The sequence below is a fragment of the Ranitomeya variabilis genome, chromosome 2, assembly GCF_051348905.1.
Source record: "Ranitomeya variabilis isolate aRanVar5 chromosome 2, aRanVar5.hap1, whole genome shotgun sequence".
Lineage (NCBI taxonomy): Eukaryota > Metazoa > Chordata > Amphibia > Anura > Dendrobatidae > Ranitomeya > Ranitomeya variabilis.
This window is the reverse complement of record NC_135233.1, coordinates 839230353-839510557: the sequence shown is the minus strand read 5'-3', so window position 1 is coordinate 839510557 and position 280205 is coordinate 839230353. Positions and strand designations below refer to the sequence as shown.

Below are 280205 nucleotides of genomic sequence, written 5' to 3'. Positions count from 1 at the left end.
CTATCATGAATGCAGCAGCCAGGATCAAATGTTTGTCCAGCTGCTACACTGATTCCTCTATCCTGTGCCAGTCATTGCACTGGTTGCCAATCCACTACAGCAGTATTTACCAACTTCGATCCTCGAGAGCCACCAACAGGTCATGTTTTCAGGATTTCCTTAGTATTGCACAGTTGATAATAGCATCTCCTGGACAGGGAATAATTACATCACCTGTGCAATAGTAGTGAAATCCTGAAAACATGACGTTTTACTGATAGAACATGTACTCATTATGATCTGTGGTGCAACTCACATGTCTGTGTTTTTTCACGGCCCGTGTGTCTGCAAAATTGATGGGGCCGTATTTTTTTTCTGGCAGTATAAGGCCGGCGTCACACTGGCGAGTTTTACGGACGTATGAGTGCATAAACTACGTCCGTAAAATACGCATAACACACGGCCCAATGATTCCCTATGTCCCAGCTCCTATCAGCCGTATTTTATTGATCCGTATTATACGGTCTTGTACGGCCGTACAAAATCGCAGCATGCTGCGTTTGTCAGCATATTGCGCAAAAAAATCGCCAATGAAAGTCTATGGGGGCGAGAAAAATACGGATTACACACGGACCAGCAGTGTGACCTGTGAGAAATACGCACCGGTGTTAGAGAGAAAAGCCGGTAATTCAATTGCCGGCTTTTCATTTCTCCTTCCCAAACCCGGCAGGATATGAGACATGGTTTACATACAGTAAACCATCTCATATCCCTTTTTTTTTTTTTGCATATTCCACACTACTAATGTTAGTAGTGTGTGTGTGCAAAATTTGGGCTCTGTAGCTGCTAAAATAAAGGGTTAAATTGCGGGGAAAAATTGGCGTGGGCTCCCGCACAATTTTCTCCGCCAGAGTGGTAAAGCCAGTGACTGAGGGCAGATATTAATAGCCTAGAGAGGGTCCATAGTTATTGCTCCCCCCCTGGCTAAAAACATCTGCCCCCAGCCACCCCAGAAAAGGCAAATCTGGAAGATGCGCCTATTCTGGCACTTGGCCACTCTCTTCCCACTCCCGTGTAGCGGTGGGATATGGGGTAATGAAGGGTTAATGTCACCTTGCTATTGTAAGGTGACATTAAGCCTGGCTAATAATGGAGAGGCGTCAATTATGACACCTATCCATTATTAATCCAATAGTACTAAATGGTTAATAAAACACACACATTATTACAAAGTATTTTAATGAAATAAAGACACATGTTGTAATATTTTATTAGACTCTTAATCCACCTGAAGACCATCGTCCTGAAGCAAAGTAAAAAAAACAAACAACAATATTCCATACCTTCCGTCGTTATGTCCCACGATGTAAATCCATCTGGAGGGGTTAAATCATTTTACAGCCAGGAGCTCTGCTAATGCACTCGCTCGTGCCTGTAAACCCCGGGTACTGAAAGGAAAGCAGGGTGATCTGTAGTTACCTTGAGTCGCGGTGATGCGCCCTCTGCTGGATGTCCTCATATAAACTCAAGCTTGGGAACTTTTACCTGCGTTTTTTGTGCGGATTCCACCTGCGGTTTTACACCTGCGGATTCCTATTGAGGAGCAGGTGCTTAATCCGCACAAAGAATTGTCATGCTGTGGAAAATACAATGCAGCGTTTCCGCCGCATGTGCACTGCGGATTTGGTTTTCAAAAGGTTTACACTGTGTTCCAAATGATTATGCACAAAGAGTTTAGGAGTGATAAGGTTAGAATTTTTTTGTTTGTCATTTAAACTCATTGATGGTGATGTGTGTCAGGGCTCTTTATATCACTGAAAGCAATTGCAGATACCTGTGCAAATTAGTTTGGCAGGTGTGTCCAAATAAAGGCAAGACTACTTAAGAAGGCTGTTCCACATTATTAAGCAGCCTACATTTTTTGCCAAAATGGGAAAGAAAAAGGATGTGTCGGCTGCTGAGAAGAAAAAAATTGTGGAGTATTTAGGTCAAGGCATGACTACAATCAACATTGCCAAGACACTTCATCGTGATCATCGCACAATCAAGAAGTATGTAGCGGATTCCCAGCACACACGTGTGCGTGCTGATAAGGAAAAATTGAGGACTCTTTCCAACAGGCAATTGCGTAAGGTTAAAAGAGCTGCTGCAAAAATGCCTTGTCATAGCAGCTGCTGGTGCCTCTAACGTCCCCAGAACAACAAGATGCAGGGTCCTTCAGAGGTTTGCAGCTGTGCGTAAGCCATCCTGTCGACCACCTCTATCCACTGCAACAAGCAGAAACGGCTCCAGTGGGCCAAACGATACATGAAGACTGACTTCCAAACTGTTTTGTTCACCGATGAGTGCCGTGCAACGCTCGATTGTGCAGCTGGATGGAGTGGAGGATGGCTGGTTGATGGACACCCCATGAAAACACGGCTAAGGCGCCAACAAGGAGGAGGTGGAGTAATGTTTTGGGCTGGAATCATGGGGAGAGAGATTGTCGGCCCCTTTATGATCCCTGAAGGGGTAAAGATGAACTCCATAATTTATGTGGAGTTTCTAAAACAACACTTCCTGCCATGGTTCAAGAGGAAGAACCGTGCTTTCCGCAGCAAGATCATTTTCATGCATGATAATGCACCGTCTCATGCTGCAAAAAACACATCTGCATCTCTGGCTGCTATGGGCATAAAATGGGACAAACTTATGGTGGGGCCACCATCTTCCCCTGACCTCAACCCCATTGAGAACCTCTGGAGCATCATCAAAAGGAGTGTCTATGATGGCGGGAGGCAGTTCACATCTAAGCAACAGCTCTGGGAGGGTATTCTGTCCACATGCAAAACAATTGAAGCAGAAACCATCCAAAAACTGACAAATTCAATGGACGAGAGAGTTCAGAAGCTTCTTTCAAACAAGGGGTCCTATGTGCAAATGTAACCTAGAATAAAGTTTTCACTTGAAAACTGTTTGATTTAATTTTGTAATAAGCTGATAATGCTTATAACTTCTCAACTGACCATTTTTTTGTTCAAAATAAAAAAAAAAGGTTGAAAACTCTGCTGTGCATAATAATTTGGAACATGCATTTTGAGTGTTTATTTTTTTTTTTTAAAGATACTGTTTTCATAGGCAGTTTTTTCCAAAACATTGCAATTATACTAGAATAGTAGATGACTGGAAAATAACAATGACTGCAATTCAGATAGGTAATTTAGAGAAAATATGAGGAAATATTATTTGCATAATAATTTGGAACACAGTGTACATGGTACTGTTCACCGCATGGAAAACTGCTGCGGATCCGCAGCCAAATCCGCAACGTGTGCACATAGCCTAATTATTTATCAGTCAGTGAAAAATACTGATAACACATTGATGGTAGTAATGTTAAAACACAGACACCAAAAGTCACTGCCAATAAAATATATATGATATAAAATATAAATACAACAATCACGGTGCTCTGTGAAGAGGAGTGGATGCCACCAAACACGTAGAACAACCCAAACAACCAATCTATGGACACCAGAGAAACACCACGCAAGTAATAGATTATAAAATGCCTTTATTTAATATTAGTGGCAAAGTTAAAAAAGAAACTTCTGTGCGCGTAACAGGACTAAAAACAACACTTATGATTGCTTCAAAGGACAGATGGTAATAGCGGACCCAATTTATATATAACCAAATCCCTCAATAGAGAAAGGGAACTACTGTGCATATATATAAGCCATAATAAGAAATTGTGCACACAAATAATTATGTGAGTAATGTGAATAAATGTATAAAAATCAAATATATAAAAATGAAATACAATATATTGTGTATCCTACAAAGTGCATTGTGCAAAGGAAGAAATTGCCATAACAATAATTGGTCACACTTCCAAATGTAAATAGCAAAGGTGCAACGTGCAAGGAGGGATTTGAACAATTATGGATATATACTTTTAAGGGTCGCCACGTCCTGTAATCGCGGCAACCAAAAATTATGTTTTTTTGGTCGCCGCGACATTGCATTAAAATGCAATAACGGGCAATCAAAAGAACGTATCTGCACCGAAATGGTATCACTAAAAACGTCAGCTCGGCACACAAAAACTAAGCCCTCACCCGACCCCAGATCACGAAAAATGGAGACGATACAAGTATCGGAAAATGGCACAATTTTTTTATTTTTTTCACCACTTAGATTAAAAAAAATAGCCTAGACATGTTTGGTGTCTATGAACTCGTACTGACCTGGAGAATCATAATGGCAGGTCAGTTTTAGCATTTAGTGAACCTAGCAAAAAAGCCAAACAAAAAACTCGCATGGGATTGCACTTTTTTGCAATTTCACAGCACTTGGAATTTTTTTCCCATTTTCTATTACACGACATGGTAAAAACAATTATGTCTTTCAAAAGTACAACTCGTCCCGCAAAAAATAAGCCCTCACATGTCCATATTGACGGAAAAATAAAAAAGTTATGTCTCTGGGAAGGAGGGCAGCGAAAAACGAACACGGAAAAATGGAAAATCCCAAAATCATGAAGGGGTTAAAAAAAGGTCGTTTTCCGAGACGTATAGCGTCTACATTTTTCATGATTTGGGGCTGTGTGAAGGCTTATTTTTTGAATGCCGAGATGACCTTCTTCATAACATTTTGATGTGGATACGATCTATTGATCGCCCGTTATTACATTTTATTGCAATGTAGCGGCGACCAAAAAAAAGTTATTCTGACGTTTTAAATTTTTTTTCTTGTTACACTGTTTAGCGATCGGATTACATTTTTTTCTATATTGATCGAGCAATTCTGAACTCGGCGATACCAAATATGTGTATATTTGACTTTTTTTTTTTTTTGAATGGGGCGATAGGGGAGTGATTTGAACTTTTATATTTTTTTTAATATTTTTAAAAACTTTTTTTTTTTTTTTTTTTTACTTTTTGCATGCTTCAATAGTCTCCATCGGAGACTAAAAGCAGCACTATTTTTATCACCTCTGCTACACAAAGGCGATGATCAGATCGTCTGTGTGTAGCGGAAATGCTCACTTGCTATGAGCGCTGACCACCGGGTGGTGCTCATAGCAATCTGGCTATGACAACCATAGAGGTCTGCTGGAGACCTCTGGTTGTCATGCCAACCCATCGGTGACCCGCAATCATGTGATAGGGTCACCGATGGGTGAGATTAGTGACACGCGTCCGGTAAGTGCGAGTTAAATGCTGCTGTCAGAGACTGACAGCGGCATCTAACTAATTAACAGCCGCGGGTGAATCGCGATTCCACCAGTGGCTGTTGCAGGCACAAGTCAGCTGTATAGATTGGGTAGTCAGACAAAGGTGTTCTATTATGCTTGATGTTGGAAAGGGGTTAACCGCTTCCCGACCACCCGCTGTAGATAAACGTTGGCGCTTGCTGGGCTCTGTGCAGTGCTGATGTTTGTCTACCGTCGTTGGTCTTGCAGTGCTCACAACCCCCAGAGTCTTGCAAGTGCTGTGATATCGGTGCAGTGCGATGGCTCTGAAGGGTGACATCATCGGGACCTGAATGGCTGAGATCTCAGTGGTTTTGTTCACTTCTAAAAAGGACACCGCTGAACAGAGGCCAGACTGAGTCTGGAATAATTCTGCCTTATTCTTGTGAATGGATTCCTCGGGGGTTTCATCTGCATCCTGTCACTCAGAAATTTAGATGGAAACCCCAAAGTAAGAGCTCAGTATAGAGTGCAGGATAAATGTGATCCCAAACGTTATGTAAAATTGTTCCCAATAAAAGCTTCAACTCCCACAAAAAATAACAAGTCCACACTGGGGTCCATCACCTATTAATGGAAATATAGAGGGCTTCCATGTTACTAGTAGCACAAAGACTCTGGAAAAGCGCTTTGGCTCCTCCAATGCCACTAATTCTGTGCTCCCAAATCCAAATGCCCCCCTCATTTCTGAGCCCGAAAAAAAAAGTCAAAAAAATTACTTGGCACTCAATATTTGAAAAAAAATGATTCCTTCTTTATTGTACATCCAGATCAAATAAATGAAATTAAACATTTTCAGTCTGTCATAGGACCTTCATCAGGATATCTTATTGGAGAAAACTGGATGTCATATGAAATTATGGAAATAAAGGCGGCTGTATGCGGTCTAGTGACGGTAATGCCAACTGGACCTGGTGGGGCTATTCACATAACAGGAGAGGAACAGCGCTACTTGGATATGCAAAGGACTTGCGACAGGAATGGCGCTGAGTGCCTCAGTGAGTCATATGGCAAGCCCGCCCTTCAGTAGGGACGCCCAGGAGAGGGAAAGCTAATGTGATCCTGTGGGGCAGCAGCCTTCCTCCAGGGCCCTCTCACTCACCGGTGGTATCGCCACATGAGGGACCTGGGTAATAAGCATCATCCCCCTTGAAAGTTTCCTGCCAAGTACTGGATTGCTGTTTATCTCTTATCACGTCACAGCCCCACAGGATCACATTAGCTTTCCCCCTCCTGGGCATCCCTACTGAAGGGCGGGCTTGCCATATTATTATTATTATTATTATTATTATTATTATTTATTGTTATAGCACCATTTATTCTATGGCGCTTTACAATGTATGCCATATGACTTACCGTGGCACTCAGCGCCATTCCTGTCGCAAGTCCTTTGCATATTCAAGTAGCGCTGTTCCTCTCCTGTTATGTGAATAGCCCCACCAGGACCAGTTGGCATTACCATCACCAGATCGCATACAGCCACCTTTATTCCCATAATTTCATATGACATCCAGTTTTCTCCAATAAGGAAATTCTGATGAAGGTCCTATGATGGATCGAAAAGGTTAAATTTAATTTATTTGATCTGGATGTACAATAAAGAAGGAATCAATTTTTTTCAAATATTGAGTGCCAAGTAATTTTTTTTGCCTAATTGTATGGGTTGGACACCCGACTTGAGCACCTCCAGCAGTATTATTCCAGAGTGCCGTGTTATTTATTTCCATTGACTAATCCACATTTAGTGTCCACATGCTTGGCATTTCTATAGCAATGAGAGATGGGTGCGTGTCTCCAGAAGCATGAGCTGGACACTGCTATGTACGGGTACTATAGTCTACTGGACACTACAAAGTACGGGCACTACAATGGAAGGTTTGCAATTTTCACTTGGCAACATCCTTTGATGTTTTTTTCTGGAAAAGACCCATGGAGTCCAAATTGTGAATACAACTGTAAATAAATTCCCAGAGGGGTGCAATTTCCAAAATGGAGTCACTTGAGGGGGGATTCTGCTCTTCTGGCATTTAGGAGCTATGTATGTGGAGTCCGCAAACTATGCTACAATAATTTTTTTTCTAAGATTCAAATAGAGGTCCTTCCCTCTCGAGTCTCGCCATGTGGCTAAGCAGATCTGGACATACACATGTGGTCTATTGCCATGTGCAGCAGAAATTGTTGGACATATTTTGGTGCCATTTTTACCCATTTCCCCTTTTGAAAATGTAAAATATGGGGCTTGAACATTTTTTTGTGGTAAAAATGTAATTATTCTTCCACTGCTCACTGGTATAAAATTCTGTGATACACCTGTGGTGTCAATAAAATCACTGCACCCTTAGATTAATTCACTGAGAGCTGTGGTTTGTAAAATTGGGCCACTTATGGAGGGTTCTACTGTTCTAGGACCTCAGTGGCTGATCCAATGTGATATGGCACTCTCAAACCAGTGCAGCAAAATCTGCACTGTAATGTGGCGCTGCTTCCCTTCTGAGCTTTGCTCTGTGCCTCAAAAGTAGTTTTCAACCACTTATGGGTTATTGGTGTACTCGAGAAATTGTATAGCAAATTTTACTGTTTGTTTTCCGCCATAACACTTTTTGAACATTATAAACTTGGAGTCAAAGCGACATTTTAGTATAAAAAATTGTAATATTTCATTTACACATCCCAATGTTGTACAAGTCTGTGAATCGCCTGAGAGTTAACAATACTCCTTACTATCCTGGATGAATTGCTTGAGAGGTTTTCAAAAAGGGGTCCTTTGCTGGAGTTTCTGCTGTTTTGGCATGTCAGTGGCTCTTCAAATGTGACATGGTGTCCGCAAACTATTCCAGCAAAAATGGCTTCTCTTCTGAGCTGTGTTGTGCACCCAAAACAGTAGTTTTGTACCACATATGGGTTATCGGCGTACTCAGGAGAAATTGCACAACAAAATTTGGTTCCATTTTATCCAGTTACCCTTGTGAAAATTCAAAACTAATAGTTAAAACAACATTTTTGTAGGAGAAATGTGATTTATTTATTTACAGTATTTTTCAGACTATAAGACGCACTTTTTTCCTCCCAAAATGGGGGGTGTGTCTTATAGTCCGGATGTATGGGCTCTGGCTGTGGTGGGAGGTGGGGGAGCGATTTTAGTGGAGCATCGGGTCACAGTAGGCTGGAGTCGGTGGCTCCGGCTAACTCCTGTGCCCGCTGCTAAAGAGAAATGAATATGCACTGCATTCCACGCCCATGGACGTGGAGGGCAATGAATATTTCTTTCTTTCTTGCATCCTGGTATGATTGACCCCATCCCGGTCCTGGTATGCATGTCCCCATCAGGAAAGATTAAAAAAAAACAAACACATTACACTTACCTTCCTCGCAGTCGCAGCATCCTGCTCATGCCAGCAGCTGCTTAATGCTTGTAAGCAGCGCATGGCAAGGACTTCATGCACTACTGACTGTCCAGGTTGAAAACTGTTTATCACCCAGACATGGATTTCGATGTGGGACAGAACAACAGAGAGGTGAGGGATGCTGTTGTTTTTTTGTTTTCTTACAGGAGATGAGGGATTCAGTGGAATTATGTATTAGGTGACTATAACTGTGTTTGTTATTTTTAAATACTATAATATATAAAGCAAAAGTGTGTTTTGTTTTATTTCAAATAAAAGACTTTATTCTGGTTGTTTTTTTAATTTACCTTACAACTATAAGATTAATAATGGATAAGTGTCTTATAAATTCCTCTCCATTAGTAATCCGTGGGCTTAATGTCACCGGACAATACAAAGATGAAATGAGCCCCACAAATATGAACCCCACTTGCCACCGCTACAGGGCAAGTGAGAAGAGCCGGGCAAAGCGTCAGAATTGACGCATCTAATAAATATTTCTTTTTTTGGGCGGCTGCTGGCTGCTATTTTTAGGCTATGGCCTCTTACCAGCCTGAGAATACCAGCCCCCAGCTGTTTGCTTTAGCAAGGCTGGCTGTCAAAAATGGGGCAGACCCCTTGCCATTTTATTTTCAATTTATTTAAATAATTAAAAAAATACGGCGTGGGAACTCCTCTATTCTTGATAACCAGCCTTGCTGAAGCTGACAGCTGAGGGTTGCAGCCCCCAGCTGTGAGTTTTGCCTGGCTGGTTATCAAAAATAACATTTTAATTATTTACAGCACAGGAGCCGGCTGATGAATCCTGCTCCTGCTCTCACTGTTATTAGTGGCAGCAGGTGTCAGCTGATGGATGCAGTACTCCCATCAGCTGACACCAGTGCCCAGAGGTGAACTTTATACCTCCGATTACAGCTGCACGCTCACGCTGTCATTTGACAGCGTGGGAACTGCGGCTCTCTGACCGGCGAGGATGATTTCACCGCCCATAAGAAGCCGTGTTTGTCGTGCACCTGGTTTTGGACAGCTGAACCCGAACAGTAACGGACTTCTTGGTGAAGTCTGTGTTCGGTGTCTGTGCCCGAACAGTAGGTGTTCGGTACAGGCTCCGAACATTACTGTTCGTGCTCGCACATCTCTACTTCTGTGTGCCGAAACAATGGTTTCTCAGAATACTCAGGAGAAATTGTCTAACAAATTTTATGGTCCATTTTCTCCTGCTACCTTTGTGAGAATGCAAACTTTGGGGCTAAAACAACATTTTTTGTGGGAAAAAATATTTTTTTTTATTTCCACTGCTCAACGTTATAAAATTCTGTGAAGCACCTTGGGGCACTCCACCTCTAGTTATGTTTCTTGGGGGTTCTAGTTTCCAAAATGGGGTCACTTGTGGGTGTTTCCACTGTTTAGGCACATCAGAGACTCTGCAAATGCGACATTTCTGTTATATATAACTAATAAAGTTGCACTCTAACGCTATAGCATCCAAACATGAAATATATTAAATTGCAATTGCATTACTGCTCTGGAAATTCAGAAAAAAAAAGAAGATACTTAGCTCGTAAATTGGCCAATTCAAGTGTGCCCAGCAGCCAATGACAAGGCGATCCTCTTTGCTGAGAAGCTAACCTAATGTGATTCCTCACCTGGGCTAATAGCCTACACAGAGGCGTAGCTAAGGGTTCAGCTCAGGGGGGGCGAACCTTCTGAGTGGGCCCCTAACCCTTGATTACGACTATGGTGGCACACTTTAATCATGGGTATAGGGGGAACCTCAGTAGATGATCCTGCTGTAATCGAAAATGTATAATGGCCCCCGCTTTAGCCCACACGTTGTATCTTTCTTGGATCCTGGACTCTGTCCCTTTCTGTGGGCTGCAAATTGCAGAAAATAAAAACAACCAGTAAATGCGTATAGAGTCCATCTTATAGGAATAGGTCCCTGAATGAAACCAGGTAACCCTAAGGGTATGTCTCCACGATCAGGATGGCCGGCGGTATCGCCGCAGCGGCGAAGCCGCTCGGCGCTAAGCCCCGCCCCCTTTCTGGGACGCGATGGTGCCGGATGTGTACAGTACACATCCGGGATCATCGCACCCCTCGCCATAGGGCCCTGTGATATGCCTTGCGGGGACGCTGCGTCCCCGCAAGGTGTACGGACATGCTGCGATCTGAAAAGACGCGCAGCATGTCCGGAGTCGCAGGGCCGCCGCGTGCGGGTTTCCACGCATAGTGGAGACGGGATTTCATAAAATCCCCTCCACTATGCTGGAACATCTGGACGCTGCTTGTTTGACGCTGCAGCGTCAAACAAGCAGCGTTTACTGACCGTGGAAACATACCCTTAGGGTATGTGTCCACGTTCAGGATTGCATCAGGATTTGGTCAGGATTTTTCATCAGTATTTGTAAGCCAAAACCAGGAGTGGGTGATAAATGCAGAAGTGGTGCATATGTTTCTATTATACTTTTCCTCTAATTGTTCCACTCCTGGTTTTGGCTTACAAATACTGATGTAAAATCCTGACCAAATCCTGATGCAATCCTGAACGTGGACACATACCCTAAAGAGGTGAATGGAAAGCAAGAGGAAAGCAGAAGAAAGGGGGGGGGGGGGGGAGGTAAAATATCACACAATGAAAGAAGAAAGTGCGCCCCCTGTATGTCATCTCTTCTTTTTTTCCCTTCTCCCCATTTGCGGGCCATGTTATTCAGACTGAGTATACATATGCATCTATATGTGATTGTAATTATCTATACTCACCTACTGGCTGTTCTCACTTTTATTCTATTTGGTTTTTCATCATATATATTTATACTCAACTTTATGGGGATTTTTATGATGTTTGTTACCTTGTATTTACTGATATGAGATGACACACACTGGACTGATAGGACCCTGACCCCAGCTGCAGGACCACATTACAAGAGATAGAGAGAGATTGAGAGACAGACAGAGAGAGATAGACAGAGAGACTGAGACAGAGAGAGCGAGACCTAGACTGAGACAGAGAGACTGAGAGAGACAGACAAAGAGACACTGAAGAGAGACTGACAGAGACGGAGAGAGACTGACAGAGAGACAGACAGAGATTGAGAGACAGAATGAGAGACAGAGAGACTGACAGAGACTGAGAGCGAGACAGAGAGCGAGATAGAGACAAACAGAGTGAGACAAAGACTGAGCCAGAGAGAGACTGCCAGAGAGTGACAGAGAAAGACTGACAGAGACCGAGACTGACAGAGAGACACAGAGAGAGCGCTAGACAAAGACTGAGACAGAGAGACAGTGAGAGACAGAGACTGACAGAGACTGAGAGAGTGACAGAGTGACTGACCCTGAGAGACAGAGACTCAGAGAGACAGAGAGAGCGAGACAGAGCGAAACTGAGAGAGCGAGACAGAGACAGAGCGAGACAGAGAGAACGAGACAGACAGAGAGCGAGACAGACAGAGAGCGAGACAGACAGAGAGCGAGACAGAGAGAGCGAGACAGAGAGAGCGAGACAGAGACAGAGTGAGACAGAGACAGAGTGCGAGCGAGACAGAGAGCGAGCGAGACAGAGAGCGAGCGAGACAGAGAGCGAGCGAGACAGAGAGCGAGCGAGACAGAGCGAGCGAGACAGAGAGTGAGAGCGAGACAGAGCGTGCGTGAGACAGAGAGAGCGAGACAGAGTGAGAGGGAGACAGAGAGCAAGACAGAGAGCGAGACTGACAGAGAGCGAGAGAGACAGAGGGAGACAGAGAGCAAGACAGAGAGCGAGAGAGACAGAGCGAGACTGACAGAGAGCGAGAGAGACAGAGAGCGAGACTGACAGAGAACGAGAGAGACAGAGAGCGAGACTGACAGAGCGAGAGAGACAGAGAGCGAGAGAGACAGAGAGAGCGAGACAGAGAGAGACTGACAGAGAGACAGAGAGCGAGAGAGACTGACAGAGACTGACAGAGACAGAGCAAAACGGATGCAAGAAATCTCAGGGACTTGTCAGGAGGGGAACAGTGTCCAGCCTCTTCCTCACTGCACAGTGCAGTCACCTCCAGCCCCCTGCAGCTTGAGCTCCTACGTCGTCCTGTCTCCTGTCCTGCTCCTCTGTGCAGGGCTCAGAGAGGGAAGAAGCAGCGTCCTGAAGTCTCTTCAGCTGCAGACACCACACAGCCGGCAATGTGTGCTGTCTGCAGTATGCTGGAGGCAGCAGGTACAGTGCCGGCACCCAGCGTCCCCAGGTACATGCTCCTCTACAGGACAGACCGCGGCAGTGCAGGGAGATTCTGTCCCTGCTCTACTGCAGAGCTCAACTATATTGGCGTGCAAGTAGGCTAATATAGTTAAGGGTAGCGTAGCTCCAGGTGGGCCCCCTCTGAGCTCGGGGCCCGGGGCGACCGCACCCTCTGCCCCCCTGGTAGCTACGCTACTGAGCCTACATTTATGAAGCGATGGCCGGGGGACCACCATGGTGCAGGAAGACTACTGTACACAAGATGAGGTGCAAACAACAAAGGGTAGATTTATTGGAAGGCAAGGGATGAAGTGGATGAGGAAGATGAAAACGGGTATGCAATGGCAAAACATAATTTACAAGAGTTATATTCTTTAGCTTGTCCGTAAAATAGCACGGTGCTCCAACTGTTACAGACTCAACATATGTTACACAAGTAAATGCAAACAATAAACAAAGAATTATGCTACTCTATGTATAACCTCCCTGGCCTTTACTAAGCAGGCCACACGGCTGCCGTGTTCTGACTATTGAAGCCTACACTAGGCCCTGACATGTGCACAAAACAGGAACAAACTCACGGTGATGTTGAGGACTCAGATCTAGTCCCGGGGGGGCCCCCTGCAGTCTAGTACGGTGGTGCGCACGGCTCTCTGCCAACTCCGTTAATCGTGGTCTTCTCCTTGCTTCTGGATCCTGGAGGTGCTTCTGGAAACTGTAAATCCCTTTCTCGGTATCTTCGTGGCTCCTCGAACTAACACAAGACAGCCACCCTCGCTGCACCCGGAAAAGTCTGTCAAATCTCACTAGTCCACTCCGTTACAGGCTGTGGGTCCTCTCTTGCAGCTATATCAGGACACAGTTCTCCTCTCTTGCAGCTATTAGCACAAAGTTCTCTCTGCAGCAGCCTCAGCTCACACACACAGTTCAGGCTCCACCCCTGCCATCTGCACAGTCCAGTCCATTATACAGTCTGTTGCAGGGAAGGAGAAGAACATTCCATCACGCCAGACAAGGGGGTGCAGTCTCTTAAAGTAACAGCGTGTTCCTTACTGTTCATAACAGCACCTCCCTCCTACATTTATATGGGTGGTACATATGGCAATGCACATATACAGGTGCTTCTCACAAAATTAGAATATTATGAAAAAGTTAATTTATTTCAGTTCTTCAATACAAAAAGTGAAACTCATATATATAGTCATTACAGAGTGATCCATTTCAGGTGTTTATTTCTTTTAATGTTCATGATTCACCCATTGAAAACCCCAAAAGTCATTATCTCAGAAAATTAGAATACTTTATAACACCAGCTTGAAAAATTATTTTAAAATCTGAAATGTTGGCCTACTTAAATGTTGGTCCAGGAGATGCCTCAATACTTGGTTGGGAGTCCTTTTGCATCAATTACTGCATCAATGTGGTGTGGCATGGAGGTGATCAGCTTGTGGCACTGCTGACGTGTTATGGAAATCCAGGCTGCATTGATAGCAGCCTTCAGCTCGTCTGCATTGTTGGATCTGGTGTCTCTCATCTTCCTCTTAACAATACCCCATAGATGGGGTTATGGTCAGGCGAGTTTGCTGGTCAATCAAGCACAGTGACACTGTTTATAAACCAGTTATTGGTACTTTTAGCAGTGTGGACATATGCCAAGTCCTGATGGAGAATTAAATTTCCATCTCCAAAAAGCTTGTCGGCAGAGGGATGCATGAAGTGCTCTACAATTTCCTGGTAGACTGCTCCGCTGACTTTGGCCTTGATAAAACACAGTGGACCTACACCAGCAGATGACATGGCTCCCCAAACCATCACTGGAGGAGACTTCATACTAGACCTCAAGCAGCTTGGATTGTGTGCCTCTCCACTCTTTCTCCAAACTCTGGGACCTTGATTTCCAAGTGAAATGCAAAATTTACTTTTATCTGACTACAACACGTTGGACCACTGAGCAACAGTCCAGTTCTTTTCCCCTTGGCCCAGGTAAGATGCTTCTGGCATTGTCTATTGGCCATGAGTGGCTTGAAAAAAGGAATGCAACACTTGCAGCCCATGTCCTGGATCCGTCTGTGTGTGGTTGCTCTTGAAGCAATGACTTAATCAGCAGTCCACTCCTTGTGAATCTCCCCCAAATTTTTGAATGGCCTTTTCTTAAAAATCCTTTCAAGGCTGCGGTTATCCCGATTGCTTGTGTACCTTTTTCTTCCACACTTTTTACTTCCACTCAACTTTCCATTAATATGCTTGGATGCAGCACTCTGTGAACAGCCAGTGGGAGAAGAGCCTTGGTGAGAAAGGTAAAGAAGAACCCCAAGATCACTATGGCTGAGCTCCAGAGATGCAGTAGGGAGATGGGAGAAAGTTCCACAAAGTCAACTATCACCAGGGCCAGACTGACCATTGGGCACTGGCAAGTGCCAGAAGGGCTGGTGCCAGGAGTGGGCCGCTGCTGCTATTAGTGGCGCCAGGGCCGACTCACCCCCCGGATCGCCCGCCACTCATTCAACTATACAGGCGTCTATGATGCTGGTAGAGTTGAATGCAATGATGGACGAGAGAGCGTTCCCTCTCCCATCATTCCCCGCTCTGCCTCGCGCTGACACTGCGGGTGCGCGATCACATATCATATCATCACGCACCTGCTGTGTGGCCGGGCAGACTGCAGCTGCTGACACCGGAGCCGGGAGCAGCGCGAGGCACGAGGAGAGGTGAGGAGAGTGTTAACTGGATTGTGGGGCAATTGGGGGGGCTGTATTACATTCTATGGGGGCTGTGCTGTATTACATTCTATGGGGGGCTTTATTACATTCTATGGGGGCTGGCTGCATTTCATTCTATGGGGGCTGGCTGCATTACATTCTATGGGGCTGGCTGCATTACATTCTATGGGGCTGGATACATTACATTCTATGGGGCCTGGCTGCATTACATTGCTGTATTACATTTTATTGGGGGGCTGTATTACATTTTATGGGGGCTGGCTGTATTACATTCTATGAGGGTTGTGCTGTATTACATTCTATGGGGGCTGTGCTGTATTACATTCTATGGGGGCTGGTTGCATTACATTCTATGAGGTCTGGCTGCATTACATTCTATGGGGCTGTGCTGTATTACATTCTATTGGGGGGCTTTATTACATTCTATGGGGCTGGCTGCATTACATTTTATTGGGGGGCTGTATTACATTCTATGGGGGCTGTGCTGTATTACATTCTATGGGGGCTGGCTGCATTACATTCTATGGGGGCTGTGCTGTATTACATTTTATGGGGGCTGTGCTGCATTACATTCTATGAGGTCTGGCTGCATTACATTCTATGGGGCTGTGCTGTATTACATTCTATTGGGGGGGCTTTATTATATTCTATAGGGCTGGCTGCATTACATTTTATTGGGGGTCATTATTACATTCTATGGGGCTGGCTGAATTTCATTTTATGGGGGCTGTGCTGTATTACGTTCTATGGGGGGGCTGTATTACATTCTATGGGAGCTACATTATATTCCATGGGGGGTTGTATCATATTCTGTGGGGAGGTGGGCTGTATTACATTCTATGGGGTGCTGTATTATATTCTATGAGGGGCTGTATTACATTCTATGGGGGGCTATATTACATTCTCTGGGGGCTACATTATATTCTATGGGGGGCTGTATTATATTATATCAGGGGTGATTGCATCATACTCTATGAGGGGGCTACATTACATTATATGGGGATCTGCATTATACTATATGAGGAGGGCTGCATTGTATTCTATGGAGGGGCTACATTATATTCTATGGGGGGCTGCATTATGCTCTATGAGGGGGATACCATATATATGCAGGGGCTGCATTATACTATATGAGGGGGTAGCATTATATTCTCTGGGGGGTTACATTATACTCAGGGGGCTACAATATATTCTGTGTGGTGGCTGCATTATACTCTGGAGTGGCATCATTATACTATATGTGGGCTGCATTATGCTGTATCGAGGACTATGGGGAATACATTATACTATATGAAGAACTATGTGGTGCATTACGCTATGGGAAGTGAATTGTACTACATTTATGACAATGGCGGTGCATTATACTATATGGAGCACTATGAGGAGTGTATTATACTATTTGGAGGACTGTTCAATTCATTATACTATATGGAGGACTGACGAGTGTATTATACTATTTGGAGGACTGTGGCAGTACATTATACTATATGGAGAACTGAGGAGTGTATTATACTATATGGAGGACTGAGCAGTGTATTTTAATATATGGAGGACTATGAGGAGTGTATTATACTATATGGAGGACTGAGGAGTGTATTATACTATGTGGAGAACTGAAGAGTGTATTATTCTATATGGAGGACTGAGGTGCACATTATAATATATGGAGGACTATGGGGTGTATTATACTAAACAAGCAAAATGCTGCCTATTTATCGAGAGATTGGATTGTTTATGTGGGAACAGAAATCCTTGTTCTCAGCAGCACATCGCAGGTGTAAACTGTAGATGTGCTGCTGATAACATGATACTGTATGGGGACAGATTGATCTAATTGTGATTGTTCTGTTCCCTTCATTCTTTCTCAGTTGGTGTAAAGAGGCCGGGAAACAAGCGAACGACTTCAGTATTGTCGATCACACTCATTTAGCGGCCTGAGATCAGTGCATGTAAATACAGCAGAAATGCTTCGCAGGGAGATGAGGCAAGGATGATGACAGTTGTAGTTAGCACCCGACGCCTGGGAATAGCGCTAACTCTACTGCTTTTCCTAGCCGCCAAAGCATTTAATTCTGGTATGTGTAATGATTTTTAGGGTTGATGTCAGCTGCGTAATATCAGCTGCTATCAATCCCTGGTGTAAGTAATGGAGAGGTGTCCATCAGACACCTCCACTACTAGCCCAGACCTGGCGAGTCCCAGCGACTCTGAAGAGCGGTGACGGTAGTAACAGTACCGCTCTTCACAGTCGTCAAGCTCAGCGCCAGACCCGGAATATCTGAAGAGCGGTGACGTTACTGATGTCACCGCTTTTCAGAGTCACCGGGTCTCATGCTGCACAGCGGAATCAAAAGTGGCTGTAGGCAAAGTTTATGGAGCATCAGAATGAGGTTCCATAGCCTTTGGTCGTCTCATCCCTTCATTATCTACGAGATCCAGTTATGTAGGTAAAGTAGCGGCTTTTCTTGGTACTGCAACTAAAAGCAATAAATAGGACTGAGCTGTAATGCTTGATACAGCTGTAATTTAATGTTATATAGTCGTGTTACACGCCCCTCACTTCTTGTAACCTACAAATGTACAAAGATATTATACAGTCACCATGTGTCAAGTGGGCCTGTGTACCTTCAAATGCCAGGGCTGAATTTTAGTCCCAGTCCAGCCCTGACTATCACTGCAGCTCTCCACCAGTCGTGCCTTTATGGCAGAGTGGCCCGACGGAAGCCTCTCCTCAGTGCAAGACATAGGAAAGCCCGCATAGAGTTTGATAAATACACATGAAGGACTCCCAGACTATGTGAAATAAGATTCTTTGGTCTGATGAGATGAAGATAGACCTTTTTGGTGATAAGTCTAAGCGGTATGTGTGGAGAAAACCAGGCACTGCTCATCACATGCCCAATACAATCCCAACAGTGAAACGTGGTGGCAGCATCATGCTATGGGGGTGTTTTTCAGCTGCAGGGACAGGACAACTGGTTGTCATTGAAGGATACATGAATGCAGCCAAGTACAGAGATACCCTGGATGAAAACATCTTCCAGAGTGCTCTGGACCTCAGACTTGGCCGAAGGTTTACATTCCAACAAGACAATGACCCTAAGCACACAGCTAAAATAACAAAGGAGTGGCTTCAGAACAACTCTGTGACAATTCTTGACTGGCCCAGCCAGGGCCCTTACCTAAACCCAATTGAGCATCTCTGGAGAGACCTGAAAATGGCTGCCACCAACTTTCACCGTCCAACCTGACAGAACTGGAGAGGATCTGCAAGAAAGAATGGTAGAGGATCCCCAAATCCAGGTGTGAAAAACTTGTTGCATCATTCCCAAGAAGACTCATGGCTGTACTAGCTCAGAAGGGTGCTTGTACTCAATATTGAGCAAAGGGTCTGAATACTTATGACCATGTGATATTTGTTTTTCTTTTTTTAATACATTTGCAAAAATTTCTACATTTCTGATTTTCAGTCAAGGTGGGGTGCAGAGTGTACATTAATGAGAAAAAAATTAACTTTTTTCAATTTACCAAATGGCTGCAATGAAACAAAGAGTGAAAAATTTAAATAGGTCTGAATACTTTCCGTACCCTCTGTATATGTGCACACAACGGACTGGCAGACCATTCGGATAGATACAGTAGCACCAATAGAGGAAAGATCGAATATAGGTCAAGGATGAGTCATATAAAGGATGAAAATAAAATAGATTGGAAATAAAACACCTTCATTTATGACAATTGATGAAGAAGTGGCACAACTAACAGGAGTGCCTGTGGAGCGCCCCCAGACGCAGGGCCGCGGGGTACTCGGTACCGGGCCTCTCTGTCTCTGTCTTGGGGTCGTCACGGTGGCTAGACCCGGTCCGTGACCCTGCTAAGGGGCGTCCAATGAAAGGTGATGGTGCGTAGTGCAAGACGCGATGAATAACGAGGACACAGTGTTGCAGTCTCTTTACCTCTTTACTGAAGGCTTCAGGATCCACAATCCAGAGCACTGCTAACAGGGCTGGCTGAGACCGGCCGTTCCGAAGGCACATCCAGAGTTCCCTTTGCAGGTGGAAATCAGTGCCTACCTACTAGCGCCTGTGTGTTGTAGTTCTTCCCTGCTGAGCACCACGGGATAGTCCTCACAACTGTCGTTTCTATTCTGATGTTCTCTCTCTCTCCGTCCCCCAGATGATATGGCTAGGACGCACCCGTATGACGGGGTAGGCCTGGAGTTATTCTGGGACCCTAGAGATGCCCCTCTCCCACAATTGCCTCCTTTGTCTTCGTTAGGTGATTTAGGTGAGACAGCCAACCTATAGTTAACTGTCCTGCTGCTGTTTGAAGTAGTACATAGAGTCTCTTACTTCCTCAGTGCTCCGGCCACCGGCTACACGCCTCAGAAGGATGTTGCCACGGTCTTAAGGGCACGACTCCTTCTGGTTCTATCTCCTCTGCGCTGTGATCTCGCTTCTCACTTCTCCGCAATATACTCCGCTTTCGTGTCCTTTCTAAGGAGCCTGCCGCTATACCTCACAGGCACAGCTCCGTAACAATCTGTCCTTTTCGCTAGGCCGCTGTCAGGATCCCACCCCTGACAGATCCTCTCCCGAACTCTCCCGGGCTGCTTTCTCCCTAACTTCCTGTCCAACCCCCAGTTTTACCAGAGTGTGAGGAGTGGCCTAATAGATAGAACCACCCCCCCTGGTGGCCGGAGTGTGGAATGGAGTGTGTGTCTGTGATACCTGGTCAGGTGAACTCCTTTAGTGCAATCAGACGTAACATCACTCCCCTTAGTGGCAGAGCGACATTACTGCAACGACCAGGACTCTGGGGCGCTGCACCTGCACGTACAAACAGCAGAAAAACATAAAAGACATATACGAGATTGCATGAAAAATGATACACCAAGATAGAGGCTGGTAATATAGAAATGGCAATAGTATAAAATAAGTGTAGTAGTGTCTGAGTGGACAAGTCTTGCCAAATGTAGGGGCTCTGTAAAAACAAAACCATGGTCAGGTAGACCAACAAAAATGTTGTTTACAACTGCCAGGAAAATTGCTTGGGATGCAAAGAAAAACCCACAAATAATCAGCTGAAATACAGGACTCACGGTGTGGCTTTTTTCAAGATGCACAATAAGGAGGCACTTGAAGAAAAATGGGCTGCATGGTCGAGTCGCCAGAAGAAAGCCATTACTGTGCAAATGCCACAAAGTATCTGTCTTACAATACACAAAACAGCACAGAGACAAGCCTCAAAACTTCTGGAACAAGGTAATTTGGAGTGATGAGACAAAATTGGAATGTTTTATCTACAGCCATAAACGTTACATTTAAAGAGAGGTCAACAAGGCCTATGATGAAAGGAACACCATTCTTACTGTAAAGCACGGAGGTGGATCACTGATGTTTTGGGGATGTGTGAGCTACAAAGGCTCAGGAAACTTTGTCAAAGTTGAAGGAAAGATGAAGGCAGCACGTTATCAGCAAATACTGGAAGCAAATTTGCACTCATCAGCCCAGAAGTTGCGCATGGGAAGTAGTTAGATGTTTCAACATGACAACGATCCAAAACACAAGGCCAAGTCAACTTGTCATTGGCTACAGCAGAACTAAGTGAAGGTTCTGGAGTGGCCATCTCAGTCTCCTGACCTCAATATCACCGAGCCACTCTGGGGAGATCTCAAGCGCGCAGTTCATGCTAGACAGCCCAGGAATTTACAGGAACTGGAGGCATTTTGCCAAGAAGAGTGGGCAGCTTTACCATCTGAGAAAATAAAGAACGTCATTCACAACTACCACAAAAGACTTCAAGCTGTCATTGATGTTAGAGGGGGCAATATACAGTATTAAGAAATGGGGTATGTGAACTTTTGATCAGGGTCATTTGGATGTTTTGGGTTGTCATTATGATTTAAAAAGAGAAAACAATAGTTTGACAATAAATGGCTTCACCCAACCACTAACCATGAGTAGAGAAAAAGCTTTGGTGTTATCATTCATATTCTCTGAAAAAAGACCAAGAAAGCAAAAATTCTGCCGGGGTATGTAAACTTTTGAGCACAACTATATTAAGGGTGTACACATTTGTACCTGGATTATCAATGCATCCAATGTGTGGTAGTTATCATATATACCATATTGCCTATAAAGTTTTTTTGTTACTGTGCCTCCTCTTAGCATGAGGCACCTTATCCTATTTTATCATGTGCTATGACTATTAATAACTATATTTTATGTATATAATATTTATACTCGTACACATCTTGATACAAAAAACAACAACATTTTTCCTTGAGATAATTGCGTTCAAATTTATTGTGAAGTGTTGTCCTCTCAGGTGTTAGGGCTTTTTTGGACAGTTATGTTCACCAAATTTATCATGTTGAACTAGATGTTATAGTAGCTGCAGAGCAAAATATTTTTTTTTTCTCTAAAGTTAGCCTTTCTGTTGCAGAGATATTAACAATCAAAGTTTTGGGGATCTAATGAGTTATATTTAGGTCCAAGTGGATGTCATCAGAGAGTTTTCACTTAGGGAGTGTACTTCAACTTGTATGATACTGACCAATCATAAGCAGGCAGCAAAACAGAAGAGAAAAAGAACACACCCTCACCACAGCTTTGAGCAGGTTTCTCAGTGTGTTAGATGTAAGGATCAGTGGCGGATTATAATGAGGTCAATCTGGGCGGTAGCCCAGGGCCCAGTGGTGTGAGGGGGCCCTGGGCTATCGCTGAGATTGACCTCAGCCACCATCAGGGAATTACTGTCCTGACTGGCGTATGGGGCACGGTGGGCAGAGGGGGCCCGCATCGGGCCCCGTTTTATCTGCTCGCCTGGCGCTGCGGCAGTTTAACGCTATTGACGTGCGGGCCCATGCCTGCACAACAATAGTTAACAGCCGCCAGCCAATCAGAGGCTGGCAGCTGACGTCAGCCGGCGTCTGATGTGATTGTCAGTCGCCGGCGAGTGCACGCTTCAGCTGCATGGAGGGAGCTTCGCCGCAGGAGCGCGGCCAGGTGAGAAGAACTTCTTTTTTTTTTTAATTGAGAGCAGCGATCCGGGGGGCCCAGGGCAGAATGCTGGAGACACTGGGGACAGAGATGCTGGAAACAGATGGGGCAGAGATTCTGGACACAGATGAGGGCAGAGATGCTGGACACAGATGGGGCAGAGATTCTGGACACAGATGAGGGCAGAGATGCTGGACACAGATGGGGCAGAGATTCTGGACACAGATGAGGGCAGAGATGCTTGACACAGATGGGGGCAGAGATGCTGGACACAGATGGGGCAGAGATGCTGGACACAGATGGGGCAGAGATGCTGGACACACTGGGGGCAGAATTCTGGACACACTGGGGGCAGAATGCTGGACACACTGGGGGCTGAATGCTGGAAACACTGGGGGCTGAATTCTGGACACACTGGGGGCAGAATGCTGGACACACTGGGGGCTGAATGCTGGACACACTGGGGGCTGAATGCTGGACACACTGGGGGCTGAATGCTGGAGACACTGAGAGCAGAAATGCTGGACACTGGGGGCTGAATGCTGGAGACACTGGGGGCAGAAATGCTGGAGACACTGGGGGCAGAAATGCTGGAGACACTGGGGGCAGAAATGATGCAGACACTGGGGGCAGAAATGCTGGAGACACGGGGCAGAATGCTGGAGACAGAGGGCAGAATGGAGATACGGGGCAGAATGGAGATACGGGGCAGGATTGGAGACACTGGGGGCAGGATTGGAGACAGATCGTGCAGGATCATGAGGCAGGATTGGATCATTGGGCAGGATGGATACGATGGAGACAGATGGGGCAGGATGAGGAGATCATATGGGGCAGAATGGATACTCATGAGGGCAGGATGGGAGAACATATGGCTGAAGCCAGGAGTGAGACACACAGGGGCCAGGATGGGGAATATTATTACCATAGGGATTAATTTAGGGATATTATTACTGCTGTGATGTATTTATTTTATTTTTTGAGTATACTGTTTTAAATGAGGGGGCAGGCCTGTTACTGTGTAGAGTGACACTGTGTTGCCTCTTTTTCTTCATGTGTTGTGGAGCGCCCCCACTCAAGGGCAATGGGGTACTCGGCACCGGGTCCTTCGATTCGGGGAATGTCACGGTGGCCCGACCCGACTCTTTGCGTGGAACAAGACAACTACAGGACACAGTTTTATAAGTGAAAAAGTCTATATTATCACACGGTGATTCAAACAGGTGCAGAGAGAAACTCAAGTCCACAACACTTTGTGTAAATATTAAATGCAGCTTAGCAGTCTATAGGAAACTTCAGAGGAAAATGCAATCAAGCAGAAAGTCTATGAAGCACAGTTATTCTTGAGGATACTTGACACGAATAAATCCTTGTCTTAGTCCAAACACAGATACATAAGCTTATAAGGCAGTTCAAATCATATCTTAGCTCAACCAGGGAGGCCTGGTTAATAGTCTCAGGTTTTTGCAGAGCAGAAACAGCTTACATGTCCAGCAAATGAGATGGAAGTAAACACGAGCAGCAGATGAAGGAGGATTACTGGAAACTGGTGTATGCAGCAGGAACTCAGAGCAGAGTAGCAGGATCACCACACAGGTTCACAGGAGCAGGTATATAGCCAGGGAGTAATCAGAGGTCAGGAGCTGGATGCAAGGCAGAATACTCTAGCACAGACTGAAGGCTGGGGTGGAGTTTTATAGCAGGAAGACACAATGCACATGAGACCAAAGACGCCTTCTTGGAAAAGGGCAGTAATGCACAAAAGGTAAAAAATGTTCAGAGTCCTGACAGGCCCTTTGAGGGACGTCCAATGAAGAAAGGAGTTTTTATGGTTTTGGGAAAGGTCTTTAAAGGGGAAGTTCGTGACGCCACCTGTGGTACTCGGTCAGGGTGACTGACGCTGCTTAGGGGCCCGCTGGGGTGATGTTATGGCAGCAAGATGGTATACCTTCCCACAGGTGAAGTGTATCCCCAGGGCTTCCCAGAGTGAAGATGGTGATGGTGGAAGTTGCAGGGTGCAGGAAATAACGAGGACACAAGGTTGCAGTCTCTTTACCTTTTACTGAAGGCTTCAGTGTCCACAGTCCAGGGCACAGGATCACAGGGTAGGCAGAGTCCGGCCGGTCTGAAGGCAAATCCAGAGTCTCCTTGTCCAGGTGGAATTCAATAGCCTTCCTATGCGCACAGTAACACAGTAGGTTCTCACTTGCATAAGCTCTAATGAGGTCCTCACTGTTATTACTCCTCTCACTGTTCCCCGTGGTCGGATAGAACAAAACCCATATGACTGATGGCCTGAGGCTTGTTTATAGGGACCCTAGAGACGCCCCGACCCCCACAAGTTGCCACCGTGTCTTCCTAGGTATTAAGGTCGGGCAGCCAACTTGGAATTGACTGTCCTGCAGGTCTTTGGAGAAAGGCTTGGAGACAGTTGCACCCTCGGTATTCTGGCCACCGGATCGCACACCAGAAGGATGCCACTTCTCTTCGGCCACTATCCTCTCTGGTATCCACTTGTTGCTATGCCTTCGTTTCTCACTCACTGCAATACACTTCCTTTCAATGTCTCTTTCTTTGGATGCTAGTATAGAAGAATAGGAGACAAAAAAGCGCATATAGGGTCTTATCCTCAGGACTGCTCTTAGAGAATTATGAGAGAACTGCTCACCTGATGGTGCAAAGTAAAGGCGTGTAATTTGTCAGCTGCTGCAGATCCACAGGTCGGCGCTGCGACCTCTTAGAGACGTTATAATAGATGAATGTGGATAAAATCTGCGCTGCTGTGACAAATACTGAATCCAGATATAGTTGTAAGGTGTTCAGGTGGTTTATTCAACGCGTTTCGAAGCTCATGGCTTCTTCTTCAGGAAGTTTCCACACAAAGATATCTTTGCAAAGCCTAAGTCTACCTCAATACATCTGTATTCCTAGCAATTGATAGCAAAGGATAATCCACTATGGGTGTGAACAGTTTAATTTAATTCCATTCTGCTGGCCAATCAAGACCACTTTTGACAGACTTCCATAGGGCAATCTGAGAGCCTGGGACCTACATACGATAGAAGTACCATAAGATTGTCTTCCTGACGAAGGCTCGTGCCTGAGCCGAAACGTTGGAAACCATTCTCACCATTTTGCACAAGATAAATAAAAAAAAACTTGAAAGCAACAGTTCTGTCTTCATGATTTTGGAGTGTGCTGGGGTTAGATCTTTTGTATTGTCTTACCGTTTTACCCCTGAGCAATTAACAGTGGTTGAGCCTGATCCTATCTGCTTTCAAAAGGCAGTCATTGCTGCATCCACAAGGAGGGTAAGCCACAAAAGGTCATTGCTAATGAAGCTGGCTGTTCACGGAGTGCTGTATCCAAGTATATTAATGGAAAGTTGAGTGGAAGGAAAAAGTGTGGTAGAAAAAGGTGCACAAGCAACCAGGATAACTGCAGCCCCAAAATGATTGTTAAGAAAAGGCCATTCAATAATTTGGGGGAGATTCACAAGGAGTGGACTGCTGCTGGAGTCATTGTTTCAAGAGCCACCACATAGAGACATATCCAGGACATGGGCTACAAGTGTAGCATTCCTTGTGTAATGCCACTCATGACCAATAGACAATGCCAGAAGCGTCTTACCTTGGTCAAGGAGAAGATGAACTGGACTTGTTGCTCAGTGTTCCAAGGTGTTGTTTTCAGTAGTGTTGAGCATTCCGATACCGCAAGTATCGGGTATCGGCCGATACTTGCGGGTATCGGAATTCCAATACGGAGATCCGATACTTTTGTGGTATCGGGTATCGGTATCGAAACAACATTAATGTGTAAAAGAAAGAATTAAAATAAAAAATATTGCTATACTCACCTCTCCGACGCAGCCTGGACCTCACCGAGGGAACCGGCAGCGTTCTTTGCTTAAAATGCGTGCGTTTACTTCCTTCCGTGACGTCACGGCTTGTGATTGGTCGCGTGCCGCCCATGTGGCCGCGACGCGACCAATCACAGCAAGCCGTGACGTAATTTTCAGGTCCTGAATGCCTAATTCTAGGCATTCAGGATTTTAAAATTACGTTCCGGCTTGTGATTGGTCGCGTCGCGGTCACATGGGCGACGCGACCAATCACAAGCCGTGACGTCACGGGAGGCAGAAAACGCGCGCATTTTAAAATTATGTCACGGCTTGTGATTGGTTGCGTGCCGCCCATGTGACCGCGACGCGACCAATCACAGCAAGCCGTGACGTAATTTCAGGTCCTGAATGCCTAATTCTGCATTCAGGACCTGAAATTACGTCACGGCTTGCTGTGATTGGTCGCGTCGCGGTCACATGGGCGGCACGCAACCAATCACAAGCCGTCACGTAATTTTAAAATGCGCGCGTTTTCTGCCTCCCGTGACGTCACGGCTTGTGATTGGTCGCGTCGCCCATGTGACCGCGACGCGACCAATCACAAGCCGGAACGTAATTTTAAAATCCTGAATGCCTTGAATTAGGCATTCAGGACCTGAAAATTACGTCACGGCTTGCTGTGATTGGTCGCGTCGCGGCCACATGGGCGGCACGCGACCAATCACAAGCCGTGACGTCACGGAAGGAAGTAAACGCGCGCATTTTAAGCAAAGAACGCTGCCGGTTCCCTCGGTGAGGTCCAGGCTGCGTCGGAGAGGTGAGTATAGCAATATTTTTTATTTTAATTCTTTCTTTTACACATTAATATGGTCCCAGGGCCTGAAGGAGAGTTTCCTCTCCTTCAGACCCTGGGAACCATCAGGGATACCGTCCGATACTTGAGTCCCATTGACTTGTATTGGTATCGGGTATCGGTATCGGATTAGATCCGATACTTTGCCGGTATTGGACGATACTTTCCGATACCGATACTTTCAAGTATCGGACGGTATCGCTCAACACTAGTTTTCAGATGAAAGTAAGTTTTGCATTTCATTTGGAAATCAAGGTCCCAGTCTGGAGAAAGAGTGGAGAGGCACACAATCCAAGCTGCTTGAGGTCTAGTATGAAGTCTCCTCCATCAGTGATGGTTTGGGGAGCCATGTCATCTGCTGGTGTAGGTCCACTGTGTTTTATCAAGGCCAAAGTCATTCTACCCTCTGCCGACAAGCTTTTTGGAGATGGAAATTGCATTCTTCAGCAGGACTTGGCACCTGTCCACACTGTCAAAAGTACCAATATCTGGTTTAAAAACAACAGTATCACTGTGCTTGATTGACCAGCAAACTCGCCTGACCTTAACCCCATAGACAATCTATGGGGTATTATGAAGAGGAAGATGAGATACACCAGACCCAACAATGCAGACTAACTGAAGGCTGCTATCAAAGCTTCCATAACAAGTCAGCAGTGCCACAGGCTGATCGCGTCCATGCCATGCCGCATTGATGCAGTAACTGATGCAAAAGGAGCCCCGACCAAGTAATGAGTGCATTTACTGAACATACATTTCAGTAGGCCAACAGTTCGGATTTTAAAATCATTTTTCAAGCTGGTGTTATAAAGTATTCTAATTTACTGAGATAATGACATTTGGGTTTTCATTGGCTGTAAGCCATAATCATCAACATTAACAGAAATAAACAATTGAAATAGATCACTCTGTTTGTAATGACTCTATATAATATGAGTGTCATTTTTTGTATTGAAGAACTGAAATAAACTTTTTGATGATATTCTAATTTTGTTAACAGTCCTCTTTAACCTGTTAACAACCGCCGATATGCCTTTTAACGGCAGCAGTTAAGGGTACTTATGCCTCAGCACCGCTTTTTAACGGCACAGAGAAATAAGTGTATAATGCCCCCCAAGGTTAGAATTTCTCCGTAGTCTTGGCTACCGGGGGGTAGTTGAGACCACAGAGAACATGATTCGGATTGGTTTTTACCGACCCCAGTGTTGCGATCGCCGTTATTAATGGTATAATGGCGACCACAAAAAAAGTGTGATTTCCCATTTAATTTCTCTCTTTCTGATGTGATTGTACATCAGAGGAGAGAGAAATGGGGTCCCTGATCCCCCCCGGTACTACTGGAGTCCCTGCAATCCCCCCGTGAAGTTCCCCGGGCCGCCGGCGTTTTCTTCCGGGAGAAAATGGGCAGTACGCCTGTCGAGATCTGCCAGCTGGCATCTAACAACAATAGGAAAAGTTTGCTTTTGGTTAATTTTGATCACTGTGATAGACCCTATCACAGTGATCAAAATAAAAAAAATAGTAAATAAAAAAAATATTAAATAAAAAAATAATACATAAAACTTTATCACCCTCTTAGTTAGGGAAAAATAATAGAATTTTAAAAAATTTATTTATTTTCATTTTTCCATTAGGGTTAGAGTTGGGCTAAAGTTAGTGTTGTGCTAAACTTAGGGTTAGGGTTGGGCCAAAGTTAGGGTTGGGCTAAAGTTAGTGTTAGGATTGGGCAAAAGTTAGCGTTAGGGTTGGGTTGGGGCTAGGGTTAGGGTTGAGCTAAAGTTAGGGTTGTGGTTATGGTTGGGATTAGGGTGTGTTAAGGTTAGGTTTGTGGTTAGGGTTATGGTAACCTCTCCGTGGGGGGCATCATAATAACAACCCGGCAGCATGCACGCTGTCTGGGTGTTATGTTTTACACCAATCTCTCGGTCACCTCCCATATACAATCTCTTGCCCGCTCTTGCCACTTACACCTAAAGAACATCTCTAGAAACCGCCCTTTTCTCGCCATGGAGACAACAAAACACCTCACTGTCGCCCTGATCTACTCCCGCCTGGATTACTTATTAATTGGCCTCCCCCTTACTCGGCATTCCCCTCTCCAGTTCATCCTTAATGCAGCAGCCAGGGTCATCCACCTGGCTAATCATTACTCGGACGCGTCCGCTCTTCGCCCGTCATTGCACTGGCTACCCATTCATTATAGGATCCTATTCAAAGTAACCCACAAAGCTCTCCACAGTGCAGCACCCCCTTACATCTCCTCCCTCATTTCTGTCTATCGGCCTAGCCGATCGCTGTGCTCTGTAAATGACTTTCGACTAACCTCTGCACTAATCCGTACCTCCCACTCCCGACTCCATGACTTCTCCCGCGTTGCACCTGTCCTCTGGAATGTTCTACCCCAAGAAATTAGGACCAGCCACAACTTGCATAGTTTTAGGCGCTCCCTCAAAACACATTTGTTCAGAGCGGCCTATCACGTTCCCTAATCAAAGTAATTTTATGTGTAAGTGTGCTTGTGTAGCCCATTCACTATCTCCACCTATTCCACACCTCCTGAAGATGGCTGGATCTTCATTGTAAATACTTAATTGTAAATACACGTACCTGTACTTTGTATCTCATCCACCTCATTGTAGATTGTAAGCTCTTATGAACAGGGTTGTTTTATTTTGCTTTAATCATTATATTATTGTTAACGCTGTTACTTATGACTGTTGTGTTTGAACTGTTTAACTGTAAAGTGCTGCGGAATATGTTGGCGCTATATAAAGATTATTATTAGGGTTGGGATTAGGGTTAGGGGTGTGTTGGGGTTAGGGAAGGAGTTAGAATTGGGGGGTTCCACTGTTCATAGTTACATAGTTACATAGTTACATAGTTATTAAGGTTGAAGGAAGACTGTAAGTCCATCTAGTTCAACCCATAGCCTAACCTAACATGCCCTAACATGTTGATCCAGGGAAAGGCAAAAAAACCTCATGTGGCAAAGAGTAACTCCACCATGGGGAAAAAAATTCCTTCCCGACTCCACATACGGCAATCAGACTAGTTCCCTGGATCAACGCCTTATCAAGGAATCTAGTGTATATACCCTGTAACATTATACTTTTCCAGAAAGGTATCCAGTCCCCTCTTAAATTTAATTAATGAATCACTCATTACAACATCATACGGCAGAGAGTTCCATAGTCTCACTGCTCTTACAGTAAAGAATCCGCGTCTGTTATTATGCTTAAACCTTCTTTCCTCCAGACGTAGAGGATGCCCCCTTGTCCCTGTCTCAGGTCTATGATTAAAAAGATCATCAGAAAGGTCTTTGTACTGTCCCCTCATATATTTATACATTAACATAAGATCACCCCTTAGTCTTCGTTTTTCCAAACTAAACAGCCCCAAGTGTAATAACCTATCTTGGTATTGCAGACCCCCCAGTCCTCTAATAACCTTGGTCGCTCTTCTCTGCACCCGCTCCAGTTCAGCTATGTCTTTCTTATACACCGGAGACCAGAACTGTGCACAGTATTCTAAGTGTGGTCGAACTAGTGACTTGTATAGAGGTAAAATTATGTTCTCCTCATGAGCATCTATGCCTCTTTTAATACATCCCATTATTTTATTTGCCTTTGTAGCAGCTGCCTGACACTGGCCACTGAATATGAGTTTGTCATCCACCCATACACCCAGGTCTTTTTCATTGACGGTTTTGCCCAGAGTTTTAGAATTAAGCACATAGTTATACATCTTATTACTTCTACCCAAGTGCATGACCTTACATTTATCCCCATTAAAGCTCATTTGCCATTTATCAGCCCAAGCTTCTAGTTTACATAAATCATCCTGTAATATAAAATTGTCCTCCCCTGTATTGATTACCCTGCAGAGTTTAGTGTCATCTGCAAATATTGAAATTCTACTCTGAATGCCCCCTACAAGGTCATTAATAAATATGTTAAAAAGAAGAGGGCCCAATACTGACCCTGTCATGATCTCAATGGCAAGAGATCATAGCATCAGCATATATAGGAACTAGCTCTTGGAAGATGGAAACTGAGCTGACCATGAACTAAACCTAACGCACAACTAGCAGTGGCCGGGTAGCATGCCTACGTTGATTCTAGATGCCCAGCACCAGCCGGAGGACTAAATAAAGCTAGCAGAGGAAAATATTAGTCCTAGCTCACCTCTAGAGAAATACCCCGAAAGGAGACAGAGGCCCCCCACATGTATTGGCGGTGAATCAAGATGAAATAACAAACGTAGTATGAAAATAGGTTTAGCAAATTTGAGGTCCACTTACTACATAGCAGAAGACAGAAAGGACACTTTCATGGTCAGCTGAAAACCCTATCAAAACACCATCCAGAAATTACTTTAAAACTCTGGCGTTAACTCATAACACCAGAGTGGCAATTCCTGTTCACAAGAGCTTTCCAGACACAGTAACGAAACTACAGCTGTGAACTGGAACAAAAATGCAAAAACAAACATGGACAAGAGTCCAACTTATCTAGTAGTTGTCTAGGAGCAGGAACAAGCACAGAGAGGCTTCTGATAACATTGTTGACCGGCAAGCAACTAACAGAGCAGCAAGGTTATATAGCGACTCCCACATCTTGATGGGAACAGGTGAACAGAGAAGATGAAGACACCAGTTCAATTCCACCAGTAGCCACCGGGGGAGCCCAGAATCCAAATTCACAACAGTACCCCCCCCTCAAGGAGGGGGCACCGAACCCTCACCAGAACCACCAGGGCGATCAGGATGGGCCCTATGAAAGGCACGAACCAGATCAGAGGCATGAACATCAGATGCATTCACCCAAGAATTATCCTCCTGGCCGTATCCCTTCCACTTGACCAGATACTGGAGTCTCCGTCTGGAAACACGAGAGTCTAAGATTTTCTCCACAACGTACTCCAACTCACCCTCAACCAACACCGGAGCAGGAGGCTCAACGGAAGGCACAACCGGTACCTCATACCTGCGCAATAATGACCGATGAAAAACGTTATGAATAGAAAAGGATGCAGGGAGGTCCAAACGGAAGGAAACAGGGTTAAGAATCTCCAATATCTTATACGGGCCGATGAACCGAGGCTTAAACTTAGGAGAAGAGACCCTCATAGGGACAAAACGAGAAGACAACCACACCAAGTCCCCAACACGAAGACGAGGACCAACACGACGACGGCGGTTAGCAAAAAGCTGAGTCTTCTCCTGGGACAACCTCAAATTGTCCACCACCTGCCCCCAGATCTGATGCAATCTCTCCACCACAGCATCCACTCCAGGACAATCCGAAGATTCCACCTGACCAGAGGAAAATCGAGGATGAAACCCCGAATTACAGAAAAACGGGGACACCAAAGTGGCAGAGCTGGCCCGATTATTGAGAGCGAACTCCGCCAATGGCAAAAAAGCAACCCAATCATCCTGGTCAGCAGACACAAAACACCTCAGATATGTCTCCAGGGTCTGATTAATCCGCTCGGTCTGGCCATTCGTCTGAGGATGGAAAGCGGACGAAAAAGACAAATCTATGCCCATCCTAGCACAGAATGCCCGCCAAAATCTAGACACGAATTGGGTCCCTCTGTCAGAAACGATATTCTCAGGAATACCATGCAAACGAACAACATTTTGAAAAAACAGAGGAACCAACTCGGAAGAAGAAGGCAACTTGGGCAGAGGAACCAAATGGACCATCTTAGAGAAACGGTCACACACCACCCAGATGACAGACATCTTCTGAGAAACAGGCAGATCTGAAATAAAATCCATCGAGATGTGCGTCCAAGGCCTCTTAGGAATAGGCAAGGGCAACAACAATCCACTAGCCCGAGAACAACAAGGCTTGGCCCGAGCACAAACGTCACAAGACTGCACAAAGCCTCGCACATCTCGTGACAGGGAAGGCCACCAGAAGGACCTTGCCACCAAATCCCTGGTACCAAAAATGCCAGGATGACCTGCCAACGCAGAAGAATGAACCTCAGAGATGACTCTACTGGTCCAATCATCAGGAACAAATAGTTTATCAGGTGGGCAACGATCAGGTCTATCCGCCTGAAACTCCTGCAAGGCCCGCCGCAGGTCTGGAGAAACGGCTGACAATACCACTCCATCCTTAAGGATACCTGTGGGCTCAGAGTTACCAGGCGAGTCAGGCTCAAAACTCCTAGAAAGGGCATCCGCCTTAACATTCTTAGAACCCGGTAGGTATGACACCACAAAATTAAACCGAGAGAAAAATAATGACCAGCACGCCTGTCTAGGATTCAGGCGCCTGGCGGTCTCAAGATAAATCAAATTTTTGTGGTCAGTCAATACCACCACCTGATGTCTGGCCCCCTCAAGCCAATGTCGCCACTCCTCAAAAGCCCACTTCATGGCCAAAAGCTCCCGATTCCCAACATCATAATTCCGCTCAGCGGGCGAAAATTTACGGGAAAAGAAGGCACAAGGCCTCATCACGGAGCAGTCAGAACTTTTCTGCGACAACACTGCCCCAGCTCCGATCTCAGAAGCGTCGACCTCAACCTGAAAAGGTAGAGCAACATCAGGCTGACGCAACACAGGGGCAGAGGAAAAACGGCGCTTAAGCTCCCGAAAGGCCTCCACAGCATCAGGGGACCAATCAGCAACATCAGCACCCTTCTTAGTCAAATCGGTCAATGGCTTAGCAATATCCGAAAAACCAGCAATAAATCGACGATAAAAGTTAGCAAAGCCCAAAAATTTCTGAAGACTCTTAAGAGAAGAGGGCTGCGTCCAATCACAAATAGCTTGAACCTTGACAGGATCCATTTCAATGGAAGAGGGGGAAAAAATATATCCCAAAAAGGAAATCCTCTGGTCCCCAAAAACACACTTAGAACCCTTCACACACAAAGAATTAGACCGCAAAACCTGAAAAACCCTCCTGACTTGCTGGACATGAGAGTCCCAGTCATCCGAAAAAATCAGAATATCATCCAGATACACAATCATAAATTTATCCAAATAATCGCGAAAAATATCATGCATAAAGGACTGGAAAACTGACGGAGCATTTGAAAGACCAAAAGGCATCACTAAATACTCAAAGTGGCCCTCGGGCGTATTAAATGCGGTTTTCCACTCATCCCCCTGCCTGATTCGCACCAAATTATACGCCCCACGAAGGTCAATCTTAGAGAACCACTTGGCCCCCTTTATGCGAGCAAACAAATCAGTCAGCAACGGCAATGGGTATTGATATTTAACAGTGATTTTATTCAAAAGCCGATAATCAATACATGGTCTCAAAGAGCCGTCTTTTTTTGACACAAAGAAAAAACCGGCTCCTAAGGGAGATGACGATGGACGAATATGTCCCTTTTCCAAGGACTCCTTTATATATTCACGCATAGCAGCATGTTCAGGCACAGACAGATTAAATAAACGACCCTTTGGGTATTTACTACCCGGGATTAAATCTATGGCACAATCGCACTCTCGGTGCGGAGGTAACGAACCAAGCTTGGATTCTTCAAAGACGTCACGATAGTCAGACAGGAACTCAGGAATTTCAGAGGGAATAGATGATGAAATGGAAACCACAGGTACATCCCCATGAGCCCCCTTACATCCCCAGCTCAACACAGACATAGCTTTCCAGTCGAGGACTGGGTTGTGAGATTGCAGCCAAGGCAATCCTAGCACCAAATCATCATGTAGATTATACAGCACCAGAAAGCGAATAATCTCCTGGTGATTCGGATTAATACGCATAGTTACTTGTGTCCAGTATTGTGGTTTATTATTAGCCAATGGGGTGGAGTCAATCCCCTTCAGAGGAATAGGAGTCTCCAAAGGCTCTAAATCATACCCACAGCGTTTGGCAAAGGACCAATCCATAAGACTCAAAGCGGCGCCAGAGTCGACATAGGCGTCCGTGGTAATAGATGACAAAGAGCAAATCAGGGTCACAGATAGAATAAACTTAGACGGTAAGGTGCAAATGGAAACAGATTTACCAAGCTTTTTAGTGCGCTTAGAGCATGCTGATATAACATGAGTAGAATCACCACAATAGAAACACAACCCATTTTTCCGTCTAAAATTCTGCCGCTCGCTTCGGGACAGAATTCTATCACACTGCATACTCTCTGGCGATTTCTCAGTGGACACCGCCAGATGGTGCACTGGTTTGCGCTCCCGCAAACGCCTATCGATCTGAATAGCCATTGTCATGGACTCATTCAGACCCGCAGGCACAGGGAACCCCACCATAATATCCTTAATGGCATCAGAGAGACCCTCTCTGAAAGTCGCCGCCAGGGCGCACTCATTCCACTGAGTAAGCACAGACCATTTACGGAATCTTTGGCAGTAAATTTCCGCTTCATCTTGCCCCTGAGATAGGGACATCAAAGTTTTTTCTGCCTGAAGCTCCAAATGAGGTTCGTCATAAAGCAACCCCAAGGCCAGAAAAAACGCATCCACATTGAGCAACGCAGGATCCCCTGGTGTCAATGAAAAAGCCCAGTCTTGAGGGTCGCCCCGGAGCAAGGAAATCACAATCCTGACCTGCTGTGCAGGATCTCCGGCAGAGCGAGATTTCAGGGACAAAAATAATTTGCAATTATTTCGAAAATTCTGAAACCCAGATCTATTCCCCGAGAAAAATTCCGGCAAAGGAATTCTCGGCTCAGATACAGGTGCATGACAAACAAAATCTTGCAAATTTTGTACCTTCGTGGCGAGATTATTCAAACCTGCAGTTACACTCTGAAGATCCATTACAAACAGGTGGACACAGAGCCATTCAAAGAGAAAAAAAAAAAAAAAAAATTTCAGCAGACTACTTATTTCTCTCCTTTCTCAGCCAAGGATTTTAACCCTTTAGTGGGCCGGTCAAACTGTCATGATCTCAATGGCAAGAGATCATAGCATCAGCATATATAGGAACTAGCTCTTGGAAGATGGAAACTGAGCTGACCATGAACTAAACCTAACGCACAACTAGCAGTGGCCGGGTAGCATGCCTACGTTGATTCTAGATGCCCAGCACCAGCCGGAGGACTAAATAAAGCTAGCAGAGGAAAATATTAGTCCTAGCTCACCTCTAGAGAAATACCCCGAAAGGAGACAGAGGCCCCCCACATGTATTGGCGGTGAATCAAGATGAAATAACAAACGTAGTATGAAAATAGGTTTAGTAAATTTGAGGTCCACTTACTACATAGCAGAAGACAGAAAGGACACTTTCATGGTCAGCTGAAAACCCTATCAAAACACCATCCAGAAATTACTTTAAAACTCTGGCGTTAACTCATAACACCAGAGTGGCAATTCCTGTTCACAAGAGCTTTCCAGACACAGTAACGAAACTACAGCTGTGAACTGGAACAAAAATGCAAAAACAAACATGGACAAGAGTCCAACTTATCTAGTAGTTGTCTAGGAGCAGGAACAAGCACAGAGAGGCTTCTGATAACATTGTTGACCGGCAAGCAACTAACAGAGCAGCAAGGTTATATAGCGACTCCCACATCTTGATGGGAACAGGTGAACAGAGAAGATGAAGACACCAGTTCAATTCCACCAGTAGCCACCGGGGGAGCCCAGAATCCAAATTCACAACATGACCCCTGTGGTACCCCACTGCTAACCGTGACCCAGTCCGAGTGTGCTCCATTAATAACCACCCTTTGTTTCCTATCCCTGAGCCAGCTCTCAACCCACTTACACATATTTTCCCCTATCCCCATTACTCTCATTTTATGTAACAACCTTTTGTGTGGCACCGTATCAAAAGCTTTGGAAAAGTCCATATATACTACGTCCACTGGGTTCCCTTGGTCCAGTCCGGAACTTACCTCTTCATAGAAGCTGATCAAATTAGTCTGACATGAACGGTCCGTAGTAAACCCGTGCTGATACTGGGTCATGAGGTTATTCCTCTTCAGATACTCCAGCATAGCATCCCTTAGAATGCCCTCCAGGATTTTACCCACAGTAGAGGTTAAGCTTACTGGCCTATAATTACCGAGTTCAGTTTTTGCCCCTTTTTTGAATATTGGCACCACATTTGCTATACGCCAGTCCTGTGGTACAGACCCTGTTATTATGGAGTCTTTAAAGATTAAAAATAATGGTCTATCAATGACTGTACTTAGTTCCTGCAGTATTCGGGGGTGTATCCCATCCGGGCCCGGAGATTTGTCAATTTTAGTGATTTTTAGACGCCGCTGTACTTCCTGCTGGGTTAAGCAGGTGACATTTAATGGGGAATTTTTATCACTAGTCATTTTGTCTGCCATGGGATTTTCTTTTGTAAATACTGATGAAAAAAAGTCATTTAGCATATTGGCTTTTTCCTCATCCTCATCCACCATTTCACCCAGACTATTTTTAAGGGGGCCAACACTGTCATTTTTTAGTTTCTTACTATTTATATAGTTAAAGAATATTTTGGGATTATTTTTACTCTCTCTGGCAATGAGTCTCTCTGTCTCAATCTTTGCTGCCTTGATTTGCTTTTTACAGAATTTATTTAATTTTCTGTATTTATTTAATGCCTCCTCACTACCTACTTCCTTTAATTCTCTAAATGCTTTCTTTTTGTCCCTTATTGCGCCCCTTACAGCTCTATTTAGCCATATTGGTTTCCTCCTATTTCTAGTATGTTTATTCCCATACGGTATATACTGTGCACAGGTCCTATCCAGGATGCTAATAAATGTCTCCCATTTTCTTTGTGTATTTTTGTGTCTCAGGATATCGTCCCAGTTAATTGCACCAAGATCCTCTCTCATCCGTTGGAAATTTGCCCTCCTGAAGTTTAGTGTCCTTGTCACCCCCCTACTACCCATCTTATTAAAGGTTACATGAAAACTTATTATTTTGTGATCACTATTCCCCAAGTGACCCCCAACCCTTATATTTGATATGCGGTCTGGCCTGTTGGTTAATATTAGGTCTAGCAGTGCCCCCCTCCTTGTTGGGTCCTGAACCAGTTGTGAAAGGTAATTGTCTCTCATAGTTGTCAAAAACCGATTACCTTTGCTGGAACTGCAGGTTTCTGTTCCCCAATCTATTTCAGGGTAGTTGAAGTCCCCCATAATAATGACTTCTCCTTGAGTCGCAGCTTCATCTATTTGCTTTACGAGGATATTCTCCATTGCTTCCATTAGTTTTGGAGATTTATAACAAACCCCTATCAGTAATTTATTATTTTTTCCCCCTCCCCTTATCTCCACCCACAGGGACTCTACATTTTCATTAAATTCACCTATATTATCACGCAGGATGGGTTTTAAGGAAGATTTTACATATAGACACACCCCTCCCCCTCGCTTATCTGTACGGTCATTTCTGAACAGGCTATAGCCCTGCAAGTTAACAGCCCAGTCATGGCTCTCATCCAGCCACGTCTCAGATATCCCCACCATGTCATAATTATGCTCCAACAACATTAGTTCTAATTCGTCCATTTTGTTGGCGAGGCTTCTGGCATTAGTATACATGCACTTTATGTTACTCTCTGTACCTCTATTCTTTCTTAAATTACTAACTGTTCTAACCCCACCCCCCATGCCACCGCCACCCCCAACTTCCTTATTTGTGCCCAGGTCTCTATCTGCACTATCTTCCCCTCCTATAAAATGAATACCCTCCCCCCCAATCCCTAGTTTAAACACTCCTCCAACCTTCTAACCATTTTCTCCCCCAGCACAGCTGCACCTTCCCCATTGAGGTGCAGCCTGTCCCTAGCGTAGAGCCTGTAGCCAACTGAGAAGTCGGCCCAGTTCTGCAGGAACCCAAACCCCTCCTTCCTACACCAATTCTTGAGCCACTTATTAACCTCCCTAATCTCCCGTTGCCTCTCTGGCGTGGCACGTGGTACAGGCAGTATTTCGGAAAATACCACGTTGGAGGTCCTTGCTTTCAGCTTGCAGCCTAATTCCCTGAAATCATCTTTAAGGACCTTCCACCTACCTCTAACTTTGTCATTTGTGCCAATGTGCACCATGACCGCTGGGTCCTCACCAGCCCCTCCCAGTAATCTGTCCACCCGATCAGCGATGTGTCGGACTCGAGCGCCAGGTAGGCAGCACACCGTCCGACGATCCCTGTCTTTGTGACAGATTGCCCTATCTCTTCCCCTAATAATTGAGTCCCCCACTACCAGCACCTGTCTGGCCTGCCCTGCTCTCCTTTTTCCCTCCTTACTGGAGCAGTCACTCCTCCGGCTTTCAGAGGACATGCCTGGCTGCAGCAGTGCTACCCCTGTACTGGCACCCCCCTCATCTGCCAACTTAGCAAACTTATTGGGGTGTGCCAGATCAGGACTAGCCTCCCTGGCACTCTTCCCTCTACCCCGCCTTCTATCTGTCACCCAGCTAACTGCCACACTGTCCTGCAGCTCCATCCTACCATCCCCCTCCTCATCTATCCCATTGAGTGTCTGCTCTGTGAGCAGAAGACTCCTCTCCATATTGTCTATGGATCTCAGTGTTGCCAGCTGCACATTTAGATCCAGTATCTGGGTTTCCAAATGCACAATGTGCTCACATCTCGCACAGCAGCATGCACCCTCGACCGGCTGGTCAAGGACTGCATACATGTGGCAAGATGTACACTGGATGGCATTAACAATTGTGGAGCACATTTCCTAATGGGGATTGCAGCACACAGAAACGTTAATTAAAAATAAATACAAAGTATTATTTAAACAAAAAAAAAAAAAAAAAACAGAAGCAATTCCTCCCTTGGAAACTCCCTGATTCCAAAGTCACTGAATCACAAGTCACACACTTACCGCCGTTCACACTTACGCTCAGGTCACACTCAGCTCGTTCACACTCGCTGTGCTGAAGATTTATAGATTTTTTTTTTTCTCTCTATCTCCCCTGAACAGCAATCCACCTTGCTGTTCAGATGCACTTCCAAAAAGGACTTGAGCCCCAAACAGCTGCCCCTTATATCCCCTTAATTATGAGCCCCCACCCTAAGTTAACTCCTTATGAATATAGCTACTCCCAGTTCAGCAACTCACACAAATTCACACAGGTATTTGTTAAAGGCCTTCCAAATACCTCTTCACTGAATCACAAGTCACACACTTACCGCCGTTCACACTTACACTCAGGTCACACTCGGCTCGCTCACACTCGCTGTGCTGAAGATTTATAGATTTTTTTTTTCTCTCTATCTCCCCTCAACAGCAATCCACCTTGCTGTTCAGATGCACTTCCAAAAAGGTACAGGTTCAGGTACATCAGTGGGTCTCCAAGCGGGTCATGGCACCACCATTGATTTCAGCCAATTTTGCGTTTAAAGGGAACCTGTCACCCCCAAAATCGATGGTGAGGTAAGCTCACCGTCATCAGGGGCTTATCTACAGCATTCTGTAATGCTGTAGATAAGCCCCCGATGTTACCTGAAAGAGGAGAAAAAGAGGTTATAATATACTCACCTGGGCGGTCCCGCTGCTGGTCCGCGGTCAAATGGGCGTCTCAGGTCCGCTCCGGCGCCTCCTATCTTCATTCCATGACGTCCTCTTCTGGTCTCAACGCCGTGGCTTCGGCGCAGGCGTACTTTGTCTGCCCTGTTGAGGGCAGAGCAAAGTACTGCAGTACGCAGGCGCCGAGCCTCTCTGACCTTACCGGCACCTGCGCACTGCAGTACTTTGCTCTGCCCTCAACAGGGCAGACAAAGTACGCCTGCACCGGAGTAGCGGCGCGAAGACCAGAAGAGGACGTCATGGAAAGAAGATGGGAGGCCCCGGACCGGACCTGAGACGCCCATCGCAGCGGGACCGCCCCTGGGTGAGTATAATCTAACGTCTTTTTCTTCTCTTTCAGGTAACATCGGCAGCTTATCTACAGAATTACAGAATGCTGTAGATAAGCCCTGGATGACGGTGAGCTTACCTCACAATCGATTTTGGGGGTGACAGGTTCGCTTTAAAAAGTAAAATGGTGCTCCCTCCCTTCTGAGCCCTGCCATGCACACAAACAGTGGCTTCTTCCACATACGGGGTATCAGCGTACTCAAGAGAAATTGCACAACAAATTTTGTCATCCATTTTCTCCTGATACCCTTGTGAAAATAAAAAAAATTGGTTCCAAATTAATTTTTTTGTAAAAAAGTAAAATGTTCATTTTTTCCTTTCACATTGCTTTAGTTCTCGTGAAGCACCTGAAGGGTTAATAAACTGCTTTAATGTGGTTTTGAGCACCTCGAAAGGTGCAGTTTTTACAATGGTGTCACTTTTTGGTATTTTCTGTTATATTGACCCCCCAAACTCACTTCAAATGTAAGGTGGTCCCTAAAAAAATGGTTTTGTAAGTTTTGTTGGGAAAATGAGAAATCACTGGTCAACTTTTAACCCTTATAACGTCCTAACTGAAAAAATTATGTTTCCAAAATTGTGCTGATGTAAAGTTGTAGGAAACGTTATTTATTAACTATTTTGTGCGATATGACTCTCTGATTTAAGGGTACAAAAATTAAAAGTTTGAAAATTGCAAAATTTTAAAAACTTTTTGCCAAATTTCCATGTTTTTCATAAATAAACGCAAGATATATCAAAGAAATTTTACCACTAACATGAAGTACAATATGTCACAAAACAAAATCTCAGAATCAGTGGGAACCGTTGAAGCGTTCTAGAGCTCTAACCTCATAAAGTGACAGTGATCAGAATTGTAAAAATTGGCTTGGTCATTAAGTACCAAATTGGCTCTGTCACTAAGGGGTTAATCAATGCACAACATTTTTTGCAGCAAATCTGCATGCGCTTAACTAATTGTCGTTCTGTTTGTGATGCAGTGATTGGTTATGTGTATTTTTTTAAAGATATATATTTTATTTTTAAGCCTTTCATGTCTATTGATAACCGCATTGCAAAACTGCAGTACAGTGTGCAGATTGATGGTGTAGCACACTTCTGCATTCTATGAACTCCACCTCATGGTTGGTTGACTAAAAATAATCCATGCCCTAGACAGAATATAAACTATATATGTCACTTAATAACAACCTAACTACATGACACATTGTTTGCAATTGCATTGTCTAAATTTAATTTCTTCAACACAAAGTACCAAATAAAAAGGTCTTTCAGATTTAAAGAGGTGCTACAGAGTCATAACATTTTAAATAATATAGATAAAAATCACTTGCACTCACTGTACTTCTATATAGTAATTATACATAAAGGGGGTGTGGAAACCACAAATACGACCAAAGCAGTCAAAAATTACAAAAAACGTTTATTTATTGTTACATAGAAAAAAACAAAATAAAATAAAACAGAACAGATGGGATTTCATGGGAGGCATGTGCAAATGACAAGCAGAAAGTGCAAGCGTGCAGACCAGGACAAACCACTTTAAAGTCCTTAATGGCTTAAACCATATAGCATGGATTTAACATCACATAATAGTAGATTGTCATTAGAATACATGGTGATCTGTCGGTAGGCGATACATTATATGTCATAATGATGCTAATATAAGCTTGGTGAGAAAAATTGTCTATATGTTATAATGTCCCGTGCCGAAAATTCAGCAACCTGGGAGGGGTATTACCCAGACCTTAACCACTAGTATCACCAGCCTATTTGTATATCCTTAATATCCATAGCATCTATATATCAAGACAATCCCCCAAACACAGGATTCCCACAGGGGCTTGTGTCGGCTAAGGCTACTTTCACATTTCCATCTTCTGCTAACCGTCACAATACGTCGTTCTGTGGAAAAAACACATAGACTTGTATTACCGACGCATCGTGACGTATGGACACACGTTCCATACGTTGTGCACTGGATGCGTCGGTATTTGGCGGGCCGTCGTATTGAAAAACATTCAAGGGAACGTTTTTTCGTACATTGTGTCCTGCATTTTAAACTGTGCACGCCCGGCTTTAACTGCATCCCCTCCTCCCTGGGAGTTTACTGTGGGCAGCGGACGCGTTGAAACACTGCTCACGTCACTCAAAATTTCACACATTTCTGTCGGTACGTCGCGCCGACGCTTTGTGACGGCCCCGTACCAACGGAAGTGTGAATGAAGCCTTAAGGTACCGTTACACTAAACGATTTACCAACGATCACGACCAGCGATACGACCTGGCCGTGATCGTTGGTAAGTCGTTGTGTTGTCGCTGGGGAGCTGTCACACAGACAGCTCTCTCCAGCGACCAACGATCAGGGGAACGACTTCGGCATCGTTGAAACTGTCTTCAACGATGCCGAAGTCCCCGGGTAACCAGGGTAAACATCGGGTTACTAAGTGCAGGGCCGCGCTTAGTAACCCGATATTTACCCTGGTTACCATTGTAAAAGTAAAAAAAAAAAAACACTACATACTCACATTCCGATGTCTGTCACATCCCCCGCCGTCAGCTTCCCGCACTGACTGTGTCAGCGCCGGCCGTAAAGCAGAGCACAGCGGTGACATCACCGCTGTGCTCTGCTTTACGGCCGGCGCTGACAGTCAGTGCAGTGAAGCTGACGGCGGGGGACGTGACAGACATCAGAATGTGAGTATGTACTGTTTTTTTTTTTTTTTTACTTTTACAATGGTAACCAGGGTAAATATCGGGTTACTAAGCGCGGCCCTGCGCTTAGTAACCCGATATTTACCCTGGTTACAAGTGAACACATCGCTGGATCGGCGTCACACACGCCGATCCAGCGATGACAGCGGGTGATCAGCGACCAAAAAAAGGTCCTGATCATTCCCTACGACCAACGATCTCCCAGCAGGGGCCTGATCGTTGGTCGCTGTCACACATAACGAGATCGTTAAGCGGGATCGTTGCTACGTCACCAAAAGCGTGATGTTGCAACGATATTGTTAACTAAATCGTTATGTGTGAAGGTACCTTTAGAGGTAATATGCACAACCAGGGCCGGACTGGGACTAAAATTCAGCCCTGGCATTTGAAGTTACACAGGCCCACTTGTCACATGGTGACTTTATAATATCTCTGTACACTTGTAGGCAGGGCCGGTTTTAGGCAAAGTGGGGCCCTACGCCTAGGCAAAGTTTAAAATGGGGCCCAAAATGCTAACATATTGCACATAACACAAAAGCATTTCGGTTGTATTTACAAGTGCTGAGTTCAGGCCGCTAAATGAGTTTGATCGACAATACTGAAGTTGTTCAACACTTGTTTCCCGGCCTCTTTCCACCAGCTGAGGAATAATGATGGGACAGAACGATCACTAATAGATCACTAACAGATCACTAACCGATCCCCATACAGTATCATGTTATCAGCAGCACATCTACAGTTTACAGCGGCGATGTGCTGCTGAGAACAATGATTTTTGTTCCGGCAAAAACAATCTGAATATGCAACATTTTGCTTGTTTAGTAAAATACACCCCATTGTCCTCCATATATTATAATGTGCTCCACAGTCCTCCATATAGTATAATACACTTCCTATAGTCCTCCATATATTAAAATACACTGCTCAGTCCTCCACATAGTATAATACACTCCTCATAGTCCTCCATATAGCAAAATACACTCCTCATAGTGCTCCATATAGTATAATGCACCGCCATAGTCATCCATGTAGTACAATTCACTTCCCATAGTATAATGCACCCCATAGTTCTTCATATAGTATAACGTATTCCCCATAGTCCTCAATACAGTATAAAGCAGCCCACATATAGTATAATGTAGCCACCACCCTACAGAATATAATGCGGCAACCACAGAGTATAATGCAGCCAACCCACAGTATAATGCAGCCACCCCACAGAGTATAATGCAGCTACCCCACAGAGTATAATGTAACCCCATAGAATATAATACAGCCCACCTCCCCATAATATATAATGTAGCCCCCCATAGAATATAATGCAGACCCCCATAGTATATAACACAACCTCCCCCATAGTATATAACCCAACTTCCCCCATAGAATATAATATACCCCCACAATAGTATATACCACAGCCACATAGTACATAACATGGCCTCCCCATAGAAGATAATATACTCCCCATAGTATATAGCAAAGCCCGCATAGTATATAGCACAGCCCGCATAGTAGATAACACAGCCCACACAGCAGTATACAGCACAGCCCACACAGTAGTATATACAGCACAGGCCACACAGTAGTATATACAGCACAGCCCGCACAGTGGTATATCCAGCACAGCCCGCACAGTGGTATATCCAGCACAGCCCGCACAGTGGTATATACAGCACAGCCCGCACAGTGGTATATCCAGCACAGCCCGCACAGTGGTATATCCAGCACAGCCCGCACAGTGGTATATCCAGCACAGCCCGCACAGTGGTATATCCAGCACAGCCCGCACAGTGGTATATCCAGCACAGCCCACACAGTGGTATATCCAGCACAGCCCACACAGTGGTATATCCAGCCCAGTCCACACAGTGGTATATCCAGCACAGCCCACACAGTGGTACATCCAGCACAGCCCGCATCTCTCCTCCTCCTCCCCCCCCGAGAATGTTCCCACAGTCCAGTAAAAAAAAACAAAAAAACACTCTCCTCACCTTTCCTCTTGCCCGCGTTGCTTCCTGCTCCTGTCTCAGCAGCTGCAGTCTGCCCGGGACACAGCAGGTGCGCGATGATATGACATCATCGCGCACCCGCAGTGTCAGAGGCAGAGCGGGGAATGATGGGAGAGGGATCTGTAGACGCTCTCTCCTCCATCATTGCATTCAACTGTACCGGTACAGTTGAATGTGATGGCAGGGGGGTGAGTCTGCGGCGGCGGGGGGAGGCGGATCGAGTGGCCCACGACTGGCACCGGCCCTTCTGGCATTTGCCAGAAGTGCCCGATGGCCAGTCCGGCCCTGTGCACAACCTCATTGATAATCCTCTGCCTAGGTTATCTGAGGGATGCTTGAGATATTTACTATAGGTGATTGTCTTGATATATAGATGCTTATTGGTCTTAAAAGGCGACTGGTCTATATAATGTCTATGATTGACAGCAAATTGAATTAGACAATATATCTTAGAAATAAGGTGATTTAAATAATGCTGCTGTATACCATTATCTTTCTATATTATATAGTAACTAGATGGTGGCTCGATTCTAACGCATCGGGTATTCTAGAATATGTGTGTCCACGTAGTATATTGCCCAGCCACGTAGTATATTGCCCAGTGACATAGTATATTGCCCAGCCACGTAGTATATTGCCCAGCGACGTAGTATATTGCCCAGCGACGTAGTATATTGCCCAGCGACATAGTATATTGCCCAGCGACGTAGTATATTGCCCAGTGACGTAGTATATTGCCCAGCGACGTAGTATATTGCCCAGCGATGTAGTATATTGCCCAGTGACGTAGTATACAGCACAGAGCCACGTAGTATATTGCCCAATGATGTAGTATATTGCCCAGTGACGTAGTATATTGCTAAGTGACGTAGTATATTGCCCAGCGACGTAGTATATTGCCCAGTTACGTAGTATATTGCCCAGTAACGTAGTATACAGCACAGAGCCACGTAGTATATTGCCCAATGACGTAGTATATTGCCCAGTGACGTAGTATATTGCCAAGTGACGTAGTATATTACCCAGTGACGTAGTATATTGCCCATTGACGTAGTATATTGCCCAGTGACGTAGTATACAGCACAGAGCCACGTAGTATATTGCCCAATGACGTAGCATATTGGCCAGTTACGTAGTATATTGCCCAGCGACGTAGTATATTGCCCAGCGACGTAGTATATTGCCCAGTGACGTAGTATACAGCACAGAGCCACGTAGTATGTTGCCCAGTGACGTAGTATACAGCAAAGAGCCACGTAGTATATTGCCCAGCCACGTAGTATATTGGGCAGTCACGCAGTATATTGCCCAGCTACGTAGTATATTGCCCAGCCACGTATGTCACATGTTAAAAAAATAAACATATACTCACCTTTCGCAGGCGCGTTGTAGTTCTGTCGCCTGTGTGGGGTGCAGGCGGCAGCTTCCGGTCCCAGGATGTGATGACGTCGCGGTCACATGACCGTGTCGCGGTCGCATGACCGTGAAGTCATGGCAGGTCCTTCTCCCAGACCATCCTTGCCAACGGAACGTGCTGCTTGCATGGACCAGCCGGAGCATCGCGAGGAGCGGGAAAGGCGGCGGAAGGTGAGTATCTAATGATTTTTAATTTTTTTTATTATTTTTAACATTAGACATTATTGACGCTGCATAGGCTGCGTCAATAGTAAAAACTTGGTCACACAGGGTTAATAGCGGCGGTAACGGAGTGCATTACCCGCGGCATAACGCGGTCCGTTACCGCCGGCATTAACCCTGTGTGAGTGGTGACCGGAGGGGTGTATGCGGGCGCCGGGCACTGAGTGCGGGGAGTAAGGAGCGGCCATTTTCTTCCGGATTGTGCGCGTCGCTGATTGGTCGTGGCAATGGTCGTGGGCGTTTTGCCACGACCAATCAGCGACTTGGATTCCATGACAGACAGAGGCCGCGACCAATGAATATCCATGACAGACAGACAGACAGAAGGACGGAAGTGACCCTTAGACAATTATATAGTAGATTATGTAGCAAATATTTTTTACTAAAGATTTTTTTTTTACATAGCACTAACTCTGTCTGAACTCTATCAGCAGGTTTGAGATCTAAAACAAAATTGATCAATTGTAAATTTCTACATCTATACATTACAACATGATACCCACATGCAAAATATTGCCATAATTTCTGCTACATGATTACATGATGAACATGTCAATTACTAGACTTCCGGCTAGAGCAACACTGAGGCTATGTGCACACGCTCAGGATTTTTCTCTTTTTTTTTTTTCGCTATAAAAGCCGCAAAAAAACCGCATACATTAAGCATCCTATTATTGGAATGCATTCCTCAATTTTTGTGCCCATGTTGCGTTTTTTTCCGCGGGGGAATCGCATTCCGGAAAAAAACGCAGCATGTTCATTCTTTGTGTGGAATTGCGGGGATTCCGCACACATAGGAATGCATTGATCCGCTTACTTTCCGCATGGGGCTATGCCCACCATGCGGGAAGTAAGCGGATCATGTGCGGTTGGTACCCAGGGTGGAGGAGAGGAGACTCTCCTCCAGGCCCTGGGAACCATATAATTGTTAAAAAAAAAGAATTAAAATAAAAAATTGTGATATTCTCACCTTCCGGCGTCCCTCGCAGCCTTCCCGCTCCTCGCGATGCTCCCGCTCCCAATAATGCCTCACGGCAATGACCTGTGATGACGTAGCAGTCTCACTAACATTAGATCTTTTTACTATTGATGCTGCATAGGCAGCTAAATAAGCTAATTTTGTAAAATGCTAGTGTTTAGCGGGAAAATGCATGTCAATTCCGCATGCGTTTTTCCCGCGGCAGGGAGTTCCGGAATTGCCGTGGAAATTTCTGCTGCAATTCCGGACGTGTGCACATAGCCTGACAAGCGTTTCCAAATGTGTTTGATTTTTATGTCGTAGGTCGTAAGTGACTTATTTGCTATAGACTTCAGTGCAAGTCACATGCAACTGTAACTCAAAAGCGACTTACCTGTGATTTGGCTGTTTTTTTTGTTAAAAAAAAAACACAAAAGAACCCAGCAAAGTTTCTGCATTAAAAGATTTGCAGCTCAGGAAGTCACAGACAAGTTCACAAATGTTTTCGTCACGTGATACATCACTATGTACCCCTACCTAGTCTTAACCTCTTCACCCCGAAGCCTGTTGTCACCTTCCTGACCAGGCAAATTTTTTTTAATTCTGACTAGTATCAGAGTCATAACTCAGGAACGCTTCAATGGATCCCACTGATTTTTAGATTACTTTTTCGTGACATATTGTACTTCATGTTAGTGGTAAAATTTCTTTGATATGATTTACGTTTATTTGTGAAAAAATCAGATATTTGGCAAATTTTGCAATTTTCTTTTAATTTTGATGCCTTTAAATCAGAGAATCATATTGCACAAAATTCTTAATAAATAACTTTTCCCACATGTCTACTTTATATCAGCCCAATTTTGGAAACAAAATTATTTTCTGTTAGTAAGTTAGAAGGGTTAAAAGCTGACCAGTGATTTCTCATTTTTACAAAGTTTACAAACCCATTTTTTTTAGGGACCACCTCACATTTGAAGTAACTTTGAGGGGTCTATATGACAGAAAGTACCCAAAAGTGACACCATTCTAAAACCTGCACCCCTCAAGGTGCTCAAAACCACATTCAAGAAGATTATTAACCCTTCTGGTGCTTCACAGGATTTAATGAAATGGGGAAGGAAAAAATAACTTATTATTATTAACTTTTTTTCACAAAAATTTTCCTTCAGAACCAATTTTTTTTGCAAGGGTAACAGGAGAAAATGGACCATATAATTTGTTGTGCAATTTCTCCTGAATACACCGATACCACATATGTGGGGGAAAACCACTGTTTGGGCGCACAGCAGGGCTCAGTAGGGAAGGAGCGCCATTTGAGTTTTTGAATGTAAAATTTGCTGGCAGTGGACGCCATGTTGCTTTTGGAGAGCTCCTGATGTGCCTAAACAGTGGAAACCCCCCACAAGTGACACCATTATGGAAACCAGTCCCCTTAGGGAACTTATCTAGATGTGTATTGAGCACCTTGAAACCCCAGGTGCTTCACAGAAATGTATAACATTGAGCCATGAAAATAAAAAAAACACATACCGTATTTCCCTATGTTCTTTTTGAATGTAAAATTTGCCGGAATAATTAGCGGATGCCATATCGCGTTTGGAGAGTCCATGATGTGCCTAAACAGTGGAAACCCCCCCACCTGTGACCCAAGTTAGACCCCTCAGGGAACTTATCTAGATATGTGGTGAGCAACAGTCTGTAAAATCGGATTGCACTCATGTCATTCGAGTGTGGTCTGATTTTTCAACGAACTCAATTACTTATCAGAGTCCAATCTGAAAATCAGATGCAGATAGAGAATTGCTGTAATTTTTTTTACATCGCGACTCCATGGAGTAACATTGGTCCGAGTGCAATCCGGTGTTTTTTCACATCACACTCAGACCAAAAATTCGGTCATTTGCACAAGCCCTAAAAGTCAGTGTACTCAGTCTTTGGATGTCTCCGATCATCGAATGCCTTGTTCACTCTGTGTCTCCATATTATATCCGATGACCATAAAAACTGACATTATGGAATTGGAAGTGGTGAGTGCCGCTTTCTTTTCCTCTTTGCTGCCACATTTCAAGTTTGCACACAAGCTGAGCATCCTGGGACATGAGTAAACACGTTGATTTACTCGTTGACTCCTTATGGAATTCACGGTACATAACGCAGTGTTAGCGTTCATCTCTTTGCTACTGTTATATACTGATTTTTTATATACCGATTAACTTATTAGGGCTCCTTCAGCCATAAGTAATGTTTCGTGTACGCAAAAAACAATCTAAGTTTCATCATTGTTCTTGATCACAGAATCATCAGAGTTTAGTCAGCATAAGTTTTTACCATCATAGTTTCATCAGTTCTTCTTGGATTGAAAATTTAATTATGGCAACCTATCAAATTTATTCTATTAAACAGTACTTGAAAAACAGACAGCATATGGATGGCTTCTGAATGCCATCCATTTTTTTTTAATTGACCCATAGGCTTACATTTCTGAGTTTGATCCGACATGTCTTCCTGATTTTATGATATAGTTTCATAGACTATAGGCCAGCTTCACATGTCCTGATATTTCCAGTACCGGAAAAAACGGTACCAGAGATATCCGTGTCCGTGTGTGTACTACATGTGGCAAATGTGTGGTAACCGTGTGCCGTAGCAGTACCACATGGACGTCCACTGGGGAAGAAGCGCTACAGTAATGCTGAAGCGGCTCTCACAATTCTCCCCTGCTCTGCCGGCGATCGGTGTGAGCAGAGGAGAATGATCTCCAAACTATAATAGCAGGTGGGGGCTTTTGGGACTCTTATCCCCATCATCCGACACCTGGTGCCGCTAATAATAGTGACAGCAGGAGCCGATGATCGGGGTATTCCACAGCCGCAGCCTGAGATCTAGCTAAATAAATGAATGAAAAACCCGACATGGGTCCCCCATTTTCTTGAACCAACCTGACAAAACTCACAGCTGGGGGCTTTAACCCTCAGCTGTCCGCTTCTGCAAGGTTGGTTATCAAGAATAAAGGGGTCCCCATGCTGTTTTTTTAATTTAAATAATTTAAAAAAAAAAGGCATGGGGTCCCCTCAATTTTGACAACCAGCCTTATTAAAGCTCACAGCTGGGAGCTGGTATTCTCAGGCTGATAAGGGGTCATTAATATAGCCCCCCAGCCTAAAAACAGCAGCTCGCATCTGCTCAGAAAAGGCACATCTATTTGATGCGCCAATTTTGGTGCTTTGCTTGGCTCTTCCCACTTGCCCTGTAGCAGTGGCAAGTGGGGTAATATTTGTGACATCAAGCCCACGGCTTAGTAACGGAGAGGCGTCTATAAAACACCCATCCATTACTAACTCTATAGTTGTATTGTTTGTAAATAAAGACACAGCCAAAATAAAGTCCTTTATTTGAGAAAAATGACACAGACTCCTTTATAAATCTCAATTACACCATACTTACAGCCACGCCTAATCCAAGCGAAGCCCTCTATCTGCTGTAATAAAAATAAAATAAAAAGCAACAATATTCCATACCTGTCCGTCTTTGTGTCCCATGTCGTAATCCATGTCTGGGGAATATACCGTTTTCAACCTGGACGATGCCAAGATGCAACCGTCCCAGCTGATAACCACTGGTCAATGAGATGCTGAGTGCAGCATCATTCACCAACGGTAACATCATCACCAGCATTTTCCCACGGTCCTGAGGTCACCGCAGTTCAGCCCGGATCTCAATGATGTCACTGCTGGTGAATGATGCTGTCATCATGTGTCTATTTTTAATATCAGTGTGTCATCATGTGTCAATTTTTAATATCAGTGTGTCAACTGTGTTTTGATGGTATGGATAAAGAAAGCAATAAAGTACAAAGTTTCTCCTATACTTCGCAATGTTAACCCCTTCATGACCTTGGGATTTTTCATTTTTCCGTGTTCGTTTTTCACTCCCCTCCTTCCCAGAGCCATAACTTTTTTATTTTTCCGTCAATTTGGCCATGTGAGGGCTTATTTTTTGCAGGACGAGTTGTACTTTTGAACGATATCATTGATTTTAGCATGTCGTGTACTAGAAAAAAGGAAAAAAATTCCAAGTGCGGTGAAATTGCAAAAAAAGTGCAGTCCCACATTTGTTTTTTGTTTGGCTTTTTTGCTAGGTTCACTAAATGCTAAAACTGACCTGCCATTATGATTCTCCAGGTCAGTACGAGTTCATAGACACCTAACATGAGTAGGTTATTTTTTACCTAAGTGGTGAAAAAAAATTCCAAACTTTGCTAAAAAAAAAAAAATTGCGCCATTTTCCGATACTCGTAGCGTCTCCATTTTTCATGATCTGGGGTCGGTTGAGGGCTTATTTTTTGCATGCCGAGATGACGTTTTTAATGATAGCATCTTGGTGCAGATACGTTCTTTTGATCGCCCGTTATTGCATTTTAATGCAATGTCGCAGCGACCAAAAAAACATAATTCTGGTGTTTCGAATTTTTTTCTCGCTACGCTGTTTAGCGATCAGGTCAATGCTTTTTTTTATTGATAGATCAGGTGATTCTGAACTCGGCGATACCAAATATGTGTAGATTTGATTTTTTTTTATTGATTTATTTTGATGGGGGTGATTTAAACTTTTATATTTTTTTTATTTTTTTCACATTTTTTTTAACTTTTTTTTACTTTTGCCATGCTTCAATAGCCTCCATGGGAGGCTAGAAGCAGGCACAGCACGATCGGCTCTGCTACATAGCAGCGATCTGCTGTTTGCTGCTATGTAGCAGAAAATCAAGTGTGCTGTGAGCGCCGACCACAGGGTGGCGCTCACAGCTGCCGGGGATCAGTAACCATAGAGATCTCAAGGACCTCTATGGTTACAATAGTGAAGCATCGCCGACCTCCGATCATGTGACGGGGGTCGGCGATGCCGTCATATCCGGCCACCCGGCCGGATGCGGTAGTTAAATGCCCGTCCGAGGTCAGAAAGGGTTAAACACGGATAGCACACAACCTGTGCGGCGAGTGCGGCCACCCACCTTGGTAATCCCAGCCCCGCAGTGTGTTATGCATTATGCAGAGTGCGGGGCTGGGATTCACAAGCAGGGCGGCCGCACAGGCGCAGTCTGCAAGCCTGGCTGTGACGTCAGTCGGCCAGAGCTCTCTGCGCCTGCACCAAACAGCGATACACAGTGCAGGCACCGGATTTCATGGGTAAACAGCGCTGAGGGGGCGTGCCCGGCACCCCTGAAGATTTGAGTGACGGCAATGTGGCGTTACAAGCAGGGGGGTGAGGACCTGCCTCCCTGGCTAAAGAAAGGTATTTTGGCGAAAATATAAAATGCTTTATTTTGGTAATACATGCACCTAAAACTAAAAGAGCCACCTTGTTAGAATGCAGCATTACTGCTGCACAAGGTGGCTCTTTTAGTTTATAACGGCTGGAGGGGGGTGACAGTGGCCCTTTAAGATGGGTTTGGAAAGGGTGCACTATGAAACCTGCCAGAAAAAGCACCCAGAGTACGCTTAGTAGACTGAACATAAGGACTTCTAAGTAAAACCTACTTGGTGTTTTTATGCTTGGTTATCTGAGTGTTTTTTAAAACTGCTTTGAGTTTCTAAAGACGGCAGTTAAAATTTTTTTTACCAGACCATTCTTCAGGAGGCTTCTGCACTGAAGATTTCTATGCTTTACAATACAAGGCAATGGAAAGCCTTGGAGGTTTCTCAGTGTCTTTGTGAGCATTTTGTCAGTGTTTTTGCTTAAAAAAATCCCTTGTTTTTTAAATTGCTGAATGGTGTTAAATAAAAAGTCCGGAAAATGTATGTAGGAAGGGGGAGGTAGCCATGGACGACAACAATCCCTGTATCACTCTCTGGACCCCCTCCTGCATAAGATCACATCTCTCTGCTGTGTTACCTCTGTGCTGATTCTCTGCGCCATCTGGACTTACCTGGTACGGGGATGCATTCCTCACAGACGGCTCCGAAATAAGTGAGACCCACTCTGCTCAACTTCAGTGTTAATTCTTTCACTCAGCACAGCTTGTTCAAATACAGGCACTTCAAGTATCAGTAGATTTGTTCCATTCTGTCCCTTTTCTGTCCTTTTCTTCACTATGCTCAGCCCCGGGTCGGACCGAATCTTCCGATCCTGCAGAATCTATTCCGGAATTCTTGCATCACATGGGGGAGTCCTACACCGCTTCGCACCGATTCTAAGAACTCCCAACCAGGCAAAGACCTGCCACATCTTGCTTGTGCTGCCCGGCTGAACAAACTTCTCTCTCTATGGGGACAGATTCCTTCAGCTGCGTCCGCAGCGTTCCTTTCCTCCTAGGGTAATTCTTTAGTGTGGTGTTCTATGCTGGGCCCCTTCTCTCGTAACATTGCGGGGCACAGCGACTCCTGGCTAGGCAGCCCACTGAGCGGCATGGGTGCCCAGGCCTTGACTAAAACCAGGAAGCCTAACTATTCTTATGCCACTGTGCCCCTCCTACTCTAACTATATGCTACGGTGCCCCCTTCTGTTGTGAATTCTGCTCTTAGGCTCCCTCCGGTGGTTGTTGGTGGTAGTGCAGTTGTCTTGGGGTTGTAATCCGGGCAGGTGTTTCTGCTGATTGCAGCTCTATTAGGTATTTAGGTGTGCAGGATCCATGAGTCTGTGCCAGTTGTCCATTGTACTTGGAGGGATTGCATCTCTCTCTGGCTCCTCATGCCCTGCTGCAAATTCAGCTAAGATAAGTGTCTGGTTTTTTGTCTCTGTGCACACATGCAGTGTGCTTTGCAATTCAGTGCAATTTAATGTGTTTTTGTCCAGCTTAGACTTTGTTTGGATTTTTCAGTCATGCTGGATTCTCAGGAGATGCAGATATACTTTCTATGTCTTTAGTTAGATGTGGAATATTTGTATTATCTGCTGTGGATGTTTTTAGGATTTTAATACTGACCGCTTAGAATTCTGTCCTATCCTTTTCTATTTAGCTAGAAGTGCCTCTTTTGCTAAATCCTGTTTTTCTGCCTGCGTGTGTCTTTCCTCTTATACTCACAGTCAATATTTGTGGGGGGCTGCCTATCCTTTGGGGTTCTGCTCTGAGGCAAGATAGAATTCCCATTTCCATCTATAGGGGTATTTAGTCCTCCGGCTGTGTCGAGATGTCTAGGATGTGTTAGGTACATCCCACGGCTACTTCTAGTTGCGGTGTTAGATTAGGGTTTGCGGTCAGTACAGGTACCACCTACTCCTGAGAAAGTCTCTCATGCGGCTCCAAGGACACCAGATCATAACAGTACAACTGGCCAACAATGAGTTAAATGCATCTCAGAAGAAGGGAAGAAAGAGACATTTTTTTTTCTGTAGCCTGTTTTGTCTTTTCTTCCCTCTTTTCCTCTGGGTGACTGAGGAGTCTTGTGCTAGCATGGATGTTCAGGGATTAGTTTCTCGTGTAGACCAGCTTGCTGCTAGGGTACAGGGTATTTCTGATTATATTGCTCAGACTCCGCTTTTAGAGCCTAGGATTCCTACTCCTGATTTGTTTTTTGGGGACAGGTCCAAATTTTTGACTTTTAAAAACAACTGTAAACTGTTTTTTGCTCTGAAGCCTCGTTCCTCTGGCGATCCCATTCAGCAGATTAAAATTGTCATCTCCCAGCTGCGTGGCGACCCTCAGGATTGGGCATTTTCCCTTGAATCTGGGAATCCGGCCTTGCTTAATGTAGATGCCTTTTTTCAGGCTCTAGGATTATTATATGATGAACCAAATTCTGTGGATCAAGCGGAGAAGACCTTGTTGGCCCTGTCTCAGGGTCAAGAAGCGGCAGAATTGTATTGTCAGAAATTTAGAAAATGGTCTGTGCTGACTAAATGGAATGAGGATTGTTGTGAATTCTGTTTGTGGGCTCCCCCGGTGGTGTTTTATGGTATTGCCACTTATTTGCCTTCTTCTATCCTTGATCACCTGTTGACACCCATTAGGGGAGTTTCCTATTTAAGGCTGCTTGGCTGCTGGTCCGATGCCGGCCAACAATGTATCAGTAGCATTCTGTTGCATTCTCCTGCCTCAAGATCCTGTTCAGCTAAGTTGAATTTTGGTTCTAGTTAATGCTATTTTTGTCCAGCTATTTGCAATGTGACTCTCTGTAGCTGGAAGATCTCGTGGACTGAAATTGCCACTCCAGTGGCATGAGTTGTCACTGGAGTTTTAAAGTAATTTCAGGATGGTGTTTTTGAGTAGTGTTTTGAAGTTGACCGTGAAGTGACTCTTTCCTGTACTTCTGCTATCTAGTAAGTGGACCTCACTGTGCTAAATCTGCTGTTCATCCTACGTATGTCTTTTCCTCTTGACTCACCGTCAATATCTGTGGGGGGCTGCTATCTCCTTTTGGGGTTCATCTCTGGAGGTAAGGCAGGCCTGTATATTCCTCTGATAGGGGTAGTTAGATCTCCGGCTGGCGCGTGGTGTCTAGGGCATCGTAGGAAACACTCCCCGGCTACTTCCAGTGTCGTGTCAGGTTCAGGTCACGGTCACTTTAGTTCCCATCACCCGAGAGCTAGTCCGTTGTTATTTTTGATTTCCCTGCCATTGGGAAAATCATAACAGTTTGGCCGGCCCACATGTGTTAAAACTATGCACTAAAGCAGGAAAGGATATAAAAGGTTTTTTTTTCCTTCTGTGTTTGGAAAGTGCACCTTAGTGCTTATTTGTACTCCTTGCTTAAACTGCAGTCTTCAGCATTTTTTTTTTTTTTCTCCTCTCCTCTTAATCTCTGAATGGCTTTGGTTACACCTGTTTGAATCATGGATCCACAGAGTTTGGTTGCAGGTCTGAATAACCTGGCTTCAAAGGTCCAGAACTTACAAGATTTTGTTATACGTGCTCCAATGTCTGAACCTAAGATCCCTATGCCTGAATTTTTTACCGGAGACAGATCCCGTTTTTTTAATTTCAGAGAGAATTGTAAATTGTTTTTGTCTCTGAAATCTCACTCTGCTGGTGATCCTGCGCAACAGATTAAAATTGTTATTTCTCTATTGCGGGGTGACCCACAAAGTTGGGCATTTGCATTGTCGCCAGGGGATCCTGCGTTATTAAATGTAGATGCGTTTTTTCTGGCTTTGGGGTTGCTTTATGAAGAACCTAATTTAGAGATTTTGGCTGAGAAAGCCTTGATAGCTCTTTCCCAAGGGCAAAATGAAGCTGAGATATACTGCCAGAAATTTCGTAAATGGTCGGTGCTTACTAAATGGAATGAGTGCGCTCTAGCAGCTAATTTCAGAGAAGGTCTCTCTGATGCCGTGAAGGATGTCATGGTGGGGTTCCCTGTGCCTACAGGTCTGAATGATGCCATGAAATTGGCTATCCAGATTGATCGGCGTTTACGGGAGCGCAAATCTGTGCACCATATGGCGGTATCTTCTGAGCAAAAATCTGTGCACCATATGGCGGTATCTTTTGAGCAAAAATCTGTGCACCATATGGCGGTATCTTCTGAGCAAAAACCTGTGCACCATATGGCGGTATCTTCTGAGCAAAAACCTGTGCATCATTTGGCGGTGACCTCTGAAAAGGCACCAGAGCATATGCAATGCGATAGTGTATTGTCTAGAGGCGAACGACAGAATTACAGGCGCAAAAATGGGTTGTGCTTCTATTGTGGAGATCCAGCTCATGTTATATCAGCATGCTCTAAACGCATAAAGAAGGTTGATAAAAAGGTTGATAAATCTTTTTCTATGGGTACCTTGCAGTCTAAATTTCTTTTGTCCGTGACATTGATTTGTACTTTATCATCTGTTACTGTGGATGCTTATGTGGATTCTGGCGCCGCTCTGAGTCTCATGGATTGGTCCTTTGCCAAGCGTTGTGGGTTTGATTTAGAGCCTCTGGAGGTTTCTATTCCCTTAAAGGGTATTGATTCTACACCTTTGGCTAGCAATAAGCCACAATATTGGACACAAGTGACTATGCATCTTTCCCCAGACCATCAGGAGATTATTCGTTTCCTTGTGTTATATAATCTACATGACGTATTAGTACTTGGATTACCATGGTTACAGATTCATAATCCAGTCTTGGACTGGAGATCAATGTCTGTGCTGAGCTGGGGATGTCGGGGGATTCATGGGGATGCACCTTTGGTTCCCATTTCTTCATCTACTCCCTCTGAGATCCCAGCATTTCTGTCAGATTTTTATGATGTCTTTCAGGAGCCTAAAACTGATTCTCTCCCCCCTCACAGAGAGTGTGACTGCGCTATTGAGTTGATTCCCGGTAGTAAATTTCCTAAGGGTCGCTTGTTTAATTTGTCTGTACCTGAACATACTGCTATGCGGGAGTATATCAGAGAATCTTTGGAAAAGGGTCATATTCGCCCCTCTTTGTCTCCATTGGGGGCAGGGTTTTTCTTTGTGGGTAAAAAGGATGGTTCATTGAGACCTTGTATCGACTATCGACTTCTGAATAAGATTACAGTTAAATACCAGTACCCGTTACCTTTACTGACTGATCTTTTTGCTCGCATAAAGGGGGCAAAGTGGTTCACTAAGATCGATCTACGTGGTGCGTATAATTTGGTGCGGATTAAGCAGGGGGATGAGTGGAAGACCGCATTTAATACGCCTGAAGGCCATTTTGAGTATTTGGTAATGCCTTTCGGTCTCGCGAATGCCCCTTCCGTTTTTCAGTCCTTTATGCACGATATTTTCCATGAATATCTGGATACATTTATGATTGTGTATTTGGATGATATTTTGATTTTTTCGGAGGACTGGGAATCTCATGTTCAACAGGTCAGGAGAGTTTTTCAGGTTTTACGAGCTAATTCTCTATTTGTGAAGGGCTCAAAGTGTATTTTTGGGGTTCAGAGAATTTCCTTTCTGGGATATATTTTTTCCCCTTCATCTATGGAGATGGACCCTGTTAAGGTTCAGGCTATTTGTGATTGGATACAACCTACTTCTCTAAAGAGTCTTCAGAAATTCTTGGGATTTGCTAATTTCTATCGCCGATTCATAGCGGGTTTTTCTGCCATTGCTAAACCTTTGACTGATTTGACCAAGAAGGGTGCTGATGTTGCTAATTGGTCCTCTGCGGCTGTGGAGGCCTTTCGGGAGCTTAAGCACCGCTTTTCTTCCGCTCCTGTGTTGCGCCAGCCTGATGTTTCGCTCCCGTTCCAGGTTGAAGTAGATGCTTCCGAGATCGGAGCAGGTGCAGTTTTGTCGCAGAAAGGTCCTGACTGCTCAGTGATGAGACCATGTGCGTTTTTCTCTCGAAAGTTTTCGCCCGCTGAGCGGAATTATGATGTTGGAAATCGGGAGCTCTTGGCCATGAAGTGGGCATTTGAGGAGTGGCGTCATTGGCTTGAGGGTGCTAGACACCAGGTGGTGGTCTTGACTGACCACAAAAATCTAATTTATCTTGAGTCAGCCAGGCGTCTGAATCCTAGACAGGCGCGCTGGTCGTTGTTTTTCTCTCGATTTAACTTTGTGGTCTCATATCTGCCTGGGTCTAAGAATGTGAGGGCGGATGCCCTCTCTAGGAGTTTTGAGCCTGATTCGCCTGGTGATTCCGAACCTACTGGCATCCTGAAGGATGGGGTGATATTGTCAGCTGTCTCCCCAGACCTGCGGCGCTCTTTGCAGGAGTTTCAGGTGGATAGGCCTGATCGCTGTCCGCCTGGTAGACTGTTTGTCCCTGATGACTGGACCAGTAGAGTTATTTCGGAGGTTCACTCTTCCGCGTTGGCAGGTCATCCTGGAATTTTTGGCACCAGGGATCTGGTGTCTAGGTCCTTCTGGTGGCCTTCCTTGTCTCGAGATGTACGTATTTTTGTGCAGTCTTGTGATGTTTGTGCTCGGGCTAAGCCCTGCTGTTCCCGGGCCAGCGGGTTGTTGTTGCCCTTGCCTATTCCTAAGAGGCCTTGGACGCACATCTCTATGGACTTTATTTCTGACCTTCCTGTTTCTCGTAGGATGTCCGTCATCTGGGTGGTGTGTGACCGTTTTTCCAAGATGGTTCACTTGGTACCTTTGCCCAAATTGCCATCCTCCTCTGAGCTGGTCCCTCTATTTTTTCAGAATGTTGTGCGTTTGCATGGTATTCCTGAGAATATAGTGTCTGACAGGGGTACTCAGTTTGTGTCTAGATTTTGGCGGGCGTTCTGTGCCAGGATGGGCATCGACTTGTCTTTTTCGTCTGCATTCCATCCTCAGACTAATGGCCAGACTGAGCGTACTAATCAGACCTTGGAGACTTACTTGAGGTGTTTTGTGTCCGCTGATCAGGACGATTGGCTTGATTTTTTGCCATTGGCAGAGTTTGCCCTTAACAATCGGGCCAGTTCTGCCACTTTGGTTTCTCCATTTTTTTGTAATTCAGGGTTTCACCCTCGCTTTTCGTCCGGTCAATTGGAGTCTTCGGATTGTCCTGGAGTAGATGCTGTGGTTGATAGAATGCATCAGATTTGGGGACAGGTTGTGGACAATCTGAAGTTGTCCCAGGAGAAGACTCAACAGTTCACTAATCGTCATCGGCGTGTCGGTCCTCGTCTTTGTGTTGGGGACCTGGTTTGGTTGTCTTCTCGATTTGTTCCTATGAAGGTCTCGTCTCCTAAGTTTAAGCCTCGGTTTATCGGCCCTTATAGGATTCTGGAGGTTCTCAATCCTGTGTCCTTTCGTTTGGACCTCCCAGCATCTTTTACTATTCATAATGTTTTTCATCGGTCATTATTGCGGAGGTATGAGGTGCCGGTTGTTCCGTCTGCTGATCCTCCTGCTCCTGTGCTGGTTGAGGGTGAGTTGGAGTATGTGGTGGAAAAGATCTTGGACTCCCGTGTTTCCAGACGGAAACTTCAGTATCTGGTTAAGTGGAAAGGCTATGGTCAGGAGGATAATTCTTGGGTGACAGCATCTGATGTTCATGCTCCTGATTTGGTTCGTGCATTCCATAGTGCTCATCCAGATCGCCCTGGTGGTTCTGGTGAGGGTTCGGTGCCCCCTCCTTAAGGGGGGGTACTGTTGTGAATTCTGTTTGTGGGCTCCCCCGGTGGTGTTTTATGGTATTGCCACTTATTTGCCTTCTTCTATCCTTGATCACCTGTTGACACCCATTAGGGGAGTTTCCTATTTAAGGCTGCTTGGCTGCTGGTCCGATGCCGGCCAACAATGTATCAGTAGCATTCTGTTGCATTCTCCTGCCTCAAGATCCTGTTCAGCTAAGTTGAATTTTGGTTCTAGTTAATGCTATTTTTGTCCAGCTATTTGCAATGTGACTCTCTGTAGCTGGAAGCTCTCGTGGACTGAAATTGCCACTCCAGTGGCATGAGTTGTCACTGGAGTTTTAAAGTAATTTCAGGATGGTGTTTTTGAGTAGTGTTTTGAAGTTGACCGTGAAGTGACTCTTTCCTGTACTTCTGCTATCTAGTAAGTGGACCTCACTGTGCTAAATCTGCTGTTCATCCTACGTATGTCTTTTCCTCTTGACTCACCGTCAATATCTGTGGGGGACTGCTATCTCCTTTTGGGGTTCATCTCTGGAGGTAAGGCAGGCCTGTATATTCCTCTGATAGGGGTAGTTAGATCTCCGGCTGGCGCGTGGTGTCTAGGGCATCGTAGGAAACACTCCCCGGCTACTTCCAGTGTCGTGTCAGGTTCAGGTCACGGTCACTTTAGTTCCCATCACCCGAGAGCTAGTCCGTTGTTATTTTTGATTTCCCTGCCATTGGGAAAATCATAACAGAGGATGCTTTGGCGGCAATTTTCAGAAAGGGTCTTTCTGAATCTGTTAAAGATGTTATGGTGGGGTTTCCCACGCCTGTTGGTCTGAGTGATTCTATGTCTCTGGCCATTCAGATCGATCGGCGCTTGCGGGAGCGCAGAACTGTGCGCGCTGTGGCGTTGTCCTCAGAGCAGATGCCTGAGCCTATGCAGTGTGATAGGATTCTGTCTACAACGGAACAACAAGGATTGATTCAGACATCAGAATAGGTTGTGTTTTTATTGTGGCGATGCTTCTCATGTCATTTCAGTCTGCCCAAAGCATACAAAGAGAATCGCTAGTTCAGTTACCATCGGAACTGTACAACCAAAATTTCTGTTATCTGTGACCTTGATCTGCTCATTGTCGTCATTTTCTGTCATGGCGTTTGTGGATTCAGGCGCCGCTTTGAACTTAATGGACTTTGAATTTGCCAGGTGTTGTGGTTTCCCCTTGCAGTCTTTGCAGAACCCTATTCCTTTAAGGGGCATTGATGCTACACCTTTGGCTAAAAATAAACCCCAGTTTTGGACACAGGTGACCATGTGCATGGCGCCAGCCCATCAGGAAGATTGTCGTTTTCTGGTGTTGCATAATTTGCATGATGCTATTGTGCTGGGGTTTCCATGGTTGCAGATACATAATCCTGTGTTGGATTGGAAGTCTATGTCTGTGACTAGTTGGGGTTGTCAGGGGGTTCATAATGACGTTCCTGTGATGTCAATCTCCTCTTCCTCCTCTTCTGAAGTTCCAGAGTTTTTGTCTGATTTTCAGGATGTATTCGATGAGCCCAAGTCCAGTTCCCTTCCACCACATAGGGACTGTGATTGTGCTATTGACTTGATTCCAGGCTGTAAGTTTCCTAAGGGCCGACTTTTCAACCTATCTGTGCCGGAACATACCACCATGCGGAGTTATGTTAAGGAGTCTTTGGAGAAAGGGCATATTCCGCCATCTTCTTCACCGTTTGGAGCGGGATTTTTTTTTGTTGCTAAGAAGGATGGCTCCTTGAGACCCTGTATTGATTATCGCCTCTTGAATAAGATCACGGTCAAGTTTCAATACCCTTTACCTTTGCTTTCCGATTTGTTTGCCAGGATTAAGGGGGCTAGTTGGTTTACTAAAATTGACCTTCGGGGGGCATATAATCTTGTTTGTATTAAGCAGGGTGACAAATGGAAAACTGCGTTTAATACGCCCGAAGGCCATTTTGAATACCTTGTGATGCCATTCGGGCTCTCTAATGCTCCATCTGTTTTTCAGTCCTTCATGCATGATATCTTCCGGAATTATCTTGATAAATTCACGATTGTATATTTGGATGACATCTTATTTTTTTCCGATGATTGGGAGTCTCATGTGAAACAGGTCAGGATGGTATTTCAGATCCTTTTTGACAATGCCTTGTTTGTGAAGGGGTCTAAATGTCTCTTTGGAGTGCAGAAGGTTTCTTTTTTGGGCTTCAATTTTTCTCCCTCATCTATAGAGATGGATCCGGTTAAGGTTCAGGCCATTCATGATTGGATTCAGCCCACATCCGTGAAGAGCCTTCAGAAATTTTTGGGCTTTGCGAATTTTTATCGCCGTTTCATTGCTAACTTCTCCAGTGTGGTTAAACCCCTGACCGATTTGACGAAGAAAGGCGCTGATGTAACGAATTGGTCCTCTGTGGCTGTCTCTGCCTTTCAAGAGCTTAAACGCCGATTTACTTCTGCCCCGGTGTTGCGTCAGCCAGATCTTTCTCTTCCGTTTCAGGTTGAGGTTGATGCTTCTGAGATTGGGGCAGGGGCCGTTTTGTCTCAGAGGAATTCTGATGGTTCCTTGATGAAACCGTGTGCCTTCTTTTCCCGTAAGTTTTCGCCTGCTGAACGTAATTATGATGTCGGCAATCGGGAGTTGTTGGCTATGAAGTGGGCGTTTGAGGAATGGCGACATTGGCTTGAGGGAGCCAAGCACCGTATTGTGGTCTTGACCGATCATAAAAATCTGATTTACCTCGAATCTGCCAAACGGCTGAATCCTAGACAGGCTCGATGGTCCCTGTTTTTCTCCCGTTTTGATTTCGTGGTTTCGTATCTTCCGGGTTCTAAGAATATTAAGGCTGATGCCCTCTCTAGGAGTTTTTTGCCTGAATCTCCTGAGGTACTTGAGCCGGTCGGCATTCTGAAGGAAGGGGTGGTCCTTTCTGCCATTTCCCCTGATTTGCGACGGGTTCTGCAGGAATTTCAGGCTGACAAACCTGACCGCTGTCCAGTGGGGAAACTGTTTGTTCCTGATAGATGGACTAGTAGAGTGATTTCTGAGGTTCACTGTTCTGTGTTGGCTGGCCATCCTGGTATTTTTGGTACCAGAGATTTGGTTTGTAGGTCCTTTTGGTGGCCTTCTTTGTCGCGTGATGTGCGTTCTTTTGTGCAGTCCTGTGGGACTTGTGCGCGGGCCAAGCCTTGTTGTTCCCGTGCTAGTGGGTTGCTTTTGCCTTTGCCGGTCCCTGAGAGGCCCTGGACGTATATTTCTATGGATTTTATTTCAGATCTTCCGGTTTCCCAGAGGATGTCGGTTATCTGGGTGGTTTGTGACCGGTTTACTAAGATGGTTCATTTGGTGCCTTTGCCTAAATTGCCTTCCTCTTCTGATTTGGTTCCGTTGTTTTTTCAGCATGTGGTTCGTTTGCATGGTATTCCGGAGAATATTGTGTCTGACAGAGGTTCCCAGTTTGTTTCTAGGTTTTGGCGGGCCTTTTGTGCTAGGCTGGGCATTGATTTGTCTTTTTCTTTCGCATTTCATCCTCAGACAAATGGCCAGACCGAGCGAACTAATCAGACTTTGGAAACTTATTTGAGATGCTTTGTGTCTGCTGATCAGGATGATTGGGTGGCTTTCTTGCCATTGGCCGAGTTTGCCCTTAATAATCGGGCTAGTTCGGCTACCTTGGTTTCGCCCTTCTTTTGAAATTTTGGTTTTCATCCTCATTTTTCTTCGGGGCAGGTTGAGCCTTCTGATTGTCCTGGTGTGGATTCTGTGGTTGACAGGTTGCAGCAGATTTGGGCTCATGTGGTGGACAATTTGGTGTTGTCTCAGGAGGAGGCTCAGCGTTTTGCTAACCGTCGTCGGTGTGTTGGTTCCCGGCTTCAGGTTGGGGATTTGGTCTGGTTGTCTTCCCGTCATGTTCCTATGAAGGTTTCTTCCCCTAAGTTTAAGCCTCGGTTTATTGGCACTTATAGGATTTCTGAGATTATCAATCTGGTGTCTTTTTGTTTGGCCCTTCCAGCCTCTTTTGCCATCCATAATGTTTTCCATAGATCTTTATTGCGGAAATATGTGGTGCCCGTTGTTCCCTCTGTTGATCCTCCTGCTCCTGTGTTGGTTGATGGGGAGTTGGAGTATGTGGTTGAGAAGATTTTGGATTCTCGCTTTTCGAGGCGGAGGCTTCAGTACCTTGCAAATGGAAGGGTTATGGCCAGGAGGATAATTCTTGGGTTTTTGCCTCTGATGTCCATGCTGCTGATTTGGTCTGTGCCTTTGATCTGGCTCGTCCTGATCGGCCTGGGGGCTCTGGTGAGGGTTCGGTGACCCCTCTTCAAGGGGGGGTACTGTTGTGAATTCTGCTCTTGGGCTCCCTCCGGTGGTTGTTGGTGGTAGTGCAGTTGTCTTGGGGTTGTAATCTGGGCAGGTGTTTCTGCTGATTGCAGCTCTATTAGGTATTTAGGTGTGCAGGATCCATGAGTCTGTGCCAGTTGTCCATTGTACTTGGAGGGATTGCATCTCTCTGGCTCCTCATGCCCTGCTGCAAATTCAGCTAAGATAAGTGTCTGTTTTTTTGTCTCTGTGCACACATGCAGTGTGCTTTGCAATTCAGTGCAATTTAATGTGTTTTTGTCCAGCTTAGACTTTGTTTGGATTTTTCAGTCATGCTGGATTCTCAGGAGATGCAGATATACTTTCTATGTCTTTAGTTAGATGTGGAATATTTGTATTATCTGCTGTGGATGTTTTTAGGATTTTAATACTGACCGCTTAGAATTCTGTCCTATCCTTTTCTATTTAGCTAGAAGTGCCTCTTTTGCTAAATCCTGTTTTTCTGCCTGCGTGTGTCTTTCCTCTTATACTCACAGTCAATATTTGTGGGGGGCTGCCTATCCTTTGGGGTTCTGCTCTGAGGCAAGATAGAATTCCCATTTCCATCTATAGGGGTATTTAGTCCTCCGGCTGTGTCGAGATGTCTAGGGCGTGTTAGGTACATCCCACGGCTACTTCTAGTTGCGGTGTTAGATTAGGGTTTGCGGTCAGTACAGGTACCACCTACTCCTGAGAAAGTCTCTCATGCGGCTCCAAGGTCACCAGATCATAACACCCCTCTAATGGCCGACTATCGACACTATGCCCCTATCACTACACTGGGCCTGGGGACAAACTTTCCCTATAAAAAGTGTGCAAACAACTGTGCATGTAAAGACATACAGAAATTTACAGAGCAATATACGGAAGGTATAGCAATGCTCTTGTACACGGTGGTAATAAACTTTATGTGTAGCAGTAGGACCGTGTACAAACAGATGAAAAATAAACACTGTACACACTTAAAGGGGTTGGGGACAAGAGGGAACAACAATACTTTCACATCCCCCTACAAAAACACCAGTAAAACAAAAAGACCCAACAAAAAATGCTAAATCACCATTGCTGGTCAAAAACGTCGAAAAAGCACCCAGGAAACTACCAGAAAACACCAAAAATATTCTTCAGGTTTAGAAAACGTCAGAGAAAAGGAGTTTCCTGAAGCCTCTTCCACTTGGAAAAAGATATGCTTTTGGCTAGCTGAAAAAGACGCGTGAACATACCCCTATGGTTGATTCGAAATGTAAGATTCCATAAATGTATTATAAGTTAGGGGAGGCATCAAATCCCAATATAGACCCAGGCAAGATGCATTTAAAGGTTGTAATGGCAGCGGGAAAAATTTTATTACTGGGAATAAAAGAAACACAAGATAAAATAGTCAGTACATAGCCACCCCTGTGCTCCTCCACTTCCGCAACTGAGGAATGTCGGATCCAGTAGTATCCCTAGGAAATCAGGACGGTAAACCAACTGATCATGTCAGTTACAAATATGCCTGGATTACTATGACCCGCATGGGTTATAAGGCTATGTGCACACATTCCGGATTGGGGTGCAGAATTTTCTGCACAAAATTCGCATCTCCTGGCAGAAAACGCAGGTGCGGATTTTGTGCATTTTTGTTGCGGATTTGATGTGGATTTTGTGCTGATTTTCTGTGTTTTTTACCCCTGCGGATTTCTATAATGGAAGGGGTCAGAAACGCTGCAGTTCCGCACAAAAGAAGTGACATGCTACTTCTTTTGATCCGCAGCGATTTTTATGCAGATTTTTCCGCACCATTAGCACAGCTTTTTTTTTCTATTGATTTACATGGTACTGTAAATCACTTTGCGGAACTGCAGCGTTTCTGTGCAGAAAAAAACGCTGTGGATCCGCACTAAATCCACATCATGTACACACAGCCTAAGGACGAGGTGACAGAGTCCTGGTTACCCTTGAGATACTATCCAGAATACTGTACCAATATGGTTAAAATCAAAAGGGTATAAAGTGAACCTTACAGCATAGGGTGCAACCCAATATTCTCCACAGTATCTCCAACTAGAGAATATGTTGGATCTGTATCCTGAATACTGCAGGCCGCGTTCATCTATAATATGCCCCATTGCAATCCAGAAGCCCAATTTATCTCATGGATTTGCAACTTGGAAAACATTTAGAGGAGTACTTGTCTGCCAATAAGGAATATAAGATAATTATTCAGACTACGCCATGATCTACGCACTGATCCACAGGCACATGACACTAAGGCTATGTGCACACGATGCGGATTTTGCTGGGGATCCCCAGCAGTTTCCCATGAGTTTACAGTACAATGTAAACCTATGGGAAACAGAAAACGCTGTGCCCATGCTGCGGAAAAAAACGCGCGGAAACACAGCGGTTTACATTCCGCAGCATGTCACTTCTTTCTGCGGATTCCACAGCGGTTTTACACCTGCTCCAATAGAAAACCGCAGTGAAATCCGCACAAAATACGCGCTAAATCTGCAGCAAAAACGCAGTGTTTTTGCCCTGCAGATTTATCAAATCCGCTGTGAAAAATCCACAGAGGACCATTCTACGTGTGCACATACCCTAACTGGTGTCAGGTCGTTCTATGCACTTACATTCTGATGTGGTTAGCTCGACGGTGCAGATTACTGGGCCTTTTGTGTAATAAAACCCAATAATAGTTATGGGAAGTGAAATCTCTTTGGCTCCTCAATTATTGTCTCTACATCATGGCGGCTACTATGTATCTTCATGTACTGTATATACCTTAGCCATTATGAGGAATGCCATGGGTCCACTCTGTTCGGCATTAACTGCTATTGCTAATAAGCACTTATACAGTGCTTATGAGACTTGGGGTACATTTACACTGCTCGTTCCATGATAAACTCGCAGTCTAAATAAACTGCCTATAAATGAGGAAAGCACTCATTCATCAGGAGAAATGGTCTTTTGTTCTGCAGAAAAGATCACTGTTCACAAAAGATCATTGCTCTCGGCAGCATATTGTCCTCTGTAATCTATCACAGATGTTTCAGTGAGCATCTGAAGCCGGGTAGGCTTGTGTTTCAGCAGCTGATCGGCGGTACTATAGTGCCTCAGTTCGCCCCGTGTAAGCAGCTCATTGGCAGTGTAAACAGGTGATCGGCAGTCCTGTAGTTGCCCACTGTAGAGGCTGCCAATGGGGCTGCGTTACACTATAGAGGCTGCCAATGGGGCTGCGTTACACTATATAGGCTGCCTATGGGGGTGCATTACACTATAACAGCTGCCTATGGGGGTGCATTATGCTAGAGGCTGCCTATGGGGCTGCATTACACTATAGAGGCTACCTATGGGGAGTGCATTATACTATATGTAAACCTATGGGGAGTGCATTATACTACAGTGAAGACTATCTGGTGCATTATGCTATATGGAGGCTATCTAGGGGGCCATCATACAATGTTGGAGGGGCGCAAAGAGGGTAATATTACTTTTTAGGGGACAAAATATGGGCACTGATTTCTAGGGCACTTGCACCCAGCATTACTATATTCTAGAGGGGTGCTTTAGAATTTAGAAGGCACAGAGAACCACACAGCAGATGAAGTAATAGGGACACATACAGCAGCAGCGGCTCAGTATTGGGGTATCAGGGGCAGTAATAGGGTCACATATGGCAGCAGCAGCTCAGTATTGGGATATCAGGTGCAGTAATAGGGACACATACGGCTGCAGCAGCTCAGTATTGGGGTATCAGGTGCAGTAATAGGGACACATATGGCAGCAGCAGCTCAGTATTGGGGTATCAGGGGCAGTAATAGGGACACATACGGCAGCAGCGGCTCAGTATTGGAGTATCAGGGGCAGTAATAGGGACATATACGGCAGCAGCGGCTCAGTATTGGGGTATCAGGGGCAGTAATAGGGACACATACGGCAGCAGTGGCTCAGTATTGGGGTATCAGGGGCAGTAATAGGGACACATACGGCAGCAGCAGCTCAGTATTGGAGTATCAGGGGCAGTAATAGGGACACATATGGCAGCAGTGGCTCAGTATTGGGGTATCAGGTGCAGTAATAGGGACACATACGGCAGCAGCGGCTCAGTATTGGGGCATCAGGTGCAGTAATAGGGACACATACGGCTGCAGCAGCTCAGTATTGGGGTATCAGGGGCAGTAATAGGGTCACATATGGCAGCAGCAGCTCAGTATTGGGATATCAGGTGCAGTAATAGGGACACATACGGCTGCAGCAGCTCAGTATTGGGGTATCAGGTGCAGTAATAGGGACACATACGGCAGCAGCAGCTCAGTATTGGGGTATCAGGGGCAGTAATAGGGACACATACGGCAGCAGCGGCTCAGTATTGGAGTATCAGGGGCAGTAATAGGGACATATACGGCAGCAGCGGCTCAGTATTGGGGTATCAGGGGCAGTAATAGGGACACATACGGCAGCAGCGGCTCAGTATTGGGGTATCAGGGGCAGTAATAGGGACACATACGGCAGCAGCAGCTCAGTATTGGAGTATCAGGGGCAGTAATAGGGACACATATGGCAGCAGTGGCTCAGTATTGGGGTATCAGGTGCAGTAATAGGGACACATACGGCAGCAGCGGCTCAGTATTGGGGTATCAGGTGCAGTAATAGGGACACATACGGCTGCAGCGGCTCAGTATTGGGGTATCAGGTGCAGTAATAGGGACACATATGGCAGCAGTGGCTCAGTATTGGGGTATCAGGTGCAGTAATAGGGACACATACGGCAGCAGCGGCTCAGTATTGGGGTATCAGGTGCAGTAATAGGGACACATACGGCTGCAGCGGCTCAGTATTGGGGTATCAGGTGCAGTAATAGGGACACATATGGCAGCAGCGGCTCAGTATTGGGGTATCAGGTGCAGTAATAGGGACACATATGGCAGCAGCGGCTCAGTATTGGGGTATCAGGGGCAGTAATAGGGACACATACGGCAGCAGCGGCTCAGTATTGGGGTATCAGGAGCAGTAATAGGGACACATACGGCAGCAGCGGCTCAGTATTGGGGTATCAGGGGCAGTAATAGGGACACATACGGCTGCAGCGGCTCAGTATTGGGGTATCAGGAGCAGTAATAGGGACACATACGGCAGCAGCGGCTCAGTATTGGGGTATCAGGGGCAGTAATAGGGACACATATGGCAGCAGCGGCTCAGTATTGGGGTATCAGGGGAAGTAATAGGGACACATACGGCAGCAGCGGCTCAGTATTGGGGTATCAGGTGCAGTAATAGGGACACATATGGCAGCAGCGGCTCAGTATTGGGGTATCAGGGGCAGTAATAGGGACACATACGGCAGCAGCGGCTCAGTATTGGGGTATCAGGTGCAGTAGTAGGGACACATACGGCAGCAGCGGCTCAGTATTGGGGTATCAGGGGCAGTAATAGGGACACATATGGCAGCAGCGGCTCAGTATTGGGGTATCAGGGGCAGTAATAGGGACACATACGGCAGCAGCGGCTCAGTATTGGGGTATCAGGTGCAGTAGTAGGGACACATACGGCAGCAGCGGCTCAGTATTGGGGTATCAGGTGCAGTAATAGGGACACATACGGCAGCAGCGGCTCAGTATTGGGGTATCAGGTGCAGTAATAGGGACACATACGGCAGCAGCGGCTCAGTATTGGGGTATCAGGGGCAGTAATAGGGACACATACGGCAGCAGCGGCTCAGTATTGGGGTATCAGGGGCAGTTATAGGGACACATATGGCAGCAGCGGCTCAGTATTGGGGTATCAGGTGCAGTAATAGGGACACATACGGCAGCAGCGGCTCAGTATTGGGGTATCAGGTGCAGTAATAGGGACACATACGGCAGCAGCGGCTCAGTATTGGGGTATCAGGTGCAGTAATAGGGACACATACGGCAGCAGCGGCTCAGTATTGGGGTATCAGGGGCAATAATAGGGACACATACGGCAGCAGTGGCTCAGTATTGGGGTATCAGGTGCAGTAATAGGGACACATACGGCAGCAGCGGCTCAGTATTGGGGTATCAGGGGCAGTTATAGGGACACATATGGCAGCAGCGGCTCAGTATTGGGGTATCAGGTGCAGTAATAGGGACACATATGGCAGCAGCGGCTCAGTATTGGGGTATCAGGTGCAGTAGTAGGGACACATACGGCAGCAGCGGCTCAGTATTGGGGTATCAGGGGCAGTAATAGGGACACATACGGCAGCAGCGGCTCAGTATTGGGGTATCAGGGGCAGTTATAGGGACACATATGGCAGCAGCGGCTCAGTATTGGGGTATCAGGTGCAGTAATAGGGACACATATGGCAGCAGCGGCTCAGTATTGGGGTATCAGGTGCAGTAGTAGGGACACATACGGCAGCAGCGGCTCAGTATTGGGGTATCAGGGGCAGTTATAGGGACACATACGGCAGCAGCGGCTCAGTATTGGGGTATCAGGGGCAGTTATAGGGACACATATGGCAGCAGCGGCTCAGTATTGGGGTATCAGGTGCAGTAATAGGGACACATATGGCAGCAGCGGCTCAGTATTGGGGTATCAGGTGCAGTAGTAGGGACACATACGGCAGCAGCGGCTCAGTATTGGGGTATCAGGGGCAGTAATAGGGACACATACGGCAGCAGCGGCTCAGTATTGGGGTATCAGGGGCAGTTATAGGGACACATATGGCAGCAGCGGCTCAGTATTGGGGTATCAGGTGCAGTAATAGGGACACATATGGCAGCAGCGGCTCAGTATTGGGGTATCAGGTGCAGTAGTAGGGACACATACGGCAGCAGCGGCTCAGTATTGGGGTATCAGGGGCAGTTATAGGGACACATATGGCAGCAGCGGCTCAGTATTGGGGTATCAGGTGCAGTAATAGGGACACATATGGCAGCAGCGGCTCAGTATTGGGGTATCAGGTGCAGTAGTAGGGACACATACGGCAGCAGCGGCTCAGTATTGGGGTATCAGGGGCAGTTATAGGGACACATATGGCAGCAGCGGCTCAATATTGGGGTATCAGCAGGATGAGGAGTTTGTACAGGTTGGGAATAGATGGTGATGGGGCTGGACTATGAGATGTGAAATGTGTCTTTGTTGTTTTCTCTGCAGGTGAGTCGTTGCTGGAAGAAGTTGTCATGTCGGTCTGGGCCAGATGGAAAAGACAGGAAAAGTGAACGATTCCATCAGAAAGGACGTCAGCGGTAAGTCATTATCTGTAACTGTGCAGTGATCTCTTATATGTTCTGTAGGACTGGTATCTACCACTGACTATATGGCGGTAATATCAACATTGGTCTTTATATAGAGATTATCGTCAGTAACAGCGCGGTCATCTGCTGAGGTTCTCCTCCAGTATTAGGGCGCGTCACCGAGTTGTAATCAAGGTTACCTGGTTAGGGGCCCACTCAGAAGCTTCGCCCCCAAAACCCTAGCTACGCCTCTGCTTAGGGGTATATACACCAGATCATTTGGGGGACAGGATGCTAATTAGCCGATGACTAAGCAGAGCGCCGTAACAATCATAGCTACGGGCCGCACATCATCCATCACAAACGTGCTGCCGAGACCGATGGAGCCTCCTAGTGGCGGGGCAGCACATCATCCACTGTTAGTCGCACGGCTGTTTTTCGATGCTTAAAAGGAAATAAAATAACTCATCAAAACCTCTAAAAACTGTAATAGCCAATCACAGGTCAACTTTCATTAACCTGCACTGGAAAAATGAGAGCTGAACTGTGATTGGCTGACAGGAGCATCAGAGGGAGCTTTTCTTTTCGATGTCTTTCCAATTCCGCCCCAGGCTTCTCCTCAGTGCAGGCAGTGGCTGGGTGATGCCTCCTACACACTGGCCGCCCCGCGGAGCCCTGCACACCGTGTACCCATCTCTACCAGCTCACACATTGCGTATTTCACACTGACTGAACGCTTCCGTCGGTTGCTAGTCATGTGACATCGATCACGCCCTCCACACTGCTCTGTCGCACGCTCATCACGTGTCCGGCATGGAAGGCGACGCAGCGTTTCTAATGCCCCGCCCCTTCCGCTCATTTCTGTCACGTGAACGTAGTGTGCGCCTGCGTACTGCTGCGCCGGGATCCGGAAATGGGCCATCTGGCTGGTGCGGCTGCGCCCGGCTGCGCGGACTGAGGAGAGCAGGTGAGACCTGGTGGGGCCCGGCTCGCAATCCATCACCATCCGTGGTCTCATACGTCCCCACAGGGCCGCGGCCGTTGTCCGCCCGGTACTGCTCGGCTTGTGTTCCCGGTCTAGCATGATGTGTGTGTGTCTGCGGTTGGTTACGTCCTACGTGTCTGGTCGGGGCCCTCAGCCCTGGCAGCCGGCATCTGTGTCCGCACGCGTTCAGTGAGTGCGGCCGTGGCCGATGTGTGCGCGCGTGTACGGAGTCTCCGGCGTGACCTCTGGCCCGGGGGCCTCACCGTATGGCAGTGCCCGGCCATGGCTGCCGCCAATCAATGACATCACGTCACCGCCGGCTGTCAGGCAGCGCCGCTCACTGCGGGCAATAGTCGGCGCCCATCCGTGCTGCTGACGGGGAACAATGCCGGCATCGCACCATGCGCCGGTGCCGGCAGCTCCGCCATGCTCCTTACGTCACGGGTGAGGCCTGCACCGGCTGGTGTTTGCGACCACTCACAGATGGAGCCACAGTTCTGTGCCAGGGCCAGCTCTGCCAGTGGGGGTGGTACTGCCTCCAGGGCCCGCGAGGGTTAATGCCAGGAGCTGCACATTGGCACCGGGTCCTCCACTGTGCCCAGTCTGGATCTGCCATTTATTTGTGCGCTATCCCAGCCCCCGCTTATTGCTGGGGACCCTGGTGTACGGCATCCAGTGTGTATATACTAGCCGTATACTGGGCTTGTTCCTGCTTGCACAATAGCCGTGTGCCAATAGTGAGTGATCAGCGTGGCTGAGGGGGCTGTCCGTGAGCCAATAGTGAGCGATCAGCTGGGTTGTCCGTGTGCCAATAGTGAGTGATCAGCGGGGCTGTCCGTGTGCCAATAGTGAGCGATCAGTGTGGCTGAGGGGGCTGTCCGTGTGCCAATAGTGAGCGATCAGCGTGGCTGAGGGGGCTGTCCGTGTGCCAATAGTGAGTGATCAGCGTGGCTGAGGGGGCTGTCCGTGTGCCAATAGTGAGTGATCAGCGTGGCTGAGGGGGCTGTCCGTGTGCCAATAGTGAGTGATCAGCGTGGCTGAGGGGGCTGTCCGTGTGCCAATAGTGAGTGATCAGCGGGGCTGTCCGTGTGCCAATAGTGAGTGATCAGTGGGGCTGTCCGTGTGCCAATAGTGAACGATCAGCTTGGCTGGGGGTGCTGTCCGTGTGCCAAGAGTGAGTGATCAGCGGGGCTGTCCGTGTGCCAAGAGTGAGTGATCAGCGGGGCTGTCCGTGTGCCAATAGTGAGCGATCAGCGTGGCTGAGGGGGCTGTCCGTGTGCCAATAGTGAGCGATCAGCGTGGCTGGGGGGCTGTCCGTGTGCCAATAGTGAGTGATCAGCGGGGTTGTCTGTGTGCCAATAGTGAGTGATCAGCGGGGCTGAGGGGGCTGTCCTTGTGCCAATAGTGAGCGATCGGGGGGGGCTGTCCGTGTGCCAATAGTGAGCGATCATCGGTGCTGAAGGGGCTGTCCATGTGCCAATAGTGAGCGATCAGCAGTGCTGAGGGGGCTGTCCGTGTGCCAATAGTGAGTGATCAGCGGGGCTGAGGGGGCTGTCCGTGTGCCAATAGTGAGTGATCAGCGTGGCTGAGGGGGCTGTCCGTGTGCCAATAGTGAGTGATCAGCGGGGCTGAGGGGGCTGTCCGTGTGCCAATAGTGAGTGATCAGTGGGGCTGTCCGTGTGCCAATAGTGAGCGATCAGTGTGGCTGAGGGGGCTGTCCGTGTGCCAATAGTGAGCGATCAGCATGGCTGAGGGGGCTGTCCGTGTGCCAATAGTGAGTGATCAGCGTGGCTGAGGGGGCTGTCCGTGTGCCAATAGTGAGTGATCAGCGGGGCTGTCCGTGTGCCAATAGTGAGTGATCAGTGGGGCTGTCCGTGTGCCAATAGTGAGCGATCAGTGTGGCTGAGGGGGCTGTCCGTGTGCCAATAGTGAACGATCAGCTTGGCTGGGGGGGCTGTCCGTGTGCCAATAGTGAGCGATCAGCGTGGCTGAGGGGGCTGTCCGTGTGCCAATAGTGAGTGATCAGCGGGGTTGTCTGTGTGCCAATAGTGAGTGATCAGCGGGGCTGAGGGGGTTGTCTGTGTGCCAATAGTGAGCGATCAGCAGTGCTGAGGGGGCTGTCCGTGTGCCAATAGTGAGTGATCAGCGGGGCTGAGGGGGCTGTCCGTGTGCCAATAGTGAGTGATCAGCGTGGCTGAGGGGGCTGTCCGTGTGCCAATAGTGAGTGATCAGTGTGGCTGAGGGGCTGTCCGTGTGCCAATAGTGAGCGATCAGCGTGGCTGGGGGGGCTGTCCGTGTGCCAATAGTGAGCGATCAGCGTGGCTGGGGGGGGGGGGGGGCGCCTGTCCGTGTGCCAATAGTGAGCGACCAGCGGTGCTGAAGGGGCTGTCCGAGTGCCAATAGTGAGCGATCAGCGAGGCTGAGGGGGCTGTCCATGTGCCAATAGTGAGCGATCAGCGTGGCTGGGGGGGGGCTGTCCGTGTGCCAATAGTGAGCGATCAGCGTGGCTGGGGGGCTGTCCATGTGCCAATAGTGAGCGATCAGCGTGGCTGAGGGGGCTGTCCATGTGCCAATAGTGAGCGGTCAGCGTGGCTGAGGGGGCTGTCCATGTGCCAATAGTGAGCTGTCAGCGTGGCTGGGGGGGCTGTCCGTGTGGAAATAGTGAGCAGTGACATGATATAACTGTGCGGTGCCGGATAGTCCAGACTCCTGTGTTCAGCGCTACTTGTGGTGCCATCTGTACAGCTGATGGGCACAGTCCTGTGCAGTGGCATATTGGTGGTTGTATTTGTTAGATGTAATACTGGCAGGAGTAAAGATCCTTCTCCAGTCTAATACGATCATCTCACTGTTGTCATTCTTTGGGAACTTCCAGTGTGTGTTACTGTATATGTGGATATGCCTTGTGTGGTACATTTCCCCCCGGGTGGTCCCCAAAACACACAAGTGTGAAATAAATATAAATGTTTCAGTGCCCCTCTGTATAGGAAGGTGCAGATTGCTGCTCTATTCTGTACTGCAGGAAAAGCCAGGAGACATCCCATCATACAGTGCACACAGCGGTACTATTGCTGGTCTGCAGAGGGTCTACTTACTCTCAGTGACAGAACTCTTTATTGTTTCCCAGGTTTTCTTGTAATATGCACATTCCTCTATTGTAAAGTCTCCCATTAGCAGCCATGAGGGAGAACTGTGCAGCAATGCAGGCAGCCATTGTATGCTCATAGTGATTGCCGGCTACTTCACCGAAAACTCTACCAACCTGACAGAAGCCGTAAGGACACTGGTTGACTCATGTATGCCAAGTGTACCCTGCATGTGCTCTTTAGGTGTAGATCGTTCAGTTTGCCCTATTACAGTTCAGATGGCTGCCATTGGGGAAGAGAAGTATTTATCATTTTGTTCATATAGCGTCATCAATACTACAGCGCTTTACAGGTGTCATCCTCACTGTCCCCATTGGGGCTCACAATCTAGATTCCCTATCAGTATGTCTTTGTAGTGTGGGAATTAACAGTACCCAAAGGAAACCCACCCAAACATGGAGAGATTATCTAAACTCCTTACAGAGTTGTCCTTGGTGGGATTTGAACCCCGGACCCCAGCCCTGTGAGGCTGCAGTGCTAACCACTGAGCCACCGTGTTGCCTGTTGTCAACCTTTATTGGCTTTCATAGGAGCGAGCGGAATGGCTGCCAGCAGAAGATGCTTCAGGCTGACCGCTATTAATTGTTGCCTGTAATGGGGTTGTTCTGTCAATTAACTCTTAAAACCTGCCTTGAAGGTTAAGAATGTAAGTCCTGTTTGCCTTTGTGATCCCCTGCGGTCCTGTGTAATTCCTGCTCCAGCAATGATGTCCCAACATGACACGTAACTGGCATGCCGTCATTAACCCCCGGGCTGACCCGCTGGAGCAGGAAGTGCCCAGCCTGACACTCATCAGAGCTGGAGCAGCTGCGGATACATAAGATTTCCATTTTTTTTTTTTATTTATTTTTTTTACTTTCTCCCCCAGCCTTTTAAGTTGTTTTCTGTCGGGTTATTCCCAGAATTGACCTTTATGTTAGCACTTCTCTCATGATCTTTGCTTTATGCACACGTTGGCCATTTAAGGGTGTGTTCACATGGGACATAAAGTCCGCTGCCTATTTCAGTTGCAGCTTTGTGGGTGAGGATTGTGCTGAGTATATTGAGCAGCATTGCAGATCTGATATCTGCATCGTGTCCATTTATGCTGCTTATCTTCCCCGCAGATTTCACCCTTTGCAATACTTCTTGATGTAGATTTTCCACTGCTGAAATTGTGTGGCTGTACCTTTTAAGGGTATGTTCACCCGGTGAAGATTTTTTTTCTGTAGTAAAATTGCGAGAAGTACGCAACGTGTTAACATACCCTAAATCTGCTACTTGTGAACATACCCCTAATATTAGAAAAGCAGTAACACAAATATATGGCCTTGATGGCTGCAAGGTGATGATCAGTTCTGGTAAAGCTCTTTATGTCCATTGACAGGGCAGATAACAGTTGCTACTTTCTGTTCTCTGGGACCTTGACATTAAATTGTGGCCCCAGTGCTAAAGTCCCATCACAGGATCTCCTTTCCTGGATTTTGTAACCTCTCGACTAGAGATTGGTCATTACACCCCTACCCCTGTAATTCTGTCAGGGTCGAGTCCGTGCTTCGGCCTGATGTGCTTTCCTTCTAGTGTGGACTTTTTCTGCATGTAGCTTGCTATTTTTCATTATTCTATAGAGGTCATGCTTATATTCTATTTCATTGCCCAACAATGATGAATAAGAATAGACTGGTAACTAACCCCTTAGTGACCAGACGCAATTTTTCAATTCTAACCAGTGTGGTCCCAGTGGTTATTTGTAAATTGGTACATTTAGTGATAAACTGGCAACTTTCAAGCTTTGATTGTTTATCCCCTTAAATCAGATGGGTTTATGTTTTTATTTTTTTCTTAGTTTGACTGTCTAAATGTTTTCAAATGTCCTTTTTTGTTAGAATGTTTAAAATAGTTAGGTGCAAATTTATTTATTTTTTTAGCGGTCTATTCAATTGTCAAGTAATTTTTAGGGACATATATATTGGGTATTCCTCAAATGTAATAACTTTAAAAACCGCACTCTGTAACATATTCAGAACCGTTGTCAGAATGTTTATCAATTCATGCGTTTCACTGGAATTAATACTATGTGGAATTAAACTTGTATTTTCTCCCTTTTTAAAATGTTGCCAACATCACAGACCAGCATAGCTGACTGCTTCTGCGACCATCACTTGGGCTCGGGTTGCCATGGCAACCATCAGGACCACACCATTGCAATCGATCTTAGTGTGCCGATGGAGATAGAGGGAGAGTTAACCATTTAGATGTCACTGTTGACCGCTCCATTTAGTGGGTCAAATGCACACTAGATCGGTTCCAACACTCATTGTGTCTGTTGCAGCAGGATGCCACCTGTAGTATACAGCTGGCCGCTGCTGCATTTTTGCCCGTCGAGGGGGGGGGGTGGTGGTGGTGGAGGTTTAGCTTGTTCCTCAAGTCAGTAAAGCGTATAGGTGATGACCTAAGGAGATAATCATACTTGGTATTAAAGTGGTTGTCCAAAGGCCAAAGTAATTTTCCTCCTAAATCTCTACCTATTTAGTACCATAATCTAAACTATTTTCTAATGTTCTTGCATTAAAAATTCCCTATCCGTCCCTGACTACACCATCTAACGGCCTTTCTATTTTTTTGTTAGAGATTTCCCAGTGCATGCTGGGATATGCAAACAAAGTGCCATCAGGGAGCAGAGGCTGCGGTCACTGCCGCAGCTTTTGCCCCGTCCCTGAAACGAAGCGACATCGGTGGCGCTGATGTTGGTCTCTGGTCTAGTTCCCGTGGTCTTTGTGATGTGCACAATGACAGTGCGCTCTTATGTCAGCAGTTATGAGCTGCCAACAAAGTGCATTGTTAGAGTACCCGGCATGCGGAGAACAGTAACCACACTCGTGAGGGCGACACTGATCTCTGCACACCGGACATTCTGACAACACGTTCTGTTGCCAACTCATTACTGCTGATCTGAGCCAACAACAGAGCTGTCATTGAGCGCAGGAACTTGCCCAGCCCCTGAAATGGCGTCTCTGATGACCATTCCCCGCCCCCTAATGGTGCTTCGTTTGAGTATCCAGCATGCACTGGGATTCTTCAAACAAAGCCGAAGCAGGGAGAAAATAAAAAGCAGTTGGATAGTGTTACAGAAGAATAGGTAATTTTTAATGCAACTATATTAGGAAATAGTTTAGGTTATGAACCTAAATAGAAGGGGATTTAGAATGAAAATTACTTTGCCTCCCGACCACCCCTTTAAAGGGGTTTTTCATTACTTATTGATCTTCATTACTTCTTGATGGTTGGCCCTGATAAAATAAAAAAAAGGTTATACTCGGCTCCCGTCGCAGCGCTGTTCCAGCGGTGTCTACACTCGCTTTCCCCTGGGGTCCCGTGCGATTGTTGTGACACATGACCCCAGCACCCAATCAGCGCTGGCGTCACTGGCTCCGCCTTCGTCCGAATTGAACCTGAAGGGGAAGTCCTGGCTGCAACTGATCTTTGACTTCCTCTTCATGTTCAGTGCGTACAGAGGTGGGGACAGTGACGCCAGCGCTGATTGGGTGCCAGGGTCACGTGTCAAAAGTGCACTAGAGCCCTGTTTTTAAAATGGTCTCACTTTTGGAGGTTTTTCAATGAATGGGACCCCTAAAGCCACTTCAAACCTGAATAGGTCCTTCCAAAAAATAAATTTTGTAAATTTCCTTGAAAAAATGAAAACTGACTGCTACAGTTTTAAATCTCTTAAAATGCTAACAAAATAAAATAACATTTTACAAATTGTGCTGATATAAAGCAGACGTGAGGGAAATGTTATTTATTAATGTTTTTCTGTGGTAAGATTATCTGGATTAATGGGGTAATCATTCAAAGTTTTAAAATTGCTAATTTCTATTTTTACATTTGATACATTTCTGATGTTTTGTGTTTTGATGTTAAATAATATCGACCTAAATTCACCATGGTTATAATTTACAATATGTCACTTAAAAAGTCTCAAAATCATTGGGATTTGTTGACGCTTTCCAGAGTTACCACATAAAGTGACACTGGTCACTACCCATTTGGTGAAATGACCTGAGGATGGCTGGCCATTGACGTGTCCCAGGACCTATCCACATTAGGCCCCGGGTCATTCCATGTCAAGTGAACCAATGATTTTTACCACTATATTTTTAATTCTTTTGAGATTTTGTTATTTGGTAATAGTGTGTCAGAGAATGCAAAATGTGAAGAAGAAAAAAATTCTAGATTTTTTTTTTATTTTTTATTGATTTTCAAAGTTCGGAAAAAGTGCGAATTTCGGTGTTGCCTGCCTTTACATTTCTCCCCATAACTCAGGCTAGAAAAGAGATAGAGAAACAAAATAAACACCATTCTACTCAGAATTGTACAGGCTTTCACCAGATATGTCACAAGAGTATCTTTGATAATATTTTACCTATGCGAACGCAAGCGCAAAACTTGAAAACGCATTTCCGAAAAAAACGTTTAATTTAAAAATTTCAAAAACTGCACGTGCCTGCTATGCTCCTATTCACATCTGTACCAAAATACAAGATGGGATCATGATGGGATCATATTTTAAAAAATAAAACTATTACAGTGTCAGTTCAAAAATCTTGATTTCAGATCTGCTCAGCTTGTGTTCTAACAGTGTGAGGTCTATATTTACCAAATAATCCATGATTGCTAGATATTACGGTATTATTTATTATGTTACAGAGTATTAGAAGCAGGAGAGGACAGAGGAGAAGCTTTGTTAGGGCTGAGAATGACCAGGGGTAGACGGTGACTGCAGAGCAGATGACAGGCCGGCAGCTCGGGCCGTATTCACACCAAATCTGAACACCCAGGCAACTCCTCAAATGGAGGGAGAAAAATATTCTTACCATCCAGTCCATGTATTGTACAAACCAGGACTATGAAGAGGAGGAGAGTTTGTTATAACATCGGTTACAGGAAGCAGAACCCATCACAGGGACTCAGCAATACCGGACTGTCATCCCATGTAGTGGAAATAAAGACCGTGACGTCCATGACGTGGTAGAAGGCGGCACAAGATCGGCAATGGATGACACAACTGGTGATGTGACCTGTGAATATGATTAGCGCTGACGGCTACTGGACTCTCCAAAGATTGTGAAAATGAAGACGTAGAAGTGACTTTTCTGCACCTTCTGGTCCAGCGCCGTCCTTTGTGTATCCAAGAAAATCAGACATTGTAAAAGTGAACAAAAATCAGATATAACTCAGGTGGAGCCGAGCACCATGACCGGCCGCATATACTGTGACACAGAAGGAAACGGCCATTGCTAGTTAGCGCTTATGGGCAAGATGACATTTCACCCTCTAGAAGGGACACATTGATGATAACAGGCCAGTGTAAAAAACTACTATTAATTGTTTGATTAGTTCATATTTTATAGAACGAGGATTTAACTACTGTACTATTCTTAAACACTTCAGAAATGACATGTTTAGTGATATAGTAGAAAAAAAATTGTTCCATGTATAAATAGGTGGTAGAAATATCGGCTCTTTTAATCTTGTTTTTAACATATAATTAGGATCAGACTGTATTTAGAAAACCACACTTGAGGATGTGATCACCTTTTATCTTTTGGCTTGTTCAATGAATTCAGGTTGAAAATGCTGAGCAAGTAGTTATGATGATTAAGGGTACTTTCACACTGGCGTTTTTTGTCCTCCGTCGCAATGCGTCGTTTTGGTCAAAAAAACGCATCCTGCAAAAGTGCTTGCAGGATGCGTTTTTTCTCCATAGACTAACATTGGCGACGCATTGACACACGTCGCAACCGTCGTGCGACGGTTGCGTCGTGTTGTGGCGGACCGTCGGCAGCAAAAAACGTTGCTTGCAACGTTTTTTGGTACGTCGGGAACGTCTTTTCCGACCACGCATGCGCGGCCGGAACTCCGCCCCCTCCTCCCCGCACCTCACAATGGGGCAGCGGATGCGCTGAAAATCTGCATCCGCTGCACCCGTTGTGCAGCGCAAACAACGCTAGCGACGGCGCGACGCACTGCGACGGGCCGAGTACGATGCTAGTGTTAAAGTAGCCTAAGATGCATTTATTCTGGCACTTTGTTTTTTGTGTTTCTTTATTGTTACATATAAATGTTGAATGCAGTAAGTTGTAATTTGAAAAGAAAAAAGGAAGAAACTCACACAAACATAAAATCAGATGATTCAAGGCTTAAAAAAAAAATACAAATGTGATAGATCCCAAGTTGAATCCCTGTACAAATGTAAACAAGGACACAAGTGACACACATGCATGTTTTCACAATTTTAAAACATACGTTTTTTTCAGAATTGCGCATCAAAATTTTTAATTTGATTTCTCCAAAACAAAATATAAAGAAACATAGTCTTGTGACATATCAAATGAAAGCCGGTACCGTTCTGAGAAAAATGATGCCTCTCCCACCTCTATATCTTAATTCTAGCCCGAGATATGATACAAAATGTAAAGCCATACCAGGCCAAAATCCATGCTTTTTCAAAACTTTAAAAATCTGTAAAAAATTAACTGATGAAGAAAAAAATTCTAAACTTTTAATTTGTAATTAACTAAAGTTGTACTTCATAAAAACAAAAAATAAAAAAAATCTAAAGACGTAAGGTAAAAAAAATATTCATATTTGGATCACTTGATATGGAATGACCCGCCCCTGGTATAATTGTGCATTCAGTACAGCCGCCTGGCTTTATCTCATGTGCAGTGTAGTTGCTTATGTCTGCTAATCTGTCCAAGGAGGATGGTGCGGACACTACCGGAGTGCACGGTCAGCATCCTTCTCCTTGCTGTGCGAGCGCTGCCAAAGTCATTTAGTTGCATTTACTAATGTAATGGGTACAGCACCATATCTAGTAGGGATAGGGACAATATTGGGATTGTAGCCAACGATTTTGTATGGGTTTAATGGGACGGTGAGTTCTAAAGTCACTTGCTTCCAGGCATGACATGAGTGGTGTGACTTGTTTTCATTGTGCTCGGGTTTATAGCATGGATCACATGACTGTTGATCCTTTTTTTAGTGGTAGTAATCCCACTGTGTGTACAAATAAGAAAACAGGTACAATATATCCTAAAGTTCTGATCTGTTGTAGAATTTTCTGAACCTGAAAGTCCCTTGCATACATGTGAATGGGGTTGCCTCTGCCATGACCGCATGTAGTGCACACAGTCACAGTTCCCCAGTATTCCTGGGAAGGTGGGTGGGGGTTACATGACTCCATATGTACAATTTGCAGATTTTTGACTGACTAGCTTCTTTCATTTCAGAGAAGCCAAATGGATGTAGGCCGCTCATGACCACAAGTATGCAGACTGCATATACGTAGCCACGTGACCGCCTACTCATGCTGGGGAATCATGACCGTATGCACATCGCACAGTTGCCATTCAGCATTCTTCAGTCACACACAGTGACTGTGGACTCAGGGTCCCAAGTCTGGACCCCCTTTTAAGGCATTGAGGTATTTATCTGATATGTGCCTGTCCTTTAGATTGGAGGGGGTCCTGAAACCTCTAGCTATTGCTCAGAACAGAGTGCACGTCTGAGTACGGGTTGGACCTATCATATGACAGATGAGAACGTAAACTATCATTTTGATGGCAAATTCAGTGCTGCAAGCAATGTTATTCTTAGCATTGAAAGTGACAGACCTCCCCACAGTGTGTCAGCGTGTGTGTGAACGGAGGCTAATAGACATGGAGTTTCCTCGCCTGTGTGGATGGATGAGTAGAATGTAGTAAAAAAAAAAAAGCCTCGTAGGAAAACCTACAGATTAAAGAAGATCTATAATTGTGCAGTTCAATTTTTTGCGTCCTTTCCAGCAGCTCTTTTGAGGGTATCTCTACCCAGAAACTCTGCAGAATGTTTTGCCTGCAAATACTGTTGGACATGTATTAATTACATTTTAATTCTCGTAGTTGAGTAGTCCAGCTATTCTCTGGGCGCAGCTTATGGTGTGTGTGGAGATATTTTCTCCTGCAAGCAATGAATTTTGGAGTATGTATGAAGTTTAGTTTCCTGACCGTTGTACCTTGTACATGGCATTCATTGGTGGGTTTGGGGTGCACTGAGGTTCCAGCACAATATTTTTTATTTTGTTTTATTGACATGCTGTTTGATTGTAGAGAATTCAGCAGCAAAAGCCTTCACAATTTGGTGCCGGTTTCTTTGCAGACGCTGGTGGAGCCTGTCGGAGCGTACCCTGAGGGTATGTGCACACGTTGTGGATTTGTCTGCGGATCCACAGTGGATTGGCCGTTGCAGATCCGCAGCAGTTTTCCATGCTGTGTACAGTACCATGTAAACCTATGGAAAACCAAATCCACATTGCACATGGTGCGGAAAATACCGCACTGAAACGCTGCAGTTTATTTTCCACAGCATGTCAATTCTTTGTGCGGATTCCATAACGTTTTACACCTGCTCCTCAATAGGAATCCGCGGTAAATCCACAGGTAATCCGCAGGTAAAATGCAGTGCGTTTTACCTGCGGATTTTTAAAAAACTGAGCGTAAAAATCCGCACAGAAATCCGCAACGTGGGCACGTAGCCTAAATGCAGTGTGTCTTCAGTATATTCTCTTTGGCTAGTTTTTGATATTTGTGCCGGTTTTCTTGTCTCATTAAAGGTGTAGACTGATGGAGTACAGTCTACCTAAGGCACGGGCACATTCTGGTCAATTTTAGGAGCGGGCTGCAATAGTTAGGGGTCAATAGTGATGCGGTGTAAAGCACAGGCCGCCGCCGCAGGTATGTGTGAACACGGCCTTACAAGTCATTTAGGGTGGTTTGTAGCTCTCTTTCTCAATAGTGGAATCTTGCAGCAGATGCGTCTTTTTTTGAGGCAGCCAAGACTAATGCTAGAGGCATATGTCCTTTTTGACTTTGTTAAAATGAATGCTTCTTTGCCCACTAACAAGATGTCGTCGGCTCCACTACTTGGCGATCTTATTGCGCTCCAGTCTGATGTGGCACTGTTCGTGCATTTTCCCAGATGGTCTGAAACCAGTGACATTTCAGCCACCCACATATAAATGTTGTGATCGCTTTTGGAAAATGTTGTCTTTATTCACAAAATATTGTATGTCCTTGGAATATAACGTACTACATAATAAAGCGGCTGCTCTCTAAATGGGATTTTGCTTTCTCTAGCCACAGTATTCACATGAAGTGCTCGAGAACGTGCCATGGTCCACGCACCTTTGTGCACTTTCAGGGTTATTTAGTACACAAACTTTTGTTCATTTATGGTTTTGATAATATGGATGAGCAGATCTTTGGACAGGCTTTATCTCGTAAATCAAATGTAAACATTTAAGTTCCACTCTTTGTATCACACAATTTAATACTTATCACTAGAGTTGAGCAAATTTTTCATTATTCGGTTCCAATTATGATCGGTGATGAATATTATTTTTGCAATATTCACCAAACACAGCCGAATGTCGTTGGAGTCAATGGGAGTAGAAATTAATGAATGTTCTGTACCAATCATCAAGCATAAATTCGGCACAATTAGGGTATGTGCACACGTTGCGGATTTTGCTGCGGGTCCGCAGCAGTTTCCCATGAGTTTACAGTTCAATGTAAACCTATGGGAAACCAAAAACGCTGTGCACATGCTGCGGAAAAAACCACGCGGAAACGCAGCGGTTTACATTCCGCAACATGTCACTTCTTTCTGCGGATTCCACAGCGGTTTTACAGCTGCTCCTATGGAAAACCGCAGAAAAACCGCAATAAATCTGCAGCAAAAACGCTGCGTTTTTGCCCTGCAGATTTATCAAATCTGCTGCAGAAAAATCCGCAGTGGCCAAGAATACGTGTGCACATACCCTTAGGGTACCAATATGGCACTTATATATTCATTCATCTCTACTTATGACTTGTGTATATTTGGTTACTACTTTTTATTAAATTAGCATTATTGTGATGCCAGGTTTCCTTTCTTCTTTTGTCTTGGTGAGCAGCTCAAGCTGCAATTGTAATTCCAAAGTAAAAAGTGCTGTTTGTTCATTGGGCCCCCTAAGTGGCTCCAGAGGGGGCTTAAGGCATGACAATGTTTCTCATGGCACAGTGCTGAGCCCCATTGACCATCATTGATTGCCTTTTATAATAGAAAGCTCTTTTTAATACATAGGTAATTTAGAGTTAAGAAAATTACAGATAATACATAGACAGGTAGAAAATAATTGCATCATGTGAATACTCGTATCCAAATGTATCAATAAAGCAGTAAAAGAAGCTCCTAATAACATGAAACTGAAAAATGGACTGCTGACTTCATAAATCTAAACAAATATATTTTTTTTATTTCATCAAACTCATTTGAAAATATATATTGGGTGTACATAAAGAAGGAAACACCAAGTGTCACCTGGGGAGCACTCATACTTATCCTAAGAGAGGTAATGTGTAGTGGTAGCTCACATGTATGTCTAAAGTGCATATTCCTCTAAAGACATGGCTTACCCATATTCAAGGTGCCAGTGCAGACCAGAGATCCTCAGGCACCACCCCGACGCACGTTTCTAATTGTGTTCAATACTGATTCATTGGCAGTTAGAATGCCAATGGATCATTAATTTGGAAATGGTGGCCCCCAAAGTCATAAATGAAAAATGAAGCTTTCTCCTGTTTCTTTGAATAATACATCAACTTTATGCACTTTAGAGATATCCATGTGAGCTACCACTACACATTACCTCTTAGGATAAGTACCGTATTTTCCGGCGTATAAGACGACTGGGCGTATAAGACGACCCCCCAACTTTACCAGTTAAAATATAAAATCTTCTTAAAAGTCGGGGGTCTTCTTATACACCCTATGTCGTCTTATAGGGCCGGTGAATATGTGCCTTTTGGGGGGGGGGGAGTGATCCTGATGACGAGGGGCGTCTCACAGGAAAGTGAGTATCCCCCATTACCTTATCGTAGCGGTGCAGCGTGGGGGTCTCAGTGCTGGGAGCGGCGGCGGCTGCTGTGCTCTGGTGCGGCGGCTGCTGTGCTCTGGTGCGGCGGCTCCTCTTCTGTGTGGGGCCTCTGTGCTGTGAGGTGGCGGTGGCGGCGGCTTATCTTTATCCAGTTGGGGCTCCTCCGGCATCTCCTTAGCCCTGGAGGCCCCGCCGCAACTCCATCGGTGCAATGCAGCGGCCATTTTCCCGGAGGCAGCTCAATAGGTGCGATGCGGTGGCCTCCGGGAAAATGGCCGCTGCTCAGATTCAGATCTCGTCCCGAAATCTCGGGACACGAGATCTGAATCTGAGCAGCGGCCATTTTCCCGGAGGCCACCGCATCGCACCGATGGAGTTGCGGCGGGGCCTCCAGGGCTAAGGAGATGCCGGAGGAGCCCCAACTGGATAAAGATACGCCGCTGCCGCCGCCACCTCACAGCACAGAGGCCCCACACAGAAGAGGAGCCGCCGCACCAGAACACAGCAGCTGCCGCCGCTCCCAGCACTGACACCCCCACGCTGCACCGCTAGGATAAGGTAATGGGGATTACTCACTTTCCTGTGAGACGCCCCCTCGTCATCAGGATCACTCCCCCTCCCCACCCACCATATACACCGGCGTACAAGTCGATTCCCGGCGTATAAGACGACCCCCGACTTTTAAGAAGATTTTCGGGGGTTAAAAAGTCGTCTTATACGCCGGAAAATACGGTATATACAGAGAAGCTATGGATGTACTAGAGTTAGGCCATGTGCACACGTTCAGTATTTTTCGCGTTTTTTTCGCTATAAAAACGTGATAAAAACGCGAAAAAAACGCTTACATATGCCTCCTATTATTTTAAGTGTATTCCGCATTTTTTGTGCAAATGTAGCCTTTTTTTCCACGAAAAAATCGCATCGCGGAAAAAAAAGCAACATGTTCATTAAAATGCGGAATTGCAGGGGATTCCGCACACCTAGGGGTCCATTGATCTGCTTACTTCCCGCACGGGGCTGTGCACACCATGCGGGAAGTAAGCAGATTATGTGCGGTTGGTACCCAGGGTGGAGGAGAGGAGACTCTCCTCCACGCACTGGGCACCATATAAGTGGTCAAAAAATAAGAATTAAAATAAAAAATAGCGATATACTCACCCTCGATGTCTTCCCGCCTCCACTGCATGCTGCCGTTCGGTTCCTGTAGCTGATGTGCGGCGAAGGACCTCGCCGATGACGTCACTGTCCTGTGATTGGTCGTGAGCGGTCATGTGACCGCTCACGTGACCGTGACGTCACGGAAGGTCCTGCGCGCACACACCAGCTATAGGAAGACGAACGGACGCCGCTGATGAGATGTCTGGGTGAGTATAAGCATTTTTTTATTTTTTTTATTATTTTTAAACATTCTATCTTTTACTATAGATGCTGCATAAGCTGCATCTATAGTAAAAAGTTGGTCACACTTGTCAAACAGTATGTTTGACAAGTGTGACCAACTTGTCAGTCAGTTTTCCAAGCGATGCTACAGATCGCTTGGAAAACTTTAGCATTCTGCAAGCTAATTACGCTTGCAGAATGCTAAAAAAACGCGAAAAAAACGGAAAAAAAACGCCCCAAAAAAAATGCGGATTTCTTGCAGAAAATTTCCGGTTTTCTTCAGGAAATTTCTGCAAGAAATCCGCAACATGTGCACATACCCTTATACTGATTATTTTGTCTGCTGTGATTATTTTCCCCTCTTTTGAGGTGATGTATGTTTATCTGCTGGATTTATATTATCCTTTATATACTTTCAATTATTCCTCTGCACTATGACAGCCCAAGCACAGTGAGTGCTCTCCAGGTGACACTTGTTGTTTCCGTCTTGATGTACACACTATATATATACCGTATATACTCGAGTATAAGCCGACCCGAGTATAAGCCGACCCCCCTAATTTTGCCACAAAAAACTGGGAAAACTTATTGACTCGAGTATAAGCCTAGGGTGGAAAATGCAGCAGCTACCGGTGAATTTCAAAAATAAAAATAGATGCTCCATACTGTTCATTATGGCCCCATAGCTGTGCCATATAGTGCTCTGCACCATTATTGCCCCATAGCTGTGCCATATAGTGCTCTGCACCGTTCATTATTGCCCCATAGCTGTGCCATACAGTGCTCTGCACCATTATTGCCCCATAGCTGTGCCATATAGTGCTCTGCACCATTATTGCCCCATAGCTGTGCCATACAGTGCTCTGCACCATTACTGCCCCATAGCTGTGCCATATAGTGCTCTGCACCATTATTGCCCCATAGCTGTGCCATATAGCGCTCTGCACCATTATTGCCCCATAGCTGTGCCATACAGTGCTCTGCACCATTACTGCCCCATAGCTGTGCCATACAGTACTCTGCACCGTCCATTATTGCCCCATAGCTGTGCCATATAGTGCTCTGCACCATTACTGCCCCATAGCTGTGCCATACAGTGCTCTGCACCGTCCATTATTGCCCCATAGCTGTGCCATACAGTGCTCTGCACCATTATTGCCCCATAGCTGTGCCATATAGTGCTCTGCACCATTATTGCCCCATAGCTGTGCCATACAGTGCTCTGCACCGTCCATTATTGCCCCATAGCTGTGCCATACAGTGCTCTGCACCATTATTGCCCCATAGCTGTGCCATATAGTGCTCTGCACCGTTGCCCCATAGCTGTGCCATATAGTGCTCTGCACCATTGCCCCATAGCTCTGCCATATAGTGCTCTGCACCGTTGCCCCATAGCTGTGCCATATAGTGCTCTGCACCATTGCCCCATAGCTCTGCCATATAGTGCTCTGCACCGTCCATTATTGCCCCATAGCTGTGCCATACAGTGCTCTGCACCGTCCATTATTGCCCCATAGCTGTGCTGCTGCTGCTGCAATAAAAATAATAAAACACATACTCACCTCTCTTGCAGCTCCTCGGCGCCATCTTCCCGGCGTCTCTCCGCACTGACTGATCAGGCAGAGGGCGGCGCGCACACTATATGCGTCATCGCGCCCTCTGACCTGCACAGTCAGTGCAGAGAGACGCCGGGAAGATGGAGACAGCGCCCGGCGTGTGGAACGCGGACAGGTGAATATGACATACTTACCTGCTCCCGGCGTCCCGCTCCTTCCCCCGGACAGCTGGTCTTCGGTGCCGCAGCCTCTTCCTCTGTCAGCGGTCACCGGCACCGCTGAGTAGAGAAATGAATTATGCGGCTCCGCCCCTATGGGAGGTGGAGCCGCCTATTCATTTCTCTAATGAGCGGTCCCACGTGACCGCTCAGGGGAAGAGGCTGCTGCACCCGGAGACCGTGGGACGGGCAGGGGGAGCGACAGGATCGCCGGGACTAGGTGAGTATGCCTCAGCGCCCTCTCCCCCTCACCCGCCGACCCCACCGCCGACCGTGACTCGAGTATAAGCCGAGGGGGCACTTTCAGCCCAAAAATCTCGGCTTATACTCGAGTATATACGGTATGTATATATATATATATATATATATATATATATATATATATATATATATATATATATATATATATATATATATATATATATATATATATATATATATATATATATATATACCTCTATCTCTTAATATATCTTTATTTCTTTATTCTGCAGGCAGGTGCCAGTGGTGACGCCTGCGCTGCAGATGTATTGTGTTTATAATTCCTTTCTTTGCTGTTCTCATGATAATTAAAAAAAAAAAAATCCATTTGAACATGGCGCCCGCTAGCGCAGTAACAGCTATCTGTGTGTATAGAGGTAATCCAGTAGCTACTACTGTACAGGTGAATGAAAAAAGTTCTCAAAGATGGCGCCTGCGCAGTAGCAGCTATCAGCGATTACCAATAGTTGCTATTGCGTAGGCGCAGTCAGCGCAATCCTGCTAGAGGAAAAAAATTCTCCTTCAAGATGGCGCCATCAGCGCAGTAGCAGCAGTGGTAGTGTTTGCCAATAGCTGATATTGCATCGGCAGCGCCATCTTGGAGGAGGAATTTTTTTCCCTCTCTAGCAAGATGGCGCTGCCAGTGCAGTAGCAGCTGTCGGATCACAGATAGCTGCTACTGCGCAAGAGCTGCCATGCCATTTTCAAGTGGATATATATATATTTTTTTTAAAGGAATATCAGGAGAAGATCAAAGAAAATAATTATAAACACAGTATATATGCCATCAGGCAGCAGTGCCTGCAGAAGGCTTTTTTTTCCAAATATAACCTGCTGACAGGTTCCCTTTAAAAGTGACATTTGCAAGTTATTCCAAAATTGGCAAACTGAAGCACACTGCTTGTTTGGATGAGTGCGCGCTAGCTGATCGCAGCTGTTACAGGGGTTGTGCTGTACTTAACTGTCCAGTTAATATAGTCTGAAATTGATGACTTTTCCTATCGCCACGACAGCACCCCTACGAGAGAGGGGATCCACCCACCATCCAGACAGGAACCTACAGGATTTAAAGGGGCGGTCCACCTCACCACTGCAGTTTGGGTTCCTGTCCGGACGGCGGGAGCCTGCAGGATGAACCTTACCCGGGTCCGCCATGCCTCTGTGCGGTATCCGTTTGGGAACGGCAGAATCGGGGGCCCGGAAGCAGCGTCGGGGGTGTCCTGCGTGCAGACCCCCCCCCCCTCGTCTGGCCATGTGGAGTGCGTCCCAGGATTCGGGCAGTGCCGTCCTGGTCCGCAGATCGAGCTCGCGGTTCAGCGTTCTCACCGGCGCTGGTGAACCCGGAAGTAGTTGTAACACTTCCAGGGTAAGCCGGGGGGAGGAGTGCGGCTGCGGATATGAAAGAGCGGCGGCTATGGAATGCAGTGTGCAGCAAGATGTCCTCAGTAGGGGACGCGGAGCACCCTCAGGGAGAGGGATCCAAGCAGCGCAGCAAGAGCGGTAGTGGCTGCTCAGGAAGTAGCAGCACAGTGGTACGGGGGCAGCAGCATGCGGGCGCCCCAGCATCACAGAGGGATTCTTCTCCTCCAAAGCCGGTATTCACGGGATCAGCCTTATGGTGAGTGTTAACAGTACACCTGATGCTGATATGGTCCGTTATTTTGTGCTTTGTTTTAGGGGAAAAAAGACGTCAAAATCTAAACATAAGCAATGTGCTCTATGCACGACTCCAATGCCTGACAGTTATACTAAAAGGCTTTGCCAGGCTTGCATCTCTCGGACCTTAGAAGAGGAAGTTCCCCTTCGTTCATCAGACCTTAGAGTGGTCATCAGGGAGGAAATAAGTTATTCCCTTAGAGGCAGCCGCCATGAGAGGTTGGTCAGGGACATATCCCCTGGATCTAGCCCGTCCCTGCAAGAAGGTAAATGTTCCTGCTCCTCATCACTATCATCCTCAGATGAAGAGGGAAGGCCATGGTTTTCGGTTGAAAACATGGATATGTTAGTTAAAGGAGTCCGAGCAACCATGGGCGTTGCAGAAAACAGGGAACCAAGGTCTGCACAAGACATAATGTTTGCGGGCTTGTGCCAGAAGAGTCGTAAGTAGGGTTGAGCGACCTTTAGTTTTTTGGGGTCGAGTCGGGTTTTGTGAAACCCGACTGTCTTAAAAGTCGAGTCGAGTGAAATCGGCCGACCACTGTGAAAAGTCGGGTTTCGGCCGAAACACGAAACCCAATGAAGGATATATTTATTTATTTTCTCTCTCCCTCTCCCTCTCCCTCTCCCTCTCCCTCCGTCCCAGCACAGAAAATTTCGTATTGCACATTCCAAATCCCTACTGCGCACAAGCGATAACATGACGAAAGGCGTTCACTCCCCTAAGACCTATGTCATCACGCTCATTCATTGGCTGAAAAAATGGCGCTCAACGCGTCATACGAAACGCGACTTTGGCGCCAAGATCGCGTACCGCATGGCCGACCCCGCACAGGGATCGGGTCGGGTTTCATGAGACGCCGACTTTGCCAAAAGTCGGCGACTTATGAAAATGAACGACCCGTTTCGCTCAACCCTAGTCGTAAGTCATTCCCGGTAGTGGATACAGTTAAAACCCTTATTAAACGGGAATGGGACGAACAGAACAAACGTTTCCTGCCGTCATCTGCAAAGAGAAGGTATCCCTTTGACGATAATGACTTGGCAGAATGGATGAAAGTCCCAAAAGTGGACGCGGCGGTGGAAAGTGTGGGAGTCATCGGCTGGAGCATTTAAACCGGCGATCTCTAGTACTTGTACAGCTAGATCTGTCATGGTTTGGATAACCCAGCTGGAGGAACAGTTAAAATCCAAAGTGCCTAGAGATAAGATACTGAGCTCCCTTAAGCAAATACGTGAGGGTGTAGCGTATTTGACGGATGCATCGGTGGATTCCCTGAAACTAGCAGCCAGATCAGCAGGTCTCTCGAACGCTGCTCGCCAAGCGCTATGGCTTAAGACCTGGAAGGGGGATGCTCAGGCAAGAGCTAAACTGTGTACAATTCCGTGTAGGGGTGAGTACCTGTTTGGCTCGGTATTGGACGATATCCTAGCTAAAGCTGAGGATAGGAAGAAAGGTTTTCCTAAAGTATTCACTCCTACCTTTAGGAATACCTTCAGGAGACGCTTCCAATACCGGAGACCTTACCAGAACCGTGACTGGGAATCAACGGAGCCGAAAAAGAAAGGTTCGGACTTTAATGCCTCATCATCTTTCTCAAGACGCAGAAGGAATTACCGTTAATGCAGATTTCCCAGTAGGGGGCAGGTTGAAGCACTTCTATACTCAGTGGGCCAGAATAACTTCGAGCAATTGGGTTTTGGGTATAGTTAGGTCGGGTTTGAGATTAGAATTCCGGGAAAGACCTTCTAATTTTTATACTTTGACTGCCCCTGATTCCTTAGTCCAACAGAAGGCCTTGGGAAAAGAAGTTCAGATGTTAAGACAGAAGGAGGTCATAGTAGAAGTTCCAAAACATCAGCAGGGGGAAGGGTTCTATTCCCCTTTATTTCTGATCTCCAAACCAGATAGATCCTTCCGAACCATCATAAATTTACGGAGATTGAGCAAGTATCTACAATACCATGCCTTTAAGATGGAATCAATTAAAACGGCGACTAAACTTCTTTTTCCCAGATGCTATATGACAGTCCTGGATTTAAAAGATGCGTGTTACCATCTGCCCATTCACAAGGATCATCAACAATTCCTCAGAATGGCGGTGCGCTTAGACGATCAGGTCAGACACTTTCAGTTTACTGCAATGCCATTTGGTCTATCTATGGCACCGAGAGTGTTTACTAAGATCATTGCGGAAGTGATGGCCTATGTCAGAGAGCAAGATACGTTAATTATACCCTACTTGGATGACTTCCTGGTAGTAGGAAATTTTGTTTTTTCAGTGTAAGAGTCGCCTAAAGCATGTAATATCTTCCTTACAGGACTTGGGTTGGCTAATCAATATGGAAAAATCAAGATTGGAGCCATCAACGACTCAGACTTTCTTGGGTATTCTGCTAAATTCGGAATATCAACTATGTTTCCTTCCGGAAGAGAAGAAGCAGACTATTGTGCTCAAAGTCAGTACTGTGACAAAAAAAAACAGATCTGACTTTGAGAGACGCTATGTCCCTTCTGGGATCCCTAACATCTTGCATACCGGCCGTCCAGTGGGCTCATTTCCACACTCGAGTATTACAGGCCCAGGTCTTGGATGCAGAGAGGAGTCTTCAGGATCAGTTAGGCAGAAGACTCAGGCTATCCACCACCACTCTACACAGTCTGAGATGGTGGCTAAATATGGAACATTTAGGAAAAGGAGTACACTGGAGTGTAGTACCGGACAACACGGTCACAACAGATGCCAGTCCGATAGGATGGGGAGCTCACATAGGAGATGTTTGGACTCAAGGGCAATGGTCTCTCTTAGAGGCTCAAGAGTCTTCGAATTGGAAAGGGCTTATGGCAGTAAAAAAGGCTCTACTCAGGTGGCTACCATCTCTGCGAGATTCACATGTAAGGGTCCAGTCAGACAACACAACAGTAGTAGCAAATCTCAACCATCAAGGAGGGACAAGGTCAAGGTCTCTAATGAACACCACTACAGACATACTCGTCATAGCCGAAGTTCACTTTCGCTCTCTTTCAGCCGTGCACATTCGAGGAGAGCTCAACACAGAGGCAGATTACCTCAGCCGTCATTCTCTTTGTCAGGGAGAATGGGTTCTAAGTCGACGGGTGTTCAAACAGATAGTAGACCTGTGGGGGTTACCCGACACAGACCTGTTTGCAACGAGAGAGAACAGACAGACCAGGAAGTTTGCTTCGCTTCGGGTAGCAGACAAACCCTGTGTAATAGACTCCCTTCAGATTCACTGGGATTTCCCTCTGGCATATGCATTTCCCCCAATGTGTCTGATCCCTATAGTCCTCAGAAAGATCAGGGAGGAGAGGGCGAGAGTGATCCTGATTGCTCCCTTTTGGCCCAGGAGGGCATGGTTCTCGTTACTCAGGGCAAGTCTGTGACCGATCCCTGGGTATTGCCGGTCAGTCCGGAGCTTCTTTCTCAGGGTCCATTCCGTTACCCCAATGTGGAATCCCTGCATCTGACGGCGTGGAATTTGAGAGGGAGTTATTGAGGAGGAAAGGGTTTTCGGAGGCTCTGATATCTACCCTTTTAAATAGCTGAAAAGAAGTTACCACTAAAATCTATTCTAAAACTTGGAAAAAGTTCCTTGCCTTCTACCAACATCCCTTTTCAGGCAAGGTACCAATTCCGGCTATTTTGGAGTTTCTACAGAAAGGCCGAGAATTGGGCTTGGCGGTAAATACCCTTAGAGTCCAAGTATCAGCTTTGGGGGCGTTGTATAACAGTGATGTGGCGGGAAATAGATGGGTATCCAGATTTATTAAGGCCACCGAACGTAGTAACCCAGTGTATGTTCCTAAATTACCACCATGGGATTTAAATTTGGTTTTAGATGCTTTAACAGAACCCCCGTTTGAGCCTTTAGATTGTCTCCATTAAAAATTTAACTTTAAAAACAGCCTTCCTAGTGGCCCTGACCTCCGCTAGGAGAGTGAGTGATTTACAAGCATTATCGATAGACACTCCTTATTTAATGGTTTTTCAGGATAAGATAGTGTTAAAACCAGATCCAGCATATCTACCAAAAGTAGCTTCTAAATTTCATAGAAGTCAGGAAATAATTTTACCATCATTCTGTGACAATCCGGTTTCAGCTGAAGAGCAGAAATGTCATATGCTGGATGTTAGAAGACCACTGTTAGAATACCTGCACAAAACAGAACCAGGGAGGCAGAGTAGGGCTCTGTTTGTTTCCTTTCAGAACCCAAGGAGAGGGGCGAGTGTAACAAAAGCGTCTATCGCCAGATGGATAAGAGATGCGATATATCTTCCTTATACTGCCAAAGGCCAGATACCACCAGACGGCATCAGGGCCCACTCCACTCGAGCCATGGCCTCATCCTGGGCGGAAAGAGCGGATGTCTCCATAGACGTAATATGTAAGGCGGCAACGTGGTCATCTCCTTCCACCTTTTATAGACATTACCGTCTCGATTTATCTTCAAAGGCCAATTTAGTTTTTGGCCGTACAGTACTTAGTGCTGTAGTCCCGCCCAGGTGATTGATCTTTGAAAATCTCTCGTAGGGGTGCTGTCGTGGTGATAGGAAAACCGTTTTTTACGTACCGGTAATAGGATTTTAGAGCCCACGACAGCACCCGCACATTCCCCCCCGTAGTTAATCACTGGATTCCTGCGCTCTATTGGAAGGTGTGCCTTTAGTTATCACTCTTTAGAGGTGATGGTATTTAGTAATGTTTAAGTATATATGATTGTGTACTAACTCAATGGGCGGTGTCCCTTATACTCTGAAGCACAAACTGGAGTGGTGAGGGGGACCGCCCCTTTAAATCCTGTAGGTTCCTGTCCAGATGGTGGGCGGATCCCCTCTCTCGTAGGGGTGCTGTCGTGGACTCTGTAAAATCCTATTACCGGTACGTAAAACAGGTTTTAAGCAAACTCTTGTTGTAAACCCATTTTATTTTTAAAAAATTTTGTAATAAAAAACAGGTGTACTCTAATAATCTTGTGCACTTTTTGCTCTAAGCGAATTGCCCATTTAAAGTGTCTCGTGAGGCAAAAATTTTATATTGCTTCAGATTATTAATTTGTTCAATTTAATTTGTGCCATAAAGTAGTTATTCCCTACTTCTGAGACCAAATGTGTTTGCCAGGACTAAAAATCAATCATTGTTACCAGCTACACCTCTTTGGGATCAATGAACGCACCACCCTAGACCAGCGTTTCTCAGCTACAGTCCTCAGACTTCCAACCCGTCAGGATTTCCTTAATATTGGTGGTAATTAAGTCCTCGGACATTGCCCCAGCTCTTCTCTCCATAAGAAATCCTCAAATAATTAGTGAAAGACTTCCATGTGCACTGTGGGTGAAGGCACTGCCCTACACCATCATGTGTTTTCTTGTGGTGGCCTTAGTTGTGTATCACATAATGAAGGCTTATCCGGAGGGTGGTGAATTGGTAAAAGTTGGTAAGTCGTGGTTTGTTTGTTTTTCATTATTTTTTTTTGTGTGTGTGTTTTTAAGTCATTGACCTTTTCAAAATGTGGTAAATATTAGAGCGGTGTTTTCCTACTGCGGAGTTCCTGTCGATCTATTGAATAGGTGAACCTGGTTTCATCCTCTCTCGGATTGTGCTGGCATTTCTCGGAGAGATGTCAGCACATTCTCGCTCCTTAGTTGCTTCCGTATCACTCCTGTTCTTCACATTGTTCAAGGTTGCAACATTTATCGCTTATCTCATTGCCCTATGGTTTTTTTTTTTTTTCACCCTGTAGGTCATATAGAAGAACTAAGTAGGGATTAGTGGCTGATTATGATCAGATCCCAGCTCTCGCTTCTGAGGCTGGAAAGTTAGACGTTAATGCTCCATACATGCTAGATGGCTGTCAGACGAACAATGGTTTTTCCAACAGCTATTTTACCCTACTCCTAGTGCAGGATCTTCTCTCTTAGGCCATGTTCACACTTTGTGGCGTCCCTCTGTGGGTTCTCCCGCAGCGGAATTGATAAATCTGCAGGGCAAAACCGCTGCAGTTATCCCTGCAGATTTATCGCGGTTTGTTTTGCGATTTCCGCTGCGGGATTACTCCTATACTATTGATGCTGCATATGCAGCAATATGCAGCATCAATAGTAATGTTAAAAATAATAAAAATTGGTTATACTCACCCTCCGATGTCCGGATCTCCTGGGCGCTGCACGCGGCGCTCCGGTTCCAAAGATGCTGTGCTGAGAAGGACCTTCGTGACGTCACGGTCATGTGACCCGGGCGTCATCACGGTCATGTGACCGCGACGTCACCGCAGGTCCTGTTCGCACAGCAAACCGAAGACCGGACGGCCGCGGGCAGCGCTCAGAGGTGAGTATAGCATCATTTTTTATTTTAATTCTTTTTTTTACCCCAAATATGGTTCCCAGGGCCTGGAGGAGAGTCTCCTCTCCTCCACCCCGGGTACCACCCGCACATTAACCGCTTACTTCCCGCAACGTGGGCACAGCCCCATGCGGGAAGTAAGCGGTTCAATGCATTCCTATGGGTGCAGAATCGCAGCGATTCTGCACAAAGAAGTGACATGCTGCGGGTTTTAAACCGCTGCGTTTCTGCGCGGTTTTTCCCGCAGCATGTGCACAGCGGTTTGCGGTTTCCATAGGGTTTACATGTAAATGGAAACGCTATGGAAACTGCTGCGGACCCGCAGCATCAAAATCGCCGCGGTTCCGCGGTAAAAACCGCAAAGTGTGAACATGGCCTAAGAGATCATAAGCATCGACAGTCTGATATGACATTCCGGATCCTATCCCCCAGCGATCATCTGTTCTATACCCCCATGCATGTTGAGCAGTTGGCGGGTTCACGTGACGCTAGTCTGATGATTTGGGGGGCCTTTATGTGCAGTTACTATTCTCTTCTCTAGGATCCGTTTTTACAAATCTCTTCCTGCCTCCTTTAAAAGAATGTCTTTATACAGTATTTACCATGTATGTATGTAAAAGGATGAAATGTATTTCCTATAGAAAATATCAATATTTATAGCTTGTATAAGCGTCTTTTATATGAACTGGTCCATATAATTTTTTGTCCTCTTGACCCCCTCTTAATCTGTGCAGGCTGCATTACAGTGCATACCTATTGTCATGCTCGGAGCCGGCTCACTGTATAGAATAACCCTCTGTTATACAGAACTTTCTTTTACAGCTATTTAAAGGTTTAGAAAGTTCCAGAAATACAATTTTAGCACAACAATTTTAAGGCAAAGCATATCCCATTGGTCCTAGGCCTACATTATGATGTTTATAGCCTTTTCTACTGCAGCCTAATGATTGCTGGGGGCTGAAGATGTGCCACATTCTGTATATAGGGAGGATTCTGGTTCTCTGATGTGAAGAAGTTTGGATTTTCTTGCTCTTAGTCACCACCATTTTTGGGGCACATACTATTGGCAGTCGATAGTTTGTGAAACGGTAGTGTAATGGTCTTTTAAAGGGAGCCTGTCTCGTCTGATAACACTTAATGTACAGATACAGGATTAATTTGCAAGTTAATAGCATTAAAAAGGTGCCCTGTTACCATCCTGACAGCATGGCTCCCTGGAGAAAAGGAACATTATTCCTCCCAGAAGCTGCTGGCTTTCAGTCATACAGGCAGTGCAGTGTCACTACAGTAAAGCAGTAAGCACACCCCACTACTTTGACTGTCAGCCAGCCTTGCAGGACAGCCAGCTATGCCATGATTCTATCAGTCAGTGCCTGGGAGTGCTTGCTTTGCGGTGATTGTGGACTGAACCCATACCGGCTTGCCTGCATGGCTGAAAGTTGCCATCTCTCCAGAGGAATAAAGTCCTGTGTGCTGCACTTTTTAGTGTGGTGCTCGGGCACCATTCTAAGGCTACTTTCACACATCAGGTTTTTGCCGTCAGGCACAATCCGTCGAATTTTGAAAAAAAAACAAATCTGTTTTTTTTTTTTCCAGCTGGATCCGTTTTTTCTGAGTTGTATTGGCGCTGGATTGCGCCTGATGGCCACACGTTTCATCCGTTTTTTGCTGGATCCGTCAAAAATGAGCTTTCCGGCGGACGGAGAAAATGTCCAGAGGAACGTTTTCTCTGTCCTGCAAAAAAACGCACAGAGACGGTTCCAGCGATAAACGGATGAAACGTGAGGTGAAATAAGTGAATCTGGTGACAGATTCCAGTATTATTACACTGAGCTGGAGTCTCTGTCTCTCTCTCTCTCTCTCTCTCTCTCTCTCTCTCTCTCTCTCTCTCTCTCTCTCTCTCTCTCTCTCTCTCTCTCTCTCTCTCTCTCTCTCTCTCTCTCTCTCTCTCTCTCTCTCTCTCTCTCTCTCTCTCGTTTTTCTACTATACATTTTCTCTGTTTCCTGGTTTTGGCTTACAAATAATACTGATGTAAAATAGTGAGCATGTGAACATAGCCTTAAGCTGCTACCTTGCAGATTAACTCTATATCTGCAGGTTAATAGCATTATCGGATGTGACTGCATCCCTTTTTAAAGGGTAACCTAAAGCCCGGAAAGTTGCAGCCTCAGGGTAGATTTGCTTGTAAGGGTATGTGCACATCTTGCGGAATGGTGTGCGGATTTACAGCAGTTTTTCTGCGTTTGTTGTGCGGATTCCACCTGCGGTTTTACCTGCGGATTCCTATTATGGAGCAGGTGTAAACCGCTGCGGAGTCCGCACAAAGAATTGACATGCTGCGGAATAAACCGCTGCGTTTCCACACGTTTTTTTCCGCAGCATGTGCACTGCGGATTTTGTTTTCCATAGGTTTACATTGTACTGTAAACTCATGGAAAACTTCTGCCAATCTGCAGCGGCCAATCTGCTGCGGATTTGTAGCAAAATCCGCAGCATGTGCACATACCCTAACTGGTCGTCATGTCTGGATTCCATCAGCTATTTCTGCCCCATCATGTGTTTCAGCAGAGAGTGGGCTGCCTATCCCAGATGTCTTGCAGAAAGGATTGGACATGTTTGCATCCAATATGCCTTATTACCGGTGCTTTTCATGAGTATGGGTTACTGTAAGTTCACACACACCTGGTATTTATTTATTTTTTTCTTCTTGTATTCACGTTTTTCAAGCAGAAACCTCTTCAGGAAATGCTCCTACTATGTGACTTATTGGAATAGCTTTTCTTTTTTCCATCATACATGACGGCACCACGAGAGAGGGGATCCGCCCATCAAGGACAGGAAACCTTCAAGATAAAAAGGGCGGCTCCTCTCTCCACATCAGTTGGTTTCCTGTCCTTGACGGGGAACCCTCAAGATGAAGACTTCTGATGAAGACAGAAGAGGATGCCAGGATCGGGTGGATTTGGGCAGGCGCTGGTCTGCTGCACCCGTCACCAGGTACTGGTAGTCGCCTCGGGGGTCATGTATTCCATGCCCCCCCCGAGCGAAGCATGGCCACAACCCGTGAGGATTGCCCGGGTGAAGATTATCCATGGGGGCCGCAGGTGGCGCTTCCCCCCCTGTTGATTTAAAATCCTGCTCTCCACGGGGGTCACTTTTATGGTGCCCCCCTGTTGACCAAAGGTGGCCATGCAACCCGTAAGGCACATCGGTGCCCGGGCTAGGTAAGCTCCTCGGAGGTTTTGGGGCCCTCCCTGTCGAGCATTAAGAGCAGGTCTCCCCCCTCTTCCCTCCTCCCTGGCGATACCTGAACCTGCACAGAGCGGTGGAGCACTGAGAGAGCATCTGGATGCTGAGGGTAAATGCTGAGCTACCTTCCTGAATCTGTGGCGTGGACACTCCGGAAGCCTCCCTCCAGCCGGCGCCAGGTACCCGGGAATGGAGGTACGTGCGTGCGCAATACCCGGCGGCAGCACTCGGAACGTTTGCGGGCAGAGGGACAGGGGGGCCAGAATCTTCGGCGCACACCAGAAGCAAAGGCCGGGTGCGCGCCTGGAAGTAAAGTGCGCATAGGCGCTGAAGAAGCGCGCACCGGAAATAATAGCCGTGTGCACGCGCAGCACTCGGGGCAGGATCAACCAGGTGAATCGTGGATCTACTAGTGCGCACCGGAAGTGGTTGCCGGGTGCGCGCTCTGGCATAATTATACAGCGCAGGCGTTGCGCTAGCGGCCAGCAGATGCAGGGGTGATTGATTGCATCTGTGAGCACCGGAAGTGGTGCAGGCACAATCAGCCAGGTAATCAAATCATGACAGGTACGCACATGCACCTGACTGCTGAAGCAACCAGTAATGGCAGGATCAACCAAGTGATTCATTAAAAGAAAAAAGTGAATCTATTTAAACGAACCAGAAGTGCTGCCCTGTGTCACTAATCCAGGCCAGGTTGAGGGTGACTACTCTTGTTACGTGGTAATGTGTATGATGGAGAGCTTTTCACCAGAACATTTGATGCCACAGCAAGAGGTGCAGGAGAGGCGGTCTCGCTCAAGTGAGAAGAGCCAGATCCGCCATGGCAGCAGCAGAAGCCGCTCGGACAGCGTACGGACGGATCGCCATACCAAGGAGGGGTCCCTAGTCTCATTGGGAAACACGGAGAAAACCAGCCAACCTCCGGATCCGGTACCGGTACTTTGAAAGCGTCCGAGTGGTGAGTGAACTGTGAGAAAGTCCAGCACGCTAATGTCTGTTCTTTTCTCTTCTCTTATCTCCGTCTCTCCCCTCTTTTTTTCTTACATACATTGGGGGGTGGAGTATAGGAGGTCCCCAAGAAGTGCAAATCAAAGGCTAAAAACAAGGAATGTCCCTTATGCAAAAAAGCGTTAAAACCATCCTGGAATAAAAATCTGTGTCATGATTGCATTAACAAGACGGTAGCAGAGGAAACACCCTCCTTTGCAGAGAGTCTAAGATCACTGATCCAATCAGAGGTCTGTAGGTCTGTAAAAGCATTGCAGACAGCCGACACAGATTCCAGATCTAGGGACAGATCCAGCCCCTCAGTAGCATCCCAAAGAGATTCCTTGGAGTCAGAGGGGGACTCAGATACAGCTCGCTGCTCAGATTGTAGCTCAGAGGAGGAAGACTCATTTCCAGCGGAAGCTACGGATAAGCTTATTAAAGCTGTTCGCTCTACCATGGGGTTGGTAGATGAGAAGGCAAAAAAGACTGCCCAAGAACTTATGTTCAGTTGTCTGCAGAACAAAAAACTGAGGTCATTCCCTATTAATGAACAGCTACAAGAACTGATTAAAAGGGAATGGCAAAAACCGGAGAAAAGGTCCCAAATAACCACCTCCCTAAAGAGAAGATATCCTTTTGAAGAGGCGGCCTCCTCATCTTGGGATAGAGCCCCGAAGATTGATGTGGCAATTTCAAAAGTTGCCAGAAAATCCTCCCTGCCATTCGAGGATCTAGGTTCTCTAAAAGAACCTCTGGATAGGAAGGTGGACAGTTCCCTGAAAACAGCATGGGAAGCCTCGGCAGGAGCACGAAGGCCAGCTATCGTGGCCACTTGTGTATCCAGATCCCTAAAGATCTGGATAGACAACCTGGAGGATCAGGTAGAACAAAAAGTTCCCAGAGAGATTATCCTAGAGGCAATACCGGCCATGAGACCAGCAGCAGTATTTCTAGCTGAAGCATCAGCAGATTCAGCTAGACTGGCAGCAAGATCAGCAGCTTTAGCCAACACAGGACGCCGTGCCGTATGGCTTAAATGCTGGCCAGGAGATACTCAGGCAAAGATGAAGCTTTGCTCTTTGCCATGTGAGGGGAACTTCCTGTTCGGTCCGGCACTAGACGAAGTGTTAGGAAAATTTTTCTTTTTGTCACCGGCTTTTTCTAAGCAGCCATTTCAGCCCTTTCGGCGCTCCTTTCGGAAAGGCCAAAAATTCCGAAGGCAGCAGTATAGAGACCGAGACAGGAGCAACTTCGATAAGCGGTCCAGGGGAGGAAAAGGCTTCTATTTTGGCAAGTCCCCCAGGGACACCAAGAAACCCTCCCAGTGACGGTCCTTCTCAGGTGGGAGGGAGGCTCTCTCCCTTCCAGCCTGGGAGAGGATCTCCTCCAGCGTATGGATCCGACAGATTATAGGATCAGGCCTAAAACTCAAATTCCACCACTGGCCTCCAAGAAGATACATGCAGACCCCGATACAGTCCTCCCAAGAGAAACAAAACAGTCTGGAAGGAGAAATAATATCACTCCTAGACAAACACGTCTTGGAAGAAGTTCCAACAGAGGAAAGGATGGAAGAGTTTTACTCCCCCCTTTTTCTCATAAAAAAACCGGACAATTCTGGGAGGACAAAAATAAATTTAAAAGGCCTCAACAAATATCTAATAATTCCTTTCAAAATGGAAACCATAAAATCAACGGTGAAACTTCTATATCCCCAGTGTTATATGTCCGTCCTCGACCTCAAGGACGCTTATTGTCACGTCCCAATCAGACAACAAGATAGTCAGTTTCTCAGAGTGGCAGTTCAGATGGGGTCCCAGCTACGTCCCTTTCAGTACAGGGCTCTGCCCTTTGGGATAGCAACAGCCCCACTTGTGTTTACAAAACTGATTGCAGAGGTCACAGCACATCTCAGAGAAAAAGACACTCTGATAATACCCTACTTAGACAACTTCCTGATAGTGGGGAAAAACTCTTCTCACTGTCAGGAGCAGGTCAGAATAGTGATGGACACTCTGCAGACACTAGGATGGCAACTGAACCTCAAGAAATCCAAACTAGAGCCAGCAATGGTCCAGAGTTTCCTAGTGATAACGGTAGACTCCGTGGCGCAGGAATGTCGCCTCCCAGAGGAAAAAATCAAACAAATGATTATGTCCACATTAAAAAAACCAGAGATGACTTTAAGAAGAGCCATGTCGGTGTTGGGGTCTCTAACCTCCTGCATACCGACAGTAAAATGGGCCCAGTTCCATGCAAGAGAACTGCCATGGTGTGTGCTGCAGAACGACCTGGAACTTCAGGGGCAGCTAGAGCAGAAGCTCATTCTCCCACTCTGTACTCCCAATCACTCAGATGGTGGTTACAGATAGTCATCTCCGAGAGGAGTTCCCTGGACATACACAGCCTCCAAAGTAATCACAACGGACGCCAGTCCATGGGAGTGGGGAGCTCACTCAGACACACTATGGGTCCAAGATCCCTGGGCTCAAGAGGAGAAAAATCTATCCTCAAACGAGTGGGAACTCCTAGTGATCGAAAAAGCGCTAAAGAGGTTACTTCCACACTTGGCAGGATATCATGTGAGAGTCCTATCGGACAACCGAACAGCGGTCGCATACATGAACCACCAGGGGGGCACCCGTTCTCGGTCACTGATGCACATAACCAGAAGACTCATGACTCTAGCCGAAAGGCATTTCCTTTCATTATCGGCCTTGCATATTTGAGGTGTGGACAATATAAAGGCAGACTTTTTAAGCAGGAACCACTTGAGGCAAGGGGAATGGTCCCTAAAAAAGTCAATTTTTCAATGGATAGTGCACATGTGGGGAAGAACCAGTGTAGACCTCTTTGCCTCAAAAGCCAACAAAAAAGTTCAAAAGTTCTGCTCCCTGAACCCAGCAGACAGGCCGTTGGCAGTAGACGCCTTCAGCATAGAATGGATGTCAGGACTCCTGTATGCCTTCCCACCGATATGTCTAATCCCAGCAGTTCTGAAGAAGATCAGGGAGGACAAGGCCAGGGTAATTGTAATAGCTCCCTTCTGGCCGAAAAAACCATGGTTTTACTGGCTGAGAGTGATGTCAGTGATGGACCCGTGGGTTCTCCCGGAAGACCAGGACCTTCTAACGCAGGGTCCCTTCAACCACCCGCAGAATTCAGGGCTACATTTCACAGCCTGGCATTTGAACGGTCGTTGTTAGAGAAAGAAGGGTTCTCAGCTGGTTTAATATCCACCTTGCTTAGTAGCAGAAAACCAGTAACGACCAAGATCTATGGGAGAATATGGAAGAAATTCCTGTCAAGCTCAGGGCCAATACGGGAAGGGGAGGTCCCGATAGTGGCAATACTGGAGTTCCTGCAAAAGGGCTTAGATCTGGGGTTTGCTGTTAGTACCCTCAAAGTACACATTTCAGCCTTAGCAGCCTTATTCAACTGTGACCTGGCAAACAATAGGTGGGTGGTGAGGTTTATCCGAGCCTGTAGTAAAGCTGACTCTATTCCATCCCCTACTCCTCCACCATGGGATCTAAATTTAGTATTGACAGCTTTAACAGAAAGCCCCTTTGAGCCGTTAAATACAACATCAGATAAAGTACTAACATTAAAGACAGCTTTGTTAGTGGTCCTTACATCTGCCCGTAGGGTGGGGGATTTACACTCGTTGTCAGCTGACCCCCCCCCCCCCTTACACACAAATTATGGACGATAGGGTTGTATTAAAATTAGATCCGGCATATCTCCCCAAAGTGGTATCGAGGTTCCATAGGGCTCAGGACATAACCCTCCCCTCTTTCTGTCCCAATCCTAGGGGTCAAGGAAGGGCCTTAAAGCCTCATAACAAACTATCGCTAGATGGGTGAGAGAGGCCATTATTCTAGTGTATAGTAGTGCAGGCAGGGTTGTTCCACAGGGTCTGAAAGCCCACTCCACGAGGGCCATGGCGAGGTCGTGGGCGGAGAGAGCAGATGCTACCATCGACCAAATCTGTAAGGCGGCCACTTGGTCCTCTCCGTCTACATTTTTTAAACAACATAGGCTAGACCTATCTGCTACCTCTGATCTCACATTTGGGAGAAGAGTGTTACAAGCAGTGATCCCTCCCTAAAAGAGAATACAAATCTCTGTAACTCTCTCGTGGTGCCGTCATGTATGATGGAAAACCATGGGTATTACATACCTGGTAATGTGTTTTTTCATGAGACATGACGGCACCCTTATATTCCCACCCTTTTGATCACGTCATTAGTTGGGTGCATTATTAGCATTATTTGTATTATACACTCCCTGGGGTATCGGTGAATAGAACCGTATAGGATGTATTATTTATGTGTACACTAACCAGCGGAGTTCCTCTCGTACTCTGTAAACAACTGATGTGGAGAGAGGAGCCGCCCCTTTTATCTTGAAGGTTTCCTGTCCTTGATGGGCGGATCCCCTCTCTCGTGGTGCCGTCATGTCTCATGAAAAAACACATTACCAGGTATGTAATACCCGTGTTTCCTGAAGCTGTTCTGGAAGAGTTTTCCTATTACATTTTCTTTTTACTTTTTGATTTGTCAGAGTGAATTTCATGAGTATCTGCTTCCAAGAAATTAAATGCGCTATTTTTCTTTCTCCGCTGTGCGTTTCAGAAAAAAATAAAAAAAAAAATAAAAAAACAAACTCATGAACTGCAAAAGTGGATATCCTACGTATTATGGAAATAGGTTTTTATGGAGGATTTTGTAGTGGATATTCTAAAAGCAGACATGTGAACATAGTCTAATGCCTGCCATGCATACTGTATATACTCGAGTATAAGCCGAGACCCCTAATTTTGCCACAAAAAACTGGGAAAACGTAATGACTCTAGTTTAAGCCTAGGGTGGAAAATGCAGCAGCTACCGGTAAATTTCAAAAATAAAAATAGGTACCAATAAAAGTAAAATTAATTGTGACATCAGTAGGTTAAGTGTTTTTGAATATCCATATTGAATCAGGAGCCCCATATAATGCTCCATACAGTTCATGATGGCCCCATAAGATGCTCCATACAAAATACGCCCCATATAATGCTCCATAAAATTTATGATGGGCCCCATAAGATGCTCCATATTAAAATATGCCCCATATAATGCTGCACAAAGGTTAATAATGGCCTCATAAGATGCTCCATAGACACATTTACCCCATACAGTGCTGCATAAAGGTTAATAAGGGCCCCATAAGATGCTCCGTAGAGAGATTTGCCCCATATAATGCTGCACAAATGTTGATTATGGCCCCATAAGATTCTCCATGGAGATATTTGCTCCATATAATGCTGCACAAATGGTAATTATGGCCCCATAAGATGCTCCATAGAGGTATTTGCTCCATATAATGCTGCACAAATGGTGGTTATGGCCCCATAAGATGCTCCATAGAAATATTTGCCCCATATAGTGCTGCACAAATGGTGATTATGGCCCCATAAGGCCATGTGCACACGCTGCGGATTCCATTGCGGAATTTTCCGCAGCGGATTTGATAAAACCGCAGGGCAAAACCTCTGCGGTTTTTCCTGCGGACTTATCGCAGTTTCTATTGCGGATTCCGCTGCGGTTTTACACCTGCAGTTTTCTATTGGAGCAGGTGTTTCCGCACGGTTTTTTCAGCAGCATGTGCACTGCGGATTTCGTTTCCCATAGGTTTACATTATACTGTAAACGCACTGTAAACGCACGGGAAACTGCTACGGACCCGCAGCTGCAGATCCGCAGCAAAATCCGCAGCGTGTGCACATACCCTTAGATGCTCCATAGAGATATTTGCCCCATATGCTGTTGCTACGATTTAAGAAAAAAAAATTACATACTCCCCTCTTGTCGCTCAGGCCCCCGGCACTTGCAATATTCACCTGTCCTCGTTCCACCGCCGGGCACCGCTCAGTCTTCAGCGTCATCTGCACTGACAGGCAGAGGGCACGCACGAACCACTTCATCGCGCCCTCTGACCTGAGCGTCACATTAGAGGACGCGGAAGACGGAGCGGTGCCCGGCGGTGGAATGAGGACAGGTGAATATCGCGCAATGCTGCTTACTCTCCCCATTATACTCACCTGCTCCCGGCGCGGTCCCTGACAGCTTCCCTGATGGTCTTCTCCAGGCGCTGACAGCTTCTTCCAGTGAGCGGTCACCAGTACCGATCATTACAGTAAGGAATATGCGGCTCCACCCCTATGGGAGTGGTGTCACTTCCATATTCATTACTGTAATGAGCGGTACCATGTGACCGCTCAACGCTGGAAGAAGCTGTCAGTGCCCGGAGAAGACCATCAGGGAAGCTGCCAGGGAACCACGCTAGGCACAGGTGAGTATGTGACAGCTGCCGCTCCCCCTCCCCCGCCAACCCCCTGGGACAATGACTTGAGTATAAGCCGAGAGGGGCACTTTCAGCCTAAAAATAAAATGGGCTGACAATCCTGGCTTATACTTGAGTATATATGGTAGATCTCAGCTGAACAGTCTTCTCCCCCGTACACAGGAACACTCCACTCAACCAAGTGCTCCGATGTTATCTGAACAAGCCGCTATCCGAACCTGGCAGGAACTATTTCCTCAATAACAAAAATGTCAATACTAAAACTTTCTGGATACTCTTCTCTCACAAAATCAAACGTCTGGAAAAAGTCAGAAGGCCGTCCCTTCACGCTAATGTTTTAGACTACGTTCACGTTTGCGTTGTTGTGTGCTGCGTCGGCGACAAAACGCATGCAAAACGCAGCGTTTTGGAACGCATGCGTTCATTTTTTTAGCGCAAAAAAAATGCAACATGCTGCGTCCTCTGCGCTCTGATGCTTGCGCCAAAAAAACGCATGCGTCACAAAACGCAACAACGCATGTCCATACGCCCCCCATGTTAAATATAGGGGCGCATGACGCATGCGTCGCCGCAGCTGCGCCCGACGCAACGCAAATGTGAACGTAGCCTTAGACAGTCCCATTGATATTGGCAGATTTGACAGACATTTTTTTTTTTTTTTTTTTTTAACTCTTGTGTGCATGGGAACTTGCCAATAGATCGTGTTCAGTTTTTGCTCTTTATTCCCGTTGTTCCCCCTGATTATTCCAGATTTAGTTTATAAATCCACCATACGGTTTGAAATATGAACCTTTTTGTTTAAAGTAACTTTTTATGGTCTGAAATGGAACCTGTAGATATGAAAATGACGTCCAAACTGCGGGCACCATGTTATAGAGCCGGGGAAACGGAGCAGACCACATGGCGGAGTCGGTAACCCAAACCTCTGACTCTGACCCGACAGCCCTTCCTCAGTACTGAGCACGTACATAAAGTACAGCACAGATTCATCTCCGCTACAACCCCACAGCACTGCCTCACTACTGAGTATGTACAACCCCTGGCAAAAATTATGGAATCACCGGTCTTGGAGGATGTTCACTCAATTGTTTAAATTTTGTAGAAGAAAAGCAGATCACAGACATGGCACAATACTAAAGTAATTTCAAATGTCAACTTTTTGGCTTTAAGAAACACTAAAAGAAATCAAGAACAAAAAATGTGGCAGTCAGTAATGGTTACTTTTTTTTAACCAAGCATAGGGGAAAAATTATGGAATCATTCAATTCTGAGGAAAAAATTATGGAACCACCCTGTAAATTTTCATAACCAAAACTAACACCTGCATCAAATTAGATCTGCTCGTTGGTCTGCATCTAAAAAGGAGTGATCACATCTTGGAGAGCTGTTGCACCAAGTGGACTGACATGAATCATGGCTCCAACAGGAGAGATTTCAATTGAAACAAAGGAGAGGATTATCAAACTCTTAAAAGAGGGTTAATCATCAGTGTTGCAAAAGATGTTGTTTGTTCAGTCAGCTGTGTCTAAAGGTACCGTCACACTCAGCAACTTTGCAAAGAGAACGACAACAATCCGTGACGTTGCAGCGTCCTGGATAGCGATCTCGTTGTGTTTGACACGCAGCAGCGATCTGGATCTCGCTGTGCCATCGCTGGTCGGAGCTAGAAGTACAGAACTTTATTTCGTCGCCAGGTCGGCGTGTATCGTCATGTTTGACATCAAAAGCAACGACGCCAGCAACGAGCATAGGGGGCGTCGCAGCGTCTCCTTCTAGCCAGTCGGTACACTCCGGCTGTTTGACATGGAGCTAACAACCAGCAAGAACGAGAAGTGAGTCGCCGTTACGTCACTGGATCTTTCCTGCATCGTTCTGGAGTTGCTGTGTTTGACGTCTCTACAGCGACCTAAACAGCGACGCTCCAGCGATCTAGTTTAGGTCGGCTCGTTGTCTATATCGCCTCAGCGTCGCTGAGTGTGACGGTACCTTAAGGGTATGTGCACACGTAGGAAGGGTCCTCTGCGGGTTCTCCCACAGCGGATTTGATAAATCTGCCGGGCAAAACCGCTGCGGTTATCCCTGCAGATTTATTGCGGTTTGTCTTGCGGTTTCCGCTGCGGGTTTACTCCTGCACTTGTTTTACTATTGATGCTGCATATGCAGCATCAATAGTAATGTTAAAAATAATTTAAAAAATGGTTATAGTCACCCTCCGACGTCCCGATCTCCTCGGCGCTGCACACGGCGGTCCGGTTCCAAAGATGCTACTCGAGAAGGACCTTCGTGACGTAACGGTCATGTGACCGCGACGTCATCGCAGGTCCTGCTTGCATAGCAACCCTGCGACCGGACGGCCGCGTGCAGCGCTGAGAGGTGAGTATATCATTATTTTTTATTTTAGTTCTTTTTTTTTTTTTTTTTTTTTTACACAAATATGGTTCCCAGGGCCTGGAGGAGAGTCTCCTCTCCTCCACCCCGGGTACCATCCGCACATGATCTGCTTACTTCCCGCATGGTGGGCATAGCCCCATGCAGGAAGTAAGCGGATCAATGTATTCCTATGTGTGCAGAATCGCCGCGATTCTGCACAAAGAAGTGACATGCTGCGGATTGTAAACCGCTGCGTTCCCGCGCGTTTTTTTCCGCAGCATGTGCACAGCGTTTTCCGTTTTCCATAGGTTTACATTGAACTGTAAACTCATGGGAAACTGCTGCGGATCCGCAGCAAAATCCGCAACGTGTGCACATACCATTAAATCTGGACCAAATACAAACAACATGGGAAGGTTGTTAAAGGCAAACATACTGGTAGACCAAGGAAGACATCAAAGTGTCAAGACCGGAAACTGTCTCCAAAACAGGAAATGCACAACAAAACAAATGAGGAACGAATGGGTGGAAACTGGAGTCAACGTCTGTGACCAAATTGTAAGAAACCGCCTAAAGGAAATGGGATTTACATACAGAAAAGCTAAACGAAAGCCATCATTAACACCTAAACAGAAAAAAAACAAGGTTACAGTGGGCTAAGGAAAAGCAATCGTGGACTGTGGATGAATGGATGAAAGTCATATTCAGTGATGAATCGCGAATCTGCATTGGGCAAGGTGATGCTGGAACTATTGTTTGGTGTCGTTCCAATGATATTTATAAAGATGACTGCCTGAAGAGAACATGTAAATTTCCAAAGTCATTGATGATATGGGGAGATGGCTGTCATTACATCTTCAATAAATGCACAAGTTTATGTTGATATTTTGGACACTTTTCTTATCCCATCAATTGAAAGAATGTTTGGGGATGATAATCATTTTTCAAGATGATAATGCATCCTGCCATAGAGCAAAAATTGTGAAAACATTCCTTGAAAAAAGACCCATAAGGTCAGTGTCATGGCCTCAAATAGTCCGGATCTTAATCCAATTGAAAATCTTTGGTGGAAGTTGAAGAAAATGGTCCATGACAAGGCAAGGAAAGTTGGAGCCAGATTGATGAGGAGTACTGTGTGACACTCATTAAGTCCATGCCTCAGAGACTGCAAGCTGTTATAAAAACCAGAGGTAGTGAAACAAAATACTAGTGATGTTTTGGAGTGTTGTTTTTGTTTTTCATGATTCCATAATTTTTTCCTCAGAATTGAGTGATTCCATAATTTTTCCCCTATGCTTGGTTAAAAAAAGTAGCCATTACTGACTACCACATTTTTTGTTCTTGATTTCTTTTAGTGTTTCTTAAAGCCAGAAAGTTGCCATTTGAAATGACTTTAGTATTGTGCCATGTCTGTGATCTGCTTTTTTTTCTACAAAATTTAAACAACTGAATGAACATCCTCCAGTTGTACATAAAGTGCAACACAGATTCATCTCAACTAAAAGCTGAGATCCTGAGATCAGGGACAGGACGTTTAGAGGACATTTCATATCTTTCCCAAATTATTATGAAAACATTTACAGCACATCCTGCATTATACTACTGTTCCCAATGTATTATATATTTTAGGAGTTTGAGTCCATCCATTTTAGGCTGTGTGCACACGTTGCAGATTTTTCGCGGTTTTTTTCGCGGTTTTCCCCGATAACGCTATAAAACCGCAAAAAATCTGCATACATTATGCATCCATCATTTTTAATGAATTCTGCAATTTTTGTACACATGATGCGTTTTTTTTTCCGCGAAAAAACCGCATCGCGGTAAAAAGCGCAGCATGTTCATTAATTTTGCGGATTTTTCGCGGATTTCCCACTATATAATGCATTGGGAAATGTCCGGAAAAATCCGCAAAAAATGCACAAAAAACGCATGCAGATTTCTTGCGGATTTCTTGCAGAAAATCTCAGGATTTTCTCAGGAATTTTCTGCAAGAAATCCTGAATGTGTGCACATAGCCTTACACCAACTCCACAGCCCTGTTTATAAACACAATAAATTAAAAAAACAACAACTCTGGAGCAGTGGGAAAAAAGTAAGAGGAAAAAAAACACAACTTTTGACCCGTGACAGGTCCCCTTTATGGGCCCATTCAGACATCCCATTTTTCTTGTACATGTTCTAGTCCTGTTTTTCAAAAAGCATGTACCCATTTTAGTGTATGTTGCTGTTTAAGGCTATGTGCACACGTCAGGATTTTCTGCAGAATTTTCCTGAACAAAACCAGACTTTTTCTGCAGGAAATCTGCATGCCTTTTTTTCACGTTTTTACCTTTTTTTTTTTTTTTTTTTTTTTCCAGAGCTTTCCCAATGCAATTAAATAGCCGTAAAAACGCAAAAAATCCGCAAAATTAATGAACGTACTGCGTTTTTTACTGCGATGCGGTTTTTTTTTTTCACGGAAAAAAGCGCAACATGTGCACAAAAAATTGCTGAATGCATTATAAATGATGGGATGCATATGTATGCGTGTTTATAGCGAAAAAACGCGGAAAATCCTGAACGTGTGCACACAGCCTTAATGTTCAGGTTTTTTATGCAAAAAGGCATGTTTCTTTTCAATCCGTCTTACATATCAAAATCTCCCATACAAGTCTAGGGGTCTGAAAATCATGAATGTCACACGAATGGCGTTGCAAATTATTTTTTCATGTGTGAAAATCACTCTTGAAACACTGATGAAAATCAGACTTTTTTTTTTATTTCTAAAATAAAAAATCACTGAATGAGGCTTTACAGTCTGAAATCAGTGGGTTCTTGTATACATGCAAGCTTATATAATGGGGGTAAAAGATTCCACAAGAACTCGTCACTTGTATCCTCCATCACAGGACAACACAGGAAGACCTCTTGGGGTATGTGCACATGTTGCGGATTTGGCTGTGGATCCGCAGGAGTTTTCCATGCGTTGTACAGCACACATGAAAACCTATGGAAAACCAAATCCGCAGTGCACATGCTGCAGAAATTTCTGTGCGGAAATGCAGCAGTTTATTTTCCGCGGCATGTCAATTCTTTGTGCGGGTTCCACAGCATTTTACCTGTTCCATAATAGGAATCCGCAGGTGTAAAAACGCAGGCGAATTCTGCACAAAATCTGCAGGTAAAACGCAGGGAGTTTTACCTGTGGATTTTTCAGAATCTGCGCTGAAAAATCTGCAATGGAATCCGCAACATGTGCACATAGCCTAATGTAGGGGGACCGTACAGACCAAGGAGGAATACTGATCTAGTATGCTTCTATACAGTATATGTAGGAATGTCTGCTGCACTCCCCAGCCTTGATCCTAGTCTTTTTGGTGCCACATTGGCTGTACTCATTTTATTTTCACAGCAGGAGATGTAGGATCATTGACTATGAAAGTCCTCTTCTAACCGGTTTTTCTAGGTGCTCCCCATTGTTATGGCACTCCTCCCCCCCCCCCCCCCCCCCCCCACACACACACACACACACACACACACACACACACACACACACACACACACACAGTGGCTGGCATGCATTGGGACTTGTGGATGGATATCTATGGTAGCACCGGTTTTTGTAAAGCTCTGATGGCTTCCATAATTCTGTATTTTGCTGCTCCTTGCACTATGTGTGATCCGATCATGGATATACTCTGGTAGTTTTTCCTCCATATTGAATCATGGTGGAGAATCCCCAGCATTACTAACTGTGGCACAGAGGGGCTCCCTTCATTTGCACTCGGATCTCCCCTACATAATCAGTGGTGGATTATCCAGCGTCGCTCTCTTCCACATTAGAGGTAGATGAAGCTAGTGACGTTACGACCTCCACACGCCTGCTGGAACACAAGCTTGAGTCCTGTGCTGATGAACTGCTGTTCGTGCACTCATCTCAGCAGGGCTCCGCTAACGTTCAGTGCATATGTATGACATTTTCCACTTTTTTGTTTTTCCCAAAGAAAATGACAGGAAATTCTAGAGGTTTTTAGTGTGTGCTTTACTACGTGTGACCTAAAGCCCCCATATACAGACGAACATCAGCCAAACCCACCGATATTGATGAATTTGGCTGCCAGTCTGTGTAAGTGCACCCCATAAAGTTTGTCGAGGGAGTTATAGATCTGATATGTCAGATTTCAGATTCTGGGCCTTGTATTCTTCTGGACGGTTTGTCATAGAGAACACCAAGCGAGCACTCATTTGTATAAGAGAGTTGTCCTACAGCCATCTGGTGTGTATGGTGGGCTTACAGGAAATGTCACCAGGTCCTTCCCATGTGAGATAAGGCCAGTAATATAAATATTACAGTAAGCTGTTCAAACTCTGACAGCGACATTTAACGCACGCTTCTGGCCATTGGGCCAGAAATACGCACATCGGTGACCCCGTCACATAATCTCCTGGAGACCTCTATGGTTGTTGATGCTGGATTGCTATGAGCACCACCCTGTGGTTGGCGCTCATAGCAATGCTGTAATACTACTACATAGATCTGAGCATTGCCTCTATGTAGCAGAGCCATTCAAAGTTGTGACAGCTTCTAGCCTCCCACGGAGACTATTGAATTATGCCAAAACTTAAAGAAAAATAGTTTTAAAAATAAAGTTTAAATCGCCCCCCTTTTGCCCCATTCAAAGTAAAGCAATAAAAATAATCAAACAGACATATTTGGCATCGCCGCGTTCAGAATCGCCAGATCTATCAATAAAAAAAAAGGATTAACCTGATCGCTAAGTGGTGTAGCGAGAAAAAAAAATCGAAATTCTAGAATTGTTGGTTTTTTTTGTGTTTTTTTGCCGCGACATTGCATTAAAGGGAACCTGTCACCCCGAAGATGAGCTAAGCCCAGCAGCATCAGGGGCTTATCTACAGCATTCTGGAATGCTGTAGATAAGCCCCCGATGTAACCTGAAAGATGAGAAAAAGAGGTTAGATTATACTCACCCAGGGGCGGTCCAGCGCCTCCCATCTTCTTACGATGACTTCCTCTTCTTGTCTTCACGCTGCGGCTCCGGCGCAGGCGTACTTTGTCTACCCTGTTGAGGGCAGCGTAAAGTACTGCAGTGTACAGGCACTGGGCCTCTCTGACCCTTCCCGGCTCCTGCGCACTGCAGTACTTTGCTCTGCCCTCAACAGGGCAAACAGAGTATGCCGGAGCCGCAGCGTGAAGACAAGAGGAGAACATCATCAAGAAGATGGGAGGCCCCGGACCGGACTGGACCGCCCGCGTGAGTATAATCTAACCTCTTTTTCTCATCTTTCAGGATATATCTGGGGCTTATCTACAGCATTCCAGAGTGCTCTAGATAAGTCCCTGATGCCGGTGGGCTTAGCTCATCTTCGATTTTGGGGGTGACAGGTTCCCTCTAATACTTTGTTGCTCCACCTTTTGCTGTGATTACCGCTGCAAGTCGCTTGGGGTATGTCTTTCAGTTTTGTACATCGATAGAATGAAATTCTTGCCCATTCTTTCTTGGCAAACAGCTCGAGCTCAGTGAGATTTGATGGAGATCGTTTGTGAACAGCAGTTTTCAGCTCTTTCCACAGATTCTCGATTGGATTGAGGTCTGGACTTTGACTTGGCCATACTAATACCTGGATACGTTTATTTGTGAACCATTCCATTGTAGATTTTGCTTTGTTTGGGATCATTGTCTTGTTGGAAGACAAATCTCCGTCCCAGTCTCAGGTCTTTTGCAGACTCCCAACAGGTTTTCTTCAAGAATGGTCCTGTACTTGGCTCCATCCATCTTCCCATCAATTTTAACCATCTTCCTTGTCCCTGCTGAAGAAAAGCAGGCCCAAACCATGATGCTGCCACCACCATGTTTGACAGTGGGGATGGTGTATTCAGGGTGATGAGCTGTGTTGCCTTTACGCCAAACATAACGTTTTGCATTGTTGCCAAAAAGTTCAATTTTGGTTTCATCTGACCAGAGCACATTCTTCCACATGTTTGGTGTGTCTCCCAGGTGGCTTGTTGCAAACTTTAAACAACACATTTTATGTATATCTTTGAGAAATGGCTTTCGTCTTGCCACTCTTCCATAAAGGCCAGATTTGTGCAGTGTACGACTGATTTGTTGTCCTATGGACAGACTGTCCCACCTCAGCTGTAGATCTCTGCAGTTCATCCAGAGTGATCATGGGCCTCTTGGCTGCATCTCTGATCAGTCTTTTCCTTGTTTGAGATGAAAGTTTAGAGGGACGGCAGGGTCTTGGTAGATTTGCCGTGGTATGATACTACTTCCATTTCAATATGATCGCTTGCACAGTGCTCCTGGCGATGTTTAAAGTTTTTGAGATCGTTTTGTATCCAAATCCGGCTTTAAACTTCTCCACAACAGTATCACGGACCTGCCTGTTGTATTCCTTGGTCTTCATGATGCTCTCTGTGCTTCAAACAGAACCCTGAGACTATCACAGAGCAGGTACATTTATACGGAGCCTTGATTACACACAGGTGGATTATATTTATCATCATTAGGCATTTAGGACAACATTGGATCATTCAGAGATCCACAATGAACTTCTGGAGTGAGTTTGCTGCACTGAAAGTAAAGGGGCCGAATAATATTGCACGCCCCACTTTTTAGTTTTTGATTTTTCCACAAAAATTTAAAATAACCAATAAATTTAGTTCAACTTCACAATTGTGTCCCACTTGTTGTTGATTCTTCACCAAAAATTTACATTTGGTATCTTTATGTTTGAAGGATGATATGTGGGAAAAGGTTGAACAGTTTTGGTGGGGCTGAATACTTTCGCAAGGCGCTGTATAAGTAATCAAGGGGAAGTGAGTGGCTAACCCCAGCTTCCACTGCCTCTTATATGTCTGAAGGCGGGGAACCGTGACACCAGTGATGATTGGGTGCTATGCTCGCATGTCATAACGGCTCATGAGCCCCGGGACCGTGAGTACCGACACTGCTGTCACTGCGCCAGCCCAGGAGGGGAGTTTGTGTTATTTTATCTATTCCAAACATTGGGAATGAGAAGGTGATGTCCTAGTTGTGGACAATCTCTTTAACAACCGCTGATGCGCATTAAAGTGGCGCTGTTAAGGGACCTTATTCCCTCATTGCTGTTTTAAAACTGCGGTCGGAAATCGGCCTGTAGCTCCCCCAGCGCCAAAATACCTCCCAGGGTTTCAGCCAGGAATAGCTGAGATCCTGGAGAACACGATCATGGCCAGTTCTTGCTGTCCTCGAACACGTGATTGCCGTTATCCAAGGAATATCTGTGATTACATGAAAAAAGTGTGCCAGCTATTAAAAAAATAATTAAAATAAAAATCCTGTCTTTTACCATGGTATACATGTTGGAGAAGAGAGAAATGAGGTCCCCAAGCCCCCTCCCCCTGGTCCCTCCGCCATCCCCTGGTCCACCCAGCCCGCCTTCTCTTCATGGAAAAGAAAATGGTGGGCACATGCGCATTGCTCCCGCCGAGATCTGCCGGCCAATAGCAGGGATTTTTCCTGTTGGTTCATTTTGAACACAGTGATAGACTCTAGCCACCTTATTTTGCTAGCTATTTTAGCACTTTCTCTCCAGCTATGTATGGCATCTTATCTTTGTTTGCTGTGAAGATAACAAGCATTGTGTCCTCCAGTCTTAGGGTACCTTTACACCGTGCAATTTTGATCGCTACGACGGCACGATTCGTGACGTTGCAGCGTCGTATGATTATCGCTCCAGCGTCGTAGACTGCGGTCACACGTTGCAATACACAGCGCTGGAGCGATAATTTCATGACGTATTTGCGATGTAGAAGCCGTTGGTTACTGTGCGCACATCGTATACAACCTGTGTCACACGATGCAATCATGCCGCCACAGCGGGACACTAGACGACGAAAGAAAGTTTCAAACGATCTGCTACGACGTACGATTCTCAGCGGGGATCCGGATCGCAGTAGCGTGTCAGACACAACGATATCGTAAATGCATCGCTGGAACGTCACAAATCGTGCCGTCGTAGCGATCAAAATTGCACTGTGTAAAGGTACCCTAAGACTTATGTCACACTAAACGATTTACCAACGATCACGACCAGCGATACGACCTGGCCGTGATCGTTGGTAAGTGGTTGTGTGGTCGCTGGGGAGCTGTCACACAGTCAGCTCTCCAGCGACCAACGATGCCGAAGTCCCCGGGTAACCAGGGTAAACATCGGGTTACTAAGCGCAGGGCCGCGCTTAGTAACCCGATGTTTACTGTGGTTACCAGCGTAAACGTAAAAAAAAACAAAAAACAAACAGTACATACTTACATTCCGGTGTCTGTCCCCCGGCGCTGTGCTTCTCTGCACTGTGTCTGCCAGCCGGAAAGCACAGCGGTGACGTCACCGCTGTGCTCGCTTTCTGGCTGGCCGGCGCTCACAGTGCAGAGAAGCAGAACGCCGGGGGACAGACACCGGAATGTAAGTATGTACTGTTTGGTTTTTTTTACGTTTACGCTGGTAACCACGGTAAACATCGGGTTACTAAGCGCGGCCCTGCGCTTAGTAACCCGATGTTTACCCTGGTTACAAGCGAACGCATCGCTGGATCGCTGTCTCACACAACGATCCAGCGATGACAGCAGGAGATCCAGCGACGAAAGAAAGTTCCAAACGATCTGCTACGACGTACGATTCTCAGCAGGATCCCTGATCGCTGCTGCGTGTCAGACACAGCGATATCGTATGGATATCGCTGGAACGTCACGGATCGTACCGTCGTAGCGACAAAAGTGCCACTGTGTGACAGTACCCTAATAGGCCATTTCAGGGTGAGAGGAGGTTGTCTAGAAGATAACCAAATTAGGACAGGAGTCCAGGAAAGCAGGACAGTCTAAAGGTACAGTCACACTAAGCGACGCTGCAGCGATGCAGACAACGATGCCGATCGCTGCAGCGTCGCTGTTTGGTCGCTGGAGAGCTGTCACACAGACCGCTCTCCAGCGACCAACGATGCCGAGGTCCCTGGGTAACCAGGGTAAACATCGGGTTACTAAGCGCAGGGCCGCGCTTAGTAACCCGATGTTTACCCTGGTTACCAGTGTAAAATGTAAAATAACAAACACTACATACTTAGATTCGCGTCCGCTTCCTGCACTGACTGAGCTCCGGCCCTAACAGCAGAGCGGTGACGTCACCGCTGTGCTGTACTTTCACTTTACGGCCAGTGCTCAGTCAGTGCAAGAAGCGGACGGCGGATCAACGACCAGCGATATCACAGCGGGATCCTGATCGCTGCTGTGTGTCAAACACAACGATAAAGGTACCGTCACACTAAACGATATCGCTAGCGATCCGTGACGTTGCAGCGTCCTGGCTAGCGATATCGTTGTGTTTGACACGCAGCAGCGATCAGGATCCTGCTGTGATATCGCTGGTCGTTGAAGAAAGTTCAGAACTTTATTTGGTCGTCAGACCGGCGTGTATCGTCGTGTTTGACACCAAAAGCAACGATGCCAGCGATGTTTTACACTGGTAACCAGGGTAAACATCGGGTTGCTAAGCGCAGGGCCGCGCTTAGTAACCCGATGTTTACCCTGGTTACCAGTGTAAAATGTAAAATAACAAACAGTACATACTCACCTTCGCGTCCCCCGGCGTCCGCTTCCTGCACTGACTGAGCGCCGGCCATAAAGTGAAAGTACAGCACAGCGGTGACGTCACCGCTCTGCTGTTAGGGCCGGCGCTCAGTCAGTGCAGGAAGCGGACGCCGGGGGACGCGAATGTGAGTATGTACTGTTTGTTATTTTACATTTTACACTGGTAACCAGGGTAAACATCGGGTTACTAAGCACGGCCCTGCGCTTAGCAACCCGATGTTTACCCTGGTTACCTGGGGTCCTCGGCATCGTTGGTCGCTGGAGAGCTGTCTGTGTGACAGCTCTCCAGCGACCAAACAGCGACGCTGCAGCGATCGGCATCGTTGTCTGTATCGCTGCAGCGTCGCTTAGTGTGAAGGTACCTTAATGTATGGCAGCCTCCTGATATGTTGGATGTGTTCAGCAAGGAGAGTACGCTTTTCATGGAGACCACAGGGGGCGCTCTGCTGAGCTGCTCCTCCTATGTATGGGGTAGTCAGGGGAGAGAGCTGCTGATTATCGTTTTGTCGACAGTTGTGTATGGAGGCTTTATAAATGCTCCTTCACCCACTGTCAGCTTGTCTACTAAATCAGTAAGGTAGCCTGGCTTATTCACAACTAGACTACCAGATTAAGAGCACAACGGAAAACTAATAACTGTGGAAGATGTACATATACCTGTAATGGTGCAGTACACTGTAGGAACCCACATAATATAGGACTGATGGCGAGAGAAACGTGTAATGAGATACAGTGCATCTTTATAAAATCATGGAAGGTATAAAAGCCACATATCGTTGGGGAGCCATTATCCTAGTGTAATGGCAGTAATTATACCGACCATACATGTTACATAAATAATCTTGCCGCACACACTGAGGCATGTATGGCAACACTATTAGGCTATCTTCAAACGTTGTGTATTTGCTGCAGGGTTTTTTTTCTGCAGTTAATACCTGCTTTCTTGGCAGCAAAAAAAAAAAAACTGCTTCCAAAAAATGTTTTTTGTTGTCTTTTGTGCATACTGATAGTTAAGTGCCCCCCCAAAAAATCACGATGCAGTATCAGTACCGAGTGGTGGGATGTGGGGTATCAGGGAGCTCTGCCATGTAAATCCAGAGAGGCACTGAGGTATTGGAGTGATTCTAGCATACCTATTAGAGACCAGGGAGGGAGAGGCTCAGTGGGGTATATTGGCTGCACCCCCTCACACCCTGCCTATCGTCCTTTCCTTTTCCTCTTTTTGTCTCTATTTTTGACGATTAGCCCAGTACAGTCCTATACACAGGTGCCATAATGGATATTTTCTGCTAACATTACTGTATTGATTGATAGTGTTACCCTCCCTTCTGTTGAGCTATTTCTATTAGGTGAAAAACACTGCAAAAAATGCTGAAAGTGACATGCTGCAGTTTGCAAAAACACAGCAGTTTTTTCCAAATCGGTCAGCGGGAAAAAAAACCAATGTGTGTATGAGATTTCTGAAAACTCATAGCCTGTGCTGGTACTGTAAAACACAGCTTAAAGTTTGCATAAAAAGCTACAAGAACTCAATGTGTGAACCTAGCCTTAAGGTATCGTCACACTAAACGATATCGCTAGCGATCCGTGACGTTGCAGCGTCCTGGATAGCGATCTCGTTGTGTTTGACACGCAGCAGCGATCAGGATCCTGCTGTGATATCGCTGGTCGTTGATTAAAGTTCAACACTTTATTTGGTCGTCAGATCGCCGTGTATCGTTGTTTGACAGCAAAAGCAACGATACCAGCGATGTTTTACAATGGTAACCAGGGTAAATATCGGGTTACTAAGCGGAGGGCCGCGCTTAGTAACCCGATGTTTACCCTGGTTACCAGTGTAAAATGTAAAAAAACAAACCGTACATACTCACCTTCGCGTCCCCCGCCGTCCGCTTCCTGCACTGACTCTCCTTTTTTTTCTTTTAGACTACCAGTCAGCACTGGCATGAGCCCCCAGCTAGTATGCCACATAGAAAATATATAACTGCCACCTGCTGCTGGTGGCAAGTGGTGTACACTAGTGCTGATCTGTGGTCACGTCAGGCTGCGGCCTAGCAGAGGACAGTGCTGGTTCTCTAGATTTGCACTTACATTTGGCTGGATTCACTCGGGACCACAGTGACCTTTCTTACGTGACGGGTTAGTCATGTGAATTGGGTGTTTGGCAGAATATTGCAGCATGTGAGGTGAGCCATGCTGTTGGGACAGGCTGGCACTCCGGCAGGAGACAGGACATGTACCGCTCCTACCTGTGGGATGCAGGCCCTGCACTGGTTTTGGCCTCTTACTGTCCTCATGGCTGCACTATTGGAGCCCTACAAAATGGTCTTTGTTCAGCTCTTGTGACTTTATTGTGGGTTCTCAAAGTTTTGACCATAGATTCACATTCAATTCAAACAATGATCCAATATTAGTGTATGCTAACACTTACATATAATTCCGTCCGTACCACTAATTACTCACTTGAGCAGTGACACAGAAAGCACACGTTTTTAAGGAATTAAAACAATCTTTTTTTATTGAATACATACATAATGATAATCTCTTAAAACATTAGACATATAAACCTAAATATCTCAAAATGGGGACCGACAGACTACTCCTCAGCCTCAGCAAAAAATCGCGAGTGTTCAATAAACAAATACGCTATACAACAGGGATCACCAGGTTCCTATAACAATTGAAATTTATAGAACCTCTTTATAGATAAGGACCCATATGCTGCAGCTACTCGCTATGTTAATAGTGAACTACTGCCGCAATTAAATCTATAGCGCACCAATATCCCTACCAATATCCTGGGGATCTGTGCTGTACTTAGTATAACATACACAAGGTGCCGTGCTTACTTAGCTTGAAGAGGAGTGTCCGGTCCTTCTTACCCCTTTGGTGTTTTAAGAGATTATCATTATGTATGTATTCAATAAAAAAAGATTGTTTTAATTCCTTAAAAACGTGTGCTTTCTGTGTCACTGCTCAAGTGAGTAATTAGTGGTACGGACGGAATTATACATAGATTCACATGTAAAGCTAGTCAGCTGGCCTTCCAAGATGCACACTGGGAAAGTTACTGCACCCTAATGGATGGCCATTTTCCACCTTCTGCCCAGTGAGCTCCTTGGAGGTAGCAGTGTTTTAAGGTGCAGTTTCTGTTGGAGGGTGAGATTTGTTGCCTGAAATGTTTGTTTTTGGGATGGGGGTAGGAGCCATCTATGCATATCCTGCTGCCCCTTTCATATGCAATGAAGTAACCCAACTAGGTCTCCTCCCAAATGTTATCTACAGGCAAGGGAGCGCTTGCGGGGGAAGGGACAGGCCTATATCAGCTTCCAGTGGAGCTCTGAGGGCAGTACACCCTCAATTATTCAGTGCAGAAGGAAATACCTTGCTGGCCACCATGTTTCGACTGTAAGTATGGGCATTGGTAATACTCGTGGGCTTTCCGTTGGGATCCTTGTGTAGCCTCTGCTAGGGCTGCGGAGTCCAATAGTACCTGTACTTGGGGCAGCATCTCCAGCTTTGTGCTGCCATGTTATCCAGCTGTTGGCATTGGCAGGCCACACCTTGTACTTTTCTTGTGGTTTCTGTATTGTGTGTTGGCGAGTTTGGGATCGGTGCAGGTGCAGCCTTTGCGTCTGGGCCTCGCTGTGTAATGAACAGGAGTTTTTGCTATTTGCTTATATGTTAATGTTTTAAAAGTTGTAAGAAATTTAGATATTACATTTTTCCTAATGCAAAGTAGGTATCTGGCCATGTTCACACATAGTGTAAATGGTTTTTTTCCCCCGCAGGCTTTTTTTTAATGTTTTCATATTTTTTTTGCTGTGTTATCTTTAATGTGTTTTCCCCTTTTTATTTATTGCTTTCTGGGGCAGATTTGAAGCAGCATTTTTAATGCTTTTTTTTTTTTTTTTTAAGCTTTACTTCTGCACTTGTTGTTTACTTGGATTTTTTTTCTTCAGGCTCCCCATAAAAGCTAGTATGGAGAAAATGCAGTTTAACAGCGTCTTTAGGCTATGTGCACACGTTGCGGATCCGCATTGTTTTTTGTGGTGCAGAAACGCTGCAGATCCTCAATTGATTTACAGTATAATGTAAATCAATGAGAAAAAAAAAAATCTGTGCGGAAACGCTGCGGATTAAATAAAGTAGCGTGTCACTACTTTTTTGCGGATCTGCAGTGTTTTTGTACCCATTCCATTATAGAAATCTGCAGGGGAAAAAAGTGCTGAAAATCCGCAGCAAAACCGCACAAAAGATGCTGCGGGTCCGCACAAAAAAAGCGACAAATCCGCAGCTGCGTTTTCGGCCAGGAGAGGCAGAATCCGCACCAGAAATTCTTATGGCTAATCCGCAACATGTGCACATAGCCTTAGACGCACAGTGGCATGGGGTTTTCATGATCTCACATCCATTTTACTTAGGCAGTATTTCCTTTCCATGTGAACTCGGGGGTCAGATTTTGTGGCCTTCCTGCTGGTAATCTCATTGATGACCACTGCAATTGGCTGCACACAGAATAATTAAGTGCATTCAGCTGAATGGTGCTTGTCCTTGTAAAACCATAAGTGACTTTAAAGGGAATCTGTCACCACATTTGCCCTATGTAAACTATTAATATGGACATATGATTATAGACTCGTATCAGATGCCTTGTTGTGGATAAATCCTCTTGGGGTATGTGCACACGTTACAGATTTCCTGCAGATCTGCAGCTTTTTTCCCCCGCACAAATGCTGCTGATCTGCAAGTAATTTACACTACAATGTAAATCAATGGCAAAAAAAAAAATGCTGTGCTAATGGTGCTGAAAAATCTGCACGGAAACGCGGAGATTCAAAAAAGGACCATGTCAATTCTTTGTGCAGATCTGCTGCGTTTCTGCACCCATTCCATAATAGAAATCTGCAGGGGTAAAAAAAGGAAGAAATCTGCACAAAAATCTGCAACGTGTGCACATACCAAAAAAAGGCGCAGATTCTGACCTGCGTTTTCTGCCAAGAAACGCATAATCTGCACAGACAATTCCACAGTCAACGTGTGCACATAGCCTTATCACTTTTATATAAATGTATAAATGACCTCTTCCCGGCTCTGAGCAGGACTGTCTGGAAGATAACTGCCCCCAGAGCTTGTTAGGGACATGAGGGAATTTCCAGTGTGAGAGAGAGTAACTAACACAGAAGAGGAGACATTAAATTGGTCTTCTTGCAAACAGATTTTTGCTTCTCTCTGAGCTCTGCTGTATTGCTACAATATTGCAGCCCTGTGGGATGGAAGCTGAGAGAGCCTGCAGATGTTAGTTATAGTCACACACAGCTCTGCAGTGAGAGCAGGGAGCGGCCATTATATAATCACACTGGTAACTGCCTTTCATGTAAAATGAGGTCATTTATATGAAGTGATAAAAGATGATTTTTCAGCAACAACACAGCTGATATGAGACGCACAGGTAGGACTTATCAGTAGCCTATATCCTGTATGGCCATATTAAAACCGTTGTCTAGTCAAAATCAAAATGCCTGCAGTTATGACTGCAGACTTATGAATCCCCCCCCCCCGCATTGTTTCCGCGCGGTATTTTCCGCAGCATGTGCACAGCGGATTTGGTTTTGCATAGGTTTACATGGTACTGTACACCGCATGGAAAGCTGCTGCGAATCCACAGCGTCAAATCGGCAACGTGTGCACAGACCCTTATAGATGACGCCGGGACACTAAGGCTTGGTTGGGTAGAATACATCTGTGTCACTTCTCTCACTTCCTTGTCACAGCATGGAGGAGAAAAGTATTGGTGTCATGCCTGCCGACCATGTGAGCACTGCTGAAGTGCGTATTCCCAAAAGAGCTGAATCACCAGTGTGGTATGTGGGCTGAGGAAGTCTCCTTGTCATGTGTGCATGCCGACCTTCCGGAGCATCCACTATGCCGCAGAGTGTATACATGGCATATGTCCTCAGCAACACGTGTGGATCCTTCCCTAAGGGGCATGACAAAAAGTGCCCAAAAGCGTATGCATCACCCATAGGCTTCTATGTATAAAAAAATAAAAATTAAAGTATGCTGACTAGTGTAACGTTTTATTCCCATCCGGATGACTTGGTGTGTAATTGTTTATACTATATAGAGAAAGGCAATACTGACTTATTAATCTGTCCAGAGAAAATGTATACCGCTATATATTTTATTAAGAAAAAAATCAAAACCGCCATAGATTCTAGATGCAGAAAAGCTAGACCAACATAATACACTTCATAGAGGGGCTATACTACAGTTTATTCTGTATAGAGGAAAGATATGCTGCCATATAATATGGAGTATGAAAAAGATATACTGAAATATGATGATCTGTAGAGAAAAAGCACGGTATACTGACTTATTGTTTTATACAGAAAAGGAAAAACCACAGCAATATAACCCTAGATACATATATATAAATTACCTAACAAGGCACAAAGTGACGCATAAGAAAGTGAATACATTTTTTTCTTTATTGAAACAATGTAACAATGTTTCCATAAAGGAAAAAAAATTGTATTCACTTTCTTATGCGTCAATTCGTGCCTTGTTAAATTTATATACGGTATGTATCTATGACTGAAGTGCTAATTAGCTGTCTACTTAACTTTGGATTATGGGATTAAGCGATATAACCCTATAGAAGAAAAAGGTGTATTGACATTTGATAGAGAAAAGGTATTCCAACATACAATATCTATATAGAATAAGGCTGTACCCATATATAATATAGAATAAGTCTATACCGACGTACAATGTTCAATATTGGAGGCGGCCATGATGTAATATGCCACGTAGGAGGCGGCCATGACGACGTGTAATATGCCATGTAGGAGGCGGCCATGATGACGTGTAATATGCCACGTAGGAGGCGGTCATTTACCGTAGATATGTTTGACATTAGTGTCAGAAAGATGAAAAACACGTGCAAAATAAAGGCACACTTCTAGGAATATTTCTTAATGCATATGGATGGGGATCATTTTCCCAAATAATCCCTTTTAATCAAGGATATATTACTGAGGTCACACACTAATCTCTGGGCAGCCCCTATAACTGTACATAAGTTACTCAAATCATGGTGGTGATCTAGAATCTTTGTATATTACCTTACAATAGGTAATACGATTAAATTAATACAATGGGTTTTGTAGAGGGAATGCTGTGGGGTATTTCTTGTAATCCAATCCTAAATGCAGAGTGTTGCATCTTTTCTGGGATTGAATTAGCTGTGTTTTGGGCTACACCGGCCTCCCCCTGCACAATGCACCTTACACAATGGCTTTCCATATGTATGGCTAGGTGAGATTACCACCTGCTGGTCTCCTGTCTCCCCTTTGGAATATTCAATGAACTGCCTGATGGAATTATAATCTAGGTACCTTGATGTCTTCCTCTGTCTCCTTGTAGTCTGGGGTTAACCTCTACCTGTCCAATAATTTTCACAAACCCTAAGCATTGCTTTACATGGTGGTTTGTGTTTTTGCAAAGCTGTGGTTCGTCGCAGCCCTTCTTCATTTTTGCTTTTGTTTTCCGCTCCCCCTTCTTCCCAGACCCATAACTTTTTATTTTTCCGTCAATATGGTGATCTGAGGGTTTGTTTTTTGTCGGACGAGTTGGACTTTTGAACGACACCATTGGTTTTACCATGTTGTGTACTCGAAAACAGGAAAAAAATTCTAATTGCGGTGAAATTGCAAAAAAGTGTAATTACACAACTGTTTTTGGATTTATTTTTTTTTTTAATCGTGTTCACCAAATGCTAAAACTGACCTGCCATTCTTCAGGTCCATTACAAGTTCGTAGATTACCTAACATCTATAGAATTTTTTTTTTTTTTTAAATTATTATTTAAATGGTGAAAAAAAATCCAAAGTTTGTTTAAAAGAAAAAAGTCACAATTTTCCGAGACCTGTAGCGTCTCTATTAGCGTCTGTCAATCAAAGATGGGGTGGAGATTGAAGGAAATCCACCAGGTGGGAAGGTGGATTGAAATGATTGGCCCCACCGTGATGCACTGAGCAGCGGGACTGTGTAACAGTGATTCTGTACTGACAGTCCCTTTAAATCTAAAGTCCCCCTAAACCTTATACAAATATCGGGTTCTTCTGAATTTGTGTTATGGGAGCCCTGGACAATTGATTGCCGGGTGAAATATTGATCTGTCATGTTCCATATCAACCCCCCCGTTGTATTGTATCCCAGAGATAAACCGTAACTAGTCACGTCTGGTGGCAGTGCCTCCATAGAGAACACATCAGCGCGGTTCAGACAAGCGTCCCTGTGTATGGGGGAGACAGCTGAACCATTGTTCGATTGACAGACGTCTAATGTGTATGGCGGTGTTTAGTCCTAATGTCCACTCATAAAATAGCCACACAACATTGGTTTTATAGAGATTTATTTAGTTTGTGATCTAAAATCCATTGCGGTCACCTGGTTGTGTAGCTGTGTGTAAAGATGCCCTTACAAGTGGTTGGCAAGGCGCTTGTCGGGCCTCTATGCCACTATTTACGTACCCTCATAGTTCATGCCTGGTAATTCAGCGTATCCAATCCTTCTCTGTGATGGATCTAATCTTTTGGGAGAAAGGAATTTATTTTTCTATACACTTAATGTGGCCAGCAGTATGCATATTGCAGACGTGGGTCTCCCGGCATCGGGAATCCTCACAGCGCACCATGCATGTGATGTGACTGCAGTGACTGCAGACTTGTAGTTTGACCACATAAACCCTTTAAAAAGGGTTCTTCCCCAAAAATCCCATACCCATAGAATAGGATATAACTTGCTGATCGCTGGGGAGTCTGACCTCCTGAGCCCCCAACAATCCCAAGATCAGAGGTTTGGAATCTGATCAAGTGGGTCTGTGCTTCTCTGTCCTGAATGGAACCACAATGCATAAGCGCGACCTTCTCATCCATTCATTGTCTATAGGACTGCGCAGTACAGTGCTCCTGGCAGTCCCATGGACTATAATTGAGCTCATGCGCCCCTCAGCTCCATTAGATGCATCTGCAGTGCTCAGTTGTTGGGCTTCCAAAGTCCCGGTCTGGATTAGCTGGGAGGCCCAGTGAGGATCATGTTCTGATAGGAGATAATTCGTTAATTTGGGAATTGCCCGTTAAGGGTCCTTTTATACAAGCTATGATTCATGAAATCTCATGAATTTCCATTAAAAACAGCAGGCAAAGAAGCCAGTTTACATGGAGAGATAGAAACCATCAATGACTGACATCAGCAGAAATGATGTGAAACATACGTTGGTGTTGGTCTGTGGCCGGGAAGCAGCATACGCACTGATGATTACTAGGGCATTTTACTTGGGGGAGCAGTGCAAGTGGTTTTTATGACCTGGAATGGTCCCCTGTGCAGACCCTCAGACAGTTGTTTAGACAACATGATTTTATGATCTTGGCAATATATAATGTATTCCTGCATCTGGTAATGTTTTAGTCCAGGTCCCCACAGTTTAGACATTCAGTCAATAGCTGTGGAGTCCAGAGTCCCTTGGAGGCTGTTTGCATTCATTGACATAGTAAGATATGCGCAAGTTTTTCTGCTTGGGTTTCACCTTTTGAATGGTAAAGGCCTGTGCTGCATGTGAATGCCCTCTGTGTATGTAGAAGTATAGAGGGGACACATCACTGAGTAGTGGGATTATACAGATGGCGTCCTGCGCCCTGAGTATAGCTTCTTTCCAGCCCGGTGCAGGGGCTTGCATGCTTGTCCAGTGTCTCCGTCCCCCTCCTCTGCTTTGCTGGTTGACCTCCTGAATGAGGAATGCCGACGCTCCACCGAATATTTGAGGAAGCACAATGTCAGCAATGGGTTTGGTGCTTTATAAAATGAGTCAGGATGTCTTCCAGCTCCATTAGGTCTTCACATTAGACTGTTTTCTAATGCTAGGATTCCTGGCCTTCTGACCACAGTATTGAATTTTTGGAAGACTAAAGGTACCTTCACACTAAACGACTTTGCAACGAGAACGACAACGATCCGTGACGTTGCAGCGTCCTGGATAGCGATATCGTTGTGTTTGACACGCAGCAGCGATCAGGATCCTGCTGTGATATCGCTGGTCGGAGCTAGAAGGCCAGAACTTTATTTGGTCGTCAGATCGGCGTGTATCGTTGTGTTTGACAGCAAAAGCAACGATCCCAGCAATGTTTTACAATGGTAACCAGGGTAAATATCGGGTTACTAAGCACAGGGCTGCGCTTAGTAACCCGATATTTACCCTGGTTACCATTGTAAAAGTAGAAAAAAAAAACACTACATACTCACCTTCTGATGTCTGTCGCGTCCCCCGGCGTTCGCTTCCCTGCACTGTCAGTGCCGGCCGTAAAGCAAAGCACAGCGGTGATGTCACCGCTCTGCTTTAGGGCCGGCGCTTACACAGTGCAGGGAAGCGGACGCCGGGGGACCCGACAGACACCGGAATGTAAGTATATAGTGTTTGTTTTTTTTTACATTTACACTGGTAACCAGGGTAAACATCGGGTTACTAAGCGCGGCCCTGCGCTTAGTAACCCGATGTTTACCCTGGTTACCCGGGGACTTCAGCATCGTTGGTCGCTGGAGAGCTGTCTGTGTGACAGCTCTCCAGCAACCACACAACGACGAAACAGCGACGCTGCAGCGATCGGCATCGTTGTCTATATCGCTGCAGCGTCGCTTAATGTGACGGTACCTTAAGGCTATGGCACACGTTGCGGATTTTGCTGCGGATGCGCAGCAGTTTTCCATGAGTTTACAGTACCATGTAAACCTATGGAAAACAAAATCCGCAGTGCACATGGTGCGGAAAAAAACGCGCGGAAACGTAGTTGTTTATTCCACAGCATGTCAATTCTTTGTGCGGATTCCGCTGTGGTTTACACCTGCTCCATAATAAGAATCCGCAGGTGTAAAACCGCACAAAATCCGCAGCATGTGCACATACCCTAATACTTTTCTATTTTCACGTTTTTTGTTTGTTTTGTGTAAACTTTCTAAAGCAACAGTAAGCCTAGTACTGAACAATGAAATGAAATGGAAGCTAGTGGTCCACTCATCTGTTCACCCCCTGGATTCTCTGACTACCGGACAGGCCGCTAAGAGGCAGGGCTAATATAGGGGCGGGGTCAGCGCCCGTACTTCTCATCTGGGGTTGTATGTGTTTGCCAATGTTGAAGATGACACTGTATATTCTGTATTTTTGCTGGTTATCTGACGCACTGTTGTTTGATTCCAGACCTTACGGGGGACCCTATGCAGCATCCCATGAGATGAGCAAAACCACACAGCCTATAGGAGGACCCCCTACTGCCCCTTCCCCTGGACTCCCACAGGTATGTGTCCCAGAATCGCTCTTCATCTCTCTAGTGCTTTCCTCTGCTGGGAAGGCTTCTGAATTAGAAAACCATGTTCCATCAGAAGGTATAGGTAGATGATGAAGCTGAAATTGTACCTAATAATAATGCCGAGGGTTAATGCATGCTTTCCCCCAACATAGATGGAAAATACAGACACTACTTTATGCAAAACTGCAATGTGTTGGATTCTTGTGTGTGAAATCCTTTTGTAATTTGATTTTTTTTTTTTTTTTACATTACCTTTCAGTCAGCATTCCCCTCTGCCCCCTCTGCCCCTGTGGTGTTTGGGCCTCCACAAACTCCACAAATGAATACACAGTCTCAGCCTCGACAAGTAAGTAGTGTCACAATTCCAGGGATAGGTCATCGGGGGGGGGGGGGGGGGGGGGGTGATTTTTTTGTTATTTTATCCATTGTTGAAAAGCTATTTTGATAGTGGCAGAGAAGGGGTTACAATCTTGTCAGCCATCCTTATTCTATACCCTTGTGTCAGTGCGGGAGCCTTGTATGGTGACATTGGTTATAATCACTTCTGTACACTAAGCGGCGGCTAATGGCAACCACCACAACAGCCTTTTGTTGTAGATGGAAACACTTATTGCTAATTTTGTGTTCTGGTGTCTGAAGTCTTCGATTAGGCTACTTTCACACATCAGCTTTTCAGTGTCAGGCTAAATCCGGCGAATGTTGGAAAAACTGGATCCAGCACAGATTGTGAAAAACTGATGCGACGGATCCGGCTAGCCTATCTAGATTATTGGATAAAAAAAAATTTGGAGCATGCTCAGTTTAAAAAAACCGGATCAGCCCGCTGGATCCGCCTTTTTCCGGAACAGACACCTTCCGGCTTCCATAGGCTTCCGTTGTAGCAAATAGCCGGATCCGGCGCTTCAGGCTTTTTCGCCGGAGACAAAAAACGTTGCTATGGACGTTTTTTCAATAAACTGGAAGCGGGAGATTTGCCGGATCCGGCGAAAACTGGATGAAACGCAATGTCATCCGGTGCAATCCGGCACTAATACAAGTCTATGGGGGAAAAACCAGATCCGGCGGCAACATTCGCCTGATCCTTTTTTTTTGAAAATTAGCCGGATTTAGCTTGACTGTGAAAACCTGATGTGTGAAAGCAGCCTTAGTGTTATATTCTAGGTTACCCGTTTTTCTGCCAAGTCTGCAGTCACCCTATATGGCTGCAGACTGGTGAATGTTGGCTGTGTGCGCCAGCACACTTGCCAGGATTCACTGATATTGCTGGTGAGAGCGGCTGGTCATGTGACCACCTGTGTGTGATTTGCATACATGCAGTCACGTGCTGCCGAGACGAGCTCACCTGTATTGATAGGCCAAACACATGAAATAAAAATGAAGGCAGACTGCTGATTTACATAGTGACTGCAGAAAGTGCTCAGAAGACCGGACAACCCCTTTAACATTCTCCTGAGTGTCTGGCATGTGCTTGTCTGAATGTCAGGGGGGTGACATGTAGCAGGTTTCATAATCTTTCCAAATTGGTTGGATAGACGCTCCAATGCCTCAGTGTGGCTGTCATGCTTCATTCTGTGCACAGTAGCTTTACATCCTTACTTGTATTTGATCGTATGATTGTTAGTTTTTTTTTCTTCCCAATGTGATTTGCACTGTTATTTACCTGTTCTATGTTTTTAATTGTTAAAGGGGTTGTCTGGCCTTAAGCTGCAAGTCTGTAGTCTCTCTGTGACTGCAGACTAATGAATCCTCACACTGCGCACTGTGAAGACTCTCCGATGCCCGCAGCGGGTGGGCACCTGGCCACACGGCCTACTACATGGGCGCAGCCTTGCTTAGTGCAAGTGTATTGAGCGAGGTCAGACAAGTCTAATCTTGAGTGTAGCTGGAATTATGCAAACCCCACACTTGGGGTCACATGCCCTCCAGGTACCGGAGAATCTTCCCAGCGCACTGTGCGTGCAGTGTGAGGATTCACAAGTCTGCAGTCGCTGGACAACCCCTTTTAAAGGTAATGTATCATAACATAATAAGAAAATGACCCGCTGATCAGCTCGGGTTTTCATGTTAAATGTATTCAAATCTATTAGGGAGATATATATTTATAATATTTTTTAATATTATGAGCTGTATTTAAAGGGATCCTGTGATGTCCGATTACACTATTACCCTGAAAATATAAAGTTATTCTGCGAGGTTAAGATATTTAGAAATGTGCCTGGCTGCAGCCCTGAAAGTGCAACACATGGGAGAAAATGAACTTTTTCTCCTGAGAGCTGTGGGCTTTGTCATGCCCCGGCACAGATTCACAGCCGACTGCAGTCCATCAGTACAGAGCCAGCTGTCAGTCAGTGCCGGGGTGTGGCTACAGCTGCCGCTCTATGCTGTAATGAACATTGACTGAAAGCCGGCAGCTCCCAGGTGGTCATTTTCTCTCGGGTGCCGCACACCGTAATGCTATTAACTAACGATGAGTGAACGTGCTCGGATAACGCGTTATCTGAGCATCTGGGCGTGCTCATATATTATGTTCCAGTCCCTGCAGCTGTATGATTTGTGGCTGTTAGACAGCAGCAACACACGTGGAGAGTCCCTAACAGCCGCAAATCATACAGCTGCAGGGACTGGAACATAATATATGAGCACGCCCAGATGCTCGGAAACCCGGTATCTACTATTATTAGCCCTTATATATTCAGGCCAATAGCGTTATTGGACCTGACTGGTTCCCATTAAAGAAAAAAAAATCTTGCAACTTTCATGCTGCTCATACTTCAGTTCTCCACATGTACATTAGCAGCAGTAGACTCTCAGACCCTGTATGTTTTGTTTTGAAGCAGTTGTCAAAAGGTGGAGGGGGCACGGTCAGCTGTGACATCACTTATTGTGATTGGTGCCGCCTGTGTTATCAGCTGGGTATAGAGCTGTTACTTGTCATTGTGGTCCTGTCTCTGATGATAATGAGGCTTCAGAAAACTTCCTAAAGAGACAGGAAGTTCGAGTCTGAAATAACCCTAGTAGCCAGTATGAAAATTGTAGTGTTTTTTTTTTCTCTTCTACTCTAGCTATACAGAATGTGATATGACGAAAAAACATTTAACATAAAAACACGTTTCAAATAATAATTTGTACTGAATCTTTTTTTAAAGGGTTGTTCCCATCCTATAGTGTGTTGCCACATTGCTGGGATATGTTTTATGGTTGGTGGGAGAATGAAGGAGAGCGAGCATTACACTTGTACTGCTATTCCTTCTTTCTCTCCGGTCCTGCGAGTCCTACCTCCAATCGTAAAGCGATACTATATCTGATAATGGGGATAGCGCTTTCATCTGGGTGCTGACATTCTCCAACCCTGTCCGCATGTGTTGTTCCTATGCTGCTTCCCCCTGGCCCTGTTACTTAGCTCTTCCGATCACCCCCTCATGTGTAGATTTTCACGTTTGTCTCCTTCACCCTCTGCTTCTTCCTTTTTTCCCCCGCTGCTGCTTCTAACAGGCAGGATTCAGATCTATTCAGGTAATGCCTTCATTTGTCTTGTACGACCTAATGCTGTTCCCAGTGAGGCAGAGCAGTGGATGCTGTCATTGATGCTGTCATTGATGCTGTCATTGATGCTGTCATTGATGCTGTCATTGATGCTGTCATTGATGCTGTCATTGATGCTGTCATTGATGCTGTCATTGATGCGATGCTCCCAGTATTGTGTATAATGGTGGACACTATCCTCACTTCTAAAACTTGGGGATTGTGTTTTTATTTCTTAACAGTTCACACAGTAGTACTAAATATCCATTGGTTTATTTTTCTAGCCCTGCATTGTCACTTTTAAGACATACTACATGGGCTATATTCACAGTTACTTGTTTTCTATACAGGATCTGCAACTGAGAATATCCATAAGTGCCATCTAATGCATGAGAATGGGCTGTTATTGGGAGCAGTGGTTTAAAGTGAACCTGACAGCGGATACATGCTGCCCAACCCACGGGCATCATGTATCCGACTGCGGCGGTATGATCCAGCAAAGTATGTTTGATTCAGAAACACTGCGGCATTTCAGAGAAAAACATTCTGTAAAAGTCGCCAGGGAACGAGCCTTCTAGTTCCCCTTAAAAGCATGTCTAGCCTTGCCACCATTTTTTTTTTTTTTTTAATTGCTCACTAATCTAAATGAGAACTTGTGTAGTAGCCTCCTGTGGTCTTCTACCTTTCCCCTATTTCTTTCTGACCTATGCATTTTTGGGGATCCTAATTGGAGTGTAAATCCAGAATCGGACTGCCAACAGTTTGTTACTATAGAGAACCCTAGGACTGTAAATGGCACACTGCAGTGTTCATGCCTGATGCCACTTCAAAGGCCATGTTCACACAACTAGGATGTGGTGCAGATTCCACACAGCAATGTTACAGGACAGTACAGATGAATAAGTTTTCAAAGTGCCATTCACATGTTGCAGAAAAAAAAATTGTGGATTTATTGCTGATTTGTGGCCATATCCACAGTAGAAATGCTCCTAAAAGCACGTTCAGGTGTTTGTGCACTTAAGTCTGAGATTGGATCACAATGCACGACCTGGCCATGGGTCTCCTTATCCGACGGTGACAGCTTCATGTATTTATGAGACTGTCCCTCTGGGCCGGAGCGCATCGGCCAGTACGTGCCTTGCGGCATGATTCCAGACTGATTTGCATTAATGTCTGAGCCCTAATACACGACCTCAGGGTGATATGTAGCCGGATTCCTCCTCTGGTTGCACCCAAGGCCATGGAGGCTGCAGCCTTATTCATTCTGGCTGGTAGGAAGAATCCGACAGTCCTCCCACACACGCTCTAATATGCAACCTTATTGTTTAGGAGATCGCCTTATGTTGAAATCTGAATGATTGAAAGTTACCTGATAAGTTTTTTTTGCCGTAGAACTATAGCCACGGAGGGTAAAAACCGCAGGCACTGATGTCAGTAAAGTGTTTTACATTTTTTTTTTTTCTTTAATTTTTTGTTTTAAAAGTTTAATTTCATATTAATTAATTGGTCTAGTCAGAAAGACACACGGACGCTGTGAAAATAAGCATAATAATTTCTATGTTCCTCCATTCTGCTGCTGTTGCCTTATTTCTTATGGTTTACTGCTCATTGCCAAGGGAGAATGACTACCACTGCTGTCTTGGAGCGGGGGCTGAATATGCGCAGCAGCAGTCTAAAAGTTTTTTTAAATTGAGTCAGTCTTCGTGCTAGCCTTTCATCCAGACCATCTCTCTCAAGCCCCCCTAATTTTGTATAGGATGCCCTCTATAGTATTTTAGGTGCCCACCCACTGTAAGGGCAAATGTTCTTGCCAGTGGTTCTCCTGAAGAGAACAGATGAGAACAACACTTTGAAGTATGTTTTCTACTTGTAACCTTTTGTATTTCCTCCATGCATCTAAAAAAGGCAAAAAATGGTCTTAATTAAAAATCTGGATGTTGGCAGTAAGTAGGGAAGAGAAGTACCGTATAAGCCCCCCCCCCCCCCCTCTAATTTTGTCACAAAAAAACTGGGAAAACTTAATGACTTGAGTATAAGCCTAGGGTGGGAAATGCAGCAGCTACTGGTGAATTTCGAAAATAAAAATAGATACCAATAAAAGTAAAATCAATTGAGACATCAGTAGGTTAAGTGTTTTTGACTATCCATATTGAATCAGGAGCCCCATATACTGCTCCATACTGTTCATTATGGCCCCATAAGATGCTCCATACAAAATACACCCCATACAATGCTCCATACAGTTTATGATGGGCTCCATAAGATGCTCCATATTAAAATATGCCCCATATAATGCTGCACAAATGTTGATTATGACCCCATAAGATGCTCCATAGACACATTTGCCCAGTATAATGCTCCACAAATGTGGATTATGACCCCATAAGATGTTCCATAGACACATTTGCCCAGTATAATGCTCCACAAATGTGGATTATGGCCCCATGAGATGCTCCATACAGATATTTGCCCCATATAATGCTGCACATGGCCCCATACAGATATTTGCCCCATAAGATGCTCCATAGAGATAATTGCCCCATATAATGCTGCACATGGCCCCATAAGATGCTCCATAAAGATATTTTCCCCATAAGATGCTGCACATGGCCCCATACAGATATTTGCCCCATATAATGCTGCACATGGCCCCATAAGATGCTCCATACAGATATTTGCCTCATATAACGCTGCACATGGCCCCATAAGATGCTCCATACAGACATTTGCCCCGTATGCTGTTGCTGCAATTAAAAAAAAAAAAAAAATGACACTCACCTCTCAGGCCCCCAGCACTTGCTATATTCACCTGCTCCCTGTTCCACCGCCAACCGCCGCTGTCTTCCCCGTCCTCTGCACTGATTTTCAGGCAGAGGGCGGCGCGCACACTAATCGCGTCATCGCGCCCTCTGACCTGAGCGTCACTGCAGAGGACGCGGAAGACGCAGTGGTGCCAACGGTGGATCGAGGGACAGGTGAATATAGCGCAGAGTTATATTCACCTGCTCCTGGCACGGTCCCTGCACGTCTGTTCCCTGGCGCCGACAGCTTCTTCCTGTAGTGAGCGGTCACATGGTACCGCTAATTACAGTAATGAATAAGCGGCTCCGCCCCTATGGGAGTGGAGTCGCGTCCATATTTATTACTGTAATGAGCGGTACCATGTGACCGCTCACTACAGGAAGACGCTGCCGGGAACCAGGGACCTGCAGGGACCGCGCCAGGAGCAGGTGAGTATTACACAGCTCCACTCTCCCTCCCCTGCCGACCCCTGGGTATGACTCGAGTATAAGCCGAGAGGGTTACTTTCAGCCCAAAAAAGTGGGCTGAAAATCTCGGCTTATACTCGAGTATATACGGTAAGTTTACTGTTGGGATCAGATTACCCAGGGTTTGTTGGTAGCCTGTAGCCATGGAGGCACGTAAGCCAGTATAGGAGCTGGAGACCAATAAGTCTGTATAAGGAAAACGTGCTTCTCTAAATTATAGATTTTTTTGGAATGTCAAATGTTCTAGATTATAACCAGTAAAGGACTCGTAAAAAAAAACAAACACTAGAGAAAATGCTATAAAAAACTACAGTATATGCAAAAATAATTTGATTAACAATCTAATATATAAAGCTGAATATATGTGTGTGTGTGTGTGTGTATGTCCGGGATTGGCATCTGCACCGTCGCAGCTACAGCCACAAAATTTTGCAGTCACACGTCTGGACCCCGAGAGCGTCATAGGCTATGTTGTGAGGTGAAATTTTAACCCCGCGTGTTCCAATTCACCAAACCATTTTGCCCCTATCTACATAATGGGGAAAAAGTGAAAGGAAAAGTGTTGGAGGCAAATTAACAGCTGCCAGATGTGAACAAGGGGGACTTAAGGAATGAGAGCGATGGCGCCAAAGAGTATATACCGTACAGTTGCTAAGGTGGGGCTCCGACATGGGATACTCGCCACACACGGGGATATGAACACACACACAAAATGCGCCACACACTACCACGTGCTTGAACACATATACCACCCTCAGCACACATTTCACCACACATACACCAACCTCGCCACATAAAAGTCGAAACACAAAAGTCACCACTCAAAACTCGCCACACGCGCAAAACTCGCCTCACACAAAACTTGCACATACTCGAAACGCACCACATATACAACTCGCCACGCGCAAAACTTGCTGCACATAACTTGCTACGCTAACCTGTCACATGCAACTCGACACACAAAAAGTTGCTACACGCATGTCGCCACATGCAACTCAACACACACAACTTGACACATGAAACTCGCCCTAAAACGCACACAAGTCTGGTACTACCCTTCAAAAATAAAAATCTGATTAATAAGCAGACAAACTACAAGAGCAACAAATGTACCATATAGGAAATACGGCAGCTGTCAGTCACATGACCTGTCTATTATGTGTATGTGTGAGCTAATATATACTGCCAGGGGGGAGGACTTCCTGTTGGCTGGGGATTTATCAGGCTGCCAATTTAGCTTACAAATACTGAGGTAAAAATACTGACCAAATAACGTGTGAACGAGGTCTAATACAGGTCCTTCTCAAAAAATTAGCATATAGTGTTAAATTTCATTATTTACCATAATGTAATGATTACAATTAAACTTTCATATATTATAGATTCATTATCCACCAACTGAAATTTGTCAGGTCTTTTATTGTTTTAATACTGATGATTTTGGCATACAACTCCTGATAACCCAAAAAACCTGTCTCAATAAATTAGCATATTTCACCCGACCAATCAAATAAAAGTGTTTTTTAATACCAAACAAAAAAACCATCAAATAATAATGTTCAGTTATGCACTCAATACTTGGTCGGGAATCCTTTGGCAGAAATGACTGCTTCAATGCGGCGTGGCATGGAGGCAATCAGCCTGTGACACTGCTGAGATGTTATGGAGGCCCAGGATGCTTCAATAGCGGCCTTAAGCTCATCCAGAGTGTTGGGTCTTGCGTCTCTCAACTTTCTCTTCACAATATCCCACAGATTCTCTATGGGGTTCAGGTCAGGAGAGTTGGCAGGCCAATTGAGCACAGTAATACCATGGTCAGTAAACAATTTACCAGTGGTTTTGGCACTGTGAGCAGGTGCCAGGTCGTGCTGAAAAATGAAATCTTCATCTCCATAAAGCATTTCAGCCGATGGAAGCATGAAGTGCTCCAAAATCTCCTGATAGCTAGCTGCATTGACCCTGCCCTTGATGAAACACAGTGGACCAACACCAGCAGCTGACATGGCACCCCACACCATCACTGACTGTGGGTACTTGACACTGGACTTCAGGCATTTTGGCATTTCCTTCTCCCCAGTCTTCCTCCAGACTCTGGCACCTTGATTTCCGAATGACATGCAAAATTTGCTTTCATCAGAAAAAAGTACTTGGGACCACTTAGCAACAGTCCAGTGCTGCTTCTCTGTAGCCCAGGTCAGGCGCTTCTGCCGCTGTTTATGGTTCAAAAGTGGCTTTACCTGGGGAATGCGGCACCTGTAGCCCATTTCCTGCACACGCCTGTGCACGGTGGCTCTGGATGTTTCCACACCAGACTCAGTCCACTGCTTCCTCAGGTTCCGGTCACCTCTTCTCGTTGTACAGCGTTTTCTGCCACATTGTTTCCTTCCAACAGACTTACCATTGAGGTGCCTTGATACAGCACTCTGGGAACAGCCTATTTGTTGAGAAATTTCTTTCTGGGTCTTACCCTCTTGCTTGAGGGTGTCAATGATGGCCTTCTTGACATCTGTCAGGTCGCTAGTCTTACCCATGATGGGGGTTTTGAGTAATGAACCAGGCAGGGAGTTTTTAAAAGCCTCAGGTATCTTTTGCATGTGTTTAGAGTTAATTAGTTGATTCAGAAGATTAGGGTAATAGGTCATTTAGAGAACCTTTTCTTGATATGCTAATTTATTGAGACAGGTTTTTTGGGTTATCAGGAGTTGTATGCCAAAATCATCAGTATTAAAACAATAAAAGACCTGACAAATTTCCGTTGGTGGATAATGAATCTATAATATATGAAAGTTTAATTGTAATCATTACATTATGGTAAATAATGAAATTTAACACTATATGCTAATTTTTTGAGAAGGACCTGTACAGGAGGAGATGACATACAGATATATACTATATACAGGGGAGATGACACACAGGTATATACTATATAAAGGAGAAGATGACACACAGGTACATACTATATACAGGGGAGATTACATACTAGGTATATACTATATAAAAAAAAGAGGAGATGACATACATGTATATACTATATAAAAGAGAAGATGACACATGGGTGTATACAGGAGGAGATGACATACAGGTATATACTATGTATAGGAGGAGATGAAATACAGGTATATACTATATACAGAAGAGATGACATACAGGTATATACTATAGGAGTTGACACATAGGTATATACAATATACAGGAGGAGATGACATACAGCAGGTATATACTATATACAGGGGAGATGACATACAGGTATATACTATATATAGGAGGAGATGACATACAGGTATATACTATATACAGGAGATGACATACAGGTGTATACTATATATAAGGGAGATGACACGTGTATACTGAGGGCAAAATGAGGAGTGAGGGAAAATAGTGGAGTGATCGGAAAATGACATGTGAGGTCGAAATGACAAGTGTTGGGGGGGAATGAGAGGAGTGAGGGAGAAAATGAGAGAAGTGAGGTGCTAAATGAGATGGGTGATGGGAAAATAAGAGAAGTGAGGTGCTATAACTAACCACATATATTTGCTATGCCCAGGCTCTTCAGCTAGTCCATTATAATCTGCCAAATTTTTAAAGAACAAAAAATGTTAAAAACACCCAATTAAAACCTGAAAAATGAAAATCAGTGTGGTCAATAGTATAAGGTAGCAAGAGACCATGAAAAATTAAATCAGTAATACATAAAAATGGAAGGTTTTAAAGTGTTTGCACAAAATCAGTCAGATACATAAAAATAATCAAGGGGCCATAAACCTACTTATAGTTAATATAGACAATAAGTTCATATAAAGGCCCTCCAAATGACACTCTGACCAGTCAGGATAATAAGTAGTAAGACCATAATTAATTTATTTTTACTCATAGAGGGCCATTAATTCCACAGCGCTTTACAAACATTAACGCTGTCCCCATTGGGCTTCACAATCTAGAATCCCTCTCAGTATGTCTTTGGAATGTGGGAAGAAACCCAGGAACCACGTGGAGAACATACAAACCCCTTGCAGATGTTGTCCTTGGTGGGATTTGAACCCAGGACCCCAGCGCTGCGAGGCTGCAATAGGACACACAATTTGCAATGAGGCCTGTACTGGGCAGTGTGGTCTTGCATATGCTGGCGAGTATTGGTGCTAATGCACATAGCACTTTAATTAGACGCTCTGGTAGGGTCCTTGTTGTATATTAACATCGTATTATACTGTCCTGTTAGAGCTTTATTGAAGGGTTTTATATGAATTGATTTTTTTTCATTTTAGCTATAAGTATGTTTATGGCCCTTAATTATTTTTGTTATTGATTTTGTGCAAGCACCTTAAAACCTTCCTTGTTTTTTGGCTCTTTTATTATTGATTTAATATTTAATTATCTCTTGCCATGTAATGATACACTATTGACCACACTGCCTTTCATTTTGGGGTGTTTTACTTGGGGTTTTTTAAGCCTCCCCTCTCCCCTCCACCCTTCCAAGTTTTCGTATGTTTATTTTTGCATATACCGTAGTTTTTTCTATAGCATTACTTTATTTTTTTGACAAGTTCACTATTGGTTATAATTAGTGATGAGTGAGTGCACTCGTTGCTCGGGTTTCCCAGAGCACGGTGACCTCCGAGTATTTGTTAGTGCTCGGAGATTTAGTTTTCATCGCTGCAGCTGAATGATTTACAGCTATTAGCGAGGCTGAGTACATGTGGGGGTTGCCTGGTTTCTAGGGAATCCCCACATGTAATCAAGCTGGCTAGTAGTCGCAAATCATCCAGCTGCTGCAAGGAAAACTAAATCTCGGAGCAGTCATAAATACTGAGACCACCCGAGCAACGAGTACACTCGCTCATCACTAGTTAAATTGCTTTTTGGGTAGCTGATTAATAATAATTTCTTGGTTATTTTAGCATGGGTCTTTGGATCCAGTATTTGTCATTAGTTTTCAGATATTTTAGATGTACTGTACAGAGCCCAGTGTACCGCCAATGGGTTACCACAGATGTATAGCTTCTATTTATTGCCTTTTTGCAGTTTATTTGTATTTTCTGATACATCTGTCTTACATAATGTAATGGCTGCTATTTTTTATTTTTTCCTTTTTACGGTGAATGTTTTCTGATCCTTCCACTCTTCATCCCTCAGCATTATTACCAGAGCAGGACACAACCTCCTAGCACCGCCACCAGGGTTCCATCTGGATCGACAGCTCGTGCAGTGCCTCCTACCCATGTGTACCCCGCTGGCTCCCAGGTGATGATGATACCCTCACAGTTATCCTATACCTCCCAAGGCTACTATATTCAAGGACAGGTTAGTCCACTGCTTTTAATCCTGATACTTGGCAGTGTCCCTTTATTGCCATCATAGGCTTAATATTCCTAAATCACTTGAGTTTGATGCATATTTCTTTTATAGGGTCGTTCCTATGTGATGCCCACACAACAGTACCCTGTGCAACCAGGCGCCCCTGGCTTCTTTCCAAGTGCCAGCCCCACAGAGTATGGCACCTACGGTAAGGGATTTATTGGACCTTCAAATAGAGACCTGAAAACAAAGGTTATGAATTTTTTTTTTCTTTACTAAATCAACATTCAACTTATTTTGAGCACACCCCTGCTTTTCAGTACACTCTTAAGGTGCTGCCTCCCCCTCCTTACAGACCTTAGATGACTGTCCGCCAAACTTTGGCTGATCGGTTGGCCGGCAGCTCTCCCCCAATTGTCCCATACACATGAGCGCTGCTGTGGCAGAGTGCACCAGAGTTGTCGATGAGCGACCTGCTGGCATACATCTCCGGCAGAGTCCTATCTCTTAAAGAACAAAAGGATAGACGGTCTAAAATCGGACAAGCGGGGTCCCCGCCTGATGGGGCTCCCCTTACTCATTAGACCGTCTGACATTGCCATATTTTTTTTTTTATACTTCTCACTTGCTGCAGTAGTCTCCATGGGAGACTAGAAACTGCAATAACCTGATCGCCTCTGCTACACACAGGCCATGATCAGATCGCCTGTTTGTAGCAGAAATGTTCACTTGCTACGAGTGTTGACCGCTGGGCGGCGTTGATAGCAATCAGGCACTGACAACCACCGGGGTCTCCTGCAGATGCTGGGTTGTCATGTCAACCCATCGGCAACCTGCGGTCATGTGACATGGGCGGGATTAGTGACACGCTTCCTGCATGATCACATTAAATGCCGCAGTCAGATTTACAGCGGTATTTACCGAGTTAACAACTGCGCGTGGATTGCAATTCTACGCCTGGCTGTTAAATGCACACGTCCGCAGGCATGTGCTGGGAAAGATGCGGGCTCAGCGCCTGAGCCCACATCAAAGGGAGGGACTCGACATGTGCAGTACATGTGCGGCGCATGTCGTTAAAGGGAATACTTTTTTGACTCTCCTAGAGTAGTTTGAATAGGAGGAGTGCTTGCCAAACTGCATCCAGAACTTGTGCATTAAATTAATAAGATCTTTTGTCAGATGCGTCTCCTGTAGCGCTACTAATGCCGGGTTAATCGTTTTGACATATTCAAATATTACTTGTCTTTCGGTATTGTCCCTCAAGCCTCTTGTATTCCGATATATAAAATTAACTGTTACATTTATTCACTACTTTAGTAAGTGGGTGTAACTATACACTATGTTCCAAATTATTATGCAAATGACATTTTTATCGGATTTTCCTAAATGGTCGGTGCAAATGAGTCAGTCTAATAAGTCATCACCCGTTAGAGTATGCATCGAATTTTATTGAAGAAACCTCCCAATGGTAACAGTATAATCAACAAAATGAATAAAAACTCAAAATGCACTGTTCCAAATTATTAGGCACAGTAGAATTTCTAAACATTAGATATGATTTAAAGAACAGAAAACGCTCATTTGTTGAATTTGCAGCACTGGCAGGTCACATACACTGAACAAAAAAGCTATTTAACTCTAAAACATCCTAAGATGCCAAGTTACATGTTAACATAGGAACCCTTCTTTGATATCACCTTCACAATTCTTGCATCCTTTGAACTTGTGAGTTTTTGGAGAGTTTCTGCTTGTATTTCTTTGCATGAAGTCAGAATAGCCTCCCAGAGCTGCTGTTTTGATGTGAACTGCTTCCCACCCTCATAGATCCTTTGCTTGATGATACTCCAAAGGTTCTCTATAGGGTTGAGGTCAGGGGAAGATGGTGGCCACACCATGAGTTTATCTCCATTTATGCCCATAGCAGCCAATGACTCAGAGGTATTCTTTGCTGCACGAGATGGTGCATTGTCATGCATGAAGATGATTTTGCTCCTGAAGGCACATTTCTGCTTTTTATACCATGGAGGAAAGTTGTCAGTCAGAAACTCTATATACTTTGCAGAGGTCATTTTCACACCTTCAGGAACCTTAAAGGGCCCCACCAGCTGTTTCTCCCTGATTCCGGCCCAAAACATGACTCCTCCACCTCCTTGCTGTTGTTGCAGCTTTGTTGGGACATGGTGGTCATCCACCAACCATCCACTACTCCATCCATTTGGACCATCCAGGGTTGCTCAACACTTATCAGTAAACAAGAATGTTTGGAAATTAGTCTTCATGTATGTGTGGGCCCAAAGCAACCATTTCTGCTTGTGAACACTGTTTAAGGGTGGCCGAATAGTAGGTTTATGCACCACAGCAAGCCTTTGAAGGAGCCTACACCTTAAGGTTCGAGGGACTCCAGAGGCACCAGCAGCTTCAAATATCTGTTTGCTGCTTTGTAATGGCTTTTTAGCAGCTGCTCTCTTAATCCGATGAACTTGCCTGGCAGAAATCTTCCTCATTATGCCTTTATCAGCACAAACACATCTGTGCTCAGATACAGCCACAAATCTCTTAACAGTACGATGATCACGCTTAAGTTTTCAGGAAAATTTCTAATGTTTTCCTCCCTTCACCAAGGCATTGCACTATTTGATGCTTTTCAGCAGCAGAGAGATCCTTTTTCTTTCCCATGTTACTTGAAAACTGTGACCTGCTTAATAATGTGGAACATCATTTTTAAGTAGTTTTCCTTTAATTAGAATCGCCTGGTAAACGAATTATCCCATGTGTTTAAGATTGATTTCAGTGATCCATTGAGCCCTGAGACACAATGCCATCCACGAGTTTATTTGAAAAACAAAACCATTAAATCTTTATCACACTTAAATCCAATTTGCATAATAATTTGGAACACCGTGTACTTGTCAGTGCTACCCATTCCAGATATTTTACCCACCATATAATCCAGACTTCCGGAGGTTTGCATAATAGATAGGTTTTCCCACCCAACACCCCCTCTCTTCCCTCCCCCAAACAGTATGAACCTCCCCTTACCAGTAAGGGATGGGGCCTAAATCCGCTCACAACCATTCGGTGCATGCTTCGCAATGAAAAGGAAAAAAAAAACGCACAGATCAAAATATTCTGTATCAATTGTCTCCTACATAGAGCCTGCCACACTAAAGATAAACCATATAGCTTCCATATATGCGTCATTAACCAGCACACCGTATTGCGTGCAACTTCCACATTGAACCTGTCGGGGAGAGCGTATGTGACAGACTTCAATCAGATTAGTCACCAAACCACCAATGCGCTGAAGGATTTAAATAATTTCAGCCCCGTTTTAGCTCGCAGAGCCTCCTGTTGGACCTTCCGTGAGAGTCTGGCCATCTCAGAGTGTTTTTAGGGCATTTAAAGAAAAAAAAGTGGAATCGCTATTTCACTGGATAAATCATGGAATATTGCAGCCTGAGTGTCCTCATTCTTTAACCCCTTTCCCCCAAAGTCTTCCTGACCAGGCCAATTTTTACAGTTCTGACCAATGTCACGTCAATAGAACAGTTCACTGGATCCCGGTGATTCTGACATTGTTTTCTCGTGACATATTGTACTTCATGATGGTGGTAAACCGTCTTTGATATGACTTGCATTTATTTGTGGAAAAAAATGGAAATTTGGTGAGCATTTTGAAAATTTCACAATTTTCCAACTTTTAATTTTTATGCCCTTAAAGCATATCGCACAAAATAGTTAATAAATATTTCCCACATGTCTAATTTACATCAGCACAGTTTATGAAACATAATTTTTTTTTTGTTAGAAAGTTATAACTGTTAAAAGTTAACCAGCGATTTCTTATTTTTAAAACCAAATTTGGAAAACCATTTTTTTAGGGACTACCTCACATTTATTAAAGTCACTTTGAAGGGCCTATATGACAGAAAATACCCAAAAGTGACACCATTCTAAAAACTGCACCCCTCAAGGTGCTCAAAACCACATTCAAGAAGCTTATTAACACTTTAGGTGCTTCACAGGAATTTTGAAATGTGGAAGGAAAAAATAAACATTTACTTTTCTTCCACAAAAATTTTCTTTTAGATCTAATTTTTTTTACTTTCACAAGTGTAAAAGGAGAAAATGGACCATATAATTTGTTGTGCGATTTCTCCTGAGTGCGCATATACCCAATATGTGGAGGCAAACTACTGTTTGGGCTCAGAAGGGAAGGCGCGTCAGTTGACTTTTTGAATTTAAAATTTGCTGGCATAATTAGCGGATGCCATGTCACGTTTGGAGAGCCCCTGATGTGCCCAAACAGTGGAAACCCCCAAGTGACACCACTTTGGAAACTAGACCCCTTAGGGAACTTGTCTAGATGTATATTGAGCACCTTGAACCCACAGGTGCTTCACATAAGTTTATAACGTAGAGCCGTGAAAATAAAACAAATCACATTTTTCCCGAGACAAATCTGTTTTAGCTCCAAATTTAGCATTTTCATAAGGGTAAAAGGAGAAAATGCTCCATACAGTTTGATGTGCAGTTATTTGTTGTATAATTATTTTTGGATCGCTTTATTCTGAGAGCTATAACTTTTTTTATATTTCTGCTGATGGAGCTGTGTGACGGCTTGTTTTTTTGCGGGACAAGATGCCGTTTTCAGCGGTACCATTTTTATTTACGTTCATCTTTTTGATCGCGTTTTATTGCACTTTTTGTTCGGCAGTGTGATAAATCATTTTTTGCCTCGCGGTCTTCACTAAAGGGGTTAACTAGTGGGACCATTTTATAGAGTGGGTCGTTACGGACGCAGCAATGCCAAATGTGTATTTTTTTTTATGTATTTATTGGAAGAACTTTTGTTTGGGGATTTTTAAAAAGTATTGTTACTTTATAATTTTTTTTACTTGGTGTCAGGTTGCTGCAGAGTATCACATCAGCATCTGACAGGCAGGGAAGGAAGCCTGTCAGCGCCGTATCTCTGCAGGCGCTCACAAGCCACCTTCCCTGAAGGACCCCACGGCCATCTTGCGCCTGGGGCTCTCCATGGAGAGCATCAGGACTCACGATCGCATCGTGTTGTTCTGATGGAGCACTCAGGGAGCCCCCTCCTTCTGTGCGATCTCATCGATGTCTCTGCTACTATTGACAGCAGCATCAGAAGGGTTAAACATCTGCGATTGGTGCTCACACCAATCGTATGTGTTGCTGCAGGGTGTCAGCTCTCAGATAGAGCTGACACCCGAACCTGATCGTTGCAGCGCTCAGCGTGGGGCCGTGCGATTGGTGCGCCATACCTTATACTGTGGTTTGCGGCAACGCAGTTCCCTCAGAGCAGTACTAGTACGGCTCATGTCAGAAAGGGGTTAATGTCTGTGTACATGGATCTTCTGTGCTTGACTTCCACAGAGAAGTCTGGGGGTAAAAAGGATACTCTCTGCCCTTCAAGTTATGTCGTGTTTCTCCCATGCCTTCCTCAATATATCCCATTTTTTTAAATAAAGGAAGCTAATCAGATAGGCCTAGGAGGTCTGCCCACTGGGCCGGGTCTCTTGGGAACCCTGTAGGCCATTTACATTGCAAACAGAGGAGTGAGGATGACTTTGCCAAAAGTACTTAGCAGCCACTTTTCAGAAAAGTTATTGGGTCTCTCCCTTCCACCTTTTCAGGGACAACCACCAGCCTGATATTGTTAAACCTCAGGCTACTTTCCAGGTAATCAGCCTTGGCCATTAAAGCGGCAACTGCTTGCTTGTGACACTAAAGGTCTCTGGACAGTGGGGAAGGCGTCCTCCAGCTCACTGACTCTCCCTTCCACAGCAATTTTGCGCTCTACCATTTTTTGGTACATCATGTTGGATTGTCAGAATAGTCTACTGAATATAACCTACCTGGCCTGTTAGCTTGGCCAGTGTTTAACAATGTTCAAAACATCCATTAGAGATGGGGGTTACCCTAAGAGTTTTTAACCAAGGGTGCTCTCTGCGTGCTTGGAAATCAGCGTTACATTTTTGTAAATCTTGATGCTGTGCCACGAGGGACCTTCTCCTTCTAAGGATCTGAGCTTTTAGTTGAGATGAATCTGTGCTGCACTTTATGTACATACTCAGTAGAGAGGCAGTGCTGGGGAGTTGTAGTTGAGATGAATCTGTGCTGCACTTTATGTACATGCTCAGTAAAGGCAGTGCTGGGGAGTTGTAATTTAGATGAATCTGTGCTGCACTTTATGTACATGCTCAGTAGTGAGGCAGTGCTGTGGAGTTGTAGTTGAGATGAATCTGTGCTGCACTTTATGTACATGCTCAGTAGTGAGGCAGTGCTGTGGAGTTGTAATTTAGATTAATCTGTGCTGCACTTTATGTACATGCTCAGTAGTGAGGCAGTGCTGTGGAGTTGTAGTTGAGATGAAGCTGTGCTGCACTTTATGTACATGCTCAGTAGTGAGGCAGTGCTGTGGAGTTGTAATTTAGATTAATCTGTGCTGCACTTTATGTACATGCTCAGTAGTGAGGCAGTGCTGTGGAGTTGTAGTTGAGATGAATCTGTGCTGCATTTTATGTACAAGCTCAGTAGTGAGGCAGTGCTGTGGAGTTGTAATTTAGATTAATCTGTGCTGCACTTTATGTACATGCTCAGTAGTGAGGCAGTGCTGTGGAGTTGTAGTTGAGATGAAGCTGTGCTGCACTTTATGTACATGCTCAGTAGTGAGGCAGCGCTGTGGAGTTGTAGTTGAGATGAATCTGTGCTGCACTTTATGTACATTCTCAGTAGTGAGGCAGTGCTGTGGAGTTGTAATTTAGATGAATCTGTGCTGCACTTTATGTACATGCTCAGTAGTGAGGCAGTGCTGGGGAGTTGTAGTTGAGATGAATCTGTGCTGCACTTTATGTACATGCTCAGTAGAGGCAGCAGTGCAGGGAGAGTCTGAGGTTTGGCTTACAGACTCCACACAACTGTTAGCCGACTAATCTGAATTGTAATAGTGTGCAGAAAGCATTAAAACCGTGTTGGGAATAGGAGAAGTCAGGACGATCAGTGAGTGTATTAACACATGTACAGTCTACAACATGTCTAAGGGGCTAAGAAATGACATTTATGGAGGGAATGAATATTCCTTTAGACGATCATTTTCTCATTCCCTCACTGTGCAGCACTACCTGAGCTTGTTTTAATCTGACATCCAATATCTATAATATAACGCTGGGAGCGTCACTCTGTCCGAAGCCTTTATAGACTGCGCAAGCGCAAGCGCCGGCGCAGTCTGGACCCCACAGAGTGACGCTCCCAGGAGATCGCGGTATGCGTAAGCACTGAACGCACACCGCGATCTCCAACGGAGAAGCGGGGACGAGCCACGGAGCCAGGAGGGTGAGTATATTTACCTGTCCTCCGTTCCACCGCTGCGCGCGAGCCTCCGTCCTCCACATCCTCTGCCTGAGACGTTCAGTTCAGAGGGCACGATGACGCGCTTAATGCGCGCCGCCCTCTGACTGAACAGTCACAGCCAGAGGACAGGACCCGGAAGACAGACCGGCGCGCAGCAGTGGAACGGGAGGACAGGTAAATATAGCAAGTGCCGGGGGCCTGAGCTAGCGGCGACCCCGGCACCTGACCCCCACAGCGCGCCGGTGTCCCCGCCTGCTCAGGCCCCCAGCACAGCCACGCACAGCCGCCCGCAGTCAGCAGAGCCACGCACAGCCGCCCGCAGTCAGCAGAGCCACGCACAGCCCCCCCGCAGTCAGCAGAGCCACGCACAGCCGCCCGCACTCAGCAGAGCCACGCACAGCCGCCCGCACTCAGCAGAGCCACGCACAGCCGCCCGCACTCAGCAGAGCCACGCACAGCCGCCCGCACTCAGCAGAGCCACGCACAGCCGCCCGCACTCAGCAGAGCCACGCACAGCCGCCCGCACTCAGCAGAGCCACGCACAGCCGCCCGCACTCAGCAGAGCCACGCACAGCCGCCCGCACTCAGCAGAGCCACGCACAGCCGCCCGCACTCAGCAGAGCCACGCACAGCCGCCCGCACTCAGCAGAGCCACGCACAGCCGCCCGCACTCAGCAGAGCCACGCACAGCCGCCCGCACTCAGCAGAGCCACGCACAGCCGCCCGCACTCAGCAGAGCCACGCACAGCCGCCCGCACTCAGCAGAGCCACGCACAGCCGCCCGCACTCAGCAGAGCCACGCACAGCCGCCCGCACTCAGCAGAGCCACGCACAGCCGCCCGCACTCAGCAGAGCCACGCACAGCCGCCCGCACTCAGCAGAGCCACGCACAGCCGCCCGCACTCAGCAGAGCCACGCACAGCCGCCCGCACTCAGCAGAGCCACGCACAGCCGCCCGCACTCAGCAGAGCCACGCACAGCCGCCCGCACTCAGCAGAGCCACGCACAGCCGCCCGCACTCAGCAGAGCCACGCACAGCCGCCCGCACTCAGCAGAGCCACGCACAGCCGCCCGCACTCAGCAGAGCCACGCACAGCCGCCCGCACTCAGCAGAGCCACGCACAGCCGCCCGCACTCAGCAGAGCCACGCACAGCCGCCCGCACTCAGCAGAGCCACGCACAGCCGCCCGCACTCAGCAGAGCCACGCACAGCCGCCCGCACTCAGCAGAGCCACGCACAGCCGCCCGCACTCAGCAGAGCCACGCACAGCCGCCCGCACTCAGCAGAGCCACGCACAGCCGCCCGCACTCAGCAGAGCCACGCACAGCCGCCCGCACTCAGCAGAGCCACGCACAGCCGCCCGCACTCAGCAGAGCCACGCACAGCCGCCCGCACTCAGCAGAGCCACGCACAGCCGCCCGCACTCAGCAGAGCCACGCACAGCCGCCCGCACTCAGCAGAGCCACGCACAGCCGCCCGCACTCAGCAGAGCCACGCACAGCCGCCCGCACTCAGCAGAGCCACGCACAGCCGCCCGCACTCAGCAGAGCCACGCACAGCCGCCCGCACTCAGCAGAGCCACGCACAGCCGCCCGCACTCAGCAGAGCCACGCACAGCCGCCCGCACTCAGCAGAGCCACGCACAGCCGCCCGCACTCAGCAGAGCCACGCACAGCCGCCCGCACTCAGCAGAGCCACGCACAGCCGCCCGCACTCAGCAGAGCCACGCACAGCCGCCCGCACTCAGCAGAGCCACGCACAGCCGCCCGCACTCAGCAGAGCCACGCACAGCCGCCCGCACTCAGCAGAGCCACGCACAGCCGCCCGCACTCAGCAGAGCCACGCACAGCCGCCCGCACTCAGCAGAGCCACGCACAGCCGCCCGCACTCAGCAGAGCCACGCACAGCCGCCCGCACTCAGCAGAGCCACGCACAGCCGCCCGCACTCAGCAGAGCCACGCACAGCCGCCCGCACTCAGCAGAGCCACGCACAGCCGCCCGCACTCAGCAGAGCCACGCACAGCCGCCCGCACTCAGCAGAGCCACGCACAGCCGCCCGCACTCAGCAGAGCCACGCACAGCCGCCCGCACTCAGCAGAGCCACGCACAGCCGCCCGCACTCAGCAGAGCCACGCACAGCCGCCCGCACTCAGCAGAGCCACGCACAGCCGCCCGCACTCAGCAGAGCCACGCACAGCCGCCCGCACTCAGCAGAGCCACGCACAGCCGCCCGCACTCAGCAGAGCCACGCACAGCCGCCCGCACTCAGCAGAGCCACGCACAGCCGCCCGCACTCAGCAGAGCCACGCACAGCCGCCCGCACTCAGCAGAGCCACGCACAGCCGCCCGCACTCAGCAGAGCCACGCACAGCCGCCCGCACTCAGCAGAGCCACGCACAGCCGCCCGCACTCAGCAGAGCCACGCACAGCCGCCCGCACTCAGCAGAGCCACGCACAGCCGCCCGCACTCAGCAGAGCCACGCACAGCCGCCCGCACTCAGCAGAGCCACGCACAGCCGCCCGCACTCAGCACAGCCGCCCGCACTCAGCACAGCCGCCCGCACTCAGCACAGCCGCCCGCACTCAGCACAGCCGCCCGCACTCAGCACAGCCGCCCGCACTCAGCACAGCCGCCCGCACTCAGCACAGCCGCACTCGGGCAGTAGAGCCGGAGAGAGAAAGATGGGAGCAACATATGGCAGAATGGAAACAGGAACAGGCAGAATGGGGGCGCGGGATGGGAGCAGCACATGACAGAATGATTGCGCACGATGGGAGCAGCACATGACAGGATGGGGGTGCAGGATGGGAGCAGCACATGACAGGATGGGAGCAGCACATGACAGAATGGGGGCACACACATGACAGGATGGGGGTGTAGGATGGAGCAGCTTATGACAGGATGGGGGCGCAGGATGGGAGCACATGACAGGATGGGGACGAAGGATTGAGCAGCACATGACAGGATGGGGGCGCAGGATGGAGGAGCACATGACAGGATGGGGACGCAGGATGGAGCAGCACATGACAGGATGGTGACCATATACCAATATAAATGCTCGCCACCCGGGCGTAGAACGGGTTCAATAGCTAGTTTTACTATAATAGTTTAGGTCTTTTTTTGCCTTGGAGTTAATATCCTCTCCTTTTCCTAATGAGTGCACGTCTCCCAGCTTCCTACTTTAGTGATGGTGCTTTTGCTCCTGAAGATTGACAGTTCGTCCAAGTGGTGAGATCTTGTCTCTAGTGTGAGCTGTGCTCCTTACCTAGGTAACCAGCTACTCAGACTGCAGGGTGGTCGGTAACCTAGGAAATCAGCTGCACCCTATAGTATTAAAAATCCTCCCTTCCTTGAACAGATAATTTAGAATTGAAGTTAAATTGCAAACTTGTTTTTAAAAGCACTTTAATTTTAACCATTCAAGAACACAAGATAACTCCTAAGTTTGTTTGGTGGCCACCCATTCTGTGTGGTAAGTGCTTTTCCCCTGCGATCTCTCCAGCTGCTTTCTGCACCTCCCCCATTCATGATGTTTATATGGTTGAGCCTTGACTATATTTAGTTCAGTGAGTCTGGGATGTAGAAGGAAAGCTTGGTGTTTCGGGGGAGCGATACACACCTACAGGGACAATTTGCAGATGGGCTTTTTAGGACCTGTCTTTATTGCTATTTGTGGGATTACACCTGATATCTAAAGTACTCGTGAGATTATTGTTCACCTTAATTTTTTTTCCTTCCAATTCCTTTTTTTCTAGCTGGAGCATATTACCCGGCCCAGCAGCAGTTTCCTCCTGGGGTACCAGGAACCCAAGTAATGATAAACCAACAGCAAGCGATTCCCCCAAAAAGAGAACGGAAGACGGTGAGTGTGAAGGGTCTCTGAGCTTTATGGGCAAACACTTTTTTCTTGCTGATGCTACTTTTTAATGTACATGGGCACATCATGGCAGAGCTGTGTATGTTATATATTTTGCAACCCCTGCTAAGTAAGCTTAGTTCTCCAGAAGCCCTATAGTAAGCGAAAGTCTTACTTCGAAATTTGTGATTATACACTTTAGATGAACATCCGTGAACCCACCAATATGGATGGGGGCATCCAGGCTCCCCCCTTCCCCCCAGCTTTCTCATAGAGACCACAGGGGGTGCTCAGTCAGCTTGAGGATTCAAATGCATGAGGTGGTGGCTAGCAACCAAACTGTTTGGGGTGCTTGTGTCCCATTTACAGTTTTTATGGATGAGTTATTCGGGTGTTGATGAGCTGGATATGGTTTAAACAATATATGAATTAATTAGCTAATAACCCATTAGTCAGGTGATTTATATTATAGAGAAAATGACTACTGTATTTTTCGGACTATAAGACACGCCCCAAATTTTCAGAAGGAAGATAGGGAAAAAAATTAACGTGTCAAATGGGGTTCCGTCTTACGGTCTGAATTCAGCTTAAGGGGGTGGGATCGGCAGCGCTGGTGGAGCTGGCGTCACAGGAGGTGTTTGGTCCGGCGATGATCTGACTCCCATCGTAGTCTTGGTCGGTGGTGCAGGGGCCCCGTCAACATTTTGGGGAAGCCCGGAGCCCCCGCAGTTCCATTGCTGCAGTGCGGTGGCCTCTGAGAAAATGGCTGCCATGCTGTACATTGCGCCGCCTCTGGCGGCCATTTTTTCCGAAGGCCACTGCATTGCAGCAATGGAAGTGTGGGGGCACAGGGCTTCCAAAAAATGTTGGCAGAGCCCCTGCACCACTGAGCACCACTAAACCTGCACCAGCCTGGGATGGGAATCAGATCGTTGCCCTGCAACGTCGGACCACCGAACACCCCCTCTTCCCAGCCCAGGGCCTGCAGAATTGTCCAACTCCTGCTGCCGCCACACTCCTGGTTAGTACATTCCGGCTATAAGATGCATCCCCCTTTTCTCACAAAGTTTTTTTGGGAAAAAGGTACGTCTTTTATAGTCCGAAAAATACGGTACATTATTTCTGCGCTGAAGGTTGCATAACAGCAGAATCCCTAATGTATTGCTTCTCCAACCTGGGGTTCTCTACAAGAAGGCACACTTGTCCTGCTCATGCCTGGTACGGGGATTGATAATGCAATCAACAGATCTTGGCCAGAACTTAAAAAATAGGCTAAAGGTACTTTCACACGAAACGACTTTGTAACGATATCGCTAGCGATCCGTGACGTTGCAGCGTCCTCGCTAGCGATATCGTTTCGTTTGACACGCAGCAGCGATCAGGATCCTGCTGTGATGTCGCTGAATAAAGTCCAGAACTTTATTTGGTCGTCCGATCGCCGTGTATCGTTGTGTTTGAAAGCAAAAGCAACGATACCAGCGATATTTTACACTGGTAACCAGGGTAAACATCGGGTTACCAAGCGCAGGGCCGCGCTTAGTAACCCGATGTTTACCCTGGTTACCAGCGTAAAAGTAAAAAAAACAAACAGTACATGCTCACCTGCGCGTCCCCCAGCGTCCGCTTCCTGACACTGACTGAGCCCGGCCCGAAAGTGAAAGCACGGCGGTGACGTCACCGCTGTGCTGTTAGGGCCGGAGCTCAGTCAGTGTCAGGAAGCGGACGCTGGGGGACGCGCAGGTGAGCATGTACTGTTTGTTTTTTTTTTACTTTTACGCTGGTAACCAGGGTAAACATCGGGTTACTAAGCGCGGCCCTGCGCTTAGCAACCCGATGTTTACCCTGGTTACCCGGGGACCTCGGCATCGTTGGTCGCTGGAGAGCGGTCTGTGTGACAGCTCCCCAGCGATCAAACAGCGACGCTGCAGCGATCGGCATCGTTGTCGCTATCGCTGCAGCGTCGCTTCGTGTGAAGGTACCTTAATTTTACTCTGATGTACGAATTGTAATGAAACCAGGGTGAAAAATATATTTTTCAGTATATGAGGCACATTGTCCAATTTAAGCATTACTATGACCTGAAAAAAAAAAAGGTTTTCCCACTATCCATGATTGGTAATAAATGTATGATGGGCAAAACCATTTAAAGGGGCTATTTCCATCTGAGACGTGTGGTTTCTAAACATTTGCTGAATTCCCATGTTTTAGGAGAACCAATCTCTTGTAGTGATGTTGATGTACTGAAGTGACGCAGAAAGCATTATTTCTTTCCTTTTAAAGAAGCTGTCAACTACTTAGACAACTCCTAGTCATACTTACTTAGACAACTCCTAGTCATACTCCACACATGATCCCGATAAAATAAAAAAGCCTATACTCTCCTCCTGTGTAGGCCCTGGGGCTCCCGTGTGGTTTTTGTGACTTCTGACCCTGGCATCCAATCAGCGGTGGCCTCACTCTCCGCCTTCATATGAATTGAACATGAAGAGGAAGCCAGGGATCAAAAGCAGCCCGCCTCTTCATGTTCTGTTTGAAGACTGGGAAGGTGATGCCAGCAGTGATTGGGTGCCGGGTCTGTGTCGCAACCGCACGGGAGTGTGAGTGCCAACACCGCAGGAATGGCACCAGCACGGGATACGAGTATAGACTTTTTTATATTTTCTGGGTCAAGTGTGGGGTATGAGAAGGAATTAGCCCCAGCAGTGGACAACCCCTTTAATGTTCTTCCAGTTGTGGAGGTATAAAAGGTTCATAGATACCAGGTTAATGACATAACACTGCTAGACGCTGGAGTCGGGCTGAATTACATTATGATGACACATTGCAGACTGTTAAGACGACTAGATTGGTGACATTAGCTGGCTTGGTGTGGCCTTCCCCAGCATTTCTTAGACTTGTAAAGGTGATCTCCAAATAATAACTAAGGACGGAGGAATTTACAAGGAAAAGTCACAGTAATTACACAGCAGATACTCCGCCTCAGCATCTCAGACATGATCACAGAGGTCTGCCAGCTCGGGGATCGGTGAGGTCCATGTACTCTTCTGTGCTTCTAGCTTCTGTTCACTTCCAGCGCTGCCACATTTCTAGACCTTTCACAGTGTCTAATTTCCCTTAGTACTTCTTCTTCTGGCTGGTTTTCTGCTAAGTTTATATAGGGTGTAGCATGTCCTACCTTCCTGACCTGTAGATCCCGTCATCTGTGTATGTGTACAAAGAGTGACTGGGTGAAACAACTGTATAATGGCACAGTCTGTGTTTGCCCCTCCGCACTCTGCTGTCCTGAGGTTGGGTTCTGGCCGATCTCCAGAGAAGGCCTGGCTCTTTTTCATTTCCCTTACAACATGTTGCAATACTTTCTCTCCACGTGGCTGTTGCTGGGTCCCGGAAGTTTTTTTTTTTTTTTTTTTTCCCCAATGCGTGACCCTTAACCTGTCCTGTTTTAAAAGCCACGTTGATTGTGACACAGCAAAAAAAAAAAAAGCATAATCTAACTTGTTAATATCAGAGTTGTCTTGGTGTCCTGAATTAGAATGCAGTACTGTAGAGCTTGTGGGGTTTAATAAACTTGCTTTATTTCTAAATCAGATAAGGATTAGAGATCCCAACCAAGGCGGAAAAGACGTCACTGATGAGATTTTATCTGGAGGAAGGACATCTTCGACCCCAACACCTCCACAGGTAGTGCTAACCTATTCCCAAAAGACTCATAACTTGGCTCTGCACCCTTTCCAATGGTTTGTGTCCTTCAGAAGACTAGTGTAATTTTAGGTCTTGCCATTGTGAAACTTTGGGTGTTGGGGCCTCTTGGATGATAAATGCCTGTGCACTCTGGCATCCTGATGCACTGCGATGTACTACACCCTAAACTATTAAAGGCAGTACAAATGGTAATTGCTTTTTATTTCCTCCTTTTAGTCTGCAGCGGGAGGCTCTGAGGTGCAGGCGAATGGAGAGAGTATCCATGTGCCTATTGTAGTACGCCCAGGTAAGCCCAAACTGTTTACCCAGATAGATGTGTTCATTTGTTGTTGTTTTTTGTGTAACTTAGGTGTTGGCCATGCTTTAGTGCAGTTTGACTAGAATTTGCTGTGACATTCAGGACATAATTTACCGATTTAAAGCAGTTTGAGGACATTTTTTCTTAAATGCATGTATTTTAACTACAAATCATTTAGCCTTTTTTTTTTTTTTTTTTTAATTTGTATTAATTAAAAGATGTCGCTGTTTTGCCTTCTGTTGTCTGTTGTACCATCTATGGCTTGTTGTGGATTGAGAATCGACCAGCTCATTCCGACAGTCCAGTGGGATAGTTCTATTCTTTAGCTGATTTATGTTCACAGACCACATTATTGCTGAATGTGCAGGCAATGTAGCGGCAAAACAGTGCAAAAAATGTTTTGAAAACGCAGTTCTACATTTTTTTTTTTAAATGGCCTCCAGAAGTGGCTACACCAGAATTCAAGCTCAGATTGCAACACTAGGCCTACATGTGCATGTTGTGCCATTAATAACCCCACTATTTCCACAATTTATTAATTACTAGTTGGCTCCACTAAACCTTTTTGAAAAGCAAACATGGCTAAAAAGTCTTAAAATGAGCTGGATTTTTGGTTGCAAAGCATGCCACTCGAGGATTACAATGGCAGGTATTTATGCCATGGGCAAGATCTTCATAGGCTGCGTCCCCATAATCAGGAATAGCAGGGTTTTGGATGTAGTGTGTTTGTGTTACGTCCAAAACGCTGCGTTGTACAGAAAACCCATGCTCACTATGCTTCTATTTAACTCTGCGTAAACTCGCCTGCGATATGGGCTAACGAGCCGCAGCAGAGATGCTAGTTTCCCCCATAGCCAGTCATCAGATGCGTTAAATCCGCATAGTTCACTAAGAACATGCAGATTTATCTGATTAGAATGCAGCGTTTTGGAGGCAACGAGCATTCACGGTGTCCAAAATGCTGCTATTCCTGTTCGTGGGCACGCAGCCTAAACACTAATGGGACGTTCAGTACATGGAAACTACCCAGTGTACCCTCAATATTCCCACACTGCCATGATCAGAAATGACTCTCCTGGCAGTGTAACCCTTTAGATCTTTTGGTCAATAGCAAACACAGCGTTTAAGGTGTTGACAGCACCATGGCTGAGGATGCCTGTCAGTGTAACTTATTGACATGTTGGGCTATGCCCAGCTTTTTTTAATGACCATACATGACCTTCTTTCTCTACTTCACCTTTTGTATCCTTACTAATCTGCAACCCTTATGTATTTTTTTTATTAAGATGATGGCTCAAAAACCACCCAAGTGCTGACAAAACTATCAGAGAGCCCCTCACCCTCTCCTCCTGCTGAAGTGAATTTGAACATGCCAGTTGTTTGTGAGCAAGACTTGACCCTTGATAACACTATTCCTGAGGTGTCTGTACCTTTGCTGGGGACTCTCAATTCACAGGAAGTGCCCTTGCTAGAAACCCACTCAACTCAGGTATCCGTGCTGCCAGAGGCTCCAACCGATATTCAGGAGATCCCAAATCTGGCGGAAGTAAACATTCTAGATACAAGTGTTATTAACCCAATAGAGACGGTTACTGAAGCTCCAGTCATTCAACCCCAGCCGGAGCCTCTAATTCCTACCCAGACTTCTGTGTCTGAGTCACAGGAAACTCCTTTGCCACAAGAGGAGGTTTCTTGTACCCCTCCAGAGATAGACTTTCACACAGAGGCTGCTCCATCCCAAAGTTCTTCAGATTCTTGTCCTGTAGATGCAGAAGAACCTGCTACAGAATCTACACAGGAGCAGTGTCCACCAGAGAGCGTTCCAGCTGTAGAGCTCGAAGCTACCAACGGCCTCTCTGAAGAAACGACCGTGCCACCTGCACAGCCAGAACCATCTTCTGTTTGCCATTCTGAGCCCTCCTTAGATTCCCCAATTGCTCAACCAGAAGAGCTTCTAATAAACGGAGATGGATTACCAGACGTGCAGGAAATTGAGGCTCAGAATACACTGGAGTCTCATGTTAGCCCAATCACCGAGCCTGAGGAAAAGATAGTTGATCCTACACCTGAAATTCAGGATGTTCAAAAGGAACCCCCTGCTGAGCCAGAGCCAGTTCCTTCACAGAGTGCAAAGCAGACTTCTGAAGTTCCTGTGGCAGGTAATGGATTATTCATGTTAATGGAAATGTGGTGTAATTGTCCAGAATATTTTGAGACGGAGAGGGCATAAGGGGGTTTTCTCAACTTCATTCATCATCAAGCGCTAGGCTTCATGTTTGACTGATTCATCATGAGCGCACCAAGCGCTAGGCTTCATGTTTGACTGGAGCAATGGCATGCTGCTGGTCTAAACTATGCGCACTGCAATGCTGCAAGTATAGGCTGCTTTACCTTAGCAGTAGTTGAAGAGCTCAAGGGTAATGAAGCTGGCCAGATTCAGTGATAATGGCCAGATTCAGTGATAATGGCCAGATTCAGTGATAATGGCCAGATTCAGTGATAATGGCCAGATTCAGTGATAATGGCCAGATTCAGTGATAATGGCCAGATTCAGTGATAATGGCCAGATTCAGTGATAATGGCCAGATTCAGTGATAATGGCCAGATTCAGTGATAATGGCCAGATTCAGTGATAATGGCCAGATTCAGTGATAATGGCCAGATTCAGTGATAATGGCCAGATTCAGTGATCATGGCCAGATCCAGTGATCATGGCCAGATCCAGTGATCATGGCCAGATCCAGTGATCATGGCCAGATCCAGTGATCATGGCCAGATCCAGTGATCATGGCCAGATCCAGTGATCATGGCCAGATCCAGTGATCATGGCCAGATCCAGTGATCATGGCCAGATCCAGTGATCATGGCCAGATCCAGTGATCATGGCCAGCTCCAGAGTGTCTGCTTGCAAGCTTTTACTGACAGACCTTGTAAGCACTAAGAAAGCAGCCACTGCTGATAAAACGCAGAGTGGCTGATAACCTCGACAATCAGCTGTAGACAAAAGAACTCAAAATTATTTTGTTCTTGAGAGAGGATTTTGCAAATTTTTTTTGTTAAGTTTATAATAACGCCCTATAAGTAATAGCCTTAGTGAAGGCGATTGTATTGTAACCTTATTAAAACTTCTCTTACTTTGGTGATCATTTCCTGTCTATTGTGCATCCGTCAGAGATGATTAGAATGTTCTCATTCTGCAGTGTCTTAAGGTACCTTCACACTGAACAACTTAACGATAACGATAGCAATCCTTGACGTTGCAGCATCCTGGATAGCGATATCATTGTGTTTGACACGCAGCAGCGATCAGGATCCTGCTGTGACATCGCTGGTCGGAGCTAGAAGGCCAGCACCTTATTTGGTCGCTGGCTCACCCGCTGACATCGCTGAATCGGTGTGTGTGACGCGGATTCAGCGATGTCTTCACTGGTAACCAGGGTAAACATCGGGTCACTAAGCGCAGGGCCGCGCTTAGTAACCCGATATTTACCCCGGTTACCATTGTAAATGTAAAAAAAACAAACACTACATACTCTCCTTCTGATGTCTGCCACGTCGTCCCCCCCCCCGGCGGCTTCCCTGCACTGAATGTGTCAGCGCCGGCCGTAAAGCAGGGCACAGCGGTGACGTCACCGCTCTGCTTTACGACTGGCGCTTACACAGTGCAGGGAAGCGGACGCCGGGGGACCCGACAGACACCGGAATGTAAGTATGTAGTGTTTTTTTTTTTTTTTTACATTTACACTGGTAACCAGGGTAAACATCGGGTTACTAAGCGCGGCCCTGCGCTTAGTAACCCGATGTTTACACTGGTTACCCGGGGACTTCGGCATCGTTGGTCGCTGGAGAGCTGTCTGTGTGACAGCACTCCAGCGACCACACAACGACGAAACAGCGACGCTGCAGCGATCGGCATCGTTGTCTATATCGCTGCAGCGTCGCTTAATGTGACGGTACCTTTAGACATCTTGCAATAAAATTGCTCTCATCTCTCACAATCTAATTTAATGAACTGCTTGCCCAAGGATGACATTCCTGTTTCGCATACTGCTACCTCAGTTGGGTATGGCATTGCAGTACTTACACAGCACTGTGGCCTACATTTTACATGCCTGAGCTATAAGCTCTTAAGGAGATCCAAAGTTGTATTTGTTTTCTTTGTTTCAAATGCAAAGTCGTTTAAACTTCTGTTTTGTGACCTTCTAGTTGCTGTTTCCGCACCTAAGAAGAGAAGGAAGCTAAAGGAATTAAATAAGAAAGAGGCTGGAGATCTGTTGGATGCTTTTAAGGAGGTAAGACCGGTGTGCAGTTGTATTTAAAAATCAGATTTCACCATAACAGATGTTTGATTGGTTGCAACAGCCATGTGACTAGAAGAGCATATCGAAGAAACATTACCCTTTTAAATTAATATTTCCACCATAAACATTTTACAATATAATGGATAAATGTCTAATAGGTTGGTTTGCCACCTAGGGTGTTCAGGGAACCCTTGGTCCGCCCACTAAAGTGACTGGTAGCATCAACTCAGAAGTAAAATCGCTGTTGGACTTATGTTTTTATTTACTCTTCTGCTCCTCACAATCCTGTTATACTGTTTAGGATTGAGACATTTCAACCATTTAAATGCTTTGGATTTTTTCAAGCAAACATCCTGATTTCACCTTTTAAATGGGGCTGGTATATAAGTTACAGTGGGAATGCAGCCTTCTGGCCTAATAGCAGAACTGTCTGGGTCTCCTAGGACCTAGCACCTGTTGTTACAACGACCACATGAATGTTTGATCAGAAGGATTAAGTGCCATTAGCATTCAGGAAGGCAGAGATGGTAACAAACCGTCCCTGCCTTCTCTATGGGGTGTTTGGATGTGTTTGCCAGCAGGCTCCACACTCCAATAGCTGGACAATCGTGTGCAGCTGCTCTACAATTAGAAGACGGTCTGGACCTGTTCATGAACAAGGATACATTGTTTCCTTTCTGTATTTCCCCTTTAGGCAAGTGATGGTACTAATGAAGCAGCAGAGTCCGCAGCTAACCCACCTGCTGCTGCTCCTGAAGTTGACCAGACCCCCACTGTCCCTGTAGAGGAGCAGGACGAAACTTGGGAAGAGAAGGAAGACAAGCTGGATGCTGAAAATATAAAGCCTGGAGATCTTAAGTACAAATACAAAGAGGGTAAGGCACATTCCAATTCTTTTTTTTGGCTTTTTAACCCCTTCCCGACCTGTGACACAGCGTATGCGTCATGAAAGTCGGTGCCAATCCGACCTGTGACGCATATGCTGTGTCACAGAATGATCGCGTCCCTGCAGATCGGGTGAAAGGGTTAACTCCCATTTTACCCGATCTGCAGGGACAGGGGGAGTGGTACTTCAGCCCAGGGGGGGTGGCTTCACCCCCCCGTGGCTACGATCGCTCTGATTGGCAGTTTCACTTTCAACAGCCAATCAGAGCGATTTGTAATATTTCACCTATGAAAATGGTGAAATATTACAATCCAGCCATGGCCGATGCTGCAATAGCATCAGCCATGGCTGGAGACCCCGATCTGCCCCCACCCCACCCCACCGATCGCCTCCCCAGTCGTCCTTTTTGCCCCGATCTCCGTTCCGCTCCCCTCCTCCCTCCTGTCGGCTCCCCCGGTCCTCCTATCCGTTCTATCACAGCGATCAAAATAAAAAAAATAGTAAATAAATCCCCCCCTTTATCACCCCCATAGGTAGGGACAATAATAAAATACAGAAAATATAATTATTTTTGTTTTTCGGTTGGGGGTACGGTTGGGGGTACGGTTGGGGGTACGGTTGGGGGTACGGTTGCACTTAGGGTTGCACTTAGGGTTGCACTTAGGGTTGCACTTAGGGTTGCACTTAGGGTTGCACTTAGGGTTGCACTTAGGGCTAGGGTTAGAATTAGGGTTAGGGTTGGAATTAGGGTTAGGGTTGGAATTAGGGTTAGAATTAGGCTATGTGCACACGGTGCGGATTTGGCTGCGGATCCGCAGCGGATTGGTCGCTGCGGATTCGTATCAGTTTTCCATCACGTTTACAGTACCACGTAAACCTATGGAAAACCAAATCCGCTGTGCCCATGGTGTGGAAAATACAGCGAGGAAACGCTGCGTTGTATTTTCCGCAGCATGTCAATTCTTTGTGCAATTCCGCAGCGTTTTACACCTGCTCCATAATAGGAATCCGCAAGTGAAATCCACACAAAACACACTGGAAATCCGCGGTAAATCCGCAGGTAAAGCGCAGTGCGTTTTACCTGCAGATTTTTCAAAAACTGCGGAAAAATCCACACAAATCCGCAACGTGAGCACATAGCCTTAGGGTTAGGGTTGGAATTAGGGGTAAGACTAGGGTTAGGGGTGTGTTGGGGTTAGGGTTGTGGTTAGGGTTGGGATTAGAGTTAGGGGTGTGTTGGGGTTAGTGTTGGAGTTAGAATTGAGGGGTTTCCACTTTTTAGGCACATCAGGGGGTCTCCAAACGCGACACGGCGCCACCATTGATTCCAGCCAATCTTGCGTTGAAAAAGTCAAATGGTGCTCTCTCCCTTCCGAGCCCCGACGTGTGCCCAAACAGTGGTTTACCCTCACATATGGGGTACCAGCGTACTCAGGAGAAACTGATCAAGAACTTTTGGGGTCCAATTTCTCCTGTAACCCTTGGGAAAATAAATAATTGCGGGCTAAAAAATTATTTTTGAGGAAAGAAAACATATTTATTATTTTCACGGCTCTGCGTTATAAACTTCTGTGAAGCACTTAGGGGTTCAAAGTGCTCACCACACATCTAGATAAGTTCCCTTGGGGGTTTAGTTTCCAAAATGGGGTCACTTGTGGGGGGTTTCTACTGTTTAGGCACATCAGGGGCTCTGCAAACGCAACGTGACGCCCGCAGAGCATTCCATCAAAGTCTGCATTTCAAAACGTCACTACTTCCCTTCCGAACCCCGACGTGTGCCCAAACAGTGGTTTACCCCCACATATGGGGTATCAGCGTACTCAGGAGAAACTGGACAACAACTATTGGGGTCAAATTTCCCCTGTTACCCTTGGGAAAATAAAAAATTCAGGGCTAAAAAAAATTTTTTGAGAAAAGAAAAATTATTTTTTATTTTCATGGCTCTGCGTTATAAACTTCTGTGAAGCACTTGGGGGTTCAAAGTGCTCACCACACATCTAGATAAGTTCCTTCGGAGGTCTAGTTTCCAAAATGGGGTCACTTATGGGGAAGCTCCAATGTTTAGGCACACAGGGGCTCTCCAAACGCGACATGGTGTCCGCTAACGATTGGAGCTAATTTTCCATTAAAAAGTCAAATGGCGCGCCTTCCCTTCCGAGCCTTGCCATGCGCCCAAACAGTGGTTTACCCCCACATATGAGGTATCGGCGTACTCAGGAGAAATTGCCCAACAAATTTTAGGATCCATTTTATCCTGTCGCCCATGTGAAAATTAAAAAATTGAGGCTAAAAGAATTTTTTTGTGAAAAAAAAAAAAAGTACTTTTTCATTTTTACGGATCAATTTGTGAAGCACCTGGGGGTTTAAAGTGCTCACTATGCATCTAGATAAGTTCCTTGGGGGGGGTCTCCTTTCCAAAATGGGGTCACTTGTGGGGAAGCTCCAATGTTTAGGCACACAGTGGCTCTCCAAACGCGACATGGTGTCCGCTAAAGATTGGAGCCAATTTTTCATTCAAAAAGTCAAATGGCGCTCCTTCCCTTCCGAGTTCTGCCGTGCGCCCAAACAGTGGTTTACCCCCACATATGAGGTATCAGCGTACTCAGAACAAATTGAACAACAACTTTCGTGGTCCAGTTTCTCCTTTTACCCTTGGGAAAATAAAAAAATTGTTGCTAAAAGATCATTTTTGTGACTAAAAATTTAAATGTTCATTTTTTCCTTCCATGTTGCTTCTGCTGCTGTGAAACACCTGAAGGGTTAATAAACTTCTTGAATGTGGTTTTGAGCACCTTGAGGGGTGCAGTTTTTAGAATGGTGTCACTTTTGGGTATTTTCAGCCATATAGGACCCTCAAATTGACTTCAAATGTGAGGTGGTCCCTAAAAAAAATGGTTTTGTAAATTTTGTTGTAAAAATGAGAAATCACTGGTCAAATTTTAACCCTTATAACTTCCTAGCAAAAAAAAATGTTGTTTCCAAAATTGTGCTGATGTAAAGTAGACATGTGGGAAATGTTATTTATTAACTATTTTGTGTCACATAACTCTCTGGTTTAATAGAATGAAAATTCAAAATGTGAAAATTGCAAAATTTTCGCCAAATTTCCATTTTTTTCACAAATAAACGCAGAAATTATCGACCTAAATTTACCACTAACATGAAGCCCAATATGTCACGAAAAAACAATCTCAGAATTGCTACGATCCGTTGAAGCGTTCCCGAGTTATTACATCATAAAGGGACACTGGTCAGAATTGCAAAAAACGGCCAGGTCATTAAGGTCAAAATAGGCTGGGTCATGAAGGGGTTAAGAATGATCAGCTAACTAAATATTGACTGGTTTGTTTAAGATTTAGATTTTTGGTCTCTTTGGTTTTGTAAACGGTCTGTACTGAATTTGTAATGTAGTTTTTGTTTTCCCTTGAAAATTATCTAGACAGATGTCTCCTGCCACAGCTATTAATAATTTTTTTTCAGCCGTTGTCTGTGGCAGAAATAAAACATCCTTAACATTCCCTGATTTTTCATCATAGCGAAAAAGACCTCTGCATGACATGACGTGCAAGCTTTGTCCCTGACACTTTTGGATCCGATCAACTTTGTAGTATTGGACATTCAATTAAACATTTCACCAGATTTGCCTTTCTCTACAGAACAATGGAAACCTTTGAATCCCGAGGAGAAGAAAAGTTATGACCGAGAATTCTTACTTGGCTTTCAGTTTATTGTGGCAAGCATGCAGAAGCCAGAGGGTCTGCCTCAAATCACCGATGTAGTGTTAGACAAGGTAGGACCTTTTTTTTGTTTTTGTTTTTCCCGCCGCCCCTTGTTTTTTCAGTTTTTAACCCCAGTTATTTTTCTAACAGGCAAACAAAAACCCCCTTAGGCCCCTAGATCCTGCAAGATTAACCGGTATGAATTGTGGGCCAGACTTTACACCGTCATTTGCCAATTTAGGTCGTCCTGCTATGGGAAATCGTGGGCCGGTAAGTTTTAATCTGTCATAAAGTTTATCTTTGGGAAGTGAGTCCTCAAATTGGTGTCCATTCTTTCTGACACTTTTTTTTTTTTTTTTTTTTTTGGGGGATTCAGCAAGCAAATCTTGGTGGTGCTCGTCGGTCTCAACAGGGACCCAGAAAAGAGCCACGAAAAATCATTGCTGCTGTGTCATTAAATGAAAATGTACAGTTGAATAAGGCTGAGAAGGCCTGGAAACCAATAAATAAGAGGGCCAGCGATGAAGATGATCCAGAAAATTTAAAGACCCGGGTAAGTCGTGCCTTTGCATTTGTACCAATATAGCCATTATTTAGAAGAAAATAAATATTATGAATGTTATCATCGAATTTTCGCCCAGTATATCATCAGTATTTTACTTGTAAATTGTCGTTATTGCTCTTCGAAGCACAGTATTAAATATTGGAGATCTTTCAATTTTGTACCTTTTAACTTAAATCCAGATTTCTACATGGATGGCGAATGTCTCGACTCTGATTCACACCATGTCCTCCCTTTACAGGAACTGTTCCGCAGAGTGCGCAGTATCCTCAACAAGCTGACCCCACAGATGTTCCAACAGCTAATGAAGCAAGTCACGGACTTGGCCATAGACACCGAGGATAGACTGAAGGGTGTTATTGACCTAATATTTGAGAAGGCCATCTCTGAGCCAAATTTCTCTGTTGCATATGCCAATATGTGCCGATGCCTTATGGGGGTAAGTCTGCCAGTTCTGTAATCTTATTCTTTATTTTATTAAGTTCATATACCTTGGTGTGAACTGCCGCGTTGTGTATGCAGTCTAATCTGTGGACAGCCTGGCAGAAGAAGCCAAGCAAAATGATTATATAGCTGTGATGGAGCAGATTCAGTATAACTTGTATTTTATTCATTGAAATCCCTGGGCCTAGTGATTGACAGCTATTTCTCCAAGCACTGTCACATAGCAAAGACTGTCAATCATGAAATAGGACCTCCTACTGGACTCCTACATACAAATGCCAGAGATTTCAATGAATAAAATGCAACTTTTACTACAACTTTTTCCACAAAAAGTGTACATCAATCTGATCCATTCGTCCTGCTCTACAATCTCCTGCCTGCAGATAAGAGGTCATTTTCTTCGACAGCTTTTCTTTAACCCCTTCACCCCCGGAGCTTTTTTCGTTTTTGTTTTTCGCTCCCCTCCTTCCCAGAGCCATAACTTTTTTATTTTTCCGTCCATATGGCCATGTGAGGGCTTATTTTTTGCGGGACGAGATGTACTTTTGAACGATACCATTGGTTTTACCATGCCGTGTAACAGAAAACAGGAAAAAAATTCCAAGTGTGATGAAATTGCAAAAAAACACACTTGTTTTTTGTTTGGCTTTTTTGCTAGGTTCACCAAATGCTAAAACTGACCTGCCATTATGATTCTCCAGGTCATTTCGAGTTCTTAGACACCTAACATGTCTAGGTTATTTTTTATCTAAGTGGTGAAAAGAAATTCCAAAGTTTGCTTAAAAAAAAAAAATTGCGCGATTTTCCGATACCCGTATCGTCTCCAATTTTCATGATCTGGGGTCGGGTGAGGGCTTATTTTTTGCGTGCCAAGCTGGCGTTTTTAATGATACCATTTTGGTGTAGATACGTTCTTTTGATCGCCCGTTAATGCAATGTCGCGGCAACCAAAAAAACGTAATTTTGGCGTTTTGATTTTTTTTCTCGCTACGCCATTTAGCGGTCAGGTTAATCCTTTGTTTTTATTGATAGATCGGGCGATTCTGAACGCTGCGATACCAAATATGTGTAGGTTTGATTTTTTTTTAATAGTTTTATTTTGATTGGGGCGAAAGGGGGTGATTTGAACTTTTATATATTTTTGTATTTTTTTTATATTTTTAACCACTTTTTTTTTTTCATTTTGGCATGCTTCAATAGCCTCCATAGGAGGCTAGAAGCATGCACAACTCGATCGGCTCTGCTACATAGAGGTGAAGCACAGATCACCTCTATGTAGCAGAAAGGCAGGTGTACTTTGAGCGCCGACCACTGGGTGGCGCTCAAAGCAATCGGCCATCAACAGCCATAGAGGTCTCAAGGAGACCTCTGGTTGTTATGGCGATGCACTGCTGACCCCCGATCATGTGACGGGGGTCAGCAGTGCGAGCACTTCCGGCCGCGCGGCCGGCAGCGCTAGTTAAATGCCGCTGTCAGCGCTTGACGGCGGCATTTAACTAGTTAATGGGCGCGGGCGATCGCGATTCCGCTCGCGCTCATTGCGCGCACATGTCAGCTGTACAGAACAGCTGACATGTCGCGGCTTTAAGGTGGGCTCGCCGCCGGAGCCCACCTTAAAGCAGGGGATCTGCCAGCTGACGTACTATTCCGTCAGCTGGCAGAAAGGTAGTAGCTAATAGCTGTAAGAATATTCTAAGCAATTTTTAATTTTTTTTTTTTTGGTGTCCAAAATGCATAATTGAGCAACCTTTTAAAGTTGTTTAAAATATGCTAAACACATCCAGAAGGCTTCATGCACCTGACTGAGGCCAAGTGTGTCCTTGTGACCACTGTTGGGCTGACATGAGTTTATATGCAAAGCCACTCCACAATAAAAAAAACAAACAGATTTGCAGTATGTATTTTTTTTCCCTTGACGTACAATTCAGTTGGTTTATACAGTGCCATACATCAGAGCCTGGGGGCGCTTAGCTAAAAGGCTTGGGATAAAAGATATAAAACTGCTTATTGAAATGGAAGCTGAAAAAGTGGCGCATTCGTTTTGGCTTTACGTATTGCACAACTAGTGAGGGTGACTTCTGTCGTCATATATGGTGTCATAGAAGTCCATCTTTTCTGCTTGGTATGGTCAGACGTGTTAAGTTTTATTAGTTTCCTTCTTTAACATTTTGTTTTTCCTTTTTTCAGCTTAAGGTCCCAACTACAGACAAGCCGGGAGTGACTGTCAATTTCCGCAAGCTGCTATTGAACCGCTGCCAGAAGGAGTTTGAGAAGGACAAGGATGATGATGAGGTGTTTGAGAAGAAGCAGAAGGAGATGGATGCTGCTTCTACGGTATTTGTTCAGCCTGTTTGTTCCACTTTATGCTGTCAGATATTGTTGTATTGAGTTTCTCCTTAAGGTACTAAACAGGCGCCATGGTCCATAATGCTAAGCACATTTATTTTCTTTGTTTCCAGCCAGAAGAAAAGTCACGACTTAATGACGAGCTCGTAGAAGCCAGGGATAGTGCTAGGCGCAGATCCCTTGGTAATATTAAATTTATTGGTGAGCTTTTCAAATTAAAAATGTTAACAGAAGCCATTATGCACGATTGTGTCGTAAAATTACTGAAGAACCATGATGAGGAGTCCTTGGAGTGCCTTTGTCGGCTGTTGTCCACAATTGGGAAGGACTTGGACTTTGAAAGAGCGAAGGTAAGACTATCCATTGCCTTTATTGGCTCCTTTTAAATTTTTTTTATCTTCATTTTGTTCATGTAAAAAATGTTTTCTTTTTATTTTTCCCTTGAAAGGTATAAGTGAGCTCTGTAGTATAGGTCTTTTTTTTTGTTCCCCTGCCAAGATCATTGTAATTTTGTTACTCTTCATGTAAACTTACAATAATGTCTCAGTGGCGTTTAATGCAAGTGTTTCTTTCAACAGCCTCGCATGGATCAGTACTTTAACCAGGTTGACAAAATAATCAAGGAAAGGAAAACGTCTTCTCGTATCCGGTTTATGCTTCAAGATGTCCTTGATTTAAGATTGGTAAGATATTTATTCTTGCAGGTGTCGTGTTATGTTGCCATTCTATTCATCAGTGCCTCTGTGATGCGATCGTGATTCACCGATGAATTGATTTGACAACCAGGGGTCAGCTGAAGACCCCGTGCCTGTCATGAAGGTACTTCTGTGAACGTCCACTTCTGGCTGGTGTTTATATCCTCGGCCTCTGTGACTTGTACTATATACAGAAATACTGTGATTATGCTGGAACCTATTTATGGCCACAATTTTGTTGGCACTCCCAAAAATTAAAGAAAACCTATAAGTAAAGGAAGCTAATGCCACTTCAAATTTAAACAAATCCTTTATTAACACACAAACATACAAGTTAAAAAAAATAAGGTAAATTATTGAAGAGTGCTAATAGCCCTAATATGGATTTTATATCCTAGTATAAAGGGGTAGTTCATCAATACATTGACAAATATTGTTTGAAATAAATCCGCTTAGTCACAAGATTCAGGACAGGGGGGAGTAGAAAAATCTGTACAATCAGTGATATGAATCCCCACATATGTAAAAATACAAATCTGTTAAGGTCCTATATCATTATTTTAAGCCTCTGTAAAGTGCCAATGCACACAGTACAATGATAACGTTTTAATATCAGTTTCAAGTGCATAACCAAAATGCATACATGATGAGCAGTGTTCAACGTCTGAGGCAATGCATAATTTGAGAATGTCCTGATTATCATACTGCTAGTAGATGTTTAGAAATTGATCAACCTATTGTGATTAATTTCATGTGTAAAAGCTGTAAAGGTTCTCAATGTATAAAATACACTCCATATCGTATAAAGATATAAATATATATAATCTAGATATAATAAAATGGCCTTGTCAGGAGGGGGGTGAATAACATGTTTGTATTCCTTTTCATTACCCTCTCTAGTGCAACTGGATACCTCGTCGTGCAGATCAGGGCCCTAAGACTATAGATCAGATCCATAAAGATGCCGAGATGGAAAAGCAACGCGAGCAAGTTAAGGTACAACAGCTAATGTCTAAGCAAGACAACAAGAGACGAGAGCCACCAGGACGACCCACGGGTGGACGTGGCAGTCAACCAAACGATGATGGCTGGAATACTGTGCCCATTAGTAAAGGAAGCCGTCCTATTGATACCAGTAGGATCACCAAGATTACAAAGGTGAGCGTCTTTTATAGCGCATGCCATTACTAATGTTATGACATCCGCTTGTGATTGCCCACCTCTTTTGCCTGAGAACTTCTGGCGTGCCAGGTTTTTGTTTTTCCCTTGGAAACCATAACCCCTTTTCTGCTCTATACATACATGTATTTGCTGTATAGTAAATGTAGCACTCTTTCCCTAATAGCTTGGTGCCATTGATTCTAATCAATTACTGGCACCCGGAGGCCGTTTGAGTTGGGGGAAGGGGAGCAGTGGAGGAACTGGAGCAAAGCCTCCTGAATCCGGTAAGTCAGTAATATGCTGTTATGTGAGGAATGACTGTCCTTTTATCAGCATGTTATAATTCTGAAACTTTCCATCTAGCACCAGAATCTGGCCGGCCGGCAACCAGTACGCTGAATAGGTTCTCTGCCCTGCAGCAGTCTGCATCTGCGGAGAGCCAGGACGCCAGACGAGCCGTGCAGAGGTAAGCCGATGTGTCTGGTTGTACCACATCAAAACTTTTACTGTTAATTGTTTTACAATTTTGAGAAGGAAGTTTTTGCGATGGCAATATGCAGATTTTTTTTTTGCGCTGCTTTTCAGACATGATCACAGAGTTTCCAGCTCGTTTAATACTCCTGTCTGTACTTATTTGTAAATTGTTTATTTTCTAACTGGAAAAAACTTTTATTTAACAAGAAGATTGTAATATGAAATGGGTCGACCGTTACTATAAACGCTGATGACTGTTACAAAATGCTGAAAAGAACATCCTCCCTTCTCCTCCACAGAGGAAGCTCAAGCCGTGACCGCGCTGACAAGGACAGGGGGGACAGATTTGAGAGAGCCGAGAGGTTTGACAAAGGGGATCTTTTTGAACGTTCTGGCCGCCCAGATCGGGCAAGGGCTGTAATTACAAAGAGGAGTTTTAGTAAAGAGACAGAAGACCACAGCCGAGAGCGAGATAGACAGATTCCACAGGAAGCCGTGAGGAAAGTAGCCAGTATGACTGAACCCAGGGATCGCAGCAAGGACAGCAGTAAGTGTTTTGGGCAGTGAGCGCCTTTCCGTATGGGTCTCTTACTTTTCTGTTCACTGTTTTAATACTTTTTACCCCTTGCTTTTCAGTTAAACTTGAGCCCCCAACATCAGTTGCTGCCCCGGTTGCAGCCTCCAAACCTGCTTTGTCAGAGGAAGAATTGGAAAAGAAATCCAAATCGATCATAGAAGAGTATCTCCATATTAATGATATGAAGGTGAGGTACCTTTTCGGGAGTTGTAGATCTGTTGTCTCTGCTGGTCAGTTCTGACAGTTTTCTGTCTCTGCAGGAGGCGCTTCAATGTGTGCAAGAGCTTGACAGCCCCTCGCTGCTGTTCATCTTTGTACGAAACAGCATCGAGTCCACGTTGGAGAGAAGCACCATTGCCAGGGAACACATGGGGCTTCTATTGTTCTCGCTGGTCAAGACTGGCGCACTAACTAAGGAACAGTATTATAAGGGGTATTTTATCATTTTTGTTTATAAGATTGATTTTTATTTATTTTTTACATTATTCGTAGTGTGAATATTATGAGTGGAAGATTATACACCTCTAGATTGTACCTAATGGCATGACTTCCATGGTCATTGCAAAAGGAATATGTCTTGCAGGCATTTATCAAAACTTGTACTATTGGTAACTGTTCTTAACCCCTTTACCACCTTAGACGTATAGGTACGTCCAAGGTTGGCTCCCCCTGTTTGCTGTGGGCTCCGGCGATAAGCCCGCAGCTTTTCCGGCACCTGTCAGCTCATTTTATCAGCGGACTTGTGCCCCTAACTCCCACGAGTGGAATCCCGATCCACCCACGGCTGCTAATGTTAAATGGCACTGTCAATCTCTGACAGCGGCATTTAACATACTTGCGCTGGAAAGCGCATCACAAACCCCACCCATTGGCGCCCATGGCTTGGCATGAAAACCCAGGGTCCACAGGAGACCCCTGTGGTTGTCATTTCTGGATAACAAGAGAGCATTTCTGCTACACAGAGCAGGGCTGAATGATCGCAGCTTCTAGTCTCCTGAAGCAAGCGTAAAGTAAAATAAAAAAATTAAAATACACAAGTTAGTCACTCCCCAGTCACATCATTCAAAATAAAATGAAGATAAAAAATACACACATTTGGTATCGCCGCTTTCAGAATCGCCCAATCTATCAATATATAAAAATAATTAATCCGATTGGTAAACTGTAGTGGTGTAGTTTTTTTTAAAATGAAAAAAGATGGTATCTACATCAAAAGATCGTATCTACAACAAAAAGGTATCAATAAAAATGTCAGATTGGAGCGCAAAAAAGACCTCACCCAGCCCAAAATCACAAAAAATGAAGACGCTACAGGTGTTGGAAAATGGCGCCTTTTTTAAAAAAAAAAAACAAAAAACTTTTTTTCCACCTCTTAATAAAAAAGAACCTAGACATGTTTGGTATGTGCAAACTCGTAATGACCTGTGGAATTGCACTAATTTTTCCAATTTTGCAGCCTTTTTTAATTTTTTTTTCCAGTTTTCTAGTACTCTATATTGCAAAAGTAAATAGTGTCATTCAAAAGTACAACTCGTCCTGCAAAAAAACAAGCCCTCACATGGCCACATTGATGGAAAAATAAAGTTATGGCTTTGGGAAGGGGGGCAAGAAACAAAAAAACCCTGAAAATTCCAAGGTGCTGAAGGGGTTAAAAAAAAAAAAAAAAAAAAAAAAAGGCTCTGCATGCACATTGCTACTACATTCATATTCTATTGTCATTGCCTCTGACAGTCAAGTACATTGCTTGGCATTCTCCGTCCCTTAGGCAATGTACCAATGTGTGTGACCGTCGCCCTTTAAAAGAGGGGCACCTGACTCCTATTGTGACTAGGGGGGTCCCGGCGATTAGGCTGGGTTCACATTGCGTTATGGCGGTCCGTTAGACGGACTGTGTTACACCGTTGCATAACGCAGCGTAACGCAGTCTGTTAACGCTGCCATTAACCCCGATTATCGGGCACATCGCCAACGCATGCCATAATTGGCATGCACTAGCGATGTGCCGTCATTCAGTGATGGAGCCTCGGACGCGGGCTGCAGTGTAGCATAGCGCGATGATGTGTATGCTATATCGTTAACGCAGCCCGTCAACACTGTGTTGAACGGGCTGCTTTAACGCAATGTGAACCTAGCCTTATACATTTCTGACCTAATTCTGCACATGTGTAATAATTGTGGTTTATGGACCAGCCACTTTAAAGGGAATCTATCAGCAGATTTTTGCTATTTAATCTGTGAGCAGCATATAATGTAGGTTCAGAGCCTGATTTCGTTTGCTCAGCAGCTTGCTATAGTTTTAATACAATCAGTGTTTTATCAGCAGAGAAAACTTAAGCTGTGTAACACCGCCCCCACCACTGATTGGCAGCTTGCTGACAGTGTTCACCGGAAGCTGCCTATCAGGGCTGTGGGCGGGGTTTTACACAGTTCCGCATTCTGACCACTGCTACAGCAGGAAAAACAGGGATTCTATCCTAACTACACCAAGCAGACCAGTAAGTGATACATGGCTGGAGTCATTTTATCTGTCCTTATATCATGCTGCTCTGAGATTTCATAGCAAAAACCTGCTGACAGATTTCTGTTAAGGCAGCTGTTCTTTGTTCACTTTGACATTTGTTACTAAGAGTTATGCGCTTACGTGTTTATCAAATTGTTCTCATGTCAGAGTCCTAGAAGTACTTGAAGTCGCTGAAGATATGGAGATAGACATCCCTCATATCTGGCTGTACTTAGCCGAACTCATCAGTCCAGTCTTGACGGAGGGAGGAATCCCAATGGGAGAGTTGTTCAGGTAATGCACAAATTCAGTTTGTTGGATGTTGATTTTCTGTCTGGTGTGGATCTTACAATAAAGGTTTCTTGTATTTTTAGAGAGTTGACCAAACCATTAATTGCCATTGGGAAGGCTGGTGTGCTGCTAGCAGAGATCCTCGGTTTGCAGTGTAAAGGAATGGTGAGTTTTCTGACACTAAATTTGGCAGACTATTAGATCTTTCAGACTCTTGTAACCACCTTGTTTCCGTTTCAGTCCCATAAGAAAGCGGGTGCCCTGTGGCAGGAATCGGGTCTAAGCTGGAATGAGTTCTTGTCAAAAGATGAGGATCTGAACAAGTTTATCAGCGACAATGTAAGGCTGTAGAAAACTGTCTGCACTTCTCCGTGTGTTTCCTGTTTACCGTGGCGTCTGTAAGCTATGGATTAAGGGAACAGCATCCTTACCTTGTTCTTTCTCATGGCAGAAACTTGAATACACATTAGGAGAGGAGTCCGAGACGCCCAGTAAAAAGGACATCTCCCCAGCTGAGCTGGAAAAAATGCTCTCCAAACTATTAAAAGAGAACTGTAGTAACCAGAAGATATTTGACTGGATAGAAGTAAGAATGGGAGAGACGCTATCTTGCCTTTTTTTATAATTGTAAATCGATAACATCCGTCCTCTCGCGCGTAAAAGAATTCTCCTGTTAGACATGAGCTGGACTGATTTGGACACAAAAAGGTTCCATTAATGACATGAGTAAAGGAAACGCAGCATGCAGTAACAGTGTTACGCCATACGGTCTATTCTGTCTGTACGTCAGAAACAGATCTGTGGCATAACTGATGTGAACAGGTTGATTCTTATGGGGTCCGTCTAAGTTCTATTATGTAAGCAGAATGTAGGAGACAGTACTTCATCGTTCATTTGCAAGTGTGAAAGGCTTTATTTCACTTTTTACAATTGATGATTGATGGTAACGCCCATATCCTCTGAGAACACAGGCCAAACCTCTCAAGTGGAATTATCAGCCCCAATTTTTCTTCATAAACTCAATTAAGTTTCCGTGTTTAGAATGAAAAAAAAAAAAGTTCAGCATGCAATACATCAGTTCCAAAGCTGATACCTAACCGAAACCAGGCGGTCTCCATAATAAATGGGGCTCCCTCTGTTCCCATTTGCATTAGTTAAGCAATTCATCCATTTTTATTTTTTTTTATTAAATACATTTCTCTTCTGAAATCCAATTAAAATTGTGAGAACGTAGCCTAACGAGGAAGGGGCAAGCGCTTAGTTCACTTCTGCATCTGATTTATAAACGGGTTGATAAAATGATTTCTTATGAAGCTGTCAGATGCTTTGGAATAACCATTTGACTCCTCTTTTCCCACAGGCCAGCTTGACCGATCAACAGTTGTCATCAAATACATTTGTCAGAACGCTCATGGGTTCTGTTTGCAACTCTGCTATTATCTGTAAGTGTGGGATCTTTAAATGTCTCATTCTTTGGTTTACAGACATTTATTAGTAGCGTCTCAAAATGACTTTTTTAATTTAATAATTTTTTTTTTAGTTGAGAATCCTTGTAGAGTCGATGTTAACGTGATCCACACCAGAGCTAAGCTGCTTCAAAAATACTTTAACAATGAAACCAAGGAACTACAAGCTCTGTACGCCTTGCAAGCTCTTGTTGTGAAGCTTGATCAGCCCCCTAGTAAGTTGCCTTTTCTTTAATTGGGATGTGGGATTGTTTGGGTGGCAGGTACAGATGTGAAAGTGCAATCATTATCCTGTTATTGGGTGCATCAGAGACCATATTGGACATGCAGCATTAGGTCTTTGACCCCACATAGGAAACTGTAGAAATAACAGCATACTAAACGGGTACCAACAAACTGCAGGATTCATTTTCAGTTGCAGTAACGTACAGTCACTGATGATTAGTGAGGAGGAGGAGATCTTAACCCCTTCCCGACCCATGACGCCACGTAGGCGTCATGAAAACCCGTGCCAATCCGACCCATGACGCCTATGTGGCATCATGTTATAGTGTAAGATCGCTGATCTGACACTTTGCTGTGCACTGTGTCAGATCGGTGATCTGACGTGCACAGAACCAGGCTTCCTGGCGCCTGCTCTGAGCAGGTGCTGTGAAGCCACCTCCCTGCAGGACCCAGATGCCGTGGCCATTTTGGATCCGGGCCTGCTGCAGCGAGGAGGAGGTAAGAGACCCTTGGAGCAACGAGATCACATCGCGTTGCTCCGGGGGTCTCAGGGAAGCACGCAGGGAACCCCCTCCCTGCGCGATGCTTCCCTATACCGCCAGAACACTGCGATCATGTTTGATCGCAGTGTACCGGGGGTTAATGTGCACATAATGCCGGATGTCAGTTGCGATAGCTGACACGCGGCCGATCGCATATGACGTATTATCCCGTCGGTGGTCATACGGGCCCACCCCACCTCGACGGGATAGTACGTCTAATGTCAGAAAGGGTTAAACTTGCCCTCAATCATTACACCTTTTACCTACTATTGCCACTGATCCTATTGGTCTGCAGCAGTTTGTGACCTGCCACATTGCCCCAGTGTTTGCTGGAACAAGCCAGAGGTGTCTTATCAATGCAAGTCTATGAGCTCCTCGAGCTGGCTTTCATAGACTTGCATTAAGAGCTTGTGACCTTTACTTTTGAGAAAGCGTTTGAGAAAAACCAAACGCTGGTGTGGTTCTTTAAGTGCAAGGAGAATTTCTGTACAGGGCGGGAGGATGTGATGGCGTGATATTAAAGAATGAACATGTAGTAAAAGAGCTGTTAGCTGTGTTTTACATTTGTGTAACATACTAACCAGTGTTGTTCTCTCATAGACCTCTTAAGGATGTTCTTTGATGCGTTATATGACGAGGATGTGATAAAGGAAGAACCATTTTACGAGTGGGAATCTAGCAAGGACCCATCGGAGCAGCAAGGCAAAGGTGTCGCCCTAAAATCAGTCACAGCCTTCTTCACATGGTTGCGAGAAGCAGAAGATGAATCTGACACTGATCACAAGGACTAGAAATTTGCCTTTATGCTTGCTCTCATTTTCTTTGGGGCTTCCAGTTTTTTTTTTTTTTTATTGTTTTTGTTCTTTTTCCCCCAACAGACTTTTAACAAAGAAACACATGAATCCCAATGATTTTGCATTTGTGAGAATGTATTGACTCTTTGCTGAATGATAAAGCCTGACAGAGGGTGGGAGGTAACCTAGCACCTGGTATTTGCAGGCAGTTGATAAAAAGAAGCCTTGGCCACACGGGCAGTCGGCAATGGTTGTTTTATTTTTTTTCTGTTAATGCAACAATCTCTTGGGGTTTCACTTAGTAAGTATACAGAATACTTGAGGTATTTTGGGACTGCTGAAAGAGGGGTGGAAAGCTGTTCCCCCTACGTCACATAAGTGGGGGGTACACAGGCAGTCCTTTCACTTGTGCAGATTTTTTTTTTCCTCCTCCCTTTTCCTGAAGAGCAGTTGGAGCCTTCATGCTTCAGTGGGACGGAGCACTCGAGCTTCTCTATTGCTCTTTATGGCTGAAATATAGATATATAAATATATATATATAAATATATATAATTATTACAAATTGTTTTTGGTTTGAAGATGGCAGCAAGCCATTTTTGAATCGTGTTTTGTTCTCCAGTTCATACTGGGGTTCAGGACACTGACCGAATACTTTTTTTTTTTTTTTCCTTCAATAAAACAATGAACTTCTAATTGATCTGTAATAATTCATGGATTTTTTTCTTTTTTTTTTTTTTTTTTTTTTTATCAGATCTCCCTTCTGAGTGGAGTAGATCATTTTATTTCTATTCAGATCACCATGTGTTGAAAAGAGGCGACTCTCAACCCTAGCAAATTCTGTATTTATAGAGAAAGCAAAGCCTTTGGTTATTTGTCCTTCCAAATGTTTTGGAGGTTCTTGTAATTATTAAACCAAGTAAGAATGAAATTTGTAAATACTTTTTGCTTTCTTTATTAAGTATTTAATGATTCTGACATACAAAACTTCCCCAGAACCTCTTTTCACAGAAACTGGAAATAAATGAGAACCTTACATAATGTGTCTTGTATTTCTGTGTGCTAATTAGGCCTCAGACTTCCATATTGGTACATGGATCATGAACACAATCCCCATGTTCTAAAGTTTGAGTTATTTTTTTATTTTATTTTTTTACTGCTAGAAATAATCCAATTATGATTTCATGGAACCTTATTTCATGATAAATGAAGAAGTTTGTTTGAAATATGCCTGGGTAATTAAGATCTAGCATATATTTAGAGGTTAACTGGAGAAGGATACTGGTGTGTTACATATTAAAGGGGTTGCCCACCTTTGAGAACAATTTTTTTTTTCTTAAATGCATCTATTTGGGGCCAAAAATCATATTTGCCATTGTATTTCATTAGTTTGCTCTGTATTTTTAGCTGTAGTTTCTCTTGCTGGCTGCAGAATGAGTGAACGGAGAATCCGTCAGCCTGGTATGATGCGAGTTTAACCTTTACCTGAGCTTCTCTCGGTTGATTTATCACAATAGACCACATCAAAGCCAAAATGCACAAAACCTTTAATGAAACCCAATTGCAAAAAAAGAAGAAAAAAAACTATTAAAATGTTATGTAAAAAAAATAAATTGTCCCCAAAGGGCATCATCTTTAACATTACTGCACATTTTGGCCTTTTAGTCCACTCAACGATCAGTACGTCCTCTACAAGCTGCATTATAGGTGTACCTTTCACTTGTCAATTCTGCCTATGGTGCCTTCAGGTGAATTTTACTTTGAGTTTACTTAAAAAGTCGTGTCCGCATAAGTCATCATCATAAAAAAAAAAAAAAAAAAATTCAACTGCATTCTTATTTTATTTTTTTTTACATTAAACTCTAGGGAAAATCGATGTGTTAAATAGCCATCCGTTTCTCTTACTTGCAAAGGATCTGGTTTTTTTGCTCACTGGATCAGTTTCAAAAGAATGGTTACTTGAAAGTTCACTTGTCCAGTAGTACATGGTAAATATTTGTCACCCTCCATGAAGCAAAAAACAGATCCTTACCAAATGGAAGAAAAGTGGATCCGTTTTCTGTAACGCTCAATGTTAAAAAAAAAACAAAAACAAAAAACACAAAACTGAAAATTGCACATCTTTCTTGTCAATGGACTGCTGTTGGATCATTTCTCAACGAGTTCTCAAGCAATTCACTTAGTTTCTACTAAATGGGGCTTGCACTCTACCATGCCAATTCTGCTGGTGCTCGTGCCCAACTCCCATGTTAGGCATACCATAAAATATTCAGGCATTCCTTTGATTCCCATGTGCTGCAATCTTGTAGTTATGCTTGCTGGAAATTCCTTCAAAAATTTCAGACCTGGTCTCTCAAGGGACTCTTTTAATCAGTCATTTATGGACACTTCAATAGGACATGATCTGCATTGCTCAGCAGCAATTGCTAAATAATGTATAAAGCTGTGGTGTTCCTCCTCTCCATACAATTGCTACGTCCAGAAACCTCAGAAGTAGATCAGTGGAGAGTGCAAGGTGTCTGACCCCACTGTACTGGTGGGTCATCAGTAAGTCAGCCCCTTTAACTGTATCCTTCGTAACTAAAATTTGATACAAATACATCCCTATACTTCTAGCCTTAAAGCGACCTTCATTGAAAACAACCAAGATTTCTCACAAGCACGGATGGTGCGCCAGGCTGTGCATGTGCATTAAGGACCTCATGAAGTCAATATAGCCAGAGTCAATCCGCGCATGCAAGCGATCTCCATCAAGGAAGGCTGGTCACTGAAACGAGTGACCTGTCGACACAGGTGGTAGACGGAGTAGTAGGGTGGAGCGGAAGAGCTGCAAATGCAATGTTCTAGCCAGAAGCATGTCTCGTTCGTTTAAGATTTAAAGGCTGGTTTGCTGAGGAATGCCAAAATGGATTTCTAAAATCAGTCAATGTAATCAACCTCAAAGCCCCTGTATATACATGGTATAAAATCTGCATGATAGTCCATAAAAATATATTTAGTCGCATCAAAATTGCAATATTCACGTGATCGCTATGTGAATGTTAACAAATGAAGATTATTTTTTTTCCCTCAATCAAACGCTTGAGACTGGTGTATTAGGAAAAATGTTGTTGGAACGGAGCCTTGGGTCCATTGGGTAATTCGCAATTGGCTTCTAAGACCTATCTCGGGGCATCCGTGTAGTAGACTCTTCTTTTCCCCCAGCCTTCTGGTTCTGTTAGCTGGTTTCTCTGGTTTGCTATCTTTGATATGGATACTTGAGTGGCAGTGCTTTTTCACAACAGGAGATGTCACTGCAGGATTACATCTGAAGAAGCATTTGTATTGCCTGATGAGCGGCCTAGCTTCACAAGGCTCCAAATTGCATGGAAAATGACATGCTTGGTTTAGTCAGCTCCTCTAGTGGCCGCACATGCAGCGTTTTGTGCAGCACTGCTGTATCCCCTCAGTGAATTGATAATACATCCATGCAGGAAATAATTGCAACAGTTATTGTTCAAAGCATTTAGAATAAAAATGTCCATTTCACATCCATTCCAAATGATGGATAATGATTGAATGGGATCCAGTTAAACCATGTTTCTGCTCAAAGGTTCAGAAGATTTACAAAAAATAAATCTAAAATCATGCTATGCCCTGCTATGTGGCTCCAATGTTGCGTTCAAATTACTGCACCTGTATAAGAACTCACTATACAGAGGGTGAAATAATTATTGAATGCGTCACCAATTTTCTAGGTAAATATATTTTTTAAAGGTACTGTTGACATAAAATTCTCACCAGATGTGTGTAACAATCCATCCAATCCACCCAGGCAAAGAAATCAAACCATAGATGTCAATAAATTATGGTATGTTTTGTGTGATGAGACATGACACGGGGGAAAAAAGTATTGAACACACTTAGGGTACTGTCACACAGTGCAATTTTGATCGCTACGACGGTACGATTCGTGACGTTCTAGCGATATCGTTACGATATCGCAGTGTCTGACACGCAGCAGCGATCAGGGATCCTGCTGAGAATCGTACGTCGTAGCAGATCGTTTGGAACTTTCTTTCGTCGCTTGATCACCCGCTGACATCGCTGGATCGTTGTGTGTGACAGCGATCCAGCGATGTGTTCGCTTGTAACCAGGGTAAACATCGGGTAACTAAGCGCAGGGCCGCGCTTAGTAACCCGATGTTTACCCTGGTTACCAGCGTAAACGTAAAAAAACCAAACAGTACATACTTACATTCCGGTGTCTGTCCTCCGGCGTCTCAGCTTCTCTGCACTGTGAGCGCCGGCCAGCCGGAAAGCGAGCACAGCGGTGACGTCTGACGTCACCGCTGTGCTTTCCGGCTATGGTGCTTACACAGTGGAGAGAAGCAGAACGCCGGGGGACAGACACCGGAATGTAAGTATGTACTGTTTGTTTTTTTTACGTTTACGCTGGTAACCAGGGTAAACATCGGGTTACTAAGCGCGGCCCTGCGCTTAGTAACCCGATGTTTACCCTGGTTACCCGGGGACTTGGCATCGCTCCAGCGCCGTGATTGCAACGTGTGACCGCAGTCTACGACGCTGGAGCGATAATCATACGATCGCTGCGACGTCACGGATCGTGCCGTCGTAGCGATCAAAATTGCACTGTGTGACAGTACCCTTACTGAAATGTAATTAATACATTGTAAAAGCCTCAGTTGATGACCTCTTCAAGAAGCCTCTTTTATGGAGAAACTAGTCGCATGCATTGCTCAGGAGTGATTTTAGGCTCATTTTTCCACACAAACACCAACTCCTGAAGGTCCTGTGGCGCGCCTTCTTTGAACTCTGAGCTTTAGTTTCTTCCACAAATTTTTCCTTGGATTTTGGTCCTTTATTTTTCCCTTAACTCATGATGCCACACTGAGAGAGACATCTGTCCACCAACGACAGGAAGCCTACTGAAGTAAAAGGGTGGTACCTCTCCCGCACATCACTTGGTTTCCTGTCCTTAATGGCAACCTTATACTGGAATCGGCAGTTTAGATTTTGTTTTTCTTAGCCCGGTCCTGAGGCCTGGAAGAGCGCAGGGTACTGGATTCACCGCCCACAGGTCCAGTGGGTGCTCTGTTGTACGTGCGGACACAGGCAGCAGAAACGGAGATGCGTTACACGCCAAATCCCAACAAGGTTCGGCACGTAGCCTTAGTCGGGTTGTTACGTCAGACCAGCAGGAGGCACATTAAATACAGCCCCAAACCAATAGGAAAAGGCCACGTGTCAAGGGTGTAATGAGGGTCATATATGGTGCATGTAGCTGATCAACCTCGCACCATGTTGTTGGGCTCTCTATACATGTGCTGTGACATAGACGCGACACATGCATCTGCGGAGCTGAACAGCTGATCAGCCGGTGCGCTCCATGTATCCGGGATCCCTCTGTAGCTTATCTGGTAAGTGCTATAGCTTGCCGAATAAGCAAGGACACAATCAAATTATCTCATCTTTAGTAGGGAACACTGATAAAAGATAAGAAATATACATATGGGACACAAATTAATATATAGTTCATGCCAAATTGGTTTCAAAAGACTGTTTAGCTGAGAAAGTTAAGTCCTTATAGAAGTAGAGAAGATGCCATATGAATTTCCAGGTCCTGTCAAAGAAGATAGTCTTCAATATATTGATGTCCAAAAGGACACCATCAGGAGGGCGACACCGTATACATAAATATGGATTCCAAAGGTCGCACACAGAACTATATAAAAAATATATCCGAAAACACAAGGGTTAGAAGATAATAAACCATGAAAAGGTGCCTAAAAAGGGCATCTAAAAGACTGAAGATTACAAATTTTGTTATATGAGCTCAGGGGAATAATTTGACTAGCGGAATAGTACAAAGCTGCAGACTTCATTTAAACCCTTGGGGTATACAGTATCCAAGGTCCAGATCCATTTACATTTTTTGTGACTAAAGTTTGGCTGTACTACTGCCACAAATAACGGAAAATACATGGTCAATACCCCTGACTTTCAGCAATGTGGTATTGCAGTCATGGTGGCTCCTGAAATGTCTTGTTATTGGCTTAAGGGTATGTGCATACGTTGCAGATTTGCCTGAGGAATTTTCTGTGCAGATTCTTCCTCTCTTGCCAGAAACCGCAGATGCGGGTTTGATGCGTTTTTTGATGCAGATTTATCTGCGTTTTTGAAAGCTAAATAAAGATCTATTATTGAACAAAAAAAAAAGAAAGCATTGTGATGTCATTTCTTGTCCAACCTCTTCATTTACATACTCCACTGTAGAATAATGTGTACACAGACAGATAGATCTATATATCTCTAGATATATCTATAGACAATACAGTACAGACCAAAAGTTTGGACACACCTCATTTTAAAGATTTTTCTGTATTTTCATGACTATGAAAATTGTACATTCACACTGAAGGCATCAAAACTATGAATGAACACATGTGGAATTATATACTTAACAAAAAAGTGTGAAACAACTGAAAGTATGTCTTATATTCTAGGTTCTTCAAAGTAGCCACCTTTTGCTTTGATGACTGCTTTGCACACTCTTGGCATTCTCTTGATGGGCTTCAAGAGGTAGTCACCGGGAATGGTCTTCCAACAATCTTGAAGGAGTTCCCAGAGATGCTTAGCACTCGCTGGCCCTTTGGCCTTCACTCTGCAGTCCAGCTCACCCCAAACCATCTTGATTGGGTTCAGGTCTGGTGACTGTGGAGGCCAGGTCATCTGGCGTAGCACCCCATCACCCTCCTTCTTGGTTAAATAGCCCTTACACATCCTGGAGGTGTGTTTGGGGTCATTGTCCTGTTGAAAAATTATGGTCCAACTAAACGCAAACCGGATGGAATAGCATGCCGCTGCAAGATGTTGTAGCCATGCTGGTTCAGTATGCCTTAAATTTTGAATAAATCCGCAACAGTGTCACCAGCAAAGCACCATCACACCACCTCCATGCTTCACGGTGGGAACCAGGCATGTAGAGTCCATCCGTTCACCTTTTCTGCGTCGCACAAAGACACGGTGGTTGGAACAAAAGATCTCAAATTTGCACTCATCAGACCAAAGCACAGATTTCCACTGGTCTAATGTCCATTCCTTGTGTTCTTTAGCCCAAACAAGTCTCTTCTGCTTGTTGCCTGTCCTTAGCAGTGGTTTCCTAGCAGCTATTTTACCATGAAGGCCAGCTGCACAAAGTCTCCTCTTAAGGGCTTGTTTTCACATGCGAGAATCACGTCCGTGTCTCGCATGTAGAAACCAAGCTCTGGCGCCGGCACTCAGGAGTGGAGCTGTGCGGCTCCATGTGTTCCTATGCGGCCGCACGCTCTGCTCCGGAGTGCAGACACCAGAGCTTGGTTTCTACATGCGAGACACGGACGTGATTCTCGCATGTGGAAACAAGCCCTTACAGTTGTTGTAGAGATGTGTCTGCTGCTAGAACTCTGTGTGGCATTGACCTGGTCTCTAATCTGAGCTGCTGTTAACCTGCGATTTCTGAGGCTGGTGACTCTTGGTCTTCCTTTCCTGGGGCGGTCCTCATGTGAGCCAGTTTCTTTGTAGCGCTTGATGGTTTTTGCCACTGCACTTGGGGACACTTTCAAAGTTTTCCCAATTTTTCAGACTGACTGACCTTCATTTCTTAAAGTAATGATGGCCATTCGTTTCTCTTTACTTAGCTGCTTTTTTCTTGCCATAATACAAATTCTAAGGCTAGTTTCACACTAGCGTTTACCTGATCTGCGGCAGGCTGCGGACTTCCTCCGTGAAGCCCCACCCTCGGCCGCACCTCCGCCGCTAGCTCCGCCTACTTCTGCATGCGGCCCGCATGCGGCCTCCGTACCTATCTTTAACATTAGGTACGCAGGTCGTGCGGCTGTATGCGGATGCTGCCGCATGCTTCATTTTGACGATGCAGAAAAAAAAAATGCTACAGGCTGCGTCCTACGCTGGTCGCCGCATCGTCAGAACGACACATGCGGCAGCATCCGCATACAGCCGCATGACCTGCGTACCTGCAGAAGTAGGCGGAGCTAGCGGCGGAGATGCGGCCGAGGGCGGGGCTTCACGGAGGAAGTCCGCAGCCCGCCGCAGATCAGGTAAACGCTAGTGTGAAACTAGCCTTACAGTCTATTCAGTAGGACTATCAGCTGTGTATCCACCAGACTTCTGCACAACACAACTGATGGTCCCAACCCCATTTATAAGGCAAGAAATCCCACTTATTAAACCTGACAGGGCACACCTGTGAAGTGAAAACCATTTCCTACCTCTACCTTTGACTACCTCTTGAAGCTCACCAAGGGAATGCCAAGAGTGTGCAAAGCAGTCATCAAAGCAAAAGGTGGCTACTTTGAAGAACCTAGAATATAAGACATAATTTCAGTTGTTTCACACTTTTTTGGTAAGTATATAATTCCACATGTGTTAATTCATAGTTTTGATGCCTTCAGTGTGAATTTACAATTTTCATAGTCATGAAAATACAGAAAAATCTTTAAATGAGGTGTGTCCAAACTTTTGGTCTGTACTGTATATATATTCCATGCTTTGGAATCAGAGGTGTATATACCATACACTCACCGTGAGTTCCCCAATAACCGATCTACTAGTAGAAGCAGCCACGGCCTTGTCAATCACTCGTCAGGCTAGAATTGCTTAATTGCGCTGATGATTGGAGGAAGCAGAGTTGCATCCCGACAATTTAGAAAATTGATGACGTGTTCAATACTTATTTCACTCACTGTATATACATATACTAATGGTGGTCCTGGTGATGTTTTTACTCACTGTATATACATATATTGATGGTGGTCCTGGTGATGTAGTAATATACTGATGGTGGTTCAGGTGATGTACTCCTGTACTGATAGTGGTTCTAGTGATGTAGTTATATACTCATGGTGGTTCTGCTGATGTATTCATGTACTAATGGTGGTTCTGGTGATGTAGTCATATCCTGATGGTTGCTTTCATGAATAAATCATATACTGATAGTGGTTTGGGTGATGTAGTCATATACTGATAGAAGTTCTGGTGATGTATGCATGTACTGATGGTGGTTCTGGTGAGGTATTTCTGTACTGATGGTGGTTATGGTGATGTATTCATGTACTAATAGCAGTTCTGGTTATTTATTCATGTACGTTTGCAGGTCCAGCTATGAGTTTCAGATGCTGCTCCAAAGATACTGTTGTGTGCAGTGATGACATCACTTTGGCAGCGCTGCAGCCAATCAGCAAGCTCAACATCTTATGCCGTCACCATGGGCAGAGCCCTCATACATATTATATAGCTAAAGACTCATTTAGAAGTACTTTTTTTTTTACATGTGAGAAAAATTCACTTTTTTTTAATCCGTTTTGGCATTCTTTTTTTTCCTCATAAGTAACCAACAATATATAAATTTCTAAGCTTCTCTTACTTGTTAAGCAAAAACAATATTGCACTAGAATAACATACAGATGGTTTCCAAGTGCTGTCCGTTTTCTGTCTGACCCATTTACTTGAATGGGTAAAGTTGTTCTACAAATCGGATGAAAAACAGATCAGTATTTGTCTCAACAACAGGGCCCGGATATGTATTAATGGTCACAATTCATATTAATTTCTATGGGAATTCCAGCCACCTCCACACTGACAGCAGCACGTCTCAGGACCCTGTTGTTGAGATAGATGGCAGCATGTTCATGTGTTCTGCGTAAACAGTGGGGTGGGTGCAACCAAGGGTAAATTTGCACAGGGCACCATTCAGACTTATGCCAGCCCTGAAAATATACAAACCCCATGCAGATGTGTTCTTGGTAAGGTCTGAACTCAGGACTCCACTGCTGCAAGCAGGGCTGGGACAAGGTATTTTGGTACCCTAGGCAGATGAAGTCAAGGGCACCCCGCCTCCCACTCCAATGAACCCTCAGCCCCTAATCAAAGGAATAAATCAGAAACTTGGGTAACAGAATCCCTAACACAGCACCCTTCTCTTTCCAACGGGTCAGGTAACAAGCTTTGACGACCACTTCTACTAAACCTGTTATCTTTTGCACCAAAAAATACCTGCAAAAGTAAAAAAAAAAAAAAAGTTGTGTATTTTAAAGTTAAGGCTGAACAAGGAGTGCAATTTCAAGTTACACATATATTTATTAATTGATTGTGGACCATTCACATAATACCAAATCCAAATAGTGACATTCATCCCTGCCGTCGCATATTTTATAAGTCAGACCCAAGAACAGTCATGGAAACTAATAAAGCTTTACTATAATGGGGGCTATTTGGTTTCAATTAAGGTGTCAAGCATTTGGCGGATAACCTTGAGGAAATTAAATAGATCCCATTATAGATAAGGGGTTAGTTTTGAGTCAAATATAGTTTGCAACAAAACTGATGGTGAGTCTGGTGCCATATTCCTATATGGATAGTGGTTCTGCTCTCATATTCCTATATGGATAGTGGTTCTGGTGACATATTAATGTAGTGATAGTTATTCTGATGCTGTAAAAATGTACTACTGATAGGTCTGGTGATGTATTCATGTAGTGATGATGGTTCTCATTCTGTATTCATCACCAAAACCATCATCAGTATATGAATACAAAACCAAACTCGTCATCTATATATATAATTGTCTAAGGGGTACTTCCGTCTGTCTGTCCCGGATATTCATTGGTCAAGGCTTCTGTCTGTCATGGAATCCAAGTCGCTGATTGGTCTCGGCAGCTGCCTGTCATGGCTGCCGCGACCAATCAGCGACGGCCACAGTCCGATTAGTCCCTCCCCTACTCCCCAGCAATCACTGCCCAGTGCCCGCTCCATAATCCCCTTCCCCTCTAGTCACCGCTCACACAGGGTTAATGGCAGCGGTAACGGGCCACGGTGTAACGCACTCCATTACCGCTGCTATTAACCCTGCATGACGTCACGGTAATGTGACCGCGACGTGAACACAGGCCCTGCGAGAAGGACCTTCCATGACGTCGCTGTCACATGACAAGAAGTTTATTAACACTTCAGGTGTTTCACAGGAATTTTTGGAATGTTTAAATAAAAATGAACATTTAACTTTTTTACACAAAAAATTTACTTCAGCTCCAATTTGTTTTATTTTACCAAGGGTAACAGGAGAAAGTGGACACCAAAAGTTGTTGTACAATTTGTCCTGAGTACGCCGATATCCCATATGTGGGGGTAAACCACTGTTTGGGCGCATGGCAGAGCTCGGAAGCGAAGGAGCGCCATTTGACTTTTCAATGCAAAATTGACTGGAATTGAGATGGGATGCCATGTTGTGTTTGGAGAGCCCCTGATGTGCCTACACATTGAAACCCCCCACAAGTGACACCATTTTGGAAAGTAGACCCCCTAAGGAACTTATCTAGATGTGTGGTGAGCTCTTTGACCCACCAAGTGCTTCACAGAAGTTTATAATGCAGAGCCGTAAAATTAAACAATCATATTTTTTCACAAAAATGATTTTTTCACCCCCAATTTTTTATTTTCCCAAGGGTAAGAGAAGAAATTGGACCCCAAAAGTTGTTGTCCAATTTGTCCTGAGTAGGCTGATACCTCATATGTGGAGGTAAACCACTGTTTGGGCGCATGGCAGAGCTCGGAAGGGAAGGAGCGCCATTTGACTTTTCAATGCAAAATTGACTGGAATTGAGATGGGATGCCATGTTGCGTTTGGAGAGCCACTGATGTGCTTAAACATTGAAACCCCCCACAAGTGACACCATATTGGAAACTAGACCCCCAAAGGAACTTATCTAGATGTGTTGTGAGAACTTTGAACCCCCAAGTGTTTCACTACAGTTTATAACGCAGAGCCGTGAAAATAAAAAATATTTTTTTTTACACAAAAATTATTTTTTAGCCCCCAGTTTTGTATTTTCCCAAGGATAACAGGAGAAATTGGACCCAAAAAGTTGTTGTCCAATGTGTCCTGAGTAGGCTGACACCCCATATGTTGGGGTAAACCCCTGTTTGGGCACACGGGAGAGCTCGGAAGGGAAGGAGCACTGTTTTACTTTTTCAACGCAGAATTGGCTGGAATTGAGATCGGTAGAAGGTGAGCACATCGCCTTGTACCGAGGGTCTCAGGGAAGCACGCAGGGAGCCCCCTCCCTGCGCGATGCTTCCCTATACCGCCGGAACACTGCAATCATATTTGATCGCAGTGTTCCGGGGGTTAATGTGCCATGGGCGGTCCGTGACCTCTATACAAGTCACTAGTGCGACCACACTTAGAATACTGTGCACAGTTCTGGTCTCCGGTGTATAAGAAAGACATAGCTGAACTGGAGCGGGTGCAGAGAAGAGCGACCAAGGTTATTAGAGGACTGGGCGGTCTGCCACACCAAGATAGGTTATTACACTTGGGGCTATATAGTTTGGAAAAACGAAGGCTAAGGGGTGATCTTATGTTAATGTATAAATATATGAGGGGACAGTACAAAGACCTTTCTGATGATGTTTTTAATCATAGACCGGTGACAGGGACAAGGGGGCATCCTCTACGTCTGGAGGAAAAAAGGTTTAAGCATGATAACAGACGCGGATTCTTTACTGTAAGAGCAGTGAGACTATGGAACTCTCTGCCGTATGATGTTGTAATGAGTGATTCATTACTTAAATTTAAGAGGGGACTGGATACCTTTCTGGAAAAGTATAATGTTACAGGGTATATATATTAGATTCCTTGATAAGGCGTTGATCCAGGGAACTAGTCTGATTGCCGTATGTGGGGTCGGGAAGGAATTTTTTTCCCCATGGTGGAGCTTACTCTTACCACATGGGTTTTTTTTGCCTTCCCCTGGATCAACATGTTAGGGCATGTTAGGCTATGGGTTGAACTAGATGGACTTAAAGTCTTCCTTCAACCTTAATAATTATGTAACTATGTAACATAGTGCCGGATGTCAGCTGCGATAGTCAGCTGACACCTGGCCGTGATCGGCCGCGCTCCCCCCTTGAGCGCGGCTGATCGCGCTGGACGTACTATTCCGTCCTTGGGAAGTAGGGCCCACCCCACATGGACGGAATAGTACGTCCAATGACAGAAAGGGGTTAAAGCCGGAGCAGCAGGAAAAAGTTTTGGCTTTCCTTGCTGACTCAGCCTCTAGCTCTTTCGCCTCCTCTTCAGAAAGTTCAAAATATAAAAGCAGCGAGTCGTCAGTGGATGCTCCCGGTCAGGAACAAGACGTTTCCTTGTGTCCTTCACCCAAACCAAAAGTGAAGGATGCGTCAGGCGACACTACAGGTTGCTCCATGGAGCTCTTTACACATACCGTGCCTGGGTTAGAAAAGGAAATTGTTAACTGCCCATTACAAGATGAATCGGACATAGAGTGCACTGATGCACAGCCACAGCTAGATTATTATGCTGTTCCATTGACTCAGATCACTACATTGCCCTCGCAGTGTACTCAGCCAGAATCTGACCCTGATGAAACTATGGTGCCCCGTCCCGAACGCTATAGCACCTTACACGGTGACACAGAGGAAAGTGCACATGACATTGAAGAGGAGGTGATAGATGACCCAGTTGTTGACCCAGATTGGCAGCCATTGGGGGAAGAGGGTGCTGCTGCCAGTAGCTTAGAAGCGGAGGTGGATGATCCGCAGCAGCCATCTACATCGCAACAGCTGTCATCTGGCAGGCCCGTATCAGGCCAAAAACGTGTGTCAAAAACAAAAACAGTTTTAGGACAGCGTGGCCATCCGGTGAAAGTAGCACAGCGTGCAATGCCTGAAAAGGTATTGCATAGTAGGAAGAGTGCAGTGTGGCAATTTTTAACCAAGATCCGAATGATCAGTCAAAAGTTATCTGTAAGAAATGCTCAAAGACCTTTAGCAGAGGGAAGAATCTTCAAAATTTAAATACAACGTGCATGCATAGACATTTAACCAGCATGCACTTGCAAGCCTGGACTAACTACCAAACGTCACGTACCGTTGGTGCACCTGCTCAGAATGAAGGTAGTCAGCAACGCTACATTGCTTCCCTCACTGTAAGCCCACCGGTTAGGACACCACCAGCAGCAAATGTGGAGGTATCGTCGCAAGGCCAAAGCAGTCAGGGAATCACAAGGTTATTGGTAGGAAACACTGCATGTAGGCCAACATCAAGAATACCATCACCAACCCTCTCTCAATCCGCCATGTCCACTACCACCACCACCACCACCGCTAGTTCCACCATATGCAGCTCTCCAGTCCAGCTCACCCTACAAGAGACTCTCGTTAGGAAAAGAAAGTACTCATCCTCTCATCCGCATACACAGGGTTTGAACGCCCACATTGCTAGACTAATCTTGTTAGAGATGATGCCCTACCGGTTGGTTGAAAGCGAAGCTTTCAAAGACCTGATGGCCTACGCAGTACCACGCTATGATCTACCCAGTTGGCACTTCTTTGCGAGAAAAGCCATCCCAGCCCTCCACCAGCATGTCAAAGACCGCATTGTCCATGCACTGAGGCAGTCAGTGGAAAGGTGCACCTCACAACAGATGCATGGACCAGTAGGCATGGTCAGGGACATTACGTGTCCATCACGGCGCACTGGGTTAATGTGGTGGATGCAGGGTCCACAGGGGACAGCCATAGTGGGACAGTTCTGCCTAGCCCACGGTCTAGGAAACAGTTGGCTGTAGGCATTCGCCACCCCTCCTCCTCCTACAGAAGCGAAAGCTCGTCCACAGAGCGCAGTAGCATGACCACTCCATCCGCAGCTGCCAGTGTTGCACACGAGGTGTCCCATTATCGAACAGCTAGTGGTAAGCGTCAGAAGGCTGTGTTACAAATGAAGTGTTTGGGCGACAACAGACACACCGCGGAAGTACTGGCTGAGTACTTGCAGCAACAAACGTAGTCATGGCTGGGCAGTGTACATCTTGAGGCAGGCAAGGTAGTCAGTGATAACAGAAGGAATTTTATGGCTGCCATAGCCCTTTCAGAACTGAAACACATACCTTGCCTGGCTCACACCTTGAACCTGGAGGTGCAGTGCTTCCTCAAAAATTATCCGGAGTTACCAGCCCTGCTCCTGAAGGTGCGAAGACTTTGCTCGCACATCCGCCGGTCGCCCGTACACTCTAGCCGTATGCAGAACCATCAGCGATCGCTGAATCTTCCCCAGCACCGCCTAATAATCGATGTTGCAACAAGGTGGAACTCCGCACTGCACATGGTTCAGAGGCTGTGCGAACAGAGGCGTGCTGTAATTAATTTGTGGGAGGATACACATACACGGTCAGGCACTTGGATGGCAGACATGGAGTTGTCTGGTGTGCAGTGGGCGAAGCTGCAAGACCTCTGTCAAGTCCTTCAGTGTTTTGAGGAATGCACACGGCTGGTAAGTGCAGACAACGCCATCATAAGCATGAGCATCCCACTAATGCGTCTGCTGATGCAAAGTTTGACGCACATTAAGGAGCAGGCGTCTGCAGCCGACGAGGAGGGAAGCCTTGATGACAGTCAGCCATTGTCTGCTCAGGGAACTCTCCTGGACGAGGTGGAGGACGAAGAGGAGGAGGAGGATGATGGGGATGAATATTTATGGGAGTGTCACAGGGTCCTACTCCGGTATCAAACAATCAACAGAGCGAGAGATGAGTGAAAAAATCCAAGAATCTTTATTTAGACAAAAACACGAAATACAGATACACAGATAACAGATATACGATCCACCACACAAAGGATAAAAAATAGTCCAGAACACAAATGCAGTTCAGTAACATGATAAAAGTCCAACAATCCAGCACAGAGGATAAAATATGGTCCATTCGCTTCCCCTTCTCTCTGAGGTGCTGTGTTCACTTCATAGTTCCAAACAATAATAATAATCTTTATTTTTATATAGCGCTAACATATTCCGCAGCGATTAACAGGTTGCACACATTATCATCGCTGTCCCCGTTGGGGCTCACAATCTAAACTCCCTATCAGTATGTCTTTGGAATGTGGGAGGAAACCGGAGTACCCGGAGGAAACCCACGCAAACACGGAGAGAACATACAAACTCTTTGCAGATGTTGTCCTTGGTAGGCTGCTGTGCTAACCACTGCGCCACCGTGCTGCCCAACAAGACTGATCTCTGTGTCTCACCTCCCTGATCTTTACAAGTCTCCCTTATTCACAGGCCAGGTGGGGGAAGGTCTCAGGGGCTCATTGTTTCAACAAGCTAGGTCAACATGTCATTAGCATATTAGCAAACAACATTATTCACTGACCCTGTGGAGAGATAACAATACAGAACTGTGGGGAGAATATCAGATGGCAAATAACAACTCATCCTACAAGATACAGTAACACCATGATAATCAGTAAAATAGAAATATACACAAAAATGATACCCACATAGCATATCACACCATCACAACCTCTCCCCCCTCATAATAAGTGAGCACGCCATTAGGTCTACACAGACCTCTGGCCTGCTCACTATAGTCCACTTTGCTCCACTGTTTATAGTTCCTTCTACAGTGGCAGGGGTTGTAATAATCATGAGCACTTGTCCATAAATTCCCGGGTCCTGGCTTTATGGTCATACCAGGCTTTTTGACTGGACTGGGCCATTCGCTGATGTTCATTAGCCAAAGTAGCTAGCTGGGCGAGACAGTCTCTGAACTCTAGAACGTAGGGAATGATGGACGTTACGGTATCTGCGATATCTCCCTCCAATTGTTCTTTCAGAAGAAGGAGAGGCCCACAGATCTTCTGCTCCCACAAAATGACTTTGCAACTCCTCAATGTCATTTCCAAGGAGGATATCTGCAGGAAGTCCTCCCATAACGCCGAACCAACACAGTTTTTCTCCAAAACCGAAATCCAAACGTACCAAAGCTCTCTGTATATATTTGTGGACACCCCCCCGCCAGGACAATGGGAATTCCCGGGCCCTGGTGAATTGCCTCGGGTTGAACTACACAGGGGTCAGCGATAGTCAGGAGTGCCCCTGTGTCTCTAAATCCCGACACTTTGTATCCATCAATTAAGAATTAAGACATCCTGCAGGCGGCAATGCCGTTGCTGTGTATTTCTGATGGACAAAGGCCAGAGTCCGTACACTCCAGGAGGGGTATCTATGGTGCTGTGGTCGGTGGTCCACTCTGGTGGGGGTGGTGGTTCCTCTTCCTCAGGCGGGATGGAGTGCACAAGATGCACTGGACGAGGTGGGGCAGCGTGGGGCTCCCTCCGAATCCTTGAGGGACAGCCAGACTGCAAATGTCCAGGTTGCCCACACCCGTAACATCTCTGTGATACCCCCAGGTCATGGTCAGAACTGTTGGGGCCCTGGATTGTGAGCTGTGATTGTCATCGGCCTGCGGCTGGGTGGAGGGGGATGGGGCGCGGTCGAAGGCTGCGGTTCATTGTCCAGAAGCCTCCTCCATTGCGGTCGGATAGTAAGGGCTTCATCGGCCAGGGCTGCAGCTCTATCCACGGTGCACGGCGTGCGCTCCTGGACCCATTCCCGTACCTCTGCGGGGCACTTGGCAAGAAATTGTTCTATAAGGAACGCCTGTATAACATCTTCCACAGTAAAGGCATTTTCTGCTTCCAGCCATCTCTGACATGCCTGGGACATCTTATGTGCATACATCCTAAACGATCCCCCCGTAGTGCATGGGAGGTCTCGGAACTTGGCCCTATATGAGTCTGGGGTGATAGCATGGTAATCCAGGATAGTCTGCTTTACAATGTTATAATCCCGATTCCGCTGTGAGTCAATGGTTCGGTAAGCATCCGCCAGGCTACCGTTCAGGAGTCCCACTAACAAATGCATCCAGCCACAGTGGGGCACCTCCATCACAGCACACTGCTGCTCAAACTCCTTGAAGAACCCCTCCACATCTCCGGAAGCCTCATCAAATGGCTTAAACTCTGTCCGGGTGATCCGTACAGGCTCCCGGATCGTTGGGTTTACATTCCACATTGCGTTACTCCCTCTTTCAAGCTCCATTGCTTCTTGTCTCCGCTGTGCCCGGCGGGCAGCCTCCTCCTTGTACCCTTGTACTCCTGAGAGACGCCTGGACCCAGAACCGCCATCTCTTCTTCGTACCACACCACCCACTGGCTTTTTGGGGTGGGGGTCCTCGTCTTCAGTGCTCGTCCTTCAGACATATAGGAGTAGGTAGTCTGGCTATCACCCACCAGTAGATCGATTTAGGCCTCTTTAATCAGTCCCTGGTAGTTCAGGCCCAGGTCTCTGGCTCTCTCCTGTAAACTGGATACAGTCCAATTTCTGTACTCACTCTGTGTGTGGTTCTCCATTAGGTTACGCTCTGTTGATCCCGCTGCTTGCCACCAGTTGTCACGGGTTCCTTCTCCGGTGTCACACAAGACTACAGAGCGAGAGATGAGTGAAAAGATCCAAGAATCTTTATTTAGACAAAAACACGAAAGGTCCAGATATACGATCCACCACACAAAGGATAAAAAATAGTACAGAACACAAATGCAGTTCAGTAACATGATAAAAGTCCAACAATCCAGCACAGAGGATAAAATATGGTCCATACGCTTTATACGCTTCCCCTTCTCTCTGAGGTGCTGTGTTCACTTCATAGTTCGAAACAAGACTGATCTCTGTGTCTCACCTCCCTGATCTTTACAAGTCTCCCCCCTTATTCACAGGCCAGGAGGGGGGAAGGTCTCAGGGGCTCATTGTTTCAACAAGCTAGGTCAACATGTCATCAGCATATTAGCAAACAACATTATTCACTGACCCTGTGGAGAGATAACAATACAGAACTGTGGGGAGAATATCAGATGGCAAATAACAACTCATCCTACAAAATACAGTAAAGGCTGAGTCACACATAACGATATCGTTAACGATATCGTTGCAACATCACGCTTTTGGTGACGTAAGCAACGATCCCGCTAACGATCTCGTTATGTGTGACAGCGACCAACGATCAGGCCCCTGCTGGGAGATCGTTGGTCGATGGGAATGATCAGGACCTTTTTTTGGTCGCTGATCACCCGCTGTCATCGCTGGATCGGTGTGTGTGACGCCGATCCAGCGATATGTTCACTTGTAACCAGGGTAAATATCGGGTTACTAAGTGCAGTTCCGCGCTTAGTAACCCGATATTTACCCTGGTTACCATTGTAAAAGTTTAAAAAAAAAACACTACATACTCACATTCTGATGTCTGTCACGTCCCCCGGCGACCACAGGGTTGACTGTGTCAGCGCCGGCCGTAAAGCAGAGCACAGCGGTGACGTTCTTGATTTTTTTTTAGTGTTTCTGAAAGCCAGAAAGTTGCCATTTGAAATGACTTTAGTTTTGTGCCATGTCTGTGATCTGCTTTTTTTTCTACAAAATTAAACAACTGAATGAACATCCTCTAAGGCTGGTGATTACATAATTTTTGCCAAGGGTTGTATAATGGTCCCCACATAGATATCCATGTAATATAATGGGCCCCGCATAGCCTTCTATATAATTTAATGGGCTCCAAATAACCTTCTATATAGTATAATGGGACTCACACAGCCTTTCATATAATATAACGGGCTCCAAATAGCCTTCTATATAGTATAATGAGTCCCATATAGCCTTCCATGTATTATAATGGGCTCCACATATCCTTCCATGTAGTATATTGGCCACACATTGCCTTCCATATAATATAATGGACTCCACATAGCCTTCACCTTCCATCTATATATATAATTGTCTACGGGTTTTTCTGTCTGTCTGTCTGTCCTGGAAATCCCGCGTCTCTGATTGGTCGAGGCCGCCAGGACGATGATGTCATAAAGGTTGCCTCGACCAATCAGCGACGGGCACAGTCTGCCGCGAATTCTGGAATCATCATTGTCCATATACTACGGGGACATGCATATTCTAGAATACCCGATGCGTTAGAATCGGGCCACAATCTAGTATAATATAATAGGCCACATGTAGCCTTGCATATACTATAACAAGCCTAAAATAGCCTTCTATATAATATAATGGGCCCAATATAGCCTTCCATATAGTCTTCCATGTATTATAATGAGCCCCACAGTCTTCCATGTAGCATAATGGGCCCCACATAGCTTTCGATATAATATAATGGGCACCACATAGCCTTCCATATAATATAATGGGCCCCAAATAACCTTCTATATAGTATAATTAGACCCACATAGCCTTCCATATAATATAACGGGTTACAAATAGCCTACTTACCCCCCAAGGAAGAAGCGACTGCGAAACGCGAGTCGGGGGTTTCTTCAGTCTGAGCCGCATCACATCTCAGGTAGAGCAGTTACATGTTAATACTCTTTACTTTGTCCTCATGTGCAGCTTCTCACAGCTGATCTTCTGCTCCTAAGTCTTGTGTACATACTTCTTGCAGCACATTTCCACTGTGTCTTTGTGCTCCATTATTCACTATGTGTGGTGCCTAATCCACGAGTGATTTTTATATTTTGGCAATTTTGCACACGCCATGTGGCACTCCTATATTAGTTATTACTTCAGAGGGATAATTGTCAGTCTGATATTTGATGTTTAATATTTAATATGCATACATAATATTTAATATTTACTTTCTTACAAAAGAATCATTTTTCCTTATTCAATTTTTGCACATATGCATTAGCACTTTAGTCTTTTTACTTGATCAATACGGATAATACTATCTTTGATTGCGTGAACTTGTTTAGCCTGCCATAATGCATTAGCACTTTAGCTTTTTTACTTTATGAATAATGACAATACTAATTTATGATTGTGTTAAACTTGCTCAGTCTGCCATAATCATGGTTTATTTATGAATTTATTCTGTTCAGCTACTATTCTGCTTTGTTTTCCCTAAACCCTTTCATTTATTTATCTTTATCGTTTGTATTTAAATTTTATCTATATACTGTACATTAATGAAATATTCTTAATTTTATACAGTTTTTGTACTTCCCTCTCTTTTGGATTAGTGTGTGATTTCAGAAGTCACCTGATTCATATTTATGTGGTCATCTTTTGGGTATTGATTTAGCCTTCTATATAGTATAATGTGTCCCACATAGCCTTCCATGTATTGTAATGGGCTCCACATTGCCTTCCATATAATATAATGGACTCCACATATCCTTCACCTTCCATACAATATAATGGGCCACATGTAGCCTTCCATATAACATAACAAGCCTCAAATAGCCTTCTATATTATATAATGGTCCCAATATAGCCTTTCATATAGTATAATGGGCATCACATAGCCTTCCATATGACATAATGATCCTCACATAGCCTTCCATATAATATAATGGGTCCCACATAACCTTCCATACAGTATAACGGCCCCCATAGCTGTCATGAATGTGCCACATGCTGCTGGGACCTGTGCTACATGTTAGATTAGAAGATCGCGGCGTTTAGCTGAGCACAGGTCGTCTTTAAATCTACACGGCCATTCAACAGTTTTTTTCCTGCCGTGGAAATGGTTTACAGTTCCTTGTTGTCTATTGGCTGTGCTGCTTATTGGAGCCACTGCCCTACATTGCATAATAGATAAAGAAATGCTAGCTTACCCACGCACTAGGCGGTTGGAGGCACGAGATCCATAGGACAAGATGCAATCACATGTGGATGAAAGAAGGGGTTGTTCCAGCTTCCAGAATTTTTTGCCAAAGTTTTTTTTACTTGATAGGAGAAGGTGCAAAAAATATGTACAAAAATCAGTAAAAGGACAGCATAGCAGCAACGCAATTCAAACGCACATGACATGCTTTGTCAGAGTTCTGGGTGTTACCTCTTTTACTCCCGTCCCTTTCCTCCCTGGGGGAGGGTGGGAGCTGCATAGGATGTCATAGCAGCACAGAGAGGTACGAGAATCGGGCATCTCCACCTTCAGGGGTAACCCCAGGGTTAGGGATAGACTAGGGCTTCCCTAGATTAGGAGAGTATAGGGTCCTTCTTCACCTGCATCCTATGGTCCATATTATGTAATGGGCCCCACATAGCCTTCCATATAATATAATGGGCCCCACATAGCCTTCCACATAATATAACGGGCCCCACATAGCCTTCCATGAAGTAGAATGGGCCCCACAATGTAATCATTGAGTTAAAAAAATAAAATAAAATACTAGCATCTTCTTGTTCCCCTGCTGCTCCGGTCTCCACAGCATGTGCTCGGCACAGTGGGAAAAATGACGTAACTACAGTATATCTCACCTGCTGTGCTGAGACATCAGGTCTCAGATGAAGAGGGAGAATGATGGAGGTGGGAGCTGAGGGCTCCCTCTTTCATAATTGCTTTCATCTGTGTTGGCATCCAATATGCCGATAAAATTGAAAGTGCGATGCCGGGCGAGTGCTGGTGCTGGCACCGCCCCCCCAACTCAAGGGCCACACAGCGGCCATGTAGTCTGCCGCTGTTAGCGTTACACCACTGCTGCTGATTTATAAAAATGGATGACAATGCATGCAGAAAAAAAAAAGATGAAAATCTGACATTTTTTAATATGCTCATATGAAGATAGCCTAAAGGTGCATTCACACGACTGTACTACTGTATTTTACGGTCTGCATTCAGGCCACAATCCCCTTCTCAAGTGTGTGTTTCATGATGTGAACTAACAGCTTCACTGGCATAAATTAGGCCGATCATTCAGGTCAGGAAAAACTGGGTTGGAACAGACATTGTGGCCTGAACACAGACCATTGAATATGTTACTAAGATAGCAACGGAGGGGTTTTTTTTTGTGGCAGATCAGAGAATGAAAGGGAGGAAAGTATCCAGGTTATCAGGTGGGGCAGACCACACAGGCTGTGTGTGAACGTAGAGATGGAGGGGAGTTAGTCCTTAGCTTCAGTGTCAGCACAAGGGAGAAGAGACCCTTGGTGCTCTGTAGATGTGGTGAGCAGTAAAGGATGTACTAATTCATGAGAGCAAGTGAAATTATCTACTTCTCTCCATCACCTCTGTGAGGGTAGCATGAACTGAACAGTTATGTGAGACTGCCTGGTTGCTAAGAGTACACTAGGGTTCCCAGGAAGAAGGTGCCTAAGATTATCCTGAGTTAAGACAGCCCTGAACTAAAACCAAAGACGGGTTAGGAAAATCTAACGTTCCATACACAGCTCTGGCAAAAATTAAGAGACCACCACATCAAAACCCTGTCATGGGCAGCCCAATCTCCAGACCTGAACCCCATTGAAAACCTCTGTAATGTAATAAAGAGGATGATTGGATAGTCACAAGCCATCAAACAAAGAAGAACTGCTTACATTTTTGCGCCAGGAACAGTGTGAAAGACTGGTGGAAAGCATGCCAAGACGCATGAAAGCTGTGATTAAAAATCATGGTTATTCCACAAAATATTGATTTCTGAACTCTTCCTGAGTTAAAACATTAGTATTGTTGTTTCCAAATGATTTTGAACTTGTGTTTTTTGCATTATTCGAGGTCTGAAAGCACTGTTTTTTTTTTTTTATTTTGACAATTTTTCTTTGTCAGAAAAAAATACAAAATTTATTGCTTGGAAATTCAGAGACATGTTGTCAGAAGTTTATAGAATAAAAGAACAATTTACATTTTACTAAAAAATATACCTATAAAGAGACAAATCACACAAACTGAACATTTTGCAGTGGTCTCTTACTTTTTGCCAGAGCTGTATGTTAAAAAAAAGTAATGCTGTATACATAACCTGTATTTTGTGTTATGTGATGAAACAAGGATTCCCACAATTAGATTCCCTATCATGCACCATTGTCTCAGGCTTAATTTGGGCGTGATGTTCTAGTTTTCATTTGAGCAGTGGGTTGTTTTTTTCAAAAGGTAACTATAATTTAAAAATACCTTTTATATAAATTACACAGACTGTAAAGTGCTGCTGATTAGTGATGAGGGAACGTGTTCTGATAATGTCCTATCCGACCACGCTCGGGTATTATAGAGCATCTGGGTGTGCTCGGATATTATGTTTGAGTCCCTGCGGTTGCATGATTTGCGGTTGCTAGACAGCCTCAACACTCCTCTTTGGTCAGACCTCATCTGCAATGCTGTGTCCAGTTTTGGGCACCTCATTTTAAAAAAGAAAATCAACAAACTGGAGCAAGTTCAGAGAAGAGCAAACAGAATGGTGAACGGTCTGCAAACCATGTCCTATGAGGAACGGTTACAGGATTTGGGAATGTTTAGCTTGCAAAGAAGACGACTGAGAGGAGACTTAATAGCTGTCTACAAATATCTCAAGGGCTGTCACATTGTAGAAGGATCGTCTTTATTCTCATTTGCACAAGGAAAGACTAGAAGCAATGGGATGAAACTGAATGGGAGGAGACACAGATTAGATATTAGAAAACAACTTTTTGACAGTGAGGGTGATCAATGAGTGGAACACTCTGCTACGAGAGGTGGTGAGTTCTTCTTCCATGGAAGTCTTCAAACAGAGGCTGGACAGACATCTGTCTGGGATGATTTATTGAATCCTGCTTTGAGCAGGGGCTTGGACCAGATGACCCAGGAGGTCCCTTCCAACTCTACCATTCTATGATTTATGTGTGGATTCCCTAAGAAACAAGCTATACCCGCATGTGTTGTGTCAGTCTAACAGCCGCAAATCATGCAGCTTCGGGGATTCAAACATAATATGGGGCAGCATGGTGGCTCAGTGGTTAGCACAGCAGCCTTGCAGTGCTGGAGTCCTGGGTTCAAATCCCACCAAGGACAACATCTGCAAAGAGTTTGTATGTTCTCTCTGTGTTTGCGTGGGTTTCATCCTAGTACTCCAGTTTCCTCCCACATTCCAAAGACATACTGATAGGGAATTTAGATTGTGAGCCCCATCGGGGACAGTGATGATAATGTGTGCAACCTGTAAAGCGCTGCAGAATATGTTAGTGCTATATAAAAATAAAGATTATTATTTATTATAATATAACAGCATGCCCAGATCCTCGGATAAGACGTTATCGGAGCACGTTCGCTCATCACTACTGCTGATCACAAGGGGTACGGAACCTGAGACCTCCACCAATTGCTCCAAACACCTTTCTGAATTGGGCAGCTACTGAATGATCACACACATCCGGTGTAAGGGCTCATTCGGACGTCATTTGTTTCTCACATGGTTGCTATCCATGTCTTTCACAGATAGCACTCATACTATGACACTATGATAGTCTGTGGGGCAGTTTGCATGTCTGATTTTTTCCTCAGACCGAGTGATCCACCCAAAAGCATGGAGAGTCATCTGATATAGATCCAAGTTTCAGATCAAACTTGCCAATGGGACTCTATAGGTCGGGAAAAAATTGGACATATTCTGAAGATAAAAATGACACATTGACTAAACTGATGAAATTATGATCAAAAACACTGCTGACACTTGGACCTTTTTTTGCGTAAGAGGAAAATCACTGATGTGTGAAGAATCCCTAAGTCTGTGGCTCCATACTCTACTCTCACAGAACGGGGGACGGACCCATAGAGAAGGTGAAGGGCACATGCACAGACTGGCTACGGGTCTCCAGACTAGTGATGAGCGAGGGTACTCATTGCTCGGATTTTACCGAGCACGCTCGGGTGTCCTCCAAGTATTTGTGAATGCTCCGAGATTTAGTTTTTGTTGATGCAGCTGCATGATTTATGGCTGCTAGCCGGCCTGAGTACATGTGGGGGTTGCCTGGTTGCTAGGGAATTCCCACATGTATTCAGCCTGTCTACCAGCCGCAAATCATGCAGCTGCATCAACAAAAACTAAATCTCCGAGCATTCACAAATACTTGGAGGACACCCGAGCGTGCTTGGGAAAACCCGAGCAATAAGTATATTCGCTCATCACTACTCCAGACCCAAGTGTGACATCTTTATTGAATATATGAAGCTGTCACAGTTAAGTCAGGAGAGCCACGGCCAGACCATGGCTTGTGGTCTGAGATCGGACTGGTTTGCACAGACATCTGAATGAGCTCTTAGAACTTTTAGATTAGTCGTCTCATGTTTTGTTCTCCTTGATGCCACAACTAAGTTGTCACCAGCCTTTCATTACTATACTAGAATTAAGGTAGCGTGATAATATTTAACGCTGCCAGTTGCATCCGGCAAGCCTGTTATTTAGTGGCGTGTTCATTTGGTTGTTATAGCAGTCATTGAGCTCATACATCGGGGTTAGAAGTCATTCTGACCGCCTTTCCATCTATTTCAGCTGTGCTTCAGGCTATATTTGTTTAGTAACTAGGAGCGGATAGACTGTTCTGTGCATCCCACTCAGTGATCAGCAATTATTAACCATCTGGGATCCTTCACAAGTCATCCTCCCTAGTTTTATTCATGCCACCGTTATGTCATACTCATCTGTAGTTTCAGAACTTTGAGCAGATGGTTATACTATTTTTATAAAGTGAAGCTTGGCATTAGTTGATCAGGATCATAAGAAAATGAACGCCTGGATCTGGGTTTTTCAAGTTATATTGTGCCATCTCTTGTCAAATTAGGTACATTAAATAGTAAGCCAACCAAAATGAAAGAAGCACTGCTTGGTATTTGTGCAATTTTATTACTGGCAAGCTTCTGTGCTTCTTCTTTGCTCAGTGCCAATTCACCCTTGATCCGAAAGACCAGGAGTAATCAGTGACAGGCAGGTAGCTAGTGATATACTGCCTGATGAACACTTGAATTGGAATCTTTCACCTGTTTTTGTCACCTAATCTAAAAGAAGCATGATGTAGAGGCAGAGACCCAGATTCCAGAGATGTATCACTTATTGGGCTGCATGCTCTAGTTTTGATAACTTCACTGTTTTATCTGAAGAAAGAATATCACTAGAGGACTACTAAACCTGCTGTCATATAGACCTCCATATTCACGAGTTTTGTAAAATCCCACCCACCCCACTGATGGACAGCTTTCTACCTATACACAGTGTACACAGAGAGCTGTCAATCAGTAGTGTTAGCGGGTCTATACAGAGCTCAGCAATCAGTGAACTGGTAGATCTTCAACAGACAGAACAGTGATTTTATCAAAACTGCAAACAGCCCAATAAGCGACACATCACAGGAATCAGGGTCTCAGCCCCTACATCATGCTGCTCTCAGATGGGATAGCAAAAGCATGGTGACAGATTCCCTTTTAAATCAACAACTTGACTTAGAAAGTTTATGCTAACATTTCGGTGTATGTCGAACTCAGGCTAAGTAACGTGTCACTGCAAAAATATGGCCAGGAATAAAATCTTGCCTTTTGTATGGTACTGCACCCGTTTAAGTCCCCATACACCTTGACTAGTTGTCGTCAAAACACATGTAAAGCCAGCAGCTATATCTCCCAACCTTCCCATACACGTGAATGCTTGGCATTGCAATTCGACTTGCCAAATCCTTCCTTCACTCGTCATCATTTATCAGCAAAGTGCCAGGAATCCCTAATGCAGACATAAGCTGGTTGTGAAATCTGTGGTGTGTGTTAGGTCAACAGCAGATAAAAGTGACTATATCAAAACTGAAGCAAGTAGCCCAGTAAGTGATACCACAATCAGGGTCTCTGCCACTTTATCATGCTGCTCTCAGATGGGGTAGCAAAAGCATGGTGACAGATTCCCTTTAAGGTCTCAACCAGAAGTGAACCCTTTATTGGACATTGACAGACAGTGTAATGGCTTATTTGGGTGCCCATCGACACTTCCTGCTCCTCTGCAACAAAACCACAGGGGACAAATTGCTTGCCATGGTGATCCACTAAAGGATCCCATCGCCGACATCTTTGTCCTCCTAAGGAGTGGCTGGGCTTCATTGGAGATCTTTCACTATATTCTGCAATATAAAAGTATTGCAGAATAAAAGTGGCAAAAAAAAACTAAATATACGTTTTTGAAAATATTAAATAACATACATTTGAATCCACCCTCTTCTGTCAACGCAAAAATAAATGAAAAATTAGAAAAAAAAGATATTTGCTATCGCCTTGTACACAAAAGCCCCTTTGATCAAACATACAGTACAGAGCAAAAGTTTGGACACACCTTCTCCTTTAAAGATTTTTCTGTATTTTCATGACTATGAAAATTGTACATTCACACTGAAGGCGTCAAAACTATGAATTAACACATGGGGAATTATATACTTAACAAAAAAGTGTGAAACAACTGAAAATATGTCTTATATTCTAGGTTCTTCAAAGTAGCCACCTTTTGCTTTGATCACTGATTTGCACACTCTTGGCATTCTCTTGATGAGCTTCAAGAGGTAGTCACCGGAAATGGTCTTCCAACAATCTTGAAGAAGTTCCCAGAGATGCTTCGCACTTGTTGGCCCTTTTGCCTTCACTCTGCGGTCCAGCTCACCCCAAACCATCTCGATTGGGTTCAGGTCTGGTGACTCTGGAGGCCAGGTCATCTGGCGTAGCGCCCCATCACTCTCCTTCTTGGTCAAATAGCCCTTACACAGCCTGGAGGTGTGTTTGGGGTAATTGTCCTGTTGAAAAATAAATGGTCCAACTAAACGCAAACCGGATGGGATAGCATGCCACTGCAAGATGCTGTGGTAGCCATGCTGGTTCAGTATGCCTTCAATTTTGAATAAATCCCCAACAGTGTCACCAGCAAAGCACCCCCACACCATCACACCTCCTCCTCCATGCTTCATGGTGGGAACCAGGCATGTAGAGTCCATCCGTTCACCTTTTCTGCATCGCACAAAGACACGGTGGTTGGAACCAAAGATCTCAAATTTGGACTCATTAGACCAAAGCACAGATTTCCACTGGTCTAATGTCCATTCCTTGTGTTCTTTAGCCCAAACAAGTATCTTCTGCTTGTTGACTGTCCTTAGCAGTGGTTTCCTAGCAGCTATTTTACCATGAAGGCCTGCTGCACAAAGTCTCCTCTTAACAGTTGTTGTAGAGATGTGTTGCAGCGACCCAGAGTCCTGGTCGTTGCAGTACTGTGGCTCCGCCACTAAGGGGAGCTATGGTACGTCTGATGGCACTGAAGGAGTTCATCTGACCAGGTATCACAGACACCAATACATTTCACAGTCGGGCCACCAGGGGGAGCTAAGGGTTCTATTCATTAGGCCACTCCTCACACACTGGTAAAACTGGGGGTCAGGCAGGAAGTTAGATCAGAAAGCTGACTGGGTTGGAACCAGGCAACACCTTGTGGCAGAGGGTGTTGCGGGAGAAGATTCGGTAGGGTCCCTGTCAGGGGTGGGATCCTGACAGAGGCTTGGCAACTTGAGCGAACGTAACGGGACCGTGCCTGCTCAGTATAGCGGCGGTACCCAAGGAGGGATTGGAAGCGAGATAGATTGTGCTGAGTGAGAAACGAGATCAAAGCAAGAAGGAGAATACCAGTAGGAGTCGTGCTGTGAGACCGAGGCAACATCCTACTGAGGCGCACAACCGGCGGCCGGAACGCCGAGGGAGTATTACAATATTCAGCTTCAGGCAATACTCTAAACCAACGGCAGGACAGTCAGTCTAAGGCGGGCTGTCTCACCTAAATCACCTATGCAGTCTTGGGGGGCAACTTGTGGAGAGGGGCGACTCTAGGGTCCCGGAAGAGCTCCGAGCCTACCCGTCATACGGGTGCCGTCCTAACCGTAACATCAGGAAGGGACGGAGGATTAGCAGAACATCATCGAGTCGAGTTGTGAGGGAACTTAAGAAACGGACACAACAGTTGTGGGGACTTTCCGTAAGCACAGCAGGGAAGGACCACAACACATAGCGCTAGCAGGAAGGCGCAGATTTCCACCTGTTAAGAGAACTCTGGAGGTGCCATTGGACCGGCCGGACCTGCGCAGCCTGGTTATCCGGATTTCGGACTGAGGACCCAGAGATCTTCAGTAAAGAGGTAAAGAGACTGCAACCTGGTGTCCTCGTTATTTACTGCACCGCACCACTACAGCATCACCACCACCATCATCTATTTACATCTATTACTGTACGCCCCTCTGCAGGGTCACGGACTGGGCCTAGCCACCGTGACAACCCCAGAGCAGAGACTCAGAGGCCCGGTACCGGGTACCCCTCTGCCCTGCGGCAGTGGGGGCGCTACAACTTGGCGTCACGAACAGGATCTACTTAAGCCTGAAGAATCAGGTCATGTGTGCCTTGGAACTGTGATTTATTGTGCTTGGACTGTACTTTATTGTAAAGACTGTGCTGTGCCACTTGCCGCCAAAATCTGCCGCCATTACAGCGCTGAGGAGAGCGCAGGAGAAGAAGAGGGGCGTGGAGTAGGCGTGGACAAGCTGGAGAGCGCGAACGACAATGGCCGCCCAGTCTAAATATTTCTGTGTCCTGAGGACGTGCCCGTCAACAGCCGAGGTCCGCCTCCTGATCCTGTTTGGAGGGTGGAGACCATGGAGACGGGGCCGCCCACGAAAGAGACCGCGGGAAGAAGACGCTGGAGAGGAGATAAAGATGGCGAAGCCGGGAGCACCGCGTGTGGATGACCTGACTCGGCATGGAGCCGCATCACCGGACACAGCCTTGGAGACGCCATCGTTGCGGGGACTGGCCCTCACGGAACCACCGATGGGTCGACCCAACTGGCAGATGTCCGAGGAGTGTGTGGCCGCAGCCGAAGCCCGACAAATAGCACGCCGCTTGGAGGCTGATGCCCGCGTGCTCGCTCGGCTGGGCCAGCCCACGGAGGTCCGCCTGTCTCCGGTGTCCCCTGCTCCTCCCAACCCGGCCGCGGCTGAAGGTACGCTGCAGGCGCAGGGCCTGAGGATCTTACCGGAGGCGGAACACCTGCAGCGCCTGATGACAGCATGGCGGAACAGGCCCCAACCTGCAGCCCAGGTAGATCTGACAAGCGCCGCGGAGACCCCACCGTCACACTGGGGTGTCGTGGTGTCCTTCAACTCCCGGAAGGGAAGGGGAGTTATCCAGGAGATCGGGGAGCCACTACAGGTCCGTGTTGACCGGGAAGAAGTAGAGCCCTGCGGGGGAAGGTATGATTCCGACCTGGAGCCTGGCGACGCAGTGACCTATACCCGGTGGAGGAGGGAAACTGGCGAAGCTGGCTGGATGGCTCGGGGCGTCCAGCGGTGTGTCACACTCCAGGCTGCTACTGGGACATCTGAGGACGAGTCCCCTGCAGAGAAGGTGATGGAACCTGTCTCCGTGGAATCTCCAGAAGTCCGGGCTCACCGTGTGCCCCTGGGTCGCGCTCGCCCACAAGCAAGGAGGGCATCCCGACGAGGGATCCTGTCGCTGCTGGAGCCAGGACCGGCCTTTGCCACACCAAGGTGACCCATGGGCCGGGTGAGGCCTGGAAGGAGACCACCCCCTACACTGCAAGACTGAGTAAGCAGGAATGCTTTAATAAATGTAAATAGTTACTGTTCTACTGTTTTGCTGCTAAACCCGTCCAGGGTTAACTCTTAAAGGGATCCCTTTGTTGACCCGGGATCCCTATTGTTTTGTTTGCTTTTTCTAAGTTTTGCACAAGTTTCCAGAACTGCCACAATCATGAACAGTGCATGATACAAACTCTTTGTAAATAGTTTGCACCTTCTTAAAGGTGCGCCCTACTGGTTTTACTTAAAGAAGGACTCTTTGTGAAGTTACCGCACCGGAGCCTTTGCTGAGTACGGACTGGTAGCTTGAGAAGATATGCTACCTCCTAGAGACTTGGTCACCTCTTAAAGGGGACGTTCACTTGTTGCACTTAAAGAATGGTATTGCTTTAAGACAGAAAGTAATAATGTCTTGACAGAAGGAAATGATGATGATGTTTATATGAAGAAGTTATGTGTATTTAACAAGTTAATTGTGAAAAATGTTTAATAATGTTGATAGTAACATGAGGACGGACAGTGAACCCGTACGGGGTTAGTTAGTGAGTCCTCTTAGGAGCCATATAGAGATGGCTCATTGATCCAAAACTGAAAGTAATGTTATGTTCCATACTGTGTATAGTAGTTGAAAAGGCAGTAGGCCCGGGCTGAACGGGGCGGTCCTGTAACAGAAAGGAGAGGCAGAAGGTCTGGTGCCGTTAGGACAGGCGGTCCTGCAGATTTAAAGAAGGAGAATGAAAAGTTAAATTGCCTTATAATGTGATTATAAGAAGGTCTTTAGTGGATTCAGAGTGTACGTCCTTAAAGGCAATGTTAAATTATTGTTCGAACCTTTGTACTAAGTAGAATACCCGGTTGGGTAAGAAAAGTTACTTATAGCATGTTGCTATGATATTTAACCATGTTTGTAACGTTCAAGTGTCCTCACCTCCCATAAAGGGAAGCTCTGTTTAAATATGCTTATTGTTATTGCACTCAACAAATTGTATGTCTTTTTGCTAACCTGTATTGTTGTTTTCTTCCCAGTCCCGGAGTACTGGATTTAACCGGGGGGGAGTGCAGCGCCCCAGAGTCCTGGTCGTTGCAGTACTGTGGCTCCGCCACTAAGGGGAGCTATGGTACGTCTGATGGCACTGAAGGAGTTCATCTGACCAGGTATCACAGACACCAATACATTTCACAGTCGGGCCACCAGGGGGAGCTAAGGGTTCTATTCATTAGGCCACTCCTCACACACTGGTAAAACTGGGGGTCAGGCAGGAAGTTAGATCAGAAAGCTGACTGGGTTGGAACCAGGCAACACCTTGTGGCAGAGGGTGTTGCGGGAGAAGATTCGGTAGGGTCCCTGTCAGGGGTGGGATCCTGAGAGGCTTGGCAACTTGAGCGAACGTAACGGGACCGTGCCTGCTCAGTATAGCGGCGGTACCCAAGGAGGGATTGGAAGCGAGATAGATTGTGCTGAGTGAGAAACGAGATCAAAGCAAGAAGGAGAATACCAGTAGGAGTCGTGCTGTGAGACCGAGGCAACATCCTACTGAGGCGCACAACCGGCGGCCGGAACGCCGAGGGAGTATTACAATATTCAGCTTCAGGCAATACTCTAAACCAACGGCAGGACAGTCAGTCTAAGGCGGGCTGTCTCACCTAAATCACCTATGCAGTCTTGGGGGGCAACTTGTGGAGAGGGGCGACTCTAGGGTCCCGGAAGAGCTCCGAGCCTACCCGTCATACGGGTGCCGTCCTAACCGCAACATCAGGGAGGGACGGAGGATTAGCAGAACATCATCGAATCGAGTTGTGAGGGAACTTAAGAAACGGACACAACAGTTGTGGGGACTTTCCGTAAGCACAGCAGGGAAGGACCACAACACATAGCGCTAGCAGGAAGGTGCAGATTTCCACCTGTTAAGAGAACTCTGGAGGTGCCATTGGACCGGCCGGACTTGCGCAGCCTGGTTATCCGGATTTCGGACTGAGGACCCAGAGATCTTCAGTAAAGAGGTAAAGAGACTGCAACCTGGTGTCCTCGTTATTTACTGCACCGCACCACTACAGCATCACCACCACCATCATCTATCCACATCTATTACTGTACGCCCCTCAGCAGGGTCACGGACCGGGCCTAGCCACCGTGACAACCCCAGAGCAGAGACTCAGAGGCCCGGTACCGGGTACCCCTCGGCCCTGCGGCAGTGGGGGCACTACAGTGTCTGCTGCTAGAACTCTGTGGCATTGACCTGGTCTCTAATCTGAGCTGCTGTTAACCTGCGATTTCTGAGGCTGGTGACTCGGATAAACTTATCCTCAGAAGCAGAGGTGACTCTTGGTCTTCCTTTCCTGGGGCGGTCCTCATGTGAGCCAGTTTCTTTGTAGCACTTGATGGGTTTTGCCACTGCACTTGGGGACACTTTCAATGTTTTCCCAATATTTCGGACTGACTGACCTTCATTTCTTAAAGTAATGATGGCCACTCGTTTTTCTTTACTTAGCTGCTATTTTCTTGCCATAATACAAATTCTAATAGTCAAATCAGTAGGACTATTAGCTGTGTATCTGCAGCGCCCCAGGGCCGAGGGGTACCCGGTACCGGGCCTCTGGGTCTCTGCTCTGGGGTTGTCACGGTGGCTAGACCCGGTCCGTGACCCTGCTGAGGGGCGCCCAATGAAAGATGTGGATGGTGGTGGTAGTGCGGTGCAGTGCTGGTCACAGTAAATAACGAGGACACCAGGTTGCAGTCTCTTTACCTTTTTACTGAAGGTTTGGAGGTACCCAATCCAGAGCACTGTTAACTGGGCTGGCTGAGACCGGCCGGTCCAACGGCACATCCGGAGTTCCCTTTTCAGGTGGGAATCAGTGTCTACCTTCTAGCGCCTGTGTGTTGTAGTCCTTCCCTGCTGAGCACCCCGGGATAGTCCTCACAACTTATTCTGTCTGTCTCTGATGTTCATTCTCTCCGTCCCCCAGATGATATGGCTAGGACGCACCCATATGACGGGGTAGGCCTGGAGTTCTTCCGGGACTCTAGAGTCGCCCCTCTCCCACAGCTGCCTCCGTTGTCTGCTTAGGTGTTTAAGTGAGACAGCCAACCTATAATTAGCTGCCCTGCCGTGGTTTGAAGTAATGCTTAAACTCTCTTACTTTCTCGGCGTTCCGGACACCGACTGTTTGTGCCTCAGAAGGATGTTGCCTTGATCTTACAGCACGACTCCTTCTGGTCCTATCGCCTCTTTGCTGTATTCCCGTTTCCTCACTTAGCACAATAAACCTCGCTTCTTGTCCTTTCTTAGGAATCTGTCAGGATCCCATCCCTGACAGGTCCTCTCTCTGGCTCTTCCCAGTTACTTCTCCCTGTCTTCCTGTCCAACCCCCAGTTTTACCAGAGTGTGAGGAGTGGCCTACTAGATAGAACCACTCCCCCTGGTGGCCGGAGTGTGAAGTGTAGTGTGAGTGTTACCTGGTCAGGTGAAGTCCTTTAGCGCCGTCAGACGCAACATCACTCCCCTTAGTGGCAGAGCGACATTACTGCAACGACCAGGACTCTGGGGTGCTGCACTCCCCCCCGGTTGAATCCAGTACTCCCGGACTGGGAAAACAAGAACAACAATACATGTTAACAGAAAACACACAAAATTTTTGAAATATCATAAACAATTAAACATAACAGTGCTTCCCTTTATGGGAGGTGAGGACTCTTGAACGTTGCGAAAGTTAGGTCATGCACAGTTTATGACTCTCAGTTCAGTGGTTGAAACAGCGGGGACCCCGGGTAAACAAAGGGGTCCCCTTTTAGAAGTTTTTGAAGCAATTCACTGTCCATTACTCCGTTGTCCATTTTTAAAACCTGTAACAGAAGATATGCACACAAACATTTTCAACTAAATAGCAGCCCTCATTAATACCTCCAAGTTTTGTAGCGGAGGGGAGTTTGATTCTGAGTGCTGCGTGTGGACCTTCGCAGGGCAGTGGTCGCTATTGACCTACCATGGCCCGCTATGCTTGCTACCGCCGGTGTAGTGCACTGTCTTCTGGCTACACTTCTAGTGAGTCTGGGTAGCACTGGCAGGCTAGAGCTCTCAGGGCTGCTGCTACCAACAGTGGGTACGGCAGGCTCGCCGATAGCAGAGGGAGGATTTGCTATTTCAACGGTCGGCACCGCATCTTCAGGTAGGGCTTGTTGAGGCTGCGGGGCCGGATGATCTGGTACCACCATTGTTTCTGGTGGGTTTGGCTGGGGGAACGTTAGAACAGGTACCACGATGGCCTGATTTATCTGAGTCCAGGACTGGGGAAAGTCACCAAGGACAGTGTGGATCATCTTCTCCTTTTCTACAGGTGGGGAGGTTCCTGGATCCATTTCCCTCGCTCTCAGCTTATCAGGGCAGGCTTTAAGGTGGTCCCTGGATATCACCGTCGATGTCTCCCCTCCATCCTTGCTGATGAGGCAAACCTTCGTGTTGTCAAAATCGGATGGCAGGACTGTATACGGTTCTGCTTCCCATTGGTCGTCGAGTTTATGCAGCCTCCTCTTTTGTTTGAGTACGTGCTCACCTGGTGGCAAAGGAATTGCAGGGGCATGCTGGTTGTAGTCCCATTCCTGCTTTTGCCTGGCCTGAGCAAGGCTTCTTTCCACGCATTCTTGTACCTTGCGGTACTTTTGCCGCCTCTCGGTATCCCAATCGGCATCTGGCGAGGTGTCTTCGGGGGTTAGGACCCCCATGTCCAGATCAACGGGTAACTTGCTAGACCTTCCTCGCATTAGGTATGCTGGAGTGCAGTTGGTGGAATTTACTGGGATGTGATTATATATGTCCACCAAGTCAGGCAACTTCGTTGGCCACAGGCTCCGTTCCTCTACGGGCAAGGTCTTTAGTAAGTCGATCACCACCTGGTTCATCTTTTCGCACATCCCATTGGTTTGGGGATGGTATGGTGTGGTTCTGATCTTCTTACACCCGTACAGCTGGCAGAACTCTTGGAACACCTCCGCTTCGAATGCTGGTCCCTGATCGGTCAGTACCTTTTCCGGGTAGCCATGGGGCCTACAAAAGTACTGCTGGAAGGCCTTGGCGGCCGTCCTGGCCGTTAGATCCTTGACAGGCACAACCACCAAAAATCTGGAGTAGTGATCCACAATGGTAAGAGCATAGACATAGCCTGACCGGCTAGGTGTCAGCTTCACATGGTCCAGCGCGACCAGTTCGAGCGGCCGCCTGGTGATGATAAGCTGCAAGGGAGCCCGCTGGCTACCACGGTCCCTCCTGTGTAGGCTACATGGACCGCACTCTCGACACCACTTCTCAATGGCTCTCTTCATGCCAATCCAATAGAACCTCCCTCGGAGTAGCCTCTCCAGCTTCTTCCACCCGAAGTGTCCGGCTCCGTCGTGGTAGGCTCCTAGAACCATGGGCGCATCTTGCCTTGGCACTACTATCTGCCATACCAATTCGTGAGTACGTGGGTCGATGCTTCTCCGGCACAGCTTGCCATCATGGCATTCTCCCCTTCCACAGCTGTTGGGTCTCCTGTAGATCATCTGGGCCGGGATGCAATCCTGCCTGCGTCAAGAGCTCTTTCACCCGACGGACCGCGGGGTCACCATCCTGGGTTTCCGCCCATCCGTGATGAGGCAGGGGATTCAGCGTGGCATCCGGTTGATTCTGGTGCCTGTTCTTCACATGATGGGAGTTCTGAGTGGCTTTGGGGCGATGGAATGCAGGCAGCTCCACCTCTTCAAGTGCCTCCGGGTCTTCCCCCGTTTCTGGCAAATTGGGCATTCAAGACAAGGCATCGGCATTTGCATTTTTGTGTCCTGCCCGGTACTTGATGGTGAAGTCGTAGTTGGACAGCCGGGCCATCCACCGCTGTTCCAAGGCCCCGAGTTTGGCGGTATCCAGATGCGTTAGCGTATTGTTATCCGTGAAGACGGTGAATTTCGCTGAGGCCAGGTAGTGTTTGAACCTCTCTGTCACTGCCCAGATGATGGCAAGGAATTCCAGCTTAAAGGAACTGTAGTTATCAGGGTTCCTTTCCGTGGGACGAAGTTTCCTGCTGGCGTAAGCGATTACCCTCTCCTTGCCTTTCTGGACCTGGGACAGCACGGCTCCCAATCCTACATTGCTGGCATCCGTGTACAGCACAAACGGTTGGTCGTATTCGGGGTAGGCCAGTACCTCTTCTCCCGTCAGTGCCGACTTTAAGCAAGTGAAGGATTCCTCCAGCCCCTCGTTCCAATCAAATGGAGTGTTCCTCCCCTTGGTCTTCTTTGATTGGCCCACCAACAGATTTTGCAAGGGCGCGGCTTTCTTGGTGAAGTCCTTAATGAACCTCCGGTAATAGCCTACCAGCCCGAGGAACTGCCGGACTTCATGGAGGTTGCCGGGCTTTGGCCAGTCCTGGATCACCGTGACCTTGTCGGGGTCTGGGGCCACTCCTTCGGCGCTCACCACATGGCCCAAGTACTGCACTTTTGGTTTCAGCAAATGACATTTGGACGGTTTCACCTTTAAGCCAAAGTTGGACATGGCTTCAAACACCTCAGCCAGGTGCTTCAGATGGTCTTCGTAGGTCTTAGAGAAGACAATGACATCATCCAAATACAGCAGTACGGTTTCAAAGTTCTTGTGCCCCAGACAGCACTCCATCATCCTCTGGAACGTCCCCGGGGCATTGCACAATCCGAAGGGCATGTAGTTGAATTCGCAGAGACCCATCGGTGTCGTGAAGGCCGTCTTCTCTTTGTCCGCCTCCGCCACGGGAACCTGCCAGTACCCACTGGTGAGATCTAAGGTAGAGAAGTAGTTAGCAGATTTTAAGGCAGCCAGAGACTCCTCTATCCTGGGCAGTGGGTATGCATCCTTATGTGTAATGCGATTCAACTGCCTGTAATCAACGCACATCCTCATTGTGCCATCTTTCTTTTTAACAAGCACTAATGGAGCTGCCCAGGGGCTACAACTGTCTCTCACCACCCCAGCCTCCTTCATTTCTCGCAACATGTCCTTGGCACACTGGTAATGAGCTGGGGGTACAGGGCGGTATCTCTCTTTTATGGGCCGGTGATCTCCCGTGGGGATGTGATGTTGGATCCCTTTCACCTGTCCAAAATCTAAGGGGTGTTTGCTGAATACCTGCTCGTACTCGTGAACCACCCTGTAGGCCCCCTGTTTTTGATGGGCTGGGGTAGAGTCAGTGCCCACATGCAATTCCTGACACCAATCTTTCGAGTGCCCTGCAGAACCGTTGTCCTCCGCCACGTTTGACGGGACCAAGTGTTCAGGTGTATGTATCACACTATTATTGACAACGAACAGTTTGGCGAGCGTGGCATACTTGGTGAGGTGAACCTCTTCCTCCCCACAATTGAGGAACGTACGGGCACCCTCCCTTGGCGGACGTCGACCACCCCCCGGGCTGTCAGGATAGTAGGCCTATTGTCTGAGTATACGGGTTCTACCAAGGCCTGGTAGTCCTTACCCCTGAGGCCTATGGCTGCCCGACACCATATTAACATCTCACTCCTGGGGGGTATCGCGATGGGGTTTGAATCACTCACAGTGACACGACCAATCTCACCACCAGTCAGCTCTACCTGCTGTCTCTGCATCAGAGCTCTGATTTCTTTTTGCAGGGCGCGTTGTTCACTATGGCCAGCGGTTTCTGCTACCTGTTGCAACAAAACAATAACTTCTGCAAGACAATTTTCTATAACATTAGTACCGATGGTCATCATGGGATTACATTCACGGCGGTCAATATCAACAATTACAATCCCTTGGGCCTTCAGTTCCACCCGCCCCACCTTGATGGTGACCTCTTTATATCCCACTTGTGGCAACGGCTGACCATTACTGGCTATGATGGTGAAATCATCATCGGGGCCACGAGTAATATCGGTGTCCTCCCAATACCGTTTATAAAGCACGTAAGGCATAGTCGTCACCTGAGAACCGGTGTCCAGCAAAGCGTTCATGGGGATACCGTCGACCACGACAGGAAGAACTGGTCGCCCCCCAACGTATTTGGCTCTCCAATGCTGCGGGCCTGATCGTCCTACTCCTGGGGGTTGGCCCTTTGCCCCAGGGGTTGCTCGTTTAAAGGACAGTACCTTGCAAGGTGGCCCACCTGGTGACAGCGGCGGCAGATGGGTCGTCCGTCCGGATGGAAGCGATCGCTGTCCCGGCCTCTGGTCGGTGGAGTCCTCCTCTGTCGCATCCAGGGGACATCTTCTGGTCTGGAGGCCAGCGGGATCTTCTCCTTGGGGGCCTCCTGTAGGGACTGCACCGTCCGGGCCAGGGCAGCAACGCTCTTGGTCAGCTCCTGCATCTGGAGGCGGAGTCCTGCAGGGGAGTCGTCCTCTAGGCTCTGGGCGTCGGCCTCGGCGGCAACTGGGGCATCCGACGCCACCTCCTGGTGGTATGTGAGAGCGGGACGCCTGGGTGGTATTGTGCGGCTGGGTTGTCGCTCCTGCAGCGCCTGGATAGCTTTATCCTTGAATTGCGCAAAAGTCAAGTCTGGATTCTGCATGGCCAGGAAGTGTAATTGGCCCCTTTGGTGACTGCACAGGAGCCCCTCAATGAACCGCTCTTTCAGGAGTTTATCCTCATCTTGCATGCTGCCGGGGTCACTCTGCTTAATGGCCCGCAGCGCCTCCTGGAGATTAAGGGCATAGTCCCGTAAGCTATCCTGCGGTCTCTGCATTCATAGAAAGTCAGTTTAATTTCTGTAGCAGTGCGGGTATCAAAGGTGGCTTTGAGCTTTGCAAAAACCTGCTGCGCAGTTCCCTTATCCGCGGCGGGCCAGGACTTCACTTCCCTCAAAGACGCCCCGAAGAGTTGGCCGATTATCATATGAACCTTCTGTGGCTCCGTCAGGGGATAGAACTCGAGCAGGCTGCAGATTCCCTCTTTAAAATCAGTTAATGTGTGCGACTCCGCGGAGTATCGCGGGAGCCAGGCCGCTCCGGGCAGGTATGGCATAGAGAAGGGCATTATGGCCTTTGTGGTAGCGGCAGTGTCCGACTGGTTGATGGGGGCAGCAGGCTCTGCGGCCACCGGTGGTGATATTAGGGCTGCGGCTACATCCGCTAAGGGGACCGGAGCTGCCTCTGCGTTCACGGCTGCGACCGCCGCCTCCGCTTCCCCTGACTCGGACATGGCTGTCCCTTCCTCCCACTAACCTGCTGGAGGTTGGAGTTTCTCTTCCGGGGTTGGCACTTTACCGCGCTTTCTCGTTCCGCGCTTCTTTTGACCGGTTCCGCCCACGAAGCTAAGGCTCCTCCCTCCGTGCGCGGCAATGGCGAATTGTGGCGGGAACTCTTGGCAGCAATTGGCAATACACAGTCTTTGCAATAAGTCACAGTCCAAGCACAACAAATCACAGTTCCAAGGCACACATGACCTGATTCTTCAGGCTTAAGTACATCCTGTTCGTGACGCCAGGTGTTGCAGCGCCCCCACTGCCGCAGGGCCGAGGGGTACCCGGTACCGGGCCTCTGGGTCTCTGCTCTGGGGTTGTCACGGTGGCTAGACCCGGTCCGTGACCCTGCTGAGGGGCGCCCAATGAAAGATGTGGATGGTGGTGGTAGTGCGGTGCAGTGCTGGTCACAGTAAATAACGAGGACACCAGGTTGCAGTCTCTTTACCTTTTTACTGAAGGTTTGGAGGTACCCAATCCAGAGCACTGTTAACTGGGCTGGCTGAGACCGGCCAGTCCAACGGCACATCCGGAGTTCCCTTTTCAGGTGGGAATCAGTGTCTACCTTCTAGCGCCTGTGTGTTGTAGTCCTTCCCTGCTGAGCACCCCGGGATAGTCCTCACAACTTATTCTGTCTGTCTCTGATGTTCATTCTCTCCGTCCCCCAGATGATATGGCTAGGACGCACCCGTATGACGGGGTAGGCCTGGAGTTCTTCCGGGACTCTAGAGTCGCCCCTCTCCCACAGCTGCCTCCGTTGTCTGCTTAGGTGTTTAAGTGAGACAGCCAACCTATAATTAGCTGCCCTGCCGTGGTTTGAAGTAATGCTTAAAGTCTCTTACTTTCTCGGCGTTCCGGACACCGACTGTTTGCGCCTCAGAAGGATGTTGCCTTGATCTTACAGCACGACTCCTTCAGGTCCTATCGCCTCTTTGCTGTATTCCCATTTCCTCACTTAGCACAATAAACCTTGCTTCTTGTCCTTTCTTAGGAATCTGTCAGGATCCCATCCCTGACAGGTCCTCTCTCTGGCTCTTCCCAGTTACTTCTCCCTGTCTTCCTGTCCAACCCCCAGTTTTACCAGAGTGTGAGGAGTGGCCTACTAGATAGAACCACTCCCCCTGGTGGCCGGAGTGTGAAGTGTAGTGTGAGTGTTACCTGGTCAGGTGAACTCCTTTAGCGCCGTCAGACGCAACATCACTCCCCTTAGTGGCAGAGCGACATTACTGCAACGACCAGGACTCTGGGGCGCTGCATATCCATCAGACTTCTGCGCAACACAACTGATGGTCTCAACCCCATTTATTAGGCAAGAAATCCCACTTATTAAACCTGACAGGGCACACCTGTGAAGTGAAAACCATTCCTGGTGACAACCTCTTGAAGCTCATCAAGAGAATGCAAAGAGTGTGCAAGGTAGTCATCAAAGCAAAAGGAGGCTACTTTGAAGAACCAAGAATATAAGACTTAATTTCAGTTGTTTCACACTTTTTTGTTAAAGGGAACCTGTCACCACTTTTTTGCTCTATCAGCTAAAAATATCATTTAATTGCTTGTCAGGTATGCATTCCACATCTACATTTGAAACCCCCAACACCCCATGCATTGCCTATAAAAACCTTTTTAATTTGTCCCGCGCTGTATGTTAATCTGTTCAGTCCGGTCCTATGGGCGTTGCCTCTGTTCCCTCACTCCACCCCTCCTTGGCTTGCTGTACGCATTCTTCGCCGTGAATTTCGCAGAGCGCGTACAGACGTTGTGTGTGCGCATTGCAATGTGACCTCACGCGTGCGCAGTATGCTTTGCCCAATTGCGGGCAAAGACAAAAAGCAGTATGGCGCATGCGCCAGTACTGCGCCGTACTGCTTTTCGGCTTTGCCCGCCTTTGGGCAAGCATACTGCCCACATGCGAGGTCACATTGCAAAGCGCACGCGTAAACTCTGTACGCGCTCTGCGAGATTCACGGCGAAGAATGCGTACAGCAAGCCAAGGAGGGGTGGAGTGAGGGAACAGAGGCATCGCCCATCGGACCGGACTGAACAGATTAACATAGAGCGTGGGACAAATTAAAAAGGTTTTTATAGGCGATGCATGGGGTGTCGGGGTTTCAAATGTAGATGTGGAATGCATACCTGACAAGCAATTAAATGATATTTTTAGCTGATAGGGCAAAAAAGTGGTGACAGGTTCCCTTTAAGTATTAGTGATGAGCTAATATACTCGTTACTCGAGATTTCCCTAGCACGCTCGGGTGTCCTCCGAGTATTTTTTAGTGCTCGGAGATTTAGTTTTTCTTGCCGCAGCTGAATGATTTACATCTGTTAGCCAGCTTGATTACATGTGGAGATTCCCTAGCAACCAGGCAACCCCCACATGTACTTATGCTGGCTAACAGATGTAAATCATTCAGCTGCGGCGATGAAAACTAAATCTCCGAGCACTAAAAAATACTCGGAGGTCACCCGATCGTGCTCGGGAAATCTCAAGTAACGAGTATATTCGCTCATCACTATTAAGTATATAATTCCACATGTGTTAATGCATAGCTTTAGTGTGAATGTACAATTTTTATAGTCATGAAAATACAGAAAAATCTTTAAATGAGGTGTGTCCAAACTTTCGGTCTGTACTGTATGATTATTTCACCTGTAAACAGTGTAATTGCCATTTTTTAGTCACCATAGCTTGCCAAAACATGTAATAAAAAGGAATCAAAACATTGTATGTAAACCAGAATGATAACAATGAAAACTACACTTTTCCATGCAATAAAAACTACACTGTCGCTGTCATTGTACTCGTAGATAAAACTTGGCACTCAAAAGTCGATATTGATGCAATTTATTAAGTGCATGCAATCCAGAACATAAATGTAGATGTTTCAGTCAAAACATGACCTTTATCAACAGTTATCTCAAAAGCACTTTAATGGTCTGCAAGGGCTATGCCCTTGTTAATCTATCATAAGTTAATCTGGTAAAAGATCTGGAATGAGTAGCGTAGCTACTGGGGGGGCAGAAGGGGCCATTGCCCCGGGCCCCATCACATGCTGGGGCCCACCGGGAGACATGGCCACTTTTGTCATTTGGCTGCGTCTGAGGTGTCAGGGAGAGAGCAGCAAAATGCCGTCTCCCCTGTCTGATAGACTCTGCACAGAGTCTGGTTGCAGAGCTTCAGTCTGTGCAGTGTGTGGTGCTCTCTAACCAGGGCTGGCAGCAGCTGCAGTTACTTTCTGAGGTGCAGGCTCTGGCTCAGACACACTGGGTCCTAGTGCCCTCTGTGCATTAAACTGGACACTTCCTGGTCCTGCCTCTTTGCCTGCAAACTTAGTCGGTAAGTGGGGACGGTAAGTGGGGATAGAATTGATTAAATTAATTCATGTTTGGCATGTCATGGTCACTGTGGGATGAATGTGAGAGGATGGGGGCATTGTGAGGGAAAGGGGGGGACAGGGCATTGGCAAACCTCCCAACTTTCGAGGAAGGGAAAGAGGGACAAAGTCAAATTTTAGGCCACACCTCTGACCACACCCATTTCACAACTAGGCACGCCCCAACCACACCCATTTAGCACTTCTGATCACAATGTTTCTTAAACAATAATGACGCTCCATACTGTATAATGGCCACACATCACGCTCCATACTGTATAATGGCCACACATGACGCTCCATACTGTATAATGGCCCCAAATGATGCTGCGTACAGTGTACTGGCTCCACGTGATGCTCCATACAGTATAATGGGCCCACATGATGCTGCATACTGTATAATGGCCACACATGATGCTCCATACTGTATAATGGCTCCACATGATGCTCCATACTGTATATTGGCCACACAGTGCTCCATACTGTATAATGGCCACACAGTGCTCCATACTGTATAATGGCCACACAAGATGCTCCATACTGTATAATGGCCACATGATGCTCCATACTGTATAATGGCTACACATGATGCTCCATACTGTATAATGGCCACATTATGCTCCATGCTGTATAATGGCCACACATGATGCTCCATACTGTATAATGGCTCCACATGATGCCCCATACTGTATAATGGCCACACATGATGCTCCATACTGTATAATGGCTCCACATGATGCTCCATACTGTATATTGGCCACACAGTGCTCCATACTGCATAATGGCCACACAGTGCTCCATACTGTATAATGGCCACACATGATGCTCCATACTGTATAATGGCCACACATGATGCTCCATACTGTATAAGGCCACACATGATGCTCCATACTGTATAAGGCCACACATGATGCTCCATACTGTATAATGGCCACAAATGACGCTCCATACTGTATAATAGCCATTGGCCACATTATGCTCCATACTGTATAATAGCCCCACATGATGCTTCGTACTGTATAATGGCCACACATGATGCTGCGTACTGTATAATGGCCACACATGATGCTCCATACTGTATAATGCCACACATGATGGTCCTTACTGTATAATGGCTCCACATTATGCTCCATACTGTATAATTGCCACACAGTGCCCCATACTGTATAATGGCCACACATAATGCTCCATACTGTATAATGGCCCCAAATGATGCTGCGTACAGTGTATTGGCCCCGCGTGATGCTCCATACAGTATAATAGGCCCACATGATGCTGCATACTGTATAATGGCCACATATGATGCTCCATACTGTATAATGGCTCCACATGATGCTCCATACTGTATATTGGCCACACAGTGCTCCATACTGTATAATGGCCACACAGTGCTCCATACTGTATAATGGCCACACATGATGCTTCATACTGTATAATGGCCACATGATCCTCCATACTGTATAATGGCCACATTATGCTCCATACTGTATAATGGCCACACATGATGCTCCATGCTGTATATTGGCCACACAGTGCCCCATACTGTATAATGGCCACACATGATGCTCCATACTGTATAATGGCCACACATGATGTTCCATACTGTATAATGGCTCCACATGATGCCCCATACTGTATATTGGCCACACAGTGCTCCATACTGCATAATGGCCACACAGTGCTCCATACTGTATAAGGGCCACACATGATGCTCCATACTGTATAATGGCCACACATGATGCTCCATACTGTATAATGGCCACACACGATGCCCCATACTGTATAATGGCCACATGATGCTCCATACTGTATAATGGCCACACATGATGCTCCAAACTGTATAATGGCCATTGGCCACATTATGCTCCATGCTGTATAATAGCCCCACATGATGCTTCGTACTGTATAATGGCCACACATGATGCTCCATACTGTATAATGGCCACACATGATGCTCCATACTGTATAATGGCCACACATGATGCTCCTTACTGTATAATGGCTCCACATGATGCTCCATACTGTATAATGGCCACACAGTGCCCCATACTGTATAATGGCCACACATAATGCTCCATACTGTATAATGGCCACATCATGCTCCATACTGTATAATGGCCCCACATGATGCTGCGTACAGTATACTTGCCCCACGTGATGGTCCATACAGTATAATGGCCCCACATGATGCTTTGTACAGTATAATGGCCCCACACGATGCTGGGTACAGTATAATGGCCACACATAATGCTGGGTACAGTATAATGGCCCCTCACGATGCTCCATACAGTATAATGGCCCCACACAATGCTGGGTGCAGTATAATGGCCACACATGGTTACCCCACCCCCATCATTGCCTTCTCCATCACTACACACACCTTTCACCGCGCTCCCTCGCAGCAGCCGGCAGCTTCCACTCCCACGGCGCTGAATGGTGTCATCCAGCTGCACCGCTGACTGCTCACGTTGCTGCAGCTGTGATACGCCACTGATAAAGACCTCCGTGTCTCCTGTGCCAGTCAGTGCCAGAACGAGGAGCAATATCTGCTCCGATCCGACACAACCAGCGTCCGCTCCGTACACCTCATACACATGCGACTCCGCTCCATAAACCTCGTACACACACGACTCTGCTCCATACACCTTGCACATGCGGCTCCGCTCCGTACACCTCATACACACACGGCTCCTCCCCATACACCTCGTACACACACGGCTCCACTCCATACACTTCGTACACACACGGCTCCGCTCCATACACCATATACACACAGCTCTGCTCCGTACACCTCATACACACACGGCTCCTCTCCATACATCTCGTACACATGGCTCCACTCCGTACACCTCGTACACACATGGCTCCGCTCCATACACCTCGTACACACACGACTGCGCTCCATACACCTTGCACATACGGCTCCGCTCCGTACACCTCGTACACACACAGCTCCGCTCCGTACACCTCATACACACACGGCTCCACTCCGTACACCTCATACACACACGGCTCCACTCCGTACACCTCGCACACACACGGCTCCACTCCGTATAGCTCGTACACACACGGCTCCGCTCCGTACACATTGCACACGCTGCTCCGCTCCGTATACCTTGCACACACGGCTCCGCTCCGTACACCTCATACACACATGGCTCTGCTCCATACATCTCGTACACACACGGCACCACTCCGTACACCTCGTACACTCACGGCTCCGCTCCATACACATTGCACTCGCTGCTCCGCTCCGTATACCTTGCACACACACGGCTCTGCTCCGTACACCTCATACACACATGGCTCCTCTCCATACATCTCGTACACACACTGCTCCACTCCGTACACCTCGTACACACACAGCTCCGCTCCGTACACATTGCACACGCTGCTCCGCTCCGTATACCTTGCACACACGGCTCCGCTCCGTACACCTCATACACACATGGCTCCGCTCCATACATCCTCCGTACACCTCGTACACTCACGGCTCCGCTCCATACACATTGCACACGCTGCTCCGCTCAGTATACCTTGCACACACACGGCTCCGCTCTGTACACCTCATACACATACGGCTGCTCTCCATACATCTCGCACACACACGGCTCCGCTCCATACACCTCATACACACACGGCTCCGCTCCATACACCTCGTACACACACAGCTCTGCTCCATACACATTGCACACGCTGCTCCGCTCCGTATACCTTGCACACACGGCTCCGCTCCGTACACCTCATACACACATGGCTCCGCTCCATACATCTCGTACACACACGGCACCACTCCGAACACCTCGTAAACACACGCGGCTCCGCTCCATACAGATTGCACACGCTGCTCCGCTCAGTATACCTTGCACACACACTGCTCCGCTCAGTACACCTCATACACATACGGCTCCTCTCCATACATCTCGTACACACACGGCACCACTCCGTACACCTCGTACACACACGGCTCCGCTCCATACACCTCATACACACACGGCTCCACTCCGTACACCTCGTACACACACAGCTCCGCTCCATACACATTGCAGACGCTGCTCCGCTCCGTATACCTTGCACACACACGGCTCTGCTCCGTACACCTCATACACACACGGCTCCTCCCCATACACCTCGTACACACACGGCTCCACTCCGTACACTTCGTACACACATGGCTCCGCTCCATACACCTTATACACACACTGCTCCGTTCCGTACACCTCATACACTCACGGCTCCTCTCCATACATCTCGTACACACACGGCTCTGCTCCATACACCTCGTACACACACGGCTCTGCTCCATACACCTCGTACACACACGGCTCCGCTCCATACACCTCATACACACACGGCTCCACTCCGTACACCTCGTACACACACAGCTCTGCTCCATACACATTGCAGACGCTGCTCCGCTCCGTATACCTTGCGCACACATGGCTCCACTCCGTACACCTCATACACACACGGCTCCTCCCCATACACCTCGTACACACACGGCTCCTCCCTATACACTTCGTACACACACGGCTCCCCTCCATACACCTTATACACACATGGCTCCGCTCCGTACACCTCATACACACACGGGTCCTCTCCATACATCTCGTACACACACGGCTCTGCTCCATACACCTCGTACACACACGGCTCTGCTCCATACACCTCGTACACACACGGCTCCGCTCCATACACATTGCACACGTTGCTCCACTCCGTATACCTTGTACACACATGGCTCTGCTCTGTACACCTCGTACACACATGGCTCCGCTCCGTACACGTCTTACACACACAACTCTGCTCCATACACCTTTCACACGCTGCTCCGGTGCGTACACCTCGTACACACGTGGCTGTGCTCTGTACACCTCTTACACATACGACTCCGCTCCATACACCTTTCACACGCTGCCCCGATCCATACACCTCATACACACACGGCTCTGCTACATCCACACTGTAAACACCTCCTGACCTCACACATATGCCTACCTTCCTCCAGCGCCATGACAACCAGCAGTCCTGTACATGGAGGTCCTCCCGATCATGTGACCCCCTGACTCCTCCCATCCTGTGACTTCATCACAGGTCCTGTGCGCACAGAGCAGCCAATATGCTGCTCTGCGGGTGCAGGGGCTCAGGGAGCTGACTGGGTTATATAGACACCTCCCAACCAGTGCGGGACAACTAATGTCTCATCCGGGATCGCGGGGCTGACTGTCAAAATCGGGACAGTCCCGCTGGATCCGGGATGGCTGGGAGGTATGCATTGGGGTGAATGTGATTGTATGGGGGTATTGTGAGGTGGGGGAACAGGGCACTGGGGTGAATGTGAGAGGATGGGGGTATTGTGAGGTGGGGGAACAGGGCACGGGGGTGAATGTGAGAGGATGGGGTATTGTGAGGCAGGGGGAATGGCATGGGGGTGAATGTGAGAGGATGAGAGTATTGTGAGGTGGGGGACAGTGCACGAGGGGTGAATATGAGAGGATGGGGGTATTGTGGTGGAGGGGGACAGAGCGCTGGGGGTGAATGTCAGAGGATGGGGGCATTGTGAGGGAGGATGGACAGGGCACTGGGGTGAGTGTGAGAGGATGGGGGTATTGTGGGGAAGGGGGGGGACAGAGTGCAGCGCCCCAGAGTCCTGGTCGTTGCAGTACTGTGGCTCCGCCACTATGGGGAGCTATGGTACGTCTGATGGCACTGAAGGAGTTCATCTGATCAGGTATCACAGACACCAATACATTTCACAGCCGGGCCTCCGGGGGGAGCTAAGGGTTCTATTCACTAGGCCACTCCCCACCATAGTGGGTAAACTGGGGGTCAGGCAGGAAGTTAGTCAGAAGCTGACTGGGTTGGAACCAGGCAACACCTTGTGGCAGAGGGTGTTGTGGGGGAAGATACAGTAGGGTCTCTGTCAGGGGTGGGATCCTGACAGAGGCTTGGCAACTGGAACGAACGTAACGGGACCGTGCCTGCTCAGCATAGCGGCGGTGCCCAAGGAGGGACCAGAAGCGAGATAGATTGTGCTGAGTGAGAAACGAGATCATAGCAATAGGAGAATACCAGTAGGAGTCGTGCTGTAAGACCGAGGCAACATCCTACTGAGGCGCACAACCGGTGGCCGGAACGCCGAGGGAGTATTATAATATCCAGCTTCAAGCAATACTCTAAACAGCGGCAGGACAGTCAGTCTAAGGCGGGCTGTCTAACTTAAATCACCTATGCAGTCTTGGGGGGCAACTTGTGGAGAGGGGTGACTCTAGGGTCCCGGAAGAGCTCCGAGCCTACCCGTCATACGGGTGCCGTCCCAACCAGAACATCAGGGAGGGACGGAGGATTAGCAGAACATCATCTAATTGAGTTGTGAGGGAACTTAAGAAACAGACACAACAGTTGTGGGGACTTTCCGTAAGCACAGCAGGGAAGGACCACAACACATAGCGCAAGCAGGAAGGCACAGATTTCCACCTGTGAAGAGAACTCTGGAGGTGCCATTGGACCGGCCGGACTTGCGCAGCCTGGTGAACCGTATTCTGGACTGAGGACCCAGAGATCTTCAGTAAAGAGGTAAAGAGACTGCAACCTGGTGTCCTCGTTATTTACTGCGATTTGCACCCCACAACTGCACCATTATCATCACACTCCATTCCTATAGACTGTGCGCCCCACGGCAGGGTCACGGACCGGGGCCTAGCCGCCGTGACAACCCCAGAGCAGAGACTCAGAGGCCCGGTACCGGGTACCCCTCGGCCCTGCGGCGGTGGGGGCGCTACAACTTGGCGTCACGAACAGGATCTACTTAAGCCTGAAGAATCAGGTCATGTGTGCCTTGGAACTGTGATTTATTGTGCTCGGACTGTACTTTATTACAACGACTGTGTGCTGCGCCACTTGCCGCCAAAATCCGCCGCCATTGCAGCGCTGAGGAGAGCGCAGGAAGAGAAGAGGGGCGTGGACTGGGCATAGGTAAGCTGGAGAGCGCGAACAACAATGGCCGCCCAGTCTAAATATTTCTGTGTCCTGCGGACGTGTCCGTCAACAGCCGAGGTCCGCCTCCTGATCCTGTTTGGAGGGTGGAGACCATGGCGACGGGGCCGCCCACGAAAGAGACCGCGGGAAGAAGGCATTGGAGAAGGAGAAAAGATGGCGACACCGAGAACACCGCGTGGGACTGACCCGATCCAGCCTGAGGCTGCGCCACTTGACATAGCCCCAGACGCGCCAACGTTGCGGGGATTGACCCTCACGGGGCCACCGATGGGCCGACCCCCCTTGCCACCGTCCGAGGAGTGTGTCGCGGCAGCCGAGGCCTGACAAATAGCACGCCGCTTGGAGGCTGATGCCCGCGTGCTCGCTCGGCTGGGTCAGCCCACGGAGATCCGTCTGTCTCCAGTGTCCCCGACTCCTCCCAACCAGGCCGCGGCTGGAGGTATGCTGCAGGCAGAGGGCATGAGAATCTTGCCGGAGGCCGAACACCTGCGGCACCTGATGACGGCGTGGCGGAGCCGGCCCCAGCCTGCAGTTCAGATTGATCTGACCAGCGTTGTGGAGATCCCATCGTCCCACTGGGGTGTAGTGGTCTCCTTTAACCCCCGATATGGAAGAGGGGTTATACAGGAGATCGGGGAGCCGCTACAAGTTCACGTGGACCGAGAGGAGGTGGAACATTGCGGTGGAAGGTTCGCTCGCGACCTGGAGCCAGGTGATGCCGTAACTTATACCAGGTGGAGGAGAGCAACAGGTGAAGCTGGCTGGATGGCGCGGGGCGTCCAGCGGTGTGTCGCGCTCCAGGCCGCTGCTGCAAACCCCGAAGATGAACGTCCCGCTGAAAAGACAACGGAACCTGACCTTGCGGAGCAGCGGGGGACCCGGACCCACCATGTACCCTGGGGGCGTGCCGGATCCTCGGTGAAAAGAACATCCCGGCGAGGGATCCTGTCGTTGTTGGGGCGGGACCCGATCCTTGAACCAGCAGGACGACCCGTTGGTCTGGTGAGGCCCGGGAGGAAACCACCTTCCTCCCCGAAGAACGAGTAAGCATGACCGCTTTAAATATGTAAATAGTTACTGTTTCCTGATTTCTGCTAAAACCCGTCCAGGGTTAATTCTTTATGGATCCCTTTGTTGACCCGGGATCCCTGTTGTTGTTTTGTTTATTTTTTTCTGAGTTTTGCACAAGTTTTAAAAACTGCCGCAATCATGAACAGTGCATGATACGAACTTCTTGTATATAGTTTGCACCTTATTAAAGGTGCTCCCTACTGGTTTTACTTAAAGAAGGACTCTTTGTGAAGATACCACACTGGAACCTTTGCTGAGTAAGGACTGGTAGCTCGAGAAGACACGCTACCTCATAGAGACTTGTTCCTCTCTTAAAGGGGATGTTCCTTTGTCGCACTTAAATGATGATATTGCTTTAAGACAGGTAGCAATAATGTTTGACAGGAGAAAGTGATAATAATGTTTACATGAGTAAGTTATATGTATTTAACTGGTTAATTGTGAGAAAATGCTGATGATGTTCCCTGAAAAAAAAGAAAAAAATGAAAGATAGCAGAAAGATGCAGTGGGCCCGTAGAGGTAGACGTGGTGTCCTGTCCAGCATGCATGAGAAAGAGAAAGATAATGAGAAGGCTTAATGTTCAATAGAAAATGTTTAATAATGTTGATAGGTAATGAGGATAGAAGGTAAACCCTGAGTCCTCATAGGAGCCATATAGAGATGGCTCAGTGCCCTTAAATCGAAAGTAATGTTATGTTCTATACTGTGTATAGTAGTTGAGAGACAGAAGGCTCGGGCTGAAAGGAGCGGTCCTGTAAGAAAGGAGAGGCAGTAGGTCTGGTGCCGATAGGACAGGCGGTCCTGCAGATTAAAGAAGGAGGATGAAAAAGTTAAATTACCTTATAATGTGATTATAGGAAGGTCTTTAGTGGATTCAGAGTGTATGTCCTTAAAGGCAAAGTTAAATTATTGTTCAACAATTTTGCACTAAGTAGAATACCCGGTTGGGTAAGAAGAGTTGTTATAGCATGTTGCTATGATATTTAACCATGTTTGTAACGTTCAAGTGTCCTTACCTCCCATAAAGGGAAGCCTGTTCAAGTATACTTACTGTTATTGCACTCAACAAAACTGTATGTCTTTTTGCTAACTTGTATTGTTGTTTTCTTCCCAGTCCCGGAGTACTGTGTTTAACCAGGGGGGAGTGCAGCGCCCCAGAGTCCTGGTCGTTGCAGTACTGTGGCTCCGCCACTATGGGGAGCTATGGTACGTCTGATGGCACTGAAGGAGTTCATCTGATCAGGTATCACAGACACCAATACATTTCACAGCCGGGCCTCCGGGGGGAGCTAAGGGTTCTATTCACTAGGCCACTCCCCACCATAGTGGGTAAACTGGGGGTCAGGCAGGAAGTTAGTCAGAAGCTGACTGGGTTGGAACCAGGCAACACCTTGTGGCAGAGGGTGTTGTGGGGGAAGATACAGTAGGGTCTCTGTCAGGGGTGGGATCCTGACAGAGGCTTGGCAACTGGAACGAACGTAACGGGACCGTGCCTGCTCAGCATAGCGGCGGTGCCCAAGGAGGGACCAGAAGCGAGATAGATTGTGCTGAGTGAGAAACGAGATCATAGCAATAGGAGAATACCAGTAGGAGTCGTGCTGTAAGACCGAGGCAACATCCTACTGAGGCGCACAACCGGTGGCCGGAACGCCGAGGGAGTATTATAATATCCAGCTTCAAGCAATACTCTAAACAGCGGCAGGACAGTCAGTCTAAGTCGGGCTGTCTAACTTAAATCACCTATGCAGTCTTGGGGGGCAACTTGTGGAGAGGGGCGACTCTAGGGTCCCGGAAGAGCTCCGAGCCTACCCGTCAAACGGGTGCTGTCCCAACCAGAACATCAGGGAGGGACGGAGGATTAGCAGAACATCATCTAATCGAGTTGTGAGGGAACTTAAGAAACAGACACAACAGTTGTGGGGACTTTCCGTAAGCGCAGCAGGGAAGGACCACAACACATAGCGCAAGCAGGAAGGCACAGATTTCCACCTGTGAAGAGAACTCTGGAGGTGCCATTGGACCGGCCGGACTTGCGCAGCCTGGTGAACCGTATTCTGGACTGAGGACCCAGAGATCTTCAGTAAAGAGGTAAAGAGACTGCAACCTGGTGTCCTCGTTATTTACTGCGACTTGCACCCCACAACTGCACCATTATCATCACACTCCATTCCTATAGACTGTGCGCCCCACGGCAGGGTCACGGACCAGGGCCTAGCCGCCGTGACAACCCCAGAGCAGAGACTCAGAGGCCCGGTACCGGGTACCCCTCGGCCCTGCGGCGGTGGGGGCGCTACACAGAGCATGGAGGGTGAATGCTAGAGGATGGGGTACATCTGCAACCTCGTCTCCTGGTACCTACCAGCACGCAACCGCCGATCCTCACAAGATCTCCTTCTCTACTCCCCTCTTAACTCCTCTTCCCACAATCGTATACAAGATTTCTCCCGCACATCACCCCTTCTCTAGAACTCTCTACAACAACATTCAGACTCTCGCCTACCATGGAAATCTTCAAAAAGAGCCTGAAGACCTACCTCTTCCGACAAGCCTACAGCCTGCAGTAACCACCAGTCGACTAAGCCACTGCACGACCAGCTCTACCCTCGCCTACTGTATTCTCACCAATCACTTGTAGAATGTCAGCCCTCGCGGGCAGGGTCCGCTCTCCTCCTGTACCATTGTGACTTGTATTGTTTAAGATTACTGTACTTGTTTTTATTATGTATACCCTTCCTCACATGTAAAGCGCCATGGAATAAATGGCGCTATAATAATAAATAATAATAATAATTGTGGGGAAGAGGGAACAGGGCATGGGGGTGAATGTGAGAGGATGGGATATTGTGAGGCAGGGGGGACAGGGCACGGGGGGTGAATCTGAGAGAATGGGGGTATAGTGAGGCATGGGGGAGGCACGGGGTGAATGTGAGAGGATGGGGATGCTATGAGGCAGGGGGGGACACGGCACGAGGGTCTGAATGTAAGAGGATGCGGGTATTGTGAGGCAGGGGGGACAGAGCACTGGGGGGTGAATGTGAGAGGATGGGAGTACTGTGAGGGAGAGGGGACAGAGCACTGGGGGGTGAATGTGAGAGGATGTGCTGTTGGGGTATGGGAGAGGGGCAGGGCACTGGGGGGCTGATTATTATACTGTTTTGTTATGAGATTTTATGCACTCCATCATATGCAATAGTTGCTGTCTTAGGCTTCTTTCACACTTGCATCGTCTGCTGTACGTTGTTGTGCAGTAAAATGACGAGTCGACGCACGCTACGAAAATTGTGAAAAACGTGCGTGATGCATCCAGTGTAATGACAGATGCGTCGTTTGTGCTGTGCCACAATTTCAATGGAGAAATTGCCGGGAATCATATGTCTGAGGGGGGGGGGGGGAGAGAGAGAGAGAGAGACAGCGCTATTTTCCGACGGATCCAGTGCACAACGGATGAAACAGATGGCTATCCGCCACAATCCGTCACTAATACAAGTCTATGGGAAAATGCAGGATCCTGCAATTTTTTTTGCAGGATCCTGCATTCTCAAAAATCGTCGGATTGTGACGGAATCTTAAAAATGCAAGTGTGAAAGTAGCCTTAGGGGGCTGGAGATGTGGAGCTAGGGGACTTTTTATACTTGCGAGCCGAGTCTTTTATAAGTATTAGTATAGCAAGCATAACAATACAGGTTACTAGTGTACTATATAATTGTCTAAGGGTCACTTCCGTCTGTCTGTCTGTCTGTCCTTCTGTCTGTCGCGGTTATTCGTTCGCTGATTGGTCTCGGCAGCTGCCTGTCATGGCTGCCGCGACCAATCAGCGACGCGCACAGTCCGGAAGAAAATGGCCGCTCCTTACTCCCCGCACTCACTGCCCGGCGCCCGCATACACCCCTCCGCTCACACAGGGTTAATGGCAGCGGTAACGGACCGCGTTATGCCGCGGTGTAATGCAGTCCGTTACCGCTGCTATTAACCCTGTGTGACCAACTTTTTACTATTCATGCTGCCTATGCGGCATGAATAGTAAAACGAATGTTAAAAATAATTTAAAAAAAAATAAAAAATCGTTAGATACTCACCGTCCATGGGCCCCTCGGATCCAGAACCGGCCTTTCCCGCTTGCGAGGCTCCGGTGACTGCTCCATGCTGCGATCTCACGAGATGATGACGTTGCGGTCTCGCGAGACCGCTACGTCATCATCTCGCGAGACCGCAGCATGGAGCAGTCACCGGAGCGTTGCAAGAAGGAAAGGCCGGTTCTGGATTCGGAGGCTCCGGAAGGTGAGTATATAACTATTTTTTATTTTATTTCTTTTTTTAACAGGAATATGATGCCCACATTGCTATATACTACGTGGGCTGGGCAATATACTACATGGGCTGGGCAATATACTACATGGGCTGCGCAATATACTACGTGTCCTGCGCAATATACAACGTGGGCTGCGCAATATACAACGTGAGCTGCGCAATATACGTGGGCTGCGCAATATACTACGTGGGCTGTGCTATATACTACGTGGGCTGTGCTATATACTACGTGGCTGGGCAATATACAACGTGGGCTGCGCAATATACAACGTGAGCTGCACAATATACTACATGGGCTGCGCAATATACTACATGGGCTGTGCTATATACTACGTGGGCTGTGCTATATACTACGTGGCTGGGCAATATACAACGTGGGCTGCGCAATATACAACGTGAGCTGCGCAATATACTACATGGGCTGCGCAATATACTACATGGGCTGTGCTATATACAACGTGAGCTGCGCAATATACGTGGGCTGCGCAATATACTACGTGGGCTGCGCAATATGCTACGTGGGCTGCCCAATATACAACGTGAGCTGCGCAATATACGTGGGCTGCGCAATATGCTACGTGGGCTGCGCAATATACTACGTGGCCTGCGCAATATACTACATGGGCTGCGCAATATACTACGTGGGCTGCGCAATATACAACGTGGGCTGCACAATATACTATGTGGGCTGCGCAATATACTACGTGGGCTGCGCAATATACTACGTGGGCTGCGCAATATACTATGTGAGCTGCACAATATACTATGTGGGCTGCGCAATATACTACGTGGGCTGCGCAATATACTACGTGGGCTGCGCAATATACTACGTGGGCTGCGCAATATACTATGTGGGCTGCGCAATATACAATGTGGGCTGCGCAATGTACTGCGTTGGCTGCGCAATGTACTGCGTTGGCTGCGCAATGTACTACGTGGGCTGCGCAATGTACTACGTGGGCTGCACAATATAATACGTGGGCTGTGCTATACACTACGCATGCATATTCTAGAATACCCGATGCGTTAGAATTGGGCCACCATCTAGTATTTTAATAATCGGTTAATTTTTAAGTATTAGTATAACAAGGATAAATATTAGCATAAGGACGCAGACAGACGGCTGTATAACTCATGCAAAGATCGCATCGCAATCCTCGGACTGGCCGGTACCGCTCCTGACAAGAGCGTAATGGATTACTATTAGTGATGAGCGAGTATACTCGGTACTCGAGATTTCCAAGCACGCTCGGGTGTCCTCCGAGTATTTGTAAGTACTCTGAGAATTAGTTTTCAGTTCCTCAGCTGTATGATTTACATCTGTTAGGCAGCATAAGTACATGTGGGGATTCCCTTGCAACCAGGCAACCCCCACATGTACTTATGCTGTCTAACAGATGTAAATCATTCAGCTGCGGCACTGAAAACTAATTCTCTGAGTACTTACAAATACTCGGAGGACACCCGAGCGTGCTCGGGAAATCTCGAGTAACGAGTATATTCGCTCATCACTAATTACTATGCAGCTGTCACACTTAGGTCAGGAGAGACGACGGTCAGTCCGAGGATTGCGATGCGATGCTGGCACGAGAAATACGTCCGTCTGTCTGCCCCTAACAATACAGTAACCATGAGCTGAATTCTATTTAATAATTTCATAATAAGCAATTTATTATTATTATAAAGTTATTAGAAGGTTGGGATAACTGTAGTCACTCTGAGACTACAGACTGCAAAATCATGATGGGGTGCGTCTGCCGTCATGAGACCCCAATACCACTGGTGCGATCAGGTGGTCATGCGATCAGGTGGTCATGTGACCACGTTTGCTATTTCCTCGTGTCGACTAGATAAGTTTGACTTCACTGAATAGAATATAATTGGGAGAAGCTGAAAGAGTCGTCACTCGACCCCCTGCTCACATCAGCAATGCTGGGGCCACTATTACTGTACATAGGGGGAGTCAGTTAAATATTAAGTGGGCACTTAAGAAGCATTATTATATATAGGGGCACCAGTAGGGTAACTACTGGATGGCAGACGGTACTGACGTAGCTGTTAGTCAGTGCTGGGGTGAAGTTACAGCCGCCACTCTCTATAGAGCAAGGTTATAAATATAATAATAATAATTAATAATAATAATTTTTATTTATATAGCGCCAACATATTCCGCAGCGCTTTACAACTTATAGAGGGGACTTGTACAGACAATAGACATTACAGCATAGCAGAAATCACAGTTCAAAACAGATACCAGGAGGAATGAGGGCCCTGCTCGCAAGTTTACAATCTATAGGTAATAGGGGAGATACGAGAGGTGGATGGTAACAATTGCTTTAGTTATTTGGACCAGCCATAGTGTAAGGCTCGGGTGTTTATGTAAAGCTGCATGAACCAGTTAACTGCCTAAGTATGTAGCAGTACAGATACAGAGTGCTATTAACTGCATAAAGTGTATGAGAACATGATGCGAGGAACCTGATTGTTTTTTTTTTTCATTAGGCCACACAGGGATAGTTAGGTTAATGCATTGAGGTGGTAGGCCAGTCTGAACAAATGCGTTTTTAGGGCACGCTTAAAACTATGGGGATTGGGGATTAATCGTATTAACCTAGGTAGTGCATTCCAAAGTATCGGCGCAGCACGCAATAATAATAAAAGGTAATAAAGTTAATTTCCTCTCAGCAGAGGGGCTCTCAATGCAGGCGCCACACGGTGTCAGAACGCTATTAACTATGAGGCCTGAGTCACACTTGTGAGTGCAATGCAAGAAACTCGCACGAGTCTCTCGCATCAATACCCGGCACTTCCGCCGGCACTGTGTGTGCGGCTGCATGTATTTCAGTGTAGCTGAACGCTCCGATCCCGAGTGCCGGCGGCAGTACCGGTATTGATGCGACAGACTCATGCGAGTTTCTCGCATTGCACTTGCAAGTGTGACCCCGGCCTTATACTGTGTATTGGAGGAGCAGTAGGGACATCATTATATGTATAGGGGAACTCTGGGGGACATCATACTGTGTATAAGAGAGCTGTGGACCCATCATACTGTGTATAGGGGAGCTTTGGGCCCACCATACTGTATATAGAGGAGTTATACATGGGGTACTCAGGGTACATTATTAAATGTTAAGTGGGCACTTAAACATTTTTGCACATGGAGTATTATTACTTTCTAGTGACAAAATTTGGAGGGCACATTCACAATAAATTAATATTTTCTAGGGGGCAATTTTACCATCTAGTAAGCACAAAGGAGGCATTATTATGATGCAAGGGGCACAGTGGTGGCATTACTATTTGGTGCACTAAGAGGATCTCTGTTTTTGTACCACACAGTAGGTTCAGTAATAGGGGCACATACGGCAGCATCGGCTCAGTATTGGGGTATCAGCGGGCTGAGGAGTTTGTGCAGGTTGGGAAACACATGGAAACACAAGAAGCAATGGAATGAAACTGAAAGGGAGAAGATACACATTAGATATTAGAAAAAACGTTTTGACGGTGAGGGTGATCAATGAGTGGAACAGTCTGCCACAAGAGGTGGTGAGTAGTGATGAGCTAGTGTACTCATTGCTCGGGTTTTCCAGAGTACGCTCGGGTGACCTCCGAGTATTTGTTAGTGCTCGGAGATATAGTTTTCATCGCCTCAGTTGCATGATTTACGGCTTCCAGATAAGCTGAATACATGTGGGAATTCCCTAACAAATAGGCATTCCTCACATGTATTCAGCATATCTGGAAGCCGTAAATCATGCAACTGAGGCGATTAAAACTATATCTCCGAGCAATAACAAATACTCGGAGGTCACCCGAGCGTGCTCGGGAAAACCCGAGCAACGAGTACTCTAGCTCATCACTAGTGGTGAGGTCTCCTTCAGGGATGTCTTCAAGCAGAGGCTGGACAGACATCTGTCTGACAGAGATTAGTGAATCCTGCATTGCTGCATTGAGCAGGGATTGGACACAATGGCCCTGGAGGTCCCTTCCAACTCTAACATTCTTGTTATGGACCTGGTGGTTAGGTGCACCAGGAATGACCTGATAGTTAAACACGGAATCGGGACGAGCTCTGGGGAAATGGGAACTCTGCTGACCGCAAACCCTACTCCTATCAACACAACTAGAAATAGCCGTGGAGCGTGCCTGACTCTGCCTAGACACCTCTTCACAGCCTAAGAGCTAACTACCCCTAAAGAAAGGAAACAAAGCCTCACTTGCCTCAGAGAAATTTCCCCAAAGGTAAAAGCAGCCCCCCACAAGTATTGACTGTGAGTTAAGAGGAAATCACAAACACAGGATGAAATAGGCTTTAGCAAAGGGAGGCCAGTCTAACTAAACAGATTGAGGATAGAAAAGGGATCTTTGCGGTCAACACAAAAAACTACAAAACCACGCAGAGTGTGCAAAAAATACCCCCGCACCGACTCACGGTGCGGTGGTGCCACTCTGCACCCCCAGAGCTTCCAGCTAGCCAGGCAGTTTCATGATAGCAAGCTGGACTAGAACTTAGCAAGAAAAACCATATGTAACAAATGAACAAGCAGGAACTTAGCTTCGCTGGAGTAGACAGGTCCTCAGAAAGATCCAGGAGAGATCTGAACCAGTACTAGAACATTGACAGCTGGCATGGAGTAACGATCTGAGTGGAGTTAAATAGAGAATCCAGCCTAGCCCTAAACGAGGGCAGGTGGGGAAGGAATCTCAGAACCAGCAGCTCCACTCACAGCCACCAGAGGGAGTCCACGGACAGAACTCACCGAAGTACCATTCATGACCACAGGAGGGAGTTCGAGAACGGAATTCACAACAGTACCCCCCCTTGAGGAGGGGTCACCGAACCCTCACCAGAGCCCCCAGGCCGATCAGGACGAGCCAAATGAAAGGCACAAACTAAATCGGCAGCATGGACATCAGAGGCAACAACCCAGGAATTATCCTCCTGACCATAGCCCTTCCATTTGACCAAGTACTGAAGTTTTCGTCTTGAAATACGAGAATCCAAAATCTTCTCCACCACATACTCCAACTCCCCCTCGACCAACACCGGAGCAGGAGGATCAACGGAGGGAACCATAGGCGCCACATATCTCTGCAGCAACGACCTATGGAACACATTATGGATGGCAAAAGACTCAGGAAGGGCCAAACGAAATGATACAGGATTAAGAATTTCAGAAATCTTATAAGGACCAATGAAACGAGGCTTAAACTTAGGAGAAGAAACCTTCATAGGAAGATAACGAGATGATAACCAAACCAAATCCCCAACACGAAGTTGGGGACCAACACGGCGACGGCGGTTAGCGAAACGTTGAGCCTTCTCTTGGGACAAGGTCAAATTGTCCACCACATGAGTCCAAATTTGCTGCAACCTGTCCACCACAGAATCCACACCAGGACAGTCCGAAGGCTCAACCTGCCCTGAAGAAAAACGAGGATGAAAACCAGAATTACAAAAAAAAGGCGAAACCAAAGTAGCCGAACTGGCCCGATTATTAAGGGCGAACTCAGCCAATGGCAAGAAGGTCACCCAATCATCCTGATCCGCAGAAACAAAGCATCTCAGATAGGTTTCCAAAGTCTGATTGGTTCGTTCGGTTTGGCCATTTGTCTGAGGATGGAAAGCCGAAGAAAAAGACAAATCAATGCCCATCTTAGCACAAAAGGAACACCAAAACCTTGAAACAAACTGGGAACCTCTGTCAGACACGATGTTCTCCGGAATGCCATGCAAACGAACCACATGTTGGAAAAATAATGGAACCAAATCAGAGGAAGAAGGCAATTTAGGCAAGGGTACCAAATGGACCATTTTAGAGAAGCGATCACAAACCACCCAGATGACCGACATCCTTTGAGAAACAGGAAGATCTGAAATAAAATCCATGGAAACATGCGTCCAGGGCCTTTTCGGGACCGGCAAGGGCAAAAGTAACCCACTGGCATGAGAACAGCAGGGCTTAGCCCGAGCACAAGTCCCACAAGACTGCACAAAAGAACGCACATCCCGCGACAAAGAAGGCCACCAAAAGGACCTAGTCACCAAATCTCTGGTACCAAAAATCCCAGGATGACCAGCCAACACCGAACAATGAACCTCAGAGATAACTCTATTAGTCCATCTATCAGGGACAAATAGTTTCTCCGCTGGACAACGGTCAGGTCTATCAGCCTGGAACTGCTGCAGCACCCGCCGCAAATCAGGGGAGATGGCAGACAGAACTACCCCCTCTCTGAGAATACCAGCTGGCTCAGGAACCCCAGGAGAATCAGGCACAAAACTCCTTGAAAGGGCATCAGCCTTCACATTCTTAGAACCCGGAAGGTACGAAACAACAAAATTGAAACGGGAGAAAAACAGCGACCAACGAGCCTGTCTAGGATTCAACCGCTTGGCAGACTTGAGATAAGTTAGATTCTTGTGATCTGTCAAGACCACCACGCGATGCTTGGCTCCTTCAAGCCAATGTCGCCACTCCTCGAATGCCCACTTCATAGCCAACAACTCCCGATTGCCAACATCATAATTACGCTCAGCAGGCGAAAACTTTCTTGAAAAGAAAGCGCATGGCTTCATTACAGAGCAATCAGAACTTCTCTGAGACAAAACAGCCCCTGCTCCAATTTCAGAAGCATCAACCTCGACCTGAAAAGGGAGCGAAACATCTGGCTGACACAACACAGGAGCCGAAGAGAAACGATGTTTCAACTCCTGAAAAGCCTCAACGGCCGCAGAGGACCAATTCACCACATCAGGACCCTTCTTGGTCAAATCAGTCAACGGTTTAACAACACTAGAAAAATTAGCGATGAAGTGACGGTAAAAATTGGCAAAGCCCAGAAATTTCTGAAGGCTCTTCACAGATGTAGGCCGAGTCCAATCATAAATAGCTTGGACTTTAACAGGATCCATCTCGATAGTAGAAGGGGAAAAAATGAAACCCAAAAAGGAAACCTTCTGAACTCCAAAGAGACACTTAGATCCCTTCACAAACAAGGAATTAGCACGAAGGACCTGGAACACCATTCTGACCTGCTTCACATGGGACTCCCAATCATCCGAAAAGACCAAAATATCATCCAAATATACGATCATGAATCTATCCAGATACTTTCGGAAGATGTCATGCATAAAGGACTGAAACACAGAGGGAGCATTAGAAAGGCCGAATGGCAACACCAGGTACTCAAAATGGCCCTCGGGCATATTAAATGCTGTTTTCCATTCATCGCCCTGTTTAATACGCACGAGATTATACGCCCCTCGAAGGTCTAGCTTGGTGAACCAACTAGCCCCCTTAATCCGAGCAAATAAATCAGACAGTAGAGGCAAAGGGTACTGAAATTTGACCGTGATTTTATTAAGAAGGCGGTAATCTATACAAGGTCTCAGAGAACCATCTTTCTTGGCCACAAAAAAGAACCCTGCTCCCAATGGTGACGACGACGGGCGAATATGCCCTTTCTCCAAGGACTCCTTTATATAACTCCGCATAGCGGCGTGTTCTGGCACAGACAAATTGAAAAGTCGTCCCTTAGGGAACTTGCTACCAGGAATCAAATTAATAGCACAATCACAATCCATATGAGGAGGTAGGGTACTAGACTTGGGCTCATCAAATACATCCCGGTAATCCGACAAAAACTCAGGGACTTCAGAAGGAGTGGAGGAAGAAATTGACAACAATTAAACATCCCCATGTACCCCTTGACAACCCCAACTGGACACCGACATTGATTTCCAATCCAATACTGGATTATGGACCTGCAGCCATGGCAAACCCAACACGACCACATCATGCAGATTATGCAACACCAAAAAGCGAATATCCTCCTGATGCGCAGGAGCCATGCACATGGTCAACTGGGTCCAGTACTGAGGCTTATTCTTGGCCAAAGGCGTAGCATCAATTCCCCTCAAAGGAATGGGATGCTGCAAGGGCTCCAAGAAAAAACCACAGCGCCTGGCAAACTCTAAGTCCATCAAATTCAGGGCAGCGCCTGAATCCACAAATGCCATAACAGAATAGGATGACAAAGAGCAAATCAGAGTAACGGACAAAAGAAATTTAGGCTGTACAGTACCAATGGTGACGGAGCTAGCGAACCGCTTAGTGCGCTTAGGACAATCAGAGATAGCATGAGTGGAGTCACCACAGTAAAAACACAGCCCATTCTGACATCTATGTTCTTGCCGTTCAGCTCTGGTCAAAGTCCTATCACAATGCATAGGCTCAGGCCTCTGCTCAGAGGATACCGCCAAATGGTGCACAGTTTTGCGCTCACGTAAGCGCCGATCGATCTGTATGGCCAAGGACATTGATTCATTCAGACCAGCAGGCGTGGGGAACCCCACCATAACATCCTTAAGGGCTTCAGAAAGACCCTTTCTGAAAATTGCTGCCAGGGCACACTCATTCCACTGAGTAAGCACAGACCACTTTCTGAACTTCTGGCAATATACCTCCGCTTCATCCTGACCCTGACACAAAGCCAGCAAAATTTTCTCTGCCTGATCCACAGAATTCGGTTCATCATAAAGCAATCCCAGCGCCAGAAAAAACTCATCTACATTACACAATGCAGGATCTCCTGGCGCCAGGGCGAATGCCCAGTCTTGAGGGTCACCACGCAACAAAGAAATAATGATTCTTACTTGCTGAATAGGGTCACCAGAAGAGCGGGGTTTCAGAGCAAGAAACAGTTTACAATTGTTTTTGAAATTCAGAAATTTAGATCTATCCTGTTGTGAATTTGGTTTTTGGGCTCCCCCGGTGGTCACTGGTGGTACTGGACTTGTGTGCTTCACTTTCTCTGTTCACCTGTTTCCATCAGGATATGGGTGTATCCTATTTAGCCTTGCTGCTCAGTTATTCTAGTGCCGGCCATCAATGTAACCAGAGCCTTTCTGTTGCATGTTCCTGCTCCTAGACTACTATCAGCTAAGTTGGACTCTTAGTCCTAAGTTTGTTTTGCATTTTTGTTCCAGTTCACAGTTATGTTATTTTTCTGTAGCTGGAAGCTCTTGTGGGCCGAAATTGCCACTCCGGTGTCATGAGTTGACACATGAGTCTTAAAGTAATTTCGGGATGGTATTTTAATAGGGTTTTCAGCTGACCGTGAAGTTCCCTATTGTATCTTCTTGCTATCTAGTAAGCGGACCTCGCTTTGCTGAACCTACCTTCATACTGCGTATGTCTTTTCCTCTGAACTCACCGTCAATATATGTGGGGGGCTTCTGTCTCCTTTTTGGGGGAATTTCCCTAGAGGTAAGCCAGGTCTGTCTTTTCCTCTATTAGGGTTAGTTAGTCCTCCGGCTGGCGCTAGGCGTCTAGGGATAAAACGTAGGTACGCCACCCGGCCACTGCTAGTTGTGTGGTAGGTTTAGCTCACGGTCAGCTCGAGCTTCCATCACCCAAGAGCTAGTCTGTTGTTTAAGTTCTCTGACGTTCCCTTGCCATTGGGAACCATGACAGTATGGCCGGCCAAGGGTTAAAACCGTTGGCAGAAGAAAGGAGAGAAAAAGAAGTCTGCAGATTTTTTTTTTTTTTTTTTTCCTTCTGAGTTTGCTTTTTAGTTGACTCAGTTGCATTTTTGCTCTAATTGCAGCCTTTGTCTCTCTCTCTCCTTCTAATCCTTGAATGGCTCTGATCTCACCTGATTAAAATGGATCCTCAGAGTTTGGTTACAGGTTTGAATAATCTTGCTACGAAGGTTCAAAATTTACAGGATTTTGTTATTCATGCTCCTATATCTGAACCTAGAATTCCTATACCAGAATTTTTCTCCGGGGATAGATCTCGTTTCCTGAATTTCAAAAATAATTGTAAATTATTTCTTTCCCTGAGATCTCGCTCCGCTGGAGATCCCGCACAGCAGGTTAAGATAGTAATTTCCTTGCTGCGGGGTGACCCTCAAAACTGGGCATTTGCATTGGCACCCGGGGATCCTGCGTTGCTCAATGTGGATGCGTTTTTTCTGGCTTTGGGGTTGCTTTATGAGGAACCTAATTTAGAGATTCAGGCTGAAAAAGCCTTGATGGCCCTATCTCAAGGGAAAGATGAAGCTGAAATATACTGCCAAAAATTTCGTAAATGGTCTGTGCTTACTCAGTGGAATGAGTGCGCCCTGGCGGCGAATTTCAGAGAGGGTCTCTCTGATGCCATTAAAGATGTTATGGTGGGGTTCCCTGCACCTACAGGTCTGAATGAGTCCATGACAATGGCTATTCAGATTGATCGGCGTTTGCGGGAGCGCAAACCTGTGCACCATTTGGCGGTGTCTTCTGAGAAGGCTCCAGAAAATATGCAATGTGATAGAATTCTGTCCAGAAGCGAACGGCAGAATTTTAGGCGAAAAAATGGGTTGTGCTTCTATTGTGGTGATTCAACTCATGTTATATCAGCATGCTCTAAACGTACAAAAAAGGTTGATAAGTCTATTTCAATTGGCACTTTACAGTCTAAGTTTATTCTGTCTGTGACCTTGATTTGTTCATTATCGTCAATTACCGCGGATGCCTATGTCGACTCTGGCGCCGCTTTGAGTCTAATGGATTGGTCCTTTGCCAGGCGCTGTGGGTTTGATCTAGAGCCTCTGGAAGTTCCTATACCTCTGAAGGGTATTGACTCTACACCATTGGCTAGTAATAAACCACAATACTGGACACAAGTGACTATGCGTATGAATCCAGACCATCAGGAGATGATTCGCTTCCTTGTGTTGTACAATCTACATGACGTTTTGGTGCTCGGATTACCATGGTTACAATCTCATAACCCAGTCCTTGACTGGAAAGCTATGTCTGTGTTAAGCTGGGGATGTCAGGGGGCTCATGGGGACGTACCTTTGGTTTCCATTTCGTCATCTATTCCCTCTGAGATTCCGGAATTTTTGTCTGATTATCGTGATGTTTTTGAGGAGCCTAAGCTTGGTTCACTACCTCCTCACAGAGATTGCGATTGTACCATAGATCTGATTCCGGGCAGTAAATTTCCAAAGGGTCGTTTATTTAATCTATCTGTACCTGAACATGCTGCTATGCGAGAATATATTAAGGAGTCCCTGGAAAAGGGACATATTCGTCCTTCTTCATCTCCCTTAGGAGCCGGTTTTTTCTTTGTATCTAAAAAAGATGGCTCTTTGAGGCCGTGTATTGATTATCGACTCTTGAATAAAATTACAGTCAAATATCAGTATCCTCTGCCACTGCTGACTGATTTGTTTGCTCGAATAAAGGGGGCTAAGTGGTTCTCTAAGATTGATCTCCGTGGGGCGTATAATTTGGTGCAAATTAAGCAGGGGGATGAGTGGAAAACCGCATTTAATACGCCCGAGGGCCATTTTGAGTATTTAGTAATGCCTTTTGGTCTTTCAAATGCCCCTTCAGTCTTTCAGTCCTTTATGCATGACATTTTCCGTGAACATTTGGATAAATTTATGATCGTGTATCTGGATGATATTTTGATTTTTTCGGATGACTGGGATTCTCATGTCCAACAGGTCAGGAGGGTTTTTCAGGTTTTGCGGGCTAATTCCTTGTGTGTGAAGGGTTCTAAGTGTATTTTTGGGGTTCAAAAGATTTCTTTTTTGGGGTACATTTTTTCCCCCTCTTCCATTGAGATGGATCCTGTCAAGGTTCGGGCTATTTGTGATTGGACGCAGCCTTCTTCTCTTAAGAGCGTTCAGAAATTTTTGGGCTTTGCTAATTTTTATCGTCGATTTATAACTGGTTTTTCTGATGTTGCTAAACCTTTGACTGATTTGACCAAAAAGGGTGCTGATGTTGCTGATTGGTCCCCTGCTGCTGTGGAGGCCTTTCGGGAGCTTAAGCGCCGCTTTTCTTCCGCCCCTGTGTTGCGTCAGCCTGATGTTACTCTTCCTTTTCAGCTTGAGGTCGATGCTTCCGAGATCGGAGCTGGGGCGGTCTTGTCGCAGAAAAGTTCCGACTGCTCTGTGATGAGACCTTGTGCGTTCTTTTCACGAAAATTTTCGCCCGCCGAGCGAAATTATGATATTGGTAATCGGGAGCTTTTGGCTATGAAGTGGGCTTTTGAGGAGTGGCGTCATTGGCTTGAGGGGGCTAGACATCAGGTGGTGGTATTGACCGATCACAAGAATTTGATTTATCTTGAGTCTGCCAGGCGCCTGAATCCTAGACAGGCGCGCTGGTCGTTGTTTTTCTCTCGGTTTAATTTTGTGGTCTCATACTTACCAGGTTCTAAAAATGTGAAGGCGGATGCCCTTTCTAGGAGTTTTGAGCCTGATTCCCCTGGTGATTCTGAACCTACAGGTATCCTTAAGGATGGGGTGATATTATCTGCTGTTTCCCCAGACCTGCGACGGGCTTTGCAGGAGTTTCAGGCGGATAGACCTGATCGTTGCCCGCCTGGTAGACTGTTTGTTCCTGATGATTGGACCAGTAGAGTCATCTCGGAGGTTCATTCTTCTGTGTTGGCAGGTCATCCCGGGATCTTTGGTACCAGGGATTTGGTGGCAAGGTCCTTCTGGTGGCCTTCCCTGTCTCGAGATGTACGAGTTTTTGTGCAGTCTTGTGATGTTTGTCCAAGACAAAAGAAAAAAGAAAAAAGAAAAAAGTAAGCTGCACAGCCTGTGTATGCAGACCGAAGGTCAACAGCGGTAAGTGGTGACAAGCTGAATAAAATCCAGGAGGTGCTCGCATAAGAAATAGAAGCAATCCAGAAGATCAAAAACAGAGAAAGAGAAAAATGCGGCAGCACTCACCCAATTGTGGTCCAGTTCTTTATTTAGAACATGAGTAAATACAGCTTTTCGGTCCGAGGGAGTGCAGTAGGATGGGAGGTGAGCAGGTGAATGACGACAGCTGTTTCGCGCTGATCCAAGCGCTTCTACAGGTCCTTGTGATGTTTGTGCTCGGGCCAAACCTTGTTGTTCTCGGGCCAGCGGATTGTTGTTATCTTTGCCTATTCCGAAGAGGCCTTGGACTCACATCTCTATGGATTTTATTTCTGATCTCCCTGTTTCTCAGAAAATGTCTGTCATCTGGGTGGTGTGTGACCGTTTTTCAAAGATGGTCCATTTGGTGCCCTTGCCTAAGTTGCCTTCCTCATCCGAGTTGGTTCCTCTGTTTTTTCAAAATGTGGTTCGCTTGCATGGTATTCCGGAGAATATCGTTTCTGACAGGGGGACCCAGTTCGTGTCTAGATTTTGGCGGGCGTTCTGTGCTAGCATGGGCATTGATTTGTCTTTTTCGTCTGCGTTCCATCCTCAGACTAATGGCCAGACTGAGCGAGCTAATCAGACCTTGGAGACTTATTTGAGGTGTTTTGTGTCTGCGGATCAGGATGACTGGGTTGCCTTTTTGCCGTTGGCGGAGTTTGCCCTCAATAATCGGGCTAGTTCTGCCACTTTGGTTTCTCCTTTCTTTTGCAATTCGGGGTTTCATCCTCGTTTTTCTTCCGGTCAGGTGGAGTCTTCGGATTGTCCTGGAGTGGATACTGTGGTGGATAGGTTGCATCGGATTTGGGGACAGGTGGTGGACAATTTGGAGCTGTCCCAGGAGAAGACTCGGCATTTTGCTAACCGCCGTCGTCGTGTTGGTCCTCGTCTTCGTGTTGGGGACTTGGTGTGGTTGTCTTCTCGTTTTGTCCCTATGAGGGTTTCTTCTCCTAAGTTTAAGCCTCAGTTCATCGGCCCGTATAAGATTTTGGAGATTCTTAACCCCGTGTCCTTTCGATTGGACCTCCCAGCATCTTTTTCTATCCATAATGTCTTCCATCGGTCATTATTGCGCAGGTATGAGGTACCGGTTGTGCCTTACGTTGAGCCTCCCGCTCCGGTGTTGGTTGAGGGTGAATTGGAGTACGTTGTGGAGAAGATCTTGGACTCCCGTGTTTCCAGACGGAAACTTCAGTATCTGGTCAAGTGGAAGGGCTACGGTCAAGAGGATAATTCTTGGGTGACAGCCTCTGATGTTCATGCCTCTGATTTGGTCCGTGCCTTTCATAGGGCTCATCCTGATCGCCCTGGTGGTTCTTGTGAGGGTTCGGTGCCCCCTCCTTGAGGGGGGGGTACTGTTGTGAATTTGTTTTTTGGGCTCCCCCGGTGGTCACTGGTGGTACTGGATTTGTGTGCTTCACTTTCTCTGTTCACCTGTTTCCATCAGGATATGGGTGTATCCTATTTAGCCTTGCTGCTCAGTTATTCTAGTGCCGGCCATCAATGTAACCAGAGCCTTTCTGTTGCATGTTCCTGCTCCTAGACTACTATCAGCTAAGTTGGACTCTTAGTCCTAAGTTTGTTTTGCATTTTTGTTCCAGTTCACAGTTATGTTATTTTTCTGTAGCTGGAAGCTCTTGTGGGCCGAAATTGCCACTCCGGTGTCATGAGTTGACACATGAGTCTTAAAGTAATTTTGGGATGGTATTTTAATAGGGTTTTCAGCTGACCGTGAAGTTCCCTATTGTATCTTCTTGCTATCTAGTAAGCGGACCTCGCTTTGCTGAACCTACCTTCATACTGCGTATGTCTTTTCCTCTGAACTCACCGTCAATATATGTGGGGGGCTTCTGTCTCCTTTTTGGGGGAATTTCCCTAGAGGTAAGCCAGGTCTGTCTTTTCCTCTATTAGGGTTAGTTAGTCCTCCGGCTGGCGCTAGGCGTCTAGGGATAAAACGTAGGTACGCCACCCGGCCACTGCTAGTTGTGTGGTAGGTTTAGCTCACGGTCAGCTCGAGCTTCCATCACCCAAGAGCTAGTCTGTTGTTTAAGTTCTCTGACGTTCCCTTGCCATTGGGAACCATGACACTATCCCCAGAAAACAAATCAGGAATTGGAATTCTAGGCTCCAACATAGGATTCTGAACTACATAATCTTGAATGTTTTGTACCTTTGCAGCGAGTTGATCTACACTAGAGGACAGACCTTGAATGTCCATATCCACACCTGAGTTCTGAACCACCCAGAGTTTAAGGGGAAAAGAAAGGCAAAACACACTGCAGAGAAAAAAAAATGGTCTCAGAACTTCTCTTTTCCCTCTATTGAGATGCATTAACACTTTGTGGGCCAGCTGTACTGTTATGGACCTGGTGGTTAGGTGCACCAGGAATGACCTGATAGTTAAACACGGAATCGGGACGAGCTCTGGGGAAATGGGAACTCTGCTGACCGCAAACCCTACTCCTATCAACACAACTAGAAATAGCCGTGGAGCGTGCCTGACTCTGCCTAGACACCTCTTCACAGCCTAAGAGCTAACTACCCCTAAAGAAAGGAAACAAAGCCTCACTTGCCTCAGAGAAATTTCCCCAAAGGTAAAAGCAGCCCCCCACAAGTATTGACTGTGAGTTAAGAGGAAATCACAAACACAGGATGAAATAGGCTTTAGCAAAGGGAGGCCAGTCTAACTAAACAGATTGAGGATAGAAAAGGGATCTTTGTGGTCAACACAAAAAACTACAAAACCACGCAGAGTGTGCAAAAAATACCCCCGCACCGACTCACGGTGCGGTGGTGCCACTCTGCACCCCCAGAGCTTCCAGCTAGCCAGGCAGTTTCATGATAGCAAGCTGGACTAGAACTTAGCAAGAAAAACCATATGTAACAAATGAACAAGCAGGAACTTAGCTTCTCTGGAGTTGACAGGTCCTCAGAAAGATCCAGGAGAGATCTGAACCAGTACTAGAACATTGACAGCTGGCATGGAGTAACGATCTGAGTGGAGTTAAATAGAGAATCCAGCCTAGCCTGTCATGAATCCCCATGGCTAGGGATAGCAAGGGACAAGCAAAGTAATACAAAATATCGGACGAGCTCTAGGGTGATGGAACCTGGGCTGACCGCTGCCCTACGCCTGACAAACGCAACTAGAGATAGCCAGGGAGCGTGCCTACGTTGGTTCTAGACGCCACGCACCAGCCTAAGAGCTAACTAGTACTGCAGAGAAAATAAGACCTCACTTGCCTCCAGAGGAATGAACCCCAAAAGGTATAGTTGCCCCCCACATGTATTGACGGTGAAATGAGAGGAAGGCACACACATAGAGATGATATATATAGGTTCAGCAAATAGAGGCCCGCTGTAAACTAGAAAGCAGAACGATACAAAAGGGGACTGAGCGGTCAGCAAAAAACCCTAATCAAAAAAAAACCATCCTGAGATTTACAAGAACCCATGTGCCAACTCATGGCACATAGGGAGAACCTCAGTCCACTAGAGCTACCAGCTAGCATAGAGACATAATAAGCAAGCTGGACAAAAAACCAAACAACTGAAAATCAGCACTTAGCTTATCCTGAAAGATCTGGGAGCAGGTAGGCAGGAACCAAACAGAGCACATCTGAATACATTGATAGCTGGCAAGGGAATGACAGAAAGGCCAGGTAAAATAGGAAACACCCAGCCTCTGATGGACAGGTGGAAACCAAAGGCCGCAACCCACCAAAGTCACCCAGTACCAGCAGTAACCACCAGAGGGAGCCCACAAACAGAATCCACAACAGTACCCCCCCCCTTGAGGAGGGGTCACCGAACCCTCACGAGAACCCCCAGGGCGATCAGGGTGAGCTCTATGGAAGGCGCGGACCAAATCAGTCGCATGAACATCGGAGGCGACCACCCAGGAATTATCCTCCTGACCATAACCCTTCCACTTAACCAAATACTGGAGTTTGCGTCTGGAAACACGAGAATCCAAGATCTTCTCAACAACATACTCCAATTCTCCCTCCACCAGCACCGGAGCAGGAGGCTCAACCGAAGGAACAACGGGCACCTCATACCTCCGCAACAACGACCGATGGAACACATTATGAATAGCAAACGATGCTGGGAGATCCAAACGAAAAGATACAGGGTTAAGAATCTCCGAGATCCTATAAGGACCGATGAACCGAGGCTTGAACTTAGGAGAAGAGACCTTCATAGGGACAAAACGAGAAGACAACCACACCAAATCCCCAACAAGAAGTCGGGGACCCACGCGCCGACGGCGATTAGCAAACTGCTGAGTCTTCTCCTGAGATAACTTCAAATTGTCCACCACCTGATTCCAAATCTGATGTAGCCTGTCCACCACCACGTCCACTCCAGGACAATCCGAAGACTCCACCTGACCAGAGGAAAAACGAGGATGAAACCCCGAATTACAAAAAAAAGGAGAGACCAACGTGGCAGAACTAGCCCGATTATTAAGAGCAAATTCGGCCAGTGGCAAAAAAGCAACCCAGTCATCTTGATCAGCAGAAACAAAACACCTCAAATAAGTTTCCAAGGTCTGATTAGTTCGCTCCGTCTGGCCATTCGTCTGAGGATGGAATGTGTTGTGGATTCTGTTTGCGGGCTCCCTCTGGTGGTTACTGCTGGTACTGGGTGACTTTGGTGGGTTGCGGCCTTTGGTTTCCATCTGTCCATCAGAGGCTGGGTGTTTCCTATTTTACCTGGCCTTTCTGTCATTTCCCTTGCCGGCTATCAATGTGTTCAGATGTGCTCTGTTTGGTTCCTGCCTACCTGCTCCCAGATCTTTCAGGATAAGCTAAGTGCTGATTTTCAGTTGTTTGGTTTTTTGTCCAGCTTGCTTAGAATGTCTCTTTGTTAGCTGGTTGCTCTAGTGGACTGAGGTTCTCCCCATGTGCCATGAGTTGGCACATGGGTTCTTGTAATCTCAGGATGGTTTTTTTGATTAGGGTTTTTTGCTGACAGCTCAGTCCCCTTTTGTGTCATTCTGCTTTCTAGTTTTCAGCGGGCCTCTATTTGCTAAAGCTATATACATCATCTCTATGTGTGTGCCTTCCTCTCATTTCACCGTCAATACATGTGGGGGGCAACTATACCTTTGGGGTTAATTCCTCTGGAGGCAAGTGAGGTCTTTGTTTTCTCTGCAGTACTAGTTAGCTCTTAGGCTGGTGCGTGGCGTCTAGTACCAACGTAGGCACGCTACCTGGCTATCTCTAGTTGCGTTTGTCAGGCGTAGGGCAGCGGTCAGCCCAGGTTCCATCACCCTAGAGCTCGTCCGATATTTATTATACTTTGCTTATCCTGTGCTATCCCTAGCCATTGGGGATTCATGACAGTATAGCCGGCCTGCAAAGTGTTAATTGTTTGGGCTGAAGCAGGAGATAAGAAGTGTTCAAGGGAAATTTTTTTTTTTTTTTCCCTTCAGAGTTTTGCTGCCTAGCCCTTAATTGCTGTCTAGCTGCTTCTTACCTCCTCTTAACCCTTGAATGGCTCTGATCTTAGCCGTTTATCATGGATGTCCAGAGTTTGGCTTCCAGCCTGAGTAATCTCGCGGCAAAGGTTCAAAACATACAGGATTTCGTGGTTCACACTCCCATGTCTGAACCTAGAATTCCTATTCCAGAGTTCTTTTCTGGGGATAGATCTACCTTCCTGAATTTCAGGAACAATTGTAAATTGTTTCTCTCTTTGAAATCTCGCTCCTCTGGAGACCCTGCTCAACAGGTCAAGATTGTTATATCGTTCCTACGGGGCGACCCTCAGAATTGGGCATTTGCATTGGCACCAGGGGATCCTGCATTGCTCAGTGTGGATGCGTTTTTTCTGGCATTGGGATTGCTCTATGAGGAACCTAACCTAGAGATTCAGGCTGAAAAGGCTTTATTAGCCCTCTCTCAGGGGCATGATGAAGCGGAAATATATTGTCAGAAATTTCGGAAATGGTCGGTGCTTACTCAGTGGAATGAGTGCGCCCTGGCTGCAAACTTCAGAAATGGTCTTTCTGAGGCCATTAAGGATATTATGGTGGGGTTCCCTGCGCCTACAGGTCTGAATGAGTCTATGGCTATGGCCATTCAGATTGATCGGCGTTTACGGGAGCGCAAACCCGTGCACCAGTTGGCGGTGTCTTCTGAACAGGCACCTGAGTCTATGCAATGTGATAGAATTCAGTCCAGAAGTGAACGGCAAAATTATAGGCGGAAAAATGGTTTGTGTTTTTATTGTGGTGATTCAGCTCATGTTATATCAGCATGCTCTAAACGCACAAAAAGGGTTGATAAATCTTTTGCCATTGATACTCTGCAGTCTAAGTTCATTTTGTCTGTGACTCTGATTTTTTCACTGTCTTCCATTTCCGTCGAGGCCTATGTGGATTCAGGCGCTGCCCTGAGTCTTATGGATTGGTCATTTGCTAAACGCTGCGGTTTTAGTCTAGAGCCTCTGGAAGTTCCTATTCCTCTGAAGGGAATTGATTCTACACCATTGGCTATGAATAAACCGCAGTATTGGACACAAGTGACCATGCGCATGACTCCCGTTCATCAAGAGGTGATTCGCTTCCTTGTACTGTATAATTTACATGATGTACTAGTGCTTGGTCTGCCATGGTTACAAACTCATAATCCTGTCCTGGACTGGAAAACAATGTCTGTACTAAGCTGGGGATGTCAGGGGGTTCATGATGATGCACCTCCGATTTCTATCGCTTCATCTACTCCTTCGGAAATCCCTGCGTTTTTGTCGGATTATAGGGATGTTTTTGAGAAGCCTAAGCTCAATTCGCTCCCTCCTCATAGAGAGTGTGACTGTGCTATAGAATTGATTCCTGGCAGTAAGTTCCCTAAGGGTCGTTTATTTAATCTGTTACTGCCAGAGCATACTGCTATGCGGAATTATATTAAGGAGTCCTTGGAAAAGGGACATATTCGTCCATCTTCGTCCCCTCTGGGAGCAGGTTTTTTTTTCGTGGCAAAAAAAGATGGTTCCCTGAGGCCTTGTATAGAATATCGCCTTCTGAATAAGATTACAGTCAAATACCAGTATCCATTGCCATTATTTACGGATTTGTTTGCTCGCATTAAGGGGGCTAGGTGGTTCACTAAAATAGATCTTCGTGGTGCGTATAATCTGGTGCGGATAAAACAGGGTGATGAGTGGAAAACCGCATTTAATACGCCTGAGGGCCATTTTGAGTATTTGGTAATGCCTTTTGGACTCTCCAATGCTCCGTCAGTCTTTCAGTCCTTTATGCACAATATTTTCCGTGAATATCTGGATAAGTTTATGATTGTGTATTTGGATGATATTTTGGTGTTTTCTGATGACTGGGAGTCTCATGTTCTACAGGTCAGGAAGGTGTTTCAGGTTCTGCGGGCCAATTCTCTGTTTGTGAAGGGCTCAAAGTGTCTCTTCGGAGTCCAGAAGATTTCTTTTTTGGGGTACATTTTTTCTCCTTCTACTATTGAGATGGATCCCGTCAAGGTTCAGGCGATTTGTGACTGGACACAACCTACATCTGTTAAGAGCCTTCAGAAGTTCTTGGGGTTTGCTAATTTTTATCGTCGGTTCATTGCTAATTTTTCCAGTATTGTTAAACCTTTGACTGATTTGACTAAAAAGGGTGCTGATGTTGCTGATTGGTCTCCTGCGGCCGTGGAGGCCTTTCGGGAACTTAAGCGCCGGTTTTCTTCTGCTCCTGTGTTGTGTCAACCAGATGTTTCACTTCCTTTTCAGGTGGAGGTTGATGCTTCCGAGATTGGAGCGGGGGCGGTTTTGTCACAGAGAAGTTCTAATGGCTCGGTGATGAAGCCATGTGCTTTCTTCTCTAGAAAATTCTCGCCCACCGAGCGCAATTATGATGTGGGTAATCGGGAGCTTTTGGCCATGAAGTGGGCATTTGAGGAGTGGCGTCATTGGCTTGAGGGTGCTAAACATCGCGTGGTGGTCTTGACTGATCACAAGAATCTCATTTACCTTGAGTCTGCCAGGCGTTTGAATCCTAGACAGGCTCGTTGGTCGTTATTTTTTTCTCGTTTCAATTTCGTGGTTTCATACCTGCCAGGTTCAAAGAATGTGAAGGCAGATGCTCTTTCCAGGAGTTTTGTGCCTGACTCTCCTGGAGACACTGGGCCTGCTGGTATCCTTAGGGATGGGGTAATATTGTCCGCCGTATCCCCAGACTTGCGACGCGCATTGCAGGAGTTTCAGGTGGATAAACCGGATCGATGTCCACCAGAAAGACTGTTTGTTCCGGATGATTGGACCAGTAGAGTCATCTCCGAGGTCCATTCTTCTGTGTTGGCTGGTCATCCTGGAATATTTGGTACAAGAGACTTGGTGGCCAGGTCTTTTTGGTGGCCTTCCTTGTCTAGGGATGTGCGTACCTTTGTGCAGTCTTGTGAAGTGTGTGCTCGAGCTAAGCCTTGCTGTTCACGGGCTAGTGGGTTGTTGTTATCCTTGCCCATCCCGAAGAGGCCTTGGCCGCACATTTCCATGGATTTTATTTCTGATCTCCCGGTTTCACAGAAAATGTCCGTTATCTGGGTTGTGTGTGACCGCTTTTCTAAGATGGTTCATTTGGTGCCCTTGCCTAAGTTGCCCTCCTCCTCTGAGTTGGTTCCTTTGTTTTTTCAGAACGTGGTTCATTTGCATGGGATTCCGGAGAACATCGTTTCTGACAGGGGATCCCAGTTTGTGTCTAGATTTTGGCGGACGTTTTGTGCCAAGATGGGCATTGATTTGTCTTTCTCGTCTGCATTCCATCCTCAGACGAATGGCCAGACGGAGCGAACTAATCAGACCTTGGAAACTTATTTGAGGTGTTTTGTTTCTGCTGATCAGGATGACTGGGTTGCTTTTTTGCCACTGGCCGAATTTGCTCTTAATAATCGGGCTAGTTCGGCCACGTTGGTCTCTCCTTTTTTTTGTAATTCGGGGTTTCATCCTCGTTTTTCCTCTGGTCAGGTGGAGTCTTCGGATTGTCCTGGAGTGGACGTGGTGGTGGACAGGCTACATCACATTTGGAATCAGGTGGTGGACAATTTGAAGTTATCTCAGGAGAAGACTCAGCAGTTTGCTAATCGCCGTCGCCGCGTGGGTCCCCGACTTCTTGTTGGGGACTTGGTGTGGTTGTCTTCTCGTTTTGTCCCTATGAAGGTCTCTTCTCCTAAGTTCAAGCCTCGGTTCATCGGTCCTTATAGGATCTCGGAGATTCTTAACCCTGTATCTTTCCGTTTGGATCTCCCAGCATCGTTCGCTATTCATAATGTGTTCCATCGGTCGTTGTTGCGGAGGTATGAGATGCCTGTTGTTCCTTCGGTCGAACCTCCTGCTCCGGTGCTGGTGGAGGGAGAATTGGAGTATGTTGTTGAAAAGATCTTGGATTCTCGTGTTTCCAGACGCAAACTCCAGTATTTGGTTAAGTGGAAGGGTTATGGTCAGGAGGACAATTCCTGGGTGGTCGCCTCCGATGTTCATGCGACTGATTTGGTCCGCGCCTTCCATAGGGCTCGCCCTGATCGCCCTGGGGGTTCTCGTGAGGGTTCGGTGACCCCTCCTCAAGGGGGGGGTACTGTTGTGGATTCTGTTTGCGGGCTCCCTCTGGTGGTTACTGCTGGTACTGGGTGACTTTGGTGGGTTGCGGCCTTTGGTTTCCATCTGTCCATCAGAGGCTGGGTGTTTCCTATTTTACCTGGCCTTTCTGTCATTTCCCTTGCCGGCTATCAATGTGTTCAGATGTGCTCTGTTTGGTTCCTGCCTACCTGCTCCCAGATCTTTCAGGATAAGCTAAGTGCTGATTTTCAGTTGTTTGGTTTTTTGTCCAGCTTGCTTAGAATGTCTCTTTGTTAGCTGGTTGCTCTAGTGGACTGAGGTTCTCCCCATGTGCCATGAGTTGGCACATGGGTTCTTGTAATCTCAGGATGGTTTTTTTGATTAGGGTTTTTTGCTGACCGCTCAGTCCCCTTTTGTGTCATTCTGCTTTCTAGTTTTCAGCGGGCCTCTATTTGCTAAAGCTATATACATCATCTCTATGTGTGTGCCTTCCTCTCATTTCACCGTCAATACATGTGGGGGGCAACTATACCTTTGGGGTTAATTCCTCTGGAGGCAAGTGAGGTCTTTGTTTTCTCTGCAGTACTAGTTAGCTCTTAGGCTGGTGCGTGGCGTCTAGTACCAACGTAGGCACGCTCCCTGGCTATCTCTAGTTGCGTTTGTCAGGCGTAGGGCAGCGGTCAGCCCAGGTTCCATCACCCTAGAGCTCGTCCGATATTTATTATAGTTTGCTTATCCTGTGCTATCCCTAGCCATTGGGGATTCATGACAGGAATGCAGACGAGAAAGACAAATCAATGCCCATCTTGGCACAAAACGTCCGCCAAAATCTAGACACAAACTGGGATCCCCTGTCAGAAACGATATTCTCCGGAATCCCATGCAAACGAACCACGTTCTGAAAAAATAAAGGGACCAACTCAGAGGAGGAAGGCAACTTAGGCAAGGGCACCAAATGAACCATCTTAGAAAAGCGGTCACACACCACCCAGATAACGGACATTTTCTGTGAAACCGGGAGATCAGAAATAAAATCCATGGAAATGTGCGTCCAAGGCCTCTTCGGGATGGGCAAGGATAACAAGAACCCACTGGCCCGAGAACAGCAAGGCTTAGCTCGAGCACACACTTCACAAGACTGCACAAAGGTACGCACATCCCTAGACAAGGAAGGCCACCAAAAAGACCTGGCCACCAAGTCTCTAGTACCAAATATTCCAGGATGACCAGCCAACACAGAAGAATGGACCTCGGAGATGACTCTACTGGTCCAATCATCCGGAACAAACAGTCTTTCTGGTGGACAACGATCCGGTTTATCCACCTGAAACTCCTGCAAAGCACGTCGCAAGTCTGGGGATACGGCGGACAATATTACCCCATCCCTAAGGATACCAGTAGGCCCAGAGTCTCCAGGAGAGTCAGGCACAAAACTCCTGGAAAGAGCATCTGCCTTCACATTCTTTGAACCTGGCAGGTATGAAACCACGAAATTGAAACGAGAAAAAAACAACGACCAACGAGCCTGTCTAGGATTCAAACGCCTGGCAGACTCAAGGTAAATGAGATTCTTGTGATCAGTCAAGACCACCACACGATGTTTAGCACCCTCAAGCCAATGACGCCACTCCTCAAATGCCCACTTCATGGCCAAAAGCTCCCGATTACCCACATCATAATTGCGCTCGGCGGGCGAGAATTTTCTAGAGAAGAATGCACATGGCTTCATCACCGAGCCATTAGAACTTCTCTGTGACAAAACCGCCCCCGCTCCAATCTCGGAAGCATCAACCTCAACCTGAAAAGGAAGTGAAACATCTGGTTGACACAACACAGGAGCAGAAGAAAACCGGCGCTTAAGTTCCTGAAAGGCCTCCACGGCCGCAGGAGACCAATCAGAAACATCAGCACCCTTTTTAGTCAAATCAGTCAAAGGTTTAACAATACTGGAAAAATTAGCAATGAACCGACGATAAAAATTAGCAAACCCCAAGAACTTCTGAAGGCTCTTAACAGATGTAGGTTGTGTCCAGTCACAAATCGCCTGAACCTTGACGGGATCCATCTCAATAGTAGAAGGAGAAAAAATGTACCCCAAAAAAGAAATCTTCTGGACTCCGAAGAGACACTTTGAGCCCTTCACAAACAGAGAATTGGCCCGCAGAACCTGAAACACCTTCCTGACCTGTAAAACATGAGACTCCCAGTCATCAGAAAACACCAAAATATCATCCAAATACACAATCATAAACTTATCCAGATATTCACGGAAAATATTGTGCATAAAGGACTGAAAGACTGACGGAGCATTGGAGAGTCCAAAAGGCATTACCAAATACTCAAAATGGCCCTCAGGCGTATTAAATGCGGTTTTCCACTCGTCACCCTGTTTTATCCGCACCAGATTATACGCACCGCGAAGATCTATCTTAGTGAACCACCTAGCCCCCTTAATGCGAGCAAACAAATCAGTCAATAATGGCAGTGGATACTGATATTTGACTGTAATCTTATTCAGAAGGCGATAATCTATACAAGGCCTCAGGGAACCATCTTTTTTTGCCACGAAAAAAAAACCTGCTCCCAGAGGGGACGAAGATGGACGAATATGTCCCTTTTCCAAGGACTCCTTAATATAATTCCGCATAGCAGTATGCTCTGGCAGTGACAGATTAAATAAACGACCCTTAGGGAACTTACTGCCAGGAATCAATTCTATAGCACAGTCACAATCTCTATGAGGAGGGAGCGAATTGAGCTTAGGCTCCTCAAAAACATCCCTATAGTCAGACAAAAACGCAGGGATCTCAGAAGGAGTAGATGAAGCGATTGGAATCGGAGGTGCATCATCATGAACCCCCTGACATCCCCAGCTTAACACAGACATTGTTTTCCAGTCCAGGACAGGATTATGAGTTTGTAACCATGGCAGACCAAGCACTAGTACATCATGTAAATTATACAGTACAAGGAAGCGAATCACCTCCTGATGAACGGGAGTCATGCGCATGGTCACTTGTGTCCAATACTGCGGCTTATTCATAGCCAATGGTGTAGAGTCAATTCCCTTCAGAGGGATAGGAACTTCCAGAGGCTCCAGACTAAAACCGCAGCGTTTAGCAAATGACCAATCCATAAGACTCAGGGCAGCGCCTGAATCCACATAGGCATCGACGGAAATGGAAGACAGTGAAAAAATCAGAGTCACAGACAAAATGAACTTAGGCTGCAGAGTACCAATGGCAAAAGATTTATCAACCCTTTTTGTGCGTTTAGAGCATGCTGATATAACATGAGCTGAATCACCACAATAAAAACACAATCCATTTTTCCGCCTATAATTTTGCCGTTCACTTCTGGACTGAATTCTATCACATTGCATAGTCTCAGGTGCCTGTTCAGAAGACACCGCCAACTGGTGCACGGGTTTGCGCTCCCGTAAACGCCGATCAATCTGAATGGCCATAGCCATCGACTCATTCAGACCTGTAGGCGTAGGGAACCCCACCATAATATCCTTAATGGCCTCGGAAAGACCATTTCTGAAGTTAGCAGCCAGGGCGCACTCATTCCACTGAGTAAGCACCGACCATTTCCGAAATTTTTGACAATATATTTCCGCTTCATCATGCCCCTGAGAGAGGGCTAATAAAGCCTTTTCAGCCTGAATCTCCAGGTTGGGTTCCTCATAGAGCAATCCCAATGCCAGAAAAAACGCATCCACATTGAGCAATGCAGGATCCCCTGGTGCCAATGCAAATGCCCAATTCTGAGGGTCGCCCCGCAGGAAAGATATTACAATCCTGACCTGTTGAGCAGGGTCTCCAGAGGAGCGAGATTTTAAAGAAAGAAACAATTTACAATTGTTCCTGAAATTCAGGAAGGTAGATCTATCTCCAGAAAAGAACTCTGGAATAGGAATTCTAGGTTCAGACATGGGAGTGTGAACAACAAAATCCTGTATGTTTTGAACTTTTGCCGCGAGATTACTCAGGCTGGAAGCCAAACTCTGGACATCCATGTTAAACAGCTAATATCAGAGCCATTCAAGGGTTAAGAGGAGGTAAGAAGCAGCTAGACAGCAATTAAGGGCTAGGCAGCAAAACTCTGAAGGGAAAAAAAAAAAAAAAAAAAAAAAAATTTCCCTTAAACACTTCTTTTTCTCCTGCTTCAGCCCAAACAATTAACACTTTGTGGGCCGGCTATACTGTCATGAATCCCCATGGCTAGGGATAGCAAGGGACAAGCAAAGTAATACAAAATATCGGACGAGCTCTAGGGTGATGGAACCTGGGCTGACCGCTGCCCTACGCCGGACAAACGCAACTAGAGATAGCCAGGGAGCGTGCCTACGTTGGTTCTAGACGCCACGCACCAGCCTAAGAGCTAACTAGTACTGCAGAGAAAATAAGACCTCACTTGCCTCCAGAGGAATGAACCCCAAAAGGTATAGTTGCCCCCCACATGTATTGACGGTGAAATGAGAGGAAGGCACACACATAGAGATGATATATATAGGTTCAGCAAATAGAGGCCCGCTGTAAACTAGAAAGCAGAACGATACAAAAGGGGACTGAGCGGTCAGCAAAAAACCCTAATCAAAAATAAACCATCCTGAGATTTACAAGAACCCATGTGCCAACTCATGGCACATGGGGAGAACCTCAGTCCACTAGAGCTACCAGCTAGCATAGAGACATAATAAGCAAGCTGGACAAAAAACCAAACAACTGAAAATCAGCACTTAGCTTATCCTGAAAGATCTGGGAGCAGGTAGGCAGGAACCAAACAGAGCACATCTGAATACATTGATAGCCGGCAAGGGAATGACAGAAAGGCCAGGTAAAATAGGAAACACCCAGCCTCTGATGGACAGGTGGAAACCAAAGGCCGCAACCCACCAAAGTCACCCAGTACCAGCAGTAACCACCAGAGGGAGCCCACAAACAGAATCCACAACACTAGCCCTAAACGAGGGCAGGTGGGGAAGGAATCTCAGAACCAGCAGCTCCACTCACAGCCACCAGAGGGAGTCCACGGACAGAACTCACCGAAGTACCATTCATGACCACAGGAGGGAGTTCGAGAACGGAATTCACAACACATTCTAGGATTTTATGATTCTACAGTGGGTATGGAAAGTATTCAGACCCCTTTAAATTTTTCACTCTTTGTTTCATGCAGCCATTTGGTGAATTAAAAAAGTAATTTTTTTTCCCCATTAACGTATACTCTGCAGTCCTCACCCCATCTTGACTGAAAAAAAAATAGAAATGTAGAAACTTTTGCAAATTTATTAAAAAAGAAAAACTGAAATATCACATGGTCATAAGTATTCAGACCCTTTGCTCAGACACTCATATTTAAGTCACACTCTGTCCATTTCCTTGTGATCCTCCATGAGATTGTTCTACTACTTCATTGGAGGCCAGCTGTGTTTAATTAAACTGATAGGACTTAATTTGGAAAGGCACACATCTGTCTATAAGACCTCACAGCTCACAGTGCATATCAGACCAAATGAGAATCATGAGGTCAAAGGAACTGGCCAAGGAGCTCAGAGACAGAATTGTGGCAAGGCACAGATCTGGCCAAGGTTAAAACAGAATTTCTGCAGTACTGGGGGTTCCTAAGAGCACAGTGGCCTCCATAATCTTTAAATGGAAGACGTTTGGGACCACCAGAAGTCTCCCTAGACCTGGCCATCCAGCTAAACTGAGCAATCGTGAGAGAAGAGCCATGTGAGAGAGGTAAAGAAGAACCCCAAGATCACTGTGGCTGAACCCCAGAGATGCAGCAGGAAGATGGGAGAAAGTTCCACAAAGTCAACTATTACTGCAGCCCTCCACCAGTTGGGCCTTTATGGCAGAGTGGCCTGACGGAAGCCTCTCCTCAGTGCAAGACATATGAAAGCCCCATAGACCTTTTTGGTGATAATTCTAAGCGGTATGTGTGGAGAAAACCAGGCATTGCTCATCACCTGCCCAATACAATCCCAACAGTGAAACATGGTGGTGGCAACATGAATGCAGCCAAGTACAGAGATATCCTGGATGAAAACCTCTTCCAGAGTGCTCTGGACCTCAGACTTGGACGAAGGTTTACCTTCCAACAAGACAATAACCCTAAACACACAGCTAAAATAACAAAGGAGTGGCTTCAGAACAATTCTGTGACCATTCTTGACTGGCCCAGCCAGAGCCCTGACCTAATCCCAATTGGGCATCTCTGGAGAGACCTGAAAATGGCTGTCCACCAACGTTCACCATTCAACTTGACGGTACTGGAGTGGATCTGCAAGGAAGAATGGCAGAGGATTCCCAAATCCAGGTGTGAAAAACTTGTTGCATCATTCCTAAGAAGATTCATGGCTGTACTAGCGCAAAAGGGTGCTTCTAGTCAATACTGAGCAAAGTGTCTGAATACTTATGACCATGTGATATTTCAGTTTTTCTAATAAATTAGCAAAAATTTCTACATTTCCGGTTTTTTTTCAGTCAAGATGGGGTGCAGAGTGTACATTAATGAGAAAAAAAATGAACTTTTTTTGAATTTACCAAATGGCTGCAATGAAACAAAGAGTGAAAAATTTAAAGGGGTCTGAATACTTTCCGTACCCACCACTGTACATGTGAACGGTGCTGGAAATGTAAGAAGTCAGATGTGTCATTTTTGTAATCTCTGCAGATGAGTCTTGGCTGGAGACGTAGACATGTCGGTCTGGGCCAGATGGGAAAAGTGAATGACTCCACCAGGAAGAATGTCACCTGTAAGTCACTATCTGTAACTGTAGTGTAATCTCTATATATCCTGCAGGACTGGTATCTACAACTATATGTCACCATATCGCGGTAATATCAGTGCTGACCTTTTTATAGAGATTTATTTTCAATAACAGTGCGTTCATCTCCTTAGGTTCTCCTATATCCCCATAGTTATAATCATGGTTACCTGGTTAGGGGCCACAGGCAGACACAGATAGAAAGGGCCCCTGTGCAAGAAAAATATATGGGCCCTTTGCAGCCCAAGAGCTCCTAAAAATGCAAAATTGCACCTTTTTTGGAGGTAGAAATGGGCCCCTTCCTCTGCGCCCATGTGCGGCTGTGCAGGTTGCACCAATGATATGCCCTCCTGTTAGGGGCCCACTCAGATGTTTCGCCCCCCCCTGAGCTAAAAACCCTAGCTATGCCTCTGTCTGGAGCTGATTGCAGATATTGTATTTGCATTTGGAAGTTGTTGCTGTGAACCCACAACATGCATTTAATGGAGCTCTCATTGAAAGAGAAACAGACCATCATTAGGCTGAAAAAAAGAAGAAACCCATCAGACAGATTCTGCAAAAATAAAAAAAAGAGCGCACTGGTGAGCTTGGGATCTCAAAAAGGCCTGGAGGTCCACGGAAGACAACAGTGGTTGATAATTGCAGAATCCTTTCCATGGTGAAGAAAAAATCGTTCACAACAGCCATCCAAGTGAAAACATTCTCCAGGAAGTAGGCGTTTCCATATGCGGATTGTAATGAGAGAAATCTAGGCTATTACCTGATCTACAGTGACCCCTACTGTACTAAACCGTATATTACCCATTACTATTACTAGACCTTTCTCTTATACTGTATCTCCCTATCTCTATCCCTAGTCCATAAAGATACATAACTTACTCAGTACACAAACTTCATAACATTATTTACCATCTTGCTACACAATAAAGCATTATCACGTAATACACCATCTTACACGTAAAACGTACCCGCTTTAATATGAAAGGGTGCGAAGGGATGCGAAGGGAAGGCTTGACCCACAACACACTCCTTACACATGTACGCACTGACCAAACCAGAAATGGAGCCTCGGGGCCCGGACCCGAGCGCCAGGGGAACGGGATGCCTGTATGTGTGTTTTGGTTTTCTTTATAAACTAAAATGTGTATGGGATGTGAGGGTTTGCACTGTATAAAGGAGGCTATATAGGGGCTCATACTGTATATATGACGCTATAAAGGGACTCATTGTATATAGGAGATTATATAGGAGCTCGTACTATATATAGGGGGATATATAGGGGCTCATATTGCATATAGGGAGCTTTGTGCAAGCTTATACTGTATATAGGAGGCTATGTAGGGGCTTATATTGTATATAGGAAGCGATGTGCAGGCGTATACTGTATATAGGACGCTATGTGCAGGCTCATACTGTATATAGGAGGCTATATAAGAGGCTTATACTGTATATAAGGAGCAATGTGGGGGTTATTCTATATAGGAGGCTATATGCGGGTGCATACTGTATATAGGAGGCTATATGTAGGCCCATACTGTATATAGGGATCCATGTGGGCCTTATACTGTATATAGGTAGCTATGTGGGGGCTCATACTGTATGTAGGGGCTATGTGTGGGTGCATACTGTATATAGGAGGCTATATGGAGGCTCATACTGTATATAGGGATCTATGTGGGCATTATACTGTATAAAGGTAGCTGTGTGGGAGCTCAGACTGTATGTAGAGGCTAAGTGGGAGCTCATATTGTATGTAGTGGGCTATGTGGGGGCTGATAGTGTATATAGGGGATATCAGCATACTTATTTTTGCTCATTATTAAGTCATACAATTATTATTGTATTATTATTATTTTTTATATATATTATATTAATATTGAGCAGAATTAATTTCAACTTACTGGTTCGGCCCTCCACAAGAGTCACGGTTTGTCATGTGGCCCCTTGCTTCACAAAACAGATGGACAATGACCCAAAACATACTGCAAAAGCAATCTAGGAGTTTTTAAAGGTACCTTCACACATAACGATTTCGTTAACGATATCGTTGCAATGTCACGCTTTTCGTGACGTAGCAACGATCCCGCTAACGATCTCGTTATAGTGTGACAGCGACCAACAATCAGGCCCCTACTGGGAGATCGTTGGTCGTAGGGAATGATCAGGACCTTTATTTGGTCGCTGATCACCCGCTGTCATCGCTGAATAGGCGTGTGTGACACCGATCCAGCGATGTGTTCACTTGTAACCAGGGTAAACATCGGGTTACTAAGCGCAGGGCCGCGCTTAGTAACCCGATATTTATCCTGGTTACCATTGTAAAAGTTAAAAAAAACCACTACATACTCACATTCCGATGTCTGTCACGTCCCCCGCCGTCAGCTTCCCTGCACTGACTGTGAGCGCCGGCCGTAAAGAAGAGCACAGCGGTGACGTCACCGCTGTGCTCTGCTTTACGGCCGGCGCTGATACAGTCAGTGCGGGAAGCTGACGGCAGGGGACGTGACAGACATCGGAATGTGAGTATGTAGTGTTTTTTTTTTTTTACTTTTACAATGGTAACCAGGGTAAATATCGGGTTACTAAGCGCGGCCCTGCACTTAGTAACCCGATGTTTACCCTGGTTACCCGGGGACTTCGGCATCGTTGAAGACAGTTTCAACGATGCCGAAGTCGTTCCCCTGATCGTTGGTCGCTGGAGAGCGGTCTGTGTGACAGCTCCCCAGCGACCACACAACGACTTACCAACGATCACGGCCAGGTCGTATCGCTGATCGTGATCGTTGGTAAGTCGTTAAGTGTAACGGTACCTTAAGGCAAACAAGTGGAATATTCTGCAATGGCCGAGTCAATCACCAGATCTAACTCCCATGGAGCATGCATTACACATGCTTAAAGGGACCGTGGCAGGTCCCCCATGCCCTCCAACCCTCCAGCATTAGACTATTTGTTGCTAAATACCCTACCTAACCAGCCCTCTAAAGTGTTTAACACCTAGACCCAAGTTTAAAAAAGGCTTTATAAACTTTGCATTTAATATGCTAATTAGGACTTTGACTAGTGGATAGGGAGTTGTTTTCCCTAGTCTAGTCGGCCTTCTCAGCATGTTATCACACCCTTGTGGGCAAAACTCAGGCAGTGCTTCTATGACGTCGGGTAGCATACACCCGACTTCAGAGGAGCAATAATTTGGCCAAAAAAAAGCTGAGCACAAGAGCGAGTTTTGCATATGAAAAGTTTATAAAGCCTTTTTAAAACTTGGGTCTTAATAATCTAATATATAAAGTTGAGCGTGTGTGTGTATATGTATCGAGCGACTCCCACTCTACATAGCCACGCTCACTCCACATAGCAGGCACAGGCAACATCTAGCTCCCTGGTGTCTAGAATGAGTTACTTCTGTGAGGTATGACGTCAATGGAAAGGGAGGAGCCTCATAGATAGAGATGTGAGACAGAGGCATAGCTAGGGTTTTGGTTCAGAGGGGGCGAAACTTCTGAGTGGGCCCCTAACCAGGTAACCTTGTGTTCTGCCCATTAATGTGCAGCAAGTTAATTCACAATGTAGTACCCTTTGTCACCATTAGAGGTCATTAGGTACACATTTTTCCTGTTCCTGTATTCAGGAGCATTTCGCTTTAAGCCTGTGTTCTGACTAGAACCGCCCCCCTGGTTTCCCAGGCCAGAGTAGCCATTTTCCCGTGGACCTTGGGTCTTACACACATGTTCCTGTCTCTCTTCCTGCAGTTCATTGCTCTTGATAAGAGGATTCTGGTGAGGCACAAATGTACTTACATGTGTGTGTTATATTAGAACAGTTATGCAGCCACTGTGTAGCAGAGTGTGTAGTTAGGCACGTTGTGCTTTGTTTGATATTGCTGTTTCTCTGTATGCAGATAGATGTTTGCCTGTATAAGTAGTACAATGCTGACAGCCTGAACCTGCCCTAAGATAGCCATGATAACTGTGTATCTGCCTTATGCTGTGTTAGCTCTGTAATCTGTTATTCATGTTATTGCATCCTGTAACATGCTGTAATGTGCCAAGTACTGATGCACTGTTATTTCCTTTGTAGTTTTTAGCTGATCATCCATTATATCGCATATCTCACAATATCATCTACTATTGTTGTTCATCGTTCACCATCTCAATAAATATAGACTTAAGACCTATACAGTCTGTTTACTGAGGAAATGGATGAAGGTTAATCTGTATGCTAGAATCCACACCGCATCATATGTGGAGGAAGGCAGAACACTTTGATTACAACTCGGTGACGCACCCTAATAGCGGAGGAGAACTTCAGCAGATGACCGCGCTATTACTGAAGATAATCTCTATTTCAAGACCAACATAGATATTACCGCCATATACTCAGTGGTAGATACCAGCCCTACAGAACATATAAGAGATCACTGCACAGTTACAGATAATGACTTACCGCTGACGTCCTTTCTGATGGAATCGTTCACTTTTCCCGTCTTTTCCATCTGGCCCAGACCGACATGACAACTTCTTCCGGCAACGACTCATCTGCAGAGAATACAACAAAGACACATTTCACATCTCATATTCCAGCCCCATCACCATCTATTCCCAACCTGCACAAACTCCTCATCCTGCTGATACCCCAATACTGAGCCGCTGCTGCCGTATGTGTTCCTACTACTGCACCTGATACCCAAATACTGAGCCGCAGCCGCTGCTGCCGTATGTGTCCCTACTACTGCACCTGATACCCCAAAACTGAGCCGCTGCTGCCATATGTGTCCCTACTACTGCACCTGATACCCCAATACTGAGCCGCTGGCGCCGTATGTGTCCCTATTACTGCACCTGATACCCCAATACTGAGCCACTGCTGCCGTATGTGTCCCTATTACTGCACCTGCTGTGTGATTCTCTGTGACCTCTAAATTCTAAAGCACCCCTCTATAATATAGTAATGCCGGGTGCAAGTGCCCTAGAAAACAGTGCCCACATTTTGCCTCCTAGAAAGTAATATTGCCCTGTGTGCCCCTTTAATAGTCACAGTAACCTGAGTTCCCCTATAACAATAAGTGCCCACTTCACATTGAATAATGTCCCGAGTCTGCCCCCCTGTACAGCTTCCCTATACATAGTATGATGCTCTCTATACATACCATGATGCCTCCTCACTGTAATGCACCCACACACAATATACTGACCCCTTAGTAGCCCCCAAACTGTTTGATGGCTCCAGCACTGTATGATGGCCCCTTCACTGTAATCCCCGCACTGTACGATGGCCCTCTCACTGTAATCCCCATGCTGTATGATGGCCCACTAGATGGCCTCCATATAGTATAATGCACCAGATAGTCCTCAATATAGTATAATGCACTCCCCATAGGCAGACTCTATAGTACAAGGCAACACCCATAGGCAGACTCTGTAGCACAAGGTAGCACCCCACAGGCAGACTCTGTAGTATACGACAGCACCCCCATAGGGAAACCCTGTAGTATAAGACAGCACCCCATAGGCAGACTCTAGTAAAAGGCAGCACCCCATAGGCAGACCCTGTAGTATAAGACAGCACCCCATAGACAGACCCTGTAGTATAAGACAGCATCCCATAGGCAGACCCTGTAGTATAACACAGCACCCCAGAGGCAGATCCTGTAGTATAAGGCAGCAACCCCATAGGCAAACCCTGTAGTATAAGGCAGCACCCCATAGGCAGATCCTGTAGTATAAGGCAGCACCCCCATAGGCAGACCCTGTATTATAAGACAGCACTCCATAGGCAGACCCTGTAGTATAAGACAGCACCCCATAGGAAGACCCTCTAGTATAGGACAGTACCCTATAGGCAGACCCTGTAGTATTAGTCAGGACCCCATAGGCAGACCCTGTATTATAAGGCAACACCCCATAGGCATACCCTGTAGTATAAGGTAGCACCCCCATAGGCAGATCCTGTAGCATAAGGCAGCACCCCCATAGGCAGATCCTGTAGCATAAGGCAGCACCCCCATAGGCAGACCCTGTAGTATAAGGCAGCACCCCCATAGGCGGACCCTGTATTATAAGGCAGTACCCCTATAGGCAGACCCTGTAATATAAGGCAGCACCCCCATAGGCAGATGCTGTAGTATAAGGCAGCACCCCCATAAGCAGATCCTGTAGTATAAGGCAGCACCCCCATAGGCAGATCCTGTAGTATAAGGCAGCACCCCATAGGCAGACCCTGTATTATAAGGCAGCCCCCATAAATGAAAACAATAAATACCTCTCTTCCTCCGTGTTCCAGCGGTGCTTGGAGCTCCCTCTCATCTTCTGACAGCGGGCGCCGGGTGGTGACTTCACCACGCCCACTGTCCGTGTCATTGACATCAGACACTGACAGGGGGGTGATGGGAGAAGAAGCGCTGCACGCTCCTTCCCTCATCAATGTGGTCAGCTGTATCGGCTAAATGCCGATACAGCTGACCTTGCGGTGACGGGCGGGGGGCCCACTGCTGGCACCGGGCCCCCCCGCCTGCTCAGGGGCCCCATAGCGGCCGGGTGGCAGAGCTCTGCCGCAGAATGTAACTGTATCAGCGCGTTGCGTGCGCCGATGCAGTTACAGTAGCGCAGCTCAGCGTGTGCCCCCTCTGAGCTCCGGGCCCGGAGCGCTCGCACTCTCTGCCCCCCGGTAGCTATGCTACTGATGTGAGGGGCAAAATGAGAGATGTCAGGGAGAAAATGAGAGAAGTGCGGTGTAGCTGCAGTATGAGGCTATGTATAAAGAGTGAAGTGCTGCAGGTGGAGGCTGTGTATAAGGCAACATTCACATGTTCAGTATTTGGTCAGTATTTTAACTCAGTATTTATAAGCCAAAACCACGAGTGGGAGAAAAATACAGAAGTGGTGATGTGTTTCTAATAAACTTTTCCTCTGATTGTTTTACTCCAAGTTTTAGCTTTCAAATACTGAGGTAAAAATAACATGTGAATGAGGTCTAATACAGGGAGAGATGACACACAGGTACATACTATATGCAGTAAGAGATGACATACAGGTATATACTATATACAGGAGGAGATGACATACAGGTATATACTATATACAGGAGGAGATGACATATAGGTACATTCCATATACAGGAGGAGATGACATACAGGTATACAGTGCCTTGCAAAAATATTTGGCTCCCTGGAACTTTTCAATCTTTTCTCACATATCATGCTTCATACATACAGATACCTAATATAACTTTTTTGGTGAAGAATCAACAACAAGTGGAACACCATTGTGAAGTTGAACGAAATTTATTGGTTATTTTAAATTTTTGTTGAAATTCAAAAACTGAAAAGTGGGGCATGCAATATTATTCGGCCCCTTTAACTTAATACTTTGTTGCGCCACCTTTTGCTGCGATTACAGCTGAAAGTCGCTTGGGGTATGTCTCTATCAGTTTTGTACATCAAGAGACTGAAATTCTTGCCCATTCTTCCTTGGCAGACAGCTCGAGCTCAGTGAGGTTTGATGGAGATCGTTTGTGAACAGCAGTTTTCAGCTCTTTCCACAGATTCTCGATTGGATTGACTTTGACTTGGCCATTCTAACACCTGGATACGTTTATTTGTGAACCATTCCATTGTAGATTTTGCTTTATGTTTGGGATCATTGTCTTGTTGGAAGACATATCTCCGTCCCAGTCTCCGGTCTACTACAGACTCCAACAGGTTTTCTTCAAGAATGGTCCTGTATTTAGCTCCATCCATCTTCCCATCAATTTTAACCATCTTCCCTGTCCCTGCTGAAGAAAAGCAGGCCCAAACCATGATGCTGCCACCACCATGTTTGACAGTGGGGATGGTGTGTTCAGGGTGATGAGCTGTGTTGCCTTTACGCCAAACATATCGTTGCAAAAAAGTTAAATTTTGGTTTCATCTGACCAGAGCACCTTCTTCCACATGTATGGTGTGTCTCCCAGGTGGCTTGTTGCAAACTTTAAACAACACTTTTTGTGCATATCTTTGAGAAATGTCTTTCTTCTTGCCACTCTTCCAAAAAGGCCAGATTTGTGCAGTATACGACTGATTTGTTGTCCTATGGACAGACTGTCCCACCTCAGCGGTAGATCTCTGCAGTTCATCCAGAGTGATCATGGGCCTCTTGGCTGCATCTCTGATCAGTCTTCTCCTTGTTTGAGATGAAAGTTTAGAGGGACGGCCGGGTCTTGGTAGATTTGCAGTGGTATGATACTCCTTCCATTTCAATATGATCGCTTGCACAGTGCTCTTTGGGATGTTTAAAGTTCTGGAAATCATTTTGTATCCAAATCCGGCTTTAAACTCCTCCACAACAGTATCACGGAGCTGCCTGTTGTGTTCCTTGGTCTTCATGATGCTCTCTGTGCTTCAAACAGAACCGTGAGACTATCACAGACAGGTGCATTTATACGGAGACTTGATTACACACAGGTGGATTATATTTATCATCATTAGGCATTTAGGACAACATTGGATCATTCAGAGAGATCCACAATGAACTTCTGGAGTGAGTTTGCTGCACTGAAAGTAAAGGGGCCGAATAATATTGCACGCCCCACTTTTCAGTTTTTGAATTTCCCAAAAAATTTAAAATAACCAATAAATTTCGTTCAACTTCACAATTGTGGTCCCCTTGTTGTTGATTCTTCACCAAAAATTTACATTTGGTATCTTTAAGTTTGAAGCATGCTATGTGGGAAAAGGTTGAAAAGTTCCAGGGAGCCGAATACTTTTTTCAAGGCACTGTATGCTATATACAGGAAGTAATGACATACAGGTACCGTATTTTCCCGCTGTAAGATGACTTTTTAACCCCTGAAAATCGTCTCAAAAGTCGGGGGTCGTCTTATACGCCGGGTACGGCGTGTGCAGGGAGCGATCCTGGATGGTTCCCAGGGTCTGGAGGAGAGGAGACTCATCGCAGGTCCTTCGCTCAATGCATCCTTAGGAACGGAGGCCGACGCTTGCACCGCTGAGAGCCTGGGGCCGTTGGAGGGTAAGTATATCCATATTTTTTATTTTTATTCTTTTTTTTTACTTGAATATGGATCCCAGGGCCTGAAGGAGAGTCTCCTCTCCTCCAGACCCTGGGAACCATCCACACCACACACGTCGTATAAGACGATTGGGCGTATAAGATGACCCCCGTCTTATACGGCGAGTATATCCCAAACTCCATATTTTATTTGGAAAAGTTGGGGTCGTCTTATACGCCCATTCGTCTTATACACCAGAAATTACGGTATATATTATATACAGGAGGAGATGACATACAGGTATATGCTATATACAGGAGGAGGTGACATACAGATATATACTATATACAGGAGGAGATGACATACAGGTATATGCTATATACAGGAGGAGGTGACATACAGATATATACTATATACAGGAGGAGATGACATACAGGTATATACTATATACAGGAAGATATGACATACAGGTATATACTATATACAGGGGAGATGATATACAGGTATATACTATATACAGGAGGAGATGACATACAGGTATATACTATATACAGGAGAGATGACATATTTTACATCAGTATTTATAAGCTAAAACCATGAGTGGGAGAAAAACACAGAAGTGGTGATGTGTTTCTAATGAACTTTTCCTCTGATTGTTTTACTCCAAGTTTTAGCTTACAAATACTGAGGTAAAAATACTGACCAAATAACGTGTGAATGAGGTCTAATACAGGGAGAGATGACACACAGGTACATACTATAAACAGTAAGAGATGACATACAGGTATATACTATATACAGGAGGAGATGACATATAGGTGTATACTATATACAGGAGATGACATACAGGTATATACTATATACAGGGGAGATAACATACAGGTATATACTATATACAGCGGAGATGGCATACAGGTATATACTATATTCAGGGAGACGACATACAGGTATATACTATATACAGGAGATGACATACAGGTACATACTATATACAGGAGGAGATGACATACAGGTACATACTATATACAGTAAGAGAGGACATACAGGTATATACTATATACAGGAGGAGATGACACACAGGTACATACTATATACAGGAGAAGATGACATACAAGTATATACTATATACAGGGGAGATGACATACAGGTATATACTATATACAGCGGAGATGACATACAGGTATATACTATATTCAGGGAGACGACATACAGGTATATACTATATACAGGAGGAGATGACATACAGGTACATACTATATACAGGAGGAGATGACATACAGGTATATACTATATTCAGGGAGACGACATACAGGTATATACTATATACAGGAGATGACATACAGGTACATACTATATACAGGAGGAGATGACATACAGGTACATACTATATACAGTAAGAGATGACATACAGGTATATACTATATACAGGAGGAGATGACATATAGGTGTATACTATATACAGGAGAAGATGACATACAGGTATATACTATATACAGGGGAGATGACATACAGGTATATACTATATACAGCGGAGATGACATACAGGTATATATTATATTCAGGGAGACGACATACAGGTATATACTATATACAGGAAGAGATGACATACAGGTACATACTATATACAGGAGATGACATACAGGTATATACTATATACAGGCGAGATGACATACAGGTATATACTATATACAGCGGAGATGACAAACAGGTATATACTATACACAGGGAGACGACATACAGGTATATACTATATACAGAAAGAAATGGCATACAGGTATACACTATATACAGGAGGAGATGACACACAGGTACATACTATATACAGTAGGAGATGACATATAGGTACATACTATATACAGGAGGAGATGACATACAGGTATATACTATATACAGGAGAAGATGACACATAGGTATATACTATATACAGGAGGAAATTACATACAGATATATACTATATACAGGAGGAGATGACATACAGGTATAAACTACATACAGGAGATGACATACAGGTATATACTATATACAGGGAAGATGACTCAGGTATATACTATATACAGGGGAGATGACATACAGGTATATACTATGTACAGGAGGAGATTACATACAGGTATATACTATATACAGGAGGAAATTACATACAGGTATATACTGAGGGAAAAATGAGAGGTGTGAGGTGAAAATGAAAAAATGTGAGTGCAAAATGAGTGGAGTGAGGAAAAAATAGTGGAGTGATCGGAAAATGACAGATGTGAGGTCAGAATGTCAAGTGTTAGGGGGGAAAATGATAGGAGTGGTGACGTGTTTCTAATAAACTTTTCCTTTGATTGTTTTACTCCAAGTTTTTGGTTTACAAATACTGAGGTAAAAATACTGACCAAATAACGTGTGAATGAGGTCTAATACAGGGAGAGATGACACACAGGTACATACTATATACAGTAAGAGATGACATACAGGTATATACTATATACAGGAGGAGATGACATACAGGTATATACTATATACAGAAGATGACATACAGGTATATACTATATACAGGGGAGATGACATACAGGTATATACTATATACAGGGGAGATGACATACAGGTATATACTATATACAGCGGAGACGACACACAGGTATATACTTTATACAGAAAGAGATGGCATGCAGGTATATACTATATACAGGAGATGACACACAGGTATATACTATATACAGGAGGAGATGACATACAGGTACATACTATATACAGGAGGAGATGACATACAGGTACATACTATATACAGGAGGAGATGACATACAGGTATATACTATATACAGGAGATGACATATATATACTATATACAGGGAGACAACATACAGGTATATACTATATACAGAAAGAGATGGCATACAGGTATATACTATATACAGGAGGAGATAACACACAGGTATATACTATATACAGGAGATGACATACAGGTACATACTATATACAGGAGGAGATGACATACAGGTACATACTATATACAGGAGGAGATGACATACAGTTATATACTATATACAGGAGCAGATGACACATAGGTATATACTATATACAGGAGGAAATTACATACAGATATATACTATATACAGGAGGAGATGACATACAAATGAAGACAAACAGAGAAATGACCCAGCTGGAAGTGGAGGCAGTTCAGACTTTGTGGGACTCTATTAGACAACTAAAGCGATAAATAGTTCTTCAAAAAGAAAAATGTTTACATAGCAAACACCTCCTCACTGGTGTGCCAGGTGTTTGCTATGTAAAACATTTTTCTTTTTGAAGAACTATTTATCGCTTTAGTTGTCTAATAAAGTCCCACAAAGTCTGAACTGCCTCCACTTCCAGCTGGATCATTTCTCTGTTTGTCTTCATTTGCTGTGGGCGCTCACCCCGAACCGTGCTGGGCGTTGGCAGGTCTGGGGATTTCGTCTAAGACCGGTAAGCTGACTACATTCCTTTTTTCTTTTGTTATTCACTGTGAGATGACATACAGGTATAAACTATATACAGGAGGAGATGGCATACAAGTATATACTATATACAGGGAAAATGACGTACAGGTATATACTATATACAGGGGAGATGACATACAGGTATATACTATGTATAGGAGATTACATACAGGTGTATACTATATACAGGAGGAAATTACATACAGGTATATACTGAGGGGAAAATGAGAGGTGTGAGGTGAAAAGGAAAAAATGTGAGTGCAAAATGAGAGGAGTGAGTCAAAAATAGTGGAGTGATCTGAAAATGACAGAAGTGAGGTCAGAATGACAAGTGTTAGGGGGGAAAATGAGAGGTGTGAGGGGAAAATGAGAGGTGTGAGGGGGAAAATGAGAGGAGCGAGGGGGAAAATGAGAGGCGTGATGGGAAAATGAGAGAAATCAGGTGCTATAGCTAACCACATTTAATTACTATGCCCGGGCAACGCCGGACTCTTTAGCTAGTAATTAATACTTTTATTTCTATAGCACCAACATATTCCGCAGTGCTTTACAGTTTAGAGGGGACATGTACAGACAATAAAAGACATTACAGCATAACAATAATCACATAAATCTATGAGGAAATAGGGGAGACACGAAAGGTGGATGGTAACAATTGCTTTCATTGTTCTCATCAGCCATAATATAATAAATCGGGTGTTCATATAATGGTGCATGAACCGGTCACAAACCAGAATGTGTAAAAGTACAGACACAGAGGGATATTAAATGCATAAAGCGTGTGAGAACATGAAACGACGGCCCTGGTTATGAAGAAAATTTTGAATGGGCAACACAGTGATAGTTAGATAAATGTGTTGAGGCGG

General features: G+C 45.9%; 1 protein-coding gene across 3 annotated transcripts; it reads left to right on the top strand.

The window, feature by feature from the left end:
- Positions 1-73733: 73733 nt before the first annotated feature.
- Positions 73734-182693, top strand: EIF4G1 (eukaryotic translation initiation factor 4 gamma 1). 3 transcript variants are annotated; one of them, XM_077290113.1, is made up of 32 exons: positions 73734-73873; positions 133246-133342; positions 133614-133700; positions 136847-136867; positions 145276-145443; positions 145549-145645; positions 156572-156678; positions 160261-160353; positions 160591-160660; positions 161959-162831; positions 164879-164964; positions 165668-165848; positions 169516-169649; positions 169729-169848; positions 169955-170131; positions 170382-170579; positions 172772-172918; positions 173044-173280; positions 173509-173613; positions 174526-174783; positions 174971-175070; positions 175150-175252; positions 175560-175807; positions 175897-176024; positions 176098-176270; positions 178506-178631; positions 178712-178793; positions 178869-178967; positions 179080-179214; positions 179989-180070; positions 180169-180309; positions 181462-182693. In XM_077290113.1, exons 2-32 carry the CDS (start codon positions 133280-133282, stop codon positions 181650-181652), a joined length of 4830 nt encoding a protein of 1609 aa, XP_077146228.1. In that variant the 5' UTR covers positions 73734-73873; positions 133246-133279; the 3' UTR covers positions 181653-182693. The 3 variants fall into 3 exon arrangements, with proteins under 3 accessions (XP_077146228.1, XP_077146229.1, XP_077146227.1); XM_077290112.1 differs by lacking the exon at positions 73734-73873 and adding an exon at positions 73940-73958; XM_077290114.1 differs by lacking the exons at positions 133614-133700; positions 136847-136867.
- Positions 182694-280205: the final 97512 nt, after the last annotated feature.

What these genes read in the sequence shown, in the direction of transcription:
- EIF4G1 (XM_077290113.1), top strand. Translation starts at nt 133,280, where the DNA reads ATGAGCAAAACCACACAGCCTATAGGAGGACCCCCTACTGCCCCTTCC. An exon ending in ATGTCCTTGATTTAAGATTG is followed by an intron (nt 173,614 to 174,525) that starts GTAAGATATTTA and finishes TACCCTCTCTAG; the next exon opens with TGCAACTGGATACCTCGTCG. An exon ending in TCCATATTAATGATATGAAG is followed by an intron (nt 176,025 to 176,097) that starts GTGAGGTACCTT and finishes CTGTCTCTGCAG; the next exon opens with GAGGCGCTTCAATGTGTGCA.